The sequence below is a fragment of the Chionomys nivalis genome, chromosome 14 (assembly GCF_950005125.1).
Source record: "Chionomys nivalis chromosome 14, mChiNiv1.1, whole genome shotgun sequence".
NCBI classification, from domain to species: domain Eukaryota; kingdom Metazoa; phylum Chordata; class Mammalia; order Rodentia; family Cricetidae; genus Chionomys; species Chionomys nivalis.
The window spans coordinates 28019756-28308113 of record NC_080099.1 but is presented as its reverse complement, the minus strand read 5'-3'; the positions used below and the strand labels follow the sequence as shown (position 1 = coordinate 28308113).

Below are 288358 nucleotides of genomic sequence, written 5' to 3'. Positions count from 1 at the left end.
TTACAGTAACAGAAATCCCACAGGTAGGGAGGCTGCAAAGTCCAAAATCAGGACACTGGAAGACTCAGTGTCCAGTGAGACCCCCTCCTTCATACATGATTTTGTCACCGTGCCCTTGACAGTGGATGGAGCAAGACAGCTTTCTGGGAACTCTTAGGTAAGGTCACTGTGTTTTATGACTTAGTTACACATGCACGCAAAGGCTCCACTGTCTACTATCCTCATTTTGAGATTTGGGACTTCCACATATGAATTTTGAAGAGATACAAGTGTTTGTATTACACATATCTATTGGAGAATGAAATGTTTCTGAAAGGACACTTTATTAATTTCTTCAGTAAGAGTCAGTGTTTTTATAATTCATGACCCAAAACAAATTTATTATTAGGCCAGGCATGCTAGAAATAGATTCCATTCATCATAACGAATTAGTAATATTGCTGAGCAAGACTGACCATAAACTCCGACCCCTCGTTGTCACGTGCCAGGAAATCATATGTTCCCGTATATGTATCTCTCAAAACCACAGTACTCAGTCAGTCAGCATGCAAGAAAGGGGTTTGTAAATCTAAGAACAGTCGCCAAGCCTCCCATGACCAGCATGCTGAGTATGTGCTTTCTTCCTGAAGCCTCTGTCCTTTTAACTGACTGAAATCCATACCAGTTATAACTATAGGTATCATGTAATATAACTCATTCCATTTTAATAATCCTTTATACACCACTGTGTACACACGATGACTTACTAAAACAGAATATGGAGGACTGGAGAGATGGCTCAGAGGTTAAGAGTACTGACTGCTCTTCCAGAGGTCCTGAGTTCAATTCCCAGCAACCGTATTGTGGCTCACAACCATCTGTTATGAGATCTGGGGCCCTCTTCTGGCCTGTAGGCATACATGCAGACAGAACACTGTATAAATAATAAATCTTTAAAAAAAAACAGAGTATGGAAATAAAAGTCAAGCACCCTGTATTTTTGTGTGGCCCTGGCTTGGTTATGCTCATCTTGTTCTTCTGGTCATCAGCCTAGTGCTTATCCCCCTGAGCCATCTCTTCAACCCCGTGCTAATCTTTCATACACATGTGTACATACATGTATATTTATGACTTGGAGGGATGTTGGAGTTTTGCTACTGTTTTGTTTTGTTTTGTTTTGTTTTGCTCTTGCTCCCAGGGTGGGAATTGGCACATTGTGCTTTCTATATGAGCTGTGAATGGAGAGCATCTAGCTAGGGAGCAGTAATTCACGAGGAAGGGTCGGAGGTTCGAGTCATTCGGTGACTATCACGGGGAAAAGTCTGAAAGGGACAAACCAAGGATTTAGTCATTTGCAGGATCCAACTGATCGCATCAACAAAGTGCAAACCTGTACCACAAGGGATGCCTGGGAAGGACAGGGCCATGGTTTATACTACTCCAGAACGTATATGAAGATTTCACTTCCCTTGTTCGCTAAAAAGAGAATCTGTACGATGTCAGGAAATAGTAAATGGGGACATACACTGGCAATGTTAAAAAAAAAATGCTAATAGATACAAAAAAAATGGCAAGTTTTAAAGGGAAATGGGTGCTATTTGGAATCACCTTGAAAGTAAGGGGTGGTGGGGAAGGTATCACAATGCAATGCCACCCACCTGGCAAGGTTTATTTTTGTCCCCTTGATAGAGACTATTGTATTCACAAGAAACATGATCTATCTCTATCACCCAGTAATCTTTAGACCTATTTATAAATATTGTACATTTCCCACTACTACTGTTATGATCTGTGTGTCCCCGCTCTAAACTGACCCAAGCCATCTAAATCTTCTGTGTTCATACTCTTGCGTTTTAAGGTGATGGACAGAGAAGTAAAGGCCTTGTGCATGCTGACCAAAGGCTCCCTGTTGAGCTAGATTTCCATATCACAGTTTATTTTTTGAGATAGGACCTCAACTAGTTTACCAAGCAGGCCTTGAACATTTAATCCTCTTGCCTTTGCCTCTTAAGTAGTTGGAAACACAGTACTGCACAGTCTAGCTATACAATTTTTTTTATTTCGGATTTTATATCCAAGCCGTGGCTACTAAGACACAGGACATCCTGCCCTTGCCCGGATATAATTAACAGCTCCCCCTTTCTTCACTTCCTAGAGCGCTACACTAAGAGAATATGCTGAATTGAACAACCTGTTCCTGACGGTTGGGGAATTACAGAGGAATAACACATGCGCTAAGCTTCTAGAGCGCTCAAGGGTTATTCGGCTGTTTCCATTCCCATGAGTTTCTCCCTGACTGTTATCCCTGCAGATCTCACACAGCTGTCTCTGGCAAAGCTCATCAACCCCAGCCCCACCAATCACCTCCATCACATCTTATTTCCAGTAACTCCACAGCTTCAGTCCCATCCAGAGAAGGCTGAACCACGATGAGCACTCTCAGCCCTCTCTATCAAGCCTCTCCCATTAAGGGCCAACAGGCTTGCTCCTGGCCAAGGGATTTGACTTTCCTAAGTTAAAAGAGGCTTTGACGTGTTTTTTTTTTTTTTTTTAAGGAGTTCAGCCACTGAGTCTGGATTTCCAACCCCATCAGGAGTCTAACTAGCCAGAGCTTTGAAATCCTTCCTGAACACGATTCCAGACTGACTTTCTAAACGGCCATCCATTCATTCCACAAATCCAGGAGGGGAGTTGAGGCAACCACACATTTCCCCATTGCTGAGCAATGTTGGTCCTTCTCTTTCCCTGTATTAGCATATGCAACATTCATAAATGACATTCCAAAAACTATTCTAGTGCAGAGGCAAAATGTGTTATTAACCTCTAGCAAATTGAATGCTATTTAATCACCAGTCTAGAAACACATTTTTTTTCTGAGTATTTCTAGCAGCTAACAGACTTCAGGACTTTCAAGCTTATTTTTATTTTTAATTGCGTGTGTATGTGTGTGTATGCGTGCACAGGTGCATGCATGCATGCGTGCATGGATGTGCACTTCTGCCTGTACCTGCCTTCTGCACACAGGCCCCTTGGTGGCCCCTGACAGCTCCAGCCTCTTCCTGCCTCACAGCTCTTATGCCCTGAGCAGGTCTTGAGTTGACACAGAGTTGAGATTCCAGCCTCACTCAGAAACTGTGACTGCTTCTTCGTCCTTCCCGTTTAAGTCACTGCTGCAGAGGAAACAGGGAGGCCAGTGATTAAGCCCTCCAGCTATTAACTTCATAATCTGACCGCTAAATCCTTTTAACGGCCCTGAGCTTCAACTCAGAAACATCCTTATTTCCAGCTGGGCTATCATCCCAGGCCATTTCCCTTTCTAAATTGCTGCTACATTTCCCCCCACATGCCTGCCTATACAGGACCAGGTCGTAGTAAATCTACTTGCAGTATAAGGAACATCACACAGATAATGAATTTTACCAGTATCAGGTAATAACTGTCAATCATAGCCACTCCATTATCCTCATGCTGGCTACATAAAATAAATTAACACATTTGCTAGTGTTCTCATAGATTGTGTTATTTTTATTATGGTTATTCTTGGGCTATGTATGAGGAAAGGACAGGGAAGAGCATGTAATTTCTTCTTTCATGAATATATATGTATATGATTATATATTTGAAAAAAATCCTAGATCATTTGGGTATTGCTACTGAGAAAGAATCTAGTCTGAAAAGAGTTTGTGCTTAATGCTTTGTAAAGAACTTTTCCCATAGAATTTCAAGCAGAGGAGCAAACCTCATTAGCGAGTCAGATATTAACTCTTGGAGGTTGCTAATTATAGGCAGTCCCTCCCCACCAGCTTTGGACTCAACTTCCTGTTGCTTCCTAACACACCAATTTTAAGAAATGGAGCTATAAGTCCTCCCTCCTTGACTTTCCATAGAAAAGCATCAGCAATGCTCTTTAAGCAATGCTCTATATGAAAGGGAAGATGGTGGTGGCAGTGGGCTCTGTTGGCCCCAACAAGCCCCCTCCTTAGGGCAGTCACTTACAAGTCCTTACTTTGAAGTCTTCTTTTTCTTTTTGTTCTCCTTCTAGCTTCCTTTTTTCAGTTAGCAGTCAAAATCCTAACACCCTGGGCCTTACTCTCTAACGCATACACACACACATACACACACACACACATGCACACACACACACACGCTCACACACATGCACACACACACATGAACACATGATGCACACACAGACATGAACACATGATGCACACACGCACACACATGCATACACAGACATGAACACATGATGCACACACGCACACACACACATGCACACACAGACATGAATACATGCACGCACACACTACAATCGACGCAGACCTCCACTTCAGAGCCTGCTTCCTCTTCTGACCTGACACTCGGACACAGCTAATGCTCACCCTTCTATCCCATTCCCTCCCCTGTGCAGCTTTCAGGATCTCCAGCTTGCCTCCTCTTTTGTTTTGTTTTTTAATCAAACTCCAAAAATATTGTCCCCAAGTTTCCTTCTGAGGCCATTTTTAAAACTTGTATTTTTAACATTCATCTATTTGTTGTGTGAAGGCATGTGGGAGATATGGTCCCATCCTTCATCTTCAATACGGCAGAGTGGGAGAGGAAGAGATGACCTCCCACTTCTCTCCTTCAACACCTGAGGGGATGGTCCTGAGGTGACGGGAGTGGGAGAATTGGCACTGCCCCTCACCAGCAACAGAACTCAAAAGAGAAGACCCTGCACCTCAACCAGGCAGCACAATAGAGCTGAACCTCTTAGTGGGGACACAGGTGAGCTGGCCAGGGGGCACGAAAACAAGAGGACTAACCCTACCCCCCATCTGCCATGTGGTAGCATGGGTGAGAAAAAAGCCCTCTCCCCTCATTCCTTGCCATCTGCAGCAGGTAAAAGAACTGGCCCCAGGACCATGAGAGTGGGAGAGCCGGCCCTGCCTCTCAACAGCTGCAGCACATGGGAGAGCAGGTCCTGTACCTCACTTGGGTAGTACACTAGAGTTGACCCTGGTGGCAGGGACACAGGTGGATCAGGCCTATGGGCATGAAAGCAGAAGAACTGACCCCTTACCCTCTCTCATATGCCATGATGTGGCAAGGGTAAGGGAAATGTGCCCTCCCCACCCCTTACCACCTGAGACAGGCAGGAGAGCTGGTCTTGGGGGCATGAGAACAGAAGAGCTGTTCCTGCCCCTAGCCAACGGCAGCACTTGGGAGAGCAGGCCCTACATCTCACCTGGGAAAAACAGTAGAGCTGGACCCGGTGGTGTCGTGCAGGTGAGCCAGACCCAAGAATGTGAGAACAGAAGAACCCGCCACACTCTTGGTGCAGTGGGTGAGCTAGCTGGAGCTAGCATGATGCAGGATAACAACAGGATCTCCAGTAGGAGTCCCAGTGAGGGTCTAGTATTGATAGTATGGCAGAAACCAGAGACCTTGAACCAGATCAGTACTCATTGCAATGAACACTTACAAGCAAAATGTATGCACTAAAGGGTACACTGTGTTACTCACTGGGCCATACTAGAGCTTCCACAATGAGATCGATCTTTCTTTATTTCTTTCTTCTTTCTTTCTTTCTTTCTTTCTTTCTTTCTTTCTTTCTTTTTCTTTCTTTCTGCCTGCTTGTTTGTTTGTTTGTTTCATTTTGTTTTGCTTATTGTTGGTGGTAGCAGTTTGGTTTCAATTTTTAAAAAAAATTTTGGGGGGAGGCTGCAAAGGCAGAGGTCAGATGCAAGGGAATGGGAGATAAGTGGAATCAGAATGCATGATGTGAATTCAACAAAGAATCAAAAAAAAAGTTTTTTAAAAAAAGAGTTGCTATGGTCATGGTGTCCCTTCACAGTAATAGAAACTCTGACTAAGACACCCTATGTTCCCTGGATCTACATTTCTATTATTATCTAATGTTTCTCATTTTTTAAAAAAAAAGTAAACTCAAATTTTATTGAGTTAGTATAAAAAATTAATACAAGCATTTTTAAGCCTTTCAAAATTATTCTCTGTTGAAGGGTACTTTTAGTGTCTTGACATGATTCTTTTTGCTTCTAAATTTGATAAGAAAAAAGTCCCCATATTATTAACTATATATGGCACATCCAAAGATTTTTAAAAACAAAATCTACTGTTATGAGGAAAGCCTTGGGAAGAAGGAGGGAAGGGATCTGGGGAGAGCGTTCTCTTTCTGCCTGACTGGAAGGAGGCAGCTTTTCTCTTTGAAAAGCAGATGAAGGTTAAGCCCGTGGGGAGGGCCCGCTGATGATTCTCTTTCATGAAGCAGACATATTAAACACATTTCCCCAGAGGAGCAGCATCGCCATTCCATTTCACGTTCAAGGTCATGAAAACACTCCAAAAATAAGTCTGAAACGGAAGCAAAGGGAAGGAGGGGGAAAGGCATTTCTGACAACAAAATGCTAATGTGAGCGGGCACATGTGCGTGAGGCAGCTCCAGGCTCTCCTAGCTCTGCAGAGAACCCCCAGAGGACAGAGCTGCTGAGTCTTCTTCCCTTAAGGACCCGGACTGTTTGTAGTGGCTGTTCACTCAGAGGAAGGAAGAAGGCAAAATAAGGAAAGATGTACACCATAATCAAAGAAAATTAGTTCTGGAAAGAAAAGCAAAGCCTAGTGTTTCTTGAGGGCTGCTGTCCTGGTCCTTGGCAAGTCCTGTCAGAGTAAGCCTGAACAGTATTAGGGCCTTAGTAGAAACCAGACACCCATGGTTTCAGAGGTGTTCATTCATGGCTGTCTGGCTCCGTTGTTATGGGCCTGAGGTTAAGCTAAAACATCATGGCAAAAAGATACAGTAAGGAAAGCTGCTCACCTCATTACAGACAGGAAGCAGAGAGAAAAGGGAGGAAGGGAGGGAGGGAGGGAGGGAGGGAGGGAGGGAGGGAGGGAGGGAGGGAGGGAGGGAAGGAAGGGCTTAAAGCAAGAAATACTATTTAAAGCCATAGTCTAAAGAGCCTAAAGCCTCCAACCAGGCCCCACGTACTTGAAAAGCCATTCATTTAGTATGAACTCATCAGTGATTAACCTATTGATGAAATCAGCGTCCTCAGGGTTCAGTCACCATCAGAAGGGAACATAGTCTTGAACACAAGGTTTGATTTTGTGGGGTGCATCATATTCAAACTGTAACAAGCACCAAGCCGAACAAGACCCTCCTTGATGGTATCAATCACCGCTCAGTGATTCAGAGCAACCCCACCCTTCCTTTGCCTAAAGCTTCATTGATAACCATCCCTCTGTCTACTCCATTTCTGTCCAACTGCACACCCTGACATCATCAGTGTTGTCTCAAAGGTTGTCCAGATAGCCTCTTGGTCCCTAGCAACTTCCAAACTTCAGTCCCGTCTACACTTCAGTCCTGTCTGCATCCCATTGCCAAGGCTAACTTGCAAAGCTGCCATTTATACAACCTGTCCCATTGGCTATTTTTTCTGGCTATTTAATCAAATCACTCTGACTCCACCAGTTCTTTTCCACTAATACAAATGGATACTTTGATTTCTGTTTATTCTGATAATAACAGAAGCAATAATAAAGTCCTGTTCTACTAAATATCCTGTCCCCTCTGGCTACTGAGGTATGTGCCTCTTTCTCTTCTCCTTCAATCACTTGAGACCACAGCCTCTGTAGTGATTTCACTTCCTCAGCTCCCCCACTTCCACTTTCAATCTATTCCATGTCGGATTTATTCTCACCCCGCCGCTGTCAGTCACTCTGAAACCCACCCACCACACTATCTATGACCTGCTGCTAGTCAGTGCCATAGCAGGGCTGGGGAGAGGGCTGCAAAAGCAAGAGGAACTGAGTTTGGATCCGCAGGACCCATGGAAATTTGGGCATGATCATGATCATCTGTAATCCTAGCACTTCCATGAGGAGATGAGAGTCAGACACAAGAGACTCCCAAGAACAGAGGTTCTCAACCTCTGAATTGGAGGTCACAACCCATTCACAGGGGTCACCTAAATTCACTGGAAAACACAGATTTATAACAGCAGCAAAATTGCAGTTATGAAGTAGCAACGAGAATAATTTTGTAATTGGGGCTGTCACCACAGCATGAGGAACTGTGTTAAAGGGTCTCGGTGTTAGGAAGGTTGAGGACCACTGGTCTAGAAGTTTGTAGGTCAGCTAGCTGTCATATGCAGTGGAGAGCAATGAGAGACACAGTCTTAAACTCAGTAGAAGGCCAGACTGACACCCACGGTTGCCCACTGACCTCCACACGTGTACCACAATATCCATACCCATGGCCATGCACAGGAATAAACACGTATATACTCCATACACAGAGAGACTCCTTTTAACAGCAGAGATATTCTTCTTTGAGATGTTATTTCAGCTTTAAACATGCCCTCAGGGCAACTTCCTTCCCCTAGCTTTTTGATTATGCTCTTGATTTGTCTTTTTTATTTTCCTTCATTTCTGCATTTCTTCTGAATTCCCTCTTTCTGCCCCTCAGTTATGACTGGCATACAAAATCACACACACACACACACCTCATAAACATCCATGTGTCAAAGGCTTAGTCCCCAACACAGTGCTTAAGGTTGAGTTCAAGAGAAGCAATTGCATAAGACTCCCCACTAACTGGTAGACTAATAATTTAATGGCAGTGTTGAAGGTGATGGAAACTTCCAGAGGAGCAGTTGGAGGTCACCAGGAGCATGTATTTGTGAGTTCTATCATATTCTTGTTTTTCTCCCCACCCCTGCCTCTCTTTTCCCAGAGATCACAAAATGAGGAGCCTTCCCTCTATCAATCCAGTCTGCCACTAGGATCTGCCTCAGTGCAGGCCCAGAAATAACAGAGCCAGTGATTAGCTCAGGCGATGATCCCGATTAATTCCTTCCTTGCTTATTGGGTACCTTGTCACAACAATGGAGCACACGCACACACACTCACACACACACTCACACTCACACACATACACACACACACATGCACACACACTCACTCACACACACACACACTCTGAACTTAGTCCTCCCTAGAGTCTATCCTGAGTGCTGCTTCCAGCTTTTCTTGGACCCAACACAACATTATTCCTCCAACATAGGAACCTCAACAAATGTAGGGCTTTTTTTTTAACTTACTGGTGTTCAGAGCAGCTTTGTCATACATTGTCCCAAGGCTCCCAAATGTCAGTGAAGTACACCACCAGAGCCTAGAATCAACACCTATTGGTACCTCCCCAACTTGTGACACCTCACTTCTTCCTTGGCATGACCCATCCCGCATAAGTCCCATAACACAAAGCCCCACTTTCCCAATTCTGCACTCTCAAAGGCTTCCTCTTCCTGCCACACTCTCCACAATTACACTTTCACAAACCCATCCCCTATGTCAAGTTCAAAGTGTGTCTCTCACAAAGACATAGCTGGCCGCTCACAAGAACATCCCAACTGTCCTCGGACTTCTCTGTAGCTTACTCGGATGCATGGGTTCATGGTCACTAGATTACTCATCCAGGATCTTTGTGTGAAGTGAGTTTGTGCACATGGGAAGAGAGGGGTTGCTGGAACTACCATGGGCATCATGCTGACAAGTACAACTGCAGAAACCTTCTTGAACTTCAAGAAATATCTGGCAGCAACTGGTCCCCAACCACCTTCTTTACTCTGTCCATGCCACCATAAAGGTCAGAGTCCCTGAAATCACTGCACACTGCTTCAAGACAGTCCCTGGATGTGCCAGGATATTCCCTGACGATTTAGGAAAGGAACTCAGCCAATGACCTCCCCTTGAAAAACTAACTGAGGAACACACAGTTGAATGGATGAACAGCAGCCACAGGGAAGTGAAGAGACAAAGGACAGTCTATACATATAATGGCATACGATAAAAAGGGAATGAGATTTCGATATGTGTCACAATATGAATCAACCTTGAAAACATTCTTATTAAAGAAGTCTGACACCAAAGAACTATTGTATGATTCCATTTGCAGAATTACTAAAACAGGCAAATTCATGGAGACGGGTTATCAGGCAATGTGAAATAGGGGGAATTGCTCGTTAGCAAGAATAAACATTTTATCACAGATGGCAAAAATGGTTGGGGTTTGGATAGTGACAGAAAGGATGCGATGAGGTGCTAGGAGTGGCTCAGGGGGAAAAGGAGCTCCTGGTTGCCAGGCAAGGCTGACTAAGAATCCCACAGTGGGAGGCGAGGAGAAACAAGCACTGAAAGTTGTCCTCTGACCTCCGTGTGCTTGCAGTGGGCATGTGCAGACCTACATTCATACATGCGTAGCATAGACACACAGAGACGATGGTATTGATAATGACAATGACAACGATGATGACGGATGACAAGGAAGAGAGGAAGAAGGAAGAAGGGAGGGAGGTTTTATCCTCCAATAAGCACATTCTAAAAAAAAAAGCAAGCCTCATCTGCCTGGCACTCCTGTTCACACGCTCCTGTAAGGACTGTGCACTAGCAGGAGACCCAAGGCAGCTGAAAGGCACAAGGGCTCCAGCTCATTGTGGCACCGTTGCCTTCCCTAGATACTCCGTTTGCCAGGTGCTTCCTCCAAAAACCAGAATAGACCAGACCCAGAAAATACACTGGAGCATCCATCCCCCAGGCACGTGTCTCTGCAGAGGGAGAATGCTGGTCCCGGGAGGCTTGCTTCACTCCCCAGCAGTATGTCTCCTTAAGGATTTTCTCCCTTCCGAGTTTAGCTACTTAAAGATACAGCAGGAGCAAAATCAAATGCTTTGCAGGACTGTTACGCTACAGGGCAGCTTGAAAGATGTTTGACACATGAAATGCTTCTAACGGTGCCAGACACCAAAGAGCCCCTCAAAAGCTGCCGGCTGTTAATATTTTAATAATTTCAATAATATATGTTATCACCTTACATCTTCCCAAAGTGGAGTTCAAAAAGATAGACTTTCAAACACTATCAAGAAAAATTGAAATCTCTTCTGATTGATAAGTTCCCAAGAATAAGAAATTATAAATTTAGCAGAGCCTTGACAATAGACTATCAGAATGATTATATAACAAATAGCTGGCTGGCTTTGGCAGTCACAAAGAGGAAGAGAGGCAAGGATCTAGAAGGCTCTCAAGCTTTCTAACGCTGTGACCCTTTAATACAGTTCCTCATGTTGTTACTGGCCCCCAACGGTAAAGTTATTTTCATTGCTACTTCATAACTGAAATTTTGCTACCATTAGGAACCATAATGTAAATATCTGATATGCAGGATATCTGATATTCAACCCCCGAGGGGTTACAACCCACAGGTTAAGAGAAAACTCTCAGCTAGTGAACCTGCAGGTTCAGTGCAATGGACACTGGAGCCCCTCAGGCTGTTGCCTGCCTCAGCATTTCTGAAGAGCACATCAGCTGTGCCACAGAACTAAGGGTGACACACGCAGTCTCCAATAACACCTAACAAAGGCCACTGAAAATGAGGAAATGACGTTAATGCTGTCCTTGAGACTAAGCACTGGGACACTGTGAGCTACTTTCTCATGCAGAGAAGTTGGGGAGGGGGGACAGTCTCTCCTTCATAGGAGCTCTCAGGACCAGGATGTAGGCCCTGCGGCTTTAAGCACAGATAATGACAGAACTTTAGACAGGATGGAGTGATTAGGTCAGCAGACCTGCAGCAGTATTCAAGGAGAGAACCGGAGGTAATTGGATCTTTAAAATGAGAAACCTGTGACAGGAAGAGCCGGTACCATACTGCTCGGCTCCGTGCTAAGCATTCAATTTGAGAACTTTACAGAGGAAATGAAGCTAAGCACACAAGCCCAGGCAAGAGTCCCTGTTAAGATTTGGTAAGGTAGGAGAGGCCACCTCTGTCGGCCAAAGACTCTGAGCAATCTCCTCCCAACCCCGTGTGTGTGTGTGTGTGTGTGTGTGTGTGTGTGTGTTGTTTGTCTTGCTTTCTCTCTCTCCAGCTTGGATCTTCAGCACATCTGTTTCAAGTTCCAAGACACAAGAGGTAACAAACAGAAAAACACAAGAGCTGGGAGGTGGCTTGGTAAGTAAGAGAGCTCACTGAACAAGCATGAGGACCTGAGCTCACATCCCCAGCACCCACATTAAAACCCTGGTGTTGCCACACATGTCTGTAACCCTAGTACTGGACAGGGCAGATCCAGGAGGATCACATGGGGCTTGTTGTCCAGTCAGCCTAGCAAAAGAAACAAACAAGAAAGCAGGACAGTGAGCTCTTGGTTCCATGAAAGCTGTGACTCAAAGGAATCAAAGGAATAAGGCACAGTAATAAAGATATTTTACACCCTCCCCTGGCCTCCATACACATACTCATGTGCAAACACGAATACAGTGCACAGTGCACCCCCTTTCAATAACAGAACCACTAGACATATAAAAGAGCAAGAGGATTTTTTGCTGAAGGACAATGGAAAGACAAAAGCTGGGTTTCTTATATTCTATCTTATTCCTTAATGTAGAAAAGAAAAAGGAAAAAAACAATTATCTTCTTCCATTAAGAGGAAGAACAAGGATGTGCTAAGTCCTTGGCTGTGTTTCTTTGCTCACAGCGAGCACTCTGCTGACTGAGGTCCATCTGAGGTCCTCAGGTGACCCAGTGCTCACTGTCAGCAAGCTTCACTGGTTTTCTTAAACAAAATCAAACAAGAAAAACAAAATCAGTACAGAAACAATTCCTGGCTTCTTTGAAACTTCAGAGTTACAGAAAAGCACACACAAACCAGAGCCACATGGTTTTCTGAGCAAATGCAGATGTCATCAACTGTTAGTGTTTCATTTGACAACAATTTTTGATCACTGATTCCTGGTCATATATCCATTCAACCAGAAATCTCCAAGCACGTGTTTAATTATCGTCAACAGCCTGCTGCATATAAAACAAGTCTAATTCTTTTATCAAAATCAATAGCTCTTAAGCAATCAAGACCTGAGATAATATAAAAATATAAACACCTGAAATGATTTTTTTAAGTTCAGAAACTGCAGCACTGTTCTGACATCTTGCACTACACCGTAACAAAGTGAATTCATATTTAACCATAGTTTCTTTTCCTTTGGTGACACCAGGAGGTCCCAAGAAGAGGACACCTCTATAAAACAGAGGTGATGTATTTTCCAAAATTGATACACAGTGGTCTCTATTCCCAGCATACCAACCACTCAGCTCATTTAAATAATTTTATTGATTTTAAAAAAGCTGAATGTGCATTGGAAAGCAGAAAATGCATTTAGTAAATCTATCCACCAATATAAAATGTGTATATATGTTGACACAGAAGTGGTATGTACATATGTAAGTACAGTGGTGTGTGTGTGTGTGTGTGTGTGTGTGTGTGTCCCCTCTCAAGTACTGGAGCCCCAGAGGTCAACATCAGATGTCTTCTTCAATCTCTCTCCACCTTAATTTTTGAGGCAGAGTATCTCACTAGCCCTGGAGCTCACCCATTGGTCAGACTATAAGGCCAACAAGTCCCAGCATCCTCCAGTCTCTGCCTCCCCAGGGCTAGGATGACTGGCACTTACTGCACACCAAACTTTCTAATGGTTACCAATGTCCCTGTGTTTGCAAAGTAAGTGATTTCCCAGCTGAGCCATCTCCCAGGCCTCATAAAATGACTTTCTCAGGACAGACTTTGAAACTTCCATAGCGGAAATGTGTTAACACTAATCTTTATTTTACTTGATATCCGTTCTCTGGAAAGTATGAATTTTTGATCCTTATTGCAAAATATGCACACAGTGTATGTGGTATTACGTTGGGATTTCACACACACACAAAAATCCCATAATTAGGAAAATTCCCTTAATGTTTATCCTACATTCTGGGCAATGTTAATTGGAACAGCTGCAGTTTCATCCATGAAGTCTTCTGAAAACAATACACAAAACTGGAGTTACAGGCGGTTGTGTGTGAGTGCTTAGAATTGAGCCCATGTGCTCTGCAAAAGTAACGAGTACTCCTAACCACCAAGCCGTCTCTCCAGTCCTCTACAGGACCCTCGTAAGCCTCACATTTTAGGATTACGTTCACAGATGAAGTTGATGGAATCACTCAATGCCAAAGAGAAAATGTTTTCCCTGGCGTGGAAAACCAAAATGCTAATGGTGGTGCTGAATTCTAGATCCCCAAATTGGACCCTGTTGAAAATGCTACAAAGTTACTTTGCTTGAGGTATATGCAGGTTACTGTTTTCAGTTACTTAATTCTAAGGTTTCATAGGAAATTTGTAAAATTCCTGTTTTTATAACCCCGTCCAAAGGCAGAGGGTCTCACTTATAGGAACTTATAGGGTCTCACTTATCTGGAACTCCCTACATAGACCAGACTGGCCTTCAACTCAGAGAACTGTTTGCCTCTGCTTCTTTGTGGGTTTTTTGTTTTGTTTTGTTTATTTATTTTTATTTATTTCTTTATTAAAGATTTCTGCCTCCTCCCTGCTACCACCCCCCATTTTCCTCCCCCTCCCCCTTGTTTATTTTTTTTAACACGATTTCTTTATTGAGTCTTTGGGATTTTCACATCATGCACCCCAATTCTGCTCACCTCCCATTCCCCCCATAACTACCCCTCAACCCAATAGGAAGAAAATTTTAAAAAACAAACCAAATCAAAACAAATAAAAAAAAAACCTCTTCATTCCTGTTTTTTCCACCTCTCCAACACGTCTTCATCCCGGTGGCACTGGGACCTCAGAGTGACACACAGTATTCCCTTCTGTCTATTCAGCTTTACTTGCAAATGTTCACTGCAATGAGTCATTAGTCTGGCTCAAGGTCTCTGGTTTCTGATACACCATCATTAATGGATCCTCATCGAAACTCCTCTCCAATGTCCTGTGGCCACCCTAAGCTGTGGAGATTCTGCCTGTGGGTATCGTTCTGCAGGACCAGTCCCTTCACGGTCCTAGATAGGGTAGATTTTAGGGTGAATCAACACAGGGACAGGCTGTGGGCAAGGATAGTAACTGAGCTGGTCAGTCCAGGCCAGTGGGACTCCCCATTCAGGGGACAGGCGGAGCAAGCTCTCCTAAGCCCATGCCTTCAGTCAGTTCTCCCATGACTGTGGTGAGGAATGGTGCCATCTCTCTGAAGTGCAGGGGAGGGGGAAGTGGGGAGCAGTTCTCTTGCTGCAGGGCTGCCGGTTTCAGCATGGCGCTCTGAGAGATTTCGTCAGGCATGGTTCCTGTGGCCTCCCGTAGTAACACGGGCCACAGACAACACAGACCCCAGCTGCAACAAGACCATGGATCCAGAGTGGGCCCTCAGCAGCAGCTCGGCCAAGACAACATCATGGCTCCAGGGGGCAGCACAGGCCACTCAGATCAGCATGGATACGGATCCGAAGGCACAATCCCTGGACACCAACAAGGCCACGGGTTGTTGTCCAGATTCCGGACTCCCATGTGACCTTTGGTGGCAACATGGATCTTGGACTTCCACACAGACCCTGGCTACAGTAGGATCATGGACCCAGACATGGTCCCTGGCAGCAGCCAGGGCGGGTTGTCACCATTACACCAGGGGGACAGCACAGGTCACTCAGATAGGCATGGGCCCAGGAGCAGCACAGCCCTCGGATACTACTATGGCCCCAGATGGTGGCCCACACCTTGGGCATCCACATGGCCTTCAGCGGAAGCAGGAGCCTTGGACAGCAGCACAGACCCTGGCTGCAGTGACACCACGTCTTTTTGTGCTTCTTTAAGTGGATACAATTGTGGAAAGGCATAGGCGTCTTAGGAGTCCATGGGGTCCTCATTCAGCAACTGGCCAGCCAGCTCAGAAACCTCTGCCTTCAAAAGTCAATGTCAAAGACTCATTCCGACATAAAAAAAAAAAAAAAAAAACACATTATTCAGAAGTTGGTGATGCAGCCTTACTCCCTGAATTGAGATTTCTGAGATTTTTTTTCCAAACTAACCCCTTGAAGACAAAAAAAAAAAAAAAGGAAAAGAAAGGAAAGGAAAAGAAAAGGAAAAAAAAAAAACTTCCTTAATTTAAAGTCCAGAGAATTCACTAACCAGCCCAGTGCCTGCTTGCTTTCTGAACACTAAACACACTTTTAACCAAAGGTACTAGGGCAAGATGACTATTGATTCTCATTCGCTCCTGAGTTCAGAAAAACGCCACCGCATGTACTTCAAGCGCTGGGTCCTCTCTGGGCTTCAAAGGTTCCCCACCAGTAGCGCCCTGTGATCTTGGGCACTGTCTGTGCCTGGGAGAGAGATGTATTATTATCTGAGCTAGTGCTGAGGGGATTCCAGCAAGAAAGGAACCAACTCAATGGAGAGAGGTTAGACAGAAAAACTCCTGGCGGCGAACTCACCGGTTCCCTCCCCCTCATTTGAAATTCATGAAGATGGAGCGAATCTTTTGTTTTCCATCAGCGAGATGAGCCTTAATACACTCTTGCCAAAAGCAAGCTAAGGTGGCGTAATTGTTTTTCATCTAAATTGCACGGCCAACCTGCTTAGTCTTCAAAGAACATAGACGCTAAAGCTTTGATACTCAACTGCTGAGTGACAAAGGAGAGGGCACCGAGCCCACAGGCGTGACGGGAATTTTTAATCACCACCTATCTGCCAGTGAGCCCAGGAATTTGGGGCAGTGAGGGAGACGGGGTGGAGCAGGTTATTCATAAGGTAGATAAAGCTCCACAATTCCTTTGAAACCCCCCCCCTTAAGAGTGGGGGGGAAAAGTGATTTTGAGGGAATTAAAATTCCCCAAGATGTTTTTAATCTCTCTTCACTCCAGGGCTAGGTACCTCATGTAGCACATTAAAGATTTCAAAGAATGAAAGGAAATACCTAGAACACAGAAAAAGAGATCTCCATCTACAGAAGGCACCTACTTTTGTTTAAGAAAAAAAGTAAGGATTTTTTTCCTCTATATGCTCCACATCTAGACTGTCTCTAATCTTGATGTCATCTAATCCTTCTTACAGTCATTTGCTCTGAATATCCTACATCCAATACAGTAACAGAGGCAAAAAGCCATCAATATCTAACCCTTCTTTACATTCCAAACTTCCCTGTGTCAATACCCGAATTCATTTAATTGCACATACCTGCGGGACTTGGGGGAGGTCTGTTTGATGTGAATGAAAATCATCCAAAGAAGCAGGATGATTTCATCTGCTCCCCCGACCACCTTTCAGAGGTAGAGATGCACAAAGGGCTCCCCGCTTTCTGACATCGATCCCTAGGATTCACCGTGTAAGCATGTGCCAAGACAAAAGATTTGATCCTGTTTATTGTGTTTGTTCTAGTTAGTTTAATTCTTTTTTGCTTGATTTAAACTTCTGTTTTCTAATTACATTCCTGAGCACCTCCGAGACTGCAAACACCTTTGCCTGAACTTAGAAAATGTGGGTATAAACTAAATCACACTGATGACTATTAGTAAATAATACTCCTGTCCTGTACCACTAAAGCATCCAGTCTGCTACCCTGGGCATCCTGACAACAGAGATATTGCCCAGCATGCTGCCAAGTGAGAGGAAGGAAGTCGGGGAAGCCACTACAGTGGAAATGAGGGGGATAATGTCAGCTCCCTAGCGTAATGATGGAGGCCAGTTACCTAAACATGAGGGTCTCCATGCTAGCTGTAGGTGACAACCTTGGGTCATCTCTAATGTTATTCTTCCAGAATTACAATCTGTCATTTCAATCCTCTGCTTTCCTTTTCCTGTATGACAATTGCATACAGGTATAAACGAAATCTAAATTTTTGGTTATTCTCATGTCTGGATTACCCTCTCTTATGCCTGTTCTCTGTTGATGGAATCATTTCCCCTGCAAAGCACTTCCTATGTTGATGTCTGTTCCCGACCTTACACCCTACCACCACTGCTGAATATAAAGAAGGTGGCTTCCATGAACACGAGTGAAGGGTTGTGCACTGGAACAAGAGCAATGGAAGAAATGACACCCTGTTTCTCAGCACCCGTTAACTGCCCATAGTCCCTCAGTGAGAGGGACAGCCTCATGCCTCCCTGTGCTTAGTAAAGTCATGATGGACCCAGTCTTGTACAGATTACCGCAGATGTACAGAGTCCATTGAAACACGATTTCTTCAGGCAGTCTTTACTTATTAAACTACAACTGAAATGTCGCTACAGTCCATGGCAGGTAGGCAGATATTTCTTTCCCAGTCCCGGCCACCAGTCCTAAATAACCAACACAGAGGTTCAATATTACTTATAAAGGTTCAGGTTTGTTACTAGCTACTCTTACATTTAAATTGACCCACATATCTTATCTATGCTTTGCCACTGATTTGGGAGCTAGTCTCAGTATGACGAGACCACCTTGTTCTCTCTGCATCTGCTGGTAACTCTCTGCCTCCGCTTTCCTTCTTCCCATCATTCTCAGTTTGACTTCCCTGCCTAATTTCCTGCCTGGCTACCAGCCCATCAGCTTTTCGCTAAACGATGAGAGTAATATATATTCACAATATACAGGATTATACCACAGCAATGACAGAGTCTCTCACAACCCTGGCTGGTCTTGAACTCAAGATGTAGCCAAAACTGACCTTGAACTTCTGATCTTCCTACCCTTCACCTCCCAAAAGTTGAGATTACAGGCACACATCCTGGTCCACACAATACTGTCTCTCAAACTCAGGAATTCATTTATATTAGGCAAGCACTCTGTCCACTGAGCCACAACCTCAGCCTCTGTATGTTCCTTCTAAAGAGAAAATTCATTTCAGCTTAAGAACTGCTGGGACTGCCTTCCTTTTGTGGGCAGAGAATGCAGATGGAGTACCATGAAGCCCTCAGGTACACTTCAGGGAGTCCGAGGTGGTGGAGAGCTGCCCGCCCACCCCAGGGAGCCACCACTGTACCATTGGTGTATTTTCACATTCAACCACGTGGTGACCAAGTCCCACTTCTGGTATTTTGTACTGCAGTTGAAGAAGATGCAGTCATCAGGGGGAGATAGTGGACTGCCTGCCAGTGTTTGAGAAGCAGCTATTGCATGTGAAGAGCTATGGCATCTGCACTGCCACTATCAACACAACCTGTACCACAAGTACCGGGACCTGACCAAGGTTGGCACCATCACTGTAGTAAAAGGAGTGGGCCACATCCCGCCACCTGGTTAGCTTACACCTGAAATAATCACACAGAAATTGTATTAATTAAATTATTGCCTGGGCATTAGTTCTAGCCTCTTATTGGCTAACTCTCATCTCTTGATTCAACCCATTTCTAATAATCTATATGTCACCACGAGGTTGTGGCTTACTGGGAAAGATCCAGCATGTCTGACTCTGGTGACTCCATGGTGGCTCTGTCTGCCTTCCTCCTCACAGCATTCAGTTCTGTCTACCTGCCTATGTAAGTTCTGCCCTATCAAAAGGCCAAGGTAGTTTCTTTATTTAACCAATGAAAGTAACACAAATACAGAAGGACCTCCTACACCACATCACAAATGCTATCACAACACAGGTCCCAGGCACTGTGCTGGCGAGCCCTCCTCCATCTGAACCATGAAGGTGGAAGAGATTGCAGTGGGCAAGTGCAGACAGAAGGCTGTCAAGTTCCACTACTCCAAGATCAAGTTCCTGTTGTCCCACCTTAAGGCACTTCATCACCGAGAGGCCCAATACCTTCTTCTGGGACAGAGATCCACTAAATAAAACTCCAGAGTTTAAAAAGGAAAAAAAGGAGGGGAGATATGTAAACTCTCTGAAGTCAAGTTTGGTAAAGAACTAAGTGAACTGTGCCTATGAATAAAGTAGATGGTCTGGCCAAAGTGGGGGCGTTATGTTAGGACTTTGAATATAAAACATACCTTGCTGTCTACACTTGGATCCTTAGTTGTCTAGCTGTAAACTGAAGAGAGAGATTTCATACTATGAATATTCACCTCAGGTTTACTACTTAACAGTTTTATTTTTTTATTTTTCTAATAATTTTTAGATAGATCTTACTGTGTTTGAGACCAACAGTCTACCAAAGTGGCCAGGATGGCTCGTGTCTGCTGCTGTATCACCTCCACCTAGCCCGCACAGGGCATTGAGAAACGTTACAGGAAGTTTTGAAGAAACGTGATGCCGCAGCCATTAAGACTCATGCATTTTTCAGATGAACAACTCAGCTTGAATCAAATCAGGAAGTGAAAGCTTGTGAATGTAGTTCCAAACAACTCAACACAAATAAAATTTATTTGAGTAGCATGAATTTTTGTGAGGTACCCTATAGCTTTAGACGCAGCCTGATATAGATATGTCATGTTGCCAAGCCTAATCCACTCTTTCTTCCACCTGCTGGCTCTTTTCCCTTAAATGTCCCCTGGATCCATAGACAAGTTTTCGAATACAGTGGCAAAGATGACCCTGTGGAAGCTCTGATTTTAACTGAAGACCAAGCAAGAAAAGACCAGATACCAACTACGAATTATGATCTTAAGGTTATAGTTTCTGCCTATTTTTAGAGCAAAATAGAGTAAATTAGGAGTCAAGCTACTATTGCCTAGTGGTTAGGAAGCCAAGATGAAAATTCCCAGCCACTGTGGTCATGATAACACTATGGGGGCAGAGTCTCCACTAAGATAAACTATATCGTGATTCTTTTTAATGAGTATAATCCCAAATCCCCGTTTTGCCCCAGTTTGCAGAAAGACAAATTGATCCAAGTTTGATAAGTACAAGAAAAAGAGCGTGTTTGGAAACCCAGTCCTCGTGTTCCCACCCTAGGGCTTCAAAATTCCTTTGAAACCTGTTACGCCACCCATAAACTGAGTGTGCAGAGCAGAGCAGTCCTCAGGCTCATTCCAAGGGCTAAACTATGATGGGTCCACGTAATGATGTCTTTGCTGACAGCACCCTGCATAGAGGTTGGTTTTCTGCTTGTTCTTAAGTTTGCTTGAACTATTTTTCCCCAACCAGGGATATCTATGCCCTAGAACCTAGAGGGTCACTCAACTGCCAGGTAAGTCTGCAAGTGATCAAAGCATTCAGTTTTCCAGAAGACAAGTAGGAAAGCTAGGAAGTCATTATCCTGAATACATTGACTTCTGCAGAAGAACCAGCAAGCAGGCAGGAAGCAGCCCAGTCCAGCTTCAGAAGGAACCAAGTGTCCAAGTATTGATCTCCCGTCCTCCTGGGTCACAGGAATACCAGTGTACATTAAGTAGGGGAAGGACTAAAAGATGACATTAATTCAAATGGCTAAATCAATATTTAACAACACAGTTAGTAGTGGTTGACCTTAAGTGCACCCTTAATCAAACAAAGGTGAACCAGGCCAGCCTCCAGCATATGTCATTCAGAGATGAATTAACGCGGAAGAGATACGTTAAGGAGTCCAGCTAATGTAGGTGCCTGGGCACCTCACTCCCGCTGCAAGGAGAAGGTCACAGCTGCCCTCTTAACAAAGACAACTGGAACTTGACTCGTGTGGTGCTGGGTCTTGGTTTGTCACCTCTCTCCTTATCTCTGGACTTCAACAGCCTTGATCTCCACACACTTAACAGCCAGAAAAGCATGTCGGCCATCACTTCACCAGCAAATGATTAGCGAATTATCCGTGAGAGCCCTGCACCCTCAAGCAATGTCTCCATAAACAAGTGTAGATGCTACCAGTTGTCGCGCAGCCTGCCGCTCCCTGGCATCTTTCTCATGTGTTCGCACATAAGCATATCGTCCGTCCTGGCTCGCATGGATGATGACCGAGGTACGATCAGCTACCTTAAAGGGAATGCGGAGAGGAGGGGAAAAAAAAATCGAGGCAATCTCTTCAGGATGCCAGGGAAGCGTTGCGGACGGGGTTCGGTCTCAGACTCCCAGATGTGTGACTGTTTTAAATTGCCTCGCTGGCCATAAAATACCTTAAGCTCGGCAGCATTTTAGTTTCCACTACTAAGGATTTGACGGCAGCTCCGAGAAAAAGGTCAGGGTAAGACTATTTCAATAGACTACAGGCAGCGGCGGGCTCTGTGGAGTTCACAAAGAGCTCAGGAGAGTTTACAGGATTCGGTGACCTAAACAAGCCAAGTGTCGCTGGTGCCTTCCCTTGGCCTCCCAGTTTGGCCGCAAGGACAAACGTGTGATAATTAGAAAGCTCTCCTGAAATGCTTCCCTTTGATTTGTTAAAGGTTGTAGCTACTGTTCCTCCGCAGCCTTGCCTCTCTCAGGTCTGTCTGCTGGTTACCATGGTAATGCGGGTCGATGTATCCAACGAGCTAACTCAGCATTCTGCCACATCCAGGCTTCTGAGAATTGGGCAGCAAGTGTTGAGGTTGAATGTAAAAGCAATTGCTTGAAAATATGATCATACACTTGAAGGGGATGGGAGACAGTCCACAGAAAAAGATCACAGTTTCTTTGTCATCGAGGTATGGAATAAATATCTGATCTCCCACAGGGCCAAGCAGAAAAGCTCTGGGCAGAGAGAGAGAACTGGCAATGTGACAGGCTCTTTAGCTGATACACAGACATAAAAGGAAGTTGTTTGTGACTTGCCGATAGCCTAGAAAAGCACAGCTTCTGGGAATTCCCTCTGCCCAGGAAATCCCACAGACAAACCAGTAGGCATGCTCTCCTTTTCACACAGCCTCGATCGAAATATTTACTGAGTTCAAGACCCCTGCATGGTAAATGAAACAAAGCTGTCATCACAGACGCCATGATATTCTCCAACAAAAGCATTACAACAACTAGGTTCTTCCCAAACTCTACAATACACAAGAGTAAAATTACGAAAATGATCTCTGTGTACAATTGTCCCAAAAGGAAATATATTTTGATAAATGTAACAAAAGAAATAACAACGGGGTCTGGGGAGATGGCTCAATGTTTGTTAAAGTGTTTGTCCCACAGCATGAGGACCAAAGTTGGGGTTCCCAAAGCCCACATAAATGCCAAGCAGATATGGTGGCCTGGATGTAATTTCATCCTGGGAAGACAGAAAAAGGAATCTCCAGAGGGAACTGGCTAGTAAGACCAGCCATATCCCGCATTGTTAATCTCTGGGCTTTAACAAGAGGCTCATCTTTTCTAAATAAGGTGGAAGAGTAATCAAAATTGATTCCTAACATCAACCTCCAGCTCCCATGCATGCATACCAATACACATGTGTGCCCACACATTAACCTCCAGCTCCCATGCATACATAGCAATACACATGTGTGCCCACACATCAACCTCCAGCTCTCATGCATACAAATCAATACACATGCATGCCCACACATCCAGCTCCCATGCATGCATACCATATACATGTGTGCCCATGCATCAACCTCCAGCTCCCATGCATGCATACCAATGCACATGTGTGCCCACACATCCAGCTCCCATGTATGCATACCAATACACAAGTGTGCCCACACATAGGCAAACATGCTACACAGAAACAGAAGGAAAAAAATGAAAATAACAAGATCATTGAGAGAAACTGAATGCATAAGTGGAAGAAATTCCATGGTTGTATATCAGAAGGGTTAATATCAAATTAAATGTTAATTCTCCCAAGTTGATGAGTATAGCAATGCCCACCAAAATTCTAGCTGCCTTTTGAGAAGAAATTGACAAGCTGATTTTAAAAGCTATATGCAAATGCAAGGGACCCAAAATAGCCTGAACTAGAGATGTAGTTGAATTGGTAGGATGTTCTCCTGTTATGTATGAAACCCTGGGTTCAATTCTTGTCACAGAAAAGTGGAACAGTGACATCCAACTGTAACCTCAGCACTGGGAAGGTAGAAGTAGGAGAAACAGGAGTTCAAGTTTAGCCTGCACATCAGGTTCAAGGCTAGCCTGGGCTGCATAAGACACTTTTTAAAAAAAAGAAGAAGAAAAACATTTATACTTTCAAATTATGACTATATAGTATCAAAAAAGGCTGCAATGATCAAGCCAGGGCAGCAGTGAATCACTGGTACTAGGCCAGACAGACAGACGTTACAGGAGAGTTCAGAAGTCAGTTCCTATCTTAGAGTTCATTGATACTTTTAAAAGAAACTAAAATCAATGGAAGAAGAATAGGCAGTATACAGCCCTGTTTGGCCTGTAACTTGCTGAGACCAGGCTGGCCTCAAACCCACAAGAATCTACTTTCCTCTACCTCCTGAATATTGGGATCAAAGATGTGCAGCACCACGCCCAGCAAGATCAGCCTTTTCAGTGGATCGTGCTGAGCCAAACAGACAGCCATCTTTTTTAAAAGTGAATTTAGACCCCTGTTTTAAACCACTGACAAAAATAACACAAAGTAGTTCAAAAACTCAAATTAAGAATTTAAACTATACATTCTTAGGAGAAAGTATAATCTTCATCCCTCTGAATTAGGTGATGGTTTCTATAAAATGATACTAAAAACAGAAAGGACAGATTAAGAGAGGATAAATTGGTTGTCCAAAGTGGGAACATTTATGTTTTGAAGCATGCCATTAAGAAATGAAATGACAACCTGGGTGGGGTGGCCTGTGTCTGTAACTCCAGAGTTCAGAGGGCTGAAGCAGAAGGATGGCTCGTTTGAGAGCAGCCTGCGTTATCTATCAAGGGTTGGGGGCTGAATTAAGTGAAAAGACAACCTATAGAATGGGAGAAAGTATTCATAATCACATGCCTGATAACTTGAATACTGCAAAAATTTCCATGCAATGTAACACTAAAAAGACATAAATAGATGACAGACTTGAATAGAAATTTCCTCAAAGAAGATATGCAAATACCCAATAAAGACATAGCAAGAGGCTCAACATTGTCAGCTACTGGGGAAAATAGACAAAAAAACCCACAATAGCCACAATCCAGAACAATGGCAAGTTTCACATAGCAAAGCAGAGCTTCATGCATTGCTAGTAGGGCCTGAAAAACATGGTAGTCAGTTTGGACAACAATTTGGCAGTTTCTTAAAATGCTAACCATGCAGTTAGCATGTGTTCCAGCAGCTCTGCTTCTAGCAGAAGTGAATGTTTAAGACCATTTTTTAAATGTACACAAATGTCCATTGTCATGTAAGTGCCAAAGAAGAAATAGCACCTATGTCTGCCTGATTGATGGACAGATAGACATTACTTGGTATATCCATATACTGAGGTATTATTACTAGATAGGAAAGGAGTGAACTTTAGCATGTTGCAAAGACATTATGCTAAATGAGACACTTCTAGAGATTGGATCTGGAATATGCCACTGAAATTTGCCAGATCCTTTAAGAGGCGGGCCTTTCTCTAATTTGTTTTCTATTGCTGTTATAGACACCATGAGCAAAGCAACTTGGAGGCACGGAGCTCTTGTTTCAGCTTACAGGTTACAGTCCGCCACAGAAGGAAGTCAGGGCAGGATCTCAAGCAAGAACCCGAAGGCAGAAACTGAAGCAGAGATCGTGGAGGAATGCCATGTACTGGCTTGACTCCAAGCTCACAAACACCCACCTTTCATGGACTGCTCAGACCTACCTGCCCATAATGGGCTAGGTACTCCTACCTCAATAGTAATCAAGGAAATACAGAAATGTACTCCCCAAACATGTCCACAGGCAATCTGATAGAAGCAATTGTTTGAGATTCCTGTTCCAAGTGTGACTAGTTGACAACCAAGATTAGCCATCCAGGCCTGATGGGAAGTTTTCAGGTCATTGGATATGTGGCCTTGAAGGGAACAGGAAGACTCAACTAACTCTTTCTCCTTCCTCTCTCTCTCCCTGGCTGTCACATCACGCATGCCCACCACAGGCCCCAAACAACAGAGCCAACCAACCATGGACTCAAACCTTTAAAAAAGCCCAAGGCAAAAGAATCCTTTCCATATTTTGTAAGCAAGTTGATTATCTCAAATATTTGTTGTAAGGACAGGAAATCGACGAACTCAGACATGTTAGGCAGTGCAGAAAGGAGGCTAGTGGTTTCGGGGAGGTAGGGAGCAAGAAAGGAAAACTTTTAACTGCTAATGGATTATTGTGTTTCTTGAAGGTGGAGCACAGTCAGAATACAAAGAGGGAATCTGCTTGTCGTCAACTCAAATAATATATTCGAATGCCATAAACCTCGAGGACTTTGTTTCTGTTCAACAGCTTATAAATAGTTCTTTTTTGCTCTTGTAGTTGTTTCCAAATAACAGCCTAACTCTGAGCAGGCTTTGGATTTCAGAAAGAAACAATTAAACTGAAATCTAAGTTTCTGAATCAAAAGACTTTTCTGTGTTGTCTTGTTGGGATCATGAATGTTCCTGTGCCCAAAAATCTCCCAGGAAACCAAAAATGTTAAATACCCAGGATTTTCCTTTCAAAGGGAGTGACTTGTAACCTCTTTTCCAGAAGGTTGATAACTGGAGGTAATTAATAGCTTAGTGATTTGCATTATCTGTTGGACCAGGTCCTATCAAACTTCTACCACCACGACCAAAGGCAGCTTGTAATCTAAATGGCCCTTTTACCTGTACATCCAAGGGCTCATCCAAGCTCCCACAATCAGGACCAGAGATACCTAATAGTCTAAAAGACCCTTACATTATCTGTATAGGGAGGAGCTCCCCAAGTCCCCACAACCAGAACCAGAGGTGACTAATAGCCCAAATGACTTCTATGCTATATATATAACTGAGACAGACCAGTTTCCTCCTTAGGCTCTTGAGTTAGTACAGGAAACCTATCTCTAGAACCCATCTTCTTGGAAGAAATGACATGTACTTTGAATTAAATTTTAATGTAATTATTTACATTGTGTACCAGGGACTATATTACACCAGGAAACATTTCCCAAATTATATTGTGTCTGAATATGCTGGCGGTAAATTGCCTAGCATCAGATTCGCTAAAGGTTTGTTCCAGCCTGGCAGACTAAGTCAGGCTGAACTGAGTTTTCTTTTTCAGTTCTTCATGAATCATTCTGCTGTGACATCTACAGGGACCCCTCATTGTCTAAACAAACACTCATCTGACATCAGTAATTACAGGCTTGAATTTCCACAAGGTCTAAGCGTGGTCCCTGGAAAGGGGAGCTTGTAGGGTCTAAAGAAAATGGGAAACATGCCTGTATATTAAAGGGGCAGCTACTACTAGTCCTAGCAGATGGTTACTCTGCAGAAGTATCAGTTCAGAGCCCCCAATTTAGGTTATAAGCTACCTGTTCAGATATTTAGGTAAGAAACCTAATGTTTAAAGAACTACAAATGTTTTAAGGCATAGAAGTAATCAAAAGCTACCTACAGATGCCAAATCCAACTGTCTTTAATTTTGCATCTCTTGTATACACACCCCACTGGGCTAAAAATTCAGCCCTATACCTATATCAACACTGTATCTTTCTTTTTGTCAGGCAGTAGAAGGGGGTTTGAGACAGGGTTTCTCTGTGTAGCACTGGCTGTCCTGGAACTTGTTTTGTAGACTAGAGGCCAAGCTGGCCTTAAACTCACAGAGATCCTCCTGCCCCTGCCTCCATAGTGCCAGGATTAAAAGCAGACACCACCACACCCAGCTCAGATCTTATTTTTGTTATTTGTATCCACTATGCAGATGAAAACATGCATTGGCACAAAAGTTAAAACAACATAGCTTTTAGGTTTTGATTCAGATTCTAAAAAAATTGCTGAAAGATATTATAAAAATTGAAACAAAATAGAGACTGATAAGCAGGAAGATGTTCATGATAGTGTTAGTATTCATAACTAGATATTGTGGAAAATGCCAGCGTCATTGTGATTAATTGCATTTTATAAGAGCTGGAGAGATAGCTCAGTGGTTAAGAGCACTGTCTGCCCTACCAAAGGTCAAAAGTTCAATTCTTGGCAACCACTAATGGCATTTTATAAATCATAACATGGAACATAGAGAAACCATTGAATTTTAATAGTACAGGAAAAAATAATGCATTGCTGAATGAATAAAATCAGATACAAGAAACACAATGTGTTCTCAATTACTTGAACAGTTAAGATATTTGTGTGCTGGGGGTAATACATGGGCATATGTGTATGCAAGGGTGTGCACGCAGGCCTGAGCAGGATGTCAGGTAGCTCTGTACTGTATTCCCTTGAGACAGGATCTCTCGCTGCACCTGGAGGTAGGCTGATGGTAAGCAAGGCCTAGGGATTCTCCTGCCTCTGCCTCCCACTATGTGAGTGCTGGGGATTTTGGATTTAGGTCCCCACATGTGCATAACAAGCACTCTTACCCACTGAGACATCTCCCCAGATTCCACTGCATATTTAAAAAAATAGATGGAAGTTATGCTAAATGTTGAAACACAGTCAAAGATTACTTATTGTGATTTACCCGTAATTTATTTCCAGATTTCTTACAGTTACTAAAACTCAATAACTACTACACTGTTTTTATCTTGCTGGTAATGATGTCTAAAATAATCAGAAATTATCATAATCATAATTTCATATTTATTAATAAACCTGGCTAACAGGCCGTTGAAGAAGTCGCAAGGGTAATATGGTCATGTAAGTCGTGTACATAGACCATAAACAGCATGTAAATTATGTATTTTTCCTTTATCACACTTATGTCATTAACCTAGTAACCCCTACTAGAAATGTAGACCTGGTCACTAGAAGTAGAAGTAGAAATGAGTTCATACAAAATGAAAAACAGAATGTCACTAGGAACACAAATCAAGATCAGTAGGTCTACAGACATTTCAGCATATAGAGTATTTTACAAACAAGGCCCAATATTTGCCAAATAAAGTCACTCTGAGATACTGGTTAACTATAAAAAAATAAATAAAATGAAAAACCACCACGAAATGGCTATGTGTAATCCAGAGGGTCACCATTTCACTCCTGCCCAAGAAGTACCATTGTGTTATTCTAAATACAACTAAAAGTTAATGGCATTAAGGGACTTCAATTTCCACTAATGCTGCGGCATAAAGGCTAGAAGAGGTTTTCTATAAAAATCCAGATAATATTTTTTGCTTTGTTGGCTATATGGTCTCTGATAGAACTACTCAGATTTTTAAACACAGAAACAGGCATCTTGGGAAAAAGAAGGGCAATAGCAAGAGTGGAGATGAGAGGTAAGGGATAAATGAGGATCAAAATACAATGCGCACTTGAATGGAAATGTTGTAAGGAAATAATTATTATGTATAAGTAATATGCGCTAATAAAAAATTTAAACCCTAAAATACCTTTGTGTATGCATACAATTATTACATACACGGCTGTTTATATAACATGAAAAACTAAAGCAAACAAAAAATCCCACTCAAATAAATGGCTTTATTTGAGATAATATTTATGCTTTAAAAAAGAAAAGGCTTATCTTTGGAAAATAAGAACATGTCCCAAATTTAGTAAGACTACGAAGTCCCTAGGCAGATCCAGCCTTGACTGCACAAAATCCATTCTAGTTTGCATGCTGTTCCTTTTCCTGCATTGGTTCTACAGATGCAAAGTCCAAACCCTTTCTTGTCTTCCTTTTTAGGTAGGTGGCCACACAACCTAGTTCTAGTCAATGTTCTTTGGATTGCCTGGTTTTGCGTGTCAACTTGACACAGGCTAGAGTCATCAGAGAGGAAGAAGCCTCAGTTGAGGAAATGCCTCCATGAGATCCAGCTGTAAGGCATTTTCTCATTTAGTGACCAAATGCAGGAGAGCCCAGTCCACGGTGGGTGCTGTCATCCCTGGGTTGGGAGTCCTGGGTTTTATAATAAGGTGGGCTGAGCAAACCGAGGGAAACAAGCCAGTAAGAAGCTTCCTTCCATGGCCTCTGCATCAGCTCTGCCCCTGGCATCCTGCCCTGGTTGAGTTCCTATCCTGACTTCTTTCTGTGATGAACAACAGTGGTGAAGTACAAGTCAAATAAACCCTCTCCTCCCCTACTTGCTTTTGGGTCATAGCGTTTCATCACAGCAACAGAAACCCAAACTAAGACACTCTCTGAGTTGACTTGGCTGGGTGGAACCCTTTAGAAAGCTTTCATGGGGACTGGAGAGATGACTTAGCAGTTAAGAGCTCTTGAAGAGAACTGGGGTTCTATTCCCAGCTCATTCTTCAGACTACTCACCACCTATAACTTCAATTCCAGGAGATTCAATGCCTTCTTCTGGCCTCCTTAGGTACCACATGAATGTACACAACAACATACGTCCACATACAGAGTTGTAAATAAATAGATCTGAAAAGACTTTAAAGCCTTTTAACAAGGCCAAGTGGCAAGCCCCTTGAGTTCTTGGTCTTTGGTTCCTGTCTTCGTCAGGATTTCTATTGCTGTGAAGAGACACCATTGACACAGCAACTCTTAGAAAGGAAAAACGATTAATTGGGGTGGCTTACATTTGCAGTATCATCATGGTGTGACATGGTGGCATGCAGGCAGATATGGTGCTGAAACAGGAGCTGAGAGTCCTTACAGCTTGATGCACAGGTAACAGCAAGTAGTCTGAACCTCTGGGCATGGCTTGGGCATATATGAGACCTCAAAGCCCACCTCCCCAGTGACACAATTTCCCCAACAAGGCCACACCCACTCCAACAAAACCTCACCTCCTAATAGTGCCACTCCCTTTGGGGGACATTTTCTTTCAAACCATCACAATTTCCCAATCCTCTTTCTCCTTTCTTACATCTGATGGCATTTGGAGGTATCATCAACCATGAAGAACGAGGGAGTATGGCTGTAAAGACGCCTGAGTTCTCAATGGCACCACTGACACACCTCCTCGTCCTGCTTCTCTTTGGACCATTGATGTTATACAAATAATAAAGAGAACAGCTCTTCTGTGTTTAGAAGGGAGTCGCGGAGCCTACTGCTGTCTGCTGTGAAGCAGTTTTGTAAACTGAAATGTGTTCCCATCACTTTCAACACATATTTCCATCCATTGTGGTACCTAGCCATACCTGTACCAGACATGCAATTATCTCTTCATCAGTCGGAGCCAGGATGACTTTGTCAGAGCTAAGCTGGTTGTTTGGATGCGATATTTAGAAATACACACCAACAAGTGTTCTTAATACACTCACTCTTTTTCCAATATATTAACTGTTTTCTCCAGGCTGCCTGCTATCTCAGTCCATATAGATCAATATCACCTTATTGCAAAGTCCTTGACAATACTGAGATCTATTTTTCCTGGGGACATTTACCCATGTTTGATGGGAAGCAGCCTGCACCTGCCTTTGCTTTTGTGAGCTCAGAAGCTTTCTGAAATGCCTTCTGGAAGCTTTCTGTTTTCAATGTTCTTAAGCACTCTGAAGAAATTCTCTGATTCCAAGACAAAAAAAAGCATTGCTTCCTTCTTTTCTTCATAGTTTTATATAAGTTGAGTCTCACGTCCTCTGTTAAAACTTGAAGTTTAAGGGCAAGATATCAGCTTTCAAATTCTGGGCAGAACCACCTGAGTTGGTTACAAAAAAAAGGAGGAGGAAGAAAGAAAGGAAGAAAAGAAGGAAGGGAGGGAGGGAGGGAGGAAAGGGAGGAGGGAGGAAGGAAGGAAATAATTATCATTTCAGTCTCCCCAAAGAACTTTTCGCTTGTCTTAAAGTAGATGTGCTTTTTTTTTTTTTTTTTTTTTTGGATTCTCGAGACAGGGTTTCTCCGTAGCTTTTGGTTCCTGTCCTGGAACTAGCTCTTGTAGACCAGGCTGGCCTCGAACTCACAGAGATCCACCTGTCTCTGCCTCCCGAGTGCTGGGATTAAAGGTGTGCGCCACCACCGCCCGGCCAGTAGATGTGCTTTTAATTGAGACGCCTGCAGATCACTCTGAGTTGCTCATGGACTGTGTGTTACCTTGTTCCCCAAGATGACCTTTTAACAAGCATCTCGAGATTTGTGAATATGTGACCAAGATAAAGATGATATGAGACATTTTCTGAAAGAGCAATTCGCATTCCATTTTATGTGCGTAGGCAAATGTTATGAGCACCGCTGAGGTTGGGCAATAAAGAAAGACGTAACGTCAGGCCTGAGAACTGAAATTTACCAGGTTTGTAAATTCTAAGCCATTGAGTTGGCCAGGGACTCATCTGTTGAGATGCATTTGATAATTTCTGTGCTGACATTCATCTTTCTTCCCCAACTAGACTGTGTTACTCGGGGGCAGGAAGTGTGCCCTTTATACATTATTTTGTGCCTTTAATGCACAGTAAGCTCCTGGGCACAGAGTTGAAACGGAATTGAATCTGAATGATTGACTGACACCCCGCAACTTGATAGCTATTTTTGGAGAATAAGCCCTTCCAGTAATATGGAGGAGAAAGGAGAGCCTGTCCTTGATGTCCGGTATTTGTAGATACACATTTAATAAGGCAACCTCTCAAGGGCATCTCTCTCCACTTTGAAAATATTTGGCACCTGTTTGGGGAATCAGTATTTGACTTGAAGGGAAAATGCTAATAAGTTCTCCCAGATTCACTCTGTGGCTTATTATGGCTCTGTTAGGCTGCCATTAAAAACCAAACTACCTCACACTTTTGCAACTGGCACCTGTGCATTGAATCAACCCAGCCCTCACCTTGACTCCACGCCTAGCTGTTAACCCCTTGCTTGCTCTGCTGCGATAACTATTTGCTTGCACCAAATACCCCAAGTTCTACAGCCCCCAACAACTCAGGTCTCCTGGACTCAACCTCGTTTTGCTTTTTATTCATCTTTGAAAACCCCTCCCACATACTCCATCATTTACCTTTTTCCCATATGGGCCAGGCGCTCATCCACTATTCAGACTCCTTAATATTTTGCAGTTTCTTGGGGATTTTTTATATTAAATGTTGATGGTGTTCACTTATGATTCCAGAAGCTCCCTAGGGCTCCCTGGCTGGTCACCCTTGCCTATAAGGTGCCATGTACTCAAACACATAGGAAGATGCACACAAACACACTTTGGTTTTTAAAATGTTATCTCTCCCCGGTGCCCTTGGGTCTTATTCCTTAACGAATTGGAAGAGCTACAGAAAGCTCTCTTTTGAAAAGTGAGCTGACACTGGGAATCTCTCACAGATGGTGTTATGAGGAGAGATCAAATAGCCTAGGGCTGCAGCTATGCCTCTGAGGAGAAGATAGGTGTTGGGTTAGCAACGCCTCTGTGGAGGAGATAGGTGCAGCCATGGATTCTGTGGGTAGATGGAAGGATTGTACAGACAAAGAGGGCTGTGTCCAGAGAAGATTGTGTGTGTGTGTGTGTGTGTGTGTGTGTGTGTGTGTGTGTGTTTTAACACTTATCAAGGGTAAAAAAGTGATTTCATATGGTTTTCTTTTGGAGGTAGTAAGTCACTTTGAATATTCACACACACACATACACTATGCGTGTGTACACATATCTTTGTTTGGTGGCATTAAATATGATACTGAAGAGTATCATTTACTTATAAGAGTTAGTCCTGGAATATTGGTTTCAGTTTCAATATATTGCTTATCCAATTTCAAATAATTTATAGTGAAAAAAAATCTTTTGAGTCTGGAAATGTTATGGTCTGAATTTTCTAACATTTACTTTTTAAAAGATTATCTTGATCATAGTACATAGTCATTATTTTTCTCATTCTACATTAAAAGTGACAGTTTAAAATGTTGGACAGGAAGAGGGGATTTAATGAAGGGCATCTTTCCTCACACTGACATGGATGTTAAATCTTTTCCCTTTTTTTTTTGTGGATTCTAATATGGTCTAATTACTCTAATTTAAAATTCTGGGTGTGCATGTTTTATTCATGACTTCCTGCATGATTGGGAAAGTGTGTGCAGCTCCTCCAGAGCCCTAACTTTGGAAATAAAACAAATAATGGGCCCATCACATTTTCCAAAGGCTCAGATAGACAAGACTTTTGAAAGATGGGATAATTGGGAATCAAGGCCTAATCAGCTGCTGTGAAATGAGCTTTTAATTACAACTCTTCCACTGATAGGCTGGAGTCCATCAAGGTTAAAAGTGACCTCACATAAGCTTTATCTAAAAGGGTAGAAATGTTTCCATTTGGGATGAGGTATCACCTTCAGTATTCAGGCATTAAGTTAGTCCACCCAGAAAAATGCTCCTCAGAAATATTTCGCACCTGCCCTGCTTTTGAAAGAAACTCAAAGTGCCACTTGTTTTTCTCCCGCCACAGGGTATTGTTTATGCAGTGAGAATGTTGACCTCTGAATCAAAATATTCGCCTACACGTCCAGTGGGGTGGGAGGGGGGAGGAGCTCACATTATCTAAAGTTGTTTACAAATGTTTGAAGACAGTATCAAAGGGGGTGATGCGCAAAGCGTTGGTCTTTAGATAACAGAATTCTGAACTAAAACAACCAGTTGTGTTTCAAGTGGCTGAAGATGATAGAGATTTTCTAACCTGGGGAGTGTGCTTGCCCAGGGCCTTGTAGGCTGTCAGTGTGTGATTCCAATTGATGACAAGTTCAAACAAGTTTCCTTTTAGTAAGAACGGAGACATGCTATAGACGGCTGCCCTAATCTCCTGCCTGGACTGGAGACTCACATGTAGATGCTCTAATTTCTGACAGCTAAATAAAACTAGGAGAACGGTTATACTGCAGTGCCAAAACAAAAAAGAACATTTTTCATTTCGACTCTACAGCTACCACTGCTGTGGGACAATGGTCTGTACCCTGTCACTTGTATTTTAAATAAACGCCGATTGGCCAATAGCCAGACAGGAAGTAGAGGCAGGGCAATGAGAATTCTGGGAAGAGGGAGGTTTCAGACCAGTTGTCACCCAGACACAAAGCAAGCAAGATGTGACTGCCTTGCCGAAAAGGTACCAAGCCACGTGGCTAACACAAACAAGAATTATGGGCTAATATAAGGTATAAGAGTTAATAAGAGGGCTGGAGAGATGGCTCAGCAGTTAAGAGCATTGCCTGCTCTTCCAAAGGTCCTGAGTTCAATTCCCAGCAACCACATGGTGGCTCACAACCATCTGTAATGAGGTCTAGTGCCCTCTTCTGGCCTGCAGACATACACACAGACAGAATATTGTATGCATAACAAATAAATAAATATTTTTTAAAAAAGAGTTAATAAGAAGCCTGAGCTACTAGGCCAATCAGTTTATAATTAATGTAGACCTCTGTGTGTTTTCTTTAGGACTGAATGACTGCATGACTGGGTGGGACAGAAACATCAGTCAACATACCACCTTTCCTTTGAATAAAAGAAACCAAACAAAAATCTGTATTCTGCTTAGAAATGAGCATTAACAGTATAGCCTCAGCAGAGGTTATCTCTAGAATGACTTTAAAATGAGTCTAACAAAATTTTTAAACACAAACAGGGCTAAAGAGAGGGCCAAGCAGGAAGATGCATTTGCCACAAGGTATGAAGACCTCAGTTTGATTCCCCAAACCCCACATGATCCTGGACCTGCTGGCATGCTTCTGTAATCCAAGCATTCCTATTGCAAAATGGAAGGAGAGACTGGAGACGCCAGGGAAGTCACAGGCCAGCTAGCCTGGCGTACTCAGAAGTAAAGAGGAAACTCTGTCTCAAATAAGTTGGAAGTTGGAGACTAATACTCTCTGTTGTCCTCTTACCAACACCACCTATGTTATGATATATGTACTGGAACACACACACACACCATCCACATACACCAAAAGAAATTTTTTTGAAAACTCAAACTTTCTGGTTCCTTGACATATATGTGAGTGTGTGTTTTACATGCAATCAAACACAGTAGTGGGCACCGATGTGTGAAATATGTTTCCATTTCTATGTCAGGTTTTCCTTTATGGGGAATGTAAAAAACATTGGGCTCATTTAAGAACAGCAAGCTGGCCCCTAAACCGGCAGTTACCTGTAGGACAGTTGTCATGACAATGCTGCCCTAGAGGACTGAGTTGCGTGAGATCTGATTACAGTGACCAGCTTGACACATCTGTGGTGACTCTGTGTCATTTCATCGGCATACGGGCTATCTTTTCTGCTCACATCTGAGTGGGCTTGACTTCTGAGACGTGTGGAAATGTACCTCCCTTGTGCCCCTCTGTCACGCGCTTAGATTCGGCTCTAAGAAAGATCACCCAAGCCTTACACAGCATTTCCAAGGCAGCCCTTGGTGATTCAGCTCTTAATAACTGCTGTCTATGAGACTGACACCTCATCCACGGGAGATAAATGACAGAAGAGTCAATAGGCTTACTAGAGATAAAAAATAATAACAGCTAGCAATTATTGAACAATTTTTTGAACTGCCAGAGCCAAAGCTAAATGCTGCCTGGGAGTTTTAACCTGTTCTTTAACCAGAGGCAGCTAGATGAGGATGCTATGCCATTATTAACCCCACATTTATAGATGTGGAAATCGTGGCTCAGTGTGGTTATTTAACTTGAGAAGTATCATAGGCTTCATTGAGTCAAGACTTATACTCTAAGGATAGGGATGATGGCTCAGTAGGAAAAAGTGTTTGCTGCACAAGCTTGAGAAACTGAGTTCAGATCGCCAGCATCCATATAGGAAAACATGTGTAACTCTAATTCTTAGGGATCTGACTCCCTCTTCTGGTCTACAAGGATCCAGGCATGCACATGGTACATATAACATGCGGGTAAAACATCTATACCCATAAAATGAAAATTAAAAAAGAAAGCACTTGTCCTTCTTGGGTAGACACACACACCACACAATGTACAGACACACATAGATATACACACACACACAGACACACACATGACACGTTCTCACACACACATATACTGTCCTGGTTTCATTTCTGTTGCTGTGATAGAATATCCAGACAGAAAGCAATGTCAGAGAAAAAAAGGTTTATTCAATTTTATTGAATTTATTTTATTCCAATTCCAAGCTACAGTCCACTACTGTGGAGACGTCAAGCCAGGAACTCAGGGAAGCTAGTCACATCACATCGAAGAGCAGAGAGAAGAATGCACGCATGGAGAAAGCTCACTAGCCTTTCACTTGGGCATAGCTCAGGGACCAGCCCTTAAGGGAGCGCCACCCCCAGTGGGCTGGATCTTGCTACATCAGCTAACTAACACCATTCCTCACAAACCCGCCCACAGCCTAAGCCAATATAGACAACCCCTCGCTGATATTCTTCCCCGAATGATCCTAAGTTGTGTCAAGTTGACAATTAAATCTGTCACGGATCTGCTCACTCCCTCCCCTTGGAAATGCTCTCTTTTTAAAATCTCATCTTATTATTTATTTGTGTGCATGCACATGTGTATGCAAGTGGCAGAAGAGGGCATCATAACCCCTAGAACTGAGGTTACACGTGGTTGTGCAATGCCCTATGTGAGTGCTAGGAACTGAACCAGGGTCCTCTGGAAGAGCAGCCAGTGCTCTCAAGTGCTGAGCCCTCTCTCTACCCCTAAAACTGCATTGTTTCTTAATAAAAAAGTCTTTGACTTTGCTTACTTTTAAAAAAAAAAAAGTCTATCACAAACCCATCACACACTTTAACTATTTTTGTATTTGAACAATGAAAAAATTGCGCAACAACAGTGCCCTCCAGAGTATTCTCAATGTCAACTTAAAGACTGTTTCTAGCCCCCAAATCCACCTCTTTATTCAGATGAGTGAATGGAATTGCCCGAAGTAAGAAGGGTATTGATTTCAGAACAATAATTAAAGTATAATGGACATAATCAGTTTTACACAGAACTATAAATTTCATCCAAAGACAAGATAGATTGTTGAATAAGAACATCTGACCAGAGCCATTGCAGTACATTGAGCTCCATAGAGACAGCGCCGGGGCAAGCGAGAGCCGGACGGGCACTGGGCGACTCTGTGCCTCGCGGACGAAAATCAACTAAACATGGGCAAAGGAGATCCTAAGAAGCCGAGAGGCAAAATGTCCTCATATGCATTCTTTGTGCAAACTTGCCGGGAGGAACACAAGAAGAAGCACCCGGATGCTTCTGTCAACTTTTCAGAGTTCTCCAAGAAGTGCTCAGAAAGGTGGAAGACCATGTCTGCTAAAGAAAAGGGGAAATTTGAAGACATGGCCAAGGCTGACAAGGCTCGTTATGAAAGAGAAATGAAAACCTACATCCCCCCCAAAGGGGAGACCAAAAAGAAGTTCAAGGACCCCAATGCACCCAAGAGGCCTCCTTCGGCCTTCTTCTTGTTCTGTTCTGAGTATCGCCCCAAAATCAAAGGAGAACACCCTGGCTTATCCATTGGTGATGTTGCAAAGAAACTGGGAGAGATGTGGAACAACACTGCTGCAGATGACAAGCAGCCCTACGAAAAGAAGGCTGCCAAGCTGAAGGAGAAGTACGAAAAGGATATTGCTGCCTACAGAGCTAAAGGAAAACCCGATGCAGCGAAAAAGGGGGTGTTCAAGGCGGAAAAGAGCAAGAAAAAGATGGAAGAGGAAGATGATGAGGAAGACGAAGAGGATGAAGAGGAGGAGGAAGAAGAGGAAGACGAAGATGAGGAAGAAGATGATGATGATGAATAAGTTGGTTCTAGCGCAGTTTTTTTTTCTTGTCTATAAAGCATTTAACCCCCCTGTACACAACTCACTCCTTTTAAAGAAAAAAATTGAAATGTAAGGCTGTGTAAGATTTGTTTTTAAACTGTACAGTGTCTTTTTTTGTATAGTTAACACACTACCGAATGTGTCTTTAGATAGCCCTGTCCTAGTGGTATTTTCAATAGCCACTAACCTTGCCTGGTACAGTCTGGGGGTTGTAAATTGGCATGGAAATTTAAAGCAGGTTCTTGTTGGTGCACAGCACAAATTAGTTATATATGGGGACGGTAGTTTTTTTGGTTTTTTGTTTTGTTTTGTTTTTGGTTTTTTTTTCATCTTCAGTTGTCTCTGATGCAGCTTATACGAAGATAATTGTTGTTCTGTTAACTGAATACCACTCTGTAATTGCAAAAAAAATTGCAGCTGTTTTGTTGACATTCTGAATGCTTCTAAGTAAATACAATTTTTTTTATTTAAAAAAAAAAAAGAACATCTGACCACTCATTTGCTCAAAATTTTTAAATTTGGATTTTGTTTTCTGGCGGTGTTATTCATCTTAACTGAGAAAAATATTCATCTCCTCTCAAGTGCTGGACACTTTGAGATGAGGAGGGTAAAAGGGAACCATTTGGTTCTTCACAGGGGTCAAATTATACATCAAGTCAAGCGTGAAGTCCCTTCACCAGAAACATTTCAGAAAGTTAAATGGCTCTTTCAAGATTATGCTGACAATAGAGTCTTCAGTCTTTGTTATAGTATCGTCTATGACCTCACTAATAAGGATAATAATATATCATCAAAAAATGCTGTTAATTGAAAACTGTAAGTCTAATTAACCAGGAACGTGACCATGCATAACGCATTATTAATAGAATGAAAAGATTGCATTACATCAACTGCTACCAAGAAAAGACGACAAGGACAGTCCACCAGCTCAAAGGCTCATCACATCCATTTCAGCTAAGCTACGGATGGTATTTTCCTTTCATTAAACTGTAGGCTTCACAGCGAAACAACTTGAAACTCAAAGAAGAGAGTCAAGCTCGATTTAAAAAATGGGTCATGGGGCAGCTACTGAGGTTCTGATTTATAAAGGGTCCCACATCACAGTTGGAATACATCAGAAATACGGTGCCAATTAACTCCTGTTCCCACATGAAACTTTACACAATGAGTAAAATGAAAATTGGTCTCACTCCCAATGAATTAAACAGTTGCCCTCGAATACAAATATAAATACCCTTTCCTAATACTCACCTCCCCACAGACCATCTTGTGACAGAGACATGTGTGGTTGGACTTGGGGTCACTACAATCCTTTGCTTCAAAGCTGGAAACAATCTGCTAGTGGTCACCTGAAGTTGGCAGTTATGGCCAAGTGAAATGGCAACCCTAGAAGATCATATCGTTCAGTATATTCTATAGAGAAAGATGGGTCTATCATCTGAACTTGAATTCTATGCCTCCCAAGAAGTCTATTGTATAGAAAACCCTTTCTAAACCTAACAAATTTTTTTATAGGAAAATGGAATGCATGGTACCAATTTTAACTGAGTATCAGGATACTGCCAACACACTGAAATCCTCCCTCTTCCAGTAGCTAGCACTTAGCATGGTAAAATGAATACAGTTGAAATGGGTAAAATATACACCCATATGATTTAGTTAAAATCTAAATAAGATCTCCATGAAATTGAAATGAGAACTAAGTAATGCACTCAGAGGACTTTGGGAATGTCCATGAGGTGTTGAGAGTAGAGCCTTGGTGATCTAATAAGACCACTATCAAACCTCCACACAAGTCAGGGAGTGTAACTAAAGCTAGTATGCAGATGCGTGCTACTTGTTTGAAAATACTTCTTCCTGCATGTCCTCAGCTGTGGCTGTGGAAGAAATATTCCCACAAAACATCAAATCCAATCCTGGCATGTGTAGAAGCCATGCCGTGATCACCTACGCTGTGAGAAACAAGCCTCATGCCGTGTGGCTGAAATGACAAGTGTTCGGACACAGCAATATCTAAAGTGGCTGTCGTCATTGAGACAGACGTATTTAATTTTAATTCTATTAAATAAAATTAAATTAGAAGACAAAAGAGAACACAAAGAAACCAAAAAACTAATATAAAATCAATTTGTTTGTTCTCTAGTGTTGTCCACTAACTCATGCTTGTGAAATGCATTTTGCTTCAGATACTAAACTAGAGGTGAATACAAATAACCACCCTAAATATATAGAGAATTAGGAGAGCGAGTCTTGCACACACTCAGGATATGGATTCAGAATGGGGCAGTATTTGAATCTCACCCTCACTCTATCCCAAGGCAGAAGTTTTGACAACTCAAGGTTAGTTGTGACCTCCTGAGAAGCATGTTCACAAGCATAGCTATGGACCCCGTCGGACAAAACAAGGCAGGAGCCATTGTTAGAGAAAATAATTTTTTCTTTCTGCCCCATTTTTTTTTCTGGCATGTGTGTGGTACATGCACATGTACAAGTTTGTGTGGGTCTGCATATACATGTATGTGTTTATGAAGGCCAGAAGTGTCTTCCCTCTTCAGATTCTACCTCACTTTTTGAGACAAGATCTCTCACTAAACCTGGAGTTCATTGATCTGGCTGGATTGACTGGCCAGCAAGTTTAAAGGATCCTCTTGTCCACGCCTCAGCAAAATACAGAGATTAAAGGTGCTGGGCTTAGCTAGTTACATAGGTGCTAAGATCCAAACTCAGGCCCTCAGAGGTTTGTATCTTACCAACTGGATCACCTCCCAGCACCAGAAAGAGGAATTGCTTATGAAGTTCTTAACTCACCATATTTTTGTTAAAACATTTAAAATTTATATGTTTGGTAAAGGTTCATAAGTCTTAATAAGATAAGCATTAGCAAAATAATGGATTTTTATCCCACTGTCTGGGAGTCCAGCCCCCAGAAGCACAGGGCTTTGAGAGAAATCCATGGAGTCAGTGTAAACTAAACTTTGCTATCTGAAGGGTTTTAGTGAAAAAGACTCACACACTCTCTTAATGGCTTCTTTCTTTATCTTCTGTTCTCTCGTCTTCTTTCTCTTTCTGTGTTCCTTCTCTGTTCTTTCTACTGTAATCTTTATTTCTACAGTTTATATACCCCAACGAAGTTTTTCAGACAATATAGAAATTACAATGTGGTTACATTTTGTTTTTCAAGTGAATGATTACAATAAATACAAAGCAAACAGGGGGGAAAAACAGCATGTTTTCCATCTCCCTTACATGGTTCAACACTTTACATATTAGAGGTGAAAGCAAATTATCCCAAGAGCCCATATGCATTCATACCCAAGCAACTTGCTGTAGATTAACTGTGTGGGCAAGCAAGGTGTTCTTGTCAGATCTTTTACTGACAGGCTGCATTTTACAGTTATAAAGAAAGGGCCATTTACTTTACTAGTTATCTTGAAAGGTAATCTTATAGTCTTAAAGGAATCACTAACCTAAACTTTTATATATGAAAAAGAATCAGTCAGCTCTACTTTAAACCTTTAGGGTATATATCTACTCATCCACTCGTCAATAGTTTTATATATATATATATGGAGATTGAGTGGAAAGAATGGGTATAAGGAATTAATCATCACCTTTGGTCATCAACCACTCAATTATGAGCCTTTCTAGAACTTTAGATTGTCTTTTGGGGGTTTTCACCTCAATGTTATTTAACAAAAAAATCTTAGTCTAACTTTGTTATTTTCTTTTTTATTGCTTTTATTGAGCAATATATTTTTCTCTGCTCCCCTCCCTTTCTCTCCCCTCCCCTCTACCCTCTCCCATGGTCCCCATGCTCCCAATTTACTCAGGAGATCTTGTCTTTTTCTACTTCCCATGAACATTAGACTCATGTATGTCTCTCTTAGGGTCCTCTTTGTTGTCTAGATTCTCTGGGATTGCAAACTGGAGGCTAGTTTTGTGTTTGTTTGTTTGTTTGTTTGTTTGTTTGGGGGACTGGTTTTTGTTTTGTTTTGTTGGGGTTTATTCTGTTTTACCTCTAAAAGCCACTTTTGAATGAGTACATATGATATTTGTCTTTCTGTGTCTGGGTTACCTCACTCAATATGATGTTTTCTAGATCCATTCATTTGTTTGCAAATTTCAAGACATCATCTTTTTTTCTGCTGTGTAGTACTCCATTGTGTAAATGTACTACATTTTCCTTATCTATTCTTTGATTTAAGGGCATTTAGGTTGTTTCCAGGTTCTGATTATGACAAACAATACTGTTATGAACATAGTTGAGCACATGTCCTTGTGGTACAACTGAGCATCCTTTGGGTATACTAAGGTAAAAAGTAATATTGCTGGGTCTTGAGGTAGGTTGTTTACTAATTTTCTGAGAAACTGCCATACTGAAATCCAAAGCAACTGTACCAGTTTGCACTCCCACCAGCTAGGCAGGAGTGTTCTCTTTACCACACATCCACTCCAGCATAAGTTGTCATCAGTGTTGTTGATCATGGCCATTCTTACAGGTATAAGAGTTGTTTTGATTTGCATTTCTTTGTATTTTCAAAACTTTTTTCATCTGTGGATGCACTCTGAAACCTGTGAACACATCTCCCAATATTAAGGTTAAAAGACTTAAAACTAGCTGGGCTACTAGGACTCAATTATTTTTTCTTGATCATTGAACTACAATCTATGTAGCTCCTAGAGTAAACTCATAGGCCCTGGCTGTGTAGCATTCCCTTGTATTTATTTTTACACAAAAAAAACTCTGTATAGGCTGTAGTTATTATTATCAGTTTAGACAGTGCAGCTTAGAGAAGGGTCATCTTCTTGGCAATCCACAGATTAAAAAAAAAATCCCAGTAGAACAGGATGCTTCCAAGAGATAAACACATAATATTGCAGGTAGTAGAGATCTCCATACATCCACTCATACCATGCTAGATACCAGACGAATATTGCAGCAACAAGCATGTAAAGGTGCAGCAGAAGCAAAAGGCTTTCTGGGGTCTGTAGTCCCATGGCCCTGCCTAAACGAGATTCACCATCAGAGAGTTGCCTCATGGTGGGTCACCACAGTGAACTTCAATTGCTACCAGCTGCTCCTCTGACATGGCAATCGGCATTTTTAGACTATATCTATCTGTACAAGAAAATGTATAGAGGGATTGTAAGAAACTTCAGTGTTCTTGACATTTCGCCAAAGATCCAAAACAATCCACCATTGTTTTACATTTTGTTCAACAATGAGAAAAATTCATTTCAGGCAAAATAAATTGCTTGCCTACAAACTAAAATTAAAATATGTTTTGCTAAGGGGCTAAAAAGCTTAAAATAAGTATCTTTAAAGGATATAAAGATGAATAGGAGAAGGGCTTATGAGCCCCTATCCAAACTGAGCAGCTACCTATCGACAGTTGATGTCCACTAGAGGAAAGAGTCAGTTTTCTTTAAGGGTGTGGTCCCTGATAAGGTGACCATAAGCTGGTAGATGGCCTCACACCCATGCATCCCTACACAGCTCAAAGTGAACTCCGTAGGTTATTTTGGGGAGGCAAGCAAGTCGGAAGGAGAAGTAGGAATTTGGGTCAGGAGATCCAAGAGGAGTTGGAGGACAGAAGGAATGGATAGGATGATCAAAATACATTGTGTTTGTGTATGAAATTCTCTAAGAATGAAATCATCAGGAAAAAAGTTTAAAGAAGAAATTAAAGGCTTATAAATTAAAACCAAAAAAGTCATCAGTCAAGAACAAATTCCTAATGAGACTATGTCCCAGGTAGTTTTTGTTGTGTCTTCGAGACATGGTTTCTCTGTATAGCCTTGACTGTCCTGGAACTGCAGACCAAGATGGACTCAAAAGCAGAGATCCTCCTGCCTCTGCTTTCCAAGTGCTGGGATTAAAGGCATGTGCCACCACCACCCGGCCATGTCCTAGGTAGTTTTATGTCAACTTGATATAAGCTACCATCATCCGAAAGGAGGGAGCCTCAATTGAGAGAATGCCTTCATAAGATCCATCTGTAAGGCATTTTCTTAATTAGTGATCATTGGAAGAGGACCCAGCCCATTGTGGATAGTGCTGTCCTGGGCTAGTGGTCCTGGATTCTATAAGAAAGCAGGCTGAGCAAGGCCCTAAGAACAAGCCAGTAAGCAGCACTCCTCCGTGACTTGTGTTAGCACCTACCTCCTTGCTTCTGCTCGGCTTAAGTTCCTGTCCTGACTTCCTCCAGTGATGAACAGTGCTGCGGAAGTGTGAGCCAAATAAACCCTTTCCTCCCCAAGCTGGTTTTGGTCATGGTGTTTCATCACAGCAAGAGAAACCTCAACTAAAACAGACTATTTTAATAACCGAAATGTAATATTTCCTAAATGATTCTGTGGACATAAACAAACAGAAAATTGTTAAAGGGAAAGGTAAAACTGAGAACATCTCAAGCGTTTCATAGGAGAGGAAGCAAAGTCTTCAGCATATACCCAAAGCATTCAATATCTTCTTATAGAGAAGCTTTTCTGTCCATGTTCCCAGTGTCTCTATTCGTAACAGTCAGAAATAGGAAACAACCTAGATATCCATCAACTGACAGATGGATAATGAAAATGTGGTTCGTTTACACAATGGGATACTATTCTATTCATCTGTAAAAAAAAATAAAATTTTCAGGTAAATAGAATGGATCTGCAAGGGGGGAGATCATCCTAAAATAACACAGATCCAAAAAGACAATTACTGTATTTTCTCTTGTATGCATATGCTAGCTCTTAAGTTGAGAACATACTATGTTTGTCTTTCTGGGTCTGGGTTACCTCACGCAGGATGGTTTTTTACAGCTCCATCCATTTGCCTGCAAATTTCGAGATGTTATTGTTATTTAATCACTGAGTAATATTCCATTGTGTAAATGTACCACATTTTTCTTTATCCATTCTTCCGTTGAGAGGTATCTAGGTTGTTTCTAGGTTCTGGCTAGAAATAATGCTGCTACGAACATAGTTGAGCAAATGTCCTTGTTGTATAAGTGCATCCATTGTGTATATGCCCAAGAGTGGTATTGCTGGGTCTTGAGGTAAATTGATTCCCAGTTTTCTGAGAAATCACTGTACTGATTCCCAAAGTGTCTGTACCAGTTTACACTCAAACCAGCATTGGAGGAGTCCTCCCCTTACTTGGCATCCTCTCCAGCATATGCTGTCATTTTGGCAGGTGTAACACTGTATCTCAGAATCCTTTTGATTTGCATTTCCCTGATGACTCAGGGTGTTGAGCAATTCCTTAAATGTCTTTCGGTCATTTGAATTTCTTCTGTTGAGAATTCTCTGTTTAGATCTGTACCCCAATTTTTAATGGATTATTTGGTATTTTGATGTCTAGTTTCTGGAGTTCTTCATATGGAAATCAGCCCTCTGTCAGGTGTAAGATTGGTAAAGATCTGTTCCCATTCTGTACGCTGCCATTTTGTCTTGTTGACCATGTCTTTTGCCTTACAGAAGCTTCTCAGTTTCAAGAGGTCCCATTTATTAATCATTATTCTCAGTGTCTATGCTACTGGAGTTATATTTAGGAAGTGCTCTCCTATGCCCATGCATTGAAGGCTATTTCCCACTTTCTTTTCTGTGAGGTTCAGTGTGGCTGGATTTATGTTGACATCTTTGATCCATTTGGACTTGAGTTTTGTGCATTTAGATAAACATGGATCTATTTGCATTCTGCTTACATGTCAACATCCAGCTATGACAACACCATTTGTTGAAAATGCCTTTTTTTCCATTGTACAATTTTCACTTCTTTGTCAAAAATTAAGTGTTCTTAGGTGTGTGGATTAATATCAGGATCATCAATTTGATTCCACATGTCTGTTTTTATACCAATACTAAACTGTTTTTATTACAATAGCTCTAAAATAGCACTTGAAGTCAAGGACAGTGATGCCTCCTGAAGTTCCTTTATTGTACAGGATTGTTTTGGCTATCCTAAGTTTTTTGTTTTATCATACGAAGTTGAGGATTGCTCTTTCGAGGTCTGTAAAGGACTGTATTGGAATTTTTTTTAATTTATTTATTTACTTATTTATTTATTATGTATACAATATTCTGTCTGTGTGTATGCCTGCAGGCCAGAAGAGCGCACCAGACCCCATTACAGATGGTTGTGAGCCACCATGTGGTTGCTGGGAATTGAACTCAGGACCTTTGGAAGAGTAGGCAATGCTCTTAACCTTTGAGCCATCTCTCCAGCCCCTGTATTGGAATTTTGATGGGCATTGCATTGAATCTGTACCTTGCTTTTGGTAAGATTGCCATTTTTATATGTTAATTCTGCCTACCCAAGAGCATGGGAGATCTTTCCACTTCACTTTCTGGTGTCTTCTTTAATTTCTTTCTTCAAAGACTTAAAGTTCTTGTTATGCAGATTTTTCACTTACTTGGTTAGAGTTAACACAAGATATTTTATGTTATTTGTGGCTATTGTGAAGGATGATGTTTCTCTAATATCTTGCTCAGCCCATTTATCATCTGTGTAAAGGAGGGCTACTTTTTTTTTAGTTAATCTTGTATACTGTCACATTACTGAAGGCATTTATCAGTTGCAGGAGTTCCCTGGTAGAATTACTGGGGTCACTTATGTATCATCTGCAAATAGCAAAAGACGTCTTCCTTTCCAATTTGTATCCCCTTAATCTCCTTTTGTTTTCTTATCGCTCTAGCTAGAACTTCAAGTAGTATATTAAATAAATAATGGAGAGAGTGGAGAGCTTTGTCTTGTTCCTGATTTTGGTGGAATGGTTTTGAGTTTCTCTCCATTTAATTTGATGCTGGCTGTTGACTTGTTGTATATTGCCTTTACTATGCTTAAATATGTTCCTTGAATCCCTAATCGCTCCAAGACCTTTAGCATGAAGAGGTTGTAGGCATCTAATGAGATGATCATGTGGTTTTTTTCTTTCAGTTTGTTTATATGGTGGATTACATCAACAGATTTTCATATGTTGAACCATCCCTGCATCTCTGGAATGAAGCTCACTTGATCATGGTGGATGATTTGTTTGTTGTGTGCTTGAATTCAGTTTGCCAGTATTTTATTGAGGGTTTTTTTTTTTGTTGTTTGTTTGGTTTTTTTTTTTTTTTGGTTTTTTTTATTGTTGTTGGTTTTGTTTTTGTTTGTTGTTTGTTTTTGTTTTGTGGTTTGTTTGTTTGTTTTTAAGACAGGGTTTCTCTGTAGTTTGGGGCCTGTCCTGGAACTAGCTCTTATGTACCAGGCTGGCCTCCAATTCACTGAGATTCACCTGCCTCTGCCTCCCAAGTGCTGAGATAAAAGGTGTGAACCACCACTGCCTGGCTTTTATTGAGTATTTTTGCATCAGTGTTCTTTTTTTTTTTTTATTTTCGAGACAGGGTTTCTCCATAGCTTTTGGTTCCTCTCCTGGAACTAGCTCTTGTAGACCAGGCTGGCCTCAAACTCACAGAGATCCGCCTGCCTCTGCCTCCCGAGTGCTGGGATTAAAGGCGTGTGCCACCACCGCCTGGCTGCATCAGTGTTCTTGAGGAAGATTGGTCTATAATTCTCTTAGTTTTATCTTTGTGTGGTTTGTGTATAAGGGTAACCTCATAAAAGGAGTTTGTAATGTTTTTTCTGTTTCTATTGTGTGGAACAATTTGAGGTGTATTGGTATTAGCTCTTCTTTGAAATTCTGGTAGAAAGCTGTGCTGAAACCATCTGACACTGCGTTTTTGTTTGTTTGTTTTGTTTTGTTTGTTTGTTTGTTTGTTTGTTTTGCTTGGGAGTATTTTGATGACTGCCTCTATTTCTTTAAGGGTTATGGGCCTATTTAAATTGCTTATCAGGTCTTGATTTAATTTTAGTATGTGGTACCTGTCCAAAAAATTGATCATTTCTTTTATATTCTCCAATTTTGTGGAATACAGGTTTTCTAAGTATGATCTAATGATTCTCTGTATTTCCTCAGTGTCTACTGTTACAACCCCCTTTCCATTTCTTATTTTGTTAGTTTGGATATTTCTTTTCTGTCTTTTGGTTAGTTTGGATAAGTATTTATCTTGTTGATTTTCTTTAAGAACCAACTCCTTGTCTCATTGATTCTTTGTATTTATCTCTTTGTTCCTATTTTATTGATTTCAGTTCTCTATTTGATTATTTCCTGTCATCTACTCCTCCTGGGTGAGTCTGCTTCTTTTTGGTTTAGAGTTTTCAGATGTGCTGTTAAGTCACTAGTGTGAGCTTTCTCCACTTTCTTGATGTAGGCACTTAGTGCTATGACCTTTCCTTTTAGCACTGCTTTCATAGTGTCCCATAGGTTTGGGTATGTTGTGCTCTCATTTTCACTGAATTCTAGAAAGTCCTTCATTTCTTTCTTTATTTCTTCCTTGACCTAATAATGATTCAGTTGAGCATTGTTCAATTTCCATGAGTTTGCAGGCTTTCTGTAATTAGTGTTGTTGAATTCTAACTTTAACTCATGGTGATCTGATAAGATACAAGGGGGGTTATTCCAATTTTTTGTATCTGACAAGGTTTGCTTTGTTACCGAAAATGTGGCTAATTTTAAATTTTAATGAGGTACGAGAAGAAGGTATATTCTTTTGTGTTTGGGTGGAATCTTCTATAAATGTCTGTTAAGTCCATTTGAGTCATAACTGTTAGTTCCCTTATTTCTCTGTTACGTTTCTGTCTGGCTGACCTGTCCAGTGGTGAGAATTTAGTGTTGAAGTCTCCTACTATTAGTGTGTGGGGTTTGGTGTGTGATTTAAGCTTTAGTAATGTTTCTTTTACAAATGTGGGTGCCCTTGTATTTGGGGTATAGATGTTCAAATTGAGACTTCATCTTGATGGATTTTTCTTGTGATGAACATGAAATGTCTTTCTCCATCTCTCTTGATTAATTTTAGTTTAAAGTCTATTTTGTTAGATATTAGGATAGTTACACCAGCTTGATTCTTAGGTCCATTTGATTGGAAAATCTTTTCTCAATCCTTTACTCTGAGGTAATGTCTGTCTTTGAGTTTGAGGTATGTTTCTTATATGTAGCAGAAAGATGGATTCTGTTTACGTATTCATTCTGTTAGCCTGTGTGTTTTTACAGGCGAATTGAGACCACTGATATTAAATATTAATGACCAGTGATTGCTAATTCCTGGAGGGGGGTGTTTTGTTTTGGTAGTGGTGGTAGTAGCATTTTTGTGATTTCCTTCTCTGGGGTTTACTGGTGTGAGGTTATATTTTGCCTGTGTTTTTGTGGATGTAGCTGACTCCCTTGGGTTGGAGTTTTTCTTCTATTACTTTCTGTGGAGCTAGATTTGTGATTGGTATCATTTAAATCTGGTTTTGTCATGGAATATCTTGTTTTCTCCGTCTATAATGATTCAAAGCTTTCCTGGGTGTAGCAGTCTGGGCTGGCCTCCATTGTCTCTTAGTGTCTGCAGAATGACTTTTGGAGTTTCCATTGAGAAGTTGGGTGTAATTCTGATAGTTCTGCCGTTATATGATACTTGGCCTTTTTCTCTTGTAGCTCATAATATTCTTTCTTTATTCTGTATATTTAGTATTTTGATTATTATATGGTGAGGGCACTTTTTTTGGTCCAGTCTATTTGTTGTTCTGTGAGCTCCTTGTACCTTCTTAGGCATACATGTCCTTCTTTAGGTTGGGAAATTTTTCTTCTATGATTTTGTTGAATATATTTTCTGTGTCTTTGAAAATAGTGTCTTCTTCTGTCTCTACTACTCTTAGGTTTGGTCTTTTCATGGTGTCCCAGATTTCCTGGATGTTTTTCATTAAGAATTTTTTGAAGGCTGGAGAGATGGCTCCAAGGTTAAGAGCATTGACTGCTCTTCTAGAGGTCCTGAGTTCAATGCCCAGCTACCACACGGTGGCTCACAACCATCTGTTATGAGGTCTGGTGCCGTCTTCTGACCTACAGGTATACATGCAGGCAGGATAATGTATACATAATAAATAAATATTTTTTAAAGGATTTAAAAAAGAATTTGTTGGAGTTAACGTTTTCTTTGACCGATGAATCTATTTCCCCTATTGTATCTGTAACACCTGTGAGTCTTTCTTCCGTCTCTTGCATTCTATTGATTATGCTTGCATCTGCAGTTCCTGTTCATTTACCTCATTTTCCATTTCCAGAATTTCCTCAGTTTGTGTTTTCTTTATTACCTCTATTTCAATTTTCAAGTCTTAAACTGTTTCCTTCACTTGTTTGATTGTTTTTTTCCTTGGTTTTCTTTAAGGGGTTTATTTATTTATTCCAATTTTTGTTTATCTTTTCCTCCATTTCTTTAACAGAAATTTTTCTTAATGTATTTGAATACATTTGTATTCTTACACTGCTGTCTACCCATTTCTTCCTTCAGTTAGTACAGGCAGAGCTTGTATGAAATTCTCAAAAAATATAATCTAAATAAAAAGGTAATTACAGAGAACTACATAAAATTAAGAAATATATGAGATCCAATGTTGAAATTCTGAATGAGTGCCAGGAAAGATCAATTTCTTTTAAAAAATGGCCATATCCAAGCACATTGCTAACAAAGTAAGATAACTCCACCCTCCTAATTGGCTCTCCTGCTCTAGCGCATGGCCACACTGGTGAAAATGCTTCTTTTGAAGTCACAGCTCTTACTGAACTGTTACCATGTGCCACCTCCATCCCGGGAGAGAGGGAAGGAACAAGAATGCGGCCCTGACTTTAAAATGTCTACATGCTTTCAATGAGAAAAGGCTTCACCGAGAGAATAACCACCAGCGTGACAGCACACATCTTAGAATATCAACATCAGGGAAAAAAATCTCAGCAGCAGAAGTTAATGGAGCATTCCCACACTCGTTCAAGGAAATAACTGCGCAGAGGTTGACATTACAAAGTGAAGGCAAAATAACGCATTTCGGATTCAGAAGGGCTCAAAAGGAAAATTTCTACTGTCTACAGACCTTCATTAGTAGTGCTATTCGCCCGCGAAGAAGAAGAAACTTCGAAGTGGAAATGGGACTCAACTGACCAAGAAATTGATAAACTATATTCGAAAATGAACTGTATTGACTCTTAAAATAACGTAAGTCTGTGTTAGGACTTAAATTTTACCCAATAGTCCTACATGGTGCTGGCATCTAGTGGCCTGCAGAGACCATGAGACTTCATGCTGCCCATAAGGGGCTAGGACTAATTAATAATTTTACAGTTTAAAGGACACATACTTGTATTGAACTAATTAGAATTTAATGCAAAAATAATGGAAGAAGCAAAGACGGAAACCACCACTGAGAAAATAAACTGACATGAAATCTAGAAAAAACAAAAACACATATACTTTGGGCCATGTGCATGTCTGTCTTCTGCATGTCTGTACTCAGGGTGCCATCTGGTAAGGAGCAGTCACAGTTGTGATTAGAAGATGGTTCTGGATAAATCAGATGTTATATTGAGTCGCTATATCAAGTCTTTTATTTTGAGTATTTTATTCAACTTTCAGTGGAACACAATTTGCTGACCTTCACAGTGAAGAGTCCTCGACTCTTCTAGTTCCGTGTCTGCAGTCTGCTCCTCTTTTTCTCTTACTTGCCTTCAGGTCTTTAAACATCCCTTCAAAGGTACATGGAAACAGTTCACTTCACCTGTCAGTGGGACCCAGGGCCGGGTGGGAATCAGGCGCGTTCTCAACCACTGATCTACATTTCTAACCTCAAATTCTTCTCTAGTATCATAAGTCAAGACTGGATCGTTGTAAAGCCTCCTTTTGAGAATGATGTGTAACTCACCTGCTTGTTAGATTGCAGTTACAAAAAAATCTCACTATAAAGCCCAAATACCCCTCATAAGAACTCAAGTTTCAGGACTCAGGAGGTAGCTCAGGTGTAGTGCTTGCCTAGTACACTGGGTTCAGTCTCCAACAGTGTGTAAAATTGGGGGTGATGGTGAATGCCTGCAGTCAGGAGGCAGAGACAGGATTGGAACTTCAGGATCGTCCTTGACTCCATAGTGTTTGAGAACAGCCTGGGTATTGAGACAAAGAAAGGTTAAAGAGAAAACAGAAAGGGAAAGGAAGACCGAAATAATATACCAAATTTCTATCAAAAGCATTCTTGTTGTACAACTTACAACTTAAAAGCCTCTGTTGTTTTATTAATCTTCGCCGCTGTCTTTGCACCCAAGTCCTCTTGTAGTTCCCAAAGGTCTTTATGTCACTCTGTATCTGGAGTACACTCTCCAGTGAGTTCTAATACAAACCCCCCTGCACAGTCATGTGGAATTCAAAGCTCCTCCCAGACATGAACGAACACAGCCATTCTCTGTGACTGGCTCTTCCCTGGATGGATTTCGCTAGTCTATGAAACAAATTTGAGTATGGGAGGAATGAAAAAGGCTCAGGAAAAGAATGGAGGTATAGTAAACAGTTTGGGGGTTATCCTAGTTAAAGTTTCTATTGCTGTGATGAAACGCAATGAATGACCAGAAGCAAGTTGGGGAGGAAAGGGTTTATTCTGCTTACTCTCCCGTAGCACTGTGCATCACAGGACAGGAATTCAAATAGGGCAAGATTCTGGAGGCAGGAGCTGATGCACAGGCCGTGCTTACTGGCTTGCTTCCCCTATCTCATTCAGCCTCCTCTCCTGTGGAATGCAGGATTACCAGCCCAGGGATGGCACCACTCACAGTGGGCTGGACCTCACCAATCACTAACTTAAAAAATGTCTTACAGCTGGATCTAATGGAAGCATCTTCTCAATTGAGGCTCCCTCCTTTCAGATAGCTCTAGCTTGTGTATCAAGTTGACATAAGACTAGCCAGCACAGGGGTGCTGGGTGTCATGGTCATACCCAGAGATTTCCACGTCCAAAGACTAGAGAAAATATTTTTTAAGTACAGAAACATGAAGAGCTCTTCCAATTTTTTGTGCAAAGCAATTTCAGTTGTGGAACTCCAGAGGAAATGGTTTTGCGTACCTTGGAGGAAAAGACTGCAGCTAGAATTTGACTTTTGAATAAGCTCTTCTGTGCAAATTGGATCTTTGCTTTGTTCTAATTGAAAAGTGGAAAAAAAAATTCTCCTGCTTGGAGATACACGGTGAAACTCAGAGCCTGTAGCTTCAATCATGAGGTCGCTGTAACAGTAGCATTTGTATGGCTGCAGAAAGTAGAAAAACACAGATATTTTGTTTGTAATATGAAATTTAGTTCATAAACTTTCATAGTGATTTTTCTGATGACAGAGAAAAGTCCACTTTCAATAGAACTAGTCCAGAAAAAAAAATACTTTGCCATTGTAAGGATTGCCTGCTTGCATTTTCAAAGCACAGGCTTTGAAGTTTTGAAACTGGGAAAGATGTATGGGGTTCCCAATGCACCATGTTGCAAAAAGATCAGAAAGGTTTCCCGGGTTCCTGAGGCTATCCTGTAATGAACAAAACAGAATGCATCGCCCTTCGTAATCAGTAGGATTCCAGCTTTTCTAGTTGTCTGAACAGATATTCTGAGAACCTGGAGTCAGCTGAAAAACTTGCCTGCTTTTCACATGTGTATGAAAATAAGGGAGGAGAAGTCTTGGATTTGTGTGTATTTAGCCACACAGTCTGGGGAGGTGTGCCAGTCACAGCAGATGTCACCTACGGAGATCAAGATTTACTTTCTCATGGGAACGTGACATGGGCCAAGGGACTCACTCCCCTTTTGTCCCGTTCCACTCGTTGTGTATAGAAACAGCTTCTCACAAAGGAAAACATCAGATGCACCACATTACTGTGACATTTTTCTCATAGAAAAATAAAAACCATTGGAGACAACTTAAAAAGATCCAAGTCAAAATTTCAAAGGTGATGTTTATTTAGACCTTGTTGTATGAAACATAACACCTCTGACAAAATAACAGGCTCCAAAAAATATATCAAGAGGGAAAACACTGCATTTATAATTTAAATGAAACTCGAGCTCTGTGTTTTCAACATGAGTTCAGTTTCGCCGAGATCTTCTTCCAAGCCATGTTCACCTTGATTTTGTCAGTGAACCCTAGTCTATTCCTTTGATTCAGTACAACTGCTCTCTTCAGAGCCCAGCAAATGTGGTGCTTCATTAATGGCCCCTTTTTAATCAGTCACCAAAACCACCATCTGCAGAGAGCTGTCCTTCCTCACTGCCATCAACCCTGAAGTCTCTGTTTCTCTGGCCTCTCATTGAGCTATTAAATGTGATAAGCATTAGTTATCAGCAATTTAGTTCTATTAGGTGATAATGTGAAAAACACGGTGTGGTTTTGTCATAGACATCAATAAGAACAACTTAAAGTGCCTTCTTTCAGGAACTTGCAATCAGCCAGGGCTACAGTGGTTTGATGGCCTTGGTGGAGCAGCTGAAGGACTTGTATCCAAGACGGCCCCTCTGTGTGCTAAGCACAGTAGTACTAGCTAGCTTTGGGGCTGAGCCCAGAACCTTGTGCATACTAGGTGAGTGTTAGAGCCACACCATATAGAAATATGGGCCTACAGGTGAGCTCTCAATCAATGACCTGTATTCCCAGCTCCTGTTCTGCCTTACTGTTCTATTTTGTTTCTGTTCGGGTAGGTTGTTGTTTTCTTCTTCTTTAGACGTTGAACTTGCAATCCTTCCTTAGTAGCCCAAGTGCTGGATAACAGGATTCTGCCACAATCCCTGATGCTAGGTTTTGATGACAGGCTCCATTGCTCTCCACAGGGCTAACTGAGCACCCTTGAAACATGGCAACCATCAAAAGTGACCCAAGAAAGCAAAGCTGAAGTCATAGTTTCTTGCCTTTTATTGTATTATCCAGAAGTCACAAGCTTTCATTTCTACCACATTCTGTTCTTTAGAAGAAAAATGCTAAATTTAGCCTATAGTCAGGGGAAATTTGGTTCTACCTTTTGAAAAGACAGATGCCAAGCGATTTGTGGACATATTTTTAAATCACCCCAGGAGAAACCTTAAGTATATACTCATGAAGAACAGATTAAATGAAGTATGGCTATTATGTCCGAAGACTTTTATGCCATATACTTCACTTGGAGTGGGCAGGAGGGAGGTTATAATACATACTCGTAATAAGATTTTAATTTTCTATGTATTTATTTACTTGATCAACATAATGCATGTCAAAGAACCATTTTTTTTATTTTAAGTTTTAAAATAGATATGGTTGAAAGATGATCTGTATGTTGCTCATTCCCTATGACCTCTTGAGGTGAATGTGGTTAAGACATCAGTATGTATATAGGTAGTTATCAATAATGTGGGTGTGTGTATATACTGGCAGATGATACCCAGATAAGAAACATAAACTGAACAGAATGACAAACTGGTCCCTCCTTTATAAGGTGCACCCACTCATGCATTCTATACCCACATTCACAAATAGAAAAGAAATGCAGAAATTGTGATATCTAAAGAGTCAGAACAATAAGAAAAACAAGTTTCTGTATTTTTTATCTATAACTTGAATTCCATAAGTACATATTTTCATTTTAATTGTCACATTTTTATGTTAAAGAAAATAAATACAAATTAATATAAAAACAAAGGCAATAAAATAAGCCAAGAATATGAAGAACTAGTTTTCAGAATTCAATAGAATATAATCAGGAGGCTGGAGAGATGGCTCAGTGGTTAAGAACACTGGCTGCTCTTCCAAAGGACATGGATTCAGTTTCCCACACACATATGGCAACCCACAACTGTCTGTAACTCCATTTCCAGAAGATCTGACACCTTCACATCAATGCACAAAAAATAATTTTAAAAAAAAGAGCCAATAAAGGGAAAAATATAAGTATATAGTCAGACTTTCTTTGGACTGCCAGCTCCTGAATAATGACACAGAGGAGACTTTCTACTAATTATGAAAACTTGACCTTAGCTTAGGCTTATTCCCAACTAACTCTTAAAACTTAAATAAATCCATTTATATTAATCTATGTTCTGCCACATGGCTTGTTATCTCTCCTCAGTACCATATGTCTGACTTCCTCTGAATCTGACTGGCAAATTTTTCATGCCTCAGATTCTTTCCCAGAATTCCTATCTCTCTCCAGAAGTCCCACCTATCCTCTTCCTGCCTAGCTATTGGTTGTTCAGCTCTTTGTTAAACCAAACAGAAAGTGACTTAGGCAAGTGAGGAAGGACATAGACACATCTTCACAGTGTACAAAATGATTATCCCAACATAATAATGTTTCACAAACAGGCTGGCCTCAAACTCATAGTGATCCTCTTGCCTCTGCCTCCCAAACCTGAAATTAAAGGCATGTGCCGCTCTGCTTGGCTCAAATACATTTTTACTCTTCAATTTCACTCACAGGGAAAAAAAAAAACATGAAATCAAAACTATGCAGTGACCACTTTTCACTCCATGTGATAGTTTACCCTAAAGTCAGATACATAGTATTTTAGGACAAAATGCAACTTTCGAAGTTGTGAAGACTGTAAATAGAAGCTCGTGGAAGGACATTCGGCAATGGCTAACAAAACTTAACGATGCACATACCCTTTGACTCAGTTCTCCTTCCAGAAATTTATCTTCAGATGTATGCAAACAGCATATGCCCAGGGTGTGATAAATAATACTCAAAACTTAGATTAGCCTAAATGCCCTTTAACAGAAGTAAAATAAATGATAATAAATCTACACCATACACTATGCTGCAGCTGAAGTTAGTAAGAATATATGAACATATATGAGTTCAATGACACATTAAATATAAAGTAAGCACAGAACATTTTGCACATTATGCTTGGACTTTAAAAACTGAAGGATGAGCATTCATGTTTCCTTATTGGTGTGGGAGAACTGTCTGTATTTTGTCAATCATGTTTTAAATAAATGCTGATTGGCCAGGCAGGAAGTATAGGTGGGAAAACCAGACAGGAAATAAAAATGATGTAATGAGAACAAAAAAATTCTAAAAAGGAGAAAGTTGATTCCTCCCACTCCTGCCTACACCACCAAAGCAGCAGGATGTGATCTGCCCCACTGAAAAAAGGTACTAAACCACATGACTAACATAGATCAAAAAAATGGGTTAATCAAGATGTAAGAGTTAGTCAATGAGAAGCTAGAGCTAATGAGCCAATCAGCTTATAATTTATGGAGACCTATGTGTGATTTTCTTTGGGGCTAAACAGTTGTGGGGTACCAGGAGGGACAAAAACCCCAACAAGCAGGCCCCGCTCATGTTACACCTTATAAATGCTGTCATTCTCAGTATCTGAAAGGAATATATTCCTGACAGTAACAGAAACTTATTACTAGTAAGATGCAAAACTGGATGACTATGAGACAAAGTACAGGGACTTAATTCTGCACATTCGTGTTCCTTTGAGTCATGTTAATGCATTGCTTACTAAAATCAGGTAACATGAGATGATAATGTTGCCATGTGTTGGGCATCCTGTTCTTTGTGTTATTTAATTCATGTTTTGTAGTTGAAGACACTGAGACCCACATACCAAAGAGAACAGCTAAAGTCTCCAGTCAGCAGCAGAGCTGTGGTCCCAAGCATGGTGCACCAGATGCTTTGCCATTTGGCAGCTGGACAATGAGTACAGTGATACTCATGTTAGGTGTGGTCATTCTCCAGGGGAGTCAGAAACTGCCAGTAAAAGAAGCAACCTTTCCCAGCGGCACTGTCTGAAGACCACACAAACTAACTACATCCATACAGTCATTAAAAACCCATTAAGATTATTGTTGGAGACACGGGTTCTAACCTGACTCTATGCCCCCACTACTTTTAATTTCTCAGGCCTTCATGTCTACATAGAAAGAAGTGCCTGTTTCATGTTGAAATCCATACCCATTCAGCAATTCAATCCACCTGAAACACCATTATTTCTCCAGTATTTCTGGGTTGACTTTTTCGCTAACTTCAAATCATGAGATTTATTTGTGTGCCTTCCCCAAGCAGTAAGGGGGCATAGCATCTTCACCTTTGCCTCCTCCAGAGGGAAAATTCCTAATACATTTAAGACATCAATGGTTCAAGCCAGCCTGATAGAGATGGCAAGTTCCAGGCCAGCACCCTGTCTCAAACAAAGTCAACATGACTGTTGGCTACCCAATCCCACAACAAGGCTCTTTTTTTACTGTCATGTAACTACACATGCTGCATCCTCGGTCTCTTGCCTGATGGTCACTTCCGAGGGCCTGGTACCTAGCCACCTTTTCATTCACCCATCCATTCATTCATTCATTCATTCATTCATCCAAAGTACCATTAACTCATCGCCAACTGCCCACGTATTTAAAACAAGATAGTGTCTCGTAACTAGCTATCAAGCAGCCTTGAAGGTCATTGAGGACAGAACCCTCCTCTTCATCAGCAGCAGCTTATAAAAGCCAGGACTAAGAGAAGAGCGCTCCCATTAAAGCTTAGAAGAACAGGCTGTGACTACACGGGGTGGGGACAATTGGTGGGGGGGGGACAGGAGAACATAATGGAGATTAACCAGATCAAAATATATTACATACTGTATGAAAATGTCACCAGTGAATTCCATTATCTGTGGTATGTGTTAATTTTAAGAAAAAAATAACAATAATAACAGGATCTGAGTCAGACTCTTGACCTGAGTAGAAAGAAACACAACATCCTGTCCAGCCTAAGATTGGAGGTTTTCTGCAAGAAGATAGGAATACCACCTTCTCTTAACAGCTGGGCGTGGTGGCATGCTCTTTTAATCCCAGCAGAACACAAAGACAGACTAATCTCTATGAGGAGGAAGCAGCCTGATTTACATGGTGACTTCAGGCCAACCAGGCAGAGTGAGTCACTGTCTCAAAACAAAGCTGTATTTAAAAAATAGAAAGAACTCAAATAGTGCTAAGCTACAGTCTGTTACCAGGCCCTGGATGGAAGTGTTGAAGTACCACCTGTGAAGTTTGAAGTGTGCTGAGCTGGCCCTGCCCCTCACTGGCCTTGGGAGAGTTGCCCCTCCCCCACCACCAGAGAGCTGACTCCACCCCTCACTGGCCCTGGGATAAAGGCATAGGAAAGCTGGCCTCACCCCTTACCACAAGAGTGGGAGAGCTGAATCCACCCCTTACCTGAGGGGTGGTCCCATGATGTGGGAAGATCATTTGTCAATCTGTTGTTTCATTGGTTAATCAATAAAGAAAACTGCCTTGGCCCTGATAGGACAGAAAATTAGGTAGGCGGAGTAGACAGAACAGAATGCTGGGAGGAAGAAGGCAGTGAGCAGATGCCATGCCTCTCATTCCCAAATATTGTTTATAAATGTTCTTTTACATTTAAAGGGGGATATGATATAGATATGAATAATTTGCATTGGTATGGATTTCAAGGTCAGTTTTGTTATATGTATATGCATATTTCTAATCTTGATTAAGGTATTGTGATTGTGTAGTTCATTTAAAAATGTAATGTATATAGGTTGTTAATGGATAATCATCTATAATAGTCAAATTTGTAGTCATGTTAGTTAGATTTTCTAGATATATAGAGATATATTTCAGTTAGATAGACATTCTTCATATCTTTCAAAGACTACAGAATATGGCATTTTAAATGTTGTAATAACTCAGGGCTTTTCATAACAGTGAGACATGTCTGCTCCTGGCAGCACCAATCTACTTCAGGAGGACGATGGGCATTGAAGAGTCTCCTTATGAAGTTTGGTAGCCATTTGGGCAAGAAACTGCTCTTGACTGGACTGTTGCATAAACTGGACACAAAGAACCCACAGAAAGAGGACTGCTGAACTTGCCTAAAGGTGAGATGGCCTTTCGGGGTTTCTGATTCGTCAAAGAGTCTGCGAGACATTCTGCAGGACACAGCAAAAAGTGACTGAACTGTCTTTAAAATTTCCTGCTTCATGGAAAAGACTGCTGGATACTATTGGGCCTGAAGGCCAAAGATGGATGCCCCAATGGTACAGAGGAACTTTGGGTGACTGTCCAGGCAGCAAGATGTCTTTGTCATTTCTAGAGTTTTGAAAGTTGTTTACTTAGGTAGTATTATATCCTTCTGGAGTTTTTGATGGAGTTGAAGAATGGTTAGTTATAATTACAGTTTTCCTTAGTTATGATACAAGATAAAATAGATATGGGTACAGGAGATCACTTCCTACGTTTATCCCCAGCAGCACAGACATTAAGGACAACATTGAATAAATGGGACCTCCTGAAACTGAGTAGCTTCTGTAAAGCAAAGGACACTGTCACTAAGACAAAAAGGCAACCCACTGACTGGGAGAAGATCTTCACCAACCCTGCAACAGACAAAGGTCTGATCTCCAAAATATATAAAGAACTCAAGAAACTAGACTTTAAAATGCTAATGAACCCAATAAAAAAATGGGGCACTGAACTGAACAGAGAATTCTCAACAGAAGAAATTCAAATGGCCAAAAGACACTTAAAGTCATGCTCAACCTCCTTAGCGATAAGGGAAATGCAAATTAAAACAACTTTGAGATACCATCTTACACCTGTCAGAATGGCTAAAATCAAAAACACCAATGATAGCCTTTGCTGGAGAGGTTGTGGAGAAAGGGGCACACTCATTCATTGCTGGTGGGAATGCAAACTTGTGCAACCACTTTGGAAATCAGTGTGGCGATTTCTCAGGAAATTTGGGATCAACCTACCCCAAGATCCAGTAATACCACTCTTGGGAATATACCCAAGAGATGCCCCATCAAATGACAAAAGTATCTCTTCAACTATGTTCATAGCAGCATTGTTTGTAATAGCCAAAACCTGGAAACAACCTAGATGCCCTTCAATGGAGGAATGGATGAAGAAAGTGTGGAATATATACATATTAGAGTACTACGCAGCGGTAAAAAACAATGACTTCTCGAATTTTGTGTGCAAATGGATGGAAATAGAAAACACTATCCTGAGTGAGGTATCCCAGTCCCAAAAAGAGGAACATGGGATGTACTCACTCATAATCGGTTTCTAGCCATAAATAAAGGACATTGAGCTTATAATTTGTGATCCTAGAGAAGCTAAATAAGACAGTGAACCCAAAGAAAATCATATAGTCATCTGCCTGGAGAGGGGAAGTAGACAAGATTGCAGGGCAATAACTGTGAACTTGCGGGGGAGGTGGCAAGGGGCAAAGGGGAAATGGGATGAGAAACATGAGAAGGGGAGGATGGGAGGAGCTCGGGGGATTGGGATGGTTGGGATATAGGAAGGGAGGATACGGGAGCAGCGAAGTATATATCCTAACTAAGGGACCCATCTTAGGGTTGGAAAGAAACTTGACTCTATAGGGGTTCGCAGGTGTCCAGGGAGATGTCCCCAGCTGGTACCTTGGGCAACTGAGGAGAGGGAACCTGAAATGACCCTATCCTATACTGATAAATATCTTACATATCACCTTAGAACCTTCATCTGGCGATGGATCGAGGTAGAGACAGAGACTCAATTTGGAGCAACGGTCTGAGCTCTTAAGGTCCAAATGAGGAGCAGAAGGAGGGAGAACATGAGCAAGGAAATCAGGACCACGAGGGTTGCACCCACCCACTGTGACAGTGGAACTGATTTATTGTGAGCCCACCAAGGCCAGCTGGTCTGGGACTGAATAAGCATGGGTTGAAACTGGACTCTCTGAGCATGGCGGACAATGAAGGCTGATGAGAAGCCAAGGACAATGCACTAGGTTTCGATCCTAATACATGAACTGGCTTTGTGGGTGCTTAGCCTGTTTAGACGCTCACCTTCCTGGACATAGATAGAAGACCTTCGTCTTCCCGCAGGGCAGAGAATTTGGACTGCTCTCCAGTATCGAGAGGGAGGGGGAATGGTGTGGGGGAAGGAGAAGAGGAGTGGGGATAGGGGGAGGGGACTGGGGGGAGGGGGCAATATTTGGGAGGAGGGGAGGGAAATGGGAAACGGGGAACAGGTGGAAATTTTAATTAAAAAAGAAAAAAAAATAGATATAAATATTGTAACTGTAATTCTTGCTTAATAACTGTTTTGTTATATGTAATTTTACTATGTTAAAGTGAAAGCCTTTCCTTTTTGTTTAAACAGAAAAAGGGGAAATGATGTGGGAAGGTCATTTGTCAATCTGTTGTTTCTATTGGTTAATCAATAAAGAAAACTGCCTTGGCCCTGATAGGACAGAAAATTAGGTAGGCAGAGTAGACAGAACAGAATGCTGGGAGGAAGAAGGCAGTGAGCAGACACCATGCCTCTCCTCTCCAGGCAGATGATATAGCTCTCTTCTCCAAGATGGACGCAGGTTAAGATCCTTCCTGGTAAGCTACCACCTCGTGGTGCTACACAGATTATTAGATATGGGTTAATCAAGATGTGAGAGTTAGCCAGTAAGAGGCTAGAGCTAATGGGCCAAGCAGTGTTTAAAAGAATACAGTTTCCGTGTAATTATTTCAGGGCATAAGCTAGCCAGGCAGCCGGGAGCCAGGCGACAGGAACGCAACCTGCCACTACTCCACACTACAGTCCCAGAGACCAGGACTGACCAATTCAGATATCACCTAGGCTTCAGTTGGCATGCCCCGTCTATGACTTGTTGAAGTTCATGAGGGAACTGGTCCTGTGGAACCAATAGCCACAGGATCGCCATGACTCAGACAACAGCAGGATATCTGAGAGGAGTTTCCTTGAGGGTCCAGCATTGATGGTGTAGCAGAAGAGGCCTTGAGCCTGACCAGCAACACATTCCACAATGAACATTTGGAAGTGAAGTCTGTTTGGACAAAGGGATGTTCTGTCTGACACACAGCAGCTCCCAGTGCCACTGAGACAAATGAAGAGGTGATGGAGAGCTTGGAAAGACGGAGGAGCCAAAAGCTTTTTTGTTTTTGTTTGGTTTTTCTTTTTTTGTAACTTTTATTAATTCTTTGTAGATTTCATATCATGCATTCTGATCTCCCGTATCTCCCCACCCCCTCACATCCTCCCTCTGCCTTTGCAACCTCCCCCCAAAACAAAACCAAATTTAAAAGAAAGACCAAAACAAAGAAACAAGAGAGAGAGAGAAGAATCTTGTCATGTAAGCTATAGTGCGACCCTGACTCCCATAGTTTAGAATGGACTTTAGTCCATTCATCTTTACTTAAAAGTGTTCACTGCCATGAGTTTTTGGTTTGCCTAGAGGCCTCTGGGTGCCACGTGTTTTTTGTTAATCCCCCACAGGCATACCTGTAATAGGACTTTTCCATCAAAACTGTTGGCTCCCCAAAAACAACACGGACAGAGACTTAGTATTAATTCTGAAAGCTTGGCCGATAGCTTAGGCTTGTTTCTAACTAGCTCTTACAACTTAAATTAACCCATATCTTTTCATCTACATTCTTTTATGTGAGTCGGGTACCTTTACTTTGTAATGCCCACGCCGATCTCCTGGTAACTCTGCCCTTCTCAAAATTCTCTCTGTCCAGAAGTCCCGCCTACTCCTCCTTCCTACCTATTGGCCATTTGACTTTTTATTAAACATTCACAGTGACACATCTTTACACAGTGTAAAGGAATATTCCACAACACGTGCCCAGCCTCTACCTTTAGCTAAGTAATCTCTTGCAGGAATACCTGGAGCCTTGTCTCTTTGGTGATTCTGAATCCTGTCAAGTTGCTATATGGACCATCACATGTGTATTGGCACAATGCTCCACTGTTCGCTCTCATCCCCGAGGGTGCTCCTCTTTCTCCTAGCAAACTCTAAGTGTCTTCTCGACTAAATTCAATGGGTCTCATCTAAATTCCTTAGATGGTGGTCAAAAAGACTGGGGAGCTGAGGGGAGTTCAGAGTGGGAGTCTCACAACAAAAGGACTTCAAGTCAGTAATAAGAAATCACATTACAGGTGAGTCAATGTCTATCTAAGAGGTGAGGAACTCCAGACCAAGCCCCACCCCCGTGCTCCAAGTCCACTCCTCACAACAAAGCCCATTATTAAAGACACAGACAGTAAGATGGAGGCTTGAGTTTGGGTTGAATGGCTCGTTCCTCAGATTCCAACTCATTTTATATCCAGGACAATGACTGTCTGGGGGATCATAATCCATTTGTTCTGTCACCTCAGTCAACAAATCCTAAAATCCTAAGCTCAATTTAAAAAAAAACACAGAAAAAAGCTTTCCTGCTTCTAATTAAAACATTATCTCTATAATAGGTGAACACAAAGCCTCCAAATGTCCTTACCGTTTAAAAATCCTTTTATCAACTGTTTGACAGAGAGCAAAGAAACTTACACAGCCCTGAGGCAAGACTGCGAAAACCTATTACTGTCCTGTGTGCACAGTGGCAAATAGCTGTTGATCCTGTGTTTAAGCACAGATTCAAGGAGTAAGTCTGAAATGGGCCATATTAGCTACTGAATATTAACAGGAGATGTTGAGTATCTTTCCCAGAATTAAAACACTGAGTCTGATATTAACAATAGCATGACCCGTTTTGTTACCTTAATGCCAAAGTCACATAATCAGAAAGAAAGAAAATATGCATGTTCTCCCTCCTACGTAGTCTAGTCAATAATGCATTTGCAAGCCGGGCGGTGGTGGTGCACGCCTTTAATCCCAGCACTCGGGAGGCAGAGGCAGGCGGATCTCTGTGAGTTCGAGACCAGCCTGGTCTACAAGAGCTAGTTCCAGGACAGGCTCCAAAACCACAGAGAAATCCTGTCTCGAAAAACCAAAAAAAAAAAAAAAAAAAAAAAATGCATATACAAACAGATGTATATGCAGATAAACTACAACATGAAGAAAAGGGAACAAGAAAGGTTAAATATGAGGGCATGCAAGCAATGGGCATGAATTATGAAAGAGGATGCAGAACTGCTTCTCTAATTCTGTCATGGATTTTTCATTTTTAGTGGTGAATAAGTTCATAAAATATATCCAACAGCAAAAGTGTACAAACCAATGTAAGGCACCATAGCTTCCACTCCAACTGGCTATTTCAACTGCACAGATGTTCACTGAGATGTAAAGACTTTGGGTCTGGTTAATTTTGGTGCATGATTTTTTGCAAGTTTTTCATACTAAAGTTTATTTAAAATCTTTGCAAAGCAAGTTTACTGAACAAGAACTTCCAAACTGTATAGGTTTCACTGGGTACAATTTGCCCATGGTCCCAATTTCCCTTGGCATCTCTGGCCAAGCAAGGGTCAACAGAAATCCTCTTATTTTAATCCTAACTACCAATGTCAATTCTCAGGTCACACAATAGGTATCACACAACAAACATACCTATGTGTATATGTATAGGTTACAGAATGGCTACAATGAGTTAAAGTGACTAGAACTGAGACCCGACTGGGGACAAGCAGACAGCTGGTAAGGGTGCAGAGGGAACCTCTCTGGGAACTGGATCATGAAGTCGACTAGAGTCCAGCCAACACGTAGGGTTGAATTGAGTAGCAGAAGTCAAGGAAGACAGGAAAAACAGCAAGACAGCATCTGTACAGACAAATGGACAACAGGAAGGATGGCAATGTGTGTAGATCCCATCAACAATGCAGACCAAGTCAAACTGAAGTCCCTAGGATTGTCAGGCGTTTCATGCTTGTTGTTCCCTTAATACCCACACCAGGCTGATGAATGACAAGCTTGAGGAGACTGCCACCATCACAGCACCCCTGTCCGACTCCTTACAGGATCCGGGTGAGGACCTCACGATTGCACTCAAATGAGAGACAATGATGCTTAAAGGTGGGCTTTCCTGGAGAAAATTTGTCACAAGCATTTTGGTGTTTGGTTTTGTTTTGATTATTGGTTGGTTGGTTGGTTGGTTGGTTGGTTGGTTGGTTGGTTGGTTTGGGCTCTCATGTAGCCCAGGCTGGCCTTTAATTTGCTATGCAACCAAGCATCATCTGAACTTCTGCTCCTCCCTGCCTTCACTCCCTAAGTACTAGGATTATAGACATGTCACCAGGCCCAATTTTATGTGGGGCATGGGACTGAACCCAGGACTTTATCGATGCTAGATAAGCACCCTGGCAACTGAATGGCATCCCCATCCCCAAACAATGTTTTGTTTTGTTGCTTTGTTTTTTAAGAAGAAACAAAACTAGATGAGAGGAACAGAGCAAATCCCAAGTGAACTATTAAATTAATGTGCTTTGTCCAAGTCCAGTGCTAAGTTCACATCAGTGATAAGAAAACTAAACACAAGACAACTGAAATATTACCAGCTGTCAATGCCTTTGAAAGCCAAGGGGAACTAAACAACAGTCAGCAAGGCTTTGAGAACAGCGAGTTCAGTCAGAATGCGAATATCCACTCTTGGAATGGGAAATGACAAGGAGAGCTGATGGCTTTGTTCTTATTCTACCACCCAAAAGGTCTGCAGTCAAAACTACCTCCATTCTTAGGGTTTAAATGCATGCAAACTTAGGCCAGGGTTGAGAAAGAGCTAGAGAGGGAAGAAGAATCACATTGTGCGGTGTTTAAGAGCAGTGGGATTAATTTTGAATCTGTTGATCAGCAGAAAAAAATTCAGTCCATAGTAACGTATCACTAAAATATGTAAGTTTCAAATATTTTAACTCGAAATGTATAGATCAATGAGGTGATGATGTAATAATGAGCTTGCTTTAGTAATACCTAGGAAGTGTTAGATGGTTAAAACTTAGAGGCTCGAAGGTCATTATAAATGGATCCCTCCTACAGAATCAGCTTTTGGACATCCCTCCCCTGCATCACTAATCTTAAGGGGATAGTATCAGGGTTGCCTCTCCCTAAATTGAAAACCATCACCTCACAGAAAGGCCCAAGCATCACTGTCAGCCCTCTGCTAGAATTTAAAGACAAAAAGAACAAACGAACCATGCCATCTGTCTTGGGCTATGCGTGTTTATTGCTTCCTATATTAGACACACTGACAACTTGGCTCTACTGGTAGCTAGAAGAAATTCTAAATGTCTAATATGCATAGCATAATTATCACTTTTATTTTACTAAATATAATTTTCCTAGTACACATTACCATTTTATCTGGCCTTTTAGCTACTGGTAATGATTCTTTCCGAATCACGCCCACCACCTGAAGATTTTCTATCTCGTGTTCCTTTGGACCCTTGCAAAAACAATATAGAATGCCTGCAGAGCAAAATTAGTCCTCAACTTAATTATCTCGCAGCCTATTTTCCGAGTTTAATTAACTTTGCTGAGTGGCTTCCACTGCAGAGAGGACAAGGCTCATTCCGTATTATTTAGAGTCATAATTTCTCTTCTCCCTCAGCTTCAAGGACACCACAAGCTACCTCCAGTCTTAATTGCCATCACAAATGCAGAGATATGAGGCTGGAAAAACAGTTAGGCCTAAAATTAAGAGTGTGTTGCACTGCAGACTAACACAGGCATGGCAAGCTACGCCGGGTCGATCTCTAATCCCTGCTAGCTTCTCAATGCAATGGCAGGAAGTATTGATGTCCTTAAGCAAATTCAGGCTACAGATCAAACCCTCGCTGTTGTAGATTGGGCTTTTTTCAGAAATGGAACTCGGGCCCAGGGCAACAGGCTTTACGAGCTAAAGCACAACTGTTTACACTGAAGATGCTCTGTATCCACACACAGTTCCTCTGAGCTGAGAAGACTGGATGGAGCAGGATGCTCTTTCTCTTGTCTGACCATCTTCAGGGTAGTGAAGTGGAGAAGGGTTGCTGCAGAACAGCTGATTAGAAATAGACCAAGCTGTTTCGTGATCTCTGCAGCGCTAAGTTACTGTCTAGAAACCTTGATGTTCCTACTGCTGGTTGATGCTTTAGTAATGTGTCAGTGCAAAACACTGCTCTCACACCCAAGGAAATAAATTAGTTTATTCTGAGTCAAGTGGCCATGGCCTGAGACCCTCAAGCTACAATCCTGCGCATACCCCCCAACACCCCCAAAAAAGGTCCCTACATGGAAGCAATTACATGAACTATACAGCTACAGAAGAAAAGAGAGCCATCAATCAAGGCATTTTGTGAGGTGCATTTGTGAGAGCATCAGGCAGGCACGTTATGATAGCTAAGGAGAGCAAACACATGGGTTTCAGATGCTATTTGGTGCCATTCTTAGCTTTTGGGTTGATGGAAGCTACCGATCTGCTAGGTTGATATATTCCAAAGGTTGACCCTGATGCTTGAAGAATGATATATCAGGCATGGATAAGAGAGAGAGAGAAGGAGAGAGAGAGAGAGAGAGAGAGAGAGAGAGAGAGAGAGAGAGAGAGAGAGAGAGAGAGAGAATATTAAGAAGGCTATAGACAGCCCAAGATAATTTGGTTCCTAATTTACATTCCAGCTCTCTACAGTTCTCATCAGTCCGTTGGCCTTGTAGAATCTTTAACATGGCTTCTCAGGAAACTTCAGTTCACAAAAGACGTCCTGCCAAAGAACACAGCCATGGACTTCTAACATGCTGGTGTGTTTAAGAATGGCAAGGAAGAGTTATAAACAAGAAAATGGACTTGGAAGAAGAGACCTTGTGTTAAAACACAGGTCAGAAATATCCTACCTAGAGGAAAGGTTGTGAGGAACTCAACCATACTGCAAAGAAAAACTAAACAGAAGAGGCAAGGAAACAAGGACAGGAACAGGAAGCAGCCGGGAATTCAGTTGGAAATTGCAAGGAAGAAGTCAGAATCTCTACAAGAATCTGACAAAAACAGAGAACCCAGGCCACCCTCTAGTCTCCAGGTCATTCTTCTGCCTTTGCTCCGGTCAGAGGCTGGGATCCACTGAACATTGGTACTGGAGGACACCAAGTACCTTTCTGATCCCACCGAGTCCACTGCTGACCATCTATTCGGTCATTCACTTTTCTTGTTGATTCAGCCATAGAGCTGCAATTCTCCTTGGTTCAAAGCGGAGCTTGCAATTGCCTGTGTAATAGGAAAGGCAAGAGGCTGTCTTATCTCACTACCACCCTTGCTCGGTGTCGTCCCTTCTCAGGCCTCCTTGAGCCAGCCACTCCAAGTATCTCTTCTACTCCAACTTATCATTAAGCTGTCATCATCTAAAAGAGAGATGGGTAGAAAGATACAGAGATGGATACAGAGACGGAATAAGGGTTACTTCAGTCCTGGAGGGTGAACAGCTGTCTCGGCAGCTCTGCTGACCTAGGTTGTGAACCAGACAGGAGTTCCCACCCATGTTCTCTCACCACAGAGAGGCACTGGCAGACTGTGCTGAACTGCTTGGCCCAAGGAACCTTCCAGAAAAGAGTTTAGTGAATATATTCGCCCTCTTTTGTCCAGAAAATTGCCAAGCACCCCTATTTCTCTCATTTCTCTGGAAGCATCCAGAGAGTAACTATTGACTTCAGGAAAAAGCTGGGTCACCAGTCCTGATCCGCTTGGCCCATAGACCCTGGTAAGCAGCAATCCATGAGCCTCAGAAGCAACTCAATGGCTTTTCCTGAGTGGCTTGCTCCTGGAAGGTAGCCAAAAACCCCAAACATTCTCCTGAGGTGCCCACCCAAAAGAACAAAAAGATCCCAGTGGTGTAGCTCACTGAAACCTGGAAAACACCTTTATAAAGACACTACTCTGTGTAGCACAGCCACTGAAGCCCGGAGAAGACTCTTATCTCCCGGAGCAACTGGGCAGAATTCTGTAGAAAGACCAGTCTCTAGAAGACTCATTAAATCCCCTAAGTAGTTTTCAGGCCCTCATATTCACCGAACCTTGTTACTGGGCACTGTACCATAACCACCTGGGCACGTCAGTATGCCCCCCCTTCCACACATGACCCCCAAAATCGACGGGCACATTGCACATTCATGCACATGCACACAGAGTAGGCATGCTAAGCCTGGCGCTGCCATGAACCAAATCCACTTAAGCAAACTGAATCCCACCTGGCAGTGTAACCCCACAATGGCTACAGCTTAGGCCATTGAAACCAACAGACATCATCAACTTGAATATAGCTGAAAATGATATAAGGACCCTGCTCTTAAGTGCACACACCTGGAACAAAAGTCAGGCACACCAAAACCAGGGTTTAAGACACATTGCCAGCTAAAAGCCCTTTACTATGAAAGCCACTCTATAAAATTAATAGAGGTTATGCAACCACCAGATGCATAATGCCAAGGTATACACTTAGGATAAGGCTCAAAATACACAATAGGATACAGCCAAAGGAATGCAATTATTCTAAAGCAATGGGCACAAATAAATTGATGAATCACCTGAAAAGGAATTCAAATAATTATTTTAAAAAACTTAATGAAAAAAAAAACTTAATGAGACACAGGAGAACACCCACAGATAATTCCATGGCATCCAGAAGACAGCATCGGACACGTGTAGGGAATTCAACAAAGAGAACACAATCTTAAAGAACAAACCAGAAATATTAAAACTAGATAACTCAATAAATGAAGTAAATATAGCTGAGATCCTTGACAGAGTTATCAGACAGTCTTGGGGGAGGCTGTTAATTTGTTCCTGGCCACTCCGGCCCAAAATAATCACTCAGAAACTATATTAATTAAATCACTGTTTGGCCAATCACTTAAGCATATGGCTAGATAGCTCTTATATCTTATATTAACCCATTTTTATTATTTTATATTTTACCACGAGGCTGTGGCCTTCTGGCAAGGTTCAAGCTAGTGGCTTGCATCTTTCTCCTCTGGTGGTTTTATGGCTTCTCCCTGACTCTGCCTACTCTCTGCATATCACTTTTCCAGTCTAGCTATATTCTGTTAAGCCATTGGCCAAAAACACCTTCTTTATTCTTTAACCAATAAAAGCAGCACATATACAGAAGGACTTCCCACACCAAGACAGAAGAATGTTTTGCCAGCTGGGCAGCACGAACCTGTCATCACTGTACTCCAGAGACTGAGGGAGGAGGATTTCAAGACCAAGGGCATTGTGAGACATACAACAATACAGAAAAAAAAAAAAAAAGGTGGAGTGGGGAGGAAGGGAGGAATGGAGGAAGGAAAAGCATGTTTGGAGTTTAAATATAGTTCCTTTGAAATAATCTAGTCACATAAAGGAAAAATATTTATGTGTTTGTTTATGTCTTTTGAAGGAAAAATATTAATGAATAAAACTTGGAGACTTACTATTGTGTGAGCAAACTTTTGCATTGTGGTTATTCCAGAAGAAGGAAAGGGAAAAGGCATGGATACTCCAGTCAAAGAAATTGCTGCTGCTAACTTTCAAACACTTGAGAAAGACATAAACATCCATTTCTAAGAATCTCAAGCAACTCCTGATCAAGCAAACTGATTTGTTCTGAAATAATGTTCTTCGAGCTCTTAGCAGCCCAACAATCTAAAGGATGATGCAAAGAATCTTAAAAATGCTAACATGAACATCAAGTCACTTCTAAAGAAAGTCCTGTTAAACTAACAGACTGCTCCTCAGATATATCAGGAGCCAGGAAAATATATAACAACACATTTAAAGTCCTGAGAAAGGAAAAATTCCAGCCAAGGGTATTATACCTACAAACCCCTTCTTTAAAAATTAACAAGAAATGTTTTACTAACAACAACAAAAAAAAAAAAGCTGAAAAAATGTATCATGCTTCCAGTGGGGCCTTTTGACAGCCGCTTAAAGAAACTCAGCATCTCAAGCAAAAGAAAAATAATTGGTCCCCTGAAAACACATCAAAATAGAGAACATATACCAACAAAAGAGAGATTAAAACTTAATACCAAAAAGCATCAAAACAATAAACAGAGGACAAATTAAGAAACATACAAAACTACCAGGACATACTATTCCTGTAGCATTGTTAACAGTCTTCACTGTAAATGGATTAGCTCCTCCCCCAATTAAAATATACAAATGAGCCGGGCGGTGGTGGCGCACGCCTTTAATCCCAGCACTTGGGAGGCAGAGGCAGGCGGATCTCTGTGAGTTCGAGACCAGCCTGGTCTACAGAGCTAGTTCCAGGACAGGCTCCAAAACCACAGAGAAACCCTGTCTCGAAAAAGCAAAAAAAAAAAAAAAAAAAAAAAAAAAAAAAAAAAAAAATATACAGATGAGCTGGATTGACTTAAGAGAAACTAGAGCTAACAATAAGTCACTTTCAGGACCTCTTTTCTCCAATAGGTACAAAAATGAAATGCAAATGACAAGACAGGAAAGAAGACAAACCCTGTCAAGTAGAAACCCAAAGCCAGGGCTGCCCAGATGACGCCATGGGTAAGAGGACTCACTGCTAAACCTAATAGCCTGAGTTCAATCCCAGGACTCAGTGACTCCCAGAAACTTCCCTTTGACTTCTGTCAGCACACTATGGAACGTACTCCCTTCCCCCAAGTGGATAGATTAGATAAATGGATAAATGTGAGAAGGAAAATGTAAAGGAAACAGAAAAAAAATCATGAGTAACTCTACCTCTATCAGAAATTTTCAATCATGAAAGAAAAGGTCACTGTATCACTATATAATGATAAAGAAATCAATTCAACAAAAGGAAATTATGCTTATTATATATTGTATTTATATTATATATTTATATCATATACATTTACATCATATATGTGCTATATATGTATACTTATACACACACATCTATCCCAATACTGCAGCATTTAGTTACACAAAGAGAACATTATCTAAAAGTAAATAACAGTGTTTTTTTTTTTTTTCAAGATTGGACAGTGTAGTGATTTGCATGAGAAATGTCCCTCTTAGGCTCATGTATTTGATCACCTGATTCCCAGTTTATGAGCCTGTTTGGGCAGCGTGCAGAAACTGGAAAGTGAGACCTGATGAAGCCCGAGACGGGGGATGAGCTTGTAGCTTCATCCCACTTCCAAGTTTCTTCCTGTGCTTCATGAATGAGGATGCAAATGTAGTCAGCTGGATTCCTGCTCCTGTCATCAAGTTTTCCTTACTGTTCCCATGCCTTCCTCAGCTGGACTCTATCCCTTAGGAACCCTAAGCCAGAATAAACCCTTTCTTTCCTAACTTGTTTGTCTCAAGTGTATCTATTCATTTTTTTTTATTTTTTTATTTTCATTTCTTTTCTTTTTTATTTATTATGTATACATAATATACAGTGTTCTGCTTCCATGTATGACTACATGTCAGAAGAGGGCACCAGGTCTCATTGTAGATGGTTATGAGCCACCATGTGGTTGCTGGGAATTGAACTCAGGACCTCTGGAAGAGCAGTCAGTGTCCTTAACCTCTGAGCCATCTCTCCAGCCCCTCAAGTGTATTTTATCTCTGCAACAGAAAGTAACTAATAAAGACATCTGTTTATCCAGATGAAAGAAAAATATCTTAGAATATCAAAAAAAAAAAAGGAAGGGAGGGAGGGAGGAAGGGAGGGAGAAAGGAAGAGAGGGAGGGAGGAAGGGAAGGAGGGAGGGTGAAAGGAAGCGGGGAGGGACAGAGGAACCTATGTGTTACAGCTCCTCCCCAGTGATACACTTCCTCTAACAAGGCCACACCTCCTAATCCCTCTAAGTAGTGCCACTCCCTGGTGACTAAGCATTCAAATAAATTACCCCATGGGAGCCATTCTTATTCAAACTACTATAACCTGATTCTGTTCAAGAACAAAACATTTTAACATAATATAGAGCCTACATATTTTCTCATAACTTGAACATAATCATAACCCTTACAGTATCCCAAGCCAGTCTTCAGTGGCCATCAAAACTTAACTTAGCTTTCACACTACAGTACAGTGAGCCACAGTGGACTTTGCACCTAAGCGTCCTCCCTCCCGTTCTTTCCCAGCCGCCCTCTGCCGCACAGGCTTTAAATCATCCCCGCTCACACCGCTCATGTACCTGCCAACATCATCACTGTCTGAACGCAGCCAGCAGCTGTTTATTTACAATTAGATCTGCCAGCTGGAAAGCAAACATTCCCGGCCACCGAATCAATCAATGCTGCCGGGAGAGGAGGGAAACAAACAGGTACAGTGAACCGGAGAGCAGCCACGCCGCGTGTCCTTGCCCGATGCCGTTAGATGTTCTCGGCACGCAGAATAGCACCGTGGCATTTGATCAGCTGTCCTCCGGTTGCAAGAAATACAGCCTAAGAGGACGGCTTTGGAAGCTAGCCTTCCACGGATGACATAATCATTCCATCCCGGGGAAGAGTCTCTGGAATACACAGGTCGGTCGTGTCAAGTTGTGAATCCCACATCTTGGAAGTGGTTTCAGCATTAGGAAGGTTGAGAACCCCTGCTTTCAGGACACACTCACAAGAGCACCCATGCACCCGCTTCCTCGGAATTCCCAGCCTCCAGAATCAGCAGAGGCCTAGCCATTGCTCAGAAGGTACCTAGTTTAACATGCTCTCTGGCAGGAATCCGGATCCATTAAATCTCCATCCTTGTCCTGTATGACAGACAGAATCAATCAGCATCACTAGGAGATTGAGCTAAAGCTACACAGAGGCTGAGAAGTATGGGGGGTTGGGAGGTGGGGGGGATAGGGAGACATCATCAGTTACACAAGTTCAGTGCCATAGAGCGCTCTGCACCGGTGGGCATGTTCTATATCTAAGCTCTCCAAAATGGCCCGTGCTGCTGAAGGACTGAATCCTATCCCGTTCCAATTAATTGCAGTGCAAAACTGAGTAACCAATTATGAATAACACCGTACCAGACAGTGAGAGAAGATCTCAGACAGCCAAGAATTCTTTGTGCTTACCTGCACTGTGCTCCACCTCTGAGTCCTACTGCATGGTGGGAAGCATTAAAGCTAGGTTAGATATCCCCCTCGGGAAATGATCACCAGCACTGTGCCAGTTCCAGAAGTGTGGCTATAAAGGAGCACTGTGGCTAAATGATTTATAGGGGATCTCCACAAACCAACATCTGAGCATACACCCATGGCCTAGGACATCTTGAGCACTGCCCCTGGCTCTCCGCAGCTGCCCCCAACTCTCCACAGCTGCCCCCGGCTCTCCGCAGCTGCCCCCCCACCCCCCCTCTCCGCAGCTGCCCCCGCCCCGCTCTCCGCAGCTGCCCCTCCCCCCCTCTCCGCAGCTGCCCTCCCCCCCTCTCTGCAGCTGCCCCCCCCCCCCGCTCTCCGCAGCTGCCCCCCAGCTCTCCACTACTGTACATCTTAATTCACATTCTATATTTTCCTCATTTCCCAGAAGGACAGGAGTCAGTCTCAACCGACTCCTATTTCCTTTCCAATTTTAATGTTACAATTTGCATTTTTGCTCTGCAAAATCTCAAAGTGCCAAGGACTGTAACATAAAGGGCTCCAGAGCCCAGGCCAGAAAAATAAGAAAATAAGGATAACTTGACCTCTGGGGCTGGGAAGAGTCAAGGCACAGCCCGGCCAGTAATAGGAAGTGAAAATGGCAAGCCATCACTCAGTAGTCTAAATTTCAAAGGCATTTAAGAGATCCTTTCATTGTTGGCATCTAAAGCAATGAGCAGAGTGCACCCATTGTCAAGGTGTGCTGCAGACTGGCCCAGATCCTGTATGTCTAAAGGGCACTTGAAGCCAGGCCCTTTGAGTGACCTCTGCCTCAACCCTACTCAGAATTTCTTAGCCTCCTCCACACTCCCACTTCACCGGGTCTGAATCTAATTTCTCCTTCTGATGCCAAGCATAACTCACAGGGAAATGTCAACTGTTAGATCAAGCCGTCACACCGCTGTGGTGGCGAAGCCGGCTTGATTCTATTAATTAGAACAGAGAGAAGTCATAGTGACTTCACACCGACGATAATTGGTAAGTGCCCCGCCTCTCATTCATCACCCGTGACTCTGTGACGGAAATTCTGTGTAAACAGATGAAAAGCTCTGTGATTGTTTGCAATGTGTGTCTCAGGGAAAATAAATTTTAGTCGTAGATAAGATTGAAAATAATTGTTCTGGGAGAGAGGCAGAAAATTCTAACCAGTCAATAATGCAGTCACAAATACTGCCGCAGTAAAACGTCCTGACCACCAGGTGGCAGCATTGTAACACTAAAGGAGCTCTGACCTTGAACTTAAAGTCAGTTTAAGAAAAATTGGGCCTAATTTCAAATCAACCTACATGCTTTCTATATCCCATCCTTACTTGTTTTTTTTCTTAATAAAATTTTTAACTATTATTATTTGAATTTATTGTTAATGCTACTTAAGCCAGTCACTCTTGAATAGGTCATCTGCGTTTAAAATGCTCAGATACTGACATTATTCAGAGTATGAACCAAGCAGATTGAAATCCCCTAAAAGTATTTTAATGGAGCAGTAGCCTTAATTGTTATTATCTTATTTATAGGCTCCCGTATCTGCCAATAGTATCACTTCTGTAATGGAAAGTCTAGACAACCAGATTTGCAGTCTAGAATCTCAACAGTATAGGACAATAGCTCAGGAAAACCTGGACAATAAGAAAAAAAAATCTACTTTAAAATTCAAAAATTGATTGGACTGGGAGTGTGTCTCAGTAATAGAGCCTTGCCTAGTGTGTGCAAGACCTTGGGTTGGTCCCCAGCACTGCAAGTAGGTACATAACTGCATGTTACATGGTCTAGAGACCCCACCTCAGCGTGGGACTCACTGTGATGCTCACACGGCCATGCTCACTAGGGGACTGAACCTCTCTAACCATCTCTTTTCACCCTCTCGCCAAGGTTTCTGTCCACCACAGTAAACTGTTTGCTCGCAAATCTGAAAGAAAATATTTTACCATTGAAAACGTATTTCTAGCCGGGAGGTGGTGGCGCACGCCTTTAATCCCAGCACTCGGGAGGCAGAGACAGGCGGATCTCTGTGAGTTCGAGACCAGCCTGGTCTACAAGAGTTAGTTCCAGGACAGGCTCCAAAACCACAGAGAAACCCTATCTCGAAAAAAAAAAAAGAAAAGAAAAAAGAAAACGTATTTCTGTAAGAGGCCATGGTGATTTGAATGAGAATGCCCCACAGGTTCATAGGTTGGGAAGTCTGGTCACCAGGGAACTGTTTGAGGGTGATTGGAAGGGCTAGGATAGCGAGCGGTTCTCAATGTGTGGGTCGCGACCCCCTTTTCATTATGTCTCATAACAGTAGCAAAATTACAGTTACGAAGTAGCAGTGAAATAATTTTATGGTTGGGGGGTCACAGCATAAGGAACTGTATTAAAGGGTTCTTGGGTAATTTCAGCCTTCAGAAGGCTGAGAATCACTGGATTGAGAGGTGTGGCCCCTGGAAAAGATATGGCTTCTTGGAAGACGTATGCTGCTGGGGGTGGATTTTGAGGTTTCAAAAGACCACACCAAGCCCAGTGTGTCTACCTCTGTTGCTGCCGCAGATCAGGGTGTAAAGCTCTCGGCTACCGCTCCAGCATCATGCCTGCCACCTGCCTCCATGCTCCCCACTGTGATGATAACGCACCAGACCTCTGAAACTGTAAGCCAGACCCCAATTAAATGCTTTCTTGTATCTATTGTATGTGCATTGGTGTTTTACCTGCATCTATGTCTGTGTGAGAGTGTCCGATCCCCTGGAACTGGAGCTAGAGATAGTTGTGAGGCACCACCTGGGTGCTGGGTCCTCTGGAAGAGCAGCCAGTGCTCTTAACTGCTGAGCCATCTCTCCAGCCCTAAATGCTTTCTTTTATAAGAGCTACTTTGGCCATTGTGTCTCTTTATAGCAATTGGATTGGAACCATCACTAAGACAGAAGGCTAAAGATATATAGTTTGGAGAGCATACTTAGCATATGAAGGTTCAAGGTTCAATTCCCAGTACTGAAAGACAGAGAGAGAGCTGAGGGGATAGTTCAGCTGATGCTCACTCATGTGCACACACATATGCACAGAAAGGAGCACACACATGTGCACATGCAAAATATATACTTAAATATATGTGAATATTTATAAGTAATTTTTATATATGTATATATAGATGTACTTACATTCTGTATGTGTGTGTGTGTAAATCCATGATGCCATCTTTTATCCAGAAATCAAAAAATAGAGTCTGTTCATAGCCACCAGTCCCCAAAATTTGCTTCCTTCTCACACACAAAATACCTTTATTGTATGCCAACAGTCTATTCCCACACCAACTTAAATCCAAAGTCCATATTAGATAGGGTGAGAACCTTGGCAGCCTCTGTCTCTGAAATGCCTTTGGGAGTAATTATTTTTTTTTAATTTTTTATTAGATTTAGTCATTTTATTTACCTGTAAGTGTTTTGCCTATATGTATGTTTGTGTACCACATGTGTGCTTGGTGCCTGCAGAGATCAGAAGAGGACATCCATTCCTCTGGAACTGGAATTACAGATGTTTGTGAGCCATGATGTGGGTGCCGGGAATCGAAACTGGGACCTCTGGAAGAGCTACAAGTGCTCTTAACCTCTGAGCCATGGCTCCAGCCCTTAGGTCATCCTCGCATTGTCCCACTGAATAGCATCCAACCTCCTTCAACCCACCATCATCTCATCAGATAGCTGTTCAGTTATCTGGCACTCTCCCCTAAACACACTTTTCCATCCTTTCTGTGGGCAGGCTGACAATTTGGCAATGTTCCTTACCATCTCGGAATAAGGATGGTCATTCTTCCAGTCTCCGATGCTGGACTCTTCTGAGATACCATGCATCATGAGAACACCCTTCACTTTGTATTCCTTTTTGTTTTCTGAGGAAGGGTCTCCAGGAACTCAGGCTAGCCTCAAATTCACTATGTAGCCGAGGACAACCTTGAACTCCTGATCCTCCTGCCTCACCCCTCAAGTACTGGGGTCACATGTATGCTACCATTTCCAATTTATTTCCACCTCTTGGGGATCTGTTTCAACAGCAGCTCACTTCTTGGTCCTGTTGCTTCTTATCACTTCTGTAGTTATGACCAATTATACCTTGCCCATGTATAAAGAGCAGGAAAAAGTGGAAATATATTCCCTCACGGTTGTGGAGGGAGTAAGAAATCTAAGATCAGAAAAAGAGAGGTCTCCGTGTCCAGCAAAGACCACTCTCTTCTTCGAAGGCAGTGAGTGCCCTTTGCTACCTCCTCACACAGCGCGACAGCGGGCAGCCCTTGCACCACTGTTATTTTAGAAAGAGAAGTCGAGCATGCTAGACAAGTGCCTTTTCACTGGCTGCACGCCCCCAGCTCAGCCTTGCTGTTTCATAACAAAGGGGCACTGCACCCACTGGGGACATCTCTAGATCTCCTGAAGTCCTTCCCTCTTCTCTTATTTCTTTTTTTGAGAAGGGTCTCAGAATCGTTATGCAGCCCAGGCTGGTCTCAAACTTGATCCCCATTCCATAGCTTCCTAAGCACTGGGAATAAGACATGAATCTTCAGATCCAGATAAAATCTGTACCTTATGATTTACTTTGATAATTAACTTTCGGCATACAAATTTGGGAGAGAGACACTCAAACCATAGCAAAGGTTCCCATCTTGTTGTTGGGGGAAGGGTCTCATGTCACTCAGACCGGTCTCAAAGCCAAGAGTTCCCACCTCAGACTCCAGAGAAACTGGGACTATGGCTTATGTCTTGATGCCCAACTTTGATTGTGTGTGTGTGTGTGTGTGTTTTAAATGATCAAAATAACACACAGTGTCTTTTTTCTTGCTGGTCCTCTCCATTACACAAATTCCACAAAGTAGAGTCCTTGCATTTGTACTTGGAAATCCATCATTGGGCAAAGCAATATTAAGCCAATGAGCTGGGGTTGGAGTAGTTAGACTTTCTCTGTTTCATCCTGAGGGTTCACCCCCAAAGTAACCCATACCAAGATGGAAGGCAAGCCTTCCCCTGCGTCCATTCTGAATGGATTCATAGAAACTAAGTCCTCACAGAGTTACAGTAATCATTTTCATCCCCAGGTCTATCAGTCATGACTTCAGAAATAAAATCGATTCTCAGAACACCCTAATTCAAGCTCAGTGCTATTGTAAGTGTGAAGAAGAGGCTCTCTCCACCGGAGAAAAAAGCTGACATTGTGGATCACTGAACCCTGTGAAGATGCCTACTTGCTCTGTAAGACTTCTGGAACACTGGATGGCTGTAATGAGATCTGCACACATGCCTGTGCTAAAACAGAGTAACTGTTATCGGGGTCCTGAGTGCCAGGAAGCAAGGCTTTGCCCCAGGGTGAAGGATTTGGCACTGTACACCTCACCTACTGGCATTTTAAAGAATGGGGCGTTCTCTTTCCTCATCCCAAATCCCCACTTAGTGGGCTTATTGGCTCATCTTTTGTTTTATTTTGTATTGTGTTGTTTCCCTATGATATGACAAAACCTGTAGGAAATCTGCAGAACATCTAAGAGACAAAATAAGAAATCAAAATCACATCCAGAAATTTAAAGGCACATGAAGGGGGCAGAGTTCATAAAGCAGAGCTTTATTAACTATAAAGCAGAGTTTTATTAACTGACAACCTTTCTAAAGACAAGGTTCTACATCTCGAAAAGCATCACAATGTCACCATTGGCACCCCAAAGGCCACTCATTGGTGCTTTTCACAACACTGAAAAGTTAGGGCCTGGAAAGATGGTTCAGAGCATTGGTTAAGAGCATTGGTTGCTCTTTCAGAGGGCCCAGGTTCAGTTCCTAGCTCCCACATGGCAGCTGACAATACTGAAAAATTAGACATAACAATGCCAACAGAGTTGATAGTTTAAGTCAATCGACAGTGAAATTTGCAGTCCTTGATAAAGGTTGATAAAAGCTGAGGACAATACCAAAACATGTTTGCTACAATGAACAGAAAAGACAGGTTCTAAAATAGCCTGTGCTAGGAGTCTATGTCCATAATATATCCTGAAGGACACATATAAACACAGGACTACCTCTGAGCCATACAAATATAGCTGAATCTGTGTTCTCTCCTTTTCCATTTTATTTTTTTCTCTTTTTTTTTTTTAAATAAAAGTATGTACTTGTATTATTGCATACCAAAAGGTTTTGGACATAGTTGCACTGAAGCCCACTTAATTGCTCATTAGCCAAAATTGGCAGGAAGTCTGGAACACCAGGGATATAGCAGCCTGAATGAACAACAAGGAAGCTAAAACCACAGCCACAATACATCCCAGCAAAGAAAGCATTTCTGAGAAGAAGAAACCCAAGTCGGCAGCAGAGCGACTAAATCCTGTTCAGAACCATTACTGTATTAAACAGATGAGCGGAGAGATGCAGATAACATCCACCCAGTGTCTACTATAATAATTCAATGAATAAACATCTTTATAAAAAGCAATGAAACTGGCCCAAAGCTCTGGAGTTTTATAACTTGTGGCTCCCAACATTCCTTGCCCGTGGGAGAGAAGCTGAGCTATCTCAGGTTTTCAAATGCCCATCCTTGCCCTAGTGCAGGGAAAACTGCCATGTGTGGAAGATCAATAAATGAGGAAGATCAAACAGGCTTCCTCTTGTCTGTCAAGTGGATTTGTGTTAATATTAGAACTTCTTTCTTTGTAAGTCTCAATATGTTTAACAAACATTTTAAGTGCTAAATCTCAGAAGAGGTTCTGGAAATGGCGGGAATCATTGATTCTCCTTTCTAATCTCAGCTTCCGGTCCTGTCTGCCTTTCCCCAGACTACAGGTGTGTGGCACACATATACACCACTGTATAGTGTGTATTCAGACCTCCAGCTGATTGGGTAACAAAGCAGGATGTTCTCAACCAAGTCCATTCTTTCTCATTACCACTACATGGTGACCACATTTTATTTGTTTGATCAAATTCTAATGTGGGATTCCCCGCTGTATGCTATTGATATGTTACTATTATTGGTATAAAAAAAGTTGTTTCGGCCAATGGCTTAGCAAAGCAAAGCCAGGCAAGAAATCTAAACAGAGATATATAAAGAGAGTAGGCAGAGTCAAAGCGATGTCATGTAGCTGCTGAAGGAGAAAGACACCATAACAGAACCTTACCTGGTACGCCACAACCTCGTGGCAATACACAGATTAATAGAAATGGGTTAATTTAAGATGTAAGAAATAGTTAATAAGAAACTCAAGGTACTAGGCCAAATAGTGTTGTAATTAATATAGTTTCTCTGTGATTATGGACATTCAGATGGCTGGGACATGAACAAGCAGTTTCTGCCTACAATTGGCACATCAATGTGAAGCAAGTACATCCACATAAAACCTGAGAGAACTTGGGAAGGAATTCTAGACACAAAAGAACAGAGTTAAACATGACTTCTTGGTAGCTGTATATTTTTTTAAGAATTGCTCTGTTTGCTAGAAGCAAGCAGAGGCACAATTTCTCTAAGAGAAGGCTTCTTGACTCAGCAAAAACGGCACGGCTCTTTTAAAAAGGCTTCCTGGTTCATGCTAGTTGCACAAACAGCTCTGGCTCTTTCAGGAGGCTGAGCACTTGAATGGGGTTTGTGGACAGCATGCTGCAAGTTACTTGGTCATAACATAGACCGACTACTTCCCAGAATTGAGGTGGTGAGGACACCAGAGCTGGTGTTAAAGGTACCTCCACTGTATTGAAAGGCTGAGAGAGGAGGAGTCATCATCCAAGGCCACTGTAACCAATCTGATTTCCATTTTTAAAAGCACTCCTGGTCAGAAAATGATTACAAATATACAATAAAGACAGATTCAGACAGAAATAAACCTCTGAATGGGTCAAATTTGTCTTAAAAAAATGTACATAGACTTGGAAGAGAGAAGAAAAAGAGTATAGACAGTTATAAAAAGAAATAGTTTTAAAAAATAAAACAGAGTACAGACAGTCATAGATTAAAGAAGTCAAGATGATAAAATAAATATTAAAAAGTAATAGGGTAAAAACAGAAAAATAAGCCATGTAAAGATGGAAAATACACACAAAGCAGTCTTCAGGAAGGCACAGATTCAAACTCATACAACAGACAGACAAAGGACAGAAGACACAGGAGCACAAGCAGAGAATTCAAATCTGGGCTCACTCTTGACTCCAAGGGGAAATGCTTTGATTTCTTTCCTTAATGTGACATCGATCCATTATTGGTGACTCAGAGTTAATCACCAATGCATTTAATCCACACAAGTTTATCCTTCCCTTGAAGACCATAAACACTTACAATTTGCAAGATTTATTCCTTTGGTATTCCCAATTCTAACCTTCTCAGGTTTGCAGTTGCCTTGCTCGGTTGTAGAAACCAGCAGTCCTAGGCAAGGACAATGCTAGCATTGATTTAAAATCCCCCCACAGATAACGTTCCCTATTGTAAAGAGGTTTTCTGAGCCCTGGGCAATTCATTCATCATCTTTAGCTTTTGCTGAGGAAAAAGGCTAGCTGTTCACCTCTCTCTAAAGATCAAATCCACTGTGTTCAAGACAAATTGCTTCCTTCTTAGGGGTTTAAAAAATTATTTACTTCTAAGACCTAATGAAGATATATCACTTCACAGACCAGTGGAAAAACAGTCCCAGGTACAGCTTTTGAGTGAGCCCCAGGAAAGGTCAGAAAGGTTATAACATAAGAGCTTCCCACTGCCTCAAACCATCCTTTAGAGCTGCTACAAACTCTGCAGGCCGTGCCAGGCAGCAGCTCTGGTGGGTGGCAGCAGGGTCACCCGTGGAAGCCACTCATATCTCTAACAACAGAACAATCAGATGGCTCCATTACAGGAGGATAATTCCACACTCCTTTCATACCTCGTGTTCAGAGGCAAAACGGCAGCAGGACGGCTTTTGACAATGGATGCTGCCCATCTCAGTTACTCACGCCCTTGGAAGGTGAGAGGCTAAGGTGTTCCACTAGACAAGGAACAACTCAGAGACATCAAGGCCCAGAAGATCTCAAACCACTCCATCAAGTTCAAGTAAAGATGTCACTTTGAAGGGCAGAGTTTAGCTCCTTCTTTTCTCACTGAACGTCAGAGTGGCGCATGACTCAGAGGCAGGCAGTGCGTCTTGACGGAAGAGAGAAGAGGAAAGAAGTGCAGGCACTTGGGCACTCAGCATGGTAGTTCAGACAAGGAGAAGGTTTCCTCAGTGTGATGGCTACATTGCAGTCTGTCCAAGGGCAGAACTGATCCTGGGTACTAACTAGTAGGTGACCAGAACACAGATACCTTAACAACCCCATTTGAAAACTGAGTCTTTATTACTACACCAGCCCTTGTTCTCCTGACTCTGGGAAGCATGGACTTAAACCCAGACTCTCCAAACCTCCCTCAGTAGGATGCTTTAGGAGGAATTAGAAGGATAAATAAGCTAGAGGAAACCTACACACCCGCCCTGACTTAACGCAGAAAGTCTGCTTTACAGAACTCATGGTTTGTAATACATGTTCTACCCCTACTAATTCTATACCTGTAAATGTTTTGAGGGGGAAAAGAAGGAATGAGAAAAAAAAAAACAGGTAAGAGAATGGTAGAATCAAGAAATCAAGCAGATATCCAACATTTGGGGTCCGGAGAGGGAAAGTGGGGGGGGGGGAGGCAAACTATCCCACTGCCCTGAAGACACCGATAAAAGCTGGTTCCCCGCTGGCACCTAAGGAAAACTCTAGATGGACATGGTAACCCAACATGGGTCCTTCTTTTGAGCTGGGTTTTCTTGTAACAGTTATAGATATGTGTGATGACTTTTTCTCATAAACACATTTATGCTCCAGTCAGTTGATGGAGTGACTCCTCTTCCTTTTCTTCTAGCACAAGCTCCTGCCATTTTACAGGAATCTGTTCTGAAATTAGTGAAATCAGTTCGATCCCACCCAATTGGTGGCCACCATGTTACCCCATAGTGCCACTACAGGCTCCCATCTGTGACCAGTTTGGGTTCCCGATAATGGAAAGTCATAACTGAATACGAAATGTGGACTTTTTTTTTTTAAAGAAAGACATGTCTTTAAGTGTGTATTCTCTTAAGAAATACTCGAGGTAACATTGTTCGTGTCCCTTGCTGAGCTTTTTCAGCAGAAGATGCTGCAGGAATCATAGCTGAAGTGTCCTCAGACATCATTCAAGTCACCTTCATCTTGAGGAAGCAACATCCAGGCTCCACTACGGCTCAGTTTGGAAAGCATTCAGACCAACATTAAGTCTCCAGTCTGTAGTCCCTTTTCTGCACTCCACCCTCACACCTGATCTTCTGTTTCACCTCTGGCTCTTCTCCAGTCTCTTCATGGGTCCATGCTTCTGTGTGTTCCTCTCTCATCCTGAGATACCAGACTCTCCACCGGGTTTCCCTAAGGGTCTCAATATAAAAATAGTTTTTAATGTGCCTATATGATATATTCTTATGGTATGCCTCAGAACATGCCCCCCAATTTCCCAGAAGTCTGTGAGCATGAAAACATTATCAATGGTATCATGCACTTGATGTTCTTTACTTCTGTAGAGATAATATGGAAATTGGTTGTATTTTTGTTAAGTTGTTTTCAGGGTGGGAAATCAGACCCAGGGATTCACACACACTGAGCAAGCGTTGTCACCCAGTTAGACCCCATATGTACCCTATAGCCTGCTTTTGTAAGCTTTGAACCAACCACATGCATGCTATTTCAATCCAGGGTGAATTCTCTACTCAAAGAAGTTGCTCATCTGAATTCAGTTCAGCGTGTTGAACCCAACAACAGATCTCTGACCCGCCTCCTCACCTGAGTTCTCCGTACCACACAATTCACACGGCTGCGACTTAACTTTCTAAAACACGGGGAGAAATGCCCCTCCCCCCTTTCTAATCCTTCTGCTGTTCTTCAGGCTTAGGATCCCACACCGCGCTTTGGCCTAGGTTAGTGCTCCTGTCCCAGCCATCCCATCATTACATCCCTGACCACCTCTGATGATAAATGGTCTCAGTTCTCCCATAAATGTCAATGAGAAAAATCTTGTTGTTTTTCAATGGCCTACTTTGTAACCAGTTAATACAAACAGAAAAGAGGACAAACAATAAGAACAACGCTCAAAGCAAACACGCCCTGAAATAACCAGCACTTGGGTTATAACTTCAAATTCCACTTGCGAGCAACCCCTCCCCTCAGGACTCCTCCATGGCTCTGACTGCAGATCAGCCCTCCTGTTCCCCAGCTCTGGTAAATTAGGCAAACATTCTTTGTCCCCCCCACTCCCCACCCCATACTGTTTGTGAGGTCCATGTTTGGTTTTGCCCAGGTCAGTAACTGTGCTTTATCATGGCTGCCTTTCGACTTCAGAAGGGTCTAAACAAATAGTTCAGAGGAGAGCACTTGACAGACCTGGGCCCCAGCATTAAAACATCAAAGCTTTAGTCGAATTTCATGGGGAAATGCGCAAAAAGCAAATGGTGAAGCCTGAAGCCGGCGTTGAGCAGCTGGTTCAGAAGAGAAGGCGGCAGGCAAGTAGAGCTCTGTGGAGATGTTAATGAGCTCCGCTTGATCATTCCCCAATGCTTGCACGGGTGGGAACATTACATTATATTCCCTGAATGCCATGGTTCATCTTTAGCATCAAGTTAACTATGTTTGGAGTCACCTGGGAGACACACCTCTGGGTAGATCACTGAGGGTGTGTCCACAGTGGTTTAACCCTGAATGTGAGTGGCATCATCCTATATGCTAGGCGCCCAGACTTAATAAAAGCAGGAAGAAGGGAAAGCAAGCTGAGTGTTCTCTCTCTGCTTCCTCGCTGGAGATACAATGTGAGTAGATAGTTCACACTCCTGCCGCCAAACTTCCAAGGTTTCCAGTCAAGCAGCCAAACTAGACCAGTAAGTTGCTTCCATCAGATATTTTATCATAGCAACAAAGAAAGCAATTGCCTTTGTCAAAAATAAAACTTAAGAGGGCTAGAGAGACAACTCCATGGTTAAGAACACTTGTTGCTCTTGTAGAGGACCTGGGTTCTGTTCCCAGCATCTAATAGCTCTGTTGATTATTGGATACTAAGACATAGGTTGATGCTAATAGAATTCTTTACTAGCCAACTGGCAACTACACTGGGTGTTTGGGACCTGAGCCTTTCTCAGGATGAGCTTCAAGCACACAAACCATATCCTGGGTTGACACACCTCGGTTAACAAGAACACTTAGCCAGAAGCAGAACTACAGAAGCCAAAAAGCAAGGTTAGTACAGGTAGGGATTTCCCCAGAACTATGGGCTTTGATGGATTCAGTCTTAGTTCTTATTTTGGCAGGTGTTTCTGCCTACATGATAGGTTCTAAGGCCTGAATGGTTCTTCTACCATGGAGTCAGCTGTGTTAAGGTCTGGAGAACTACTAAGGTCTGGAGGCCTGTTACAATAGTGTCTAACAAATATCTATAACTCCAATTCCTAAGGACCCAGTTCCCTTTTCTAGATACTGCATGTATGTGGTACACAAAAGTACATGCAGGCAAAAATACACAAAGTAATTTAAATCAATAGGAAGATGGCTTAGTCAGTGAAGTGCTTGCTGTGGAAGACCAAGTTCAGATCCCCAGCACCCATGTAAAAGCAGGACACAGTGGCCCATACCTGTAACCACAGAGCGGTAACTCCCTGGAGCTCATTGGTCAGCAATCTAATAAAATCAGTGAGCATGGGTTTAGTGAGAGACCCTGCAACAAAATAAAGTGGAGAATAGTAGAGAAAAATGTCTAGTGTAGCCTCTGGCCTTCACACACACACACGCACCTACAGATATATGCACAAGTAAGCACATACACAAATACGTAACTTAAAAAAAAATCTTAAAATTTTATAAAAGGGAACCAGAAAAGATGTTTCAGAAATGTCAGGACTGTTGAGGGAGGTCTTCTTTCCAAAGAAAACCAGGTTGTCCCTCCTGAAGTGTGTTGATTTCTGCAGCCTTTGAGCTCCTCTCTGGAATACAGCCTTCTTAGGTGTCTCTCCACCTGTGCCCCAGCCAGCTCCTGCCACATCTCTCTCCAGCTGTGCCTAGGAACCTGTGTGGAATCAAGTTTCACCGTAGCTCTCTGCTCATCATTTGACACTTAACCCAAGCCCTCACATAAACAGGCATTTCTATCCTATTTCTACCACTTACCAACATTTGTCAAGAGTCCTCTTTACAAGGTTTTGATCTTCACACTACTGGTAAATGTCTCAGTTATGAAAATATTACAATATTCAAGGTTCTAAAACTTATGGATGCTTCATAAAACCGCCAGCATTGCAAACAAACAAGAATGTCAGAACAATCATCAAGATGCTCCCATAAACCTAATGGCACATTCTTTTTCCCCTAAAGCACCCTGACAGTTTGTTCTCTCTCTTCCTCCTCCTCCTCTTCTTCTTTCCTTCCTCTCCTTCTCCCTCCCTCTCCCCTCTCTTCCCACCACACACACAGAGGACAGTCAGTATCTTTAGCCTCATGAAACAAGTCTTTTGAGGTACAATTTAGTCATTTTTACAGGTGTCAATTTCAGAGGATCTGGAGTCAGTCAAGGAACCTTTGCTTTCCCTCCATTCCTCTACCCATGGGTTAACAAAACCCTATTACAACTTCAGGTGTCCTAGCTTGAAATATTTGCTAGGAACAAGAGCAGAGAACAAGAATATTTACTAGAGAAGATAGGAATTATCAGCACGTGACAAGTTGGAATCTTGTAAACACTTGTGTCATGGGTATTGATATATCTTGTGGTAGCAATTAAGGGGCCCCTCCCCTCAATGGCCAAGGTCTTGTTGGCCACAAATTTAACCATGTACCAGCTTTAACCAATGAATGAACTTGAGGTGATTGTGTGTGACTTCTAAGCTCAGACTTCAAGATGCTGTACGGCTGTGCTTGCTTATACTCCTGGACTGCTACTGGACAAAGTTCCAAGGAAGTGCAGAGACCCTTACTAACCAGCCCCAGGGTGAAGACTACCTGATGGCGCCCAGGGAAGAACAGCGGCAGAGACACCTCAGTGAGTCCAGCCAACCCAACTCTAGAAACAGCAAATCAGGAGTTTAATCGACTAAACCTGGCAGATGCTTGTAGCACAGGCAAGAGAAAAATGGGCCCTGGACCTGTTTCCTGACTGCAAACAATCAACAAGGAATAGGTGGGGTTTTTCTCTGAAGCCTGTATTTTTAAACTTTTTTGATGATGATCAAATTCTGTAAATTCTTGTTCTATCGGTTTGGTGTGTGAATAGGGCATCGCTATCTTAAAAACACGCATTCTAGATGCTTCTGTCTTTAACTGATTTTAAGATTCAAGGATCTCTGAGTTCGAGTCCAGCCTGGTCTACAAAGGGAGTTCCAGGACAGGCTCCAAAGCTACAGAGAAACCCTGTCTCGGAAAAAAAAAAAAAAAAAAAAAAGATTCAAGGATCTCTTTGGAAGTCAGTTCTGTTTGTCTGATTACTCCCTGCAGCTCCCTTGCTTTTGAATTAATAAAAGGCATTAAATGGACTGTTTTATATTGTAAAATCAAAGTGAATTGCGATCAATGGTACTTGGATATTTTTGACATCTTCAAAACAAAGAGTCTAGCATTAGTGGGGGGGCAGGGTCATAGTCAAGGTCTATTGAAGTGGTCTTTTAAAAAAATATTTATTTGTTTGTTTGATTGTTTGTTTATTATGTATACAATATATGCCTGCAGGCCAGACGAGGGCACCAGACCAGATGGTTGTGAGCCAACAAGAATTTACACAAAAACAGCGTTTGTACAAGCTCCTTGCTCAATTCTGAAACAAGCAGACATTTGAGAGGCACCTTTGTGGGGGGGGGATGGTCTAGAAATCTGGACTCATTGGCCACTAGATGGAGCCAGGACTTCAAAAATGGAACCCTCCTGCTACCAGGTTTCATTCCATTACTCCTTGCCAGCTCCCCAACTTTTAGAAACATTTCACTCAGCTTCAACTTAGCAATCTCCCCTTGTAAATACAATCTTGGTTGTAACACACAGGTGTTTCCCAAGAAGGCCTCAGGGAAGAGGCCGCTTCAGCCCTTCCTTTCCCCTCAGTTAGGGTGCATGTGTGAGGAGGGAAGCCACTATAGGTGGTGGCCTTTGCAGTCATGAGCAACACAGCAAGCATTTCACAAGGTCTGTATTTAATCATGTGTACTTTCTGTTTCTTTCTCTTTTTTTTTAAGATTTATTTATTATGTATACAACATTCTGCCTCCATGTATGTCTGCACGCCAGAAGAGGGCGCCAAATCTCATTACAGATGGTTGTGAGCCACCACATGGTTGCTGGGAATTGAACTTAGGACCTTTGGAAGAGCAGCCAGTGCTCTTAACCGCTGAGCCATCTCTCCAGCCCCCTACTTTCTGTTTCTGTTTTCCCCCTGAAGCCCCCACTTCTAACGCGTACAATGATAACTAGCTTTTCTTTCCTATGTCCCTCAGTCTGTGAGCAAATGTATTTGACAAACTTCCTTAGCTATTTAGAACTTCCTCCTTGTTTTTTGCAAATTAAATTTTCATCCAAGGTGTTTCTGAGTCCATGTGCTTGAGATCTGCTTGAGGACACTGCTTTTGTCTTTACATGGGTTTGTTCTCAAAATGAGCATGAGTCAGAAACGGCAAGAAAGCAAAGTGAGATCCAAAAACAAAAAACCATTTCTTTCATTAATTAATTAGTCTGTTTGTGCTGTTACAATAAAATATCTGCAAATAGTTAAGGTATAAAGAATAGTATTATTTTCTTACTATTCTGGGAGCTTCCAGCATTCCTTGTCCAATCAGGGTCTTCCTCACAATGAAGCAGGAGTTTGAACAGACTAAGCCTGTGTGAAGTCTTCTCCATTTTAAACGAGTGAGAAGCCATTGTGCTCTAAGCACCCTTGAAGGCTCCACCCCCTGTCAGTACCACATCAGCAACCCCTAGATTTTACAGGCAACACATTCCCACCACAGCAACTCTAGAAATATCTATCTGGCCAGGCTCTGTAATAGACATTTGATTAGGAATACACATTTGAACAAAACAAACCAAAAAGAAAAGAAATTAACCAGGCAGAGACAGAGAGCAGCCGCTTTTACAAATAAATGAACAAAGGGTCACAGTACTTCCTGCACAAGGTAAAAGTGTTCTTCACAGCCTGGTCAGGGAGGGCCTCTGAAGAGGTGACATTTGAGAAGAGACTGACAGGAAAAGCTGGGGTGAGGCAGAGAACAAAGAGGGTACACAGTTTAGGAAAGAGCCTGGGATTTGCTGATCAGAAAGAAAACCAATGGAAGCAGGCATGAGCCAAGATGTAGGTGAAGACAGGGATCTCATCAGGACCAGAGGATGTATTTCCATTTCATTTTTAGTGGTACGAGAAATCAGCAGGCATCTTTAAGTAGAATAAAGCCAGACATAATGGTTACACCTGGAGACCCAGATGCCCAGGAGGCTGAGAGAGGAAGATCCCTTGACCCGGGGAGCACAAGGCTAGTCCGGGCAGCACTGAGGAGACCTGACCAACACTGTCACCATCACATCTAAAATAGGAAAAGTGAAAAGGGCTTGATTTATGGAGTGTAGCTCAGCATAGAGTGCTTGCCTGGGGTTTAATTCCTAGCATGGAGGTGGGGGTGGAGGGCATGACTAATTTTGTTTTGTAAGATCACCCTGTGCAGAGAGAAGATTCATGAGGAAGGACAGACAGACCTGGAACGCTATTCATCTAGCATTCAGGGCAGTGGCACTTAGGGGCACATTCTGATGGCACAGATGCTAATACCTGTTAGAGATAAGTGAGGAAGGAGGCAGTGAGCAACATTAGCATCATCTACACCGCTCCACAGTCACCCAGGTGGAGGAGGAAACACTGAAGAGAAAAGTAAAGAACCACAAGGAAAGTTGTCAAGGACATTTAAAATGTTGTCGTGGTTTTAAATTTTTACTTTGGTCACATGAAATCTAAGATGCTTTATTTACTAGGGACCAGTCACAGGAAATGCTAGGATTAGGGAAACACGAGTATAGATGACATTCATCATAGGACTGGTAAAAAGCCTTACACAGGGGCTGGAGAGATGGCTCAGTGGTTAAGAGCATTGCCTGCTCTACCAAAGGTCATGAGTTCAATTCCCAGCAACCACATGATGGCTCACAACCATCTGTAATGAGGTCTGGTGCCCTCTTCTGGCCTGCAGACATACATACAGACAGACTATTGACAGACTATTGTATACATAATAAATAAATATATTAAAAAAATAAAAATAAAAAAAAAGCCTTACACATTTGTAGAGTAAGCCTTGCTGGGCAGGGTGGCACACACCTTTAATCCCAACACTCAGGAGGCAAAGGCTGGCCAATCTTGGTGTGTTCAAGACCAGCCTGGTCTACATAATAAGTTCCAGGTCAGCCAGGACTACATAAAGAGCCCTTGTCTCAAAAAGTCAAAAAGCAAAACAAGAGAACAAAACTTACCCCCAAGAGATTACGTATTTCCTGCTGCTCTCTTCATCAAGCTAAACTGGATATGAAGATGGAAAGGCATAATTATTAAAATCGGTACTGACAAAATAATACTATTCCATATGGTTACTGTAAGGAGTAAACAAGAAAAATAAAAACACCTGACAGAATCGGCAATCAACAAAATGATTCCTCCATTTCCTCTTTTGGCAAAAGTAGGCATCTTTACCACCAAAGAAAGCCTTATTTGGCTGTGTCTGCATGTCTCAAAGAAGATTTTTTTCCAACAGGTGTTAATAGGTTTCCATGATCTCTTTTGGCTAAGCCTGGGTTAACATAGGTGTCTAGCTTTATTACATGTGACCTTCATCAAGGGCTCTCTGAGGAACAAAAATTTCATACGGCCTTTCCCAACTTTGATGCGGGCTAGAGGAATTATCCACAGATTAGGGAAATGCCGATTCATCCCCAAGCCCATGTATCACATATGAAAAATTGAGGACAAGGGAGACAGAGTGACCCGAGCCACATCCCTTACGAGTGAAGTGTTCTGATAACACTGTTTGGAGCACTTTGTTCTAGAAAATGCCCTCGTTCTAATGCTCCTTACTGTTTCAAATCATTCCCACATTCCTCCCTCCTTTCCAAACTCTGAGGAGCCCTTTACTGCCTTCCAAAAAGCTGAGATGAAACATCTAGAAAGGATTTCCATCTGATTAGTTGACTAGAGAAGGCCTTGAAGTTCCCTCGTGGGCCTGGAATTGCATCATAGACTTAAGAACCTCCTAAAGAGGAATGACCTTGCTACACCCTCATAATATCGAGCAAGAGGTAGATTTTCGTATTTTTTTTTCTCTAAAGACGATCACAACTTGAACAATCAAGCTGATATTGCATTTCTGGCCTCGCCTCCCATCATGTGTGACTTTGGATTTATCTACATGAAGTCTGAACTTTCGTTTCTGGGGCCATTAAGGAAAGTAGTAAAATGAGAGTTAATATTTACCAAAAGTTTTGGCCCATAACTCCAAGTTTCCAAATCAGCAGAAAGTGTCTTTACTGGTGATCGCAAGGACCTTGGACTATCTGTCTTAAATGCAACAACTCTTGTTTTTCTTCTATTTCCTTCCTTAACAATGAGGCTCAGCCATGCAGAGAAAGCACAGAGTTTGGCCAATGTCCTTCCCTCACCATCACTTTTCTGAAAAGGAACTCAACTGCGTGGTTGCTCGGACCTCAGGATGTCTGAGGGCGCTTCCATGTCAGGCATGAGGCGGAAGCCGAAGCTGTGTGGAGTCACCCTGATGGCGAATTTGTCACACTCATGGGGTGTTGTCCCTTCCTAGAGAATAGTGCTGTGGGAACAGGGCCTGAAGAGAGCGACGCCAGGCCCTGTCCTGAACTTTGCTGAGAAACCTCAAGCGGAGTGCAGGGACGGAGAGGCGATGGGATGTGGTCCCAGCATCTATCAGATATGAGAGTGAGAAACTGGGCTACCATATTTGACTCTGAGAGCTGTCACAGACATCATAATCCTGACCCTAATGTCACCTTTCTCTCTTAATACATTGACTCTGCAGTGGATCTGTCTCTCATTCCCTGAAGACTGGGACTCCCTTGATTCTGCCTGATGCAGATGCTGCCTCAGATTTAACCTCATTTGCTTCAAACACTTGGCATTTACATTGTGATTGTCCCTGGGAGGAGCTATTCCCCGTTTACCCCATTCATATTATGAATAATGGTCAGAAGCAGTTATCCATGGCTACCATATGATTTTGGAGCATAAGTTTTGAACATGCATTGTTATTTTTCCATAAGCCTACAGGTTAGCAGAAGTATTGGAAACCCAAGTAGAGTAGATTTGAGCCAGGCTCATTCATGTGGCTGTGGTAAGATGGCCCGTGAGCTGGGAAGTGAGTGGCCTATGGGTCCTATAGCTCGGATGACCCAGGTCTGCTCAGGTAGGACATGGTAATATGCCTGTAATTCGGGCATGTTACCATGAGAACCACCAAGAAGAAGCGCTCAGACTTTTTGAGGTCTAAGTTTCCAACTGTCAGAACATCACATCCGCCATATTCTATTCACCAAAGCAAAGCACACACTCAAGTTAAAGTGGGCAGAAGTTACAAAGAGAGCCGTATGGGGACATAGATGTTACTAACGTAAACCAGAAGTTCTCAACCTGTGGGTCATGACTGTTGGGAGCAGTGAGACCCCAGATTCTGAATTTCTTGTAATCCCCTGATCTGAGTGCCTACAGCTGCTCTGAGCACGAGACCTTCAGGAGTTCCTGATGGCAGGAAAGTGGTTTCTGGTGTATTTGGCTGGGGCATGGCTATCTCTATATAATCTGCCCCTGAACACAATAAAGGGAGCATTCTTGGGGAATTCAAGGATGACCCGTGTCGCTGTCTCTCTGTGTGTGTCTGTGTATTTTAACTCCAGCCCCCTTGCCTGAAGCTTGTGAACTGGGTGCCAGTGCACATAACGCAGACACGGGGGTGCGGTGCGGCAATGACCTCTTTGGGAGGTTGAACAAGCCTTTCATGGTGGTCAGCTAAGATCAGTGGAAAACATATGTCTATATTACCATTAATAACAGTAGCAAATTACGGCTATAAAATAACAATGAAAATAAGATTGGGCGGGCACCGCAACATGAGGAACTGTATTAAAGGATTGCAGAATTAGGAAGGTTGAGAACCACTGATTTAAATAAAGCCATTGTGGCCCATTCTCTAGTTGCCATGATATTCTGCCTAGCCTCAGGCACAGGCAATGGAGTCAACTGACCACAAACTGAAATCTCCCATGCCTTTAGACAAACTGAAGCTTTTTCCCTTTTAAATGGTTTTTCTCGGGTGTCACGGTGGCAGAAAGCTGACTAACATAGGCTGTAGTGCTGCTAATCTTCCCCAGAATCTGAGGCAAACTTTCATCAAAGAGGAGAAAAGAGGGTGGTGATCATAGAATAAACGTCATTTATGGTCCTAATCGTCTTGTTCATGGGAACGTCTGGCTCCATCTCACCTTAGACTCAAACGTGCTGTGCTCGTCTGTTTGAATACCTTTATCTTAGAACTTCCTGTGCAAATAAATCCTCTTCCCTTTGTTCTATAGTGATCTTAAATACATAAAACACATTCAACCATTCGAGTTCAACAACTGAGATTTTGTTTGATACAGAAGGGGGAAAGGCTCTAAGAACCCCTCTTTATTCTAATAAATAAGCAGTTTTAGTGCCCGCCTTGTTGACACTATGGTACCGCTTACAGAGAATCGGAAAGGGCAGCTCCATGAATCCATTGCCTCCCCCGGCAGGTCTCCTTTGTTGATAGGTACATAGTTCTAGACTCTCCACAGGTGAGGAACAAACCGTGATGAACCTGGCACTGAGCATTCAGCAGAAGTCATGTTCCGTTCTGATTATATTAATTCCAGTTGGGCCGGGCGGTGGTGGCGCACGCCTTTAATCCCAGCACTTGGGAGGCAGAGGCAGGCGGATCTCTGTGAGTTCGAGACCAGCCTGGTCTACAAGAGCTAGTTCCAGGACAGGCTCCAAAGCCACAGAGAAACCCTGTCTCGAAAAACCAAAGGAAAAAAAAAAAAAAAGAAAGAAAGAAATTCCAGTTGGAACATGAGTGATGTCATTTAATAGTGAGCATCCAACTTGGATTGCAGAGGTTTAATTTATATAATGTATAGTCCCCAACTTGAATAAACTGAGGATAATTTGAGAATTCTGGTAGAAACCTTCAAGTTGCAGACAGACACTCGCTGCCTTCTAGTGCAAAAGGATTATATCAGGACTGGTGGAGGACCCGGTAATGTAACCCTCACTTGTCCTTAATTCCATCTCCCGCTGCTCACCTCGTTCTCCTCAAATAGCACCCCCTAGGCTTTCACAATGAGTATGTGTATGTTCATATTCTGTATGCTCACATGCATTGAAATCTAGATCGCTCATAGGAGAGAAAACGTGACAATTGTCTTTCTCAGGCATTCTCATTTCCTTTAACATAATCTCCGGTTCCACCCATTTTCCTGAAAATGATATTATTTTATTCTTTAAAGCCTGTGTATATATACCGCATTTTCTTTAGTCATCCTCACGCGGGCATCTCGGTTCCATATCTTGGCACTTGTAAATAACACTACAATGAACATGGATGTGCAAATCTGCCTATGGTCTGCTGACTCTCAGGCCTCTGGCCTACGCTCAGGAGTTGCTCAGCTGGGTCGTATGGGAGCTCTATTTTTACTTTTGAGGAACCTCCATAGCTGATCTCCACAGTGGCTGCACAGATTCCCTGTGGTCACCTTCATAGCCACAGGTGGACGTTTCGGGTGTGGCTGATCCCGTCTTCCTGAGCCCTCTGAAAGAGAAACCAGATGCTTCTCTGACAGGGCTGTCATTGGCCAGGTGGAGCACAAACCCAGAGTTTCTTCCTGGTACTCTCCAGAGTTTCTTGGATCAGCTGGCTTCCGGGGATGAAAGGAACGCAGCAGGCCCTGTCACCGAAGAGGAGCATCCAGCAAACACTGCAAGCTCAGCTCATGCCCTGGAAGAATTTGCTCCCGTGGAGAGATGTGAAACCGGAGGAGCTGGACCCGGAATTGTAAGTGACAGGTGTTAGACCTGGAAAAACAAACAACAGAGAGGAGCGTGCAGCCGCTTGCGCCATATGGAGGGCCTTTTTCTCTGCATGGAAAAGGTCGTTAGCTGCTCATTGAGACACTTTCCTTGTTTATTTTGAAAGCTTTAATCGGAGGCTTTTTGATCATGGTGAGCATGGCCCTACAGACTTGAATATACTTGGGGCTTCTAGAAAGGAGCACCTGGCATTTACAGTCATTGCATAGCAAGCAGACTTAGGTGAGTTTCTTGTGTGCTTCAAGTTGAAGAATTTAGACAGAAGACAGGTGAGTGATACACAGAAAGGAAGGTGAGGCTGCAGCCTGCGACTCAGCGAGCTCCAAGCTCCGCATTTCCCTCTCCAGGATGTCCCTCTGCATCCTTTTAATCTGTACAGCTGGGTTTGGTTTTAGGTTGTGTCTCTTCAGTTCCTTGCAAAGACATGGAGAAGTGGCCCAGCTGTTAAGAGAATACTGCTCCCACAGAGGACCTGGGTTCAGTTTCCAGCACCATGCCTCTGGCCTCATGTGCATACACACATACACACACACACACACACACACACACACCGCCGAAAGGAAAGAGAAAGAGAATTAAAAAATAATTTCAGGTTTTTTTTTTAAATGCAGGAGCTGTGGGTCAGGCTTTGGGGTTTGGGAATTTTTCTTTCGTTTAAGTTTTATCAAATTACTGGCAGATAGGTAAAGATACTTTTTAATTCTCTATTATTTCAGCTACAATTTTTTTTAAAATCCTTCAAACAGTAAAGATTTTGATTGGCGATTTGGGGTGGGGGATAACTACCCAGCTGTAGACCAATAAAGAGAATGCGTACAGATAGACATATAAGGCACGTCATGGTCACAGGCAGCCCTCTGAAGACAAATCCTGCCTGTTTAGGATGATGGGAGCGGAGATCATATTATAAAATGTAAATGGGTTAAGAGAACAGGGGTTGTATTTTCCTTCTAAGGAGACTATGAAGCAACGGAAGGATGCTGGGCTTTTGATTCCACAGACGTGCATTTGAGTAATCATTCCGCTGCCGTTCACTTCAAAAGTAATACAGAACTCACAATTCTGAGGATGTTGCTACTTAAGTTGTTGGAAAGAATTAGTTACTCGGGAATGAACAGTAACTAATATATGCAGTTAATTAACTTTTAACAAAATGCTTAGAGCAATCCAAGGTGGAAATAGTTTTCTCGATGAAAGAGCATGAATAAGCTACAACAAAAAGAAGCGAGGATCCGCCTCACGACACACTCAGAATTAGCACAAGGGAGTCAGACTGTATACTCGCAGATGAACTAAAACTATTAAGCTGTATATGAGAGAAATATTGCAGTTCAGGCGAATCCCAGCAGCAGCTGCAGTGGCTCAGTTCTGTGCCAAAAGCTTCTGGAAACAAGGCCTTTGGTGTGACTGTCTCTGATGGTGTCATAGGGTGTTCAAAGACAAGGAAGTGCGCAAGTCCTCAACCCCAGAGTGAAGAAATGCAAGAAGGCAGGACTCTTCTGCCTGAGTGAAGACAAGAAGAGCATCATCCTGGAGGAGGGCGAGGAGATCCTGGTGGGAGATGTGACCTGGTGGCAGACTGTGGATGATCCCTACACCACCTTTGTCAAGATGCTGCCAGACAAGAACCGCTGCTATGCTCTCTACGATGCAACCCTAAGAGACCAAGAAAAAGAAGGAGGACCTGGTGTTCTTCTTCTAGGCCCCTGACAATACACCTTTTAAGAGCAAAATGATCTATGCCAACCCCAAGGATGCCATGAAGAAGCTGACAAGAATTTGACAGCTAAGAGGTAGTCAAAGACCACAGCACCAAGCAGAAAAACTAAGTGGTAGCTGTCATGTCCCTGGAGGGCAAGCCTTTGTGAGCTCCTCCCGTCTCCTGCCTGGAATATATAGCAGCCCCAGACCTGCCCTTGGGGGTTGCAAGCTGCCCCTTTCCTGCCAGACCGGAGGAGATTGGGGTATCCCGGCAGGGAGATGGCACTCCCCTCATCCCAGTTACCAAATGTCCCCACATCCCAGTTACTAAATGTCCCTACCCCCCTGGACCATCATCTCCCCTTGATCCCTGATGGTTCTGGCTTTCCCAAACTGGTTTCTTTTTGTTTATTTTGTTTTGTTGTTTTATCTTGTGATTCTTCTTGGGTTGTTGTAGGCCAAGTCCCTTCTCAGGAACCCAGTACAAGGATAGCCTTATTATATTTTAATGACATTCCTACTCCTGACCTCACCCCCATCCCATGCTGCCAACTTCTAACCACAATAGTGATTCTGTGTTTGTCCGTTTAGTTCTGTGTGGAAATGATATGTGGAAATGGCCGTCCCTGAGCCAGCTGGTGACCCACCCCTTTCCCTTGATTTTGGCCAACCATGAAAGCAGGACCAGTAAGGGTCCTTCCATTGAAGATAGATAGATAGATAGATAGATAGATAGATAGATAGATAGATAGATGGCTAATTAATTGAAGGAGGAGGAGGAGAAGGGGAAGGGAAAAGAAGGGGAAGAAGAAGAAGAAGAAGAGGAGGAGGACGAGGAGGAGGACGAGGACGAGGACGAGGAGGACGAGGAGGAGGAGGAAGGGGAAGAAGACAACTATGAACAAGAGGAGCAAACAGCACACATTAATGGGTTGCAGCTGAGCAGAGTTAATCCCCCATGATTCACAGCGAGGAGTAGGTCTACAGAGTACCATCATGCAGAAAACATCCACTTATGAGGTCAGAAATGAATGGAGTCTGGAGGCAGTGCTCACCTCGCTGTTGATTATTCCTGTGAGCTCGAGAAGGTCGCCATCCTCTCCAAACAGAGACAACAAGAGCTAATTTAACTGAATGCTTTGTAAGGTCCATATTGGTCCCCAAATCTCATAATCAATTTCTGCTGCCTGGGCGGGGGGCAGCCTCCAGCAACACAGGGCTCAAAGGGAAACCCATGGAGTCGGTGTACTGTGACTTTTTTATCTGCGGGGTAAGGGGGAAAGACATTCACATACTCTCCTGGTGGTTTCCTTCAGGCTTTTTCTTTATTTTTCTTTTGCATTCCTTTCCTGAATTCTGTCTGTTTCTTTTTCTTCTACATCTTATATACCCCAACAAAATCTTCCAGGCAATGTAGAAATTACAATATGGTTGCATTCTACTTTTCAAGTGAATGATTATATTGAATACAAGTGAAAACATGCCTTGCATTTCCCTTACACAATCAAAACAAAATCATCCCAAGAACCCACATACATTTACATCTAAGTAATTTGTTACAGATTAACAGGGTGTGAGTGAGCAGCGGGGATTTTTCTCAGCCATTTCTTTTACTGGCAAGCTGCGTAGGGTGGTTACGAAGAAAGAATCAATCACTTTATTACTTATCTTGAAAGTTAATCGTCTAAGGAATATTAAAGGAATCACAAACCTAAACTTTAATATATGAAAAGCAATCAGCACTACTCTAAATCTTTAGGGTGCATACCCACTCATCAATAATAGCTTTTATATCAGGAGATTGAGGGCAAAAATGAGTACAAGGAATTAATCATCACCTTTGATCATCAACCAATCCTAAGAATCAGGCACACCAGCTAATGAGAACTGGGCTGCTTTGTTCTTGTTCCTTGGCCTTAAAGAGTTCCTCACTTAGCTATGAGCCTTTCTAAAACTTTAGATTATCTTCTGTTTTTCACCTCAAAGCTACTTCACAAAAACATCTTGGGCTAACTTTAAGCTATTTTTAAAGCTTTGTTCCAGCTGTGATGCACTCTGAAACCTGTGAACACATCTCCCAACATTAAGATTAAAAGAATTTAAACTAGCTGGGCTACTGGGACTCAATTGTCTATACGGCTCCTCAATAGAAACGCGCATGCTCTAGTTGGGCGACACTTTTTTGTTTTATTTTTAATCATCAAAGCTCTATTTGAACTGACATTATTATTATCAATTAGACAGTACAGCTTACGAAGAAATCATCTCCAAAATAAGACACACGTAAAAATGCAAGGTAGAACAGGATAATTCCATGAGATAAACACACCACATTACAGAAGTGGGGATCTCCCCACACCCATTCACACTCTGTCAGAAACCAGAGAAAGATGGCAGCAGCAAACATGTAAAGGCACAGCAGAAGCAAAGACAGTCTGGAATCTGCGGTTTAAATGCCATCCCTATCCGAGATTCACCCATCAGAGATTTTCCTCCTAGTGGGCTGACACCCTGAAGTCAATTACCATCTGCTGCTCCTCTGGCAAGGCCACCAGCAATCAACATCAAGTTCCTAGACTCATCCCAAACCCGTGGTGACCTGCGGTAAATTTCAGCCCTGTGTCCTGAGGTTATCCAATGATACTGTTAACATCTCAACTGCCCTTGGCCTCTAGTAAGGAAGGAGCCAAGAAGACATATTTTTTTATTACTCCCTTTTGATAAGTGCTCTCAAAAGTAATAAATTTATTTATTTAGTCATGTTGGCCATACTTTCAGGATTACTGAACGACTTTGGTAAACTTTGGGAATAAAATGTAAATTTGATGACACCACAATATGAACAGTGTTTTTCTTGGGGATATAAAGTACTTTTATGTTTTATGTATTTTCAGAATAATAAACATTTATTTTATGAATAATACCACCAACATATTGACTTAAAAATTGCAACTTTTATGTTATGATATATTTTACTCTAGTAATATCACTAAAAATGCCCCTTTAGTACACAAATAACCATAGTATCTCAAAAATAATTACCAAGTCAGATATAGCCAAAGGCAGAGTATGCAATCACTCTATGCAATCTGTCAGCTGATGCGAATTAAATCAGAGAACACAGGCTACTTAAATCTAGAGTCCTAGGGACAGATGGAGGGGCTTCAGCCAGCACCCAGACTTGTGTGTCAAAGTGTCTGTCTCAAAATGAACAGGTCAGCTTCTGCAGGCTCACGAGGACTGACCGTCACCAAGCCATGAGGGCATCATGTTGGGATCAGCCATAGTGGGAGAATTTACATGATGGAGATCATCCAACACTACACATTTGAGCTTTGTGTTCTGGAAAGCCAGCTTATTAACATAACATTGTTCTGTAAGAAATGTGTCAGTCAGTCATAATAGCAGAATGCTAAACAAGAATGGCGTGTGTGTGTGTGTGTGTGTGTGTGTGTGTGTGTGTGTGTGTGTGTGTGTGTTATGCGTAAGCGTTCCCAGAAATCTAGGAGAGTTCCAGAGAGCCATCCGATGATAGCTGGGAAGCCCAGAATTCCCCGTGAGATTTTTAGTCTCATCTAGAAAAGAATTTAAAAATGGATACAAACGGAAGCTTGAGGATAAGGGATGTATTCAATTGGAAGATGGGGGATAATTTATTAGAGTTAAAAAGGAAAGCCCCAGGGCATGATAGCAATGGAGATGGGCAGGAAGAAAGGCCATGTCACTTGAGCTAAGCCAGCATGGGGGTGGTTGACCCCTGCCAGCAGGCAGCTGCACCTTGGCAAGAAGAGACAAAGAGTAAAGGAGCCATAGCATCAGTTAGGTATTTTAAAAGCAACCCTTCCATGGGCTACAGACCATTTCAGTCAGTTACAGCTTCTCTGTTCCCACCGTGTGGTTTCCAGGGATTGAACTCAGATCATCAGGTTGGGTCTCAAGCTCCCTTATCCACAGAGCCATCTCACCAGCCCAAAATTAACAATCGTAATCTAATTTATAAATGTAAGCAAACACAATTGAGAACCATGAAAATATTTGCCCAGGCTGGTGGTTGGACTGGGTTAGGAAACTGTGTTTTCAAATTTCTTCCCCTTCTGTCACAAAGACCAATCAAAATGCCTAAGGAAAAGGCTGCCCCAAGTACTCCTAACTGTTTACTGCTGTCAGAAGGTTAATTTTCTAATCTCTCTGGGGGCAAAACCCCTCCTATTGTCGCTGCCTCTACAGAGTTATAGAATTAGACATTGTCAAGGCCCATGTCTGCCTTGCCCCTTCATCCTCGCAGAGATGGGCTGACGAGAGATGAATGAACCTCATCTCCAATCTTCACGATAGAAATCATAGAACAGAAGATTCTTGAAGACACTGAAAGGGACTTTATGTGGACTGCAGCCAATGAGTAAGCCTAGAACAGTACAAGCTACTCGGTGGCACCATTACCATAAAAGGGGGGCAATCGGAGTCTCCAGATTCTTAGCTCTGCTTGTGGGGCTGGATCTTCCACAAGCCACGCATGAGCACACAGCTGCCATGGCACTGAGAAAAAGAAACCACACTTTTTAATTGCACGATGTATGATTCCATTCAACATTAGTGAAAATATGGCCATCTCAAAACCACAGTTGGGGCTGGAGAAGACGGCCCTATTGGCACACACGGCTGATTCTGCAGAGAACCCGAAGCTGGTTCCCAGCACTCACATTGGGTGGCTCACAACTGCCTGTAACTCCAGTTCCAGGGTATTGAACACCCTGTTCTGGCCTCTGTGGACACCTAAACTTACATATTCCACATACACCCAGGAACATACACATAACTGAAAATAAATATTTTTTGAAAAAGTCATAATCTTCCCTGACATCCATAGTATTTTTCTGCTTCTGTCTGCATACAGACTGCATACTCGAACCTTCCATGCCCAAATGGCAGTAACATGAATTTAGAGCACACAAACTAATGTCTTTTATTCTAGCCAAGACACAGCCAAATCCACCAAATGAATCACAGAGTACAAATCTCTCTAACTCTGCTTAATCACAGAGGAAATATTCACTTATAAATAGAATTTTACATTCCATGCCTCTGGGAAGCTGGTTTAAAGCTGTCTGGTGTTTGTAGTTTGATCGTATGTCTTGATATCCAAACTTCATACTTCTAGAAAAGATAGGAGGGGAGAAGAAAGAGGAGGAAAAGAAGCTCAAACAGGCAGAAAGATCCCACCTCAAAACTAGCTAGCAGCAGAAGGTGGATTACAGCTTCAGACATGGACTTCAGAACTCTTGGGTTTAAGTAAACAAGCCTATCATTGTTGCACAATGCCAAGTTGTTAGAACTATGGGCCTTGCTTGACTAAAGAATTAAAAAAATACTTAAAGCCCATTTTTACTCTGTGGTGTTTACACAAAGAGATAGAGAAGACTTCAAACATCATCTTGGCCATAAATTTCTTTTTGTTTGTTTTAAACATGCTATTTTACTCTAAAGAGGTATAAAATATAGTGAGACAAATAACTGCAATCTTAAATCTCTCTCTCTTCCCCCCTCTTTCTCACACACATACACACGCAACAAAGATGTACATGTGTTTCACACAAGTAGTAAACAAATGGAGCAACAAAGAATTTCTGTGTCTATGATATGTCTTGAGGTCAACTTTTATGGCCAATTGTTAATGTTCTAAGAATGAGAAGCAAGATCATTCTAATACTGAGGGGAACAAATTCTATCAGTCTCATCCCAGAAATGCTGCAGATAGGGCAAAATTCAATCTATTATAATTAAATATTATTTATCCTAAAAATAACAAAATCTGGATCTGTTCTACATTTTAAGTGTTAATATTTCCTTTCAGTTAGCTGAAAATTAAAATAGTCTTTTTGAAATTCAAAGAAAGCCATTTTTTTCTTGCTTTGTGCCTGAGTTGAGAGTGGGGATTTTAATTCTAGTGATGTCAAAGAGCAGGGAACATTGTCTTCTGAATCTAACTTTAGAAAATTTACAACAACCAATGGATGAACTAAGCACTGACTCAGACAGTCAGCATGTATTTTGCTTTGGCTCATGGGTGGGGTGGTCTTTTATCAAATTCATCAAATGATGATGCAATGAAACCGAGAACACTCTCCTGGCATGGTAATATTATCCTTACATGAACACCAGGGTCACTTGGAAGTTCCCATTATAGTGAGCATCTTTGGAAGCAAGTTGTTTCCTGTAACGTCATAGTGATAAGTGATTGTTTACTGTTCTGTGTAGTTGAGAGGAACCTCCATTCCTTGTTAGCAGAGGCCACTTGTTCGTTTCTGGCTTCCTAGACCCAAAATAATCGCTCAGAAACTGTATTAATTAAATCACTGCTTGGTCTATTAGCTTATGCCTATTTCTAGATAACTCTTACATTTTGAATTAACCCATTTCTATTCATCTGTGTATTGCCACGTGGCTGTGGCTTACCAGCAAGGTTCCAACATGTCTGTCCCTGGTGGCAGCTACATGGCTTCTCCTGACTCTGCCTTCTTTCTCCCAGCATTAAGTTTAGTTTTTCCCACCTAGCTCTATTCTGTCCTAACACAGGCCAAAGCAGTTACTTTATTCATTAACCAATAAAAGCAACACATAGATATAAAGACTTCCCACACCATTTCCCCGTTTTTGTTTTAAATAAAAAAAAAGATTTTAACATAGGGAAATTACATATAACACAACAGGTATCAAGCAAGAATTATAGTTACAATATTTTTATCTATTTTATCTTTTATCATAACTAAGGAAAACTATAACTATATATTCTTCAACTCCATCAAAGACTCCAGAAGGATATAATATTACCTAAGTAAACTGGAAATGCATTGTAAGCAACTTCCAAAACTCTAGAATTGACAGAGACATCTCACTGCTCAACAGTCACCCAAAGTTCTTCTGTACATTGCGGGCACCCATCTTCAGCCTACTGTTGGCCATAAATTTTAAACTGAAATGTAGAACACACAGAGAGGCCATGAAGACTGGAGGCTAGCAAAGAGCTTTGCCAATAGATAGCTCTTTTGTTAATCAAGTCTAGAGAAGCTTTCCTAGTGGAAGCTATGCCCATCACACGGACATCAGAATTTACTCCCTTAGAGGCCTTTTATTCTGAGTTAAACATTGATGGCAACTAAACTCCGCAGCTGCAGGAGCAAAACAACATCCTGTACTTTGTAGCTTGTTAACGTCTGAGCCAAGCAGACTTTTCCTAACAAGATTGGAAACTACTTTGCTGGTGGATGCTTATTTAAGAGATCCAATGGCCAGTATCATGCAAAACTTCAGTATAACTTAGATTTTATACCGTGTCTTTGCAATGCAATTTCCCACACAATGGAAATACCAAGACAAGGGAACAGAAGAGAGACATAGATCACGCCTTATCAGGATGCTCAAGGGGCAGCTTGGTCCAAGACACCATCAAGAGTCTCAGCACAGGACACTGGTGTGGCCACCAGTCGCAGTTTGCCCAGCGATGATTGATTCTTAGAAGAAAAATCTCTGCTCCCTTCCACACTCTGAATCTGTACTTCTCTCCACGTCACTGGCTGATCACAAAGCCCCAAGCTCCTTTGGTGCGAACCTTCCTTGCTGGAAAACCACGTGTGGGAGGGCACTGATGCTTTCTATCACATGACCGTTGAGTGGCTGAATATTATCACGCAAAGACATTTCCTTTCCGGACTTCCTGGGTTTGGGAACGATGTATATCATGCTTAGTTACAAACCACCATGACACATTCTCCCATGTAATTGTCTCCTAAGCCTATGAGGCAGAGAGATTGACACCAAGCTCTGTAGGGTGGGAACCATTTGAGTTGCCCACACAGAAAGTGACAGAGACGAGACTCTCAAATTCTTGCTTCTTAGTGTCTTTGATGTTGTGGTTTTGTTAAAAGATGTGGCCAGCTGTAACCCAGCAGAATAGAGGGCCAGAGTTCTAGTTGACTTTGCCTTGCCATGTCCATCAGATTTCCAGAAGCCTTTAGGTCCTGAGGACCAACGCTCACACAGCTGTAAGCATCCTGGGCATAGTGGTGAGGATCATTTCCTGTATGCATGGACAAACAGTACGTCCACATTCCTCACCCTGCCCAGCAGGCTCAGGCAGCTAGCAAGGGTATCCTGTTTTTAATGTCTACCTGCAACTCGCGCTGCTCCTCCCTGTTTGGATTGAATCGTTTATTTTTCCATAGGTTTTTCTGCCTAAGTCCACAGATTCAGCAATGTTCATATTCATAAAGCGAAAGCTGATTTACCCAAATCCGTTTGTTTCTCTTTCAGAGCAAATGTCAGTAAGATGAGAACCGGGCTGTGTCATACTGATACGTTACTCATTAACTAACTTTAAAAAAAAAATTGCCTGGGCTAGATCAGAGTCGGGTAGGAGTTTCCTGCCAGGCAGGAGCTGTGGCTGCCTGCTGGATACAATTTTCACTTCGTTTGAGAGCTCTGATGATGAGCTTCTGAGCTGACTTTTTGAAGGGCTGCTGGAGAAGAGTGCAATGGGGAAGAAGAGGCCTTCCTCCAGTGACAATGTGTTCAAGTTTGAGATTCCCAGCAGCCCGAAGACCAGCGCCGAGGCCCCACACAGCTCCACTGACAGCCCCAGCTCTGTGTTTCTCAGGTAAGTACAACCGTGCCCTGGCCATCCAGCACGCTACCCAGGCCACCCCAGGCCACCGGGCAGGTGGCCCTTGAAGAGCTCCTACGGCATTCCCTGGAGGAACGCTGAGCCAGGGGAAAGGGACTTCTTAAACCAGGCATCCTGTGGGATGGAGCTGGGAGGGTGTGGAGAGAAGGGATGGGAGCAGAGAGAGAAAACAAACGAACAAACAAACAAATAGAAACCGGAGAAAACAACAGCAACCACTATTGCCACCACTAAGCCTGATCCTTCACCTCCTCTTTCATATTCACATCAGATAACCGGGCCCTGGAAATTTCCTCCATTCTTGACTTGCTGTAAGCTTTTCGGGAAGTGGGGTTAGACAACCGAACCAGAAATCTGGCTTATTATTAAAATGTGATTAAGTAGTTGTTCTTAAAACATTCAGACAATCGTCCTCTTTTTTTTTTTTTTTTTTGTCTCTCTAATTAAGAACTAAATATGACTACGTGCTCTGGTTCAGTTCTCTACGATACGATGACTTACAGAACCTTTGACCACAGTCAGGACACATCCCCCTTTCAGCTGTGTTAATATCAGCACACTGCTCTGATACGGTGTAATTACATATTACTAATGGAAACTCAACTCCGTATTAATTTAGTCTCAATAATTCTGTAAGTTTTAATGTTAGTTTCATTTTTCCATTCATTATTAGTGGCTAGACGGGTGGCTGAAAACATAAAACTCTAGACTGGAAGGCTCAGCAGTTGAGAGCCCTGGCTGCTCTTGCAGAGGACCTGTCTTCAGATCCCAGAATCCACAAGACTGTTACTCCAGTGTGAGGGGCTCTGACATCTTCTTCTGTCTTTCTTGGGCACTGCACACATGTGGTCCAAAGATATCCCTGCAGGCAAAACACTCATACACAGAAAGAAGTCTTTAAAAATAAATGCAAAATCCCTGCAGCATATGTTCATGTTTTGCTAAGTTCCAATAGTCTCTGAAATGCGTTGTCTGCCTCGTCTGCCCATTTGACAGCCATGTAAGCTCTTCTTTGGCTTGCAAAAATAATGAGGAAAATTACAGTGCACTAGCAAACAAAAATACATTGCTAGGTGTGATTTAAGTAAATGCAATAAATGCAATTTTCAAAAAGTAAATAGAACAAAAAGAAAAGGGGAGATGGTTGGGCAGTTAAGAGCACTTGCTGCTCTTGTAGGAGACTAGTGGGCTCGGCCCAGTATCCATAGCTAGTGGTTCACAATCACAGGTAATTTCAGCTCCAGGGACTCCGATGCCTTCTTCTGGTGTCCTTGAGCACTGAAGTCATGTGTACAATCCCCCCCACACACACATACACATAATTTAAAAGTAAAAATAAAACCCTTATCAAAAGAAAAGGCTACCGAAATCTAAATGTTCCCATCTGTCTGAAAGGATACAAATCTATGTCACCTATACAATATTTACCACCAGCTCTCCATCTCAGCATTTATGAATGCTACTTTTAAATGTATATTAGAAACAACCTAAAAATACATTAACATACCTCCAAATAGTGTTCGCATGGAAGAACCTTTAATCTAGTAGAAAGATCCTGATGTTTCGTGTATAAAATTACTGAAAATACTTGAACACAGGCATGCATTGGTTAGATTTTTCAGATATAAAATAAGAACAAGAAAACATGTCTTCTATAGTCTAAATATATACTGGGAATTTCTGTAGTGTCTATATCCTAAATATATACTGGGAGTTTCTGTAGCTGTGACTGTTTGGTTTCCTATTTTCTTTCCCATGAACTGGAACCGATAAAGCTTATTCTCAGACCAACAAGCTACCTTAAATAGAAACAGATAGAATCCATGTACTATTTTTATTCAAGCATGCAATTCAGGCAAAGTTTATGGAGTAACTATTGTATGCCAGGCTGTGTGGAGGGGACACAATCATTAGGAAGAGAAGAGTATTCCCTGGCTTCTTGGAGATGATGTTTAATGTTGGAGGCCTGGAAAAAAAAAAACACACAGATACATGTATGTGTACATACATAAATACATAATTTAAAATCAGTATTTTTAATGGGAAACAAGTCAAAGCCAAGAGGAAGAATAAAGTAGCAAAACCAATTTAAGTAAAATGACAAAGGGCTCCCCGAGGAAGTGATGCTGAGCCCAGTGGAAAGAACCAGCCATGAATAGTGTGGAAAGAAGCATGTCCCAAAGATAAGGGAAGCTATGTTGGCTAGTTTTATGTCAACTTGACACAGGCTAGAGTCATCTATGATGAGGGAGCCTCAATTAAGAAAATGCCTCCATAAATTTTTTAAATTTATTTTTATTTCAGTTAAAAAAAAATTGGCCTGTAGGCAATCTTATAAGCATTTTCTTAATTAGTGATTGATGCAGAAGGGCCTAGCCCATGTGGTTAGTACCATCCCTGGGCTGGTGGTTCTGGGTTCTACAAGAAAGCAGGTTGAGCAAGCCGTGTGGAGCAAGCCAGTAAAAAGCACTCCTCCATGGCCTCTGCATCAGCTCCTGCCTCCAGGTGCCTGCCCTGTTCGAGTTCCTGCCGTCACTGCTTTTGATGGTGAACTGTTATATAGAAGTGTCAATGAAATAAACCCTTTCCTCCCCAGGTTGCTTTGTCATAGTGCTTCATCACAGCAATAGTAGCCCCAACTAAGACAGACATCTTGAGTAACCGGGAGAGAGAGGTACAGGACAGAATCAGAAAGGGGAGGATGAAGGTTGGCATCCTATTCCAAGACAAGACGTCCTGAGGGTCAGGAGAGGAGAGTATAAAGTGATTTCACTTTAGATGAGCACTCTGCATCCCAGCGTGTTACCTCCAGTGTCACTGATCATACAAGGAAAGTGTCACTAGGCTCATGTCTCCTGGTGTGCTGTGCTTGGCACCACAAGGGTACACACCTAGGAGAGGCGTTTGCTCATCATAGATCATGGGCACCGTTAACCTCACCCATCCATGTCTAGTTGCTTTCCTACTTACTGTGTTGGTTGCATTACTGCCAGCATAGTGCTTGGTGGCATCTGAGTTGTCTTCGTTTTACATTTTCCCCAACTGGAAAGGTAGGAAATGGAATCCTGATGCAGCTTTCCTCATTAACAATAAAAGGAGCATCATTTTGGCACGGCTGTCAATCATGCTTAACCTCCACTTCTTCAATGGCATCACTACCTTTTCCTTCTTGTTGACAGCTCATGAATACTCTGAAGAGTAATTCTCTGCCAGTTGCAGGTCTTGTAACATTTTTGTTCTATCCAAATTTGTCTTTTCACATTATGTCCAAGACTTTATTTTTCTATTTTTTTATTTTTTGAAATTATATATAACTTCTCCCTTCCCTTTCCCCCACCCATACCCTCCCATATGCTCCTCCTTGCTCTTTCAAATTCATGCCTCATTTCATTAATTGTTATTACACGCATATGTGTCTATGCATATACCTATATATTGTTTAAAAATAACCTCAGTTTGTATACTATTACTTGTATGTATGTTTTCAGGGCTGACCATTTGGTATTGGGTAACTCATTGTGAACTTTTCACTAGGGAAAATATTTCTCTCACTCTCAGTGTTCCTTAGTTGTCTGAAGTTCTTTGTATAGGATCGAGGCCCTGTGGGCTCTCCCCCATCCACCTTAGCATGTCTGCTGGTATCATTCTTATTTGGCTCATGTTTAGGCAATCTTGCTGATGACACTTTATGGTGTAGCTTCTGACCTTCCTAGGAGACACAGTCTCACAGCAAACTCCCTGGTTCCCTGACTCTTAGGGTCTTCAGTCCCTTTGCCAGAACGCGGCCTGAGCCGTAGATGACAGGGTGTGTTTTGTAGATGTATTTACTAGAACTGAGCTCCACGATTCTGCAATGTGGTGGTTGGAGCTTTCTATAATGAAGACCTTACAAGAATTTGCATGTTTAACATTTCCTTTTAAGTTAGGGTGCTTGTTAAAGCTGCAATTTATCTTTGTTTCTTGATGTTAATCAACAGTATTTTTGATTTAGATACTGAATTGTTCTATATTATTTATTGATTAACCTTTCCTCCTCTACTTAGAATTGAAAAAAAAAGTTTGCCATATATCATGCTACTACTTTTTATCCTATTACAGTAAAAGGAAACCTCGTAAAGCAGAACTACTTAGCTACTTGAAGAGCATAGTCTTGTGAATCTTAGGATTGACTTTTATATTTAGTTGAAATGACATTGTTCATTATAAGGAAATTTGGTATCTTTCCAGCAGAAATAGTCATACTTAGAGACATCATGTACCTCTCCATTTGCTTAGATCTTTTGTAATAACGCTCAACAAAATTTTAGCTCATTCTACACAAAGATCTCATAGGATCATTTTATTAAACTTATTTCTAGGTACTTGGTTCCTGTGTTGCTATTGTAAAGATATGTATTGCAACTGCATTGTTAATATACAGAAATGTTCTTAGGTTTCTAAATTGACTGAGGGGTTTTTTTGCACATACATGTGTGCATGAGTGTATTGTGTTCACATGTATTTGAGCACATCTCTAAACTGATCTTTTATTCAACATCCTTTATTTAGTTTTGATAATTTTTAGACTTTAAAATATTCTTCTGCAGATGATAAGACCATTAGAAATATTAATATATTTGCTTTTGCCATGTGTGTGAGTGTGTGTGTATGGTCTGGTGTATGATACATGTGCGTGCAGGTGTGCGTGTGCAATGGCCTAAGGGGGACATCGAAAGCTTTGCTCCATCCTTATCCACTTTATGTCCTTGAGCCAGGGTCTCTCACTGAACCTGGAATGAGGCTGACACCTAGCAAGCCCCAGCAATCCTCCTGTCTCTGCGCCAAACAGTACTAAACTTTCTATATGAGTGCCAGGATTTAAACTCATCTCTTCAAGTGTTTTACATGCTGAGCTATCTTCCCACCTGTTTTTACCCTTCCGATCTTTATGTTTTTAATAGTTACGCAACTAAGGAAGTTGCATATAGGTAGTGATTCCAGATATTCTTGTTTCCGATTTTTTTTAAGATTTACTTATTTATGTATATGAGTGATCCATCTGCATATAGAGGCCTTTATGCTAAAAGAGGGCATCAGATCCCACTATAGATGGCTGTGAGCCACCATGTGGTTGCTGGGAATTAAACTCAGGACCTCTGGAAGAGCAGTCAGTGCCCTTAACCACTGAGCCATCTCTCCAGCTCTTGTTTCCAATTTTTAAAGGAATGCTTTAATATTTCAGTATTTATCAATCTTCTTAAAGCTAAAAAACTCCCCTCTAATTCAGGTTTTTTAAGGAACTATAATATCTACCAAACCCTTCCTTAGCTCCATCAAGATGGCCCTCATTTCTCAGGTGGTGGTGGTGCACGCCTTTAATCCCAGCACTCAGGAGGCAGAGGCAGGTGGATCTCTGTGAGTTTGAGGCCAGACTGGTCTACAGAGCGAGTTCCAAGACAGGCCCCAAAGCTACAGAGGAATCTGTCTTGAAAAACAAAACAAACAAAAACAAACAAAAAAGATGATCTTTATTTGAAAATGCATACTATGTACAGTATCACTACATTCAAAGTCACAAAAACCATCATTTGCTAAAATACACAGGACACTGTACAAGCTTTAAGAAATACAAATTGCTGTAATCTTATGTGCATTTGTTTGGAGGAAGCTTTAGCAAATTAATAGTTAAGTTGATTCAACTTAATAATCAAATTGTAATAGTATTATTAAATTAATTTGACTTAATTCACAGTCAAATGTTGGTTGGTTAATTAAACTAGTCATTCAAAAAATAGGAAAATCAAGAATTATTGGATCAAGTAGCTTTGGGAGAGCCATTGTGCCAACTGGCTGTGAGACCAAGGGGAAAATTACTCATTGGCACTAAAGTGGAAGGTCCTCTACGGACTTTAGGGGTGCACACCAGGCTCAGGATGGTAACCAAGCAGGTCAAGAATGAGGCAGAGCTGTGCTGGAATGCAGGAGAGAGGACCAGCCATGCCTGACAACTGTCCCTGAGCTTTGGGGACTGTTCCAGATAACCGGCAATGACTTTGAAGTGCAGGGCCACCCTGCAGTCACAATGGTGACCTAAATGAGCTCCTTCTACTCCTTTACTTAGAAGCTGCCACCGCGGAAGAGGGTTGTTTGCCTCTCTCCCTCTAGCTCTCCGCCCTCCCAGAGCTTCACTCTTGCTCAGCCGAACACTAAGGAAAAGAACGTAGTAGACCGAGTTTCACTCCTCTCCACAGGGGTCACTGAGGCAAGAGGAAAATTTAGCCTCTTCAGGGGAGCTAAGTTTTGAAAATACAAACACCGCTGCTCCCTCCTCCAGAAGCAAGGAGGACTTAGGAGCAGTCAAAGAAAGCCATGTTAGGGCGCTCATTTGCTTCCTGAGTGTGGGAAAGCATTCCCGTGAAGACTGCCAGAGGGGCAGGAGAACCTCAAGAAGGAGAGTGAAGGGCAAACGAATTCATAAGGCAGCAGAATAAGAGCCCCAGGGTGTAATAAGAGCACCAGGATGTAGGGAATGTGGCTGTGGAGGTCAGAATGAGGTTAAACGCCAATGGCTAGGCCTCTTCCTTCCCAGAGTCAGGGTTCTCAGAGCGGGAAAGGACTGTTATGTTCAGCAGCCACCATTGCAGGGAGAGAGAGAGTCTGTCCCGGTGACGGCTCCACATAGCCTCTACTCAAAGCCCAAAATAGGTTCTCAGTGATGGCGCTCCATTCTATTACCAGATTTTCAAGCTTACAGCATGCCCCTCTTTCCCTGGACTGCCTCATAGATGACTCCTATTTCTCTCAAGACTGTACCTTCTGGAAGGCTTTGTACAACCTCCGGGGGACTTTCCTGTGTCCCCAATTCCAGCGCCTCCAAGACAGCAGTCTTTATATTTGTTGGCACACATCCTGTATCAGCCAGTTTTCAGAGTGTAACTGGGGTGTGGTTGTTCGTTTGTTTTTTAGCAAGCCAACACAGCTTGGCCATCCCCCCACCTACCTTCCAAGGCGCCTGGAGCATCTCTAGTGAGGCGCTCACGTACCCCTACATTTTTCACCTCTGTTCTGATCGCTGTATTTCTCCACTGATTCTCCCTCTGCCACACCTCACCTCTGGTCAAATAGCCAAGGGCATCTTTGACATTCTGATCTAGGGAACGCTGTCTGGAGATTCATTTAGCCAGAGTTAGAAGAATCTATTTTTTGTAGTTCATCTTTATCTCTGTGTGCACATTAGACTCCGCGAACCACCTGGGGTCAGAAGGCCTTTCAGGAATAGCCTTACGACTCACTAAGGCCATTCACTCTGCTTGCGAGCATAGGGAACCAGGACCTGTGATAACATTATAATATGAGCATCCCCTACAGGTGCCACAAATCAGAGGCGTGTGGGTACGGGAAGAGAAACAAGGGTTCATGCATGGAGCCAGAAGCTGGGCCTTGGAAAAGTCCTTCCGATCATTAGTTCCAAGTAATAAGCCCATTCTCATTATTGCTCAGTCATCTCTGGGTGACTAACTAAATAACCAGTCTTAGACTTGTTTTCATTTTCTTAGGGTAATTGTACATATTAGTTTGTCAGAATTCCTACTAGAAGAAAACAAACCTCAAAGTAATACAAACCATGTATTAGAGCCATGACATCTGTGTGTTACATAAATTAGCATTTACAAGAATGAATTTGAATTTAAACAAATTACTTTTGACAAAAATTGTAAAATATATATAAAGTATATATATTTATAATATTTATATATATATTAGACTCTGGTGATTAATCAATCCTTGTGCTGCATGAGGATTACTTTTCTAGATTTGAAGATGTTACAGAATGCGTTGTCGTTTTCAAAGTATAATTTGATTTCCTTCCTCATTTTAATAGTATATGAATAAATAATATACTCACCTTTGTACCTGACTTTTAGTCATGATGTTTCTTATAGAAAAACTTAAGATTGCATAACCCCAGACCCTCGACAGCTGTGTCCACTTCTGATTACAACTGACTTCATCACCAGGCTGATCTGAGTTTTTGGTATGGATAGACCCTGACCTTGGCCACATACTATCAAGTGCTGGTTAAGAAACAAATGTGGTTTGGCCAGCTGGGGGGGGGGGGGGGATTAATCCTCATTAGGAATTCATGCTGGATTGGAAGTGACTCCTGTTACTAGTATTTCATTTTTTGGCAACAACAACAAAAAAATGTATAAGAAAGTCAGATTTGTCAGGTGGTGGTCGCGCCCACCTTTTAATCCCAGCACTTGGGAGGTAGAGCCAGGTGGATCTCTGAGTTCAAGGCCAGCCTGGTCTACAAAGAGAGTTCCAGGACAATTAGGGCTACTCAGAGAACTCCTGTTTCAAAAAGAGAGAGAGAGAGAGAGAGAGAGAGAGAGAGAGAGAGAGAGAGAAAGAGAGAGAGAGAGAGAATTTTATGAAAGGTTTTGAGAAATTTTCATTCTATTACGATTTGCAGATAATCCAAAAATGTTTTTCAAAAGAAAAGCATAATCTATCTAATCATCTACGCTCTACTTTTTAACCATCTTTAAAGTTTCAACCCACACAGATTAATTCAACTTAATTGCCTTTATTTTCATTAAGAGCTTGTCAACAGACTTTAAAAAAAGAAAAGAAACAATCAGATGTGTTTATATGATTTTATCTTTGTTTATTTGAGATTTGCTTAACAAGATCAAAAGCAGGCAAGGAGAACTGAATTGAAAATCCTAGGAATTGCTTCCTCTGCAACTCAGTGAAAGACAAAGCATGGAGCAGCCAGGGAGCAATGTGGATCTTTGTGAGGAAGCGCGAACCGTCTGGGTGAATGCATGCTTACAGAGAGCCTGATATAAGTGACTGTCTTTGGTGTTTGCATAGCGGCTTATGCGTGGGAATACTTCCATAAACCCGAGCGCTTTTCACTACACTACTGATGGATTACAGTCACTTGCTACATTGCTTAGATGAGGAAGGCAAGTGACAGAGCAAAGAAGGAAGTTTTCTGTGTTGCTATGTGATGAAGTAAAACTAATAAAAATGAAATGAGCTTTGGGAGCGAATGCACCGATGGTCCCGCCCCATCCAGCGTCTCTGCCTTTCGCTTGGCTTGGATTCTCAGACTGTTCCTACTGTCTTCAGAATCCAATGGTTATTGAATCCACTTTATTTATGTCCCCTAGGATGGTTTTTAGCGCTCAGGAGGGAAATGCAGGAATAGAAATAAAGAGAAGTATGGGCCCTACACTGACTGCGCAGCTCTGTGAGCTTCTGGTAAAGTGGACAGATCCTTCTCAACTCCTGATGAGGCTGCGTCCCCGAACCCCGGTGTGAGTTAGATGGGAAAACAAAACCAAAAACCAAACAAAAACCCACAGGGGTTACCTTAAAGCAGAGATTCTCAACCTGTGGGCCAGGACCCCCCTGGGTGTCAAACAACTCTTTCACAGGCTTGCCTATCAGATGTCCTACATTATGATTCATAACAGTAGCAGAATTACAGTTATGAAGTAGCAATGAAAACAATTTTATGGTTGGGGTCACCACAGCATGAGGGACTATATTAAAGGGTCACAGCAATAGGAAGATTGAGAACCACTGCCTTAAAGGGAATGAGAGATTATTCTGGAGCCTTTTTGAGTGATCATAGCCCAGGAACACAGATTTAGGTTAAACTAAATTCCATGTTCCAATGCGGAGGCAGTTTCAAGAAGTCTTATAGTCTTATGGAACAAAGTCCTAAATCAAGGCAAGTTTAAAATACATGGATGGGCACTCAGAGAAGCAGTCACAGCAAGATGAGAGAGTTTTTCTATAGGCCCAAGATACCATCTGATGCCATTCTTAGCTCTTGGGTTGGTGGAAGCTCACTGTCTGCTAACTTAATAGATTCCAAAAAGTTTTTAATCTATTAGTCACAGGATGCTCGTTCCACACAGAGGTGGACAAGGAATGACTTATTCAGGGTGCTAAAGCTGCTCAAGATAAGATAATTAGCCCTGGACCCGCAACATTCCAACTGGTCCACATCATTGCCGTTCTCGTTAGTCTCTGCAGACACAGCTTGCTTCTTGGGATTCTCATTGACAACACCATATACACACCACAGGAAAACGGTCAACATTTCAAAAAAGTGCCTGCCACTCAAACACAAGAAGCTGAGTTTGACTCCCAGCACTCAAATAGTAGTAGTAATAATAGCAATAGTGTTGATAGCCACGTGAGCTGTAGCTTCCCTGTGCTGAGGAGACAAAGGCAAAAGGATCCCAGGAAGTTAATGAACAAGCCAACGTCTCTAAATTGGCTAGCCCCAGGTCCCAGTGAGAGACCCTGTCTCAAAAACCAAGGTGGACATCTTCTGAAGAATGACATTGGAGATTGCCCTCTGATCCCCATGTGTACAGACTCAAAATGCACACACAAGAATATGGGCATTTACCCACAGCACCTGTGTGTGCACGCACGTGTGCACACACACACACACACACACACAATAAACATATGGCTTCTGTTGAACGCATTTCTCTTTAACAACATCATGAAGTGGAAGAAACACAAACCTGAACCATTGCATGTCAGGAACCCATCTACGTATAAAAGACAGTGGCATGTGTTCTGAGTGCCTCTGGGAACTGGTGAGGTAGGAAGTGTGATGGGTGATGTTTTTAAACAGTCACAGAAAGCTCCCTAGCACCTTTTGGGGAGAGTCTGTGTGAGGAGCACTGCTTGGTGTGCAACTGGTTCCCTAATTTATAAACTGTCCATTTGTGGGTGAGTCTCACTTTCTGTAAGGGTAAAGTGAGGATAATGAAGATTATGGAGAATTTGGTTTTCAGTTTTGTTGCTGTTGTTGTGGTTTTCATTGCTGTTATTTTGAGACAGGGTCACACTATGTAGCTCTGGATAGAACTCACAATGCAGACCAAGCTGTCTTTGAATTCCCTGTCTCAAGAGAGCTAGGATTAAAAACATGGGCCACTCCACTTGTCCTTTGTCTCAGAGAGTCCGGGGGACGGGGCATTTAGAAATAGGTACAATAGTAAACATGAAATATCGTGTGTGGCCAGGCAATGGTAGCGCACACCTTTAATCCCAGCACTCGGGAGGCAGAGGCAGATGGATCTCTGTGAGTTCGAGGCCAGCCTTGTCTACAAAGTGAGTTCCAGGACAGCCAGGGCTGTTACACAGAGAAAACTTATCAGAAAGAAAGAAAGAAAGAAAGAAAGAAAGAAAGAAAGAAAGAAAGAAAGAAAGAAAGAAAGAAAGAAAGAAAGAGAAATAGCGTGTTTGTGTATATGTGTGCGTGTGTGCATGTGTGTGTATGATGTATGTGTTTCTATAACAAGTACTTGACACTCACAGACATTCTATGTTGTGATTACAAGGTAGTGAAGGATTGGAAATTCACACAGAAACTAAGGAATATTTTCCTCCCTAGAGTTCCTGGGGGGTGGTTAAGAATACTCCCTTTCCTCTCTAGCACATACCTACATATAAAAGGCAGTCTGTTAAAAGCAGAGCTTCCTTGAGTAACTAGATGGCTAAAGACACAGGTCCTGCTTCTAAGACCTCCAGTCTCTGTGGCCAACACAGACACCAAGCAGAAGTCCTATGTGCTCACTTTGAATATCACACTATTAGCATAAATCTCCAAATTCATTCCACAGCATGTCTTCTGTCCCCCAAGTCTCCTGGAACTGGGGATTGGAAGTTGATAAGAAACTGAAAAGGAAATTTTGGCTTCATTCAGTGAACATCTCACAGCAGAGGGTAATAGTGATTTTCTTCCCCCAAAAGATGCTTAAATATCTTCAACACAGAGAAATACAATTTTTCTACATTTCCCATCTTTAATAGATAACTCTTCAGCACTGAGAAGTATAATCACATGTTAATTATCGATTAAGACTTTTACTGTTTTTGCCAGGTGGTGGTGGCGCACGCCTTTAATCTCAGCACTCAGGAGGCAGAGGCAGGCGGATCTCTGTGAGTTTGAGGCACAGCTTGGTCTATAGAGTGAGTTCCAGGACAGTCAAAGCTACACAGAAAAACCCTGACTCAACCAAGAAAAAGAAAGAAAGAGAGAGAGAGAGAGAGAGAGAGAGAGAGAGAGAGAGAGAGAAAGAAAGAAAGAAGAAAAAGGAGTTTTACTGTTTGTCTTCAGGGTTGTGAACCTAGATTCCAATGGCTGAACTGTATGTCCAGGCTAAGAGTTATGCTTTTTAATGAGTGGTCTTATCCAAAAGGCCAAGAAGTGATAGGAGTTCTTTTTCTTTTCTTTTTTCTCTTTTTATTTGTCAGGAAAAGAGGATGCACACTGTATGGCATGCATGTGGAGGTCAGAGGACAACTTGTAGGAACCCATTCTCTTCATCTACCAGGGAGAGGGTGAAAGACTGAATTGTTTAAATAAAAATTTCACAAAATTCCATTATGCAGTTTCTATAGCTATAGATACACACTGATGAGTGCATCTCTAGTGAATGGCGCCTGCTCACTTACTAGAGCACTTGCCTCTAGGAGCGGGCTGAACTAAGATCATTTGACTTTGAACTTTCACCACGTCTGGTTTATAATAATAAAACAGAACTAGAGTGATGACTCAGTAGCTCGGAGCACTGGATAATCTTCCAGAGGTCTCAGATTCAATTCAAACACTCCACAGGGTGGCTCACAATTATCTATAACTCCAGTCCCAGGAGACCCTTCTGGCCTCAATTGGTATTGCATGGAAATGGTGCACAGGCATGCATGCAATGAAAACATCATGCACATAAAATAAAATAACAGTAAAACTTTAAATATATTTTTATATAGATATATTTGAGTAAATTTACATATTTATATGTAAATTTAAATAATTTTTATAATAACAATAACAGACTGGCCCTCACATGTTTCTTCACCCAAATGAAAGTTCTGAAATAATACTGCACAGTATGGTAAATATTTAACTGTACATCAAGTGACCTTTCTTACAGTCCCATATCTATCTGATAAAGAGGGAGTTTGTCTGTTATTCTCCAGTAATGGCATAAATAGCCACTGCTTAGTGACAGCAAGGTCACAAATGATAAAATATTCATTAGGCTGGGGCTGCAGAGATGGCTCAGCGGTTAAGAGCATTGCCTGCTCTTCCAAAGGTCATGAGTTCAATTCCCAGCAACCACATGATGGCTCACAACCATCTGTAATGAGGTCTGGTACTCTCTTCTGGCACCAGAATATTGTATACATAATAAATAAATATTTAAAAAAAATATTCATTAGGCCAACATGACAGCTTATTTTTAATCTCTGACTCCTTAGACCCCAAAGAGTTGTTTATCACTGAGATCAAAGGAGATAAAATCATAACTGCTATGCGCCTATCAAGTTTGCTGGTAGGTAACCATGGAGTCTTAGTATCCAGTCAGAACGCACTGAGACTAAGGCTCCTCCTTAGATCCAGCTCGGCTGTCTCTTAATAAAAATGACACCTGCTCAACATTTCTGAGCAGTCACCTGTGTGCCGACGTCTTCCCCTCCCGAGAGCTAATCCAAACATCACAATAACTTTAATGAAATGTAATCTGATGTCACTGCACACAGGAAGCTGGGGAGTAGGCGTGGAAAGGCTAAGAGAAGAGCCAGGCGTTGGACGAAGGCTCTAAACCTGCGTTCTTTCAGCTTCCCTGTATTCCAGCTCCTCCTATCTTTAATTCCCTCTTTCATGAAGTAGCAGACCTAGGCTAAAATATGTAGCCCTCCTAAAGTAAGGAGGTAATTAAAATCTAGTAAATGGAATTAAAAGTATTAGTGGAGCAATAATAAATGAAGAGCAATATACTAGCATAAAAGTGAGAGAAATGCATAGAATGGAATTAAATATTTACAAAGCATGTATCTGATAATGGTCTAGTATTAAGAATTCTTACTATTCAACAGTGAAGGCAGCACACTTTAAAATGAGCAAAATGAATTGGGCATGGTGGTATATACCTTTGATCCCAGCACTTGGGAGGCAGAGGCAGGCAGATCTCTGAGTTCAAGGCAAGTCTGGTCTAAGTTTCAGGATACCCAGGGCTACACAGAGAAACCCTGACTCAGGAAAAAAAAAAAGTGAAAAACCAGAGAGATGGCTCAGCAGCTAAGAAAGGGATGCTATTTTTCTAGAAGACCTGAGTTCTATTCCCAGCCCCCAAGTTGGGTGACTGAGAACTGCACATACACACACAATAATAACTCTCTTTAAAAAGGATTTGAACAGATTTTTCACCAGATAAGACATTCAAATACAGTAGAATATTGTACTAAAAATCACTTGTCATTAAGAAATAAAAATTTAAACCACAATGGTTCAATGCCCACTAACATGGCTACAAATAAAGACAGTTAGTAACAATTATGAGTGTCTAGAGAAATTGGGTCCTCCACATTGTTGTTGAGAATGTAAAATCATACAGCCTCTTTGAAAGAAACAGGTTGGCAATTTCTTCAAAAAGTAGAACATAGAGAGCCAGGCGGTGGTAGCACACACCTTTAATCCCAGCACTCGGGAGGCAGATCTCTTTGAGTTCAAGGTCAGCCTGGTCTACAAGAGCTAGTTTCAGGACAGCCTCCAAAGCTACAGAGAAACCCTATCTCAAAAAGGAAGGAAGGAAGGAAGGAAGGAAGGAAGGAAGGAAGGAAGGAAGGAAGGAAGGAAGGAAGGAAAAGAAAAGAAAAAGGGAAAGAAAATAAAAGAAAGAAAAGAAGCAGAACATAGAATTATGATGTGACCCAGCCAATTTGCACTTGTCCACAGCACACCTGCTGATGGCTCTTTGTCATTTCTACCTCCTCAGCAAAGCTGGGAGGAAACTTGGGCTAGCAATAGAGCCACCACTGGTATACAAATATTCACCACAGTATTGTTTATAATATAATTGCATATAAATATATAATTCACAATGAACATATTCATAATGAGAAGCCATTATATAACAATCTGCTAAAGAATAGATATGGAAAATGTGGGACTAGTAAGGTTATTAGAATATTATTTGGTCACAATAAAGGATGAAATACTTCTGCATACTATGACATAGATAAAAAAGACTGGCTCCAAAAGACTACATGATTCCATTTAAAAAAAAAAAAACTGTTCAAAGTAGGCGAATCTACTTTACATTTTAATATTTATTTTAATTTTTACTCATGTGTATATCTCTGTGCATGCGTGTGAATGTCTGGCGCATGTGTATGGGCACCTGTGGGAGCTCAGAAGAGAGTGTTGGGTTCCCTGGAGCTAGAAGTAGTTGTTAGCCACTTAGCATGGGTGCTAAGAAATGAACTCAGGTCTTCTAAAAGAAAGGAGAGTGTTCTTAACCACTGAGCCATTTTCTCATCCACGAAGCGAACACTTAAAAGAGTGAGCTTTTGGCATATGAATTGCAGACCCATGAAGCCAGGAACGCCTTAAAGGCACTCCTATTTTTGAAAGTACATTTGCCAGTAATACGAAATACATAAGTAATATTTCCATGACTAATAAACTGACTCTCATTTTCAAAGTGATTAACACTTCTTCCCTTAAACTAGATCTTCTAATTAAAAAAAAAATTGACATTGAACATTCCAAAACCATTTGCCATGCCAACAACTCAGGGAGAAGTAGCCCATCCCTGGCACTAGGACCAGTCTTTGCTTCTTATTGTCCCTGTGAGATGTCCCACACAGGGATGCCTAGCATATCAGAAGCACTCAGCTCATTTCACGCCCACTGCCTCATTTCCTTTTCCTTTAATTGCATAAAATCTCAGTCCCCAAACTACCTTCGTCTAGTAAGTCAGATCAAGGCTGTCTGCACATCACAAAAAGGCCACCTAGGGGTAGGAACAAAGCAAAATAAAGAATCTTTGATGCTTGTAGTTTCATTGTTAGAAATAAAGGTTCTAGTCTGTATACAGCATGTTGTGTGATAATCCCCTACTTGTTCTCCTTGAGCCCTTTGACTCCCTCCCCCCACTCAACTACACCTGCACAACCAACCAGGAGTCAAGAAGTAAAGAATCACACTATTAAAAAAAAACAGGACTTAAGAGTTCTGGGACATTTTCAGCAGACATTTTCTAGGTTTCCATGGTGAAGAGTCACACACTTTACCCTCTAAGCACAGAAAGAAGAATGGGAGAAGGAACAATGGAGAAGGTCCCAACCGAGAAGTCCTTTGTCATTCCTGAAGTTTTATCATCCAATATTTAAAGCAGAGATAATGAGACACTTATCCGCAGAACAGAGACAAAATGAGTTTAAAAATTTGGTTCGTGTTGTTTTAGTTCATCTGTTACTTTACTAACTGTATACACTTTTTTAAAAATCAGCCTTCATAGAAGACAGTTGGAACTTTTTTAAAAAAAAATGGTTAAAATTGAAACTTAACTCATGCATATTGAAATGTTCAATGAATTTGTTCAATCTATACAAACAAGTAACTGACCACTAAGATCAATGTATCGAATATTTTCATAACCCCTATAGATAAAGCAACACGGATGGAAAATGATAAAGACAGACAAAAGGATGTTGCTGTCATTGTGATTCCAGGCATACGCTATGGTTTTCTCAGGGCAGAGCTTACCCCTTGGACATCAGTAGTCATCAGCTACTAGAGCCTCTAAGAAATATGTACCCTGTAGTTAATCTGAAAGCCAGAGCCTGGGACTTCGGAGAAGCAGCCTCCACATTCTTTCTCACTAAAGCAAAAACAGTTCAGGAAAGCATCCCATGAAGGAGGTCAGGTTGTTCACAGCCCCACATAGTGTACTTCAGTGAGTAATAAAACACACTCGCTCTGAGTTTCATAAAGTCAAGATAAACAGTAAAACTGAATTAGTCAGATCCAAACTTCTGATTGGATGGAGAGACACCAGGTCTGTGCTTAAGAACGTACCCTGGCTTCCTCTCGGTAGACAGTGAGCTTGGGCTATTGCCCAGCAACTGGGATAACTTTTTCACCCTGACTTGCTGGCAACTTTCAAGACATTTAATAAAAATGTTGGAAACACAGCAACTGACAGAGAGAAGCCCCTGGTTGGCAGAGCAGCCTGGTTCACTGGATGCCCACTTGAAATATTTGGTGTGGTCAACACTGTAGGTTAAAGGTAGATGTGGTAATATATATCTGTAATCTGGGTACTTGGAAGGCTGAAGCAAAAAGTTCGTAGGTTTGAGGCCAGCCTGGACTACATAAGAAGACACTGCCTCACCCTCCCAGTGCATTTTACAGAGTCATAGTTGGGGAATGAAATGGAGCTGTATTATAAGTACACCAGAGCGACAGGACTAAATCAGGAATGTCCCAAGCAGAGCGATCACAAATCTCCCTAAGAGTTAACGCTGATTAACTCCTAATTCAAATAACTCTTGTACTACGTAAGCTAAAGCTTTTGTGTTAAGAAGAACATTCTGTCAAAGTGGGGGAGGTGGCAAGAAGAAGAGAAATTAGGGCTAAAAAATCTATGCCTCTAACCTAAGGATCTAGCCTTAACTTCTGACAGGAATAAATTAGCCTGAATACGATTGAATACTGAGAGAATGACATAGGTCACATCTCGTGTAGCATTAGTAACTTCCTCCAGCCTGTGACACTGATACTCTGTATACTGTGGGTTGACTTTAGACATTGAGGACTGATAAATTGGGGACAGCCACATGCCCAATTTGTTAAAAGCAATTCTCTGGTTGATAATGTAATGATGATAGTTAATAGTTCAGAGGATTAGATGCTCACTATGTGTCTGACATATGATTCACAATACAGTGATCTTTTAAAAATTCCTTAAGGGTTCTAGGAAGTAAATGCTTCTGCTGTTCCCATCTCCCACCCCCAAAATGAGGAAAGCGAGGGTTCGAGAGAGTGAGCCATCCACCCAAGGCAGTAGAAGTCATATGAAGAGTCTCAGGGCCGCCTGACTCTTCGCATTCTACCATGCTCTTAGTCTACCTCCGGTCGGGGGTCTGACTGTGAGGGCAAGCCTTACACGCTCCCTCCCAGTGCAATCCAAGCAAGGGAAACTTCTAGCTCCAACAGGAAGAACTGTTTGCTGAAAGGACACCACAAACAACCCCTTGAACACCCAAGGACAAAAAATAAACACCAGGCAACATCTGGTGGTTAGGCGAGAAGCCAAGACAATAGAGGAGCCAGGATGACATCCAGCAGCTCTCGACAGGCGATGCTTTGCACGGCCTACTATGGATCTGCTTTTATATTTTATATTTATATTATATATTTTCTAACACTGAGTACTCCAGCAACTGTCCTTGTGACACATGACTTGGTAGACAGATTATTAACAATCAGTTGATGTGGAGCAAGATTTTTAGCCAATGTATTTGGTTACAATACAAATTAAATTTGAATTCTGGTTTTAATTAATCTATGACCTTAGCACACAGAGAAAGGAGCTGACTTCAGTTGGAATTTTTTTTCTAAGTAGAACGAATGCAAACCTCACAGCTGTGTGGGAAGAAGACAAAAATCCTTGTTCTCTCAGATGAATAGACTGTAATAATTACTCTATCATCGGGAAATTGTTCGATTGTTTTGCAATTGGTTCACACAAAACTTGTACGTCACCTCCCCTCTCCCCACTGCTTAAGAGTGTGTCAAAGCAGAAAGAAACGCTATTGCTCTAGCCAGCCCTGCCCTTAGGGCAGCTTGGGTACTTCCATTCTGTGCTCCGTTAATAGAGTCACATTCCAGCACAAAACTAAAGGCTTGGACTGGAGCCCAGTTCTCCTGACTTCCAGGCTAGGGCCAGTTCTAAAATGTTATGGAGATGGGGGGGGGGGGGCTGACTTTGCCAATATGGGGTAGAGGAGATGGCTTTGTCAGTGTGGGGAAGGGCAGCTGCTTCTGTGTGACCCAGACAGGAAGACAGAATGGCCAGTCCCTTCTCTCTCCCACTTTTTGACACCTTGACAGCACTTAGTACCAAGTGCCCAGCCAGTGCAGACATGCTTGGGAAATACCTGGGTCTGCTCTCCCACACAATTACAAAGTCACTTACAGCAAGCATGCTGCTTGTTTGCTTCTATACCTCCATCACTCAGAATATGGCCTGGTTCATAAAATCACCCCCACCCCCCAAAAAAATGTTGAAGGGGGGCAAAATAAAGGGAAGAAACAGAGAGGAGAAGTGAGGGGTGGCTGGGCACCATTTGCCTCAAACAAATTAACTATTTCTAAGACTGAGCCAAAATGCAAAGTAAATCTGTAGCTAACTGACAAAAGAGAGAATCTTTAATGTTTGCTCAACAACATTTCTGAAACCCTTCTGGTGTGTTTCTTCTGGGCTAAGTGTAGACAAAAGATGAGAAAACGCTAATTAAATTTGTCAAAAAGGAAGAGAACAGTATAGAAAGGGAATGAATAAAGTCAGAAGAAGCAATAAAAGCACGCAATAGGAGTAACGAAGAGTGTTATAAGCAGAAATGACTCTATCAGTTAAACATTAGCTGCTTCGGGACAACATGACAAGGGCAATGGTGGACCACACTGTCAAGCGCCTCACAGGACAGAAAAGCAAGCTGCCAAAGGGGTGGAGGGCAGAAAGGCCAGTCGGATGACTGATGGCACCATCCCCAAATGAGGCAAGTTTCTAGACTCCGCAGCTCTGTCTGAACCTGTACATTATATATAGTGGCTTGTGGGCTAGACCATCTGGGAGCCTTGGACTAGGGACATCTGTGCTCAACTAGCAGAGAAGTAACACACAGCCTGAGCCAATGGTTTTTATCAGTTGTGAGGACAGAGTTCCTATTATTTCTTTTTATTATTTTCTACTCTGTTTCTTTTTCATTCACTCCTCTCCTCCACTGTGAAGTGGGGGGAAATGCCAGTGTTATAATATCTTAGTCAGAAGTCTACAGGAGTGTGGTCGGGCATCAGTGGTTATAACCAGCTGCCCAATGATTCATTCACTTGGCAGATTTTTACTGAGCATCTGTCTTAGGGTTTCTATTGCTGTGCAGAGACACCATGATCACAGCAACTCTAATAAAGGAAAACATCTAATTATGTGGCTTACAGATCAGAGGTTCAGTCCATTATCATCACGGTGAAACATGGCAGTGTGCAGGCAGACACGGTGCGGGAGAAGGAACTGAGAGTTTTACATCTTGATATGTAGGCAACAAGAGAACTGAGACAGTGGGTGTGGCTTGAGCATGCATGAGGTCTTAAAGCCCGCCTCCACAGTGACGCACTTCTTCCCACAAAGTCACACCCACGCCAACAAAGCCACACTTCCTAATAGTGCCACTCCCTTTGGGAACCATTTTCCATTTTCTTTCAAACCACCACAGCATCTAACATGAAGCAGAGAGTTTCGGATAGAGTAATGAATACAGCAGACAGGTTGCTTGTTTTGGGGGGCATTCCATTCTTGAGAGAGAGAACTGATTTTTTAAAAAAGTAGAAAGAAAATCCATTACCTGTGTGAGACATTGGCTGTCTCCCTCCCGACAGTAAACACAACTACAGAGTTGCAGCCTTTTTGTTGTTTCTAGAATGTGCCAAGCTCGCGACCAGTCTCAGTATCTGCCTGTCTCTTCCCTCCAGCAGGCTAGCTTTGCACCCAGATCTCTATGGGCTTCCTCCTTGTCCTTCAAAGCTCAGTTGAGCAGTCACCTCTCGATGGAGCATCCCCACCATCCTATGTAGAGCAAGTCTCCCTCTCCCCCTCCTCTTTTCTGTTTCATTGTCTTTGTATCTCTTATGTATTGAAAACTGGTGCTGCTCAGATACAGCGGTCCATCAGCATCCTCTGAGGACTGTTTCTAAGATCAAAAGCCAGCGAGCCTCAAGACCCCCATAAAACCTGGTGTCAGATCTGCATTTACCCTCTAGTCATTTACAATCCCTAATGCCATGGAAATGATGTGTAAATAGTTCTCATACAAGTGGTGAGAGACTCCATACATGTTTAGTGTAGACAGACCTACTGGAGGCCTGTTTAGATTTTGACCTGCAATCAGTTACATCGGAGGAGACAGAATATGTGACTATAGAAGACTGGTTGTACTTTTCAAGTTTTGGTTTCTAACGGCTAGAATGGAGAATTCATAACAAGATGAGATTTTACTGTTTTGTTCATTTTTGTATCTCATATATTTCAAACAGTTCCCTAGTGACCCAGCTCCTGGTATTCACATCTTGAATCTAGGCTGGTCTGAAGAATTGTCACTTCTGCTCTTCCTTCTGCCCCTTCAGTCCCTCCTGTATCCACCTACTCGCTCTCAAATTCATAACCTCATCTTCTTGAATGCGTATTGTTACATGCACATGCATATATATGTAATAAATATACATACATATGTGTACAATCACACACGCATGCGCACACACGTACTGAGGTTGTCTGATGTATAGGCATGTATTTAGGACTGGTCACTTGCGATGAGATGACCTATGAAGGGGGTTGTCTGTTAAGAAGACTGATTCTCCCTCTCTCAGCAGCCATTGGTTACAACTCTTCATCTATGGAAGGGAATTTTTCTTTCATCCACACTGACATGTTGTGGTGGTTTGAATAACAATGGCTCCCATAGGCTCCTAGATTTGAAGGCTTGGTCACCTGAGAGTGGCGGTACTGGGAGGTGTGGCCTTTTAGAGTAGGTGTGGCTTTGCTGGAGGAAGTGTGTCACTGGGGCATTGGCTTTGAGGTTTCAGATGCTCAGGCGAGGCCCAGTGTCTTTGTCCACCCGCTGCCTGCTGACCCAGATGTAGAAGACTTGGCTCCTCCCCAGCACTGTCTCCCTGCATCCTGCCATGCTTCCCACCATGATGAAAATGGACCAAACTTCTGAGCCTGTAACGCAGTTAAATGTTTTCCTTTATAAGAGTTGCTGTGGTCTGCTAGACATGACGGCAACACGCCTTTAATCCCAGCACTCGGGAGGAAGAGGCAGGCAGATCTCTGTGAGTTTGAGGGCAGTCTGATCTACAAAATGAGTTCCAGTATAGCTAGGGCTACGCTAAGAAACTCCGTCTCAAAAAACAAAAACAAAACAAGAGTTGCTGTGGTCATGGTGGCTCTTCACAGCAATAGAAACACTGACTAAGACTCGTATCAGCTGAAGCTGTCATTTTGCAAGTCATTTAGGCAATTATATTGTTGAGATGTCATGGGTACAGCTTTCCTGTCATGCAGAGAAGACACTGTCACACAGGAGACATTCGGGTCCTCTGGTACCTACAATCTTTCCACTCCCTCTTCCACACATTACTTGAACCTCAGATGTAGGGGTTGCACTGTAGGTATATCAATCTGAGTTGGGCACCTCATAGACCATTGTTCTCTGCATTTTGATAAGTTGCTTCTTTGAAGATCTTGTATTCACACCTGTGGCCCCTAGTGGGGCTTTCCTTCAACATATGTGCCAACACAGCTCTTTGCCATCAATAAAATGTGTTTTGCATTATTCTGGCTTCTGTAATCCTACAAGCACCCCACTGGAGGGCAAGAAAACAGGGTCTTTATCTTCTCGGGAGCACTGTGGGGTTTTTGTTGTTGTTGTTGTTGTTGTTGTTGTTGTTGAACTCACGGAAGATCAGACTCACCTTTTAAAAGTGATGGAAGTTTGGTTTTTAAATCTTGTGGCATGGTAGGCAAGCTTTCTATTTCCCCCAGTAAAATGAAGACAAAGTATAAATATGTGAAGTAGACTCAAGCAAATGAACTCCAACGGAAACAAGAGTGATTACACCTAAATAGTGTTAAGAAGTTGGCATTCAGGGCCGGAAAGATAGCTCAGCAGTTAAGAGCACTGACTTCTCTTCCAGAGGACCCAGGTTCAATTCCCAGCACCCATATGGCAGCTCGCAACTGTCTGTGACTCCGGTTCCAGGGGATCTGACACCCTCACACCAATGCACATAAAACAAAGTTAAATAAATTTAAAAAAAAAAAGTTGTCTCTGAACATGATGGAATGCATGCCTGGTACTGTTAACTGAGCCAAAAAACTATGACTGTCTAGGTCATAGGCCCTGGGGGAAACCCAACACTATTATTGTTCTAGATGAACGTGATAATAACTTGTTTCCAAAGTTCTTATCTTTATACCCATAGATAAGTACATCTCTCAGTCCTCACTAGAGGAGTTTTCTTTTGTGGTAGACAGCAACTAACACAGAGGCTCATAGTTGGTCAACATACAGAGAATAAGAGACTAAAAGTGTTCAGTTGTGGATGGGATGTCTACATTACACCCCTTTTCCCCAGGGCTCAGGGATCATAGTGGAAGAGGTGACAGAAATACTGTAAGAGCCAGAAGTAGTGGACGCCTACAGCAAAACAGAATCTGCTGGACAGGCCAGGGCAGTGACACACAAGAATGCACAGCAGCTGTGACTGTATGCACAGGATCAAGCACAAGATCAAGCCAGAGAAAATTCCAGCATGGACCAGTGAAGGACTTATGAAGTTCTGCTTGTAGTTGAGAAGTTATTGGCAAGGGATGGTTGTTGGGGAAGCATCTGATTTCTTCAGGGATTACAGGCCCATCATCTAGTAGATAGCTTTATACACATGCAAACCCGCGACATCAAGTAGACTCAGTGGTTTTTAAAAAACAAAAACCAAACCAAACCAAACAAACAAAACACATGAAGTTGGGAGGGAACAGTGGAGGGAGATAGGGGAAGAACTGGAGGGGATAAAATGAGGATAACTTTGATCAAAACACATTATATGAAATTCTCAAAAAAATATAAGAAATATAAACATTAAAAAAAAAACAAGAAAAGAAGTTGGCATTGAGTCAGAAGACCTAAATTCAAGTACCAGGTCCTTCCCTCACAAGGCCTAAGAGCCTGGATTCTATCCAAAGTGTGCAGAACTCATCTGGATGACCTTGAAAGCCTTCCCACTCACAAACTGTGGTCAATAACATTTACCGTTTAGAAAATAGGCAGGTGTTTTTAAACTACGGGGCAGGTTTCAATTTATTGTTTAGGTGGTATGCTAGCTTCTCGTTACTATAACAAAATAACTGAGATAATCAATTTACAGGGAAGGAAAGGTTCATTTGGGCTCACAGTCTTGAAGATTGTGGTCCATGACCAGTTGTGTCATTGCTTTGGAAGCTGCTAAGAGGAAGTGTAGTGTGGAGAGAGAGCATTCCCGAGGGAACTGCGCATCTTGTGGTAGGAGGGAAGCAAAAGAGAGAAAGCAGGAGGAGTCAGGCTCCCAATATTCTTGAAGATAGGCCCCTGTGACTGAACCACATGTCTTTAGGCCTCATCCCTAAGGATTTACCATCTCTACAGTCCTGCCCTCCTGAGCTGGGCACCGTACCTTTTAACACACAGGCTTGGAAGGAACATTTATCTATACCGTAGCACATGGCATCATTCGCTGCAGTTTTTGCGCAGTATTGAAATGAGGGCTGAGATACACTTCAGTGGGTACAGTGCTTGCCTGGCAGGCACAGCTTCTGGGGTTCAGTCCTCAGCACCACATGCAAGCCAAATGCAGAGAGAGCTCAGGACGAGCAGGACTCTGGACCCTGCCTTAAAAACAGTAAATAAATAAGCAATCAATGGAAATTTTTGAAACTCTAAAGAGCTCTGAAATGAGGACGGTTTTGCGTCACCTCTATGTTCTTGGAGACCCGGATATACGCTGGTGGTTTTGAGCTACCCTCCGGCCCTAGGACCCTTTGCCACGCTGCCCTTTTCCTCTCAACACAGACGGGAAACATAGGTTTTGTTTCATCTGTAGGCAGAAATCTCGAGTGATTAAATGTCCCAGTATACACTGTTACCTGGGTTGGGAAATACTGGTTCAAAACCATCCTGTTGATTTGAAATGTTTTGTTATTTTAAAGGCTCCACAGCAGGTGTCCCTTGGCCTATGATTCGCTCTTCCACTGTAAGGGCCGTGCTCACCAGACTTTCTTATTTAATATGACAAAGCATCCAAAAGTGATTAGCCTCCAGCAGTAGTTCTCAACTTTGACTCTGACAACTTGGAAGTCTTAGAATGAAGCTCTCCAGTGTCCCTGCACAGCTTTCTTCTTACATCCCTCCAAGTCGTCCCACCGTCCCCTTCAGATAACTGACAGTCACTGAAAGCAGGGATACTTTGACCATGAACACTGGGCATGTCTAAATTACGATAGAGTCTCCAGTTTTTAATCTCGGAAACTCATAGGCACCTTCCAAAATGTATCATCAGACTGTGAGTAACCTTCCTGGCCTGCGAAGCCAGGTAACGCACAGTCATGTTGACTAACAAACATACACCCTGCCATGTTCTGTGACTTCAGTAGCCATCTGGTCACACACCACGACCACACCTCCACTCAAATTTCCAAACCCATTCTTTGAACTCTGCCCTTGAACTGGGAGAGACAAGCGTGCCTGTGTGCGGCGTTTTCTGACCAATGCTAAGTAAAGGTCAACATTTGACCGATATTCTAAACTGTTTGAAGCTTCTACCTCCAAAGACATGAGTTCAGAGTTCTCTACCAAAGTTATTTCAATAACTGGAAGACTATGAGCTGGAGCTCTTCTTGGATCTTAGATACGAATTTCCAGAGGCCCGAAGGAAGAAAAGTAATGAGTTTCATAGAAGTGCAAGGTCAAAGCACTTTCAAAATCACATCTTAAGCAACGTCGTCTGTGTCTGTCCTACACATGAGACTTCCTTATTGATTGTCGTCACATTGTACACACCGTGAACTTGATTTGGTTGTATGGTAATTGGAAGAAAACTTTTATCACTGTTGGTGGGGTGCAAATTATTACAGCCATTGTGGAAATCAGTTTGGATATTTCTCCAAAAAAAATTAGAAATAAAATTACCACAGAACGCAGTTATTTCACTCCGACACATGTCCAGACAACTCCATACCCTACCACAGACACATTTGCACCCCCAGGTTTATTGCTGCTTTATTTACTATAGCAAAGAATTGGACTCAACCTCATTAGCCATTAATGGACAAATGGATCATGAAAAGTGTGTGTGTGAGTGTGTGTGTGTGTTTGTGTGTGTTGAAATACTACTCAGTTCTAAAGGAGAATGGAGTTTGATAAATTGTAGGATAGGAAAATGGATGGATTATATTAAGCAAGGTCACATAATCTCAGAAAGAAAAAAAACACATGTTCTCTCTCATCTGTGGGATTTAGTCAATAATATATGGGAATAAGTAAATAAATGTACATGCGGATACCATACAACATGAAAAGGGAACATGAAAATCTAAATATTAGGAGATGAAAAAGACTGCATGCAGGTGATGAACCTGAGTTATAAAAGAAGGTATAAAGCTGAGTGTTTTCCTAGTTCGGATTCTGTCATGAATCTTTGTGATTTTGGTGTTGGATAAGTGCACAAAATATATTGAATACTGAAAGTGTAACTTGAATGTGAGGTGCCAGAGCTTCTGTCCTGAATGTCAATTTGGTTTTTTGTTTGTTTGTTTGTTTTTGTGTGTGTACCCTGGCTGTCCCGGAACTCGCTCTGTAGACCAGGTTGGCCTCAAACTCAGAGATCTGCCTGCCTCTGCCCTTGGAGTGCTGGGAAGTGCGCCACCACTCCCCAGCCTGCAGAGAAGTTCACTGACTTGTATAGACTTTGTTTCTGGGGTGTGTGTGTGTGTGTATGCGTGCACGCAACATTTTTATCTATTTGCCATTTTTTATAGTGAAGTTTATAAAATAAAAAATATCTGGAAGAATAAACAATTAGATGTTTGGTGATGTAATGAAAACTTCGCAGGTAAAACAAAGCAGGCTACTTCTGAAACTTTACCCACAAGCTCCATCTCTATGACCTCCCCTAGCTCTGCCTCAGTTACAGCCGCACCACTGACGTCCTAATGTGAGACGCTATAGAGTCTTTGAGAGCTCTTTAACTCAGCTGTAAGGGTACACCTGAATACTTAGCCTATTCATGCATCTAAAGGGTCTGACCATGGCTTTGCAAAAGATTAAACACCCAGGACCATGTGATTCAGCACGTCTACTTTTAGATAAGCATCCGAAGGAATGGAAGCACGGACTTGAACAGGCAGGCAGTCACGGGGTTCATAGCAGCATCATTCAGAACCGCGGAAGGTGGGGCGCCCCCAAATCTCCATGCGTATATGCATAAAAACACATGTGCTATGGAAGATGCATACTTGATAATGGAATATTATTCAGCCAAACCACACCCGCCAAGATTGCTAAGGAGGTTTCGATGATTGTTTCACTGCCTCTCCCATCTCTTACCCACCGAAGAACTAGCCGGGGTTAAGAAGGTGACAACTTATTATTTTTGTCCCCACCTGACAAACCGAGGGTCTCTATTGTTAGCACCGAGAGGGTGTCCCCAGTGAGGCAACACTATATACGTGGATAATTTCGGCGAGGCAGAGGGCCGGCTCGGAGGTCACTGGTGTGGGCTCGCACCACTCAGTGCGGTCCACTTCCTGTCTAGTCTACCCCCAACCCCACGCCCGCCCTACCACCCCAACCCTCTCCACCCCCACCCCAGATTACCCGCAAGGGGGGGGGGGGAGAAGACCCAAAGCAGCCGACGGCTACTGCATTGTCTGGTTAGGCAAATGTTTCACCTGCTTAGCCAATTAGCGTCCTCTCCCAGAAAGACGAGTTCAACAGGTTTCCATTTGCTCTCCCTCTGCTTCGTGGGTTGGGGAAAAGGGCTGTCACTTTGCTTGGACCCTCCCCTTCCCTCCCTCCCTCTGGGCTCTCCCAGCCTGGCTCGCACCCGCTCCAACGTGTCCAGGTTGGCGGCTCCGGAGCTCGGCCCCCTGGATGCGCAGGGTTAAGGCTTCAGAGGGCCGGGAGCGGGGAGCCCCGAGTTGGGAGCCGAGTCCTGGGGTGCGCCCGGGACGCGATCCCGATGACTGAACTCCAGCAAGAGGTGGAGGACGCCAAGCCCGCCAAAGTGCTCGGCAAGAGAGAAGGCAAAGTTGGCCCGGCCCAGTAAGTGACCTCTGGGGGGACGCGCCCAGACCGAATTGCTAGCCGGCATTCCAATGGGAAAGGCTTTCTAAACTTGTGTAGACACGGTCTTTCTCTCTCTCTCTCTCTCTCTCTCTCTCTCTCTCTCTCTCTCTCTCTCTCTCTCTCTCTCTCTCTCTCTCTCTCTCCCCTCCCCCTCCATCCCTTCTTCCTCGCCTCCTTCCTTCTCAAGCTCTTTCTCTTCCTTTCTCCCTTCCTGCCCTCATTAAAGAATGCATTGTCTATCTTGCAGTCCGGTGGTGATGAGAATGCATGCGAAAGTATAATCGATGTTTCATAATTCCCCAAAGAGTTCTCGGGGAAATTCTCAAATCTTGGCGCCATGTCAAGAGATCACGCTAAAATTTGCTTCAATTCTTGTATTTCTGAATGATATCCAGGGAGATCCAGGTGTCTCTGGTTGTTGCATGTCATTGTATTGATCGCTTTCACAATAACGTGCAGTTTGTTTGATTTAGAGTTCGTGGCTGTCTCTCAGAACTCCTCTTCACTGTTTCCACACAAGAGAGTTGGACACAAGTATACTTTATCTCCCCCCAGCCCCAGTCTGTGCACACACACACACACACATACACACACGCACACACACACGCGCCTTTTATAGTGTTGTAAAGGAACGCTGAAGTATGTACCAAGACAAAAACACTTCAAATACTGCTGCGCCTGTGCTCTTGAAGCACTGACGCGCATATTAGGTTTGCACATTAGATCTGACCTGTAAATTCTTCACACTGAGAACAAATGTTTCCATCACAAGGGTTTACGTCCTGTAAGGAAACTCTTTTTCCTTTCTTGTGCTACTTTAAATGCTTTGGTTTTAATCCAAATAATAATCCAGAGGTGTGGTTTTTAAATGATTTTTATTCTTGTTCCTCTTTTTAAAAGGAAAAAAAAAAGAGTCACTCTTTGTGGATTTGCTCTATCGCCGGAATGTGTCAGAATGTATCACCGCAACTTTAGCTAGTGGCGCAACCAATATCTAAATTAGCCCCTTTTTTTCATGTTATTAAGTTGTGGGTGAGCCTAGAATGTTTTATTGATACTGCTATCGATGATCATTTTTAATAGTGAAGACTCAATCTCTATGACCATCATTAGGTGTTTTGTTGTTGCTGTTGTTTTTTCTTTTTGTGAATCACCGCCTTGTTCCACATGTATGAGAGTCCTCAACTCTCATGCATGGCTGCAGACTCTAGGTCAGCGTTTCTCAACCTCTGGATCACGATGCCTTTGGAGGTCGAATGACTCTTTCACGGGGGCCACCTAAAACCAGTGGAAACCACTGATATTTATTAACATTACAATTCGTAACAGTAGCAAAATTGTAGTTATGGAGTAGCAATGAAGATAATTTTATGCTTGGGAGTCACCACAATATGAGGAACTGTATTAAAGGGTCGCAGCATTAGGGAGGTGAGGGACCACAGCTCTAGATTCCATCCGTTGCGTTTTCATGGAAATTTGGGAGGAAGAGCTGTGGTCTGTGGTTTCAAGGCCATGGCCATACACTCTCCTAGGTCTCTGTTCCCCTGACCTCTCTTTTCTTTGCTGTCCAGTGTCCAGCAGCTTAAGTTAATGTTCCTCATCCTTCACTTGGTCTTACTAAAAAGGTCGAGAAGTGTATTTCCCGTTCATGTTGGTGAAGGGACAAGGTCGCCAGAAGTAAAACTCCCATAAAATGTGGGGTTTTTCTCTCACCCTAAAATAAAACCCTAACTGTATAATAATAATTCAGATCTATGACCAGGTATGAAGGTCCATGCCTTCAATCTTAGCATTCTGGAGGCAGAGGCAGGAGATTCTCCATGAGTTCGAGGGCAGCCTGATCTACATAGCAAGTTCCAGGACAGCCAGGGCTACAGAGAAAGTCCCTGTCTTAAAACACCAAAAATGAACTGACTAAATAAATAACTCAGCTCTAAGAAAGAGATGAACTCTTAAATACCACCTGTTTCCTTTGCTCATTATCATGTTTGCATATACTTTATTTCTCTAGAGAAAGCTCAGTATGGACAGTCCTTTCTCCATGCTACAGGCGTAGCGACTGGAGCATTGCGTGGCAGAAGCAGGGCTCGAGAAGCTAGGTTTTGAAACTCCTAGTCCAAGCTGCGCCCAAGGCAATCTACATCCAGTTACCCAAGGAATGGTGGCTCAGATCCACCAAACAGCTGCCAGGCTTTGAAATCTCCACGTCCCAGCTGTCTAGATCCTCAGATAAGGCTACGCTTCCGATTGATAGGAAACTCTGCTCTAGCATCCGTGCGAGTTTTGTTCATTCGAAGCTTAGATATTTGGGAAATATTTTCATAGACGATAAGAAGCCAGACCACACTGAAGCTCATAGCTCCAGGACAGCCTTCCTTTCATTTGGAAGAGTCCGTTTCACAAATTCATTTCAGTTAACAAGCGCCGCAGTACCCACTTGTACAATCATGTGGTCAGTTCAAAGGTAAATGTGGTTTTGCATCTGTCCTTCTGGAACTCGAAAGGGCGGTAGGACAGGCAAGGCTCAAATGTAGCCATTGCCTCATGAAGTGGACAAGGTACCATAAAAAGTTTGACTACTAACTGAATCTTGCATGTAGTTGAGATGTTTGTCTATTGCCGTCTTTGGTAAAATGTGGCAAATTTTGCTAACTTATTTGTCTCTACAAGGTAGAATTTTCTGAGCCAGCCGGAGTCATTTTTGCTTCCGTCTAAATTTTAGACATTTCCTTTTGAGCTCTTCAACTGTTTCTCTAGTATCAGGCAGGATAAGAGTTAAAGAGGGAATGGAATGTCCTTGTGGGTATCCTAGTGTGATGATGTCACTTGGGATCATTTTAGCTCACCAGACGTCTGTGTTTACTCCTGTAGACTTCCAACTGTCTCAGTAAACATTTGTGGGAAACCTATGAAAACGGCACCCTAACTGCTCCGCCTCGTGACGCAGAACCTAGCCTCCTAGGTAATAACAGTGGGCATCATTGAGAACGCTGGCTGTGTGAGAGGGAAGATGCTCGACACTTCACACTCACAGAATGAGACAGGGATTGTTATAGTTCCATTTTACAAATAAGAGAGAAGCTGAGCAGGATGAATACAACAGCAGCTCAGATTCCAGCCCACATCCTCTCTCTCTAGATATAAACACTGAATGGTAATTTATCCCTGGTCCTTACTTCAGAGTCTATACGTCGGAGTGGCTCTCCATAGCCTGCTCTAAAACACAGAGTTCTCTGCCCAAATTTAATCCTTCTAATTCTGGACATGCATAGACCATCTCAACCTCCTTTCCACCCATACATCACTTATAGTGAGGCTGTCATGCTTGCAGGCCTGTATTAAAGAGGTAACATATAGCACTACCATGTTCATCCCAGAATTAGTCACAACACTTAAGCTACACAATCATCCTTTACCTATTAATAAACAAAGGGATAAATAAAATGTATCCATATGCCCAATGGGAAATATGGTATAGGGATGCTATTTGGCTTCGAAAAGGCAGAAAATCCTGTCATTTGGGACATGATTTAACCAAGAAGACATTAGGCTAAGGGAACCAAGCCAAGCTCAGAATAACAATTACTGCCTGATGTCATAGAAGCAGAATGATAGTTAGCCAGAGTGTGGAGTGGGAGGGAATGGGGAGGTGCCTTTCAGACCACAGCGTATCAGGGCTGACAAGCTAGCTCAGAGTGTAGAGTCAGCTGAAGATCGAAATCCAGTCCCTGGGCCCCACAGACTAGAAAGAGATGATTGGCCCCCAAAATTGCACTCTGACTGCCACGTGTGCCGTGGTACACACATGCACAAGCAGCATGCATGTAATTGGTAATGAAGAGGACTTCAGATAGAAGACAAGAATTAATGTGAGATAGGTTGGGTAGTAGTGTAACTAAAGTGACATAAAAATGTATATTTCGCTGCATGGTGGTGGCGCACACCTTTAATCCCAGCACTCTGGAGGCAGAGACAGGCAGATCTCTATGAGTTCGAGGCCAGCCTGGTCTACAAGAGCTAGTTCCAGGACAGGCCCCAAAGCTGCAGAGAAACCTTGTGTCGAAAAACAAACAAACAAACAAAGTGTATATTTCAAAGTGGAAAAATACCAAATGCCTCATCCTAAAAATATGATAGGTAAGTGAGGTGTGGAATATGTTGATTAGTTTTCGCATTCTGTGTTGGGTGTGCGTGTGCCCCATAAATATAGGTAGTCATGATTAGTCAGTCATTTTAAAGTATCGATTAAGGGGGCTGGAGAGATGGTTAAGAGCACTGACCATGCAAAGAACCCAGGTTTGGTTCTCAGCACCTGCATGGTAGCTTGTAGCCATACATAAACTCCAGTCCCAGAGGGTCCCGAAGGTCTGATGCCCTCTTCTTGTCTCCATGGATACCAGACACATGCCCAGTACAGTTATATACATGCAGGCAAAACACTCATGCACCATCCATATAAAACAAAAGTAAGTGCATTTAAACTACTCACTAGCAACAAGGGACAGTGTTAGCTCAGCAGAAGGCTGCTTGAATAGCCTATGTGAGGCCCAGCACCGGAAACAATCAATAATCGGCAAATTAAAGTCTGAAAGTATTCTTAGAAAACTAACACACAGAGGAGACAATGTACAAAAGGAATAAGGAGCTGTCCTTGTCCGTCCCTCTCCTCGCCTCTGCTCCTTTGCAGAGGTTTTTCTCTCCTCTCTCTTCTATATCTAGAAATCAACTCAAATTTTTCTTCAATCACAGCCTTCCACCTACCGCTAGCCACAAACATCCCCTCCTTATCCGTGCTCACCTTGTGTGCATGCCGTCCATGGATGGACTTTAGCTGTTGCTGTCATAATAATTATTTGTTGTTTATGGAGGGTTTAGTTTGTACCAAGTGCTGCTGGAAATTGTTGGCACATAACAACCCGCATGCTGCCCACTAGACTCTCTTGGGTGTCTTTACCCTAAGCGGGTTAGGGTTATAAACTAACTACATTTTTTTTCTCATTAAATATCTCAGGAGTTGATTAAAAGTGACCTGCAAATGGTTGCTTTTAATATGGTTTGCTGGTGAGCTAGGGAGGTGGAGACCCATGGCTCCCTAATTAAGAAATCTGGCAGGCTTAGACCTGACATTCAGCTTGACTGTGTCAGGGGACGGTCACATTTTCCTTGTCTGAATCAGACTTTCTGTGAGCTATTTTTAGGTGTGTTTGCTTGCCCAATCACTACAACGTATGCAGTCATTGTGCTGGCATTGAGGCAGTTGACTCTCTTGTCACCAAACTGCATATGTGACGTTAGCATGCAGTGTACCTGGGGCTGGAGAGATGCCTCAATAGTTAAGAGCACATACTGCTCTTCCAGGGGACCCCAGATTTGATTTCTGGCACCCTACTTCAGGCAGCTCACAAGTGCCTGTAACTCCAGCCCCAGGGGGATCTGATACTTGAGGCCTCTGCAGTTACCCTCACACATGTGAGCATACCCACACACAGACACACAGACACACACAAATAAAAATCCATACAAAAAATGTTTAGAGTGCAGTGTGCCCTTTTTCTGATCAAAAGAGGATAATTTAACTGTATATTTCATTATCTTGATTTTGGGTATATCACACTTCTTGTAATAGAATAAAGCAAATGTTTTTATTCTATTGCCACTTAAGGCCATAATCAGGTGCTTTGTTTTGTTTTCCTACAATGTTGAGTTTCAAATGGACGTAGAGTCTTGTGTTGTGCATTGAGGGAAACACATTTGGAGAAATGGCACCGTTGGGTGATTCCACCTTGGTGTGAACATCAGAGAGTTTACTTACACCAGACTGCTGCACACCCGGGCCTTTTGCTTGTTCTTGTAATGGGCTTATCTGTTGCCCCCTGGGGCCTTAGTGAAGGAGACAGTAAAAGATTCAATTCAGCCCGAAAAAGGGATGCAATCAAGAACTCGTTAGCAGAGGGTGTAACCTGCCTGACTGACAGTAATCTTTTTTTTTTTATAAGAGAGTAAATTTGGAAAGAATAAAAAGCATAGCAGGAAATACTTTTTAAAGTTTGTTTTTGTTATCAAACACTATGTACCTTATAATAATATTGCTGTGCTTTTATACAGTTGGTCCTACAGTTAGTTTCTTTGCACCAACCTCACCATCAACACATAGCACATCACGATACCATTATAATGTTGTGATGTCGAAGGAATTATTTTTAATTATTCAATAGGAATTATTGTAATTCATTATTGTATGCTTTTCTTTTTTCCATTCTCATGTGTATGTGTGGTGTGTGTGTGTGTGTATGTGTGTGAACACACGTGTGTATGCACGTTTGGTGTGTGTAGGTGTGGGGGTGCATATTTGCAGGTGTGTAAACACACGTGTGTGGATGCACGTTTGAGGGGTTGCATATTTGCAGGTGTGTAAACACACGTGTGTGGATGCACATTTGAGGGGTTGCATATTTGAAGGTGTGTAAACACATGTGTGGGTGCACATTCGCCTGGGTACCCATGCGTTGTAGAGGCCTAAGGCTGATGTCTGGAATCGTTCTCAATCATCCTTCCGTCTCATTAGAAGGGGTCTCCATCAAACCCATAGCTTGCCACTACTGCTCGTCTCTGTGGCCAACGTGCTCTAAAGATCCTGTCTCTGCCCTCCCAGGCTGACCATCCATCGTCCTTTCTCGGCGTTCTATGGGTTCTGAGGATCTGAACTCCAGTCCTTGTGCTTGAATTCAAGTGCTTTACCCACTGGGATGTCTCCCAAGCCCTCTAGATCCTTTACAGTCTTATAGGCCACTGTTTTATATGTAGTATTTCATTGGCCAAAATGTGACGCATGATCAGAGATAAAAGTTCTGCACTTGTATTGGGGTTTGCATGAGGCTGAAGGGTGATCGCACATCTGGACAGCTGAGCTTAGTAAGTGGCAGGCATTGCTGTTACACCCCACTCTTCCCAAGTGTCTTTGCAGCATAGTTAGTGTCTATACAGTGACTGCACTGATCCAACACTAACAAAACCATCAGAACATGATCATCTCATGACCTTAGCTAGTGGATTTCTGAGCTCGGTGGAAACAGAGGTTCCTAACTGAGCAGTCCCAGTTTTCAGTTCATTTTCTTTTGTTTATTTTTTTTGCTTTTGAGACAGAGTCTCTTTACATAGCCCCGGCTGTCCTGGAACTCGCTCTGTTGACCAGACTGGCCAAGAACTCAGAGATCCGCCTGCCTTCTGTTCTGACAGAATAGAAGTGATTTTTTTTTTTCTGTTGCTGCTTTGCTTTATGGTGGGCACTGTAGTTATTCATAAATCCCCTATTTTAAAGCCTATAGTTGAAGTATGGTATAGTGGCACATGCCTTTAATTCCAGCACCCTAGTGGCAGAGTCGGGCAGATTTCTATCTCTTTGAGGCCAGCCTAGTCTATGTAGCAAGTTCCAGGACAGCCAGGGCTAACCAGAGAGACCCTATCTCCTTAAAATAAGATAAATCCCATCATTCGGTTCTTCTTTGCACAAATCTAGAATGTTTCTGTGCAGGGCTATGAGCAATGTTTGAAGAGCTTGTGAATATCGTCTGTTTTAAAGTAGTCGCCAGCGGAACCCAAGAACTTGACCAAGAATGCTTAAAGTTTCACAAAATCTTTTGAAAATCCGTCTTGCAGAGTTACTTTCCAAGCCTGATAGAATAGCCACTAGGTTGGCAAGGACTCCCTCTTCTGAAAGAGAATTCAAGTTCTGGAAACAGTCTGAAGTTTTTTGAAGCCAATTTTGGTGAATAAAGAGGACAAGAATTGTTTTAATACCTTTAAACCTCTCTGTAAATAAGATTTTTTTTTAAATCAAAAAACAAGCTGTGACAATAAAATAACATGACAGTTTCTGGCAATATCCACAATAATTTCTGCATATCCAGATCTAGAATTACTGCTCAATGCCCCTGTGGAAACAGTATGTTTTTATGATTGCTATTCTGTTCTACAATGGTTTTTATTTCTTTTGATAGACTCAGATCAATACTGATATGGCATTAGCGTTAAATATGTTTAGGAGACTGGAGACATATATCAATCTGCACGCTTTTCATTGTACTTGCCATGAAAACATAAGAACCCTGTGTGGTTTAAATTAAAACGACCGCCATGGGCTCATAGGAAGTGGCACTATTAGGCCTTGTTGGAGGAAGTGTGCCACTGGGGTGAGGTTTGAGGTTTCAGATGCTCAAGCCAGGCCCAGGGTCACTCTCTTCATGCTGCCTGCTGATACAGATGCAGAACTCTCAGCTGCTTCTCCCTACAATGCCTGTCTGTGCACTGCCACACTTCCTGCTGTGACAACAATGGACTAAACCTCTGAACCTGTAAGCCAACCCCAGTGGAATGTTTTTCTTTATAAGAGTTGCCGTGGTCATGCTGTCTCTTCACAGCAGTAGACACTTGAGTTCAAATAGCCACAAGAGCAACAGAGCACATCTGTAATCCCAGCGTTGGGAAGGCAGAGACAGAAGCTCTTTAGCCAGCTAGTGGGCTCCAGGCTCAGCGAGAGACCCTGCTTCAAACCATAAGGTAGAGGGCCTGGAGAGATGGCCGTTAGAAACATATTCTGCCCTTCCAGAGGACTGGAGCTCATTTCTCAGCACCCATGGCTCCAGAGAGTTCTGACAGCTGTCTTCTGCAGGAACCTGCAGTTATGTGCGCAGACACACAGATACACATAATTAAAAAATAAAGTAGGAAGCCTGACGGTGGTGGTGCATGCATCTAATCCCAGCACTCAGAGGGCAGTCTCAAAAAACAACAAAAATGGTAGAGGGCCTGGAGAGGCTCTTTCAAAGGACCTAGGTGCAGCTCCCAACATCCAAATGGCTCGCAGCCATCTGCTACTCCAGTTCGAAGGGATTTGACACCTTCTTCTGACCTCTGCAGGCTCCGGTGGGCATATGATGCACAAACATACATGCAGGCAAAGCACTCACACATGAAATAGATGAACCGAAAAATAAAAATGCTATCCTTTTAAGCTCAAGGGCATGTTTGTTTGTTTTTGATTTTTCGAGACAGGGTTTCTCCGTAGCTTTTGGTTCCTGTCCTGGAACTAACTCTTGTAGACCAGGCTGGCCTCGAACTCACAGAGATCCGCCTGTCTCTGCCTCCCGAGTGCTGGGATTAAAGGCGTGCGCCACCACCGCCCAGCAAGGGCATGTTTTTTAAATTATAATATTTTATTTGTGTGTATTTGTGTGTGCACGCACCCGTGTGTACACGAGCACATGTGGGTGCATGCACACATATTGTAGTATGCTTGTGGATATCAGAGGAGAATTTGTGGGAGTCAGTTCTCTCTTTCCATCATGCAGATCCTCGGGATTTGAGCTCAGCTCACACAGGCTCGGCAATAAGTACCTTGACCCACCGAGCCACTTGTCCCTTCAGATGTGTGTTTTTGATGTGAATTTGGGGGTGTCTTGAACAGAGAAAATGAGAAAAGGGGGACCTGGAGCTCTGTTAGCCAATATCCCTTTCCTGCTTCGACTTCCAACTTTGGCTCTGCAACCAATGCTTTGACACGTTAGGGGAGCCATTCTCCTCCAGCCTTCAACTCCCTCCTTTGTAGAGGAATGACCTGGCTCGTTAGAGCCTTGCCAAACTAAGGAATAGGTCTTTGAAGAAGCTGCCCTACTTCTCAGCACTCTTTGGTGCCTTTGTGTAGAGAACTCTATTAGCCTGAACGAACTGGAAGCAGCTTTTTAGCTATGGAGAGGATCCTCGCTTTCCTGCATGATTTGGCATCTTTATTAATTCTTTAGTTTCTTCCTTTAAATAAATTCACACCTGTTTAAGGTGGGACTACTTCTGGAACAAAGCTAGACTCCCCCTCACAAACGATAGGTCCTTATCGCCTTCAGCTGCATTCCCATGACCCCATGTTGCCATGGAGTCACGGTAGAAATGCCTGAGTGAGTAACCTCACTTTAGCCTGTAACACAAGTGAGGACCAAGTTCATCATCAATAGCGCTGCAGGCGTCTCTGGCACACTTAGAGTCTGACAGTGATCATTCATTGAGTTGAAGAACACAAAACAAGATGAAAAAGCTTTCTTCAGAAGTAGAACTAGGCAAACACCAAGGAGTAGCAGCTGTCCCCTGGATCACTTCTCTTGCATTTGTAGTACCCTTTGTGTCTGAAAGACATTTGTGTTTGCGGAGTAATTGAATTTAAGGGACATTTTTAAAGCACCTACGTTGTTAGACTGCACTGGGGAGTCTCTGGCAAAGACTGTCCTTAAGAACGTTAAGACAGAAATCAATAGAATTTTTTTAAACTAAATTTATTTTTTAACATATATAAAACATATCTGGCCGGGCGGTGGTGGCGCATGCCTTTAATCCCAGCACTCGGGAGGCAGAGGCAGGCGGATCTCTGTGAGTTCGAGACCAGCCTGGTCTACAAGAGCTAGTTCCAGGACAGGCTCCAAAACCACAGAGAAATCCTGTCTCGAAAAAAAAACCAAAAAAAAAAAAAATCTTTTAGCAGGATACCACGTGATAGTTCAACGTACATCAGCGGAGAAATCGCAATGATACAAACAATAGACCTGCAGGCCAAACTGCTGTGTGCTGGGTAATAGAAAATGAGGGAAGCGAAGTCAGCAGGTACAGCCTGCAGCAGCTCCAGAAGGCCTGGCAGAGACGTGAAGGAAGAAGTTCACCACTGACGACACTTGTGAGCCTGTGCAGAAGTCGGGGAGGGGCCAGCAGAGAGGAGAACAGATAATACAGGTAACTGAAAACTGGAAGAACACACCTGGGGTGTCAGAGATGTCCTTGAACCGGATTTAAAGAGACCTCACCTTCTGAAGCTGGAGGAGTGAACAGATGGGTGTCTTCGGTGCCGATGGAGTAACTGCAGGTCAGGAGGAGACACACAGCTGTTGTCTGTGAACCTCAGGCTTCTCTTAGTTATGACATGGACCCATCACCTAGAGCAGAGATTCTCAACCTGTGGGTCACAGGTCAAAGGTCTCAACCTTCAGCAAACCTCTATCTCCAAAAGCATTTACATTACAATTTATAACAATAGCAAAATTACAGTTATGAGGTAGCAGCGAAACTAATTTTATGGTGGGGGGGGGTTCTCCACAACCTGAGGAACTGTATCAAAGGGTCTCCGCGTTAGGACGGTGGAGAACTGCTGGTCTGGAGAGCTGAACCATGTTTGGTTAAGGGCTTCAGAAGTGTGATGTGTGGCTGCAACTTGAGCTCGGAGAACGGAAGGAGAGGATTCTGAGAACAGCTGAGTCCACAGTAAGAACTGGGTTGTTTCTCCGACCTTCTTAGAACCTGGGGATTATGACGTTGAAGACGGGCTTGAGCGCGTCAGCAGGAACGTGGTGTACCTAGTGGGTGTAGCAGATGAGCGACGTGACTTGACCTCACGGGTAATCCAAGCGCTTTAGAAAGCCAAGTTCAGAAGGCGTCGTGAACTAGAAACGTCAAGGGCAGCTGTCTGCCTCTGAGGCTTAAAGCATAGGTGGGAGTGGCAAGGGCTGGGAATTGGTAGAATACGTGAGCACAGGCAAACAGCTGAGGTGTTAGAGACACGTGTTGGTGGGGGATCACTGCATGGAGCACTCCGAGCCATAGTGACAGGAAGTGCTATCTGTGATGTGACAATAGAGGTTACAGGGTCTTTTTTAAAAAAAAAAATATTTATTTATTTATTATTTATACAGTATTCTGTCTGATTGTATGCCTGAAGGCCAGAAGAGGGCACCAGACCTCATTACAGATGGTTGTGAGCCACCATGTGGTTGCTGGGAATTGAACTCAGGACCTTTGGAAGAGCAGGCAGTGCTCTTAACCGCTGAGCCATCTCTCCAGCCCAGGTTACAGGGTCTTGAGCTGCCACCGAAACGAACCTGAAGGACCCAGGTGTCAGAGTTCACAGGACCAATGTGTGTCAGAGGATGAGGGCAGCAAGAAATAAAGGCAGCCAGGTCAAGAGTCATGTGTGGGATGTCAGACTTTCTCAACATGAGAGTTGAATAGAGGCCGAGTTTTATTGTGTTGCGTTTTAAACTCAGGGGAACTAGCCAAAGTGCACCTAGAACTAAAGAGTTAAATCAGTTTTCTGGTTGCCAAGAAAAAGACAGAAAAACCAGTCAGCTTTCTTACCAGCGATGAGTTAAAATATAAGTTGGAGAAAGAGGTGAAGATAGGCAACCAAAAATATAAAATGCCTAGTAGTGAATTTGGTAAGACTTGTGTAAAGCCGGGTGCTTACTAAAGCAAACGACCTGGATAAATGAAGGGCTTACCTTCTTCAGGAGAGCTGGACGTGGCCAACAGTTCCTGACATCTGCGTGCAACTGCAGACTAACCCTGGCTCTCAGAAAGATGTTAGGAATGACCCAAAGATTCCTCTGAAAGAGCAGGGCTTTGGAATGCCCAGGTGACGTCAGAATGATAGAAACACAGGCCCCAGCACATCGTGGTGAAGCCATTGGGATGGAGCGTCAGGAAGAAGTCCGAATTTCTCTGGAAGTATTTTCAGATCAGCGGAGAGAAGATGAAGTAACTGATTAGCCGTTTAAGAAACCTCTTTACTGCATAATTAAAATAAGTTCCTGGCTGATCATATATTTATACACAAAAGAACTGTAAAAGTACGAGAAGACATCATGAACCCTGATGTAAGTTTGGGGCAGAAAAAGGCTCATGGAGTTAAATTCAGAAATATGAAAGGAAAAATTGAGTGAAATTTAAGAAAATATGATAGTCAAACAAGACATGCTAAAGAACCATCAATATTGGATGAGGTTTATAAACCATCAATTATTGCATGAATAATACATTAATATAATGGGATATTTTGTAGCATTTATGAAGGTGTCATTTATGTCTATTCTTTGGAGTAGAATATAAACTCAGGGATACCTTAGATAATTTTTAAAATTGAAAAAAAATCACATGGTCCTAAAATTGCATGTAAATGTTTTGAGTGTTTCTGTTCCTTGAAGCGGGCCTGGGAAGAAGGTCACTGAGATCTTTCTCAAGGACAGTTTTGTGTAAATTGTGCTTTTTTTGTGTCGTTGACAGTTTATTTATTTTACCCCATTGATACCATTTTGGGTTTCCTAAAATGAACATCTATTATCATGGCAAGAGAAAAGAAAAACTTTATTCTAGGAAGTGGTTTAGAATATCCATTTCCCTTTAAACTTGGCTGCCTACTTCACAGAAGCCATCAAAGTCTTTTCAACACTAAGATACAGTTGGCTGAACTTAGTGGAGATGTAACAGCCAGAAGACTGTAATTACATTACAGACTGAAGTTCTGTAACGCCTGGGACCACTGAGCCTGAAACCAGGCTGTATGTCACAGGCTGTACATCCCACAGCATGTGGGCTGTGGGATGGAGATTGCCAAAGCTGCGGGCTCACCTCTGGGTGCCGAGGAGACTGCTTGAGAGGTTGAGTCATGGCCATCCCTCTTCTATTGTGTTGCCCTTGTCACTACTGCGTGTATGCCGCTGGTCTTCTGCCGTCATACCACGATATACAGGTGTCCCGATAGCAGTTTGTGGAAATCTCCGAGCCTTTCCCTTCAACCGTACCCCTCACGTGGTTAAGTCAGGTGACTTAACCCCACAACAGGGAGACACAGATGTGGATGTTGATGCCCCATCGGACTTCACAGGTACCATAGTGATGGGAAATCACAAAATAGTTTTTCTGAGAGCAGACTATACAGTCTCTAATTCTCTAAGAGCTCCGCCGATGAGAGTCAGCTTAGAAACGTGTTAGCAGTTACAGGCTCGTAATAAAATGTACTTCCATATGCTCCAATGCCAAACAACAGCATCACTCGAATAGCTGTGACAGGTCATAGGATTATATTAGTTTCCAGATCAATCACAAACACTTTTTATTTGGCTGGAGTAAAAATCTTAATGCATTTTCTGTACATATATAATTTTCCTACTATCCTAAGAAAGAATTCTTTTTCTTGCCATGCATATAAAAACACTTTAAGGAGATTACCTGCCCCACCGAATACTTAGAAAAACAAAACCAGACAGGATTTGCATGTAGCGTATGAATCCACTCTCCTAATCTAATTCCTGCACCCAAGTATTTTACATCAGTCATAACTTTAAAGGAAATTTATCCAAAACTCAATTTAAGATGCGTTTCCCGGTGTCCACTCACTCTTGTGTTATAAGACTTTTTTAAAAACTTTTGTTTTAAAGATTTTTTCACTTTTGTGTTATAAGATTTTTTTTTTTGAATGTGAATCTGCTGCTTGCAAACACATCCTAAAATCTTACTTGAAATTTGCTCCAGTTTAAGATACGGTACAGAGTAGGTATCAAAACCATTGTGCGCTCTCTCTCTCTCTCTCTCTCTCTCTCTCTCTCTCTCTCTCTCTCTCTCTCTCATTTTTGTTCTTGTTTCTGGAGACAGGGTTTCTCTGTTACAGCACTGGTTATCCTGGAATTTAGCTCACAGAGATCTGCCTGCCTCTGCCTCCCAAGTGCTGGGATTAAAGGTGTGCGCCACCACCACCCAGCTGATCATTGTGTTCTTTTTTCAGACTGAACTCTTCCATCTGTCCACTTCTTCCCACCCAGACCCCGTTTCCAGGATATCTAGGTGCTATCCGCCATCTACCTGTTAGTCACCTAGCTAGCCTTGCAGCTTCTGTGATGATACCATAGTGGCCGCGTGCAAGTGACTTTTATGTGACTTAATTAACACTGGGTCCCAGATTATAAGAATAACGATACTGGCTGTTTCCATGCTGTCTATTTTTAGTAGAACTTATTTCCATTTCTGTTGTGCCTAATTCGTGTGTTAAACTGTATCGCAAATATGTATACACAGGAAGAACATAGTACATATAGGATTCAATACAATCTGCAGTTTGTATTGGCTGTTTCAAAACATCTAATTCGTGATTTCAAAACTTATTTTCCATGGTCAAGGAGGGACTACTGTGCCATTGCTGTCTCTGCTATAACACTGGCCTCCTCTCTGCTGTCATGGAGACCTCATTTCATATGTCCATGCTGTGTTACTAAGATCATAAAACAATGACCTATAGAGGACACGGATCTGTCTTCTGACTCCCTTCTGACACTGTCCCACACATGATCTTGACCTACCCTTTTCAAAGATCATTCCTAAGAAATGTTATTGGGACGCAGTTGCATGGGGGCTAGGAATCTGGAAGCCTAAGATTGTGGGCGATAGGAAGGTTCAAGGGCAGACCAGAGAGGGACCCCTCCAATTGCCTCTGCTTTTTTTGGATACTCTATTATGTAAATAGCTGCCTTAAAAACAAGTTGGCTCTCTGCCTTAAAAAGTGAATTTACTCCGTGTCCTTCCCGCCTGTGTGGTATCTGAGGCCATCTGGGGAGAGACTGGCATTATGGTTGCAGTGATTGCATAGGAGTTGTTTATCATAAAGAGGACACTGTAGGCGTTTGATTGACAGCCATAAGAAGATAGCCCTCATCCGAGACATTCTTTACACCCATCAGTTCTGAAGATGAAAATTCCTGAGAGCTGAGTTTTTGCACCAGCTCTCCGGGTTTCGTTTGAAGCCCACATACGGCACATATCTCAGATGGGTGTGGAACTGTGTTTGGGAGGTCCGACCTAACCCTGCCGTCTCAAAGGCAGATGAGAGTATCTGCACAGAAGCCCAGACAGACTTGGAACCAGCCCAGTCCGCAACCTTGCTAACAAAAGGTGTTGATAGATTGCCGTGTCTACTACGGATTGGGTTTCTCTCAGAACTGTCCCTTCGGCATAGGACAGGGTGACAGGAAAGGGACAGCTGTGGCATTATGTATGGTCCCATCTTCCAGCCTAGCCAATAAATTCTATTATAGTTATGACTCCATTCATGATGACCCATGTAATTGGAATCTCTTTCTCTAGCTCCAAAAGACCCCATCTGACCCAGATGTTAGATTAGGCAGTGGCATTTCTGTTTCTTCCTCTCCCCAGAATAGCCGGAGCAGATAGGGTCCCTAGCCCCTGACAGCAGCTCTGTGGACTGCATAGGAAATGTGGACCTTGAATTTCATACTGGTACCCAGTGTCTAGCAGTGTGTCTAAGAGATGTTCTAGTCCCCGGGCTCCTGCCTCCTCCTCCACAGCGTTAGTACCACCCCAAGAAAAACATCTGGATCTAACTCCATTAGAAACATCATCTGCCACTCCTAATCATTTTTCAGACTTACCGTTGTGGTTTTATTGTTGGGATAGTTTTGTTTACTGGTTTTGCATGTGTACGTGTAGGGTGTACAAGTGTATGCTTATGTGTGCTCTCATGTTGAGGGCATGCCTACACATGTGTGCACATATGGGTGGATTCCTAGGAACCTTCCTCAATTGTTCTCTGACTTGTTAACCCCGACCTCACAGATATAGCAAATTTAGGCTTCTGGCTTGCTCTGAGGAATCCCCTTTTGCTGCCTTCTGAGAGCACTTGGATTACAGCTGGCCAGCTGTACCCACGTGTGATTTACCAGCGTTCTGGGGATGCAAATTCTGGTCTTATGCTGCACAGCGAGTGCTTTATCCACTGTGCCATCTCCCTAGCCCCGTTGTTGGTTATTGAGAAACCATCGTCTCCAGGTACACGCTGTAGTAGCCACAGATGAAAAGATAGCATAGGGGATTTGCATCAAAATCAAGAGGAAGTGGGTGAAGTTGGCAGGGACACAGGTGACACTGGATCAGCGTCAGAGTCTGTAGCTTTCCCTCTCTTGAACAGTTGCCTTCTATTACCTCATTAGGATATAAATTTATTAGTCATCTCAAAAAGTAGGCCAGTTGAGATTTTTCTAATGAAACCCACCCGCCACCATTGCATTTTTTAGTTTCTGGCTTTCTCCAATCAGGTGACCAGTTCATAGACCCCCCCCTCCAGAAGTCTTTTTAGAAGTCTGTATTCTGACTTGGAGGAAAACATAACAAAGAACAGCTCAGGCCATGCAGATGAGACACGGCCTGTGGGTCTGGTCAGAGGAAACCCACATCTCTTCATAAGACACTGAATTATGGTAGGTAGGCATCGCCTGGGAGGATGTCACACTTGGAATCTGCCTCAGGCTTCCTAGGCAGCTACAGATCCTGCAGGAGACTCTTCTGTAGCCTCCCCCATGACCAAGAAGGAATAAATGGAGAAAATCCCGTCCTGTTTTCTTCTAGTTCCCTGAGCCTACGGTATCTGCACATTGCCCTTTTAACTCAAACAAAGTCCACACTGTAGCCCAGTGGCCACTCCCAGCAGAGTGGTAAGATCATCTGGCTTCGGTCACCAGACCAATTCCACTACCTTTCACCCAGTTATTGAGAAAGACTGGGGAAGCTTCCTCAGTGAAGGTGAACTTCCCTATCTTCACAAGCTCCTTGTGTCTGGCCACTTCCTGGAAGAACTGGAGGGCGGTGGCTGCCTCCTTGTCACCCGCCCTCACTAGTTCAGTACTCAGAGCAAGGTCCATCCCACAGGAGAAAATGTCTCCGGCCTTCCTGCGCCAGTATTCCTAAGCCCAGGAGATTTCAAGTGAAATCCATCCCTGCCTGCCACTGTTGATGACAGTGAGTGGCAAAGAAAGGGAATTCAGATAGCCTGCACTTTAGGGGGCATGCAGTTCTTGAGGCAAGTAACTTTACACCTTTGTGGGTCACATAGATGTGACAGGACCAGAACACTACCCTTCCGGGGCTGATGACCAAGCAGGAAAAGACAAGCATTCGTTCACTCGTAACTTTTAAGTCAAGTACTAACGGGATAGTATTGCCATGGTAGTCATACTTCACAGGGCACGAGGAGAGAAGACGAAGACAGAAGGGTCAGTCTCAGGATCCAGAAAGGCTGAGAAGTCAGAGAACAAACTTCATTTAGGGTGTGACCCCAACCAGAGCTAAATCTTAAAAAAAAAAAAAAAAAAAAAAACCAAAAGAAAAACAGTACAGGCTATAGGTTAAGAGCATTGACTACTCTTCCCAAGGTTCAACTCCCCGCAACCACAACCACATGGTGGCTCACAGCCATCTATAATGAGATCTGATGCCCTCTTCTGGCATGCAAGCAAGAATGCAAACAGAGAGAAGGACACCAAAAGCCAGTCACCCAGCCACCCAGCCATCCATGGAGTAAGGAGGAAAGAAAGATATATAGAATAAAGAAAAGTAAAAAGCCCAGAGACAAAATGTAGTTTTAAAGAAATGGGATAATTGCCGGGCGGTGGTGGCGCACGCCTTTAATCCCAGCACTTGGGAGGCAGAGGCAGGCGGATCTCTGTGAGTTCGAGACCAGCCTGGTCTACAAGAGCTAGTTCCAGGACAGGCTCCAAAACCACAGAGAAACCCTGTCTCGAAAAACAAAAAAAAAAAAAAAAGAAATGGGATAATTTAAGTTAGAAAAGCAGGCTAGAGGGCTGGAGAGATGGCTCAGAGGTTAAGAGCACTGCCTGCTCTTCCACTGGTCCTGAGTTCAATTCCCAGCAACCATGTGGTGCCTCACAACCATCTATAATGAGATTTGGTGCCCTCTTCTGGTATGTATGTATACATAATAAATAAATAAATCTTTTAAAAAAAGAATGCAAACAGAACAATGTATACATAATAAATAAATAAATCTTTAAAAAAAATACAGATCTCATGAGACATTGAAGCAGAGGCAGCCCAATCTAAGGCATTTAGGCTTCAAAACCAGAAATCCAAGTGTCCCTTGCAAAGGATCTATTCCATGTATTCATTTCAACTTCATCCTGTTGGCAGCGAACAACTACAAGGGCTTTGGAGGCAGAGGAACATTGCTATCCTAACTTTTAAGTGGTTTGTTTTAGGTTTTTTTGTTTCGTCTCGTTTTTGAGGCAGGACCTCATGATGTACCCCAGCCTGGCCTCATTCTCACTTCTGCAACCAAGGATGACGTTTGACATCTCAGCCTTCTGCTTATTCTACCCCCAGAGGCTGGAGGTATATGCACGTACTGCCACATCTGGTTTTATATGATGCTGGGGTTTGAACCCAGGACTTAATGTATACTAGGTGAGCACTCTACCCAACTGAGCTCCACCCCCAGACAGCATGATTCTGTTTGCTCTTTCCAGAGGTCTCATGGCTAAGTTATTTTCCAATAAATATGTAAGGAGGTATCAAATATAAACTCAAGTAAAGAGGACTCCATCCAAGCAGGAGGCATTTTGGACCCTGGCTAAGCCAACCAAAACTAGAAGAAAAGAAGGAAGTCAGCTAGAAAATACTAAGGAGTAGGCATCTGACTGCCCCTGGTGAGAGAAAGGTCATCTAACACACGATCCTTTCAGAGGTCACCTTGTGTGGTTCCTCATGATACTCCTCGTTGTCTCTAAGTCTGTGGAGAATGGCCAGAACCTGTCTCACATCCTCACTGAGAAGGCTGGTAGGAGGACCGCGTGTCGGGTTGGTGGCCTTGATGCAAATAATGATTAAGGACAGCAAAGCACAGTGCAAACACGAAGTCACCTGGAAGAGACAGGTGTGCTTTCCGAGGCCACATGCTTTTACAGCAGGTAAAGAATATTCATGTTGCACGCCTTTGATCCTAGCATTTGGGAGGCAGAGGAAGGCAATCTCTGTGAGTTCGAGGTTAGCCTGGTCTACAGAGTGAGTTTCAAGACAGGCAGAACTGATACACAGAGAATCCCTGTCTCAAAAAAATACCCAAAAGGGAGCGGCGGGGGGGGGGGGGGGTTAATTGTCACATGTAAATCAATCACATTAACTCTGAGTCTTTAGGGGCTGGACAGATGGCTCAGCATTTAAGAGTACATACTACTGTTGCAGAGGACCCAAGTTTAGTTTCCAGCACCAACAATGGGCTGCTCACAACTGGCTGTAATTCTAGCTCCAAGGGATCTGATGCCCTGTTCTGGATTCTGGAGGCAGCCACATACACACAACAAACACACTTAGAGACAAATACGCATATGCACAAATAAAAATAAAGTATAAAACAGTTGTATCTAAGATGCTGAGGCAGACGCTTGCTCACAGAAGTAAGGCACAATCATCTGCAGTTTCCCTTGTCTTAATACATGCAGAATGTCTAACAGTGTGTTAATATAACTCTTAAATATTACTGTTTTAGTAAAATATGGAAGTATTGCTGACATTAATATGTATGACATATGGCAATAAATTCCTGGGAAAACAAATGCAAATGAGAGATATTTATTTTCTATGTAATTAAAAATGTAGTTAACACTTGTAAAAATTTCCCTTTCAACTTGATAGACCAAAAGCTATACTGTCTTTTAGATTTTTTCTTTTCTTTTTTCTTTTTTGTTCTTTTTGTTGTTGTTGTTTTTGTCTCTTTGTTTTTTATTTTCGAGAAAGGATCTCACTATGTAGCCCTGACTGTCCTGTAACTCCCTTTGTAGACCTGGCTTGCCTCGAACTCACAGAGATGCCTGCCTCTGCCTCTGCCTCCCGAGTGCTGGAATTAAAGCCTTGCTTGTTTCTCATAGGAACAGATGAGTTGCTTATTTTTCTTAAGTAAATGTATCTAGTTCAGGAGCGTTTGGCTTAGACTAAGCCTTTTGTAGAAAACTGTTTTCTTTAATGTATACGTATCTTGTTTTTAAGAAATGCAGTCACTTTTCTAGAAGTTGACTCTGGTTAGTTTGTATTATTATTATTTTTTTTTAACTTGTTCTGACTGCGTTGTTCAGGCTGGCCAGACTCCTGAGCTCTTGCTGATCTTCCTGCTTCAAACGGCCAAATAGCTGGGACTACAAGCAGGTGCTTCCACACCTGACCGATCGTTAAAAACAGCATCCTGGTTTTAATAATGCATAGTATTATACACACACAATACATTTCCTCATGACCTCGGCCCCTCCCGTGCTGCGTTGATTGCCCGGTGTCACGTGGCATAGGGTGAGCCTGCCTGTGGGAAACTCCTGCGTGGTGAACACCCTGTGTGCGTGCAGCCTGGAGTGGGAGGTCAGAACACAGGAGACAGGAAACTGTCACAGCAGGTTTGAGTTAGGAGGAAGCAAAACCTAGGGGCTTCTGGGATACTCTGGAGTCTGGCTGCAGTGAAGACTATGTCTTTGGGACTTTTGTTCCCTCTAACTTTTGATCTCTGTGTTTGCCTATTTTATTCTCCTACATGGGACAGTAGTGCTAGGAAATCCAGGGCAGAGGGCAGAGGGCTGAAGAAGACACAGTGACAGTTCAGAGAGCAGCTTCCGCCTCCTGTGCCTCAGGTCCAGATGTCCCCTCCCACAGGCTAGGGTCAGGGCGGGGGAACTGGGCTCCGTGGAGAGAGAGGCAGAGAGGCAGGCCTCGAAACAAAAGCAAACATTTATCCCTCAGAGTCTGCCTTGCCCTATGCAGTGGTCCTGGCTTTTGTTTGTCCTTTTAAACTTTAAATTGCTTTCCAAAATTTAAGCTTCCGTTTTCAGCTATTTCTGAAATATCAAACTAACTTTTCTATCTTCTATAGGATTTGATAGCTGAAGATTTGTTAATATTGTACTTTATCTCATTTCCCCCCCCTGCACTTCATGTACTTTTTTTTTTTTTTTGGTAAGGTGCCTGTCCTATTGAAAGCCAATTCTCCCCTAAACATAGCTTCATCAAATAAATGTCCCCCAATATGTCTTATAAATGAACAAAAAGTGATTTGTTCTGATATTCACTAGTAAATGAACAGCCTCAAAAAATTATGGAGACAAAAATAGGGACGGGGTCTGGGAGGCAGAGGTGGGAAGACGGTCACAAGTTTAAGGTCGTTGTGCTCTCCCTGGCTTGTTTAGGTCCATGAGACGCCTCTCAAAATCAAAACAAAAGCAAACAAACAAACAAACAAAAAAACTCGCTGCACTTGTGGAGATTATAGTCTGCTTCACAGTTGAAGTATAATCGGTATATTTTGTTTGTACCAAGCAAGGCAAGCTAATATACCCACGCAGAAGGTGTAAAAAGCAAGAGAACTCCATGGGCAGCACCAGTCTACACGGCTGGAGATAGGCCGTGTCAGCTGCTGCCTCCCTGACTTAGCGTCTTGTTATTTTTCTGGGTTGTTTCCAGCTGTGTGCAGCCTGAAAATGCCGCTGCTGACAAATTACTTCACTTGATTGCGCTTTTCCTTGCTGTGGTGTCTACTAATAATGACGACAGTTTTCCAAGTCTCCATATGGTCTCAAATCATGGCTCACCAAGTTGATGATCTGTTTGAAGAAGTTTACATAATACTAATCAAGCGGGGGAGAGGGGGATAGCCGGGATCGGCCTTTTTATCCCCTCGTCTCAACCCTCAATGGGGCCCTCTTCCAATGGGTCTTGTCACCCACATTTGAAAAGGAAGTTACCACGGAGGTTTGAAACAAAATGCCCGGATAAGCTTTCTTCATAGTGCCAAGTCTTGTCCTTGGATGGTGATGTTGTCTCGTCAACTACGTGTGAGATTCAGTTTCCTACAGCCAGATATGGGGAAAGAAGAGCTAGAAGCTGATGTCCAAAGGGGAGATTGTTGGACTTGTCCGGAGGCCGTGTGAAGGGGCAGAGTATATATATGCAGGAGACAGGATGGAAGAGGCCATAGCAAGAAAGAACAGCAGGGCCAGAGTGGAAAGTAGATGCAGACGGAAGGACCCTGGAGAGGCGTGGGGACATCCAGGACTCATTGAGAGGCCATTGTTGGCTCTGGACCTGTCCTGTGACACAGTGGAGGGAGAGTCTGGGGAGGATGAGTCAGGCCCTGCTGTTGTCCTACAAGGCTCCAGGAGAGCAGCGACTGTGGCTGTCACTGCTGCATGTCCCCCAGGGTGGAGGGAACTGCGGGCTGTTCCTTACTGTTCAACTCCGAAGGCCCGGCTTTCCCTCTGTCTGTTTTTAATATGAGCTGCTTTTCGGTCACTTCTGAGTAGGGATCCTGAGACCTGAATGCTGTGGAGTGGTTCTGGGAGTTGCCCGAGGCTTTGAGAGAAATGCTGTAATTGGGAAGACAGGATCAGAAACGAAGGTTGGGTGGAAAGAGACAATGCCTCACCTGCCTCCGTAGGAACAGAGAGTTCTGTAAGGTTCCAGAGAGACTGCTATGGCTCAACCCAGTGTTCCAAGCTGGCAAACCACCCCCTACCCCCGCCCCCATGCAGCATCTTGTACTCTTCTTATTATTGGTTTCTCTTAGCCTTTTTTTATTTGGTTTTTATTAGGTACAGTTTTCTACCCATTGCCCACATATATCTATCATACCTAAAGCGAGATTCATCAAACCCTTCCTAGCAGGTTGTTTCCTCTTGTGACCCTAAGACTGTTTCTGGCAATGTTACCCTCCCCTCTCCTTGTCTTGCCCTATCCATCTCAATATTGTCTCTGGATTACTTCCCTTGTGCAAATCTGCTTCTTGCCCTCAAATTCATCCCTTGTCCACTTTTCCATTTTCTTTGTCTCCGACCTCCGCGTGTGCCATCCGTGCCCACTGCTGGAAATATAATGCTCCAGAGATGTGCGTGTCCTCAGGTCCCTGGTGAGGAACGGTAGGCACTCAACATCTCATCTCATTCCTCCTATTAATCCTCATCAATTAATCCTCATTAATCCCCACTGCCAATCAAATGAAGTCAGAGACAGTCCCCTCTGTCTTTTAGCTAAATCAAGCTTCATAGCCTCTCAGCTGCTTCCTGCCACCTGCCCAGGCTTTAAAAAGTCAAACTGCCACCACACAGTGTTGTACTTCAGGGCTTCCCTCCTTCGCCTCCTCCCATTAGGAAGCACGTCTGCCTCCTCAGGGGTATCTTCATGATCGCTCTGGTTCATCCCACCAGGAGAGAACAAGACTACTACCCCAATTTTAAGCCAAATTTGAAGCAAGCTTGAATTAAATACTGGCCAGGAGGATGGGCTCTGCCCAGGACCATCCCAGGTTCCCAGAAAATGGCCACAAGTCATGTTTTGCAGAGACTTAAAAAGGCAAAACCTACCATTTGCCGCAATACTTGTCAGGCTCAAGCAGGGGCAAGCATACATCTTGTTGTATTTCCTGCCTGTGTGCCTCCCCCCTACATCCAATCAGGGGCAAGCATACATCCTGACGTATTTCCTGCCCACATATCCTCCTGCCCACCTGTGCTCAAATGGGTCAAACAAACATAGGACAAATGTTTATTCTTGTTCTTAACTGTCCTTACTGCAAACAGAACCCTTAACCTGCAAGGTGTGTTTTTCCCAATTGGCCTCCCATTAATGTGCAGGGTGTATTGTTCTTATTCCTGTTTTTGATCTCACACTATCACTTATAGTGTGTTAAACTGATTCCCGACAAAGGCTAAGTCCTCAAGACTTGAGAGTATCCACTTGAAAGAGCAGAGTCTGGCATTAAGTCTTACGCAGATTTAAAAGGAATCCACTTATTTTTAATGTGTACTCTGTATTTTATAATAAAGAGCCCCCTTTTTCTCTTTCTGTTTTTCTTTCTTAATGATCCTTACTAACTTTTTTTCTGTTTCTTTTTTTTTCTGATTGTTAATGTTATTGTTGTTGATTTTGTCTTCTATTTGGAATCCCTGTTCATTTCATGCAAAAGTGTCTAGCTTACACATCTTAATTTTCTTGCTTTTCCTCCTTTTGATATTTCTCTGTCTTGATACTGTCTTCCGGCACTTGTTAAAGACATGGCTTCACTGAGAAGGTGACTAGTAAAGACTTGAAGTTGAGAGTGTCCACCTGAAGGAGCAGCCCAGGCAGTGGTTCCTCCCAGGAACAACAGGATGGCTGGCTGGAGTGTGTGAGCAGCAGAGAGACCAAGAAGGTTGATGATCAGGTCCTGAAGTGTCTTACAAACTATAACCAGGGTTAGAACTAAGAGTTAGGAGACAAATGGGCTCTCCTTCTCCACAATGCTGTGAATTAGTTGTTTGTTTGTTGTGTTGTTGTTGTTCAGTGGGGGCAGGGTTCTGTACCAGGCCACGAACCAACTCCCAAATCATGACACAGAGAGTTCTTATTAGTTATGAATGTTCAGCCTAGCTTACGCTCATTTTAGCTTAAAATAACCCGATTCTCTTTGTCTACCTTTTGCCTTGGGGCTTTTTACTTTTCTTTCTGTCTGTATATCTTGCTTTCACTGCTTCTCATGTGTGCTGGCTGGCGGATGCCTAGCTTCTTGCCCTGGGCGTGATCTCTCTCATCTCTCTCCTTCTCCTCGTTCTCTCCTCTCTCCTATTCTCTCTGCCTGGCAGCCCCGCCTGTCCATTTCCTGCCTAGCTATTGGCTGGTCTGCTTTTTATTAGACCTATCAGGTGCCTTAGACAGGCAAGGTGAAAAGAACACAACACATCCTTACATCATTAAACGGATGCCACAGAAACAAATGTAACACACCTTTACGTAGTTAAATATTCCCACAAAATCTGGCCATCTCTGAATGTCATTTACATTTCTTATTTAAGAATGAGGGCCAGGAACAGGTGCAATAGTTAAAGTCCTACTCTCCCAGGGGACCTGAATTCAGTTCCCTGTAGGCACTTCTGAATATAACTCCAGGTCCACAGAATCCAGCCCCTTCTTCTGAACTCCACAGGTACCTGCAGCCGTATGTGCACATGCACATATTAACACATGCACACTCACCCGTGAGCATGCACATATGTACACATAATTAAAAGTAAAATAAATCTTTAAAAACAATGATGAGACTCAGTTAAGTCTAGTAGCTTGAGCCTATAAACCCAGCTACCCTAGAGGATGAGGCAGGAGGATTACAAATTCAAGGCCAGCCTTTGTAAGTTAGCTAGACGCTGTCTCAAAGTGAAGAAGAATTGAAGACGTGACTCAACATGTATGTAGCATGCTTAAGCTGTGGTTTCATCTCTAGTACTGGTTAGGAAGGGAAATAAATAAAAGAAGGACGCTAGACAAGCCTGTCCAGATTTTGTTGTTCATGGATAGAGAGTGTCCCCTGCTTGAGAAAAACCTATGGCCAGAAGGATGAGGAAGTCCTTGGGCCCTGTACCAGTCTGGATGCCCTTGTTTTTTGTACTTCAGAGTTTAGTATCCTTCAGTCATGACCTTTCTGATGTCTTTCCCTCTTGCACTATGCCCTCAGCTGCCTGCGCAGAGGCTGTGGAGGAGCGTTGTGAAAGATCCTTCATAGGCACACCTTGAATTACTCTAGTGTTTCCAGAAGCTTCTCGTCTACATTTCCTCATACACTCAGTCTGACAAGCACGTCTCTGTTCTGGTGTGAGCCACTGACCCTGGCGATCTGAGTGAGTCCTGCGTGAATGAGTGTTGTACCTCTTACTTTCTGCTTTCCCTTGTTCAGGAATGTGGGGAGTTACTCTTCTTTTGGAGGTTTTATTCCATTATTACGGCGTGGCTTTTAGAAGTACTCATTTTAAAGGTCCTGGAAACTTTTCTAAATGTTTAAGGGTTTTTTAAAGTGTGTGTGTGTGTGTGTGTGTGTGTGTGTGTGTGTGTGTGTAGGCCATAAATCTAGAAAAGGATTTTGAGAGGAGCAGGGATTTAAGGACAGGAGGGACAGGATGATGGAATACATGTGACATGAAACAGAAGATGAGGAGCAGGGAACCAGACAGAGGAGGGCAGAGGACATGAGGAAGGACAATGGAGAAGAACAAATGAGGATAAAGTAGAAGGACAAGCATATAAGGAAATGCCATAATGAAACTCATTACTTTGTGTACTTACCTTAGAAATTAATAAGTAAAATAAGCAAAGATTAAGATTTTAATGGGATTTTAACCCTTCTTATTTGTAAAAATCAAAAAGCCTAACAGTCATTATTAAAGTTATTAATCATAGTCTATGTGTCAGGGACTCTGCTATCTACTTTTAATATATATATATATATATATATATATATATATATATATATATATATATACTACAATAAATATATATATATATTGTTTCATGCTTCATTAGAAAAAACCCATAAGTATCTCTGTGTCTTGTGGGTGTAGGTTCCAAAAGCTCTACCAAGGCCGTTTGACAATTACTATAAACTTTTTAAATCTCATGACTTCTGGTGCAGGAGATGCATGTATACTGTAGGTATAGTCAGTCATACACACGATTAAGATAAAGATATTAGTTACAGTGTTCTTTGTATTTGCAAAACCTTAAAATCTACCTAAATGACCATCAGTAAGGAACTGGTTCATTTATGATTCACTGGTTACAGTGGAACACTGTGCAGGCATTGAAAAAGAACGAGGACACTGAGCATGGTGACTACCGTCATCCCACTGCAGCAGGCTGAAGCTGGAAGGCCTTGAATTCAAGTCTAGCCTGGGTCATATAGCAAGACCCCATTGGACAGAGGAAGGGAGAGAAACAGAGAAGGAAGGAAGAAAAGTGATAGTGAGAAAGATCTACGCATACTGATGAAGAAAGAGCACCAAGGTACATTCATTTGTGTTGTCGTTTTTAAAGCAAAATGAAGCTGACATGATGGCTCAGCAGACAAAGGCACCAACCTACTGCCAGGTCATCTCTGGGACCCACACAGTAGGAGGAAAGAACTACTTCCCACAGATTGCCCTCTGACCTGCAGCCACACGCGCGCGCGCACACACACACACACAGACACATACAAATAAAATAATAAACAAATAAATAGGTAAGTAATTTTCTTAAACTTAGGAGGCAGAGAAATGAATGGCTCAGCGGTTGAGAGTACCTTCTCCCCTTACAAAGATTCCCAGCACCCATGTCAGGCAGCTGGAAGCTGCCTGTAACTCCAGCTGCAGAGTATCTGATGCCTTCTTCTAGCATCTGCAGCCATGTTTACAGACCCCACCTCACCCCACCCCATACAGAGACAAGATTTAAAGCAGCTCTAAAACTATTTAAAAGCAAGATATAAAATAGGATGCTGTCATTTACATTGATAATATATGCACATACTCATTTTCCCAGAGTCTCAACAAGAAAGGCGCCCGAGTTACTGGAGAAGGAAATGCCTCTGTGGAGAGAAACTGAGCCACCGTAAAACTAGTAGAAGAATTTCTCTCTCTCTCCATTTGTAACGTACAAACTGCGTTGGTGCTTACGGTATCTGTTCTGAAGTACAAATGTAGACACATAAACTCTGCTAGAAAAGGACAAACTAGGTTAGAATTGTAAACCAGGGGCTGTTGTTACACATCTGTTTATACTGGGATATTCTGCCCTTACCCGATGGGAGAAGCTGAAGGATTTTCCAGCCATTCTTCTGTCTACTACCAGCTTCTACACCTTCACACCCCATGTCACTGCAGTTGTTGAGGTCAAAGACTGGGCACCAGCATCCCTAACAAGATAGGCCCAGCCACTTGTCCTCGCTACTCCATTTAAAGAGATGCTTAGTGGTAAAAAAGCAGAGAAAACAGATTTGTTTAGTGTGACGACATTGAGGGAAGAGAGCAAACAGAAAATTCTGGTAAACATATCACCCTCACCCAGACTCTAATCCATCTTTGAGGTTCTGATCGGAAGTCTAGGTTTAAATATAAGACAAGAGGATGCATAACTAGGCAGATTTGGTCAAGGAGTGGGCCCACCCATCGCTGGCTCATTCCAGTCTCTCCGGCAAGGCTGTCTGATAAGATGTTGGAATTGTGTTATTTCTGTTTCTAGGAGACAAGCTCTTCCTCTGACTGGTAAAGATTCCAGCCTTCTTCCTCTTCCAGTGGAGATTTCTATCTTTTCACTAGTCTGACAGCCACAGGGAGAATAAAGTTTCTTTTGGGGCATGGGCATCTTCCCTCTGACCAGTCTGCTTCCTCCTTAGGGTAACTAGACCAGCTGTCGGTATTTTTACAAAGAGTATCACCCAGCAACTCCCAGAACCCTCCTCCATCACTAGAGGATAAATCTTCTCAACTATCACAGCTTTGCCCGCTCTTTTGGGGAGCCACTGAACTAGCAGGCAATGCACCGGACAAGGGCCTGGGGGGGGGACCCCAGTCCAACGGCTCAGTCTTCAGCAATAGGGCTGCTTCTGACCTGGCCCTGATCTCTACAGTCCCACTTCCAGAAGTTTTCCTACTTAGATCCTCTTTGATGGTAAAGTGTATAGTTTTTTAAGAGGTGGCTAGAAAATTACCCCAACCTTTATTAGCACGAGAAAGCTTAGCGACACACTATTTTAATGCCTTCACTTAGATTAACACGGAATTGACATTGTAATTGGGAAGGATTCCAGCTTCCTGGACTAAACCACAGCAAGGTACTTGATGTCATTCACCTGAGAAGCAGTTTAATCGTGGCTTCTGCCTAGTGGCAATGTGCTTATAAGACAAAGGAATATTGGATGTCCGTTAAATTCCCAGGGACAATCACCAGAAGAAATGATACTAACCTCTACCTAAGAAATCTAATTCTGAAAAAAAAAAAAATGTGAAATGTAAATTTAAGTCATCATCAGATTAGTGAGGTCTTTTGATAAGGGTGGTCCAACCTGTTTTGATTTGTGAATTGCGTAACAATATGTAGCAGTGTTAAACTAAGGTCAGCTTGTCCCAGCTAGTATGAAACGCAGTCCCTTAATAGGCCGGGCAGGTTTATTTGTAGATGCTAGCCATCCCATTGTTCTGAGATTCCTACTGAGAGGCGTTGAGGGCCCATAACTAATACTGACTTGGATACCTAAGGTGGAAGAAGAAACAACCTGCTAAGGCAGATGGAGCTAAGTCCTGTGCTTTTGGTGGTTTCTGTTCCTTCTGTGGGTACTCAGATTGATCCACATCCTAATATCGCTAACTGAGAAAGCTCTGAGCCTAATAAAGACCTTTCCAAGAAATACTCGTTGAAAGAAACGGATTGGGGTCTGGAGAGATGGCTCAGAGGTTACGAGCACTGACTGCTCTTCCAGAGGGCCTGAGTTCAATTCCCAGCAACCACGTGGTGGCTCACAGCCATCTATAATGAGATCTGGTGCCCTCTTCTGGCAAGCATACATGAAAGGAATGTTGTATACATAATAAATAAATAAATCTTGAGAGAAAGAAAGAAAGAAAGAAAGAAAGAAAGAAAGAAAGAAAGAAAGAAAGAAAGAAAGAAAGAAAGAAACTGGATTTCCCAACTGATTCTTTCAGGCTTTGTCCATAAAAAGGTTTGTCTTCTTTTTTAGAAACAACAATGAAACCCTGGTTTTGTGTCCATGGTTAAGTTAAGCCCGCTTGACTTCATTTTCAGTAATCCCCCAGTTCCCGAGAGCCGAAGGGAAGCATTGGGTGCCCTCAAGCGCAGCAGGGTGGGCCCCCACTGTCTGGCTTCTCCGTGGGTTTTAGTCTTCTGCTGGCAAGGCCTCAGCAGGAAAGTTACTTGTTGGGAATTAGCACCCTTAAGCCCTTAGCGCCTTTAAATAAACAACACCCTGAAACTGAATTGGCCCATGGATGGAATTCACTTCCTCTTTGAGACAATGCCCAATTACTCCCACATCAGTCAACTTACAGATGACCAGCAGAATAGAATGTGAAGTTGAGTGCCATGGAAAAAAACAGAAAGTGCCTAAATTTGAAGGGACTTCTAGTAGTAATTCAATAAGGAAGGCATTGGGGAGAAAAGTGAATAACTTAAGGCATTGAGTTGGCACCTGGTGAGTTAAGAAACCAACAGGAGAGGCTAGAGAGATGGCTCAGAAGTTAAGATCATGTACTGCTCTTGCAGAGGACCAGAATTCAGTTCCTAGCACCTGCATTGATTGGCTGACTCACTGCCTATAACTGCAGCTCCAGAGAATTCAGTGCCTCTGGTCTCTGGGGCACCTGCACTCACCTGTACATGCACCCATAGGTGGATACAGATATATCATTGAGAATAAAATAAATCCTTTTAAAAGAAAAAGAAACCAGCAGGTACCTGACGGGGACCAGGTAGGAAAGGCCGTGAAGCCAGTGTGCCTCCAATAGGGCTCTCAAGCAGAGAATCGGCATGTGTTCAAAGAGAGGGGAAGTGTGTCTTACACTGAACGTCACTGTTTGTAGGACGTTTAGAGATGTGTGCTGGAGACTCCAGTGCTAATCTAGAGTCTGAGAAACAGAACTACCACGTGATGAGACCTTCAGAACCCTGCCCTGTACAAAAGTGCCTGCCCAAGTAAGGTCGGTCCAGGAGGAGCTAAAATCCAGTCCAGTTTGGATACCCTGCAGCTTCTAGCTAGGCCGTCTGTGCTCAAAGCAAGGTACATCTGTCTCTGCCGAGCCAAGTATCGGGAGAGCCACCTTCTGCGTGACTCCTAGGAGGAGCAGCTCTTTCCTTACAAGACAGCCATGGCTATGCCTCCAAGAGACAGTCTGAACCTGTGCAAAATCTAGGAAGTATTTAAGTGGATGGTGAAATGAAGTCATTTCCCACATAAAAGAAGTCAGTCTCTCTACTGAAAGAAAGCTTCCAGAGGGAATTTATGTCTGATGAACTTGAAAGAGGTGTGTGTGTGTGTGTGTGTGTGTGTGTGTGTGTGTGTGTGTGCGCGCGCGCGCACGCGCGCGCACGCGTATCTAGATAGACAGATTGATCTTTGGCATTAGAAAGAACAGGCATGGAGACTGGAGAGATGGCTCAGCAGTGTAGAACACTGGTTGTTCTTCCAGAGGTCCTGAGTTCAATTCCCAGCAACCACACGGTAGCTTGCAAACATCTGTAATGGGATCTGACTCCGTCTTCTGATGTGCATGAAGATAGAGCACTTATCCACATAAAATACATGAACAGAGAGAACAGGCAAAGATGGCCCATCTTACATGGGGTTTCTATTGCTGTGTACAGACTCCATGACCATAGCAACTCTTATAAAGGAAAGTATTTAATTAGAGCCAGCTTACAGCTTCAGAGGTTCAGTCCATTATCCTCATGGCGTGCAAGCAGACGTGGCGCTGGAGAGTTCTACATCTTAATTGGAAGGCAACGGGAAATGGGCTACGATACCGGGAGTAACTTAAGCTTAAGAGAACTCAAATCACCCCCGGAGTGACGTGTTTCCTTCACCAAGGCCATACCTACTCCAACAAAGCCTCATCTGACAGTGCCACTCCTAACAGCGCCACTCCCTTTGGGGGCCATTTACTTTCAAACCACCACACAGCCTCAAAGCCTCTTAACAATTCCTCAGCTCTTCAAGACCACAAATTAAATTGGTCCTGAAGTTAAATAAAGTACTTTTTTTTCCCCTAAAATTTTAAAAGAAAGCATTTTTTTTTCTACCAGTGTAGACCAGGCTGGCCCCAAGCTCACAAAGATCCACCTGTTTCTACATCCCAAGAGGTGGGATTGAAGGTGTGCGCCTCCACACCGGCCCGATCAGATTCCCAAAGCTTCGCGTGTGCCTCTTGTCGTGTGTGTGGTACATGTGAAGTAAGCAGCACAGTGTGGACTAAGCGCTTCTAACATACCTTGAGAAAAACTGAAGGAGACAAGGGTTGGTCTCTGTCCTTCGGTATTTATCAGCTTGGAAAAAAAAGAGCAATACTAACTACAAAATGAGAGCCCCAGCCATTTCTGGGATTAGTAGTTGGTTTTGCAGTCTTAATTTCAGTGCCAGGATATCATTCCCATTGGGTGCGGCCTGCAGCGTCTGCATGCTGTGAAACAGGGTTAATGAGCACGCACAGAGCTTCGCCCCCCCTGCTGCGTGCTAACCTCCTGCCTGCTCGCGTGCAAGTGGATACACCACATAGGTGATAAATGAGAGGAAAATCAACGAATGTGTCACAGCGATGCCGTTCTAGTGCATCTGACTCTATGCTCAGCCTCACAAGAGTGCTCGAAACCTCAGAAGCGTGTCTCCTGAGTTTTTACAGCACAGACTAAGATCAAAGACGGCTGGACCATGAATACCACCTTTGTTCTCCGTCGGTTTACCCGGTTTCCCGCTTCCCACATTGAAAGTCACCCCAAAGCAATCTTCATCTGCCAACTGCTGTGCCTGCTTCATCCACCACCCTGGCTGTCATCCATGTGTTGGTAGTTCAGTAAGCAAAGCCTCTTAATCTACCTTCTTCTCTACTCCCTTCCTGTCTCTTTGACCAAGGTCAGGCTTGGTTCCCCCCTTCCCCCATAGCCTATTCATAGCCCGCTGCTAATGCTAAGACTCCATGTTGAGTGGGTTAATATAAAGATGAATGCAATTCATACCCCACCTTGGAAGTTCCACATTGAATAAGGTGAATAAGTAGGTGAGTTGGGGTGAGAGAACAGGATGGGTGGGTGGATGGATGGATGGATGAGTGAATGGATGGATGAATGAATGGATGGATGGGTACATGGAATTAGGAAAAGAATGTGTATACAAATACCTTATGAAAGGACAGAACTAAAATTGATTTGAGTTCTGTGGGCAAGATATTCAGTGAGGGCCCCAGATTTCCTGCCTATAAAAATAAAGGTATAATTCCTACCTAGCCTGGGTGGCTGTAAAGATTAGTGTCTGTAAATTGCTTAGGGAAGTGCGTAGTTAAAACAACAACCCAAAGTGTGACCGTCATAAGTACAACAAAAGGTGATAAGTGACATAAGAGAAGTGCAAACAAAGAGGGTGGGGGTTCCCAGCACCTGCGGGAGGCCACCCATATGTGTGTGAGCTCTGCGCCTGCGCACAGGGCCTCTCCCAGCCTCCAGGTGATCTGCAGCCCAGCACACGCCTTGGCTGGGCAGAGCTGAGCAGCTTGGGGCCACAATCACAGACTCTGAGCTGAGCAAGTCCTGGGCGGTCAGACCTTTACAAGTGAAGCAGGTGTCACCTGCAGCTACTGTCCCACAGAGTGGCTTAAGAATGGAACCTGGGGAGGACCCCAGCTGTCAGGGAGTTGACAAGGCTGCCAGTGAGGAGTGAAGACCATTCCTCTCTCTAGAACTCGAGGACACCTCATCATGTCTCCGTCCACCTCCCTCCGGATGTCTAAAGTGAAGCGGTTTTCTTTCTTCTCCAGCTCGGAGGCCGAGAATGGTGTGGAGGACAGAAGGAAGAGCAGCAAGTCGCCAACAGCCCAGTCCCCTACCTCATCGGTGGAGGCCGAGTCCCCAGATCAGAAGAGAAGCCTCGGCCTGTGGTGAGTCTTCAGTGGATCCTTTGTTCTCAGACTGGTAGGGAGCGTTGTGGTTCTAGTTTTATGTTTGCCGTTAAGAGTGTGGCTCAACCTTGGCAAATCCTGCCCTAAGAAAGCATGCCCATGGTCTTTGCCCTGTCTTCTCCTGTTTTCCTAGCAGGATCTTTTCCTCCTGCTCCCTAGCCTCGCCAGAAAGGCTGCCTCTTTCTGGAAATGTTAATTTGCTGACTGAGGAAACCAGCGGGTCTGCTCTCAGTGCCGAATGCACCCAGTGTCTGCTTGGCCCCCACATAGGCACACCCAGCCCTCACGTTCCTGGAAGCCACAGGAAAGAGCAGAGGAGAACACATCCCAGGGTTCTGCAGAGCTGCTCGGGTCCTGAGACTGGGGCTGTGAAGGAGACCTGGTTCGACCGTGAGGTCAGAGGAGTGATGTAGTGTTTTAACACAGAGCTGTGGGCTCCATCACTCCCGGAGGCAGAAACTGCCGAGGGCAAGCTTAGAGATGTGTGTGGCCAGAGGGATAAATGTGCGAAGTTCTGTTGCTGTTGCTATTTTCTTTTTTTTTTTGTTTTTTTTTTTTTTTTTTTTTTTGTTTTTTGTACTGGGGAGCAAACCCGAGATTGAACACATTGCAATTGTTCTACCGCTGAGCTACATTCCCCAGTTCTAAATGTAGATTTTAGAACTCTCTACTAAGGGAGACTGCTCTCCTCCCTGTTATTATAACTGTTAGAACCTTTCACCTCTGCCAGGAGAAGTTACCCAAGCCCTACGTTTCCCCTTCATCCCCAGCTCCCCACCTGTATCTCCTTTCTAAATCAATGCCTGCATCGTAACTTCTCACCCAGATTTCCCTTTTCGGGTACCACTGCCAATTGTTTCTGTCTTCTCTGCTCACCCTGTTTGCAATATCTCCTCTTTCACCCCTTTTCTATAGCCGTTTCCTGGCAGAGCATCCTGCCCCACTCACCAAATGACTGTCCCCGACAAGAGGGCCATGCGTGTACCCTCCCAGTTCTTTCACTGTGACCGACTGGGGAGTCACCTTGCAGATGCTTGGCTTCATTCTGACTTCCCCCAGACTCCAAATGAGAACTGTGCGTGCATCGGTAGGAGATGTGGGAAACCACAGGGGCACGCAGTGGTGCAGAGGTCCCGGCACTGAACCTCTGCGCGTGATGTCTGGAAATTCTTAACCATTCGTGGGCCTTCACTTTGCACGGGGCTTTGGTCTTGCTTGTGGGCAGCTATAGGAAGTGAGAATAGCGTGACCGAGAAGGTGCAGGGAAGTCAGTATTATGCAAAGGAGCTTCCCATCTGCTCCACAGACCAGCCTCTGTACCACTGTATCTTTCAAGTTCTCAAAGAGAGAGCTGACCGTCTTACTGCATTTGCCTCCGATGCATAGTCCTTCAGAACACCTGCCTGCTGCCTTCTAATTCCATTAAAATGGATCAAACCAGCAGAAGTGATACGTTCCATCCTTGTTTTATTTGCTTGGGGGTTTCATTTGTTGTTGTCACTTTGTCTTCTTGATGTTTTGTTTGCTTTGAAATAGAGTCTCACTCTGTAGACCAGTCTGGTCTCGAACTCACAGAGATCCATTTGCCTCTGTCTCCCGAGTGCTGGGGTTAAAGGTTTGTGCCACCCCGCCCAGTGTCATTATTATTTTTGACTTTTGTAAAACTACTTATCTTTTCAGGTTGAGTATAGGCAAACTCAGAGTTTAAAAAAAAAAATCATAATAATCGCAGAATTCCCAGGGAACACATTAGCTAGCCCAGAGAGCTGAGAGTTCTCTTTCCTGAGATTTATGTATCACAAACCGCTGGAGGAAGCATGAACTTCGTACAGCCTGTGTTCTCATAGCAGAGAAAACCAGTGCCTACTGCCCGCCCAGCTTCCATACGTCTGTCCCTCTGTGGCATTTGAACTCATTTAGATTCCTACTAAATGTACTTTGAACCAAATCAGTCGTTTCAGTTTAAGAAACTGTAAAATAATAGGCATTCTGTATACTCTTTCCAGCCACTAGCAATAAAGCAACTACATAATGATAAAAGCGCATTTGCACGTCCATTCTAGAACTCATGCACACTTCCCACTTGGAGACGACTGCTCACAGCTGCAGGGTCGGAGATAACGTACAGACTCGCACATCTGCTTAAAGTGGGGAGCCCGGCTAAAAGCCACCTGCCACCACAATTCTGGAGTTCTGGCCTCTGCCTTTAACAGACAAGGGAAGATTTGGGCTTTAAGGTGGTGTCTGTCTGTCTGTCTGTGTGGTATGCCTCGTGGGCACGTGGTAGGGAGGGTTATCTGAGCCCATGTGTACACACTGAGAGACCAGAGGAGGAATTCACGTATCCTGTTTGCTCTCTCTCTCCCTCTTATTCCTTTAAACGGGGTCTCTCACTGAGCATGGAGCCCATCATATTCAGCTAGGCCAGTGGCAACAAACCCAGCAACGGCCCCCATTTAGCCGACCCAGTGCTGAGGTTACAGACGCACACAGACATGCCTGGCTTTTTACATGGGTGCTGGGGGATCCAGGATCAGGTCCTCATGGCTGAGTAGCGCTCACTCTTTACCAACTAAACCATCTTCACAAACCCCACTCTTGTTTTTGGACCATTCATTGTAACCCAGGGAGGCCTCACCTGCATTCCTTCCTGTCAGCCAAACTGCAAAAACGGGGAGATCTTTGGAAGAAGTGAGGAGTGTGGGCTAATGGGCCAGACAATGCCCCCTTTGATGACCTGGAGAGGCACTGTCAGTACAGGGGCTCCTCTGTGGAGCACCACCCTCTGTGGGTGGAGCACTTCCTTAGACAGCATTGCCCTCTGGGTCTTCTCAACAGGCGCTCACTCCCTACAGGGTGCTGTGAGCAGGACCAGAAAGCAGATATGAAATGAAACTGTCAGACCCCAATCAAGGCCTCAGGCCTTAGCCCTCCATGTGCTAGGATGGCAGACACAGACTACCATGCCCAGCGTGCACTACCTTTAACGAAAGGAAGAAAAAACAATGTTTGATACGTGTACCCACAAGCTCTCGAAGAGTAAAGACTATCTTGTATGCCTAAGGCCTTCAGCACAATGCTCCACTTAGTTAATTCTTATTAAATACTAATGGATTGTGAGATAAAAATATTCTTTGATTGAGCATCAGCTATAATTTTATTGGGTAATGGGCCTCAAGGACGCCTCTTCCTATTGATTTAAATGCTTTTGAACTGATAGAATTACTTTCACATCTCAAACGCCCTTTCTGCAGTTCATCGCAGCAGCCTGCTGAGATCATCCCGGTCACGTGATGTGCAAATGCCCTCGGTGTAGCGAGTTCTGATCTGTATCTAGAATTAAAAAACCAAATGTCAGTCTTTCTCATGACGTGGTACAGCAGTGAGGATTTATAATGCGTCGACATAAACAGTTCCTTGTGTAATCTGCGTGAGTTTTTTTTCCCCAGGTCAAAATCCAGTTTTGATGGTTCCTCTTTGACGGGCGATAAGAATGAGTGTAAAGCCGAGAGCAAGACTGACCCTAAGACAGAAAGAAAAAAGTCTTCGTCTTCCAGCCAGGTAATGAGGGACTGCAGTGTGTGTTGGCTCTGAGAGCTATGGTACCCTCAGAGCCAATGAAGAGTAAGAATGGATAAATGCGGTGCCCCACTAACCAAGGCCAGAGTAGGCACGGGGTTTCGAAAATGTGAAGGACAGATGGACGCTGCTCGTCCGGCTACCTGATTCCACAGCTGACCCATCAACACACACACACACACACACACACACACACACACACACGGAGAGGAGTATGCAAGACTGTGGGACCGTCAGGAGCCTGGCCGTCAGATGCTGGTATCTCTCAGATAATGTGATATCTGTGGTCTGACATCTCACAGAACAGGGGGATGCTGCATTTACACCCTTATGATAATACAGTCTCATCGGGAACCCACCACACAGAGAAGCGAGACTTATGAATACACGGGTCGCAACTCTGCTAAATTCACCCAAAGAGGTGACAAAGTCCACCTTTACTGGGGCCAGCTTGGGGGAGTTTGAGTTTTATTTGGGGTTTGGATTCTGGGAGTTGAACCCAAATCCTGTGTGCCAAGAACACACTCTGCTACTGAGCGAGACCCCTGACCCCAGTTTACCGCATCTCCCCTAAATGCATGCATACGTACCTTCTAAGAACTAAACAAAATCGTTGACACAGACATGAAACATAAGTATTTTTAATCCCCACAGCTACCCTACGAAGGTGTGCCATTATTAAAGGTCTGTTTTTGCCATCCCCCACGGGGGCCAGTCAGCAGTCAGATTATGTGCTTATTTGCTATGTTGATTTTTTTCTCTTCCTTTCTTTCTCCTCCACTCCTCACCTAACAATACTCTGCTGCCTGGGCTGCCCTTGAAATCATGACAGTTCTCTTGTTTTACTCTCCCAGCTGTTATAATAGAATATCTCCAACCCTTATTCTTTTCTTTTTGAGACATGTCTGCCCAGTATAGCCCAGGCTGACCTTAAATATGGGACCCTCCTCCTCCTGCCTTAGATTCCCTAATAACCCACATTACGGGTGCATGTCAACATGTACAACTCTTCTGGGGTATTTGAAATTAGGTGTCAGTCAGTGCTGTCTGTAACCATTAAAAAGAAAAACTGTGAAGTCCCTACCGTATAGGACATATAGCTTTCCATACAGGCTCCTAGGATGGAGAACCTGAACGGGGACCCTCATAGGAGGATATTCCAGAACTCTGATGCGAAATGAACGCATGGGAGGCAGAATGCATTAGTACACATTACATAAGATGTTTGTCTGTTAAATAGCTGACATGTCGGGGCCATCTGCCTTCTTAATGACCTGATCTAGAGTGTACTTTATGCCAGTATACGGTCTGGTTTTGCAGAGCACTGATGGTTCAGATAGCATCAAGGACCTGCTTACCAGAGTTCTTACCACAATATTCTCAGCCTATGGGGATTGAAGGGCCCTTTCATGGGGGTCACACGTCAGCCACCCTGCATATCAGATGTTTACATATGATTCATAACAGGATCAAAATTACAGTTATAAAGTAGCAATGAAATAATTTTATGGTAGGTGTGACCATATGAGGAAGTATATCAAAGATGGGGCGCATTAGGAAGGTTAAGAACCACTATCTTATCACATATTTTCTCAGGAGCATTCTAGAAGCAGAGCAACCTGTCTCTAAAGGACCTGAATATGTCTCTCAGTCACTGTGTGGCCGTGTTCCTTAGTAGCCCTGATTCACAATGTCCTAAGCCTGGAATGGGGGTGTTACCTACTTGGGTTGGGGCACAGATGATGCTTATGGTAACCATTTTGCTAGCTATAAATTTCTGGCCGTGTGTTACCTTCACAGTTATGGAGACAGGTGCAATTTGCAAGGAAACCATTTGCAGTGCTTCAGACCCGTGGGCCTTGAACTGCCCTGGAGTGCTAGGTCCTGCTCGTCTGCCTATGGCCTCATGTGCTTTCACGACCACATAGTACTGGTGGCCACATCTTGTCCCGTGTGGTGGGCTCTCCCAGTGTGTTACGCCATGTCAGTGTCCTTCTCAGGCAAGGAATTCTTTTGATGTCAGTCACAGAAAAAAGAAACTGAGGCCCAGGGGAGCTAAATGGTGAGGGCATGACCACGCACCAAGGCAGAAGTAGAGGCAAAGACTTCAAGCTCAGGGTGATTTGAGTGCAAAGCTTCTAAGTCATGAACTTTCCCCCAAGGTACTTAGGTGTGTATGTCTCTAGCACCTTCCCTGGTAAAGTCCTTAGATTGTCATCTCCTGCCTTATCAGGAGTACCTTTGCCCTGCTCTGATGCTAAGCTGGCCACCCAGCAAGGCGTTAATCATTAGAACGTGAACTTGTGTGATCCCGTGTCCCCTGTGTCTCACTGAAGGATTGAACTGGAAAATCAATTGGTTAAACTAAGGCTAAGATGTGTGATGGTTGAGAAAACTGTGGTGATGTTGCTGATGGCTGTGTTGTCCTCCTGCAGTACAAGGCCAACATGCACTTTCACAAGTTATTCCTTGACGTCCCGACTGAAGAGCCGCTGAGGCAAAGTAAGTCCCGCCTGTTACTGGCTTAAGTTACATGTTTAACATCTGTCTAAGGGAGCCGGAGACCTGGCTCAACAGTTCCAGAGGACTTGGGTTCAGTTCCTAGCCCTACATGGCGGCTCACAACTATCCATAACTCCAGTCCCAGGCCAACAGTGCCCTCTTCTGGCCTCCAAGGGCACTAGACATGAACATGGTACACAGATATACATGCAGACAATACATGCATACAGTTAAGATAGAAATAATATTTTGAAAAGTGTTTTTTTGAGTTGTCGAAACAGTTTAGGAAGAAGGAAAGCGCATTCCAGGGACGCAGTCGCCAAGAGACAAGTTTCTGGAAGGTATAGGCCATGTCCTGATGGGAGTGTCAGCTGCACTCAGCTTTCACTAGCAGCCTGGAGCATGGGACAGAAGGAACCCCCTGCTCTTGTGATACTGACGCATCCAGGCAGGGTCCACAGTGATGTCCTTGCCATTTCTAGGTATGCTGAAATGTCTGACTGAGGCATCCTGAGATTTGGGATAATCAGCCTGGGGCAGGAACGGCTGCCACAGAAGTCTAACAGGAAGCATTGTCCCTGGTCTACGGAAACATTCCTGCCTGTGTGGTGGGTGCCGAGCAGAGTGAGCACACCCAAGCAGCTTCCGGTCATACCTGGTTAGCATGTGACTCATCACAGGACCCACGATTTAACTCCAACCTCTCTTGGCGTATACTTGTTGAGTCAAGACTAGGTTCTGACATGAGCTGCTGGCAAAAGGTGTGGTCATGTGCTCTTTCCCCGTAAGACCATCTATTTCATCAGTGAGTCATTAGGATCTTGGCAAGAGAGGACCTGGAGTGCTTATCTTAGCATGCAGGTGACATACTGTTGCAGATAGAAGAGGCTTCTCAAACATCATTCTTGGCTTCTAGAGGGAGACTTGCCCTCCTCCCATTTCTGCTCTTAGGATGTCTCTAACACTTCGAATTGAAAAACACATTCTAGTCACTGTGACCTTACTATGCTAAAGATGACTCAAGAGCTAGGCACTCCTGAGTCCCACCCAGCACTCAAGACTACAGCAGGTTCTCGAGTTTGAGGCCAGCCAGGTCTAAATGCTGAACTCCAGGCTAGCCTGGACCACACAGCAACAACACCTTATCTTAAAAGAAAGAAAGAAAAAAATGATGGGGAAGCTCTGAAAAAAGAAGTGATAGTGCAGCCAAATGTGTCTTCACATATTGTAAGTGTGGAAACGGATAGCAAGAATTTAAAAAATGGGGAGCAATCTGTTACCTGCAGTGGATAAGAACATAGGAGTTATTCCCAAGGCAATGTCCTCCTCAAAGAAAGGAAGCCAAAAAGTTTTAATCTGGGAAACTGTACAAGCAGGAAATCACTTTGGGGGTGAGCATACTTCTGAGCATGCTCGTTTTAAGGTCACAGTTCAAGAAGGAAAGATGACAGGCACACTTTTGGGCATGCTTCAACCCAAATTCACAGGGCACACACTTGAAAGTTCAAGTGGTGGACCTGAAGGTTTTGGGGGTGCTCAGTCGGGGTCACAAAGATGGTGGACAGGAGCATCTCTGGTCATGCCGAGCTCTCTCCAGAAAGTTTTTTGGTGAAAAACAAACAAAATGACTAGAGCCAAACAAGGCAGGCAGGCCATTCTGAAGTTGCATTGAATGGATGTGTTGGCCCTGACAAGCTAGCAATGGAACTTTGGAGTGTGCATGACTATTTCGTCAGCAAAATACAGGCAAACTGTTGTTTGAGCTAGACCTCCTGGCAACAACTAGCAACAGTAGTTTGGTGAGATTCTAAACAATGCTGTTCCACCCGTCTGTCCCTTAGGCTTTACCTGTGCTCTCCAGAAAGAAATCCTGTACCAAGGCAAGCTCTTCGTGTCGGAGAACTGGATTTGTTTCCATTCCAAAGTCTTCGGAAAAGACACTAAGGTCGGTGCGTCTACAAGACAAGGTTAACACGGTATTTGCTACATGTCGCAAATAGAAATTACTTTAAATTTAACTATATTTTGACATCTTCATCGTGAGTCTGACTTTATACCCCGTTTCCTTTGTTGTGCTTCCCAATTCAACGGCTCTAAATGACCCCAGATGAGCCTTCCTTCCGCGAGTGCTTCTCCCACCCTTTGCCCTGAATCCCTATTACCCACGTGTCATCAGAGACACTAAAGTTGTTTCTGTGCATTTCTGGGGAAAGCATTCATTCAAAACCAAAACACGTAGCTGGGTGTGGTGGCTCAGCCCTATAATCCTAGCACAAGGACTTCTAGGAGTTTGACAGCAGTCTGGGCTATAATAAGTGAGTTCCAAGGAAGCCTAACCTACTATATATGACCCTGCCTCAAACAGTTACTCCACCCCGGGGAGGGGGGAAACCTTTTAAAACTTAACCATTTTTGCTATGATCATAGCAGTTACTAGGACAACAGGTTTGTAAATTAGTGTCTTAACTCTTGCCGGCACAAGGGACCTGGAACTCGAGTGTACAAGCCTTTGTCTGCAGAAGTCAGAGCCCCATGACCTCAAATATGCTCTGGTGTGGCTGCCCTGAATTCTCTGTTAAACACAAATTTGAGCTGAGATACAGGCCGGACACCCAGAGCTTGAGAACAGTTCCGTGATGAAGGAAGTGGCAGTTTCCTGAGACACAGCTTTCTAAAACTGTCCCATAAGCAAGAAAAAGGCCTTCAGTGTCTGTGAACTCTGGCTTCGTAGCACAGTTCCAGGCAGCCAGAGGTCAGAGGTCACCTTCCTGCTTTGCATGACCTCAGTGAGTTTCCACTTACTGTGCCTCGAGATTATGAATAAGCCATTTCATACCCATGAAGTAGCCAGTGATGAACTCTTTGATACTAATATACTATGTCTAAACATCCTCCCTATAGCCACTGGTAATCCTGTAAGGACCACTCGACAAATATGACGGATGTTCTCTATTGTGCTGATGTTAGCTCTGGAGGGAGCCTGCTTCATGTTGCTTTTTATATATGCTTATTGTACATTATTCTTAGGTATATTTTGAGTTGAGGCATTCTCTGAATTAATACAATACAAAATATTGTTCCACTGTAACTCTAGATTTCAGGATTATAAGAATTTGGTCATGGAGTCTGTAAGGGATCCGGTCCTGCTTCTCAGTGGGATCAACATGGGTCTGAATTCAGAGCGAACCCGTATCTATAAGCAGAGTCGCAGGAACTGAAGACATTCTGAATAAAGGATTTTTCTTTTTCAATAACATATAAGTTCTCAAAGGCAGTGAGTGAGCTTTGAGATAATGTGACTTAGCAGTGGTTTGAAAGTTCTGCTTCGACTTTAATGACAAAAAGAAGCTGAAAGGAGTGTCCCGGGTGGTTCAATACACGGGCTTCTTCTGTATAAGCTACATCTAATCTTCAGAGAGGGGACAGAATGAGAACCAGGACCAGGTTTGTCTATCTCTTCCCACCCCAAAGATGGTGTCAAAGAGGTTTGGGCTTTCAAGGTCTTGCAGAATTCCCTCAAGGGTCAACGGACCTCGGTCCAACATGATCTAATAAGATTAAGGGCTTCCAGTTTGGTCTCCAAAGGGACCTTTCTAAACGCCTACTCTGAAACACGTGTTACTGGTGCGGTGTTTTCAGATGGCGGTCAAATTAACAGGCGTATGTATGTCACGTTCCATCTTGTCTCATTGGAAGCCCACTCTGATTTGGCTCTGATTTTACAGTCATGGGACAGATGATTAAGATTCCTTCTGGCTCTCTTCTGCCCCAGAGAAGCCTGAACCTATTACCCTTGTCACTGTGTGCTGGGAAACCAAACTGGACTCGTTCTGATACCATCGTCATCTTAGTGGATCTCAAGTTCTACTTCTCCAGAGTTATCCCTTGCCCTTGAGAATGTTTGTGGGTGAAAACAATAGTTTTTAGAAAAGTGTCTAAGTGCGCTCGGTCCCTCATTCTTCCATCTTCCTTCCCAGAATGCCTCGGAGCAGAGGGATAACCCATCTCAGACACAAGTGTAAATGCAGATATTTAAAACTAAGAATTTGTTTTTATTCCTTCAAACTAACAGAACCAACACAAGGCCCTCCTCCTCCCCACTGACCCAGTGACTCAGAATGCGTGACATGTTTTTATAAAATACACGTTCAAGTAGGTGTGTGCACCTAGGCATCGAGTCAAATCATTATTTGGAAAACCATACCACTTGTGAGGGTTCACAGTGATATTATCACTTTCACTTGCCACAAAACAATGGCGGTCACTGTTCTCTGTGTCGTCTGGTGTATTCTTATATCATATGGGAGGAAGCGACTGTTTTGGATGAGATCAGTTCAGATTCCAACGTTCATAAGGTCTGATGTGCAGGACCTTGAATGAGCCATGTCTGTATGCCTCCGAACAGATTTCACGATCTGATATCAAAGCCTTACCTGATTGGCATAGTTAAATGGCAGCCTCACCTGATAACTAAGAATTGTTATTACTTCTGATTTGAGCCAGAAATGAACCTGTTGTTCATTTTGATTCCATGAGACAAATGAGGAACCTAGAGAAAGGTTTTGTTCAGCACTGAATGTCCTCCGCACCTTATCTTATTTAATTCAGAAAAAAACCTTCTGAGTATTAAGAAAGGCTATTGGTACTTGTAAATCTGGAGGGAGAAGCTTTGCATGGATGGCGTGTCAGGCTGAGCAGGTATGTAAATAGTACGGGACTAAATTCAGGTTCAAGACTTCTGTCCAGCCGGGTGGTGGTGGCGCACGCCTTTAATCCCAGTACTCGGGAGGCAGAGGCAGGCGGATCTCTGTGAGTTCGAGGCCAGCCTGGTCTACAAGAGCTAGTTCCAGGACAGGCACCAAAGCTACAGAGAAACCCTGTCTCGAAAAACCAAAAAAAAAAAAAAGACTTCTGTCCAGCATGTTTTCCCCACCCACATGTGTTCAGCCCCAAAACCGAGTCCGGAGCAGATCCCATAAGTGCTAGGCCTCCGTGCAGCCTTGAGCTCTGCTGCATGGACATCAGGGTAGATGCTGTGTTCTGTTACCTTGTCTAGAACGTCCCAGGCATGCCCTGTGGCTTTAGAAACCCCAGTCTGAACAGCTCAGTGATGTCCCCACCGCTCCCAGCTTCACTCTTCCTCCTGAAACCCGCTGCTTCAGGTGTAGATCTGAAACGCTGTGTCAGGTCTGAGCTGGCGTTGACTGGATGGTTCTGTTTCAGATCTCTATCCCCGCCTTCTCGGTCACCCTGATAAAGAAAACCAAAACTGCCCTTCTGGTGCCAAATGCCCTGATCATCGCGACAGTGACAGACAGGGTGAGTACAGCAGCACGGGGCGACCTTTGCGTTGTCTGTTGTTGTTTTCTTCTCCTTCGCTTGCTACTCTTGATCTTGTGAGGCTCTGTTATAATTAATGCGTTTCAATAGCAAATTTGCAGGAACATCAGCGTAGACAAACACTAAACATGCATCGTGCCTAGGACAACTCTGAAAAGTATGTCGGATGCGTGGAACCTACTGTGTGCTAACAGAGTTCCCCTCGCCATCCAGTTGACACCAATAAAAGATTTATTCTTTAAACACAGACGCAGAAGCCTGGCAAGATGGCTTCGTGGGTAAGAGTGCTAACTGTGCAAGCCTAACAGCTCGCATTCAGTCCCCAGATCCCAAAATGGAAAGAGAGAACTCCCAAACACAGTGCTTTGACCTCTACATGTGTACACTGTAGTATGCATATGTCCACGCATGTATCATACACACATATACATGCTTGTAATAATAATAATAGATTAAAACTAAGTTTAAAAGGGAAAAGGAAATAAAAGCTTGGACTTGGTGTGGTGGTCCATGCCTTTCATCCCGGCACTCTGCGAGTTCAAAGTTAGCCTGGTCTAAATCACAAGTTCCAGAACAGCCAGGGCTACAGAGAGAGGCCTTGTGTTAAAAACAGAAACAAACAAGAGAAAGAGAGAGAGAGAGAGAGAGAGAGAGAGAGAGAGAGAGAGAGAGAAACCTGGGCTAGTGCAGCGGCTCAGCAAGTAAAGGGACTGACAAAGCCTAACAGCCTAAGTTTGGTCCACAATCACAGGTGACAGGCACATGCACACATGCACTCGAGCATACATGTGCATGCACACACACATTAAATGAATTAATTTGAGATTTTTTTCTAATCCAAATGTGAGCCAGGCGTGCCACCAAGCCTAAAGATCTGAGTTCCATGCCCAGGACCCAGGTGATGGGAGAGAACTGAGTCCAGCACGTTATCCTCTGAACATGCAGCACAACATGCGCACACACACACATTACATGCTCGCACACAATGCTCATATGCACACACACATGCTCACACACACATGCTCACACATACATGCTCACATATACACATGCTCATACACACATACATACATTCATATGCACACACATGCTCACACATACACATGCTCACACACATGCTCATATGTACATACATAGACACACGTACACACACACACACACACACACAGCTTCTCTTCTGTTCCAAGGTGCTGGACTAACTCCTGAACTAGGCTGCCCTGAACACGTACAGCCAGAAACATTTCCATTTAGACGTTTGTTTCACCTATTCTTTCTGTGAAAGCGTAAAGGCTACTTTGAACTTCTGTACTAGATAACTGAGTATGAGTGAGAAAGGAAAAAAAACAGCTATTCTGGCCAAGTGTGCACATCTCTAATCTCTGTACTTAGGAGCTAACTCAGGAGAATCATAAGTTTGAAGCCAGACTGGATTATGTAGTAGGTTAGACAAATGTTATAGATAGAGAGATAGATAGATAGATAGATAGATAGATAGATAGATAGATAGATAGATAGATAGATAGATAGATGATAGATAGATCGATAGATCGATGATAGATAGATAGTAGATAGATAGATAGATAGATAGATAGATAGATAGATAGATAGATAGATAGATAGAGATTCTTATAAGCTAGAAAACAAATTAACATGCTTTTTTTTTTTCAATACAAATAGCTACCAAGCACTTACTCTTTGCCAGGTGTAGCGCACCACTCCCGTCTGCGCTCTGTGCGCGACCATACAGTTCATGAACTGGGCAAGGGACTGGAGATTGAAACACACAAACACACAGAGACAGAGACACAGGTCATCCTTGAAACAGGAATGCCTTCCCTATTGTGTACCAGAGCCACTTAAATAGAGATCCTTAACTGATAGCCACGTCCCAGCCAAATGCACCAGAAACCACTCTCCTGCCATCAGGAACTCCTGAGGGTCTCGTGCTCAGAGCAGCTGCAAGCATTACAGGATCTGGAGGGGTTCACAGCTCCCAACAGCCAGGTGTACATTAAGGGCTTTCTCTGTTTTCTGATTTATTTGTACGCACCCCATACGGAAAGCGTGCTTGAGCGATTTCCCATTGTTAACTCTAATATTATCTAATAGTTTCAGAGCTAGCTCTGCACCTAGATCTGTCCAGTAGCTGGAGCCCACAGTGCCCTTACTCTGGAATGCAGTGATACTGACTTGGAGATTGCATCACTCGGTAGCCAATGAGAGGAATTGGTCAAACTCAGTCTGAAAAGACTCCATGACACACCCATGAGAAAATCGCAGCTTTTCAAATCTTGTAGATGTACCATTTACACAGACGTGAAATCTTTCCATATGTCGTTTGCTTCCAAAATATTTGGCTAGCTTTGATTTTAATTCTTTCCTCCATAACTCACAAGCATCAGGGTCAGGGGGGTGAATCTCGATATGAGTTCAAGGAAGAACCTGGAATTCACAGGAACAAGAGCAACCCTGTTAGAGCTGCTGGGACGTTTACTCCAGAAATCTAGGTCAGAGCAGAAAAAACAGGCCTCCTCCAGGATGCACAAAATACCTTCAGAAACAAAATGCTTTAGAGGGGAGGGGGCTTTGGAGGACCCAGCCTGTATCACCAGCCTTGCCTCAGTGCCCTGCCCTCCCATCTCTGTTTTTAGGGGGCACCCATGTCATCCTTTGGGAGCCTTCATTTTGCTCCATTTTTTAAAATTATGGTTAAATTGAGTTTTGAGGTTTTATACTGTGATATGTGGGGTATAAGGAGCTGGAGGTATGCCGGGCGGTGGTGGTGCACGCCTTTAATCCCAGCACTTGGGAGGCAGAGGCAGGCGGATCTCTGTGAGTTCGAGACCAGCCTGGTCTACAAGAGCTAGTTCCAGGACAGGCTCCAAAACCACAGAGAAACCCTGTCTCCAACAAAAAAAAAAAAAAAAGGAGCTGGAGGTGTGGCTCCGTTGGGAGAGTGCTTTGTCTAGCAGCGTGAAACCCTGGGTTCAGTCCCCAGCATCATGTAGACCGGAATGGTGGTGGCCACCTGTGATCTCTGCACTTGAAGAGGGTGGAGGCAGAACTATCAAGAGTTCAAGATCATCTTCAGCTGATAGCGAGTTTAATACCAGCCTGGGTCACATGAGACCCTGCCTCCCCAAGGGAAAAAAAAAAGACACATGGGGAATGTACTTGTTTTATTCAAGAAAGAAAATAAAAAATTGAATGTTCAGGTGAAAAAAAACGAGGTTATATAATTGAAGTGAAGGTCTTTGTCATTTGAAAATATAAACGCTAAGGGCCAAAAAGATGGCTCGGCTGGTAAAGGCATGTCTTTACCACAAATCCTTAAGACCACATGGTGAAAAGAATTGTCCTCTGATTTCCACAGGGACACCATGGCACACATGTGAGCATGCATGTACACACATATACACTAAATGTAATTTTAAAATTTATATAAGAAAACGCAAACCCTACATGACGAGTACGTTTTGAACTCTAAACTCTTGATTGCACTTCATTTTCCAGTACATATTCGTTTCCCTGCTCTCCAGAGACTCAACATACAAACTGCTCAAATCTGTGTGTGGACACTTGGAGGTACGTGCGACGTCAGAACTCTATGCCTTCTTTCTTCAGTATTTCTTAACATCTGTAGTTGATCTGGGTTTTCATTTTGTTCCTGTGCTTTCAGAACACCAGTGTCGGTAACAGCCCCAACCCATCTTCTATTGGAAATAGTTTCGAGACAGTTCGCCCTTCGTCTCTGCCTCTGGTAAGCTGACCCGAGACTGATCTAAATGCATGAGCCAAGGATGGAGCCACAGTACCCTGTGCGCACACCACAGTCAGGGCTTGGAAGAACTCCTGACCAGTGTAGTTGGGGACAACGGCAGAGCACAGCTTGTCTCCCCAGAAGCAGAGGAACCAGAGGAGACCACTAACTTTTTTTCTAGTAATCTACAGGTTGTTCTATACAGAGAAGAAATGTGGTCGCGAGACTGAAGGTGCATAAGATCTTGCTTCGTTTGCTTATCAGCTTTGTTGTGTGTGGTGCTGGGGTGAGGGGGTCAAACCCAGGGCCTCACACATACTCGCCAAGCATTCTCCACTAAGCCGCGTTCCAGACACAATGCTCCTTTAAAGAAACTCACACATCTCTTTGAGGCAGGCTCAGCTCACAAAGGTCTGTGCAGGGTACCATATTGTGTACACTATCAGAAACCAGGGAAAATTAGAACCAGTTCTTGCCTTCAGAGACTTCAACTTAGGAAAAATGAGGCAAAATCAGAAATGAGTAGGCAAAGCTGTTATGCTCCGATGGCAGGTAGAGCTATTAGGGTTCTCTTGGACTTCGTAGACCACTGCGAAACCTCCAGTGGTATCTCCCATTTGTACGCGATACTGATCAATAATAGAATTTTGTTTTTCCAGGAGAGGTCTAACAAAATCGTATAAACCATTGACCCCACACTGATTATTGATAAATGTTTGCCTTGAGCCAAGCAATACAAACTCATAGTTTCAGCTAGGTGGTGGTGGCGCACTCCTTTAATCCCACCACTTAGGAAGTAGAGGCAGGTGGATCTCTGAGTTTGAGGCCAGCTTGGTCTACAGAGTGAGTTCCGGCCAGAGCTATACAGAGAAACCCTGTCTTTAAAAAGTAAAAATAAAAATAAAAAACCCATAGTTTCAACATCTATGAATCTTTTTTTGCATTTTGAAAAGCTAGTAATTAAAACATGTTCACATAAAAATTTGAACAATAAAGTTTATCTTGATGTGGTGGCATATACCTATAATCCCAGTACTTGGGGAGCTAAAACAAGAGGATTGCTGTGAGTTTTAGGCCAGACAGGGCTACACAGGCCATGCTAGAAATACATAGCAAAACCTTGTCTCAAAAGCAAAAAGAAATGTTTATAGCAGTATTTTTCATAACAGCCCCAAAGTAGAACAAAACCCTGATGTCCTTTAGCTAATTAACGGAAGGTCTTTAATATAGTATACAATGGAGTATTTACCCTTCATAAAAAGGAACTGAAGTGCTGATACATGCTACCACACGGATGGACCTTAATATCGTTATGACAAAAACAAACACAAGAGGCTATGTGTCCCATGACTGCATTTCCTGAGGCTTCTCAAATTAGAGGGGATTTCCATCCTCTTCAGTCATCATGATGATCCACAGCCCTGGGCGGTACCAAGTACACACAAGATGCCTTAGAATTCAGCAAACACGGTGTCCAGCCTGAGCCCACCCAGCTGGGGTCTATCCTCAGGCAAGTTCCTTCCCATCTGAGCCACTTCTTTCATCCACTGAAATGCTAGCCTCGCCTCATGGGTGGGCGAGTCACTGGATCCCTGTGTGCCAGGCATTTTGCACGCTGCCCCACGCACATTGAGCCTGTATGATTAAGTTGAAGAGACTCGGGTTCTTCACTTTTCAAACTGGGCTGTAGCACAAAGCCATGGAACATGTCCCCAGCACCAAACAAAGCAGGCATGGTGGCTCATACCGGTAGGGGTTGAGGCAGGAGGGTCCAAGGTTAAAGGCCATTCTCAGTTTACATTGAGACTTTGAGACCAGCCTGATATAGATGGAGACCCTCTCTCCAAGAGCTAAATTAAGTATAAATCATTCAATCAAATTTTCAGCTTTCTTTCCCCTATACATCATTGTAAGGAATCTAATGAATGTTGAGGTGACCCAAAGACAGCAAACTCAAACACAAAAGATGCTCGTTTGCTTACCAGATGAGTATTTCCACAGTTGGCTGCTAAACTGTTAAGAGCTCAGCCTAATTCTGCCTTTGCCAGGGCCAGCTGGGAACACCAAGTGTCTCCTTAGTCTTAAACACTTCAAGGAAGCCAATAGAATACAAATTAAAACGCCTCTGCTGGGTGACCTTTTCTCCCTGTCCACTTCCTGTCCCCTGGACCATAGCCAACCCTGATCGGATCTAACTTTAAAGGTTGCAGCCTTTTTTTCAGTCTGATTTGCTGGCAGTGATTTTTTTTTTCCTTTCCTGTGCCCACTGTCATTTTTTTTAATTATAATTTGCAATACTTTTGTCTACATATTTGAATGGGTTTAAGCTGTCTGTCCACTCTGCTTCTCTCACGCTGTCTGCGGCAGTCAGATTCTTCGGTGCCCAGTGCTCCTGAGATTCTCAGTCTGCCACTGGCAGCTTCTCAGTCTCTTACCAGCCATCCAGTGCTTTCTCTAGGTATTTGTTTCTACCCAGCGTGTGCTATTTGTTAATAGAATTCTAACCATGCAGAAGAGTCTCAGTTTCCGTAACCAGATACTCCCAGGTTAGGAAAATCCTAGTGGGTGTGGTAACCCATGCTTCATTTCCATATTTTATGGGTCAGGCCTAAGCAAGGCTGCTGGAGTTTACAAAAGCCTGCCTGTCTCCTCACTTCGCTGTCTCCCCTCAGGATTTCAATGATGAATTCTCAGACCTGGATGGAGTGGTTCGACGACGAAGGCAAGACATGGAAGGATATAGCAGCTCCGGCTCCCAGACTCCAGAGTCCGAGAACTCCCGAGGTCTGGGGAAATTGTGTCCCGATTCAAGTTCCATGCCCCACAAAACACCCTTCCCTCGCCTTCTTCAAAACACAAAACCAAGCCCACCCTTCTCTTCCCAGTTAACGGTTGCAAAGGAAATCTGGGGAGAGGGATCCTAAGGAAGAGAATTTCCTCTGTGGCAAAATCCATCTCCTTTGTCCATATTTGACAAACATCTCTTACGCTGATAAGCTAGGGTGGCTGACAGAGATCAGCGTGAGGTTTCTCACCTATGTCAGTCTTAGTAATAAATAGGAGACTATTGCATACTTTGTACCTGTGGATGCCGACCCCGTGACCCTGCATCATTTTATTTCCTGGTGAACTCTGTCTTTCAGTCTCCGGGCCCCACATCCCACTCCTGAGAGCTTCACAACGTGACCATCGCGTAGATAAAGGAATCACGGGTTTTGTAGCTGATCCTAGGATTTTTAAATGTACTGGGGAGCAAACTGACCTCGCTTCATTTTCTTGACAGACTTCCACGTGACCGAGTCCCAGACAGTTCTGAACGTCACCAAGGGAGAAGCAAAACCACCTCGGACAGATGCGCACGGGAACAGAGCGCCAGATGGGAAAGCCAAGAGCCTGCCTGCGCATGGTGAGGAGCAGGGTATGGGTGGGAAAGAGACTTCTGTTGGTAGCCAGTAAAGAGCCCAAGTGCTTCACACCATGGTTGCCTCCCAGGGTCCCTCGCTTCCTTCCTCCTTTTGGTATCTGCATGTCAAATCCCACTTACTAATTCAATAATAGTTAGTTCCTGGTTCTGGACTTTACCGGGGGTCATGGTGGAAGTTGCCACATTAGTCTCAATACTTGGAAATTATGAACCAAAAGTTGGTGGTAAAACTCGTTACTGGCTTGTTTCTTACTTATTAACTATAATAATAATAATAGTAATAATAATAATGGGGTTACATTGTAACATTGACCCAACCACCACCCAATACAATACTTGGCAGGAGGAAGCCTGTCAAATATATATTACTAGATAAAATGACTTGGGAAAAAAAAATGAACCTACTGGTTAAAATACCAAGGAGGAGGCTTCCACTAAACTTCCCTTCCACCTGGGAATGAACCTGTCTCAAGTACCTCTTCCCTGTTGAAATACTGTTAAGTGAAAGAGGTATACTGGGGTGCTAAATTGTTGCTCTTTTGGTTTCCCCTCAACAGGCCCGTCAGAAGCTATCAGTGTTTTGCATAGCATCAAGTCTCAGAAATGCCCAACTCTCCGCCACATTCTTATATTCTATGCAGTTATGTAAGTAGATGTGTTCACTCTAAGTGGTTTATGCAAATGATCCTGTTTTGCCGATGAATAATGTCTTCATGTTGCCAAAAGTCATTGTAAATCCCACCGGTGCTGACATAACCCACATATTTTTCTTGGCAATTTCCTTTTCCTTCTTGGATGTTTTTTTAATAATGCCCCTCCCCCCTCAGGCTTAGGTTAGCTTTTCAGAATCAGTGTGCTGAACCAGCCACAGAACCGAGGACTGAGCCACAGTCAGTAACTCCCGAAGCATCTTTGTTCTGTTTATTTATTGTTCTGGGTGTTCAACTTCTTCGGAACTGAAGCCAAAATAGCTTCAAGATTTTACTGACAACTTAGGCCCAGACTCTTTTTTTAGCATTTCAATCAGCTTCAAAACTCCATTGCTTTTCTGAGAAGAGCTAGTTCAGGTCTAGAATGTCTCTCATACCGGAGGGGGATAGATATGTTCATCTGGTGCCCATTAAAGCAAGGAATTTGGGACTCTCCAGGGAACAGAGTTTGCTGCTTTCTGCTCAGGCTCCTGGACCGGAGGAAGAGAGTGCTAAAAGGGATGGGAGTTTCGGCTTAGCCATCCTGCTTAGTTCTGGCCTTGAGCAATCCTATAAGAATGGCCTTTTTTTTTTTTCTCTTTGAGAACGTGGGTACCAGGATTTTAAGTACCCTTGCTGTGAAATTTTATAATAAACTTTCCATTTTCTTTCGTTTTATTTTTTTATTATTACTTTTCTATTTTTTATTTCATTTGAATGATTTGCCTGCATGTATGTCTATACACCACATGCACATCTGGCACCCATGGAGGCCAGAAGGCATTGGATCCTCTGGAACTGGAATTACAGATGGCTGTGGGCTACCCTGTGGGTACCAGGAATCGAACCCAGGTCCTCTGGAAGAGCAGCCAATGCTCTTAACTGCTGAGCCATCTCTTCAGCCCCTCCACTTAGACCTTATTAAAGTCTCCCAGGCCTTTGATTATTTTTGAAAATGCTCCCAAAGTAGAAAAAGAATGGCTCTGAGTTCATTGATTTTTAAACGTCGGTTCCTGGCCAGTAACGTATTGGAAATGTCTCGTTGCCCCTCTAGTGTCTGTGCACTGATCATCTCGACCTTCTACATGAGACACAGAATTAACACTCTGGAGGAGCGCCTGGGGTCCCTGACGTCCATTGTGGAGCCCTACAATACTGAGTAAGATGGCTTCCCAGTGCTTGCTCTTTGGATTAGCGTAACAGCTGTCCTAAGTTTAGAGTCCTCCTTGGGAAACACCAAGAAACCGTTCTGTATGAAGCACTCGCCGGTCCTCTCCTCTAGCCTGTGGTTTTCTATTCAAACTTAACAACCCATGCCTTTCTTTGCCATGGTTGCTCTAACTGATGTTTCTCTTTTTCCCTACAGGCAGCCAGTCCCATCAGGACTGGGATCACAAGTGCAGTTAAATGTGGAGGCCCTCTGCCAGGAGCTTACAGCTAACATAGTGAAATTAGAAAAGGTAAGTCGATCTTTCCCGAGTACAGGAGCAGCCTGGTCATTCCTTTCGATGACCACTGGCCACTTTAGTTCCATAAAGAAACAGAATTTAATCTCCCCACAAAATGATGATCAGGTTTCTCCATCATTTGTGTCCCTGGCTGGACATCAGACCACTGGTCAGTGATCACTGGCACTGGAGTTCGTGGAGAGATGCATTAGGGAGCCAACTAGAGACTCCTGACTCGCCGCAGAGTGGAGACTCCACTCCCGTGAATATTGTATTTAATTTCTGTCACTTCCTTGGCTCATAAGAAATAAAGTTTTACATTACCTTGCTCTGGGTAGAAGGCTGTTATCTGGGGGCCTAGAATTTGAACCACTGGCCACATTGTGGTTAGAAGTCTGCTGCTTGCTTTAGGGGCTGCAGACACAGCTCTGCAGGTAAGGGCACTGGCTGCTCTTCCAGAGGACATGGGTTCAATCCCTAGCTTCTACATGACAGCTCACACCTGTCTGTAACTCCCATTCCAGGAGATCCGACACCTTCACATAGACATGTATGTATGTGCAAACAAAGCACCAAGGCACATAAAATACAATAATGAATAAAATCATTTTTTAAAAAAAAACTGGGTATGGTGACAAATGCCTTTAATCCTAGCTCTTGGGAGGCAGAGGCAAGAGGATCTCTGAGTTCTAGCCAGCCTGGTCTACAGAGTGAGATCTAGGCTACACAGAGAAATCCTGTCTTGGGGGGGTGGGGGATCCTCTGCTTGGGATTGGCTCAGTGGTAGAAAGTGTCTTTAGCACTCAAGAGAGTGTGGGTTCAATCCTAACAATAAGTAAATCTGCCTTCTGATTTACTGCTCATATGCTTCTATCTCCAGAATATCTTCCCTGGATCAACTCTGTCCTTAGCTTCATTCTTAGATTTGATTTGGTAAGAGGATGGATGAGGAGAGGGTAATTCATAACTGTCCTAGAGATACACTCCTTTATTTCTCCTTTCAAACATTACCGTCCTTTCCCATCTGGTAACTCCTTTGGTTTTGCCCCAATGCTTTATCTGGGGCTCTCCAGAGTCGGGGGCACTGTTGTTTTTCAATTTCGCTCCTTCTGACTTGTAAATGCTGTCCTTTGGATCGGAAGCACACAGATTCCTTTCGCCTTCCCTCGCCTTTCTCCCTCCGCCTGTGCCAAGCCCAGGCCTGCCTGGACACCGCAGAAAGATTTGTTCCCCATCCGCAGTTGGCACGTCTGTGTGGGGCTCAAGCCACGCCCAGCTGGGCGGCTAGAGAAACTGCTGGAAATGAAGGGAGCCCACGTGCATCCCAAAGCAGAGTCTGTAAAAAGATTTGGGGCAAAATGTTCCCAGAGGCGCTTGAGCTGTGGCCTGGCACAGACCGGGAATGAAAAGGCCGACCGAGATGCACTGTGGGAAAGCCTGAGGCATGACTCAGCTCTTTACCGCAATTTCTTTCTGCTGTAAGAGACTGGTCCTATCTAAACCTCATGGTCATTCCGCAGCTCTGTTCCCCTGTTTCTGTTCATTGTCCCTGCCCCCCTAAGTTACCTTCACAGGAAATCCAAGGGTAACCTTCCCTTCGAGTACCACAAAGTCTGCACTCAGGTGCCCCACGTTCTCAGTCACGTCACACTGGCCCTGACCACCCATCTGACACCGTGAAATTGAATCCCGTTATGAATTTTCTTTCTATTTTCTGTTTATTATTATGCGATGTGAGGAAGTATAAGGAGTGTGTGCGCATGGGTCCCTGAACACCTGTAGGGGTCAGAGGACAACTCTTGGGAGTCAGTTCTTTCTTTAGTGGGTCCCAGGAACAGAACTGAAGTTCAATAGACTTGCACTGCCTGCATTTTTACCCAGGGAGCCATCTCCATGGCCCCTATTTATATTTTCTAATACTCCTGAGAATCAGCATTTAATAGATTTATTGGCCGCTGGAGTTTTGGCTGTCAGTTGCTGCGTATTTATCTCTTTTGTTTGTGTTGTGGTTTTGTTTCTCTCTCTCTCTCTCTCTCTCTCTCTCTCTCTCTCTCTGGTTGGTTTGGTTTGGTTTGGTTTGGTTTGGTTTGATTTTTCAAGACAGGGTCTCTCTCCGTGTATCCCTGGCTGTTCTGAAACTCACCTTGTAGACCAGGCTGATCTCAAACTCAGAGATCTGCCTGCCTTGGCCTCCTGATTTCTGGGGCTAAAGGTATGTGCCACCACTACCTGGCATTGTTTGCTTTTTTTTTCCACATTTATTTGTGTGTGTGTGTGTACTCACAAGCTTGCATGTGTGCATACCTGCGATACCACAGCGCACACATGGGAGTCAGAAGACAATTTGTGGGAGTCAATGTGGGTTCCAGGGTTCAAACACAGGTTGTCTGGCTTGACAGCCAGAACTAGCCCCTAAGCTTCTAGTCTAGAGTTGAGAATTACTGCAGGGCCTTTGTGAGAGTCACAGGCAAAGTGATAGAGGTCCCTGTCCTACTTTGCTTCTCTGCTGCCATAATAGAACACTGACCAGTAGCAACTGGGCGGCGGGGGGGGGGGGGGGCACTGCGGTCTCATTTCAGCTTACAGTCCATCATCCAGGGAAGGCGCTGAAGCAGAGGCCATGAGGGAGGAAATGCTGCCCGCTAGCTTGCTCAGTTACCTTTCTTTCTCTCTCTCTTTCTTCTTTCAAGACAGGGTTTCTCTGTGTAACTCTGGCTATCCTGGAACTCACTCTGTAGACCAGGCTGACCTCGAACTGATAGAAATCCACCTGCCTCTGCCTCCTGAGGGCTGGGATTAAAGGTGTGCGCCACCACCACCCAGCCAGCCTTTCTCTCTTTCTGAGACTTATTTTATTTTATGTGTCTGAGTATTTTGTGTGCGTGTGTATGCAAGCACCACGTGTGGGCTTGGTGCCTAGGGAGAACAGAAGAGAGTACCAGATGCCCTGTAGCTGCAGTTACAGACAATTGTAAGCCAGTGTGTGGATGCTGGAAATCAAAACCAGGTCCTCTGCAAAAGCAGCCAGTACTCTGACCCACTGAGGCATCTCTCCCCACCATTTTTTTTAGTTTTTTTTAAAAATTATTTTATGTATCTGAGTGTTTTGACTCTGTTTGTATTTGCACCTCATATATGCAATATAGAGAGAGGCCAGAAGAGGGAGTTGGAAGCACACACACGCACAAACACACACATCTCAAAACTGGAGTTACAGACAGTAGTGAGCTATCATTTTGGGTGCTAGGAGCTCAGATCTTAGTTACGTCTCGTATGCCCAGGCTCACCTGTGTAGGAATGGCATTGCCCCCTGAGTTGGGTCTTCCTACATCAAGTAACAATTAAGAAATGTCTCAGGAGGGAACGGGAGAGGGGGGGGGGGACTATGGTCGGTATATAAAATAAATGAGAAAAAATTAATTAAAAAAAAAAAAGAAAGAGGCTGGGCGGTGGTGGCGCACGCCTTTAATCCTAGCACTCAGGAGGCAGAGACAGGCGGATCTTTGTGAGTTCGAGGCCAGCCTGGTCTACAAGAGCTAGTTCCAGGACAGGCTCCAAAACCACAGAGAAACCCTGTCTCGAAAAACCAAAAAAAAAAAAAAAAAGAAAAGAAAAGAAAGAAAATGTCTCACAGGCAGGGTTCCCTCAACTCAGGTTCCCTTTTCCCAGGTGTCTCCAGATAAGTGTCGAGGTGACAGTGAAGCTAGCTATGACATCTGCTGAGCCATCTCACCAGCTCAGAATGCTTTCAGATGTGTTTTTACTTTAGTGGACAAGTGTTTGCCTGCATGTATGTATGTGCAATACATGTGTGCAAGTGCCCCCTTGAGGCAGAAGAGGGCATTACATCACCCGGAACTGGAGTTGCAGGAAGTTGAAAGCCCCTGATATGGCTGCTGGCAACCAAACCAAGGTCCTCAGCAAGAGCAAAAAATTCTCTTACATACTAAACAATCTCTCCAGCAACCCCTCTCCCCGAGGAATATTTTTTTAAAAATGGGTAAAGAAGTAGAAATTTTCTTAGGACTGGAAGGGGCACTGATGGTAGAATGATACAGTAGGAAGAACCTAAATTTGAGTCCCTTGCTACCTGTGTACGTGACTTCCTCCTCCCTTGCCCTCAGTTTCGTCTGCAGACCCAGCCTGTATATGGGATGACACAGTCAAGGCGAGAATCCATCGGTACCTCACCCTCATCCTAGAGACCCTTTCTTCCTGCTTACCCCGAGCCTGCCTGCCTGTAGGATATCGTAGACTCCTCCGAGCAGGGTCTTAGTTTGGTCTGTAGTGCTGTCTATCCCTGGATGCTGCGATCGGGTCGTTTATAAAGAGAAGGGGTTTCTTAAGCTTTCCGTTCCGGAGGTTGGAAAGTTCAAAGTAGGGAGGGCATACCTAGTGAAGGACTTCCTGCTGATGGCGATGCCATGGTGAGACAGAATGAGCTTGCTAACCTTGGTTGTCGCTTATTACCAAGCCTCTAATGCAACTTTTAGTGAAGCCCCACCTTAAAATACCACCAGCGCAGGACTTTGGGGGTTCCATTTCAGCATGAGTTTTGTCGGGGGGGGACACAAATACCAGGCCGTAGAGTATGTCTTTTTTTATCCACAGGGTTCTCTACCCGATCATAATATTGGTTCAGAATCTCTTGCTCTGAATTCCTTAAAACTCACCTATTCTGTGTTTTCTGAGAGCATTTTAATACCCAACTGAGGACTGTCGACCGTGGGGTAGTTGGTCTTTCTGGAAGCCAGTTTTCTGTGGATGTTATGCACAGCAACATGTAATAGAATTGCTAAACATCATGAGGCTAGTTAAAAACACAGGGTGGAGCTTTATTTAAATTTAACCTCCGCATAGCTTTTTATTCTAGGTAGGATAAGGTCTAGCATTTCCCGGCCATAGTATCTTAAGATACATACTGTGATTTCTAAAAATGGCATCTCTTTTATTGTTTCAAGATACAAAACAACTTACAAAAGCTGCTTGAGAATGGTGACTGAGTGACCAGATCCTGGGGCCAACATAATACCTCATGTTTTCCCTTGAAGAAGGTGCTTCCCGAGAGTCTGTTATGCGCCCCCTGCTGGCCAGAGGCGCAAGAGACTGAGAATCCAGCTGTGTTCGCGCTCGGAGGTCTTCAGCTCAGAAAAGGGGGGGAAAGGGAATGATTTTGCTTTTGTGCAATAAAAGTTGACCTTGTCTCTGCTGCTGCCTGAAGAAAACAGACCCATCTCGGAAGGTGAGCAAGGTTCTGGAGGACGCCTGTAGCGTCAGTAAACCCTGCACTCCATGCTTTTCAGCCCTGCCCAGCCTCCTCTTCGCTCCCTTCACATCCCAACCCACCTTCAGACCTAAGGGGAACGCCGTAGACCGACAAACTCGATATGGTCCTTTAAAGAATTAGCCATGTGCCTCCAACAAGGCACTGAATAGCTCCAAATGAACAGACTTGCTTCGAACCCCTATGTTTTTGACTCTATTCCCCCTCCCACCCCACCCCCGCTCTTTATGTCCAGATTTCTTTCATCTGTGCGTTTCAGTTTCTCAGTTCCGTTTTGTAAGCACGTCTGATAAAGTGACTTAAATGTTCCGTTTGTGTTATGCTGTTTTGTTCCCTGGGTCTAGTACTTAATCGGAGTGTGATTCGTCCCTACCTCCGATCAGGAATCCTTGAGGTGGGAGACGGAAATACTGAATCAGATTCGCTCTGAAACCAAAACTAATCTTTAAGCCAAAAGTTGTGATCGTGATTTTCTATGCTATGGAAAAGTACTGTTCTTAAGATTGTAGTGGGCTACGGTGGCAGTGTGGAACCAGGATGTCTGTGTTACTCCCTCAACTCCATGGTAATCGAACGCCCTCCTCCTACAATAAAGCAATAAGTGGTGGTTTTGCTAACTTTACTTACAGTATGGGTTGGATTTTTTTTATTAATAATTATTTAGGGTACCGTAAGATCTGTAAGTATAAACCATTCTCTCTGCAATGCGTTTTATAATCATTTCTGTGAAATGTACTTTGTTTAATCAGATAAGCTAATAAGTGGATCGGTTACGTCCTTTGAACTTGTCAGCCCACTGGGTAACTGTGCCTGGTGCACGGGCTTTTAATAAATACTCATTGGCTAAAACGCTCTACTTAACTGTTTCCTTGGTTTGTAAATTCTTTTACCTAAGGCTTACACCTCGCCTCCACACTATGACTCTCAACTTCATACTATACTCCCCGCCGCCGCCGCCACAGAGGATTTATTTCAAAAATTTAAAAAAAAAAAAAAAGAGGGCATTATAATGGTATCAAGGAAAGAAGATGAACATTGAATTCAGTAGATAAGTGTTTGAATCCTAAGTTTAATTGGCATTTTATGAGGTGTTTAGCCTCAGACAGGATAGTTTGCCATCCTCTTGCCCATTTTACTCATGGGACTGAAATTATCCAAGGCCAAAGTGCCTGTGTGGGTATGGTGAAGCTTCTATTGTTGGGCAGTAGTTCCCTCCTAACAGGTACCGCGGTTTGCTTTGTTTTCTTTTGAATTTTATCTGCGTGTGTGTATTTGTGCACACGAGAGGTCACTGAGAGCAGGTTCCGGGAGTCAGTTCTCTCTGAACCACAACTCCCGGGGATCAAACTTAGGTCATCTGACTTGCTCTGCGAGCACCTTTACCCACTCAGACCTCCCTGGCCCCACCGTTAAGGGCTCTGCCATCTACAGATTCATCTTAAAGCAATAACTAGCCGGGCGGTGGTGGCGCACGCCTTTAATCCCAGCACTTGGGAGGCAGAGGCAGGCGGATCTCTGTGAGTTCGAGACCAGCCTGGTCTACAGAGCTAGTTCCAGGACAGGCTCCAAAACCACAGAGAAACCCTGTCTCGAAGAACCAAAAAAAAAAAAAAAAAAAAAAAGCAATAACTAGGTAGATAGCAGTTTTATGTGGAAGAATTTTTCTTTTTCTTTTTTTGAGAAAGGGTCTTATTATGTAGCTCTTGCTGGAACCTGCTATAAACCAAGCTATTCTTTGACTCACAGGGGTCTACCTACCTCTGCCTTCCAAGTACTGGGATTAAAACCACGTGTCACACTCAGCCTCTGTCTTGGAAACTTTCTGTAGCAGAACAGGTTTTGGTGTGGCTTTGTTTTTGGTTTTTTTTTTTTTTTTTTTGAGACAGGGTTTCTCTGTGTAACAGACCTGATTGTCTTGGTATACTCTGTAGACCAGATTGGCTTCGAACTCACAGAACGATCCACCTGCCTCTGCCTCCCGAGTGCTGGGTTTAAAGGCGTGCACCACCACTGCCCAGTTGAGCAGTTTTTAAGAAAGGTACATTGTGGAACTTTGTCACCGTTTGCATACCTCCCTGTTAGAGTTCCTGTCATCTCACCAGCCCAGAATATCCTTTCATGAGCTGCCCCCCCCCCCGTTTTATTATCTCATGGGAGGGGGCAGCATGCATGCGCACGACGCACAGGTGACTGCTTGCAGGAGTCGATTCTCACCCCATATGAATCCCAGCAATCAATTCAGGTTATTAGGTTAGGCAGCAATCTCTTTTACCCACTGAGCCATCTTGACAGCCCCTTATGTACTGCTTCTAAGCATGTATCCCGATACTAATGCTGTGGCTAGATTAACTGCTAGAGCCAAGGCTGGCATCGCGCTTGCCGTCCCCTACCACAGCTTCCCTGGGGCTGGGGTTTCGGTCATAGGCTGCCCCCTACAGCTTAATGCAGCATCTTTGATAGCCCGGATGTCCAGGCTATCTTTGTTGTGTCTAGATGCAAAGCCTTTTCAATAGTATGGGCAGAAAGACTGAAAGCTGCCACGCACTGCGCCCCCGTGTCTGCGCTCTGTGCGCTGGCACCCAGTTCGCGAGCTTCGGGCAAGGGGGCTGGAGGTTAAAATACACAAACACACACAGACAGAGAGACGGCGACACGGGTCATCCTTGAATTCCCCAAGAATGCCCCCTTTATTGTGTTCAAGGGCAGATTATATAGAGATAGCCACACCCGAGCCAAAACCCACCAGAAACCACTCTCCTGCCATCAGGAACGCCTGAAGGTCTCGTGCTCAGAGCAGCTGTAGGCACTCAGACCAGGGGATTACAAGAAATTCAGGATCTGGAGTCTCACTGCTCCCAACAGAAAACCACTTTTTCTATTGTGGTTTTTCTTATCTTTTGTATTTCTAACTAATTAATGTAGTCTCCCTCTCCCCCACCCCCATACACACACACACCATCCACTACACTGATATTCTGTATATGATCCTGACAAATGGGGCATGAAATGGCCCTTGTAGCCCTTGTCTGCTGATAAAGCCCCTGTATGAATGGGTCTTTATGAATCACACAACTCTTATCCTTTAGGTCTTTAAGAATCTAGCCAGAAAGCCTCGCTTTGACAATTCTTTCTGGAAGTGGCCTTAATACACTTAAGTATGAGAAAATGCAGTCTGGGGAAGTCTGCATCCATTTGTCCTGCCATCACTCTGCCTAAAGTTTTAAAGATGTGTGTATCTTATTGTGTATGTGAGGTGTTTTGCCTGCGTGTATCCCTTATACATGCCTGGTGCCCATGGAGACCAAAGGAGAGTAGCAGATTCCCTAGCAGTGTAGTTACAGGTGATTGTAAACCAGCATGTGGGCGCTGGGAACCAAACACAGGGCCTCTGCAAGAGCAGCAAGTGCTCTTAACCACTGAGCTGTCTCTCCAGTCCCTTCTACCTGTTTTAAGAATATTATAGACAGAAACATCCCTCCTCCCCTCTCCAGAAAGCTACAGATACTCACTGAGAGTGTTGCTTTGTTAGTTTCTGACTATCTCTCTGCCGAGTGTGCATAAATTAGTGGAGCAACACTGGTTACTTTGTTTCCATTCCCATGTTCCCTGTTACAATGTGCCAGTGGACTAAGCAGATTTGGCCCCAAGCATCTTTAGGCTCCTTCTCTCCAGCATTCTCAGGCTCTGGTCATGTAAGAATTTCCTTGCTCTCCTTGTCCCCTTATTTGAGCATAACAGTGAACTCTATGCCTTCCTAGCTATGCATATATGGATCACAACTCCCCCTTCTGGCCTCTGTAGGCACTGCACATATGTGGTACACGTACATACATGCAGGCAAAGGCTCATACACTTGAAATCAAAATAAATATTTTTAAAATATATGTAAGCTGGGCTGGTGTGCATATCTTTAGTCCCAGTGCTCAGGAGGCAAAGGCAGATAGATCTTTGAGAGTTCAAGGCAAGCCTGGTCTACAAAGTGACTGAGTTTCAGGGCAGTCAGAGCTACACAGAGAAATCCTGTCTCAAAACTAGATGATAGATAGATAGATAGATAGATAGATAGATAGATAGATAGATAGATAGATAGATAGATAGATATGATAGATAGGCAGGCAGACATGTAGGTAGATAGATAGATGATAGATGTGTAGGTAGATAGGTAGATGATAAATGATAGGTAGGTAGATATGTAGGTAAGTAGATGATAGGTAGGTAGATATATAGATGATAGATGATAGATATGTAGGTAGGTAGATAAATGATAAATATGTAGGTAGGTAGATAGATAGATAGATAGATAGATAGATAGATAGATGATAGGTAGGTAGATAAATAGATAATAGATATGCTGGAAGGTAGATGATAGATAGATATGTAGGTAGGTAGATAGGTAATAGGTAGGTAGATGATAGATATGTAGAGAGATGATAGATAAATAGATAGTAGAAATAAAAGTTCTGTAACCATTCTAGTACAAATCTATATCAATATTATCATTTCTCCTTGGAAAACAACCAAGAATTGAAAGGCTGCACCTCATGGCAAGTGTATGATTAACTTTTTAAGAAATAAGAACTCGACTGAAGAGGTGAGTCCAAAATACATACTGGTTTTTGTTTGTTTGTTTGTTTCAGAGGACTTGGGTTCAGTTCCCAGTAGCCATGTCAGGCAGCTTGCAATCACCTATAACTTCAGGGCATCCAATGCCTTCTGGCCTTCTCAGGCATCTGTAAACACACACACACACACACACACACACAAATATTCTTAAAAAATAAAAAAGAATGAAATGGTAACCTATTATCCTAAATATGCATTTCCATCATCAGTGTATAAACTAATTCATCCAATCTTCACCCACACAAAATATGCAGTCTTTAGTGTGTTAAGTCCAGTCACATGATCTCTTCCTGTGCTCAGATGGCGCCCTGTGAACAGAATCCTATTAGCACGCTTGATCAGAAAAGTGCATGCATTTCGGGTCAGCATATACAGCCTTCTGATTCTTGGGAAATCTAAAGGCTACATCAGTGGTAATCCATACCCTTTTGTGCCTCAGTGGGAAGGGCAGGATGCTGATGCTGCCCTCCAGCTCCACTTCCTCCAAACCCACACCATGGAACTAAGGTCTTCCTTTTGTCCAGATGGATTTGTGTTTTTGAGGCAGAGTCACATGTATCTCAGGCTGGCCTCAAGCCTGATATTTTGCCAAAGATTACGTCAACCGCCTGATTTTCCTGCTTCTACCTCTCAAGTACTGGGTTACAGGTGGTCTCTCCCACATCCAGATATGCTTGGGAGTACTAGACAGGTCCTCTACCAATTGAGCTATGTCCCTAGATCCTACATGAATTTCTGAATGGAGTTTCTTTAATTGCATTTTATTTGTTTTGTGTGCATGTCTCTGTGGGGAGCTTTTAAATTATATTTATTTAGTATATGCCTTTGTGTGTGTGCACGCGCATGCATGCGTGTGGGTGTGCGTGGGTGTATGTGTGTAATGTGTAGACACACATATGCCCTAGCAAATGTATGGAGCTCAGAGAACCAACATGTGGGAGTCATTTCTCTCCTTACACTGGGTAGCATGTGAGCGCCCCAGATTAAACTCAAGTCAGGTCATCAGCTATGGCTACAGGTACTTTTACCTGATGAGCTATCTCCCCAGCCCTTTGAATTAAGATTTTTAGGTAAATGACAGTGTATGTAATTATTTCAAAGGGCTTGAGACTCTCAACTACTCACCTTCCAATATCAGTGCTTCAATATCATCAGTAGTCATTCATTTAAAAACGGTCCATTCAGCAAGTAGTTGCTATACAACATGAGGACCTAAGTTGGGATCCCTAATATTTCCACAAAAATCCAGGCACAGCGGCACATGCCTATAATCCTGGCACTGGAGAGGCATAAGTAGGGGATCCTTGATGCCTGCTAGCTAGCCAATCTAACTGAATCAGTGAGCTCCAGACTCGGTGAGAGAGACTCCATCTCAATAATGAGGATGACACTCAATGCTGACCCCCAGCCTCTGCGCACACAAACATATACACCTGCACACACATACAAACATGTTACTCATGAACACATACAAAAAATAATAAAATAACAAATCATATGAAAGCGAGTTTATAAAATAATTTGGTAGTCATTTGGGACAAGTCACATAAAAAAACTAAATTTCCCCTTCCCAGGGAGCCCATGTAATAGTCGGTGGGAATCCCACCTCTACATCCACTATGGCCTCAAGAAGGAAGATCTCGGGAATATCCCCTCCCCTGGTTTAGTCAGAGAAGGAAAGAACATAGCTGGAGACCTGGAGCCTCCCACTTGTACACGGGAAGAGTTCAGTGTCCTGAATTCTGTCTAATAAAGAGGTGATATAAAAGAAGGAACAACTCTGAAGACTCCACAGCTACGGCCTGGCACCAAACTTCGCTCTGATGAAGAGCTGGGGAAGCAGGATGTACTTTTTCCCCTGAGAGCGATGACTGAGAAGCTCTCAGCTTTCCTCTTGGTTCTCCTCCAGGTAAATATTTCCACATGGTCACACCTCCTATGAAAGGAACTGCATAAAACCAGATACATGGTCTTCCTGGAAAAATACAAGGTTTTCTATTTCTAAGTCAATGTTTTTTTGTAATCTTTTGTCCTGGCACCTTCAGGCTTTCTATATATGGGCCACTTCCTAACATTTGGGTAAACTTTCATGAATCAGACCATGACATTTATAAAGGACAAGTTATGCCACCCCCATCCTCTGCTTCCGGCTTCACAAACAGTGCCGGAGAGCTGGAGAGATGGCTCAGTGGTTAAGAACACTGGCTGCTCTTTCAGAGGACCTGGATTTGATTCCCAGCACCCACGTAGCTGCTCACAACCATCTGTGACTCCAGTACCAGGAAATCTGATGCCTTCTCTGGCCTCCTTGAGTAACAGCCATGCACACACACAGACATATGCCAGGCAAAACACCCATAACACGTGAAAATTAAAATTAAAAATTAAATTAAATAAACAGAGCCAGAGCTAGCAAAAGTGACCAGACAGCCTGGACCAGCTGATGTGGCTAACACTAGACTGACCTTTCTGCTTCCTTGCAAGTCTGGAAGCTTCTTGTATAAATGTTTGTCCTCCTGTGTATCCGTACTGTTAAATCCTCGCTATGAGGAAATGCAGGAGCTTGAGCTTTGATTTCTTTCCTGTGCCAGAACAAAGAACCCTAGAGAACAGCTTAATAAGGACGATCGTTTTGGCTTACCATCTCACGAGTCCAGGCCATGGCTTCCTGGCCCCACACACTTAGACAGAGCATCATGGTGCTAAGAGAATGTGCTGGAGGCTGTTCACCACATGACCAAGAGAGAAATGACTGTCAGCCAGGTAAAACCTTCAAAGGCATATGAACAACATCCAGGAATGCATACAACCTCTGCCGGCTGAGTCTGTAGGGAACATTTAGATTTAAATGCCGTATCCTGTGAATTTGGTTTTCATGAACTATATAGTATCTCCCAAATACTCCTTTATTCACTGTTTGATAATTATCATTTTTGATTTTTTTCAGTGTTGGGTACCAATCATAAACATAGTACCTACAGTGGTTTGGATGAGAACGGCCCCATAGGCTCATATGTTTGAATGCTCAGCTCATGGTTGGTGAAACTGGTTGGGAAGGATTAGAAGGTAAAGTCTTATTGGAGGAGTATGTCACTGGGGATGGGTTTTGAAGTTTCAAAAGCCCAAACCATTCCCAGTTACCACTCTTATGTGTCCTCTCCTCTCTCTCTCTCTCTCTCTCTCTCTCTCTCTCTCTCTCTCTCTCTCTCTCTCCATGGTGAATGGGAGACTGCAGAGGATGGGAGATAGACAGATACGCCATACAGAGAGAGCTTGGGTATGGAGAGTTTATTTAGTGGGTATTGGGAAGGTAAGGGAAAGTAAGGAGTATGGGGGAAGAGAGAGAAAGGAAGAAAGAATGGAGACCAGCTTGCCTGGGTGGGATTGGGAGTGGGAGCTTGTCTCTTAAAGGTACAGGGTACCCAGGTAATAGGGCAGCCAGCATAATTATAATTATAGCACCATAGTCACTGCAAGGGGGACAATGACACAGTTCTGAAGACTTGAAGAAGATTCTACAAGACATGTCATGCACAGGGATACATCTCTGAACAAACCTCAGGCTGCTGTTGCTGCTGCATAGTGGAATTGAGGCCAACTTCACCCACTAGAATGTTCCACACTAGCTCCTCTTCAAGAGCATTTCTTGCCCAGCAAAGGCACACACCTTTAATCCCAGAGTTTGGGAAGGCAGAGGTGGGTGGATCTCTATGAGTTTGAGGCTAGCCTGGTCTACACTGAGAGTCCCAGTTGGGGCTACAGAGTGAGACGCAGGAACAAAAAGAAAAGAACTGAAGTCAGCAGCCGCATAATTCAACCTTCACTCATTGAGTCCCCTCATCAGCTCTAGATTTTTCCCCTTATAATCACTTAATAAAACAACTGCCAAGTGTAATAATCCCAAACCTTAGCCCTGATTTTGCACAGAATGGTAAGGCCACCACCACAGGTACACACAAATACACAGGCAGGCACAGATGCACACACAGACATGTCTCAAGGCTACTCTGGGCTCATAGGACAGAAGCCGAAACCAGAGGTCCTACACTAGATCTTAGCTGTAACCAGATGAGTGAATGGGGACTTCCAGCCTGGCTTGAGTTGAAAGTCAAGCTTTCCACAGATTAAGTGGGAGAAAGGGTGAGGTCTCATTCCTCACTCTCAATCAAGCAAAGCCCTCCAGTAAACCAACCTGAAAATAATTTATCTCCTCTAAGATTTCTGCAAACTCTGGGGAGTGACACACTGTTTATTTTGTTTTAGATAACAACCTGCCACTAAACTATGCCAAACTTGTCTCTCAAAACATTGCGGTGGCTTTTGTTTATTTGGTTTTTTTTTTCTCTTGATCCTATGGAATCTGACTCAGCAGGTTTGCTGCTGGGACACTCAATATGGAAGCAGTAGCCCACATCCCAGCACTGACTGGCACATTCGGTACCCCTGAGGTCATTCAGGGGTCAGCTGGAAACTCTGACCAAAGCAGTGAGGTGAGGCTGAGCAAGCACCATCCACATCTCTGATCTACCTGGGAAGTGAGGCTAAAAAAGTCCCGCATAGTTCCCCGTCTACCACGGGCGAGAAGAACAATCACATTCACACCGGTGTGCGGAAGACTCGACTACTGTTCTGTGTAAACAAGAAGTTACAGGCAACTGTACCTGGAACATGAGTATCCCATCTCAAGAACTTGTGCTCACTGACTGAAGTTACAAACATCTGCTCACTGTCATAGCCAGACAAGGGAAAACCTGACACTATTTTGATTCTCTCAAAAAAAAAAAAAAATCTACACATGCCCTGTGTGATGCACTCCTTTAATCCCAACACTCAGGAAGCAGAGGCAGGAGACTATCTCAGTTCAAGGGTAGTCTGGTCCACAGAATGAGTTCCAGGACAGCAAGGACTACAGAGTGAAACCCTCTCACAAAAAACCAAAATGTGTGTGTGTATACATACCTACACACATACATACATACTGTGTGTGTGTATGTGTGTGTGTGTGTGTGTACTGAAATCTCAAACAGGTATACCCAGCCAAGAACTCACTATGTAAATCAGGCTGACTCAAACTCACAGAGATCCTCCTGCCTCTACTTTCCAAGTGCTACTATTAAAGGTATGCGTCACCACTACCCGGCTTGTATTTGGGTATTTGTCTGTATGCATGAACTCCAAAAGAGGGTATTGGATCCCATGGGACTAGACAGACAGTTGTGAGGCACCATTCAGGTGCTGGGAATTGAACTCAGGACCTCTGGAAGAACAGTCAATGCTCTTAGCTGCTGAGCCATCTATCCAGACCCCATAATCATATTTTTAACTTAAAAGATAGAACCCCACAATTACAAACATGTTTCTCTTTTGGGCTTATCCCATGGAAGTGGGGTGATCTGTGCGGCTAACAGAGTGTGCTGGTGTTATGCTCAAATCCATGAAAACCCCAAAAAAGCCAACAAGGAGACTGAGTCCAGTATGTAAAAGCAAAGAGCCTTTATTTTATGCAAGTTTGCAAACTCGGTCTCTCCGCACATCCAACGTACTGGAATAAACGAGAGTCCCAAGCTCAATTAGAGTTGAGTTTTTATAGTAGTAAAGGTGGGGGTGAGGGTTTTTGAGGTTCAGGACCCCTGATTGGCTGACATTTGTCTAGGGGTGTCCTGTTGAGTCTGTGCTGGCAGGTGATCCTATCTATAGTGGTTGGAATGTTAGGCATTTTCTTTAGATGGTCTGTTCTTGGATGGTGCTTGGGTAATCTCAGTTTGTGGTTCCTCCTGCAACCAGGTATTGCTTCAGGGTGAACTACTGAGACTCAGGCCCCCATTAAACTTATCGATGGCTGAGTCCTACACTGGCAGGTGATAATGGTTGGAAGAGCTTCCTTTGGGTGGTCTGTTCATATTTAGTTTATCATGGCTGCTCCTACACTAGGACATAAGAAAACTGATGAAAATGGGGCAGTGAGCTCAGCACATGCCTGCTGACTGGAAACTTCCAGAATGAGCCCTAGAATCTAGGAAGCTCAACATACCTGCTCCAACATGGCACTAAACAACAGTGACACCTGCAGGTCAACACCGTAATGACGCCCGAGACTCTCCCATTCTCGGCCACATAGAATCCAGTTTACAATAACTGAAATCATCTCATGTAGGAATAAAGTTAAAAGTTAAGATGTCAAGCTGGGCATGGTGGTACTCACCTGTAATCCCAGGAATGGGGGGGGTGGAAGGGGGATTGTGGTAGAAGCCAGCTTTCACTAGAGTGTGAGATCAACCTGGGCTACAAAACACCTTTAATTCCAGCACTTGGGAGGCAGAGGCAGGTGGATCTCTGTGAGTTCGAGGCCAGTCTTGTCTACAGAGTTCCAGGATAGGCTGCAAGGCTACACAGAGAAACCCTGCCTCGGAAAGCCAAAAACAAATAAACAAAACCCCACAAAACGACACACATTTTCAAGGAACCTTAAAAACTGGAATAGATCAAGACACATGTATGCAAGTTTTTAAAAATCCAAGTCTTCCTAGTTCTTCTTAATGTATAAGACATCTGCACGCCCAGGTTTAGTAATTCACCATCACCATGGCCAATGACAACCTACATGTGCAGATGAAATATGGTGTATATGCACAATGGAAAATATCAGTCAGCCACTAACGATGGGTAGAATTCTGTTATCAACATCGATGAAACTTAAAATTTGGTGAAATAATCCAGGCACAAAAATAATCTCACTCCTACAGAAACAATAAAAAATTAATCTTGAAATTAGGAGGGTTTTGTTGTTGTTGTTGTTGTTTGTTTGTTTTTCAAAACAGGGTTTCTCTGTGGCTTTGGAGCCTGTCCTGGAACTTGCTCTATACACCAGGCTGGCCTCAAACTCACAGCGATCTGCCTGCCTGGGCCTCCCAAGTACTGGGATTAAAGGTGTGCACCACCACTGCCCAGCTGGATGGGTGCTTTTAAGAGACTAGGGAGAGCAGGAAGAGGGACATCTAGAGCAGTGGTTCTCAACCTACGGGTCATGGCCCCTTTCGGCAAACCTCTGTCTCCATAAATATCTACATTGTGATTCATAACAGTAGCAAAACTATATGTTTGGGGTCAGCACAACATGAGGAACTGTATCAAGGGGCCACAGTACTAGGAAGGTTGAAAACAACTTCTCTAGAGAAAGGTAGGCTGTTGCTGCTGGCTACTAAGTTACAGCTTGAATAAGCCCTTGTGACTACACATGGCAGGAATGTATTGTGCATTTCATTTATTTTATGTGCACTAATGTTTTATCTGCATGTATTGTTGGATCCCCTGGAGCTGGAGTTAGAGACGGCTGTGAAATGCCACGTGAGTGCTAGGTATTGAGCCTGGGTCCTCTGGAAGAACAGTCAGTGCTGAGCCATCTCTCCAGTTCCTGTACTATGTATTTCAAAAATCTAAAAGAAAGGACTTTAATATGTTCAACATGAATAAATGATATTTGAGATGTTTGCCCTGATTCAAGCAATAAGCAAAGCATGCATGTAGCAAATAGCATGTGCACAATTTTTTTAAAAACTTTCTGGAGGCTGGAGAGATGGCTCAGAGGTTAAGAGCACTGGCTATTCTTCCAGAGGTCCTGAGTTCAATTCTCAGCAACCCCATGGTGGCTTATTTCTCAATAATAAGATCTAGTGCCCTCTTCTGCCATGCAGCCATACATGCAGGCAGAATATTACATACATAATAAATAAATCTTAAAAACAATAAAACAAACAAAATAAATTTCTGTATATTAAAAATAAATCTAAGAAAAGAGAGAATAATAAAAAGAAAAATAAATAAAACTAAGAAGCCAGGCGTGGTAGCACATGCTGTTAATACTCCAAACCTAGGGGAGCAGTGGCAGTTGGATCTCTGAGTTTGAGGCCAGCCTGGTCTACAAAATGAAAGACCCTGTCTTGAAAAATGATAATTAATTAACTAATTAAATCTATGGGTTTGGAGAGATGGGGTAGCAGTTAAGAATGTCTGTTGTTCACCCTTTGGATGTCAGTGTGGCGATTTCTCACACATGAAAATTAGGAAACAACCTTTCTCAAGACCCAGTAATACCACTTTTGGGTATATATTCAAAGAATGCTCTATCGTGCCACAAGGACATGTGCTCAACTATGTTCATAGCAGCTTTGTTTGTCATAGCCAGAACCTGGAAACAACCTAAATGCCCCTCGACCAAAGAATGGATAAGGAAAATGTGGTACATTTACACAATGGAGTCCTACACAGCAGAAAAAAATAACGACATCTTGAATTTTGCAGGAAAATGGAGCTAGAAAACATTATTTTGAGTGAGGTACCCAGACACAGAAAGACAATTATCACATGTACTCACTCATAGGTGGTTTTTAAACATAAAGCAAAGAAAACCAGCCTACAAAAACCACAATCCCAGAGAACTTAGACAACAATGAGGACCCTCAAAGAGACATACATAGATCTAATCAACATGGGTAGTAGAAAAAGACAAGATCTCCTGAGTAAACTGGGAACATGGGGACCATGGGAGAAGGTTGAAGGGGAGGAGGGAAGAAAGGAGGGGAGCAGAGAAAAATGTAGAACTCAATAAAATCAATAATAATAAAAAAGGAATCCCCATTGTTTTTGCAGAGGACCCATGTAGGTGCTTTGATCTGAAGTACCCACATAAAAGGTCACAAGCATTCCTAACTCCAGGTCCAGGGAACTGAACACCCTCTTCTCACCTCCTTGGGCATGAGGCAGGCACATGGTGCAGGGAAATAAATGCATGGAACACTCAGAAACAGAAAATTAAAAAGACTCAAAGTAAACCTAAAAATACAGTGGCGAAGAGCATCAGGAGAGGCGGCGATCAGTCGCTTGGGAGGTTTGGGAAAGGGAATACAGCGACTGGCTTCTATGGCGACACTTTCACCCTTCCTAAAACTTTACTTTCTACCCTGATTCTTAAAAATTCTCTCTTAAAAAGAAAGCAGAGGAAGGGGGTCGAAAGGTGAGATGATTTGGCAATTAAGAGCACTGGCCATTCTTCCAGAGGACCTGGGTTCCATTCCCAGCATCCACGTTGCAGCTCACAACTGCCTGTTAACTGCCTGACATCAACAGACATACATGCAGACAAAATACCAAAGCACATAAATCATTTTAAAAAAGTAGAGGAAGACTTCTGACTTGATTCTCTAAATTTGGTAAACACTGTATTAATAGTTTTGACTCTATACAAGTTAAAGGGATTGGGAATGGAACTCTGTAGGGAGATTGCTTGCCACTCAAGGCCTGGGTTTCCTTCTTCAGCACTGCATTAAATCGGCTTGATAATGTACACCTGTAATTCCAGCACTGGAGAGGCAGTACAATCAGGAACTCAAGGTCATTGTCAGCTACAGAGTGAGTCCCAGGCCAGCCTGGACCCTGCATTTCAGGGTAGGGGGTGAGGGAGTGAAATAGGAGTGGAGAGATGGCTTAGCATCTTCCAGAGGATCCAGGTTCAATTTCTAGCACCCACACATCAGCTCACAACTTTAACTCCAACACTCTTCAGGTGGGTGCAGACATACATCTAAGCAAAAAACCCAAGCACATAAAAACATGTTAACAGGCAGGAAGATGCTCAGCAGGGAAGGCACTTGGCACACAAGCACACAGGACTGAGTCTGGAGCCCCAGCACTCACAAGGACACCTGGAGGGCGTAGCCCTGCCTGTCATTCCAGGAGCTCACGAGGATTGCAGACAGGATTCCCATTGGCTATGCAGACTAGAGATGATGCAGCCTCTATGTAAGGTGGAGAATCGTCATACATGTACCTCACACACAAGTAAGTAATCTTTATTTCTTAAATCAGTAAAAAAGAAGTACAGAGAACAACTTAAAAGTTAAAGTTTTAATAAAAACATTATGACAACAAACCAGGTCCTCATGCTAGAAATACATAAAAATGATGAACTTCCAAAGGAACCTCTGGATCAGCTTTTAGTTCCCCATCAAGGTACCTTCTGCACATGCCACACCATCATACATAGCTCCTTAAATTTTACCTGAAGTGTAAGATGGTTTTTTGTGTTTGAGCAAAATGAGTACTAGTCAGGTGCGATAGTAGACTTCTAATCCCAGCACTTGGGAGGCAGAGGCAGGTGGATCTCTAGGGTCAAGGCCATCCAGAGTTAAAGTTCTAGTCCTGACTGCATTTTTGTTTTGTTTTTTTCGTGATATCTTGTTCTGAAGGATGGCCTAGAACTCATGATCCTCGTCTCTGCCTCTTGAATGCTAAGATTCCAGATGTGTACCTGGTGTGGGAACTACATTCCAAGTTCCTGATTCTCCAACTTCATTCTCTTGCTTTAAACAATCAAGGCAGTGACACACACATATAATCTCAATTATTGAGATTCCTGGGTGAAAAAAAAAAAAGCCTGTCTCAAGAAGAGTTCTAATGTAGGCAGTAGGAACTGGTCAGCTCACTGCATTCTGTGTGTTATGAAAAAGGGCAATTTGGGGCTGGAGAGATGGCTCAGTGGTTAAGAGCACTAACTGTTCTTCCAGAGGTCCTGAGTTCAATTCCCAGCAACCACAGGGTAGCTTACAACCATCTGTAATGAGATCCGGTGCCCTCTTCTGGGGTGCAGGTATGCACGCAGGCAGAACACTGTATACATAATAAATTTTAAAAAATAAAATAAAAAATAAACAGCTTAAAAAAAAGAAAAAGGGCAATTTGTCCTCATGGCCACAGCAGTGATTTAGAGTCCACCCCCAAATCTTAGCAAGCCATGTCAGTTTCCTAGTAATTTGGGGCACTGTCAAATTTTCCTCAAGAAACGAACGGTCTTTTTTCCCTACCCTCACTCCTGCCAACACCCTCTCAGTAGCTCCATCATCGGTATTTAGCTTGGCTCTTATCCAAGGATGGCAAGGACCTGCCACTCAATGCTACCCACAGGTGACAACAGAGCAGTGTGAACACAAATCTGAAACCAGTGCCACTTCCCCACACTGCAATCAAATCAGCCCCCCAACTCTTTATGGTCGTCTATGATGCGTCAAGTTACCTACAAACGTCCTAGTCTCCAGTGGCTTCTGCGTGGGCTCAGTATGACAGGAGCAGGCACGGTGGTGGCTGCTACGCTGGAGGACAGTGACAGTACCACGGAACAGGTACACTGGGCCTGTCCACAGCTTCCCAATGAGACCTTAGACGCTCAGCAGTGATCTTTCCTGGGTGCACTGTGAGACTGAGACTGAGAAGAACCCATGAGCAGTTGCACCAGCCTGCCCTGGCATACGCTCTGAGGTCACTTAAGGCATCCAGATGTGCTTCATGAGTGACTTCAGTCCCAGAGTTCCCAGCAGGTGACAAGTTCTGGGACAAGAATGAAGGTCTATCTATCCCCACCCTTTTCTTCCTGTTTGACAGTCACAAGCAGGAGTCATAAGTGGGTAGACATTCTTTGCCATTAGAGCCTTTTTTTGCTGTTGTTGCTTTAGAGCTCGGAATCGAACCCAGAACTTCACACACGCTAGGCAACCATTCACAACTGACCTAAATCCCTCACCTCGCCCAACAATAACCCACTGTCATTTGGAACACTGCAAGACATGTACCTGAAACTGTGCTGTGGTCCCAAACAAGTAAGGGTGCCTCGCCCCTTCAAACCCCTGGCAGAGGAGAGGACTGTGCCACTACTCAGAAGACAGCCTTCATCTTGGGGACTGATTAGACACTACTCAGATCTGTGGTCCCCAGCATGTGAGGGTACCTCGTCCCTTCAATCCCTGCCAGAGGAGGGGACCGTGAGTACTCGACACTATTCAGAAGACAGTCTTCATCATTCTACACAAAGACTCTTCTTCTGGGCTGGAGAGATGGCTCAGAGGTTAAGAGCACAGGTCCTGAGTTCAATCCCCAGCAACCATGTGGTGGCTCACAACCATCTGTAATGAGATCTGGTGTTCCCTTCTGTCATGCAGGCAAACACTCTTCTTCCTCTCTAATCTGTTTTCCACACCCCCAATCTCCGGTGATTGCATGTACTTAACTAAGAAATAATTAACTGTAATAAAAAGGGTAACCTATGACACAAATTCACCAAACCCATCTTTTGCTAAATGTAACTAGGTTGAGAATATTTAATTTGAAAATCTGAAAAATGGGTATCTTGATTTAGTCACATTTGGGGATCAGTAGATATTAGCCACTCTAGGTACATAAAACAATCAGGGCAAATCGAAGTTCTCTAGGGCCTCTTCAGAGCAGCCGCAGACTGTGAGGTCAAATTGAAGCATCGTCACTCAAACTTGATGCCTTGAGCCAGAGGAAGGTCCGTGCTGTAGTTGATGGTACTGGGAGGAAGAGAATTAGGTGAACGGCAGTGCATACATACTGTAGAATACTTTCATAACATAAAAACATAGGCCCATCTATATTAGCAACTTACAAGTTGGTAAGAAAAAAATTGGTATACAAAACAGGGCAGTGTGACTCCTTAGAAAAGATAAAAGGAAACACAGATGTCTGGGAGATGCACATCATCTGCCACCCGGTTTCCTTTGATCACTGTGTAAGCAATGATCAATGAGCAATTTAACTTTCTTTCTCAATAACTCACATTGCATTATCTGGGGAAATTTAAATAGTCCCATATTGATAAGGATGTAGTAATTTTTTATATTTATTTATTTATTATGTATACAATATTCTGTCTACATGTGTGCCTACAAGCCAGAAGAGGACACCAGACCTCATTATAGATGGTTGTGAGCCACCATGTGGTTGCTGGGAATTGAACTCAGGACCTTTGGAAGAGCAGGCAATGCTCTTAACCACTGAGCCATCTCTCCAGCCCCAGGATGTAGTAATTTTTAAAGATTTTTGTTTATTTGCTTCTTTTTCCTTTTCCCAAACTAGTCACCACAAGACACTTGGGTTTTCTGAGAGGAAAAGTATCCTGGGTCTATGGGCTCTGAAAAGTCAGAACACTCTGTTTGCCTGTGCAGTTCTGAGGGCACAGGAAAAGGAAAAGAGGCCAGCGCACAGCACAGCAGGTGGCAGAGCTTGAGATGCTCTGAAGGGACCAGGCTGAGGTCTCAGGAGCCCCGCCCAGCACTCTTCCCACTGAGCAAGGCATGACAATGACTGGGTCTCCTAGGTTACCGTACACGCATTCGAGCCAGTTTCACCCAAGTAGGCCAGAGAGCACAATGAAGATAAAACAAGTCCCAGGCACCATCTCCAGAAGCCACCATGCATGTCCAGGCAAATGTCCTAATTGACTTGGCCCCCAGAGTCTTTTTCATACTTCTAAGCTGGTACCCCCACCCCTAAGCTTATAGGCCAAACCCCCATGCTCCTCTCTACTTCACTATGAAAGAAAACTCCATCACGGGAGAAATGGAAAGGATGGCTCCTTCCACCTCCTCATGCTGAGTGACCCGGTGTTCTCACCCTCCCTACTCCACCTCTGGGGCAGAATCCAACAAGGAAATCTCATTGTCAGTTGTTAGCTAGACAAAGAGGCTGGAAGGAACAATTGAGGGCGAGCGTCCTTCACTGGAAATGTGTGGGAGTCACTTTTTTAGACCTTCTTCTGATTTGGGAACATCTGCATAGACAGGAAACACCTTGGGGACGGGACTCAAGTCAGCCTGAAGTCCACTCCTGCTTTGTGTAGCTCTCTCTGTACACACTGCCTCAAGGCAACTTTACGTTCCTAGGATACCTCTGTTATGACTGACACCCGTCATAGGGCCAGCTGGAGAAACTGTCCACTTGTTATGTCACGCCAGTGCAGAAGTTTTCAGATTTGGGAGCATCCGGGATTAGTGGTGCTTAACCCGTAGTGGAGCATGCTCAAAAAGGCAGCTACAGAGTCGGGAAACGTAAAACCAAGAGGAACTGAGCGAAGGCAGAACTGGAAGACAGACAAGCAGCAGCCCATTCCCGAACGCTCAGAGACCAACCCTCCTGCCCAGAGCCCTTCCTCACCATGTGGACCTTCGCATGTACTGCTTCCAGGCATCGCTGCCAGACTCCCTGCCGCCGCCAGTGTGCTTCTCTCCTCCTAGAGAAAGGCAAAATCATCGCACACCTTTCCTGTCGCCCTCAGAAGACACCTGAGCTAGCAGAAGAAGACAGGGCACTGGGTAGGGGAGTACACATCTATAATCCCAATCCTAGAGACTGAGGTAAGAAGATTATGAGTTCAAGGTCAGCCTGGGGTATATAAGATTTACAAAGTGTGTATGTGTGTGTGTCCCCAAAACAAAAGAGAAGGAAGGGGTGTGGCAGTGGCAGCTGGAGAGATGGCTCAGTGGTTAAGAGCACTGTCTACACTCTTGTATGGGGCCCAGGTTCAGTTCTTAGCACCCACATGGCAGCTCACGACCACCTCTAACTCCAGTTCCCAGGGACCTGGCACCCTCTTTTTGGCCCCTGCAGGCACCAGGCATTTAAGTGGTGCTCACGTACCCATGAAGACAAACACTCATACATATAAATAAATCTTAAATGTTTTTTAAACTTTAAAAAAAAAAAGGAAGAAGGAAAGCAACAGAGACCCAAGTTGAACAATATGCAGAGCGAGAGGCTCTGGTGCACTGGCTTTAAAAGGGAGTGCCATCAGACCCCTCCCTCAGGGCTCAGGGATGTGTGTGGAAGAGGAAGCAGAAAGACTGTGGGAGCCAGAGGTGATGGCGACCCCAGCCAAGTGTCTTCCGAACACAACAGAACTGAGGCACGTACGGACACAGACACTGTGGCAGCACACACAAAACCTTTACAGGTTCAAGTCAGATGTGGTCCCAGCACCAACAGGGAGAAATGAAGACTGGGCCCCAGCCCTAACCAACGACTATTGGCAAGCGATACCCCAATGGCGAAGGGAAATCGGTTTCCTTCAGTGGCATGTGAAGTGCTTATCAGCCACACTCCACATCAGGCCCCATGCTCAGGAGTAGTTAGCCAAAACAAAGTGAACTCCATTGGGGTGTTTTTTGGTTTTGGGGTTTTTTGGAATTTTATTTAGTTTTTTTTATTTATTATGTAAACAATATTCTGTCTGTGTGTATGCCTGCTGGCCAGAAGAGGGCACCAGACCTCATTACAGATGGATGTGAGCCACCATGTGGTTGCTGGGAATTGAACTCAGGACCTCTGGAAGAACAGGCAATGCTCTTAACCTCTGAGCCATCTCTCCAGCCCCCCCACCTTTTTTTAAATTTAGTTTTGGCATTTCTCTTTTTATCTCACTGGTCTTTTGCCTGTTTGATTTCCATGTGTGTATGTTGAGAGAGAGAATGTAAAGCTGAGTGTGGAGGAAGGCGGTTCTGGAAGGCCACTTATATTTACTATACTTAGTGTTTTTTTTTCTTTAGGTTTTTTGTTATTGTCTTTCTTTTTCCAAGCTGGGCCTTTCTGGCCTGGTACACACTCCAGGCTAGCCTCACTATGGCAATCTTTCTGCCTCAGCCTACAGAGAGCTGGGATTACAAGAATGGGCTACCACACTCAACCATTCTGGATAATTTGTTTTTCATTTTTGTATACATTTTCTAAGTGTAAAGACCAGAAGACAACCTCCAAGGTCAGTTCTTTCCTTCGAGCATCCAGGGACTGGACTCAGAGTCTCAGGCCTCGTGGCAAACCTCCTTACCCACTAAGCCATCTTTGCTGCCCACTATGAATAATTTTTAACAAGTTAAACTTAACATGTACCCCCCCCCAAAAAAAAGCTATCAGTAAACATCAGTAAGTAATAGGGTCCTCAAAGGGTCCAGAAAAAAAATACAACTTAGTATCTCATCTAGTGAAATATGAGGAGGGAACAGTAAAGTCCTAAGTAAAAGCATGCTGTTGACATGAGCACAGCCATGCCAAGGACCTCAGACCCATGAGATTAGCAAGGCCTTCCCTAGGTCCAAGTATGGGTGCACACCAAGAGTTGAGTTTTGGCTAAAATCCACGTGTGCAGAACATTTCAAGCGCAGCTCCCTAATCCCGAGGAATGCAATCTGAGACGTCCCCCGCAGCACTTCCTGTGGACATTGCTAACCTACCTCCTCCTCCCGTCCATACTGTAAATAGTAAATGCACTGAGTTCCCAGGCTGCTGCATAAGACTGCACAGACCACCAGTTCTCAGCTTTGGAGTGCATGCACTTTCTGGCATGCCAGATTACAGATTATTGCAGAATATAAATTGTGCTTCCATTTCTTATTTTGTTTTGTTGTTTTCTTGAGACAAGGTTTCTCTGTGTAGCTCTGGCTGACATAGAACTCACTCTGTGGACTAGATTGGCCTCAGATGCAAGAGATGCACCTGCTGCTGATTCCCAAGTGGCTTGCTGGGATTAAAGGCACATGTGATAACCATCCAGCTTGGGTTTCCATTTCTGGACAAAGTAAAGGCGAACACTACTGTTCTTTGCTGTTCAGTGTGGAAAGGAGGGCAGAGGCTCTTAGCTTAGTGGTAGAATGTTGGCCTAACATGCATATCAGCCTAGGACCAAACCAAAAGTGACTTTTCTTTTTTTTTTTTTTTTTTTGGTTTTTCGAGACAGGGTTTCTCTGTGGTTTTGGAGCCTGTCCTGTAACTAGCTCTTGTAGACCAGGCTGGTCTCGAACTCACAGAGATCCGCCTGCCTCTGCCTCCCAAGTGCTGGGATTAAAGGCGTGTGCCACCACCGCCCGGCCAAAAGTGACTTTTCAAAAGGAAAAACAAGTCTCTACATACCAAAGGCACCACCAATCTCAGCCCCACTGGTCGGAATATTGACGTTCACAATGCCACAGTCTGAACCTTTGGGTCTATGGGCGAGGAGAGGGACAGTGAGAATACCGGAAATCAAAACAGAACAAAGCCCAGACAGTGTGGCTCTCACATGGACACAGTCACCCACCCACCACATCAAACGTTTACAGACGTTCAAAACAGACTAAGTTATACCCAAGCCATCGGAAGATTCTGCCCAAATCCTTGGTAAAAATGCTACTCGAGAGTCCTTGTTTCACTTCATTGTTCCACTCGAAGACCTCTCTTTCGTTCTAAAGGACGAGACCAGAAGCTGTGAGCATTACCAGCACCACTGTACTCAGGTCAAAGCTCACGGCATAGAATAGAGTTTTAGTGCACAAAAGAAAACCAAGAGGCAACGCTTTGCTAAATCTGTTTTCTTTCATGGCTTAGATCTTTTCTTTTTTTACCTTGAATTTGAAGACATAGAGAATTGGGGCGAAAGTCTCCTCATGCACGATGGGGGCATCATGGGGCAGGCCGGTGATAATGGTGGGTTCTACGTAATTGCCAGGATGATCCATCACCTTAAGCAGAAGGAAAATAAAAAGAATGGATGTGTTTCCTTTCCCCCGACTTGGGATCAGAGGACATCATCCTTCCTACATTTATGAGGAGGTAACTGCTTCTCCAAAGCAGCATCCTGTTTGAGTGAAAACGCCCTCCTGCTCCTATTTGTCAGAGAGAAAACAGAGGAGTTTGGAGAGGAAAACCATGCTGTGTGCTACAGTAACGTTATTTGTTGGGGCAGACAGCTGAAATGCTTGTTTTTGAATTCATTTTAAAATAGACAATCTGTACCCATTGTGTAACTCATTTAGTAGTAGCGTTTACCCCAGTCCAAACACTGAATACGACCAAGACTTGGGGTGATGGCATCTGGATGTGGGACCCTCAGGGAGGCCATCAGTTGTTAATAAATGAAGGCAGCAGAACAGGCCTAAACCAATACGGCCAGTGTGCCCTGCCCTTTGGGGTAAGGTCACTTGAGGACTCAACCACAACCCAGAGAAACGTCGCCAGTACTCGGTACTGGTCTTCAACATCCAGTTTCCAGTGTTTCCAAACCAGTTTCTGACACTCTGTTACACAAGACCTAGGGAATTCATATACATTGCATAAAACTCCAAAAAGGCGCATGCGTAGCCATGCCCCATACAACCTCTCCACTTACTGAACTCTGGCGCTCTAAGCTCTGCATCAACCCTGCACTCTAAACTGTTTGCATGCAACTCTACCTGTTCCTGCAAGGGTCGACAGAACCATGAACTCAGGTCTCACACAAGGGTAGACCCTATTTCTGTAACGACTAGTCCTAGGGACTGACTCAAGGGCAATTATTATGACAGTTTCTTCTGGGTCTCAGGGCTATTCTGTCATTATGCATTCCTCAAAACCCTTTTCCCCTTGTAATGGGGAGAAGAAGAGCATCCATCTGGGACCCTTCTGGGACCCACCTTTTCTCAGCAATCTGAGTTCAGGGGAAAGAAAGACACAAGGCTGTCATGATCCACCCACAACTCTCATTACCTTGCCCCCGAAGGCCACTGTGCCTCCTTGTTTCTTCGCTTCTTCCACGGCTCGAAGAAACATGCTCACTGCCTGTTTGGTATGCAGTGGTCCATAGAGAATATTTGCTGGGGAGAGAAAAGAGATGCTCTTCATTTTGCTCTCAATAGCATGGTGTTTTTATGTTAGTGGCTTTCCAAATTAAGAGGCTAAGCCCTTCTCCCTCTATCCTCAGTTAAGAGCAGGAATCAGCAACTTTTGCTGTGAAGGACCAGATGTTTAGCATCTTACGCTTTCTATCAAGCATGTGGCTTCCAATACAACTACTCAACTCCGCCTTTGCAGTCTGAAAGCCGCTATACATAATATGCAAATGAGCAGGGGTAGCTATGAGGCAGACATAAACAGATAGCAAACTGAATATGCTTGCCAACCCCTACCTTAGAGAAAGAGCTATCAAAGTGATGCCCTAAAAACACAGGGTTGGCATGTTCGTAACAGTGTGCCCACTCTTGAAGACCACTATAATCTCTGTGGCTAGTGTGCAGCTCAACGGGGTAGACAAACCAACTGCCAGAAACTAGAGCATTAAGGAACCACAGGGAGTTAGATCTCTGCAAGGATGTAGCCGTTGGTCATGGGAAGACCTCGGCAAAGGTTATTTTTAGCAGAGGAAATAGCAGCAAAGAGCCAGGAATGCTTGAAAACACTGGAAAGTTGGACAAACTGGAGCCCAGGCCAAGTGGACATGGATCTAGTGGACAATAAGCAAGGCGGAAGGATGGCAGGTGCAATATCATAAAAGCCTGGGAATCTGCCACAGAGGGAATCTTGATCTTAGTATAAGCAGAGTAAGATCACTGGAGTGTCCCTAGCCAAAAGGTGAATTATATTTTTTTCACTTATTTTTATTCCTAATTATGTGTATGCTTGTGTTTGTGTAGGCGAAGGCATGAGTGTAGGTGCCTGCAGAGGTCAGAGGCATCAGACCCCTGAAGCTGGAGTTACTGGATGTTTTAAAAGCTGGACATGATGGTGCACGTAATAGGCAGAGGCAGGTGATCTCTCTGAGTTCAAGGCCAGTCATGGCGACACTAAGAGACACTGTATCAACCCACTCCCCAAACACAAAAAGCAGTTGTGAATCACCTGATATGTACACTCTGGGTCTCTGCAGTATGTACTCTTAACCCTGAGCCATCCTCCCAGGCCCAAACCAACCCTTCCCTTGTCTCTCCCCCGCTTTTTTTTAAAATATGGGCTATCACTATGTAGTTCTAGCTGCCTGGAACTACTATGCAGACCAGGCTAGCCCCAAACTCAGAGTTCTGCCTCTAACTCTTCCTGAGTAATAGGCTCAAAGGCATGCACCACCATGCCCAGCATAGAATACATCCTAGAAACCACTCTGGTTACTATGAAAGACAGCAATGGAAGCAGCAGGTCTAGGGACTCGAACACTTTCCCTGCAGATGGTGGTGACTTAGAAAGGATAACAGCAGCAAAAGAAAAAAGAACTCAATTATCACCCCATCCAACCCCACCCTACCATCATCACCCCACCCAACCATCACCCCACCCTATCATCACCCCATTCAACCATCACCCCACTCAACCACCATCATCCCATCCATCCATCACCCTATCCAATCACCACCCCATCCAAGCATCACCCTATCCTACCATCATCATCCCATCCAACCATCACCCTCTCCAATCACCACCCCACCCAACCATCACCCCACGCAACCAGGACCTCAGCTCTTACATATATCAAGTATGAGATTCAACCTAGGAAGACAAGTCATCAAATTGCCCTCAGACCTCTCAGAAAAGGGCACCCAGCACTACCTCCAACTCAGAAGCTCAGAAGTACAGGTAGCACCAGCTGTCAAAAGGGAGTAACTTTTAAGAAAAGAACCAGCTACTCACGGTCCCAGGGGTTCCCAACACGGATCTGCGAGTAGGCACCTTTCAGTCTTGATACAACTTCCTCGTGGATGCTTTCGTGCAAAAACTACGTCAAGAACAAGCAATCAGGGGAACAGCAAGGTGAATACACACGTCCTCAGACAGTAAGTAAGTTCCTCAACAGTACTGATTAGTAACTACTAAAATACTATCATCTCTGAAAAGAAACTGAACCCATGCTTTTAGTACATAGTTTTCTAGTTTTAACATTAGCTATGAAAATAAACCACCTCTTCTAGGTGGATGTTGAAGTAAAACCATAAACCAAAGCTAGGGACGCAGGTTAGCCGTTCATGCTGATCTAGCATTCAGGAAACCCTGGTTTTGATCCCCAGCACCACACATCAGGTATGGTATATCACATGCCTACGAGCCCAGTATTAGAAAGATAGAAGCAGGAAGATTCGAAGTTCCAGGCTATCCTCAGCTACACAGTAAGCTTGAGGCCAGCCTGGGATACATGAGACTCTGTCTCAAGCAAAAAAAGCACCCAGAAATGCAACCAAAGAAAACACCGTAAACCATGTCTGTATCAAGTTTCTAAGAGCCTGGCCTGCTAAGCTACAAACATCTACCTGTAGCTCCAGTCCCAGGGGGTTTTCACACTACTTCTAGCCTCTGAGGGTATCAATCATACATGAGGTGCATAGATATACACACTGACAAAATACCCACACACATGAAAATAAATCATGTTTTTAAAGATCATATTGTCACTTATTCTTCAACTTAGTCTGGTTTAGAAATCAGTCTTATATAAAACATTTGCTCATAATTGGGAGTGAGGGAAAATAACACAGAATCAGTTCCCTCTATGACTCTGTGGCAGCTTTTAAATATAAATGTAGCCAAATTTTATACCTAAAACTTATTTAGCTGTAGTCTTTCACTATAGGAGAGCCACAAACAAATCAAGGATTTATTTCTAAATTGAAATACAATTCAATCTAGTATATAAATTTAACTACCTACATCCCCCACACTGAACACACTGAAGCTAGACAACACCTCCTCATACCGGGGTGTGTGTGTGTGTGTGTGTGTGTGTGTGTGTGTGTGTGTGTGTGTGTTTAAAACACCACCCAAGTTAAACGCAAACTCCTGGACTCAAAGGACTCTCACCTCACCCTCCCAAGTCCTAGAATTACAGGTGCACGCCAACACCTCAGTTCAAACCATATACTAAGAAAAGAATGGACGTGACAGTCATTTGCTTTTCAATAAGCCATATCACACTGAGTGAAATCTGAGACTCGAGGCCAACACTTACAATATTTGAAATGTTTATGAAAAAGCAAAGCTACTGTTTAGTTAACAGTTTTAGAACTTGACTCGTCTGATCTCCTAGAAGACACTGGACTTAGTCCATGTTAGTCATGGACTCTGACTCAAAATTGGTATCGCCTCTGCGTCCAGCTTCCGTCACCTGAGCCCACTGCAGCTTAGTGTGGTTTAGCATCTGCCACCATCACAGGAGTGGAGGAGGAGCATACATCTGCCACTCATGTTTGGGGAATATATTTTTCTAAGAACTCTTCTATGACGCCCAGTCAAAAGAATTCATTAAACTGGGGTGTTCAAAAAGCAGAAGAGGTGGCTTAGCAGTTAAAGAAATCTTGCTGCTCTTCCAGAAGATTCATGTTTGGTTCCCAGGACCCTCACTGAGCAGTTCACAACCACCTGGACTCCAGATCTAGGAGATCTGATGCCTGCTTTGGGCCCTCTGAGGGCGCCTGCACACAACACACAGAGCACACACAGACACAGACACACATTCGTAGGAAGAGGAAGGACAATCTCAAGCATGTGTGTGGACACACTCACCAGTCTCCTCACAGAGGTACACCTCTGGCCGGCTGTTCCCACGGCGGCAAACAGAGCTGATGGAAGAACCAGGCCAAGGTCTGCATCCTCAAAAGCTTAAAGAAGCAAAAGTGTGCGCCATCAGTGTGCAGTAGGCAGACAGAGAGAATATTTGCTAAGCAGTTTAAAGCAATGCCTTTAGAAAATACAATAACATCAAAATAATCATTGCAGAACAGACGATTCATGGTACAGAGTCACACGTCCAAGGGGGAAGGTCTGCTTTTCTTCTAGGGAAGGGTATATGATGACAGAGCAATGGAAACTACAACCTTTACCCAATACACAGGTAAACTGAGTCTTGGTTGGATCATGTCACCTTTCACCTCTGTTTTAGAGACCCCCTCACTACTGCTGCATGGAAACCCATGAGCTCTGCCACCATCAGGCTGCTCGTTTGTCCCAGTCCACTCCCTACTGCCACAAAGCTTCCTGTTCCTACATGAGACAGCCTGTCCCTGCTGCAGGAGATGATCAAAATCTGTTCCAGCTTCCCCTGAAGACATCCAGGTAAAGTCCTATCACTACCGTCTCCTCCATTCCTCTTCCTCTCCCCTAAGACGAGGAAAAGTCATCTTTACAAGGTTAACTGGTAAGAGGATAATTTATGACTTACAATATCTGCTTCCTTGTGCCTTCTGGAATCTTACCGCCACTGTCCCCTCCTATGCTGTCACCTTCCAACCTAAGCATCCTTGGATCAGGAAGATGGAAAGAGGCATTTCACACACACAGCCTGGACACCTCATCCATTTCACAACTCTGTAATCCCACTATTTAATTGTTCTCCCAGTTCCTCGATTCCTTTTTATTCTGTCTCTTTCTCCGAGTTTCACTCTTCATCACTGTGGTGTATTTTCACTCTTCATCACTGTGGTGTGTTTTTCCTTCCCAGAAACTGCTTTCCTACTAAGTGACGCCCACGTCACAGCCATGCTGGGGGCCAAATCCAGGGTCTTGTACATGTGAGGTTGTGTACTAGCTGTGTCCTTGACATCAGATCTCAGAGCACAGTGTTTTAGCCCTTCCCTCCATCCATTCAGACGGGGGCATCATTAGCCTACGTTACAGATGAACAAACTGCGGCTTTAAAAGTTGCACAGGGGAATAACTCAGTAGAGTAAGAGCATGTACTACTCTTGAAGAGGACCCTAGTGGTTCTCAACACCTATGTCAGGCAGCTCACAAGCCCCTATAACTCCAGCTCCAGGGGAGCTGATGGCTCTTTTGGTTCCTCAGGTACCTGAACCCACTTACACAAACACACACACACACACTTAAAAGTAAAAAAAAAATCTTAAACAAAAAAAGAATTGTTCCTTCCTAACATGAAAGCCCCCAATACTCCGCTAAAGGTCAACTTTGTGTGTGTGAAACCTAAAGAAATCAGCAAGTCACTTAGGAAATAACTGATTATTCTAGAAGAGCACATAGCCTAGAGAACAAGAAAAGGAAAAGCATGAAGAAGTAATGCCACGTTAGAGACAACAGAAGTCTCATGCCCACATTCAGGACCCCAGGTAACATTTTTCCCAACATTATCCTGTTTCTTAAGCACCGTCTTCCTTTAAGCCAAGTTCATGTCTTGACTCCTAAGGGAAATTCCTAAAGATGAGCACAGAGTCCCAAGCACACAGGGCTTGGGAAAGGATGTGCTTCTATGCAAGTCCCACACATTCAAGATAAACGAACAGAAAGCAAAGGGGAAAGGGCAGCCTTACCAATAATGGCATTGTTTCCTCCAAGCTCTAACAAGCTTTTCCCTTTAAAAGAAAACAGACACAATTATTTCCTGTTCCAGTATTCAGTGCACACCGGCTCACATTAGAGCCATTCTAGTTATCTTTTCGTTTACTTTCTCATTATTCACGCAGCTTAACAATGATATTAATGACGATTATAACATTGTACAACAGTCACATACATACAAGAATGTTCTTGAGAAATACACTGAAAATGGATATTTTTTCATATATTTTTATTTATTTATTTATTATTTTTTTTTAGTGCACACACTGTGTGCGTGTGAGCCCATGCACATGCATGTTTCTAGGGAGAGTAAATGACAAAGCGTTCAGCACATAGCTGCTGCTGCTGTCCACTTTGGTCAGGGAAGCTTCCCTGAGCAGTGATTGCACTGACTCATAACTAGTCAGAAAACTGAGAATCAGCTGAAGGCCCACCAAGAATGGGATGGGACATCGCTATCATGCCCTCCAAAGTAGTAAGGATCAGTGCCCTCCAGGCAGGATGTGGCTATGGCAAATTAGCTCAAAGTAGCTGTGTGATTACCCAAATAAGATGGGGCCTGTCAACACTTGTTATGGAAAAGGAGGAACTCGTGGGGTCCCACGGCTCCCTGGGGACTTATACACAGTTAATGGTTGGTGGAGCAGGGAGAGATCAATTCTTCAGCAGTGTAGCAACTGGTAAGGCACGTGTGAGCCTATAAACAAACCCTCACCCTTGACCCCTTAAGCAATGAAATTCTTAAGACAAGATGGCTCAGCAAATAAAGTCTGCAGCCTGAGTTCAATCCCCAAGACCTACATGAATGGAGAGAATCGACTCCTGCAAATTGACCTCTGACCTCCGTGTGTGTGTGTGTGTCTGTGCATGCATTTTTAGTTAAGTTTGGGGTTTAGAGTAAGACAAGGAAAAATTTCATACTAATTCAAGTGGCTATCTACTTGTCCGAGCATCACCTGTCTAAAGAGACTGTTCCTGCCCACTGAAAATGTCTGGCAATCGTGCGAAGAGGATAAGACACCCATGAGTGATAAATGTACGGGCTCTTGGTTCTATCCCATTGCTCTCTGACTTCATGCGATAATTTGGGGGTAAGTTGTACAATCAGGAAGTATGAGTTCTCCATCACTAATATTTTTCAAAACTGTTTCAGATATTCAGCGTTCTTTGCGTTGCCATAGGAATTTTGGCATCAATTTGTCGCTTGACACAAAACAGCCAGCTGATGTTGATAGTAACTACACTGAGCGCAGAGATCACCTGGGAAGAACTGCTACCTTAACAAGCCGAAACACCAGGAAAGTGAAAACAGGATGGCTTTATTTAGGCCTTAATATCTTTCATTAGCTACTCTCACAAAGACTAACACTACTTTAGATTTATGTGTGTTTTATTTTTTTATGTCACCATAGTGGAACTGTCTTCTAAATTTCATTTTTAAGTCACTCATAGTTGCTACACTAAAATATGATTTTTTTTTAAACAACCTTATTGACCTTATTCTTTATTTTGTTGGGCTTTTTGTTTGGTTTGCTGTTTTTCAGTTTCTTGGGCTTTTGGAAACAGGGTCACAATATAGTACTGGCTGGCCTAGAACTCACTATATAGACCAGGCTGGCCTCGAACTCACAGAGGTCCGCCTGCCTCTGCCTCGCAAGTGCTGGGATTAAAGGCGTGCGCCACCAGGCCCGGCAACAACTTGCAGATATTGTATACTGATTCGAACCCTCATCACAAAGCCCACACTCACCAAACCTCTCCTGCACCATGAGGGCCACCTGCTTCCCAACCTGGGTGCTCCCGGTGAAGGACAGCAGGTTCACACGTGAATCCTTGGCCATTGCTGTGCTGCAAGAGAACACAGAGAGTCACCCAGGCAAAAAAACACCTAGAAATGACGGCACCCAACAGTACCAGCAAAAAGCATGACATAGGCCCTTGGCAAGACAGTCAAGGTTCCAAGGAAGTCTATCCCAAGCATGAGGTAAGGAAACAAACTATTCACAAGTAGCAGTACGGGGAAAGCAAGCCGACCTGCTCTGTGAGCTACGACAGCCCTTCAGGGAACCTCCTTAGATCACGAAGAGAGTTCTTCCTGTACTGAGAGGGAGCAGAGACAATGTGTTCCTTGTGCCTTCTTAAGAGCACCAGGTGCTTTCAGGCCCCTGATCTGCAATACGACCCCTTTAAGAATAGCCAGACCTGGGGCTGGGGTGCTGGCTCAGCAGTTAAAAAGACCAGTTACTCTTCCAGAGGACCCAGATTCACTTTCCAAAACCCACATGGTAGCTCACAACCATCCATAACTCTAGTTCTGGAAGACCCAACTCTCTTCTGGTTCCTACAGGCACCAGTCACAAAGGCGGTACTCACGCAGGCTTTATTTAAAAGAAAAGGACCGGATCTATGACACAGCCTGTGATCCCAGCGACTTGGGAGCCTGAGGTAGGAAGAGCACAGGCTGAAGGCCTGCCTGTGCTAGAGTGAGTTCAAAGCCATCCTGGCCACTTAGTAAGGTACTGCCTTGAAGTCAAATTGCTCACAATTAACCCCAGAACCCAGATAACACACATTTCTCTTAGGGCTGGGGATGTAGCTTGATTCCTAGCACTCAGAAGGCAACCGCACAAAACTGGATGCTACGGTCTATACCTATAATCCCGGAAGTTGAGGTGAAGGCAGGAGGATCAAAGCTCAAGCCATGTCTGCTACCCCAAGTTCTCCAAAATCAGACCCTCCCTTGAACCCCCCCTTTTATCTCCCAGTTAAAATTTCCCCCCAAAATATACAATTTTAAAACAATTAAAAGCTGCTGTGGGATTTCTCAGGAACACAGCTCCAACACTACTGACGGAAACATCACCGTTCAGTTGTTCATGCTTCTGTTCAGCGTGAGCAATGCAGGGCAGGGCAGCCCCTGCTTCGGCCTGCACACTGGACAGACTGAGCGAATTACTCAGGTACAACTCGCCAGGTTGAGCCCACAGGCGTGAGCGCCTGCATGTCAGGTGGCTGTGCTTAGCCAGATCCTACGTATGACGTATGCTGCTGAGCGATGCCAAGGCCAACAGAAGGACAGGATATCCAGACTGCAAGACAGAGTAGGCCAAAGAATACAAAACTCATGTTTCAGTGACATTTGAAAACACTTCAGTGGCTACTATGGGGGTAGGGAGGTAGGAGATAGGTTTTCTATGATTCTCATCCATATGAACAAAGAAGTAAGAACCTAACATCTAGACCAGCACGGTGATAGCCTAGACTCGTAGGGAACCTCCCTGGTCAAAGGGTAAGCTGGTTTAAAAAAAAAGTGACCCCAGCTTTCCTGATGATTCAGAACAATATTAGTCAACTCCAGATTCAAGAGGCTTGTGTGACCTTATGCTAAGTAAAAGACTCATAAAGATAGTGTTAAAAAAAAAGAACTTGCATAATGGACAATGAGGACTACTGAGAACTCAAGAACAATGGCAATGGGTTTTTGATCCTACTGCACGTACTGGCTTTGTGGGAGCCTAGGCAGTTTGGATGCTCACCTTACTAGACCTGGATGGAGGTGGGTGGTCCTTGGACTTCCCACAGGGCAGGGAACCCGGATTACTCTTAGGGATGATGAGGGAGGGGGACTTGATGGGGGAGGGGGAGGGAAATGGGAGGTGGTGGCGGGGAGAAGGCAGAAATCTTTAATAAATAAATAAACAATAAAAAGAAAAAAAAAGAACTTGTATTATATGATTCCACTTATACAAAATGGCACCAAAAAAAAAATTCAAGACAAAAAGTACATCAGTGACTGTCAGAAACTTGGGGAAGGCAGTGGGAAGTGGGTGTGGACAATACCCCGGAATAAGATAGCAATGGTTGCACAACAATGAATGTTCTCCAAGCCACTCAGCAGGGGCTGAGGGTACAACTCAGTGGGACACACAGAGTACACACACAGAGTTCCTGGGCTCCCACCCCAAGACCAACACAAAACTAACAAAAACCCACCATACGATACAGTTTCAAAGAGAGGGCTTTACAGCATATGAATCTGTGGCAGTTAAAAACAAAAACAAAACGCAGTCCTTTTTTTTTCTAGATAGGGTCTCAAACTTGTCGTGTAGCTGAGGATGACTTTGAACTCTTGATCTTCCTGCCTCCACCTCCAGAATCCTGAGATTACAGACATGTGCCACCATACCTGGCATATTAAATGCTAGGAACTGAACCCTGAGTTTCCTGAACGCTAGACTAACACTCTACCCTCCCCCCACCTCCGTATCTTCCTGGGCTATATCCCCTGTCTCCTGTTACAATCAGCTAAGGAAATGCCACTAGGCTAAGTCCTCAGACATGGAACGCAATGTCACAGCTTTGTTTTATAGTTCTCTGGATAACTCATGTATCAGGAAATTATTATCTGTCAAAAATATAAGTGCTAAGAATCAGTAGGTCAAGAACTAAAACACAAGTATTTCTCAGGAAGGTTATTCACTAAAGAGCATATAGCAGGTCTACAGTATTAACACACAGCAGGTCTACAGTATTAACACACAGCAGGTCTACAGGATTAACACACAGCAGGTCTACAGGATTAACACACAGCAGGTCTACAGGATTACACACAGCAGGTCTACAGGATTAACACACAGCAGGTCTACAGTATTAACACACAGCAGGTCTACAGGATTAACACACAGCAGGTCTACAGTATTAATGCATAGCAGGTCTACAGTATTAACGCCCACAGAAGGTTCCTCGCCTTTTTAGCCACACTGGGTTTGGTTATTATGGTGAAAGACTCCCAGCAATCAACCCAGGGTCCTTCAACAGAAGGATGCTCTTCAACCATTCACCTACCCAATATCTGCTCCACCACAAGTCAGGGAACAAATGGCACCGGGGAGCTGGTTGTCCTCCAAAACCTTGGCAATGATCCTAGGAAGGAAACGACAGAGACTGCTCAGCCAACCATTTCACTCGGAACATTTTTATAAACGAGAGAAATCCCTCTCACATAACCTCCCTTCCCAACTTTCCCTCTGACTCGACCTGGGGTTTCCTCACAGATTATAGATAAGGTTTGCAAACACAAGTGGAAGTTTGGGTTTAAAACAGAGTGCTAAAGGAAAACATATACAGAATATGAATAGGAAATGGAAAGCAATGAGTGGTTAAAACATATTTTCATCAAATATGCCCAACTACGAAGACACATCTGAGTCAATATAGCAGAATGGAGGCTGGAGTGTCATCAGCATGGAAGTACATGCTGTTTTTCTTCTTTTGTCCCTAACCACCAGGTCGGCCTGGTCTACAGAGTAAGTTATAGGACACAACAAAGACAGAACAAAGAAAAAAATCCTATCTTGAAAAAACAAAAAAAACAAAAAAAAAGCAAAACAAACAAACAAAAAGCAGTGCCCATCAATCATCTTTGCAAAATTCTGTCATGCCAGGAGAAAGCAAACCACACATACTTACTTTGTGACGGCTATGCTAACAAGAGAAGTTGTTGGCGCTCCTTTCCTAGAGACATTTTTAAAGAGAGAGCGAGAGAAAGAAAATTAACTTGAGGAGAGGCAAATACCTTTCATTACAAAGAAAAACAAAGTTACGGGGAATAGGTTCTGTCCAATTAGACAACAAATAACTCTAGCACCTGAAGTGGAAACCTGTCCTTTAGGTGGCGTCTCTGGGCACAATGCATAAGGAAACTTATCCATTCATGAACTTCAACCTGCACCGAGCAATGCTGAGCCCACCTGCTGCAGGACCGTCGGAACTGTAACTGCCAGCTAGCTACATAACAGCAAGGTGATTTCAACACTGTACGATTCTTACTTAGGACTGTCAATTGGAGTGGACTAAGCATTGCCTGGGCAGTGCTGAAATACACAGCATGCTTAGAAAGGTGCTTCCAGAGGTCACCAACTGAAGGGGGAAGAGCCACCCCAAGCATGGGGAGCAGCGTCCTGTAACTGGGCTCCAGGACAGAATAAAAGGGAGAAAGCCAGATGAACACTAGCCTTCTCCTTTCTCTGCTTCCTGACTGCACGGATGTGAGCAAGCTGGTACCATGCCGCCTCTGCATGATGGACTGTACCCCGCCCTCCGCCTGTGAGCCAAAAGAACCCTTCCCCCTTAAGTTGCCTCTTATCAAGCAGTTGGCCACAGCAATGAGAAATCTCAAACAGAAAGCATTGGTTCCTTCAGCAAGATGCTACCAAACTACATTTTGTTTTATAGAGATATTGAGAATATTCTATTGAAAGCATTATTTAACACTAATAAATTTGGCTGGGCACACTGCTGCATGCCTGTAGTCCCTGCACGCAGGAGGCTGAGGCGGTAAGATTGCCTGGGTAACATAGTGAGATCTTATCTCAAAAAAAAAAAAAAAATCAATTTAGAAAAATCCTGGATGGGGCTGGAGAGATGGCTCAGAGGTTGAGAGCACTGCCTGCTCTTCCAAAGGTCCTGAGTTCAATTCCCAGCAACCACATGGTGGCTCACAACCATCTGTAATGAGGTCTGGTGCCCTCTTCTGGCATGCAGGCATACACACAGACAGAATATTGTATACATAATAAGTAAATAAATATTTAAAAAAAAAAGAAAAATCCTGGACAAGGTAGCCCATGCCTGTAATCACACTTAGAAGACAAAGGAAAGAGTTCAAAGTCTTCCTCCAATAAATAAATAAATCATCTGAACTGGAAGCTGAGCCATTAACATATGGAGCCTAACTCCGGGTATTTTGTATCAGAACCCAGGTACGATGCTCCGCTGAGAGGGAGAATAGCAGGGAGGGAAGAGGACACTGCTATATCCAAACACTTCACTGATGCTAAAATACAAATTAAAAATAAAGACAATCAGCACTGTGACTTCATGTATTGGTTGAGAACGTTTGGGAAACACTTTAACACATCTAAAACCCTTTGAGCAGAGCAATCACTACTGCTATTAATTCATCCTCTTCTTTCCATGAGAAGGGAGAACGAGCCCAGCTTACCAAACGCAGACGTTCCCTGTGATCAGCGCGATGGCATTGTTCCAGCCAAACACGGCCACGGGGAAATTGAAGGCAGTGATGATCCCCACCAGGCCTAACGGGTTCCACTGCTCGATGAGAGCATGGCCAGGTCCTGAGGTGTGTAAATATTCATAGTGAACATAAATGTTAATAGAATAAAATCCTAAACCATTCCTCTGCAGGTCAGAAGTGCATGTACCAGACCAGAAGATTCCTGCTGCTTCCTTGGATCACCTCACACAGCCAAAGGGCATGAATATATCACTTAATAAAAACTTATCACTTAATAAAAAACAGAACTATTTATTACTATACCATGTCAGCAAATTTAATGGTGTTCATTACACCTCATACCTCAGGAGCCGCAGAGGTAAGGGCATTATGGGTCCCATTTGGAAGATAGAGACAAGTCAGTGAGGCAGTGGGAAGTTCCCCCAGGAGATGTGAACACAAAGGGTAAGATATAAGCAGAGCACAGAACACGTGATCCTCAGATCTGGATCCATGTTCTTTATGTTGTCTCTTGACCTCTCCAACGTGAACAAGGAAGCTCGTGTTATAGGCTCACGCTGGATGGATTACAAAAACGTTCTATTCGCTGCAAGGAAATTAAAAGCACGAATAGAAATGTTTACATTTTGGCAGAATACGTGGTTCATTTGGTAGACTGCTTGCCGAGCATGTGCAAAGCCCCGGGCTGATCCCCAGCATAGCATACACTGGGTGTGGTGGCTCGTGCCTGTCATCCCAGCACCCAGGAGGTGGAGGCAGAAAGATCAGTTCAAAGTTTTTCTCAGCTACATGGTAAGTTCTAGCCCAGCCCAGAATACATGAGACACCACATAAAAAAACAAACAAAAAAAAATCAAAACTCAAATTGCAATTGTCAGCTTTAAAGCTAATCCCACAAAAGTTTATTTTCACCAGTAGTTGGTTGGGCCAAGAAATGCTGACTGGTTAAAATTACACACTGCTACAAGGTAGGGAAGTGGCCCTTCCTGTCATCATTCACACTAGAAGCAGGCTTGGGGACCTCCCAGCATAGCACCTCATACTGAAGGCCATCCTACAGGCCAGCACCCCAACTCATTCTTGGCAAGGCTAGCCTTCACTCCAGCTCCCCCTTTTTCACCCTACTGGCCATCAATCCCTCGCCTGGAGGCTTCTACAGTCTGCACAGATGCTGCAGCTATTCAGGGTAAAGTCCAAACTCCTCCCAACAGGGATCCTTCCTTGCACTGCGTCCTCCAGCTGTGCCGAAGCAAGGCAGTCCCCACGTCCATGTTCCTCCATCCTTGACCTTCCACGACCCCCTTCCCCACCTGAAGTATTCGACCCCCTAGTTCCATCTCCTTCAAGGCCTTAGACTAACCTCCCTGCAAGGCCTTTTTTGACAGCATACCTACATGCGTATGGTCCTAACCTCCACTCACTCTATTACAGCTACCAATTCCCTGACACTGCCCTCAACTCTAAAACCTAAGGATTTGGTGTGCGAGTCTGTGCGTACACACACGTGGAGGCCAGAGGGCAACAAACTCAGTTCTTCCACTCTCGGGGGTCCTAGGAATGGAACCAAAGTTGTCAGACGCCCTGTCAAGCCATCTCGCCTGATCTCACTGGGCCGCGGAAATTTTGAAGCTCTGTACCACAGCACCAAACACTTGGTTAACCGACTCCCGGCTTACTTTCAGAAGGCAAGACGGGTCCCCCGATCATCCTTGACAAGCCAGCCGCGTAATCACAAATGTCCACGTACTCCTGAACTTCTCCTATGCCTTCCACTAAGATCTTCCCCATCTCCAGAGACACCTAAAAATATAAAAATCCAAGTAGAATTTCCCCAGTAGAATCTGTATTTTAAACATGAAGCTGAGGACAAAATAAAACATTATTTTATGTAGATAAGAAACTAAGGAAACCTGTTCTTTTCTGGTGATTTTTTTTTTTTTTTTGGTTTTTTGAGACAGGGTTTCTCTGTGGTTTTGGAGCCTGTCCTGGAACTAGCTCTTGTAGACCAGGCTGGTCTCGAACTCACAGAGATCCGCCTGTCTCTGCCTCCCGAGTGCTGGGATTAAAGGCGTGCGCCACCACCGCCCGGCCTCTGTTGATTTTTTTTATCTACTTCTTTATTTACTTGCTTTTGTCTTATTTTTAATATAATTTGTTTATTAATTCTTTGAGAATTTCAGCCATGCATAATGGATTTATTTCAATGATTTTTAAACCACATAACTTTTTCACTTTTCTCTCTTTTCTCTAAAACAATGGATCTCAAAACTTGTTTTTCTTAGAAATCACAACCTTAGGACACACATACAATGTTGATCCTTTTAAATCTGATTCAGTCTAGTGGGGAAAGGAAGCCCACAGAACTCCAGCAGTTAGGCGTCTGAGGCAGAGGGATGGATCACGTGAGCCAAGGTGAGACAACACAGCAAAAACCTCAGCTTCAAACAAAACAAAATGGACATATGAAAACTATGAGAGCCTGTTCTCTACTCAAGAGATCACGGATAGACTCGAAAGAATACCTTACCAGCTTGCCCAGCACCCGAATCTTCTCCCGCAAGGCATCGCCAATCTTTCGCACTATTTCTCCTCGCTTTGGGGCAGGAATCTAAGAAAAGAGTGGAAGTTTGGTGTCAAAGTAGATGTCCGTGTGTACCACACTGACAGATGTGCGCCGCAGAAGAACAAATCGCAGCTACATCGTCGTTAGAGGCTTTTTGGGTCACGTCGGCACTGCGATACGGCTAAACATCCTTGGAGCGAATCTCTTCTGGGAGGCACAGATGAAAAGGCAACAAACAATTGTCTACTGCTGATGGTCTAAAGACAGTTACTGAAAGAGCAAAACGACAAGACTAGATGCAGGGGCAATCTAAGCTCAGACTCTGCTGAATCCTGAAAGATGGAAAGAGTTGGCCTGAGATACAGAAGGAATCATGGAGGATAAAGGGCTGGTGGGGAAGGCCAGGGTCTCTGAAGCTAGAGATGTCACTAAGAGCTTGTGTGTGTCTATCTAGAGTAATACAAACATGTTTGAGAACAGTTTATGTGCTTTCAGGGTCTGTTTTCCCAGACTGATTTTAAGGACTTTATTTATTGGTGGTGGTGAAGGCATGGAGGCACACTCCTGGAACACCAGCACTCGGGAAGGCAGCAGTATAAGGGGCTCATGGCCAGCCTTGGCTCTATCAAGTTTGAGGCTACCCTAAGTTACGTTAAACCCCCTCTCTCAAAATAAATATATAAGCAAACAAACAAATAAATAAAGCAGCTTTAGGCCAGGCGGTGGTGGCGCACGCCTTTAATCCCAGCAGAGGCAGGCGGATCTCTGTGAGTTCGAGACCAGCCTGGTCTACAAGAGCTAGTTCCAGGATAGGCTCCAAAACTACAGAGAAACCCTGTATCGAAAAAACCAAAAAAAAAAAAAAAAAAAAAAAAAAAGAAGCAGCTTTTATAAATTACTTTTCCTTTGTATTTATACTTTTTTACTTCCCTTAAGGAAAAATATTCCCTTTGGAACTTCTAGGGTTAACTGGAATGAATGAAGCAATGTTCTGTTATGAGGTCAGCAAAGCCAAAAGAAGGACAGAGGGCAGCAGCGAGGCTCCATGGGAGGGTCCTCGAGGGAGGCTGTGGACCGGACAGCCCGCTCTGATGTTTTCATTGAGGCCCAGCCATCTCTAAGTCGCTTCCACACGACCGGAGCCCAAGAGGACTGTTAGAACAAGCTGTCTCTACACTAAACTTTGAACTCAATTGCTTAACTCACATGCCAACAAACAGATCCCCCACTCATCCAATTCGCTCTCATCCGAAAGTGGCTGGACTAACTTATCCAGCGACTCCACCTCGACTCAAAAAACGCAAAAGCTGCTGAAGGAATGTTAAATGCAATCTGGCAGTGTGGGGCAAGATACTGAAGTAACAAATGAGAGCTTAAATTGGAAAAGACAATAGAGCACAACATTTCAGAAAGATTGCCAGGACAGCAACAGCAGCCACTGTAGCAAGGGGGACAGACATAAGAGTCAGCGAAGGAGGGAGATGGGGTGACTCAGCAGCTAAAGGCACTTGCTGCTGAAGCCTGGTGACCTGAGGTCGATCCCCAGAACCCACCTAAGATGGCAGGGGGGAACCAACTCCACAAAACTGACCACCGACCTCCATATGCACATCACCATCACCACCAATAAATAACGTCTTTAAAATCAGGCTAGGAAAACAGACCCTGAAACCGCATAAACTGTTCTCAAACATGCTTGTATTACTCTAGATAGACACACATGAGCATAAAATATTTCTTATTAAGAGACGAGAATGATTCCAGCATTGAGAGAATGGGACAAGTAGATAGTCCCTGGCCTCCATACAATATATCTCAGAAAAAAAAAAAAGAAGAAGAAGAAAAAGAAGAAAGAAGGGGGGAAAATAGGCCAGGGTTGGAGATGGCTTTGCAGTTAAGAGCATTCACTGCTCTTGCAGAGGACCAGATTCAGTACCCAGGACCCATGGGGTAGCTCACAGCCTTCTGTAACTCCAGTTCTGGGGGTTCAGTGGCCTCTTTTGACTTCTGAAGACACTAGGCACGCACATAGTACACAGACAGACATTAAAGCAAAACCCTACCTGTATAAAATAAACTTTTTAAATGATTGGCTAGGTGTGGTGGGGGCATGCCTCGGGAGACAGCGGCAGGAGAATCTACGTGAGTTTGAGGCCAGCCTGGTCTACATAACAAGCTCTAGGACAATCAGGACAAATAGAGAACCTGTCCCCTCCAAAAACAAAACAAAAATAGTTTAAAGGGGCTGGAGAGATGGCTCAGTGGTTAACAGCACTTGCTCCATGATCTTAAGGAACAGAGTTCTAATCCCAGCATGCACATAACATGCCAGGAATCCCAGCAAATGCCAGTAACCTCAAGGCACTGAGTGAGGCAGACAGGAGGATTACTGGAATTTTCTTGCTGGTTTCCAACCTAGTGACAACCATTTCAGAGGAACAGAGAGTGAAGGAAGAGAACACCAATGTCCTCTTATGGCCTCACCACACGCATGTACAAGCATGTAACAACAACACACAAACAACAAACAAATGTCTTTTAAAAAAATAACTGGCCGGGCGGTGGTGGCGCATGCCTTTAATCCCAGCACTCGGGAGGCAGAGGCAGGCGGATCTCTGTGAGTTCAAGACCAGCCTGGTCTACAGAGCTAGTTCCAGGACAGGCTCCAAAACCACAGAGAAACCCTGTCTCGAAAAACCAAAAAAAAAAAAAACAAACTAGATCAGAGACAGCTCAGTGAATGAAGGATGCCCTTGGCAACGTAGGTTTGATTTCCAAGGCCCACATGAAGTCAAAGGGAAATGACTCCACAAAACTGTCCTCTGACCACCACACGCCTCCATGATATATGTGCCAACACACACGCATCATGTGCACAGACACACAAAAATAAACACTTTTTTAAAGTATGCATTGGGTTTTTTGGCATACAATGTGATCCTAAAATTGTGCACACGTCATGTAACATGCACAGAAGAATGACAGCAATGGAGTAAACACGTGAGAGCTGGGAGAGAAATACCCAAAGGCAGCTCTGACAACATCTGTACTGGCGAGGTTGGAGTTAAGACTACATTTGATTTTCGTACTGCATCATCCTTAAAACAAAAAGAGAAACCAAAAAGCCAGGGGACTGTTGAGATGACTAAGTGGGTAAGGGCACCTGCCACCAAGCCTGAGGACCCAAGTTCAGGCTCCAACACACAGCATCATGGTGTACTGACGCTCGCCATGTGCCAGCTCTGCCATGAACACCTGCAAACAATGCACGATTAAACGATAATAACCCTCTTGACAACTCCTAAAGACAAACATCCCTCATCTCCCCTCTTCATGAACACACTCTGACGGAAAACCCAAATGACTCCTTCTCTCCTGATTCCCCCTTCATACCGACCTATAGTGGTGCATCAGTGAGCCCAGCCCAGCAGCCCTCAGAATTCTCACTTTGGCTCTTTGTTTTTAGGGTTTGTTTTTGGTTGTTTTTGTTTGTTTCTTTGTTTTGTTTTGTTTGAGACAGGGTTTCTCTGTGTAACAGTCCTGGCTGTCCTGGAACTCATTTTGTAGACCAGGCTGGCCTCTGCCTCCCACATACTGGGATTAAAGGTGTGAGCGACCACCCATTGAGCAGTTGCACTTTGGCTTTTTTTTTTTTAAACCCATGATGGATGGATGCAAAGATGAAGGAGGCAGATTCTGCCTCATGGCCAATAGGAACTCCTTAGCCCTGAGAAAACAGTGTGCCTGCTTTGGAGCCAGACATACTGTGAAGACATCCTGTCCCTGGCCAGTCTGGGAGGAGAGGCAGCAGGCACACAGAACAAAGAACTCCCCTTCTTTTGCTCAATTACAAGTTTTGGGGGAGAATATTCCTGGCTCCAGTTTACGCCATATCATAAGAGCTTTCATCGATTTTAAAGTTACCCATCCCTGTAATCCCAAATGGGAAGGACACTATTTTGTGAATACCAGGGAGGAAATTAACACAGTCCCTAAGATCGCACATTTCAGCCCTGTCTCATGCTTATCTGTCTTTCACAATTACAGCAGGTGACCTGTTCGGCAGTGGGGACCAGGGACGCATACTTACCTCTGCCCACATTTTCCATGCTTCCTTGGCTTCCTTTATAGTTTCTTCATAGTCTTCCGAACTGGCCTAAGAATTGAGGTGAGAGAAAAGGAATGAAGAAAGAGTGAGAATTCCCAGAAAGAGGCTGTGTGTGCAGATACTGATTAGAACTGCAGAGGGCCAGCCAGGCGGTGGTGGCGCACGCCTTTAATCCTAGCACTCAAGAGGCAGAGCTCTGTGAGTTCAAGGCCATACTGGTCTACAGAGTGAGTTCTAAGACAGCCAAGCGTATACAGTGAAATCCTGTCTCAAAAAAAAAAAAACAGACGCAGAGAGGTTGGAACGCAGCAAACCCAGAGCCTAAGTACCTTACCCTGAGCTACTTTCAGCCCCCTGAATTCCTCGCTCACCTCAGTGTCTGTCGGAATATTTTGTGGCTAACCGATAAAAGATCTTCTGGAATCTATCAATTTAGCAGACCGCTAGTCCCAAAGGTAGAGAATGTCATCAGATAACAGACGGAGCCCCCATCTCGCTGTACCCACTATTGCCTTGACATACAACTTTCATTTCCTGTGACTATAAAACTCTAAGAGACAGCTTCCCTGAGGGAGCAACCTCGGGTAACCTGGCTGTGTTTCTCAGGGTGTGGTGGTTACTCAAATCTGGTTCCAGAAAAGGCTATATCCTATTCCCTTTGAGGTGAGAGCTGTGGGTTTCTGTTTTGGTTTGGGTTTTTCGAGACAGGGTTTCTCTGTGTAGCTTTAAAGCCTGTCCTGGAACTCGCTCTACAGACCAGGCTGGCCTCAAACTTACAGAGATCCACCTGCCTCTTCTGCCCAAGTGATGGGATTAAAGGCATGTGCGCCACCATCACCCAGCAACTAACCACAGTTACTCGCCTTCTAGAATATATATACATCTTTGCAAAAAAAAAAGTGGGAATTTCTCTGTCCCTAAGACTCAAGACAATAATGATTTCAACAGTCTACAATCCAGAAGGCTGGAGTTGTAGCTGGGGGCAAAACTCTTGACGAGCATTGCTGAAGCCCTAGGTTCAGTTTCCAGCATGGTGGGGAAGGGAGGGATATAGAAATATTACATAAAACTAAAGCATATATAGAAACACCAGCTAGAATCTAATACAAGAAAAGACAGCACAATTGTGCTTTAAAGCCTCGTTTTTCAAATCAAGGTCTAGCCTCATCTGGATACAACATATGACCCATATTAGAAAGTTCAATCGTGGGCTCCAATCCAGATTTGAAAAATCAGAATCTTCATTCTTAAAAAAAGAAAGAAAACCTCTGGAATGAGTCAGAAGCAATACCCAAAAACACCAGAAATGCAGTTCAACTTGCCTAGAATGCACGAAGCTCTGTGTTCAAGCCCCAGCAAAACCCTAGCATGGTGCTGCATGCCTATTACAAAGTCAAAAGTCAGCTAAAAGCAAGCTCTAGGCTAGGTATCTTGTATCCGAACAACAAGGAAAAAAAGCCTCTGTCTAATCCTCTCTTATAATGTACCTTTTCTAGCTAATACCACCAAGCCAGAGTGAGCAGACCCCCCCCAGAGAGGCTCACAATGACAAGAAAGTACATGATTCCTCACTTCTGTACATCTGTGCTGATCTTAACCTTTGCCTCTAAAGACAGCTAGCACAGTTCCCTGTAACAGCCTGAGTTTCAGCAACTTACCTGTCGGATTCTTGCTATTGGCTCATTGTTAGCAGGACAATAGGTCGTAATTACCTTGGAAGAGACAAACAAAAGGATGACAACCATACATGGAAATTATAACCATTCCCTAATTGAGGAGAAACCAAATAGAAAAAGAAAAGCAAAATAGGAGCCTGTAGGGTAACTTCTGTTATGATAAACCCACTCTTCAGAGCAGTCTTGGGTTTCTTACCTATGCATTAGGAACTTTCTGTAAAACCCATGAGCTGGCCATCTAAATACTAGGGTCAAGGCGCACAACACACTCACTAAGGGTAACCAGAAATTCAACTGACAGTTTAACTTACTGCTTTCCCACCTTACTCTGCCCACCCAAGTCCAAACTACAAAAAAGCCTGGGTTGATGAAACTGGAGGAGGTTTCCAAATGGAAAGATAAGACTGAAGAGCAGCTAAAAGGCTACATTTTATCAGTCATTAATGACTAAAGCCACAAAAGAAGCAGCTGAGGGCAAAGAGGTTTTTTGTTTATTTTTTTGTTTTTGTTTTTTTAAAGAAACAACAGAACACAACCCCCAATTTCACAACAATTAAAAATCACCTGGCTCTCCTACGGTCAACAGTAGCCTTGAAAAGAAGTTGTGTTTTCTGTACCAAAGCAGATTCTGGTACAGCTGAACGTCAGGTTTCTGAAAAAGCTTCCTTTCCTTCCTTTGAAACTATGCGACACCCTCCTAAGTTTTGGGCAACTATAACTTACCTGTCCACTGCATTCTAGAAAACGTTTTATTACCGTGACAAGTTTGGGCAATAAATATTGAAAATCAAGTCTTCAAGGTGAAAAAATTCACAAGATTTTAGCCAGGTAGAGCTTGTGACCGATCCCAAGCAAAACTGCCATATGGTTTTAAGCCCTGGGGGTTAGCCTTCCTGGAGGCTCCAAAAACCTCCATGGATTCCTCGCAGCGCTCAAATCTAAACTTCGCTTATTCTTGTCTTTGTGAGAAAACTTCTATTGCACAAATTTAAAACTTCCCATCCTATCTAACCTCCCACAGTTCCAGTCGGGGGACGATGGTAATGGGGGCGCCCGCCTCCTGGCCTCCCAGGCAAATCCTTGGCTGCCACTTTCCGGGGCGCTCGCATACCTCTCCTCCGCCGCGCCAGTGTCCATTATACACGCCCGCGTTTTCCTCGCGGAGCCCCAGCTCTTGCAGCCAAGAATACTGGGGATGATTGATCAGCAGAGTGGACATGAGGGCGGTAGGCCTGCACGGAGGGCGGAAAAGCTTGTAACTCTTCGCAGTCTGCTCGCACGCCGCGCGAGCCAGACGCCACATACCGAGCTCAAAACGCCTGAAGCCCCCGCCGCAGGGGAGTCCCGGAAACATGGCCCCGCCCCCCGCCCGAGAGAGTCCGCAGGGCAGGCCCCGCCCCCTGCCCAGTCCATTGAGGACCTTCCTCTCCCACCCCCTTCCGCGAATGTCCACTGGGCAGACCCCTCTCCCGGGAGCCGATTGGGCAGCCTCGCTCCACCCCCGGACGACACGCCCCCCCCCTGTTTGCCCGGGGGGGGGGGGGTCTTACTGCTCTTACACGCTGGACAACAAGGTTGCCTCGGGGTCTGGGTTCGGGGCAGATGTGGGGGCGGAGGCGGAGGTGGAGGACGGGGGCGGAGGTGGGGGCGAGGGCGGAGGTGGGGGCGGGGAAACGCGCCTCCCGTTGGTTCTGAAGTCCAGTGGGTTAGAGAGGAGCGTTCAAACAATGATATGCTCATAGGCCATAGTGGTCGGGGTATTCCGGGCATGCTTATTCTGTGGGTCTGGGCTGAGGCCCGAAAATCTCAGCCTTTCTAATCGGCTCTCAAGGAGCTGTCGTGTCACTGGTCTCTGTTGTAGCCCTGAGGGTTTTTTTCAGCGGTTTGAAGGTTTGAAGAGGGTCATTTTCACTGCCTTGGTGAATTACAAATGTTTCCTAATAAATGAAAAGTATTACATGTTTGCATCGCCTTCTAAATACGCTGCCTGCGTATATTCTTTCTTTGGAAGAACAGACCATGTTGATCAATGTTCTTCACTCTCCATCTCGTCTAGCATATCCTTGCCCCTCATCCTCTTAGGGTAACTCTGTGTCATTCCCCCAATAAAGGAAATCCCACATCTCATCAGCACTAGACACATGAATTCAAATTAAATAGGTGCCTGGTCATTTCCAGCCTGTTACTTGCCCTTGTGATTCCCAGGCCATGTTGGGTTTCTCAATGATTTCTCACCTATGTTTTCAATATATTTCCATTGCTTTCTACCCTGTTGCTAAAGTCACAAAAGGATACAAACAGGAAAGGAAGAATCAAAATCAAACTATATTTATTTGCATATAATATGATACTTTCCTTAAAAATCTGGTGGTGGTACAAGTCTCTCATCCCAGCACACAGGAGGCAGAGGCAGATCTCTGTAAGTTCGAAGCCAGCCTGGTCTATAGAGTTAGTTACAAAGTGAGTTCCAGGGCAACCAGGTCTACACAGAGAAACCCTATATCAAAAAGAAAAAATAAAATAAAATAAAATAAAAACCTCCAAGATCTACCAAGTATTTCTTTTTTTAAAAAAAAGATTTTTATTTATTATGTATATAGGTTTATTCCTTCATGTATCCTGCAGTACAGAAGAGGACACCAGATCTTATTACAGATGGTTGTGAGCCACCATGTGTTTGCTGGGAATTGAACTCAGGACCTCTGGAAGAGCAGCCAGTGCTCTATTCCTCTGAGTCATCTCTCCAGCCACCACCAAATATTTCTAATATCTGGTAACACTTGGCAGCAACGTAGTTAGATACAAAATCAACATACAAAAATTAATGTACTTTTTGTTAGACAAAGTCTTTTGTAGCCCAGGCTTGTAGTAGGAGCTGCGGGTTCTTTAGATATATAGAGATTATACTCAGTATAGATAGATAATCTTCAACCTCTTAATGAGCTGCACAGACTAGCCTCCTCCTACTCACTAAGCAGCAATGGATGGACCTTAACAACTGCCTCTTCCACCTGAGTGCTGATATTCCAGGCATGCTCAAAGCACCCGACTATACAGTGTTAGCAACTAAACCTAGAGCATCATGCATGCTGGGCAAACAGTCTACCAATGTAGCTACATGACTAACCCAGTGGTTTTTCTATATAGCAATAATAAACATGCTGAGAAAAAAGGCAAACAACCTCATTGGCCATTGCAGTGATGTTGATGATGATGATGACGACAACAAAATACAAAATAAGAACTGCTATGAATAAATCTAGCCAAGGAAATAAAAGATCTACAATAAAAACTTTGAAACACTTAAGAACTACTGAATAAAAAATCGAGAAAAGACAGTAGAAAATGAAACGACCTCCCAGGCTCATAGATTGACACCGCTGGTATCGTGAAAATGAGGCCAGGCAGTAGTGGCACACCCATGCCTATTAACCCCAGCCCTCGAGAGGCAGCAGCAGATGGATCTCTGTGAGGTCAAGGCCAACCTGGTCTATAGAGCAAGCTCCAGGATGTCCAGGGCTACACAGAAAAACCCTCTCTCAAAAACAAACAAACAAACGAAAAACCAAAAAAGGGAGGTCTGGGGTGTAGTTTATTGATAAACTTAGCATGTATGGAGTCCTAAGTTCCACCTCTAGCATGGCATAGCAAGGCTGGATGGGGTAGTGTGTTTCTGTAATGGAGAACAGGGGAGGTAGAGGCAGAAGCTGCTGTTGTATAGCAAGTTCAAGGTCAGCCCAGCCTTCCTGAGAGCTTCAAAATTTTGAAACTTCTCAAGTTTCAAGAGGTAAGTATAGACAAAAGCTTTTTAAACAAGATTCCTGTAGTCCAGGAGTTAAGAGCAAGAATGTCAAATGGAGGTGGCGCACACCTTTTTAATCCCAGCACTTGGGAGGCAGAGGCAGGCGGATCTCTGTGAGTTCGAGACCAGCCTGGTCTACAAGGGCTAGTTCCAAGACAGGCTCCAAAACCACAGAGAAACCCTGTCTCAAAAAAACAAAACAAAACAAAAAAAACCAAATAGATGAAGGCGTGTGTGTGTGTGTGTGTGTGTGTGTGTGTGTGTGTGTAGAGAGAGAAAGATGAATTTTAGTTCAGACAAACAGAAAAATAAATCATATAATTTTCAGGAAAATGCTTGGAGCATCGGTTTTTTTGTTTGTTTGTTTGTTTATTTGTTTCCGTTTGGGTTTTAAAAATAAATACTTTTCACTAGTTTGGTGGTTTGACATAAAATGGACCCCAAAGGGAGTGGCACTATTAGGTGTGGTCTTGTTGGAGGAAGTGTGTCACTGTGGGGATAGGCTTTGAGGTCTCCAATGCTCAAGTTATGCTCAGGGTCACAATTCACTTTCTGTTGCCTGTGAATCAAGATGTAGAACTCTCAGCTCCTTCTCCAGCACCATGTCTGCCTCCACGCCCCCATATCCTGCCTTGATGATAATGGATCACACCTCTGAAACTGCAAGCCAGCCCCAATTAAATGTTTTCCTTTATACGAGTTGCCATGGTTATGGTGTCTCTTCATGACAATAGAAACCCCAAGACAGAAGTTGGTACCAAGAATGGAGTATTTCTGTGTTAGGTTATTTTTTTGTTTGTAAGAATTTGAACTTTGGGGGGCTAGAGAGATGGCTCAGAGGTTAAGAGCATTGCCTGTTCTTCCAAAGGTCCTGAGTTCAATTCCCAGCAACCACATGGTGGCTCACAACCATCTGTAATGAAGTCTGGTGCCCTCTTGTGGCCTGCCGGCATACACACAGACAGAAAGAACATTGTATACATAATAAATAAATAAATATTAAAAAAAAAAAGAATTTGAACTTTGATACCTTGGGTTATAATGGAATGCTTTAAGCACTGCTTAATGGGTCATACTAGGAGGAGCAAAGAAGATCTGAACTGTGTGGGCATGGCTGAAGAGGTTTCAGAGGAGAAAAATTTTAGCGTGTTGCCTAGAGATCATTCTTGTCATTTTTCATGAAGAAAGTGGTTGCTTTTTGCCCTTGTTCAAAGAGTCTGCCTGAGGCTAAAGTGAAGATATTTGGATTAATTCTGTTGGCAGAGGAAATCTCAAAACAGCCTAGCATAGACTCTGTTGTGTGCTTATTAATGTTAACTCTAATTGAAGATGTGTAATGAAAAGGAGCAAACTGAGCAAGGAAAAATACAAAATGTACAATTTGAGAAGAAAAGGAGAACCAGGAAGTGGAATGGAACTAAGTCACATGTTGAAGGAGAAAAACAGATTAAGAAATGGAATAAGAAGGCCGGGCGGTGGTGGCGCACGCCTTTAATCCCAGCACTCAGGAGGCAAAGGCAGGCAGATCTCTGTGAGTTCGAGGCCAGCCTGGTCTACAAAAGCTAGTTTCAGGACAGGCTCCAAAGCTACAGAGTACAGAGAAACCCTGTCTCGAAAAGCCCAAAAAAGAAAGAAAGAAAAAAAGGAATAAAGGGCCAGGTAATGGTGGCACATACCTTAGGAGGCAGAAGTGGCAGATCTTTTTTTCCTTTTAAAACTTTATACTTTGAGAATTTTATACACGACCACAATTGTTTTCATATCTGTTCTTCACCACCTCCCTCTAATTCCCCCTGGAATCCCAACCCATTTCCCTCCCAACTTCATGTCTCTCTCTTTTTTTATTATTATTAATAACTCCAGGGGTCCAGTTAGTGCTTACCACATGCATTGATGTTGAGTTGTTCTCTGAAAAGGTTTCTGGGTCAGACATGTTTGTACACACCTGTAGGCACCAAAGTTCTGTCTTGAGTACCTAAAAACCTTATGTCCCTGGTTTCTGGTTAATTTTGATTTTTCAAGAAATAGTAAATTTTTTTGAAGGTCCTAATTGCAAAAGACATCTTGCCCTCTTCCCATAGGCTGGTATTCCAGAAAGCCACATGACCTTTGCTCTCACCTAGCAAAGCACCCTCGCCAACCTCCCCATCCTATTGACTCAGAACATACAGCCTTATCTATCCTATATCCTGGGTCTTGGGATTCTCTCCTTTTCTGAGCATCATCGGCTCAGTCACGTGGCAGAGAGCCTGTCACTTTTTAACCCTAGGATAAACTGGAGTGCCTAGAGAAGCAGGCACCAGCTCCCAGCTCAGGGAAGACAGGGGTGTGGCTGGGGAACCCATGGTGGTGGCAGGGGTTGGGCTAGTGCCTCCGGCTAATCTGTAATTGTGCGCTAAATCACCTCAGACTGAAAAGGAAACATTATTATTTACTTAATAATAAAGCTTATTTTAATATTTAATAATGAATTAATATTTAAATCTACTATTTAATAATAGAAAATTATTTAATATTTAATAACAGCTTATTTTTGTCTCATGGTCCCAGGGAGACAAAGTTCACAGTGATGTAGAAGGCGTGGCAGCACACAATATTATTTCTTGCAAAATAAGGATCAAAGGGCCCCGGCCTCCATCAGCACAGGTTAAAGGGAAAAAAAAACACTACAACGAGTGCTTACAATAAAGGTCTATCATTAACATTAACACTTTAAAAAGAATTCAGCCGCGGTTAACCAAACTATCACCTCTGGAAAAGGGGGCTCACTTAGTTACTTTAGCCTAAGGGTGGCTCGGGAAGAGCAGCGGCAGCAAAGGCGGCCTAGGGACAGCCGTGGGCCAGTGACCACAGGCACAGCCGCGCGTGCGAGCCGAAAGAGCCGAGCGAGGGAGGCGGCGGCGCCTCCGGGCGGCCGGAAGGCCTGCGCAGAGCATCCGGGTGAGAGGCGGGAGGTCGGGGCGGCGTCCCGGCGCGCCGCCTCACCTCGTGGCGGGAGCTCGCGGCGGTGCACGGAGCCCGCCTCCCCGCTCTCGCTATGGTGCCGCTCGCGGGGGCCTGCGGAGGCGCCGCGGGTCCGCCCGCACGGGGGCGCCGGAGCGCGGCCATCGGGTCTTCGCTCCGCCCGCCGGAAGCGCTCTCCTGACCCTGCGCGCCGCGGGAAGATGGCGCTGGAAGCTGGCGACATGGAAGAGGGGCAGCTTTCCGACTCGGACTCCGACATGACGGTCGTCCCCAGCGACAGGCCGACGCAGATGGCTGTGAGCGAGAGGGCGCGCGGGAGACGGGGCTGGGCGCCGGGGGTCGCGAGGCCGGGATGGAGGGGCGCGGGCGGCCCCGGGATGCGGCGGCTCGGAGGCCGCGGGGCCCCGCCGGAGACTCGACCCCGCGGAGCCGCCGGCCTCGAGGCCTTCCGGCACGAGCGAGCATCCCCTCGCTTGCGGCTCCTGCCGCTGCAGCGGTCCCCGCTCCTGCACAGCCGCTCCTGGGGACAGGATTTGCCCAAAGGGAGAACGTGGGGACGGAGAGCTGTAACTGCGTTTGATGCTCATATTTTTGTCCCCGGCGGATAGCGAGCTCCTCGCGTACCCGAGACCCCGTCTTCAGTGTGTCGTCGCCCCCCCGTCCCCCCGAGTTTGGTCAGCTTCCACGTGCAGCATGGAGGCATCAGGCTTTGTTTCTGCTGTCCGGGGATGCAGACGGCATCTCGCTGTGTCGCCCACGACTGGACTGGCACGTGAACTGTCGTCCTGCCTCATAGGCTCCAGAAGTGCTGGGAGATCCCACTGCCCTGCCACTCTAGGACGCTTCCTAATCTTCTGAGACTCCCAGTACTCCCGCAGAGGGCTACCCGCCACTAGCTGCAAAATATTTAACTTCTCCGTTTTGGTGTTCTGGTGGGACTGGTGTGATGGACACTGTAAGGCCTGACCAGTGTTGGCAGCGGATGTTACTGGTGGATTAGTGTCACTGGCTTAAGACATCGCACTCGGTTTAAATACCTAAGAGGAACTCAATAAATGCTTGGTTTTGTGTTTAGTTTAAAAAGCAAAGACTGAGGGCAAAGTTAGTTAGAAGAAATACAGTCAGGGCTCTATTGCATGCCAGAGTGACTGATTAACAATAGCGAATATTTCAGAATAGCCAGGGGGTGGGGGTGTAGCTCAGTTGGTGGAGTGCTTGCCTAGCATGCCGGAGGCCCTGAGTTCAAGCCCCCTCTACTTAAAAGCCAAGTGTATCCCCCCCCATAAAAGGATTTTATTCGTCATAAAGTCTTTTTTTCACCGTAAAGAAATGACAAACGTTTAAAGTGATAAGTAAGCTAACAACCCTGATTTGAACATTACAAAATACATACACAAATTGAAGCATTATATTATACCACATAATTTTTTTTTTTTTTTTTTTTTTTGGTTTTTCGAGACAGGGTTTCTCTGTGGTTTTGGAGCCTGTCCTGGAACTAGCTCTGTAGACCAGGCTGGTCTCGAACTCACAGAGATCCACCTGCCTCTGCCTCCCAAGTGCTGGGATTAAAGGCGTGCGCCACCACCGCCCGGCACCACATAAATTTTTGTGGTTATTATGGGGTGGTCAGATTTTTTAAGTATTATCTTTACATGTAGATGTCTTAGGAAATTAATACTAGGATCTTGTTTTTCAGTTCCTTTAAAATTTGTTTACGTTAAAAAGTTGGTAAACATAATGCTGTGAAATCTGAATTTTGAGGGGTTTTGTTATTGTTGGTTTTGAGTCAGGGTGTCTTTTTGTAGCCCCAAGTGTCCTCAAAACCAGGATCTTTCTGCCTCAGCCTCCTGATCACTGATTAAAAGGTGTGCACTACTACACCTGATGAACTGCAGTTGAAAATAATATGTCTGGGATTTTTTTCCCCATAAGAGCTTACCTTCAAATGTTTGTGTGTGTGTGTGTGTGTGAGAGAGACAGAGAGAGAGAGACAGACAGACACCTGGCTGGCCTTGAACTTACAGAGATTTGCCTGCCTCTGCTCCAAAGAATGCTAGACTTGAAGTTGTGGGTCGCCAAGCTCTACTATACCATCTAATCTTAAAGGAGTAGCTGCAGAACCATATAAGGGAAGTTTGTATATCCAATGAGAAAATATATTTTTGGGGAGAAAGATAACTGTCTTAACTGACAGTAACAATTATTATGTATGTCATTCTCACAAATGTGGTCTTTAAAGGTGAAAAGTAAAGGCTTTGGTACATTTTTTAGGTCTTTCAGAACCGAGTTAATTTAATAGAGATTAGATTTGTTTCAGCTGTCTTTGGAGTGTGACTGTTGGATGCTCCAGTTGAATCTCTACTACACTTTTTCTCCTTATTGAGGTCTTGCTGTGCAACTCAGACAGGCCTGAACCCACTGTCTAACCTAAGTTGTCCTTAAACTTGTGATCCTTCTGCTTAGCCTCTGCAATGCTGGGGTGGCAGGCGCGCGCAGTACCTACATTGTTGTGGAAGCTAGCCCATGGTAGGTGGGATGAATGTTTTGTGGAACTGACTGTAATTTCTTTCACCTGCAGAAAGTACTAGGTGGGGGCAGTGTTGCCTGTGCACCAGTCACACACTACCGGACTGTTAAAAATGTGGACTCGAGTGAGGAGAGCGTGGATTCAGATGAAGAGTGCTCTCCTTGGAAACGTAAGCGACAGAAGTGTCATAATCCTCCTCCCAAACCAGAGCTTTTTCCGCTTGGCCAGAGCAGTCAGAAAGCAGTCAATGGCGGAAAGAAGGTGAACAACATTTGGGGTGCCGTGCTTCAGGAACAAAACCAAGATGCAGTGGCCATTGAACTTGGCATCTTGGGAATGGAAGGCACCCTTGACAAAAGCAGGCAGTCTGAGACCTATAATTATTTGCTTGCTAAGAAACTTAGACGGGAATCTCAAGAGTATACAAAGGAATTAGACAAAGATCTAGATGAATATATGCATGGTGACAAAAAAGCAGGGTCAAAGGAAGAAGAGAATGGGCAAGGCCACCTCAAACGGAAACGGCCTGTCAAAGACAGACTGGGTAACAGACTGGAAATGAACTACAAAGGCCGCTATGAGATCACAGAAGATGACTCTCAGGAGAAAGTGGCTGATGAGATTGCTTTCAGGTAAGCACTTGACTACATATCTGCTATTCACAGGAAGAAAATAGATGTTAAATACATTCTTTGTGAGGTTGTTTTTATTTGCTTGATTTTAGGGTCTCTATAGTCCCTGCTTTCTGGAACTTGCTACGTAGACCTGGCTGGCCTCACACTCACAGAGATCCACTTGCCTCTCAGAGCTGGAGTTAAAGGTGTCTGTCACACCTGGCTGAGGGTTTGGTTTGGTTTTTCTTAACGGAATCAACCCAGGGCATATTTGACTATGAATGTATTTGTGTCTTTTTTTTAAATGTACATTGGTTTGAAGGTGTCAGATCCCCTGGAACTGAAATTACAGACATTTGTGAGCTACTGTGTGGTTACTGGGAATTGAATTCGGGTCCTCTGGAAGAGCAGTCAGTGCTCTTAACCGCCAAGCCATCTCTCCAGCCTCTACATTTGTGTCTTTTTAAAGATAACTTTGAACTGGAACTTGGTACAGTGCTTGACTAGCATGCATGAGACCCCGAGTTCAATCCTTAGTACCCCATAAACTAGGCATAGTGTTACATGCCTGTAATCCCAGCACTAAGGAGATGGGAGATCAAAAGTTTAAGATAATGAGTTCTCAGCTACATGATGCCAGCCTGGGCTAGATGAGATACTGTCTCAAAAGGGGGAAAAATCAGAGGGGGGTGGGGGGGCTGGCAAGATGGCTCAGCTGCTCCCCAAGCCTGGTGTCAGTTTAATCCCTGATCTCATACGGTTGGAGTAGAGAACGGCCTCCTGCAAGTCTCCTGGCTGCCACATTCGTCCACACAGATAAATGGATGTAATTTTTACCGTTATTTCTAAGATGAAAAGTAAAATAACTGATATGTTAATATGATAATCACTCTTTTCAGGTGTTGATTTTTTTTTTATGGAGACAAATCTGGTTTTACAACCGTTGCTTTTATTATTATATTTTTACAACCATTGCATTTAAAACCTTTCTCTCACCACCCAGTACAATTCTCCGTGCCCATGTCCGTATGTCCATTTACTGTTAATATCCTTTCTCCTACAGGTATACTTTCTGTCCTTGTAAATTTGCCATACAGATGCAGCCATAGCAGTATTCATTTTTGTAGGTTATTTTTTTTTTTTTTCAAAGCAGGATTTCTCTGCCTCTGTAGTTCTGTAGACCAGGCTGGCCTTGAACTCAAAGATCCACCTGCCTCTGTCTCCCGAGTGCTGGGATGAAAGGCGTGCACCACTCACTATGCTTAGCTATTTATTAATTTATAAATGAGGAGTGTTGCTTTTTGTGTATTTTTGGGCTTTGTTTTGGGAAAGGTCTCCCATAGTCCAAGCCAGCCTCAAACTCACTATGTAACAAGGTGGGTCTTGAGAACTGATTCTTCGTCTCTACCTCCCAAAGGCCGGGATTGTAGGCGTTCGCAACCATACCCTGACCCTGTGTTTTTGTTTTTTCGAAACAGGGTTTCTCTGTGGTTTTGGAGCCTGTCCTGGAACTAGCTCTGTAGACCAGGCTGGTCTCGAACTCACAGAGATCCGCCTGCCTCTGCCTCCCGAGTGCTGGGATTAAAGGCGTGCGCCACCATCGCCCGGCCGCTGACCCTGTGTTTTTATTGCTTGTATATAGATTTGTGTATGTCTAGACTAAATGGGTAGTCTGCATTTATTGATTATGAATAATGCTGTTAATGAACCCCTTGCTTGTAAATCCTTGACCATGTATGTTCATTTCTTTTGGGTAAATAGAATTGCTTTGCAGGTACTAAATTGTCAATTCATGCATTTTTCACAGGTTCAGATTCTAATTAACTTACTAGCTCCAAGTCACTAGTCACATATTTGAAAATAAGTATTGCTGTCAGGAAACAAATGTTTCAGGCAATATCTGTGCTGGTTAGTTTTGTTTTGGGTTTTGTTTTCCTTTTTAATTGTCAAGGTGGTTGCGGCCTGGAGAGGTGGCTCATTAGTTAGTAGCACTGGCTGTTCTTCCCGAGAATCTAGGTTCAATTCCCAGCATCCACATGGCAGCTCACAGCCATCTGTAACTCCAGTCCCAGGCAATTAAAGACTCTCTTTTGACCTTTGTGGGCATTGCATGCACATGGTGCATGCACATGTATACATACAGGCAAAACACTCAGACACAAAAAATAAAAGTCAAAATCAGGCAGGGTTTCAAGTCCTGTAACACCCGATTCTGTGTTACACCCTCGGTACAGTTCGCGCGCCACTGTACCATATACGAGTCGGGCAAGGGCCTGGAGATTAAAAGAACACACAGAGACCTGGGTCATTCATAAGGAGATCAGCCGAATGCCGTTTATTCAACCTTGGGGAAATCCTTATATACCTAGCTGCTGCACAAGGATTTCTGCCCAGGCAGGTGGGAAATTACCATACCAACGATGGAGTCAATGCTCTACAGCTAATCACCAGGTGGGGCAGGGGGAGCACAGGAACAAACAGAATGCTTTAGTTAGCTAACCAGAAACTGTCCTCAAGATGAACCCCAGGAACAAGGGTAGACCTGGGCCCTACAAAGTCCAGTTGCAGGGGACCTAGCATCCTCTTCTGGCCTCCTGGGCATCAAACATGAGACATACACGCAGGTAATAAATACACTTACACCTACAAAAAATTTTAAATAGAAGTTTGAAATTTGTATTCTGAAGAAATGTAAAATTTATAAACCAAAGTCTCCTTCAGCAATGAGGAAACTGAGGCCCGGGAGTTACCTGGCTTGCACAAGGTTGTTGACTTTGTGAGGGTCAGACCTGAAGCTGAACCTTGGTCACCTGCTCCTCCTACTCTGATGCCTTTTCCACAGTATTGCATAGCTTCCTGTGAGGAGAAACCAAGGTACTGGGTCTGACTGAAAACTGAAAAGCCTTCTGCACTGTTTCTTGTCTAGGGGACCATGGGCTCTGTTTGACCCGCTTAGCAGAGTTCCTCCAGCTCCCTGTATTTGTTTCATTTACTGCTTTTTTGAAATGGGGTCTGTTGTATGTTTTACTCGTCTGGCTTTTTTAGGGGGCCTGCTACCCAGCTCCCAAAAAAATCACACATGGAGGCTTATTCTTAATTATGAATGCCCAGCCTTAACTTGGCTTGTTTCTTGCCAGCTTTTCTTAGTTTAAATTATCCCACCTACCTTTCCTCCCTGGACTTTTATATTTCTCTAATTCTTTCCTTGTTATTCAGTGGCTGGCCCCTGGTGTCTCCTCCCCTTGTTCTCTTGCTTGCCTTTTTCTCGCCTCCTTTTTTTACTCTCTGCCTGCCAGCCCCGCCTATCCTTGCTTCTGCCTCACTATTGGCTGTTCAGCTCTTTATTAGCCCATCAGGTGTTTTAGAGAGGCAGCGAATCACAGCTTCACAGTTAATCAAATGCGGTATAAACAAAAGTCACACACCTGAAAATAATATTCCCCTACAAGGGTCTGTCTTTTTTATTTATTTTTAATTTTTTTTCTCCCCAGGCAAAGTTTCTCTGTGTAGCTTTGGAGTCTGTCCTGGAACTCTCTCTCTGTAGACTGAGCTGGCCTCGAACTCACAGAAATCCCCTGTCTCTGCCTCCTGGGTGCTGGGATTAAAGGCATGTGCCATCGTGCCTAGCTCTCCCTATATTACTCGTCTCTGAAGAGTAGGATGAAAATAATGTCTAACATTTGAAAGAACTGGCGTGTGCAGATAAGACAGGCCATTAGGATTAAGGTATAAGAAACCATCGGAAGGTTAATTTTGAAGCATAATAACTGAAAGCATACTATGTGTTTGTTAGTTGTCTTGGCAGAAGTGCACGAGTTTATCACCTTTACATTTAGAGCTGAATTCATGCACCTCACTCAGCGCGCTTTTGAGAACTGCCATAATCCAAAAGGCAAGAAGAGCCTTAGTTAAGAACAGATATGGGGCCCGAGGTTAGAAACTCCAGTGACTGAAGAGCAGCTTGTTCCAGTCAGGAGCTCACGGTTCATGGACGGAGATTAGAAAAGCAGGTGTTAGCAGGAAGATTTGAATTCCAGTTGAGAACTGCACTGGGGGCTGAAGTAGATTTCAACAAGTAGTAATTGCTTTGTGTCCTCAACAGGTTACAGGAACCGAAGAAAGACCTGATAGCCCGAGTGGTGAGGATACTTGGGACCAGAAAAGCCATTGAACTCTTGATGGAAACTGCTGAAGTTGAACAGAATGGTGGTCTTTTCATAATGGTAATGCTAATACTGTTTCTGGGCTTGGTTTGGGGAGTTTTTGTTTGTTGTTTGGTTTTGGTTTTTTGAGACAGAGTTTCTCTGACTGTCTGGCTGGGAACTTTGTCTGCAGACTAGGGTTGGCCTCAAACTCAAACAGATTTGCCTGTCTCTGCCTCCTGGGTACTGGGATTAGAGGCGTGTTCCACCACTGCCTGGCACCTGTTTCTGGGTTTATATTATTATCTGGATTTTATTTATTTAAGCAAAATGAACTTGCCTCTCTGTTCCTCCCACACACTTTGATGACCCGGTTTCACTGTGTAGCTCCAGCTATCCTCAGACTCTGTACTACCTCAGCCTCATCAGTGCTGATTCTGTAGGCTGTGTCATTATACCCTCTTACAGGAATAATTTTAAGACAACTGTCTAGAAGGAACCAAAAGCTCAAGTTGGAAGGCTTTATTTTTTGAGCACAACTTACTGTGGTTTAGCTAAATTATTCAATTTCTTGTGCTCAGTCTCCTCGGGTAAAAAATGAGGAAGAATCCTTTGCTGTAAGGATTAGATGAGATGGTACACAGCTTAGTGCCTGGCATTATGGTTGTAAGGCCAGCCTAGTTTACAGAGTAAGACCCTGTCTTGAAAATACTTAAGTTATAATAATAATAAGCCAAATAGAACTGAGTATGATAGGATTTGTCTGTAACCTCAGCATTCAGGAAGCCAAGGCTTAAGATTGCTTAGGGTTCCAGGACAGCCTAGACAAGACCCTGCCTCAAAAATAAGCCAAATCACAAGTAGATACACAGTAAAACTGCATGATTAAGAGTTCAAGGGTAGACTGAGAGATGGCTCAGAGGTTAAGAGCACTGGCTACTTGCTCTTCCAGAGGTCCCAAGTTTAATTCCCAGTGACACATGGTGGCTCACAACCATCTATAATGACATCTGGTGCCTTCTTCTGGCCTGAAGGCAAGCAGATCACTGTATACATAATAAATAAATGAACCTTAAAAAAGATTCAGGTAAGAAGGAAAACTATCTGGAAAAAAATCCTTATGTTGGAGAGCAATAACAGGAAAGGCAGTTGAGAAAAACTGCTCACTGTTTCTACGCTGGCAAGACTAAGGACAGTATCTCTGTGAACATGGTTTTACAGATTTCATTAATTCAGCTTTCACTATGAAATAAGGACGACAGTGTGGATGTCTTTCTTCTGCTCTTGGTCTGTAGTGTGTTACCCAGTAGGCACAGCACAGCGAGTGACATGCTGTGACTGACAAGTTAAGAGCTTGTAGTGTTCTGGAGAGGCCTAGTTTAGTTCCCAGCACCCCTGTTGGATGGCTCACAGCCTCCTTTAACTCCAGCCCCACAGGGATCCAAGGCTCTAGCCTCTCTGGGCACCAGCACTCACACTATCACACATAATGTTTAAAATTAACAAATTTGAAAAGAATTGAGAACATTGCTGAAAAAATAGCCTATAATCTTAAATTATAGAAATTTGCGACAAAAGATAAAATTAGTTATATAAGCTATTTAGATTTTCATTTACAGGAACATGAAGATCAAGGTTTATTAGTAATATTGTAATTTTTTTAAAAAGAAAACTCTGTTCCATTGAGTTAATGCTGGTCCACTGAATGTTGAGATGTGAGTTCAAGTACACTTTTGATATATTCTTTTTGAGTAATGAGTGCCTGCTTTGTATTGAGAGCTGTTGAGTCTGAAGACAAGAAAAACTCAGTTTATTGCAGTAATTATAAAGCCAGGCATGGTGGCACATGCCTATAATCCCAGCACTTGAAGGCAGAGACAGGAGGATTGCTGAGCTGAGCTACCTAGTAAGTTTCTAACTCACTAGCCTACATAATGAGAACCTGTCTCATAAAAAGTGGGGGAGGAGCCGGGCAGTGGTGGCGCACGCCTTTAATCCCAGCACTGGGGGGGGGGGGGGCAGAGACAGGCGGATCTCTGTGAGTTCGAGGCCAGCCTGGTCTACATGAGCTAGTTCCAGGGCAGGCACCAAAACTATAGAGAAACCTTGTCTCAAAAAAAAAAATGGCCTTTGAAATGGCTTAGTAGGTAAAGACGTTTTCTCCCAAGCTTGATGTTCTGAGTTCATCCCTGGTCCCGCTCATGGTAGAGTCATGGTGTGGAACAGTTAGCAAATTGTCCACTGAACTTCTCATGTATGCACACCTTTCTTCAAAAAAAAAAAAGCAATAAATATAATTTCAAGTGTATTAGCACTGAGGGGAAAGAAATAGATCTAATGGAGGTGTAAGGGAAGGGGACAGAGAAGAGTAAATATGGTCAGGGTAGAGATCAGCACTGGCTTAAAAGGCAGAATAGTAAGTACTAATAATGATTTATAATGCTTTTTTTGGTTTTTTGAGACAGGGTTTCTCTGTGGTTTTGGAGCCTGTCCTGGAACTAGCTCTTGTAGACCAGGCTGGTCTCGAACTCACAGAGATCCGCCTGCCTCTGCCTCCCGAGTGCTGGGATTAAAGGCGTGTGCCACCACCGCTCGGCGATTTATAATGCTTTTGACTATTAGTTCAGTATTAATGAATCTGTGTGTGCACACATACACACACACAGATAGTAAGTACTAATAATGATTTATAATGCTTTTGACCATTAGTCCAATATTAATGAATCTGTGTGTGTGTGCGTGCATTTTGTTTGATTGGGTTTTTGATTTGTTTTCACTTTGGTGGGTGATTAAACCCAGTCTTGTACAAAACATGCCCTCTTCCACTGAGCTACACCCTTTACCCCAACAGATTGTTTAAAGAAAGTGTCCTTAAGCAGTATTCAAGTTTGAACAAATTAATGTTATACTACATGTAGAGCTATGTTTTAATGTTTGCTAGTTCAGTGTTTGTGGCAACTTTATAGAATATGTCATCATGAGTAGTGGGAAGTAACAGTAGATACATATATCTTAGTGTGTATATTTAAATCTAAAAATCTTAAAAAGAGCCAGAATCAGATCTGGGTTTCAAATCTGGTCCTGGCTGTTTCCATAAGCATACATCTATTCAGATATATCCTGGTCATTCATGAAGTCTGTGGCCTGGGAACTGGGCTTGTAGCTCGGTGACTGAGTACTTTCCTAGCATGGCAAAGGCCCTGATTTCTGTCTCAGCACTGTTAAATAAGTAATCAGTCTTTGCATATGAAATTGTTGCAACATAAATTGGAAATATTCTCGAAAAATTGGCTATGGAAATGTCTGTGTAGTTTACTCTTTTTAATCCCTTTCCGTAGAATGGTAGTCGAAGAAGAACACCCGGTGGGGTTTTTCTGAATCTCCTGAAGAACACTCCTAGCATCAGTGAAGAACAAATTAAGGTAATGACAATGACTGTGTCCTTGACTTTATGACTTGTGAAAATACACACTTGTAATCCCAACTTGCAGAAGCAGAGACAGGAGTGTAGGAGGAGGGCCCGCACACATCCCAGGAAAGATCCCATTTTTAAAGATAGAAGGAAGTCAGGCAGGGTGGTGCTTGCCTTTAATCCCAGCACACAGGTACAGGTGGGGGCAGGTGGATCTCTCTGAGTTTGAGGCTAGACAGCTATATAAGATCCTGTCTCAGCCGGGCGGTGGTGGCGCACGCCTTTAATCCCAGCACTCGGGAGGCAGAGGCAGGCGGATCTCTGTGAGTTCGAGACCAGCCTGGTCTATAAGAGCTAGTTCCAGGACAGGCTCCAAAACCACAGAGAAACCCTGTCTCGAAAAACCAAAAAAAAAAAAAAAAAGTTCTTTTTGGACTTCTACTCAGTCTTTCTTCCTTCTTTCCCTCCCTCCTTTCTTCCTTCTTCCTTTTTGTTTTTGTTTGTTTGTTTTTGTTTAGTTGTCCTGGAACTCACTTTGTAGACCAGGCTGGCCTCAAACTCACAGACATCCACCTGCCTCTGCCTCCTGTGTTCTGGGTTTAAAGGTGTTTGCCATCACCGCCTGGCTAGTCTAGCATTTTGAGGATTGATTTTAAGAACATGCAGTCAGGGGCTGGAGAGATGGCTCAGAGGTTAAGAGCATTGCCTGCTCTTCCAAAGGTCCTGAGTTCAATTCCCAGCAACCACATGGTGGCTCACAGCCATCTATAATGAGATCTGGTGCCTTCTTCTGGCCTGCAGGCATACACACAGACAAAATGTTGTATGCATAATAAATAAATAAATAAATAAATAAATAAATAAATAAATATTTTTTTTTTAAAAAAAAAGAACATGCAGTCAGGCCAATGAGAGGATTCAGTGGGTAAAAGTGCTGACCGCTAAGGTTCCACATGGTGGGCCTGCAGAACTGACCCCTGCTAGTTGTCTTCTGACCACATGTGCACAAGCATGCACACACACAAATGAGTGTAATAAAATTTTCTACAGGTGCAGTAAAAGTGAGTTTGAGGACTAGGGTGTAGCTCAGTAGTGTAGCATGTGTTTAGTATGCCCCAAAACCCAAGTTCAATAAAGAAAAGAGAAAGACTCTTAAATGTCAAATGTAAGGCTGGCTAGTTGTCTCCAATGGTAAAAGTGTTTGCCATGCCAGACATATAATCTGTCATGATGCTGCAACTAGTCTTTTGATTGCCACATTGGTGACAGTCAGTCTATAGAGTTTGGAAGCCGGAACCAGATTTGCTGAGTAGAGCTTTTTGTTTTGGCTTTTTTGTTGTTTTTGGTTTGGTTTACTCTGTGTGTGTGTGTGTAAATGAGAAGGTAATAGTTTGGTTTTTGCTTTTGAGACCGGTCTCACTGTGTAACCCTGGCTTGCCTCCGCTTCCTGAATGCTGAGGTGTGTACCACCATGCCCCACCTGCAGTTTCTTTTTAATGAGACTTGCAGTGTTTGGTGGGAAAGGAACTTCATAATCATTTACTGCTTTGCAAGATATTATTAGAGTTTTTTTTTTTAAGCTCAAGATGCTTAATAAATTAAGATGTGTTTTTATATAAAATAAAAATGCATCTTAACCTCTTGAAACCAGGATGTGATTTCAAGGATTACAGAATTACATACCTGTAATTCCAGCACTTGGGAGGCAGGGGCAGGAGGATGCTCACAATTTGAGGCCAGCCTGGTCTACAGAGTGAGTTCCAGGCTAGACAGGGCAGTGTAGTGAGACTATTTCATAACAAGCATATATTTACTGGTACTAGTTTTGTGCCTCAGAAAACATTTTTGACTGTGAGAATTTGGGATGCCATAGCTATACACTACAAGTAGTGAGTGAAGACTGCATGTCCAGCCTGGAGTTTCAGCAGTGCCAGTGTTAGAAAGCACCGTGCTCCTCAGTGTTTTGTGTTTGTGTGTACCCTGCATGTATGTATGCATCCCGTGTGTGTACAGTGCTCTCAGCCCAGAGGGGAGTGTGTTGGGTCTCCTTGAAACTGGAGTTACAGGTAGTTGTAAGTCAACATATTGGTACTGGGAACTGAAAGGTCCTCTGGACAAGCAGTAAGTACTCTTAACTGCCATCTTTCCAGCTTCTACAATAGTATTCTTTTTTTTTTAAGAGTTTTTTTTTTTAATTTTTATTTATTATGTAGACAGTGTTCTGCCTGCATGTATGCCTGCAGGACAGAAGAGGGCACCAGATTTCATCACAGATGGTTGTGAGCCACCATGTGATTGCCGGGAACTGAACTCAGGACCTAGAGTAGTCAGTGCTCTTAACCTCTGAGCCATCTCTTCATCCCTACAATAGTATTCTTTTTTTTTTTTTTTTTTTTTTTTTTTTTTTTTTTTTTGGTTTTTCAAGACAAGGTTTCTCTTTGGTTTTGGAGCCTGTCCTGGAACTAGCTCTTGTAGACCAGGCTGGTCTCAAACTCACAGAGATCCGCCTGCCTCTGCCTCCCGAGTGCTGGGATTAAAGGCATGCCCCACCACCGCCGGGCAGCAGTAGTATTCTTAAGAGATGAAATTGTTACATTTTGCAAATGGCATGTTCTTAAATAGGTCAGTTTTAATTTTGTAGCACAGGTAGTCATATGTAGTTAAGATGTTTCAAAGTAAGTATGTCTTTAATCTTTTATTCTGGTTTTTGTGTTATCAGTTACAATTTATTTAAATTCTAAACAAAATTTCACCATGGTAGTTTCTCTTTTAGCAGATATGGGACAGTGTGTTACAGTAGAGGTTGTGAGAAATAGATGACGCTAAAAGGCCTGCCTCATAATATAACAAATAATATGGGGTGGGTTTTGTTTTGTTATTTTTAGCCAAAGTTGTTTTTTATTTCAGGATATTTTCTACATTGAAAACCAAAAGGAATATGAAAATAAAAAAGCTGCTAGGAAAAGAAGAACACAACTATTGGGGAAAAAAATGAAACAAGCTATTAAAAGTCTGAATTTTCAAGAGGATGATGACACATCACGAGAAACTTTTGCAAGTGACACTAACGAGGCCCTGGCCTCCCTTGATGAAGCCCAGGAAGGACCTGGTGAAACCAAACTAGATGTGGAGGAAGCCATCGAGGTGGACCATCCTCAGGATTTGGACATATTTTAGGCACATTTTGGACATTTTGAAGATAAACCTTTGTACAAACATAGTTTCCATTTCTGCTGAGGTTGCTGTGCTATGCACCGAATCTAGAGAATGGAGAGCTGTTGCTGTTTCTTGTTTGAAGTAAATGTGTGTGGGGGCAGTCGAACGGCATTGACAGCGGTGTTTAAAGGTGGCCATGTCTGTCGGGTGTGCAGCACAGGTCTAATCTCTCATTCTGCCGCCTGTACTGACTGGTAAGGCCCGGGTCCCTGAGGTCACTCTGTCCAGCTCACTCTTTCATGCCGTTAAGAAGCTTTTGTTTTCTGATTTATCTTGGTGGCGAGCTATGCTTTGGTTTTAACACATTCCATTAAAATATGCTAAAATATGCTAAAATATGCATAAATTGTTCAGCTCTTGCATCCAATTGTTCCTGTAGGGTGGGCAGAATCTTGGTATGGACTAACCTCTTGTCTTTCTGCTTCAGCCTAAGTAGTGCTGAGATTGTGGATTTATGCCACCATGTTCTGTTGTTTGACAATTTTTAAAAAGCTATTATTAGGGCCGGGCGGTGGTGGCGCACGCCTTTAATCCCAGCACTCGGGAGGCAGAGGCAGGCGGATCTCTATGAGTTCGAGACCAGCCTGGTCTACAGAGCTAGTTCCAGGACAGGCTCCAAAACCACAGAGAAACCCTGTCTCCAAAAAAAAAAAAGCTATTATTAGGTGGGTAAGAGATATAGGTGTGGGGGCCATGCATGTTGTGGTCAAAGTGCAATTTTGTAGAGTTAGGTGTCTCTTTTCCTTTAAGTGGGCTCTAGGTTGTAAGGCCTGCACTTCAAACATTTTTATGTGCTGAGCCATCTCACTGACCCCTCTCAGGCACTCTTAAAGACAGAAACAAGTCTATGTGGAAGCTGCTTGCCATCTGTTTGTTGAAAGCAAGTAAATAGCAGAAGCTTTTTTCTTTTCCTTTTTTTTTTTTCCTTTTTTTTTTTTGAGCTAGGATTGTAATAGTCTAGTTTTGGGCTGTTCTTAGAACTCATTGTGTAGACCAGGCTGGCCTCAAATTCGCTAAGTAGCAAATGAAGACCTTGAATATCTGATCATCCTGCCTCTTCCTCCCAAGTGCTGTGGTTACAGGTGTGCACCACCACTTGGTTTCTCCAGTGTGAGAGGCTGAACTTAAGGTTCAGCCATGCCGAGTTAGTGCCACCAACTGATCTGCATCCTGAGGCTCTAGTCAGCAGACTTTCTGTTTGTCAAATTCGCAATGTCTCCAGCTGTCCTCATGTTTTAATTGATGAGAGTGTTTCTCACAAAGAGACTTAAATAGCTCTGAGCTGCATACTCCTAGCTACTAAGGGTTGCTGTGGCGTTAGCAGGACAATTGTTACATCAACGGCAGCAGTTTCATCAGAATTAGGCTGTGTGAGGTTCTAGGTAAGAATTCTGTCATTGCTGCCAGTGATGGCTTTGGAAAAAGATGCCTGTCCTGCTTTGCCAAAACTGGACAAGAGCAGCGCAGCAGGGAATGCAGCGAAGCCTGCCAATAAGTGAGGACCTGGGGTTCCGGGCTGCTGGTTTGCTGTTTGTAGTAGAGATGGTGTAGGGCCTCACACAAGCTAGGCAAGTGATCTACCATTGAGCTTCATCAGCCTCATTACACCCCCAGGACGGGTCTTGTGTAGTCCAAGCTGGCCTTGACCTCTTGGTGTAGCTGAGTGAGAATGGCCTTGGACTCAGTCTGCTTCCACCTCCAAAGTGCTCGAGGTACTGGTGAGCACCACCTAGCAGCGCAGAGATGGGAGCCAGTCCTTATGAGTGCTAGGCAAGCTCTCTACCACCTACGTTTCATCTCTTATCCCTGGCAGCCCCTCAATACTGTTATTCTTCTGTTTTTGGTTTTTTTGGTTTTCTTTTATTAAAACACCCATTACTTGGATGTGTGTGGTGTGTGTATGTCCTTAGAGGCTATGAGAGGGTATCAGATTTGGGGGGAACCAGAACCACAGGCAGATCTGAGCAGCCCATTGTGGGAGCTGGGAACTGAACCCTTGTCCTCAGGATAGAGCATTCAAGTGCTCTTTTTTTTTTTTTTTAATTTATTTATTATGTATACAATGTTCTGTCTGTGTGTATGCCTGCAAGCCAGAAGAAGGCACCAGACCTCATTACAGACGGTTGTGAGCCACCATGTGGTTGCTGGGAATTGAACTCAGGACCTTCGAAAGAGCAGGCAATGCTCTTAACCGCTGAGCCATCTCTCCAGCCCCCATTCAAGTGCTCTTGAGAGAGAGAGAGAGAGAGAGAGAGAGAGAGAGAGAGAGAGAGAGAGAGAGAGAGAGAGAGGAGAGGAGAGAGAGAAGAGAGAAGAGAGAGCGTGAGCTAACTGGGAATGGCAAGGGCTTTTGAAACCTCAATACCTACCCCTCTGACACACCTCTTCCAACAAGGCCACACCTCCAAATCCTTCCCAAAGGGTTCTATTACTGGGAACCAAGTATTCAAACATCCAAACCTATGGGGACCATTCTCATTCAAACTACCACACACTTTTGAGCATTTAGACAGAAAGCTAAATATTCATAGAGAAAAGTTTGTGCAGGGATAGTGAGTCTGACTTAAATATAGAGCTTGGATAAACCCAGAATCCAAGTTAATCTTTCCCTCCCTCCTTTACTTTCTTTTCTATTGCTTCATATTTACTTTGTACGATTCATAGATATGAAGCAGATTACGGTGTACTATATTCACTCTTTTTTTTTAAAATAATTTATTTAGCTTTTCTTTTTCTATGTGCATTGGTGTAAAGGCGTCAGATCCCCTGAAACTGGAGTTACAGACAGTTTTGAGCTGCCATGTGGGTGCTGGGAATTGAACCCCGGTCCTCTGGAAGAGCAGCCAGTGCTCCTAACCTCTGAGCCACCTTTCCAGCCCCTATATTCACTCTTAAAACTAGACTGTAGGGCTTGGTGGTGGTGGCACAAGCCCTTAATCCCAGCACTTGGGAGTCAAGGCAGGAGGATCTCAGTGAGTTCGAGGCCAGCCTGGTCTACAGAGCAAGTTCCAGGACAGCCAGGACTGTTACACAGAGAAACCCTAAACAAAATCTAGACTAGGGCTAGAGGAATGACTCAGTGGTTTGGGGCACCCACATTGAGCAGCTCCCAGCTCCCCCTGGTTCCAGTCCCAGGGGGCTCTAATGCCCACTTCTGGCCTGGGAAAGGCATCTTCGCACACATAAACACACACCAAATAAAAATGAAAACCTGGGTTGTATGCACGTTTGTGGTTGGAGCACACGTACCCGTCCTAACTTGATCTTGGTGATACTTGGGTTGGCTTGTTTTGTGGAAGGGCCTCACTCTACCCTAGCGAATCCAGTACTCAATATGTAGAGTAGGATGGTCTCCATAGCAATCCTCTAGCTTCCCTACTGTTGGGATTAGAGGCCTGAGCTACCACGCCCAACTGGCTGGCTTGCTGTGTGATGACCCCCAGTAGCACAGCTCTCTGTCCTGCAGCTACCAGGTATGACGAACCCAAGCTGCATCCATTTCTTAGAGCAGTGGTTCTCAACCTTCCCAATGCTGGGACCCTTTAATACAGTTCCTTGTGTTGTGGTGAACCCCCAACTATAAAATTACTTCTGTTGCCACTTCCTGTCTTTTTGCTACTGTTATGTAATCGTAATGTAAAAGCCTGTGTTTTCTGGTGGTCTTAGGTGACCCCTATGACCCCATTTGACACCCCCCAAAGGGATCATGACCAGCAGGTTGAGAACCACTGTCTTAGAACCACGTGGACACAAGTTAACTCAACCCCCTTTCTCCTTTCCTATCTTCAGGTGTGAGGAGATTCACTTACCACGCTTCTCACTAAAGCAAGGCATGATCCCAACACGTTATGTTATGCCTTGGAAAGAAAGCATGAAATTCAGGAATGTGAATCTGAAGGTATTTTCTCACCAATATTTAGGTTAAAGCCTGCCTATGGCTGTGAGAGATAGATGCTTTCCACCAAGCCTGACAGTCGGAGGGTGACCTGGGACCCACAGGATGGAAGGAGAAATCTGATTCCTCCAACTTGTCCTCTGACCTGCGTGCACACACATGCTCATGTGTGCACACACGCGTGCCCACTAAACAAACTAAATGTGATAATAAAAATAGAATCAATTTAGTATAATTTCTAAGGTATATATAGCAATGCAAAAAACTCATTTTATGTATTTTCACATGTACTTGTAAACAAAAATAACCCAAATGCAAACTTAAAGTGGGCGCGTGACAGCATTTGAGGTCGCGTCCACTCCTGGGCAGTGTTGGAGGCCGAGCTGGCTTAGGGAGCGTGAATAGTAAAGCTACAGCACAGGAGCTCTGCTTGAGACCGTGCTGGGTATTCAAGCAGAGTGCCAGGGAAGCGGCTGGCCTAGGTTTGCAGGTAAGGCTTGCCCCTCGGTGCTGCTAGCCAATCTGAAAATGTTTTCCAAATTCAAACTGGCCATTATAGGGCTCTTCTTTTCCTTCCCTCCCCTTTCCTCCTCCCCTCTCTTCCTCCCTCTCTCCCTCCTCTCTTCCTCTTCTTCCTTCCACTTCTCACCACCCCCTCTCAAATTGAGCCTCAACTCTGGAGCCCAGATTCTCCTAGAACTCACTATATAGCCCAAGCTGGCTTTGAACTCATGGTTATCCTTCTGCCTTAGTTTCTCCAGAGTGTGTTTTGACAAGGCAGAAAAGTCTTAGAAATTATAAATAATTACATGGAATAAAATAAATTATAAAACATGGCTCAACTATTTCCTTATAAAATGCTCATATATAATGCTATAAAATAAAAGAGTTTTGTTGGGCTTTTTTTTTTTTTTTTTTTGTTCTTGGGTTTTGTTTGTTTGTTTTTGAGAGAGGGTTTCTCCCTAGCTGTCCTGCCTGCCTCTGCCTCCTGAGTACTGGAATTAAAGGTGTGCACCACCAATGCCCAGCCTGAAATAATGTGTTTTTATCTAATACTTAAAAAACAAAACAAAACCTAAAGAAATTAAAACACAGGTATGAAATGCCAGTCTACACACGTTTATTACTAAGACTTTCTTCAATTTTGTTGTGTGTGTGTATATATGTATGAGAGAGAGAGAGAAAGAGACAAAGTCTTATTATATATACCTAGTTATCTTGGAACTTGCATATAGACAAGGCTGGGCCCAAACTCAGATCCATCTGATCTCCCTCCCAAATGCTGGAATTAAAGGTGTGTACCACCATGACTGGCTTTTCTTCAGTCTTAATATTGGGATTTTTTTATGTAATTTGATGGCTTAATGAATAGCATTGCAGGGACTGGAGAGAGTGTGGTTAAAAGCACTAGCTGCTCTTCCAGAGGGCCTGGGTTTAATTCCTAGCACCCACATGGCAGCTCACAACTGTAACTCCGATTCTAGGGAATCTGACACTCTCACAGAGACATACATGCAGGCAAAACAGCAATGCACATAAAATTAAATAAATTAGAAAAAATTAATAGCATTACATAGTGAGACACTGCTTTTAACTATCCTTTTCACCTATTAGAAATACAAAATAAAACTTTATGAACTGAAATTGGAAATACTGAATGTATTAAAGAAAACTTGCTTGCTTTTATAAAAGGTATGTTTCATTTTGTCTTTCTGTTGCTGTGAAGAGACACCATGACCACAGCAACTCTTATAAAGGAAAACATTTAATTGGGTGGCTTACATTTTTAGAGGTTTAGTCCATTATCATATTGGCGGGATGTGGAAGCATAGAGGCAGACATGGTGCTGGAGAAGGGGCTGAGAGTCCTACATCTTGATCTCCAGGCAACAGGAAGTGAACTGTGTACCACATTGAGTATAGCTTGAACAAGGGAGACCTCAGAGCCCACCCCTACAGTGACACACTTCCTCCAACAAGGTCACACCTACTCTAACAAGGCTACACCTCCTAATGGTGTCACCCCCTATGAGCTTATGAGGGCCAATTACATTAAAACTACCACACATTTATGTATAAGTGTGTGTGTGGGGGGCTCTGGTTGGTTCACCATGTGGGTCCCAGGGACTGAACTCAGGTCATTAGACTTGACAGCAGGAGCCTTTACCACCTGAGCCATCTCATTAGCCCCTCCTCCTTGTGTTGTTTCTGTTGTTATTGTTTTGTTTGGGTGTAAGGGTTGACCCATCATGCTTCCCTGTGGTGCTGGGCGCACTGTACCACTGAGCTGCCATCTTCGGCTGGATCTTTTTAGTGATTTTAAGGATGCTTCACTTTTACGACATAGGTTAATGCACTCCCAACAACTTTTACAATTTTACCGGTGACTCTGTGTGTGTGTCTGTGTGTGTGTCTCTGGGTGGGTGTGGGTATGCAGAATTCTACCTTAAACAATTACCATGAATGAAGTATAAAGAATAAAATGAACAGCACTCGGGAGGCAGAGGCAGGCGGATCTCTGTGAGTTCGAGACCAGCCTGGTCTACAAGAGCTAGTTCCAGGACAGGCTCCAAAGTCACAGAGAAACCCTGTCTCGAAAAACCAAAAAAAAAAAAAAAAAAAAAAAAGAATAAAATGAAATAGCATGCTCACACTGAGCAACGGTTACTGTGTGGTAGCTTGCTCTTCCCTTTCTATTTTGCCTTAGATGCTGACATACTTGTATAAACGTAATTTATTGTTTTTTTTTTGTTTTTGTTTTTGTTTTTTGAGACAGGGTTTCTCTGTGGCTTTGGAGCCTGTCTTGGAACTAGCTCTGTAGACCAGGCTCGTCTCGAACTCACAGAGATCCGCCTGCCTCTGCCTCCCAAGTGCTGGGATTAAAGGCATGCACCACCATCGCCCAGCGCATAAACGTAATTTAAAAATTAAAAAGAAAGGGCTGGAGGGATGGCTCAGAGGTTAAGAGCACTGACTGTTCTTCCAGAGATCCTGAGTTCAACTCCCAGCAACCACATGGTGGCTCACAACCATCTGTAATGAGATCTGGTCCCTCTTCTGGCCTGTAGGCATGCATGTAGACAGAAAATTGTATAATAAATAAATAAGTCTTTAAAAAATTTAAACAGAAAAAAAAAGCCAGGAAAAAGCCAGACATGGTGGCACACGCATTTAATCCCAGCATTTGGGAGGCAGAGGCAGGAGAATCTCTGTGAGTTCAAGGTCAGGCTGGTCTAGATATCAAGTTGCAGGCCAGCCAACTACCTAGTTAGCCTATAAGAGCACTGGCTGATCCTCCAGAGGACCTGTGTTCAATTTTCAGCACCCACATTAGCAATACACTCTAATATGGTCACTGAGTGGGGGAGGAGAAAGGAAAAAAGTCTTTAAACCTAACATGAAAACAACTGGTGCTATTCAGCAGAGTGTTTTCTCTCTTAGCAAGCAGAAGCGTGTGGGATCTATGCTGGCCCCTTGGAAGATTCTCTGTTCTGGGGTTACAGTGAGCGACTTTGCCATGGGGAAGATCGGAAAGTCGTCCTGAAGAAAGGCCCTCCAGAGATAAAGATAGCCGACATGCCTTTGCATTCGCCTCTCTCCAAATACCAGAGCACCGTGATCTCCCATGGCTTCAGGAGGCGACTGATTTGATGTGCTGACCTGGGGGTAGCTGTATGCTTGCCCAGCACACAAAAGGTTCAGGGTTCGAACCCCATTACTACTAAAAGTAATAAAATGATAAAGTAGTTCAATCTCTTGCCCTCGCTCGGTTCTGGTGCTTAAGTTCATTGCATTTTGCTGAAAAGTTTAATTTAACGATTGTAAATCAAAAGCATAATATAGATATCTTTGAAGGTTTAGAGAGGGCTAATATAAGTTCTGAGGCTGTCTGAGGTGGAGTGGGGGAGGAAGGAAATTGCTTCGTGGTGGATTTCCCAGGTGGATAAAGAGCAACGGATGAGCCCAGCCCTACCGTCTTGTGCATGCAGCCCTAGCCACTGCCGGTCCATAGGTGCCGCTAAGCTGCCTCGTCTGGCAAATACTGTTTGGCAGCAGACATCCTCTGGCTTTTACAATCTTTCTGCCCCATCTTCTGCTTTGGTCTGAGTGTTAGGGAAAGGAGAAATCATGTGGATGTCCTATCTATGAGCTCCATAGTCTTATTCTCTGCATATTGGCCAATTATGGGTCTCTATATTAAAAAGAAGCGTCTCTGATGAGAATTGCAGTATGCACTAATCTATGGCTGTCAAGGTAAGAACTTGGGGGCAGTGGTTGGTTACTCCGTAGCCTTCTTTTCACTGTTGCAACAGGAGGCATATCTACTTACGGCTTCTTAACCGGGCTAGACTATTGCTTGCTTTTCTTCTTTGGTGGCAGGCATAGATCCTCCTAGGACTCAGGATGCTAGCCAGCTGTGATGGAGCTTTCAGTCCCAGCTCAGTTTCTCCAAGTCCCATGATTCACGTGATATCTCCAGCACTAAGGTTTTGCTATCACGTTCATCAAGGGGAACCGAGAACAAAGGCAACAGCTTGTAGTATTAGGGGAAGATGGCCATGGGACCTTGCTGAACAACAGCTTGCAAAGAGGTCACCCGTACTTGGAACTGGGCTTGTTATTCAATATCCTGTGGTGTCTAACAGAGACATTGTCCCCATTATAGAGTACCCCCATTAAACCTCCTTTTCTATATGTACTTATCTATATATTAGGGAGCTTCTACAGTAGGTTTCGGTCTTAGGGTTTCTGTTGCTCAGAAGAAACACTATGATCAAAAGCAAGTTGGAGAGGAAAGGTTTTATTTGGCTTACACTTCCACATCACAGTTCATCACCAAAGGAAGCCAGAAACTCAAACAGGGCAGGAAGCCAGAGACAGGAGCCAATGCAGAGGCCATGGAGGAGTGATGCTTACAAACTTTTTCTTCCTGACTTGCTCATCCTGCTCTCTTACAGGACCCAGGACCATCCGCCCAGGATGGAACCATCTTCAATGGACTGGTCCCTCTCCCATCAATCACACTTAAGAAAATGCCTTATAGCAAGATCTTATGGAGGTGTTTTCTCAGCTGAGGTTCTCTCCTTTCAGATGACTCTAGCTTGTGTCAAGCTGATATAAGACTAGCCCGCACAGGTTCCAGGTAGCATTTAAAAAGATTTTTATGTTATCACTCCCCAAATTCCTCCTCCTATTCCCCCCCACCCCATTTAACCCTTCCTCTTCCATTATTCTCTTTCCGCCTTCACATCACCTGAGTTTTATCCCCTTCCCTAGAAATACACTTCATATTTCCTTTATTTATTTATTATGTATACAATATTCTGTCTGTGTATATACCTGCAGGTCAGAAGAGGGCACAAGACCTCATTACAGATGGTTGTGAGCCACTATGTGGTTGCTGGGAACTGAACTCAGGACCTTTGGAAGAGCAGGCAATGCTCTTAACCTCTGAGCCGTCTCTCCAGCCCTTTCCTTACTCTTTTTCCCCCTCCTCTTTGACATAGTCTTTCTATGTAGCCCAGGTCGGACTGAAACTCATTATCAATATTCTTACTTTTGAAACATACTTACAGTGGAATCTAAGAATCCACCTGCCAAAGCTCACATCTGACTGTTTCTGTTATCTTTCTTCTTCCTAATGTATAAATTGTTCTTTTCTAGTGACATCTAATCTCCCCTCAACCCAGTCCCACTCCTACCCCCTCATCCAGCTGTAGTATTGAATGTCCTAGTGGATTTTCAGAAAATTGGCCTTGAATTTACCCACAAGTCTTCTTCCTATGGTAGAGTTTGGGCATCCTTCTTCTTGGGCTCCTGTGACCCCCCCCTCCACAGCATCCCCAGGAGTTCCTTGTCTTTGAACTTCTCTCCACACCATTGCAAAAGAGGCCGGTTACTATGGGAAGAAATTAAGAGTGGCTTTTCTTGAGTGACTTCTCTCAGGAACGACCCCCAAACCTGCCCTTGGAGCGGATGCGAGGACAGTGGCCCACTTCTTTCCCTGTGACACTCTTGTGTAGTTGATTTTCATTTTTACTCTTTGCTCTTTGGGGCCCCCTACCCAGATCCCAAATAAATACACAGAGACTTATTCTTACTTATGAATCCCTGGCCTTAGCTTGGCTTATGTCTAGCCAGTTTTTCTTAAAATTATCCAGTCTACCTTTGGCTTCTGGACTTTCACCTTTTTATCCCTTTCCTTCTAACCCTGTGGCTGACTGTGTTGCTGGGTGTCTGGCCCCTGGCGTCCTTGCCTCTTCCTCCTCTTCTCTCGCTCCTTTCTCTCTTCTCATTCTTCTATTTATTCTCTCTGCCTTCCAGCCCCTCCTATCCATCTCTTGCCTAGCTATTGGCCATTCAGCTCTTTATTAGACCAATCAAGTGTTTTAGGCAGGAAAAGTAACACAGCTTCACAGAGTAAAACAAATACATAAAAGACTGTAACACATCTTAAAAATACATTCCACAACAGTCTTGTTACAAATGACGGAAGAATGACAGACAGCAAAATGAAGTTGACACAAATAACCCTTCAGAACAAGCTTTATTAGAAGAAAGCCTTGTGGCTGTGGGACTCTGGAGACATGATCCAGCCTTATAATGAGAGAGGAATTAGAAGAGATACACAAGAGACATCCATGCTCCTATTATGAAGCCACCTCCTAGAGGGCCAAACTGGTGGGTCTACCCCATATTTCTTGCAGTCTCCAAACTGCAAGCTTCATAAAAGAGTTCTTTCTCTTTCTTCCTCGGCACTGGAGATCAAATCCAGAGTCTCGTTCATGCTGGGCTTGTGCTCGACCACTGAGCTATGCCCCCGGCCTAAGCTTTTATTTTCTTTTCCCAAGACATGGTCTCACTGTGTAGCCTAGGCTGGCCTCTAACTCACAGAGATCGGCCTGCTTCTGCCCCTCCTGTGCTAGGCTACATGCCACATCTGGTTCAAACTTTTGTTTTTGTAAATCTATCTCTCTGAGCATAGTGTAGAGTAACTAGAACAGTCTAATAACTTATTTGCCCTCTGTGAAGTCTGACCCTGAGACAGCCACTCTATGACACCAAGTTTTCTGTCTGTTACAGTTTGAATCTGACATGTCCTTGTGGAGGTTTGAAAGACATGCTCCCCGCCGGGCGATGGTGGCGCACGCCTTTAATCCCAGCACTCGGGAGGCAGAGGCAGGCGGATCTCTGTGAGTTCGAGGCCAGCCTGGTCTACAGAGCTAGTTCCAGGACAGGCTCCAAAGCCACAGAGAAACCCTGTCTCGAAAAAACAAAACAAAAAAAAAAAACAAAAAAAAAAGAAAGACATGCTCCCCAAAGGGGGCAGCACTATTAGGAGGTATGGCCTTGTTGGAGGAAGTGTGGCACTGTGGGGGCGGGCTTTGAGGTCTCTTTTTCTCAAGCTTCCCTCAGTGTGACAGTCAGTCGACTTCCTGTTGCCTCTGAGTCAAGATGTAGCGCCCTCAGCTGCAGCACCATGTCTGCCTGCATGAGCCATGCTCCGCATCATGACTGTAATAGACCGAACCTCCGAAACGGTAAGTGAGCCATCCTCAATTATATGTTTTCTTTATGAGTTGCCATGGCCATGGTGTCTCTTTACAGTAACAGTAAACCCAGACTAAGACAGTCCTCCACAGGCAAATGTTTAAACACTTAGTCTCAGTTGACAGAGCTATTTTGGGAAGTTCTGGAAACTTTGCTGGGGGGCGGGGTGTACCTAACTAGAGGAAGTAGGTCATGAGGATGTGCCTTTGAAAGTTTTATCTGGGCCACAGTCCTTACTTCTCTTTCTGGGTCCTCCACACCTCTTGCTACTATGATGTTCTGCTCGCATTCATAGGGCTAAGAGACAAGGGCCAAACTCTCGGAAACCATGAGCCCAAATGCATTTTCGTTCATTATACTGCTCTCTCCGGTGTGTTAGTCACAACTGTACAAAAGCAATTAATTCTGTCCCATTTGCTTTCTCTTCCAATTCTGTGAATACCAAGTTATTTTCCAGTGAGCGTCCCTTTCAGGAGCACCCTGTGCCTGATTTCATATTCGACTCCTTTCAATGCTTTCCTCCTCCATGATGGTTTGAGGTTACGATTTCCCTCCCAATAGAGCCCTAATACCTTCTGCTGTGGTGGTGGTAGTGTGTGTGTGTGTGTGTGTGTGTGTGAGAGAGAGAGAGAGAGAGAGAGAGAGAGGAGAGAGAGAGAGAGAGAGAGAGAGAGAGAGAGAGAGAGAGAGAGAGAGAGAGAGAGAGAATAACAACAGAAAGAGTACTGGAAGCCAGAACACCAAAATGGTCCCGATGTTGGTACTTCTGGGTGTGATGGTGATGCTATTGGTGATGTTAGTGATGATGTCATTTGAAACAACTCTGTAGCCCACACTAGCCTAGAACTCAGGAGTGCTGGGAGCACAGGCAAGCACAGACATCTATTTTATCAACAGAAGCTCTTCCTTGGTGGAAAATGCTCTTCCTTCTGTCCTGCTGTCATTATGGGAGTCTTAAAGTTCTAGTCTTTAAGACTCCCTTTCAGGGTTCAATTAAAGACACCAGGGTGAGCTAAAGGGGGCTAAAAGTCTGAGGGCAAAGATCTGAGGGGTAAGAAATGTGCTTACAACACTTTCCATCTATCCATAATTCTTTTTTTTTTTTTTTTTTTTGGTTTTTCGAGACAGGGTTTCTCTGTGGTTTTGGAGCCTGCCCTGGAACTAGCTCTTGTAGACCAGGCTGGTCTCGAACTCACAGAGATCTGCCTGCCTCTGCCTCCTGAGTGCTGGGATTAAAGGTGTGTGCCATCACTGCCCGGCCAGAATTCTTTTGCCCCATAAAAAAATCAGATAATAATTTTTATACACACAGATTCATGGGAGTGGCTAACACACATCCTATTAAATTCTTAATGGAGAAAGTTAGTTAAGAAAGGAATTAAATTGTCAGGGAATCCTAGGGGGAATGGTTATTGTGCTGTATTATATTTGTAGGTGGTGTAAAGAGCTAAAAGGTTTATTTCTAGTAAAATTATGAATAGGGCACGGATTGTTTAAATCAGCACACGCGTCTTTTCTCATAGCATGCATAGAATCATGAACCAAGCAACCTACGTAAACAGTCAGGGAGAAGCTGGTGGCTCTTGATCAGATAGCACACACAACAGATGCTGCAGTTTTAACCAGCCTAGGTCTGAAGTTTTGCTCTAGGCGGTCGAAACAAAGAAGGGACCCAGGCCTCTAAACTGTCAAGCTGAACAGCAACTTGGGAGAGTAGTAAGTCCATGTCCTTGGATATCTGTGAATATCTTAAATTGGAGGCTCTTTGCCTGGACCCTAAATACTGACCTGCTGATAAAAATAATTGCAAGAAGGTAGATCTCTGCATTTACCTAGGAGACAGGAACAAGGAAGTGGGAAACTGTTCTGAACTAGGGAATGAATTCCCAAATATGTAACAGAAAGGAAGTCAACTACAGCGGAAAATCTACAGCAAAGGACAGCCACTTTATTCACAAGGCAATAACGCCAAAAAGCCTTGCTTTTTGGTTTAGCCTTTACCAGATCCCTTGGTTCTGATAAGTCTCTCGCGAGAAGATGGCTGAGCGATTACTGTATAATGTTGCGGCTTGTAGCACTGCCACAGTTCCAAAACCAACACAAACGCCATCTCCCCTGGGGTCACTGTTGAATGCTCCACATTCAACTTTCCCTGAGAGGTCCACCTTTGTGCTTAGTTCCTCAGATGGACCAGAAGGGGGCGCTGCTGCATCACTTAAAATGCAATTTAATATCTGAAGAGACTGTGGATGGGGTGTGGATCTGGGAGAGAGAGGACGTGGGGATAGCTGGGAGGAGTGGGGGAGGGGAACTGGTCAGGTTGTATTGTAGAAGAGAAGAATCTATTTTCAAAAAAAATGAAAAAAAACTTGCATAATGAAGAAAAGAGGGGCTATGTCTTCCACTTGAGAAGCTAATGGCAGTTGTTGACAACTGAGGGAGAAAGAATCATGTTTCTTGCGGGGAAGAAGCCAATGGTAGGTTGCCCAAGTCCCAGAGGACAATCCTACATGCCATGTGTATATGGGCAGCACTAATTGAACTTAGTGAATTATTGACAAAAAACAAAAACAAAAACAAAAAAAAAACCCATGAAGCTGAAGGGATGGGGACGATGTTGGGAGGGTGAGGGTGATAGAGGGATGACGTGGGTGGTGGCTAGAACCACCATACTTCACACACATGTATGAAGTTATCAAGGATCTAAAAATAAATGCAGATTAAAAAAAAACCCTGTGATATCAGAACTGGAGAGGAGGAGGCAGGAGGCTCATGAGTTCAAGACCATCCTTAGTTAAAGAGTATGTCTGAAGCCACCTCGAATGGGCACACTTGTGCTTAATGCCATTGGCTGCACACAGAAGTGTTCGTTGGTAAAGTTCGTGGTATCTCTATGGCTTAGGAGTTTTTTCCTTATTGCTGGGAAGAGACACCATGACTACTCTTCTAAAGAAAAACATTTGATTGAGGGGGCTGGCTTACAGTTTCAGAGGTTTAGTCCATTATCATCATGGCGGGGAGCATGGCGGCACAGGCAGAGGGACTGAGCTGGAGCTGCGTGTCCTACATCTCGTCTCAAGCAAGAGGAAGTTGACTGACTGTCATGTTGAGGGAAACTTGGGAAAAAGAGACCTCAAAGCCTGCCCCCACAGTGCCACACCTCCTCCAACAAGACCACACCTCCTAATAGTGCCACTCCCTTGGGAGACACTTTCTTCCCCAAAGCTCACCTAGGATTCTTGGGGATACTATATACCACCACTGGCTCACACTGCCAGACCCCAGTGGGCTCACACAGATATCTGAAGGCCCAGTTTGCTTTGCTGTAACACTTTACTAAGCTGGGTTTTAGAAATCTTAGTTTTCCTGCTTTCTTCATTGAATTTGCCATCAAATGCCAAGTTGTGACTCTTCAGTTAATTGTTAGACTACCAATCCTCCTTAGCTTCCTGTCGCCACAGCTGTGAGTCTCCCTTTTCTTCCACACAGCGGCAATATCTTTCCATCGCGTCATTCAAGGACTTATCATCAAGAATGATTGGCCAGGGCTGGAGACATTACTCAGAGGTTAAGAGCACTGATTACTCTTCCAGAGGTCCTGAGTTCAATTCCCAGCAACCACACGATGGTTCACAACCAGCTACAATGGGGTCCGATGCCCTCTTCTGGTGTGAAGGCACACATGCAGATAGAACACTCATATACATAACACAAAGAAATAAATCAGCCGGGCGGTGGTGGCGCATGCCTTTAATCCCAGCACTCGGGAGGCAGAGGCAGGCGGATCTCTATGAGTTCGAGACCAGCCTGGTCTACAAGAGCTAGTTCCAGGACAGGCTCCAAAACCACAGAGAAACCCTGTCTCGAAAAACCAAAAAAAAAAAAAAAAAAAAAGAAAGAAAGAAATCTTAAAAAGAGAAAAGAATGATTATGCAATGGTTTGTGTTCATACTCTGTTATCTATGTGCGCAAACACGTGTGTGTGTGTCTGTGTGGTATAGTGAGATAGAACTCAAGTCCCGGGTCTTGTGTATGTTAGGTAAGCATACTCTTCCTTCAGCCACTATCCTTGGTTATATGCTGAGTGAGTTACTGATAAGCAATGTTTCAACTTACAAAACAGTTACTAAAGAATTTTCTGTCATTGTTTGTGATTCAACTGTGCCCTTATCACAGAAGGAAGAAGTTGGTATTATGACATCAAGGCAACATCTCCCCTTTGCTTTATTTTTTCAAATATTTTATGTGTATGGTATTTTGCCTGCATGCACACCTGCACACCACATGTGTGCCGTGTCTGCAGAGGCCGGAAGAGTACTTCAGATCCCCTAGAACTGGAGTTACAGATGGTTGTGAACCACCACGTCTGTTAGGGAATATTATTGCAAGCTGTGTGACTTTTGTTGATACTGCATTTGTTTAACTCTGTGAAGCTGTGCTACTTTGCCTGTCTAAAACATCTGATGGTCTAATGAGCTGAACGGCCAATAGCAAGGCAGGAACAAGGATAGGCGGGTGGGCCTGGCAAGCAGAGAGAATAAATAGGAGAAACAAGGCGGGAGGAGGATGTCAGAGGTCACCCAGCCAGTCACAGAGTAAGAGTGAAAGTAAGGTACACAGAAGAAAAAGTAAAAACTCAGAGGCAAAAGGTAGTCGGGATAATTAAAGTTAAGAAAAGCTAGCAAGAAACAAGCCAAGCTGCGGCCAGGTATTCATAATTAAGAATGCCTCTGTGTGTGATTTATATGGGAACTGGGCCCCTCAAAAAGCCAAAAGAGTAAAACAACCAACAAACACATCTGGGTACTGGGTATTGAACTTTCAGGATTGGTAACAAGTACCTTTACCCACTGAGCCTTCTCAGCCCCCTCTCCTCAGTTTTTTTAGATTAATGAGTGAATTTTATGTGTATAGGTATTTTGCCTGCGTGTATGTCTGTGCACACAGAATGGTGTTAGATTCATGTGTGTCTGTGTGGTGTGTGGTTGTGTGTGTGTGCGCGCATGTATGTGTGTGCCTGCGTATGCCTCTGTGTGTGCGTGTGTGTGTGTGTGTCTTTAAACTTTCCTCTGAACAGAAGCATAGATACCTCGAGGGAAGCAGGGGCTACGCGAACACTGGTACAGACCAGATGCTGGTGAAAGGCTGCATGGGACAGGCCTGTGATGCTTAATCCAGATCAGAGACAGAGCGACATTGCCAGATCTAGGAAGGGAACAATCTATATTCCAGATTGACCCTGGGCCGGTAGAGGCTCCTGATCCAAGGATCTACACTTCTTTTACTCTTTCCTTCCCCTTTTCTTTGAGATACAAAAGCAAGCATGGTAAATAAAATTAAGATGGTTAAAAAACAAAACAAAACAAAACAAAAAAAACCCAACTTTGGCCTAAAGTAACATTGAAAAAGCATTTTTATCAGTAGAGGAAACTGCCCACTCTCCAGTTATCTAGCTTCCTTTCTAAGAGCTGATATATAATTATTTATGAATGTAGTGTAGTGTCTATATATACCATTTACTCAATGCCAAATTGACTTGTCGGTGCTCGTGTAAGCCAAAGCTGTTAAATTGTCCAGCTTTCTTTTGGCTCAGAGTAAAGCTAAAGTACCCCAGCAGGCTGAGTAAGTTTGGCCGTGTGCCCAGTATGCCGGTCAAAGGGACAGAATAGCAAAGAGAGGACAGCAATATGACCACCTTGGTGAAATAAATGAGGCTGATGGCTCAAGATCCAACTTTGTTGGAATTATCATAGCTTTTAAGTTTAAATGTAAAAATTCTTTAAAAAAGAAAATAGATGTATATAATCATACAGTTCTGGTTCAGAGGTTATCGTCTGGATTCTTGCTCAGTTCTGGTTCTGCAACATGGCCCCATTGTTTGAGGTATAAATTAGCTTCGAGAGATGATCACTTCTGCTCGGAGTTCAATTTTTCCTTTAAGACACTTGCCCATGCCGGGTGGTGGTGGCGCACGCCTTTAATCCCAGCACTCGGGAGGCAGAGGCAGGCGGATCTCTGGGAGTTCAAGACCAGCCTGGTCTACAAGAGCTAGTTCCAGGACAGGCTCCAAAACCACAGAGAAACCCTGTCTCGAAAAACCAAAAAAAAAAAAAAAAAAAAAAAAAAGACACTTGCCCTTCTCCAAATGTTAAATAAGACTGATCTCAGTACTTTCCGATTGTGTGTGTGTGTACACATGTGTGTGCATCTTAAGTATTTAAACATATTTCTGACCACTATTGTTTCTTAAAACGAAGCAGGATTTTTTTTTTTTTTTTTTTTGGTTTTTCGAGACAGGGTTTCTCTGTAGCTTTGGAGCCTGTCCTGGAACTAACTCTTGTAGACCAGGCTGGTCTTGAACTCCCAGAGATCCGCCTGCCTCTGCCTCCCGAGTGCTGGGATTAATGAAGCAGGATTTTTGACGTTCTGTGTCTTACCAACTCTAGGGGAGACACAACTCTAAGCAGTCTTTCTAAAATCGTCATTTTTAAAGACCTGCGTCAAGGCTTACAAACACATCTTAAAGTTTTCATTTTTTTTACATATCACGTAAAGTTTTACACATCTTATTAATTATAACCATAATCATATACATTGGACAACTATTCATCTCTGTGCTTTTAGTTTTAAATAAAGATAAAACAGCTTAGGTAAAACACTTGTTAAAGGATTAACGAATTTTCCACCCAGGTCAACAGGTAGCTCAAAAAGAATTAAAATACCTCAACTTTATTCAGCTTTCAATGCCTCATAAACTTTAATGAGAAGTAAATGCCTTTTAAAAAATAAAAGCAGCCGGGCGGTGGTGGCGCACGCCTTTAATCCCAGCACTTGGGAGGCAGAGGCAGGCGGATCTCTGTGAGTTCGAGACCAGCCTGGTCTACAGAGCTAGTTCCAGGACAGGCTCCAAAGCTACAGAGAAACCCTGTCTCAAAAAAAAAAAAAAACCAAAAAAAAAAAAACCAAAAAAAAAAATAAAAGCAATTTCAAAGTAGTCATTATAATGACTTTAATTCTTTAGCAAATGAACTCATTTAAATTGGCTAAGAAAACACAAGACTATTAATGTCTTTTACCATATTTATAAGTTTAAGTACTTATGATACCTTAAATATGTTTCTTGTGTTTTAGATTCAAATAAATAGTCAATCTAACTTTTAAAAACTATGGAAATTTTGGTTGCTTAAAATGTGTATTCCTGGCCAGGCAGTGGTGACTCACACCTTTAATCTCAGCATTTGAGAGGCAGAGGCAGGTGGATCTCTGAGTTCGAGGCCAGCTTGGTCTGCAGAGCTAGTTCTAGGACAGCTAAAGCCACATAGAAAAATCCCTATTTCAACACTCCCCCCCCCAACAAGTGTATTCCTTCCATCTATTCAGTGTTCACAATATTATTTTAATTTTGGGTATATTGCTCTGAATATATATCACGTTATGTCAGGTACAGAAGATTAATTTTAAAAGATCAGATCTAGATTAGAATGTCTGGCAGATTTTAGTATGATCGATCTGTTTTCTTCTTAAATGGCTTTGGCAGCTATTCCTTTCCTGAAAACTGCTTTCCTGCCTGCTAGTCAGCCTCATTTACATCCGGGACACCAGTCACATTTATAAACAGTGCGTGACCCCCCACGTGCACAAAATGTGTCACTCAGCCGCTAGGGAGAATGTAAACTGCCCCCCTCCCCCCACCCCCGGAAAGAAGCTTCAATTGAGGCTATGCCGCCTGTTAACTCATGGGAGGGGCAGTGGTTGGAGAGAGCTGGAATGTGGCAGGACGGGAGCCCAATTATCTTGGTCCGTCTTCGGCGTGTTTTGTCCCTCTCATTTTGTGTCCCTATATGCTTTGTCTGCATGTATGTATATGCACCATGTGTGTCCCTGGTGCCCAAGACCAGAAGATGATTGCGGGCTGCCATATGAGTTCTGGGAATTAAACCCCGTGTCCTCTGGAAGAGCAGCCAGTGCTCTCAGCCCCCGTACCAGCTCTTCCAGCCCCATCTTTAGCCCCCACGCCAGCTCTTCCAGCCCCATCTTTAGCCTCCACGCCAGCTCTTCCAGCCCCATCTTCAGCCCTCTTGGTAGCCATTTACTGCCCTCCTCTGTCCTTGGCCGAACAGCTTTGCAGCCAGCAGGTAAGTCATTAGGAACGTACGAACGGAACAATAGATCTCCTCTGGAATATATTGATTTAGACCCCTGGCTTCCACCAGCCCAAACGCTGAGAGCATCCTCCGACAGCATCAGCGGCTACAGCAGAGGTTTCCTGCACTGAGCCGTAACCCACTTCTCTGATGTCCCCACTAACTTATTTGAAAAGTGCCTTAAGTTATTACTTCCTTTGTTTCATTACAATAAAAGCTTAACGGACCTGTTTCCAGGTTGGAACTTGTAATTTGGTGTGACCTAAACTTGTTCCTGGCCGTGGTCACGAGTTGACTCCAGAAAAAAACAGCTTTGTCTTACCCTCCATGGCGTGAGAATTGTGTTTTTGCATTGACCGCTGTCTGAAGAAAGAATTGCCCTTCTCGAGTCATTTAGTGGTAGTGGGTGGATTCACAGCGTTACACAAGCACGACCAGGGACATCATGTTAGTCATGTTAAAATGCTTTCGTCACACCGTGTTGGCACGCCTAAATCCCAGCACTTGAGAGGCAGAGGCAGGAGGATCTCTGAGTTCAAGGCCAGCCAGGTCTACACAGTGAGTTCCAGGACAGCTAGGACTACATAGAGAGACCCTGTCTCCAAAAACAACAACAATAACAATGAAAACTGCTTTCGTCACTACCCCAAATCCCTGTGCTTGTCAGTGACGCGCGGACAGACACATCTCCGCACCGCCACCCACACCTGCCTGAGGTCACACCAGGGTTTGTGGCTTCAGTGCTGAAAAGGCTTTCGAGTCTGGCTTAGTGAAGCATAACTGGCAGTTTGCAAGGATGCTTTTTTTTTTTTTTTTAAAAAAAAAAAAAAGAAGCCGGGCAGTGGTGGCGCACGCCTTTAATCCCAGCACTCGGGAGGCAGAGGCAGGCGGATCTCTGGGAGTTCAAGACCAGCCTGGTCTACAGAGCTAGTTCCAGGACAGGCTCCAAAGCTACAGAGAAACCCTGTCTCGAAAAAAAACAAAAAAAAACAACAAAAAAAAAAGATTACTATTTATTATGTATATAGGTTTCTTCCTTCATGTATCCTGCAGTACAGAAGAGGACACCAGATCTTATTACAGATGGTTGTGAGCCACCATGTGTGTTGCTGGGAATTGAACTCAGGACCTCTGGAAGAGCAGCCAGTGCTCTATTCCTCTGAACCATCTCTCCAGCCACCTGCAAGGATACTTTTAATACAGGCTGAAGGGCAAAGAAGAAAGGTGCCCAGAGGAAAGCCTGGCACATGTGAGTAGAAGTCTGTGCTTCCTAAGAACAGTGGACCTTAGAACTGTCTGCAAGCGGATGGGCTCTCAAGAGAGAGGAAACCCTTCACTGTCTAAACATTATCCTTACATACATACTGTTGTACAAGCTACAGCTCAGAGTGCTGTTAAGAAAACCTCTCCCTCTTATTTCCCCTCCCCCTCCTCGCCTCTTCCCCTCCATTCCACCCCCCCCCAATTCCCACATGCCTCTGAATACTGTGTAAACGGGACACAAAAAGCACTAGCCAGAAAAGAAAATTTGAAGTTCCTGACTTCTTTTTTTTTTTTTTTTTTTTTTTTTTTTTGCTTTTTCAAGACAGGGTTTCTCTGTGGTTTTGGAGCCTGTCCTGGAACTAGCTCTTGTAGACCAGGCTGGTCTCGAACTCACAGAGATCCTCCTGCCTGTGCCTCCCGAGTGCTGGGATTAAAGGCGTGTGCCACCACCGCCCGGCAGTTCCTGACTTCTTTAAAAATTTATTTCCATCCTCAGACCCCACTCACAAAGTGAAGGAAATCTGTGGACTAGGCGTCATCACGTGAAATAAGTAAATCCAAAGATTCCATCTGGAAGAAACAGTCTGAAGAGAAGCAATTTGACGTTTAAGATAGACAAAAGACTGAACAGGCACTTAGCAAGGAAGCATCCTGCCTGCTTCCTGGTGGGATGGGAAGAGGCCTGACTACACTTTCATTGTGCTCTTCTCTCTGGTCCTCTGTGTGTCACACACACATGCTAAGACATACATGAAAACACACCAAGCAAGTTCAAAACCAAATTAGATCTAACTCACCCACAACTTTTTTTTTTTTTTTTAAGATTTTTAAAGACAGAGTTTCTTTGTGCAGTCCTGAGTTTCTTTGCATAGCCCTGGCTGTCCTGGAACTCGCTCTGTAGACTAGGCTGACCTCAAACTCACAGAGATCTGCCTGCCTCTGCCTCCCAAGTGTTGGTACTAAAGGTGTGTGCCACCACTGCTCCAGCAAGTTCTGAGTTTCTTGAGACGATGTTTTCTTATGTAGCCTGGCTTAACCTAGAACTCATATCTTCTGACTTTAGCTTCTTCAGTACAGGGATTACAGACATGTGCCACCACACATGGCTATTGTGTTGTGACCATGGCTCCAGTGATCTTAAAAAATCTGTTCTGTGTTTACTAAGAACTCTCGAGTGTTGTGCTTTGATTGTGATGCCTTCCCTCTGACCACGACTGATTTATTTTCCATTGATATAACTTGGTCATTTCACAAATGTCATATGAATAGATTACACAGTGTGAAACCCTGGAAATTACTTTTCTCAAGCTCTTGAGAGAGATCCAAATTGTTTCCTGTATTGGTAACTCCTGGCTCTTTATTACTGAAGAGTAATATTCAGTATTTATATCATATGACCATGCCATTATTTGTCTGAAGGAATTTGGTTCTATGTTTAAAGTTCCCAAAGATGACTTCCACATTCTATAATTTACTATGGAGACTCACACATCCCAGCATATGCTCATACTTTTGGCTATGACTTAAGGGAAAAGGCACATGGGACAATGTCCCATGGCAGAAGGTACAAGTTTCCAAGGGTCCTCACTCAATGGAGTTACACAGGTCACTCCCCCAGGCCTAAGGATGTGGCTCAGATATAGAGCACTCAGCTACCCAGGCATAAGGCTTTCGACTGGATGCCAACACACACTCACAAACAGGCATGGGGGCAGACATCCCCTGGAACTAATTGTAACAATGCTATCACAGTTTTAAAGTAACAACTCCATTCTTTCTTGGTCAGGATGATAAACTTGTAGAAGTTAAAAGAATTCTTTGCAAGTACAGAAAGGTTCGTGGACATTTCACTCAGAAAGCAAATGCTTTCTCCAGCCTTAGCGCCTGCACTTTCTCTCATACTTCACATGACCAGCCCTTGACTGTGGTGACCTTTCAGAGAAAAGAGCACTCAGAGCAGGTTCAGGAAGAAAGACAAACAATATGCAAGCTTTGGGGAGTTGGGAACTGGAGTGGGCCTTTTACATTCAGATAAAATTCAGACAGAGGCAAGGGGAAAGTCAGAGCGAGTTTGTCTCTCAGAAGGTTTTCTTTGGAGAATAAAAGCAGATGCTAAACTGGGTTGGTGGCTGCACTCTCTAATCCTAGCACTCTTAGAAGTAGAGGCAGGAAGATCAGGAGTTTGTGATGTTCCCCAGCCACTTGGAGAGTACAGGGCGAAGCACTGTCTGGATCTGACTCCCAATCCCCCAAAATAAAGAAATAAAGACGATGCTGCTGAGTCTGGTACATGTTTGTAATGTCAACACTCAGCAGGCAGAGGCAAGAGGATTCTGATTTATTTAATTTTTAACTATTTTATGTGCATTGGTGTGAAGGTGTCAGATCCCCTGCAACTGGATCTTCAGACATGTGGGTGCCATGTGGGTGCTGAGAATTGAACCCAGGTCCTCTGGAAGAGCAGTCAGTACTCTTAACCACTGAGCCATCTCTCCAGCCCGCAAGAGGATTCTGAGCTCATGGCCTGCACTCTTTCAAAAACCAAAGAAAGCTGTGTGTGGTTGCATGCCTGTAACCCCAGGATTTAGGATTCTGAAGCAGGAGGGCTAGAAGTTCGATGTGATTCTTGGCTATCTCCTGAGTCTGAAGGTCAGCCCGGACTACATGCGACTCTGTCTCAAAGAACCAGAACTAGAACTGGCAGGGTGGCCAGAGGTGTTTGCTGTACAAGTCAGATGACTGGAGCTCAAAGCCTGGGAACCCACATAAAGGTGGAAGGTTAAAGCTAACTCTACAAAGTTGCCCTCCTGTCAGCTGATGGTGGCACACGCCTTTAATCCCAGCACTTGGGAGGCAGAGGCAGGCGGATCTCTGTGAGTTTGAGGCCAGCCTGGACTACAGAGTGAGTTCCAGGACAGCCTGGACTGTTTCACAGAGAAACCCTATCTCAAAAAAAAAAAAAAAAAAAGTTGCCCTCTGACCTCAACACACATGTTGTTGGCACATATGCTTGTCACACACACATAAACACATACACACATAATAAATAATATAAGATAAATTTAATGAAAACAAACAACAATACCAGATAGGAAAAAAAGAAATATCTTTTTGTTTGTTTGTTTTTCAAGACAGGGTTTCTCTGTGTGTAGCCCTGGCTATCCTGGAACTTGCTCTGTAGACTAGGCTAGCTTTAAACTCACAGAGATTGGCTTTTTTTTGACAAGGTTTCCCTACATATCCCTGAACTCAAGACCCTCTTGTTTCCTCCCAAGTGCCAGGATGTAGGTGTGCATCACCACGCTTGGCCCCTCAGAAAGAACTTGAAATTCCCAAACAAGCAGCTGTAACAGATTACTGTAGAACAGACAAGGATGTTGACGAGTACAGCCTGCTGTGACAAAAATTAATCCGGAAATGGTTCAAAGGATGAATTGCAAAGTGAGATACATGAGTGCTTGCGTGGACAAAAGTGCAGGTGACGGTCTCTGATGAGGACCAGAGCCAGGGGACAGAGAAGGGTTTGATGGTGTAAACAAAGCACACACGACTGGGGCTTGCACACGCGGAAATTGGCGAGGCTCACATTAGAAGTGCTGAGTTGCTCGTGACATTTACCTTCCTGAATGAGGTCAGGAAGGCGCTCTCAGAGAATCACTTCATTCTTCAAGTGGGAATGAAATGCTTCTACTACAAGGGCAGCAGGTGACACGGAGGGCAAGGTCAATGTTCGCGTCAGACATGACAAGTCCAGGGCTCTTCTGTGTCGGAGCGTTTTAGCATGACTAATACATTTTCTCCTCCGGGAACAACTCCTTCGAACACAGTCTAATGAAGAGAGGCTAGATAAGACACTCAAGGTCAGCGCTGGACTTGTTTTGTAATCTCATAAAAATTCCCCAGAGCAGCGATCGCTAAGATCTGATACATCTGGAATGAGCTATGAGCGATGTCTGGATGAGTAATTTTAATGGAAGCAGAAACAACAAATCCAACCAGGTCACGAACTCAAATTTCTCTGTGTCTTAGTGCCCATCAAATTAATTATGACTCTCGTTTCTACAATTATTAAAGAGAAGTGATTCCCTGTATGAATTTTTCATTCACATAGGAACTAAATCCCTATATCAATGTGCTCCAAGAGAAAGCGGCTCCTCTTACCTCATACTCTGTCGCGTTTGCAAGCCCACCCATGCTGTCCTTCCTTTTGGATGTCACGCCTGCTGACATCGTCCCCATCTCGGTGCTACCCCAAACCTTGCACCTTATCATTCAGTCTTCATGCTGAATTTTGTCTTCTTTGGGAAGCAGGGTGGATGCTGCTGGCTGCCCTGTCCATATCCCCTTCGCCGGACTCTACATATCCTTCGGTTGAGGAGCTGCTGGCTGCCGGAGCTTAGGCCTCTGTCATCATCTGCAGGGCTGTCGCTGATTGACAGGTGCCTCCTCCCTGAAAGTGCTTCTAGAGACAGTGTCTAAAAGGCCATGCCTGACTCCCAGAAGAGTTGGTGACAAAGACTAATTGATGGAGGACACAGCCTCTTGGGGGGAGGGGAGCACCCGAGTGCAGTTCATGGCCTGGGTTTGCCTTGGGCTTCGTTGGAGTCTGGATTTCTTCACCTTTTGCCGCAAGTTTCTCCTTCGGAATCACAGAAGTGAAAATTCCTAGCCCAAGTTCTTTTTTGTTTAAGGTTTTTGCTTTGTTTTGTTTAGTTTTTTGTTTTGTTGTTGTTGCATTTGTTCGTTTGTTTTTCAAGACAGGGTTTCTCTGTGTAACCCTCCCTCCCCCCAGCTATCCTGGAACTCTCTTTGTGGACCAGGCTGGCTTTGAACTCACAGAGGTTCACCTGCCTCTGCCTCCCAAGGGCTGAGGTAAAGACTTGCACCACCACACCTCGCTCTTGTTTAAGATTTTAAAAAGTTACTTTATTTTATGTGTACCGGTGTTCTGCATGAATGGATCAATGTATATCTGTGCGCCGCATGCATGTCTGGTACTGTGGAGGCCAGAAGAGAGCATCCCCTGGAACAGAGTTACAGAGGGTTGTGAGATGTCGTAAGATTACCGGGTATCTTTGGATTACTAAGCCATCTCCTCAGCTTCTTCACCCTAGGTTCTGCTCACAGGAACACTTGGTGATAGAAGCATTGCATCATTCATCCACTAGATGGCAGTGAGAACCCCGTCATCTGTGGTAGGTAAACTATTGCTAGTCTGTAATTGCTAAAATGCTTGCTTGCCGGAGATGGCCGTCAAATGTGGCAATCTATAATCACCTCGAGACAGACCTCTGAGCACGTCTATGAGGGAGCATCTAGATTAGGTAGGCTGAGGCAAGAAGACCCACTTTAACTGTGGGTGGCACTATTCCATGGGTCAGGAGCCCTGAGCTGTAATAAAAAGGAGAAAGAAAGTATCTTTAATCCCAGCACTCAGGAGGCAGAGGCAGGTGGATCTCTGTGAGTTCGAGGCCAGCCTGGTCTACAGAGCAAGTTCCAGAACATCCAGTGCTGTTACACAGAGAAACCCTGTCTCAGAAAACAAAAAACAAAAGGCAGAAAGTGAACTGAAAGCTAGCGTTCAAGCCTCTCTGCTGTGCAGCAGCAGATGTGATATGAGCAGCTGCCCCCTGCTGTCTTATTACTGTTCAGTCATGGCGGACTGGATCCCCCTCAACTGCAAGCCAGTGTGAACCCTTCCTTCATGAAACTGTTTTCGCCACACATTTTGTCACAGCAACAAGGCAAGTAACTAATTCCCGTGTGGTTCGCTGGCATGAAATATGATTGGCAGAAGCTGCGTCGAATTGTGAAGGTGCATGGACCCTGGCATTGGAGACCCCGGGGGGGGGGGATAATATAGACTCTGGGTCCACAGGGCTGCCTTCAAGGGAGTTTTCAACTTCTTGTGAACTTCTGGTCATTTCCAAACGTCAGCTTGAAGCTAAAAACAACTAAATGGCAAGAACCGAAAGCAGTATTGAATCCTGGATAGAACGGTAAATATTAATAAAGTTACCAAAGCCTAAGGGATCTAGAGATAGGGATTCCCACATCCATCCATTTAATTAAGTAGCCTGGTTTCTCCGCAAAGGAACTGTGGCGAAACAGCACCAGAAGCCATCGGCCTGCACTCCTAAGTGGAGCTCAGCGCCTAATGCAGCATCTTTACCACAACACAGAAACACCGACGAGCCTGATAATTCTGTTATAACTCTGTCCTTTTCGATTCCCGTTAGACAATAATAAATAACAAATAGCTGTGTTCACAAGGAACAGATGCTTGTGCGTGTTGAGTCTAAAACCCTGGGACAAATGGCTGAGGTGCCTAGTTAGCACATCAAATCTGGACCTGGCCGCCAGGTTCTCCCAGCATCCCTCAGTCCCTACCTCTTACAGGGTAGGACTGGCATACCTATCTGCCCCCTACCCTAAACTCTCCATCCTAGGGGCTGGACTGCCCTGCTAGAGAGGCTCTTCCCTGTATAATCCAGTTTGGCTACCTGCCCTTTTTTGTACCTTTGCCCCCTTGGGTGCTACAGCTGGGTCCCCTCTCTCCCTACATGGCTCAGGATCACGTCCACCCTGGACTCTCCCAGATGTCTCTGCCTCTAACTACGCTCTCCCTTTTATCTAGAATAAACTTTCTCCTCCACCATACCTAGGAGCGGTGGTGAGCTTTCCTTTTCCTTCTTTTGTTTTTTTTTTTTCTTTCAGTTTGTTTATGACTTTGGTTTGGAACCATGTTAACTCCCCAACTCCCAGGCACAGTGTGACCGGATGCAGTGGTTCGGTCTTGTCTTGATGGCTGCAAAGCTGAATCACATAACCAATAGGTAAAAGAGTAGAAAAAATTGGTCTACGGTCACGTTATATTTATTTCATATAGTTGTAATATTTATTGTATTTAAGTCACGTTGGGGTTCTTTGCGAAGCAATGCACTCCCTGAAATAAGGAAGAATGGGCGTTTATCTGAACAATCTATACATATTGGTGTAGGAAAACATGTTAGGGATGAGCACATTACTGAGCATGCTCAATTTAAGATACACATTTGGAGCATGCTCGGTTTGAGATCATAGTTTAAAAAGTAAAGGCGGGGAGACATGGCTCAGCAGTTAAGAGCTCTTGTTGCTGTTGTAGAGGACCTGGGTTCAGTTCCCAGCATCCACATGGTGGCTCACAACCACCTGTAATTCCAGGGGATCTTCTCTTCTGGCCTCCAAGAACACTAGACACAACTGTGGTACACAGACATGCAGGCAAAACACTCACACCCACAACATTAAAAAAAAAATTAAAGGAAAGATGGGGGGTGCATTCACAGACATGCTCGCTTCAAGGTCTGAAAGGACCAGCTCAAAGTGGAAGGACGGACAGTGGATGTGAACACC

The 288358-nt window shown here is 43.6% G+C and overlaps 5 protein-coding genes across 5 annotated transcripts; 4 read left to right on the top strand and 1 right to left on the bottom strand.

Annotated features, from left to right (window-relative positions):
- The first annotated feature begins 37542 nt into the window (after positions 1–37542).
- LOC130886744 (high mobility group protein B1-like) lies at positions 37543–38779 on the top strand. The gene has a single exon (XM_057788842.1). It carries the CDS (start codon positions 37643–37645, stop codon positions 38288–38290), a length of 648 nt encoding a protein of 215 aa, XP_057644825.1. The 5' UTR covers positions 37543–37642; the 3' UTR covers positions 38291–38779.
- A 96410-nt stretch (positions 38780–135189) lies between these two features.
- Positions 135190–196370, top strand: Gramd2b (GRAM domain containing 2B). The gene is made up of 14 exons (XM_057789122.1): positions 135190–135395; positions 169367–169486; positions 172957–173068; positions 175522–175588; positions 177430–177533; positions 180812–180907; positions 184442–184513; positions 184608–184688; positions 187361–187472; positions 187972–188094; positions 188670–188757; positions 189856–189960; positions 190168–190261; positions 195211–196370. Exons 1-14 carry the CDS (start codon positions 135313–135315, stop codon positions 195250–195252), a joined length of 1299 nt encoding a protein of 432 aa, XP_057645105.1. The 5' UTR covers positions 135190–135312; the 3' UTR covers positions 195253–196370.
- A 13610-nt stretch (positions 196371–209980) lies between these two features.
- On the bottom strand, positions 209981–240797 carry Aldh7a1 (aldehyde dehydrogenase 7 family member A1). Its single transcript, XM_057789091.1, has 18 exons — positions 240546–240797; positions 239417–239470; positions 237741–237806; positions 233615–233695; positions 232764–232887; positions 231055–231187; positions 229521–229565; positions 228897–228974; positions 225802–225899; positions 224024–224065; positions 222264–222358; positions 220401–220485; positions 218490–218596; positions 217370–217486; positions 217113–217210; positions 216900–216973; positions 214155–214230; positions 209981–212512 (listed from the first exon to the last, which is right to left on the bottom strand). Exons 1-18 carry the CDS (start codon positions 240786–240788, stop codon positions 212458–212460), a joined length of 1671 nt encoding a protein of 556 aa, XP_057645074.1. The 5' UTR covers positions 240789–240797; the 3' UTR covers positions 209981–212457.
- A 5388-nt stretch (positions 240798–246185) lies between these two features.
- Positions 246186–260429, top strand: Phax (phosphorylated adaptor for RNA export). The gene is made up of 5 exons (XM_057789075.1): positions 246186–246496; positions 248779–249359; positions 253444–253564; positions 256822–256905; positions 259803–260429. Exons 1-5 carry the CDS (start codon positions 246401–246403, stop codon positions 260070–260072), a joined length of 1152 nt encoding a protein of 383 aa, XP_057645058.1. The 5' UTR covers positions 246186–246400; the 3' UTR covers positions 260073–260429.
- A 329-nt stretch (positions 260430–260758) lies between these two features.
- On the top strand, positions 260759–267656 carry Spmip10 (sperm microtubule inner protein 10). The gene is made up of 4 exons (XM_057789076.1): positions 260759–261606; positions 263148–263161; positions 263897–264009; positions 267447–267656. The coding sequence occupies exons 1-4, from the start codon at positions 261521–261523 to the stop codon at positions 267654–267656; spliced, it is 423 nt and encodes a 140-aa protein (XP_057645059.1). The 5' UTR covers positions 260759–261520.
- The last annotated feature ends 20702 nt before the right edge of the window (positions 267657–288358 follow it).

Excerpts from the sequence above, each read along its gene's own strand:
- LOC130886744 (XM_057788842.1), top strand. The coding sequence starts at position 37,643 with ATGGGCAAAGGAGATCCTAAGAAGCCGAGAGGCAAAATGTCCTCATAT.
- Gramd2b (XM_057789122.1), top strand. The coding sequence starts at position 135,313 with ATGACTGAACTCCAGCAAGAGGTGGAGGACGCCAAGCCCGCCAAAGTG. Across the intron at positions 184,689-187,360 it reads GCCCTTCGTCTCTGCCTCTG|GATTTCAATGATGAATTCTC; the intron begins GTAAGCTGACCC and ends GTCTCCCCTCAG. Across the intron at positions 188,758-189,855 it reads CTTATATTCTATGCAGTTAT|TGTCTGTGCACTGATCATCT; the intron begins GTAAGTAGATGT and ends TTGCCCCTCTAG.
- Aldh7a1 (XM_057789091.1), bottom strand. The coding sequence starts at position 240,788 with ATGTTTCCGGGACTCCCCTGCGGCGGGGGCTTCAGGCGTTTTGAGCTC. Across the intron at positions 237,807-239,416 it reads CAATAGCAAGAATCCGACAG|GCCAGTTCGGAAGACTATGA; the intron begins GTAAGTTGCTGA and ends CTCAATTCTTAG. Across the intron at positions 228,975-229,520 it reads GTTAGCATAGCCGTCACAAA|GATCATTGCCAAGGTTTTGG; the intron begins GTAAGTATGTGT and ends TTTCCTTCCTAG.
- Phax (XM_057789075.1), top strand. The coding sequence starts at position 246,401 with ATGGCGCTGGAAGCTGGCGACATGGAAGAGGGGCAGCTTTCCGACTCG. Across the intron at positions 246,497-248,778 it reads ACAGGCCGACGCAGATGGCT|AAAGTACTAGGTGGGGGCAG; the intron begins GTGAGCGAGAGG and ends TTTCACCTGCAG. Across the intron at positions 256,906-259,802 it reads TCAGTGAAGAACAAATTAAG|GATATTTTCTACATTGAAAA; the intron begins GTAATGACAATG and ends TTTTTATTTCAG.
- Spmip10 (XM_057789076.1), top strand. The coding sequence starts at position 261,521 with ATGGCTTTGGAAAAAGATGCCTGTCCTGCTTTGCCAAAACTGGACAAG. Across the intron at positions 264,010-267,446 it reads TCAGGAATGTGAATCTGAAG|CAAGCAGAAGCGTGTGGGAT; the intron begins GTATTTTCTCAC and ends TTTCTCTCTTAG.